General features: G+C 39.4%; 5 protein-coding genes across 17 annotated transcripts; all 5 read right to left on the bottom strand.

The window, feature by feature from the left end:
• Positions 1-1,250: 1,250 nt before the first annotated feature.
• CCDC138 (coiled-coil domain containing 138) lies at positions 1,251-34,187 on the bottom strand. The gene is made up of 15 exons (XM_050978593.1): positions 34,119-34,187; positions 31,999-32,059; positions 31,239-31,374; positions 30,417-30,532; positions 29,592-29,776; positions 28,438-28,596; positions 27,161-27,280; positions 25,629-25,706; positions 25,443-25,553; positions 23,154-23,309; positions 22,273-22,389; positions 21,017-21,209; positions 18,579-18,755; positions 3,237-3,375; positions 1,251-2,146 (listed from the first exon to the last, which is right to left on the bottom strand). The coding sequence occupies exons 1-15, from the start codon at positions 34,185-34,187 to the stop codon at positions 1,975-1,977; spliced, it is 1,989 nt and encodes a 662-aa protein (XP_050834550.1). The 3' UTR covers positions 1,251-1,974.
• Positions 34,188-35,330: 1,143 nt separating this feature from the next.
• On the bottom strand, positions 35,331-68,887 carry RGPD4 (RANBP2 like and GRIP domain containing 4). Of its 4 annotated transcripts, none has more exons than XM_030234015.2 (30): positions 68,596-68,885; positions 66,031-66,098; positions 65,385-65,496; positions 64,323-64,475; positions 63,241-63,471; positions 62,656-62,801; positions 61,079-61,271; positions 60,308-60,398; positions 59,275-59,484; positions 58,536-58,714; positions 58,275-58,450; positions 57,844-57,967; positions 57,342-57,503; positions 56,884-57,021; positions 56,651-56,797; positions 56,042-56,224; positions 55,875-55,958; positions 55,239-55,374; positions 54,966-55,063; positions 50,059-54,451; positions 49,081-49,158; positions 44,385-44,552; positions 42,929-43,021; positions 41,881-42,074; positions 41,246-41,474; positions 40,660-40,758; positions 40,345-40,487; positions 38,556-38,829; positions 38,106-38,440; positions 35,331-35,909 (listed from the first exon to the last, which is right to left on the bottom strand). In XM_030234015.2, exons 1-30 carry the CDS (start codon positions 68,668-68,670, stop codon positions 35,604-35,606), a joined length of 9,018 nt encoding a protein of 3,005 aa, XP_030089875.2. In that variant the 5' UTR covers positions 68,671-68,885; the 3' UTR covers positions 35,331-35,603. The 4 variants fall into 4 exon arrangements, with proteins under 4 accessions (XP_030089875.2, XP_030089874.2, XP_030089876.2 ...); XM_030234014.2 differs by having other exon boundaries at positions 41,881-42,077; positions 68,596-68,884; XM_030234016.2 differs by lacking the exon at positions 49,081-49,158 and having other exon boundaries at positions 41,881-42,077; positions 68,596-68,884.
• A 3,353-nt stretch (positions 68,888-72,240) lies between these two features.
• Positions 72,241-140,485, bottom strand: LIMS1 (LIM zinc finger domain containing 1). Of its 10 annotated transcripts, XM_050981193.1 has the most exons (11): positions 140,381-140,476; positions 114,453-114,591; positions 88,945-89,104; positions 83,643-83,709; positions 81,453-81,573; positions 80,464-80,613; positions 79,126-79,276; positions 78,248-78,340; positions 76,762-76,810; positions 74,577-74,652; positions 74,053-74,329 (listed from the first exon to the last, which is right to left on the bottom strand). In XM_050981193.1, exons 2-11 carry the CDS (start codon positions 114,467-114,469, stop codon positions 74,182-74,184), a joined length of 1,032 nt encoding a protein of 343 aa, XP_050837150.1. In that variant the 5' UTR covers positions 114,470-114,591; positions 140,381-140,476; the 3' UTR covers positions 74,053-74,181. The 10 variants fall into 10 exon arrangements, with proteins under 10 accessions (XP_009083692.1, XP_009083690.1, XP_050836959.1 ...); XM_009085444.4 differs by lacking the exons at positions 74,053-74,329; positions 114,453-114,591; positions 140,381-140,476 and adding exons at positions 72,241-73,757; positions 104,767-104,885; XM_009085442.4 differs by lacking the exons at positions 74,053-74,329; positions 114,453-114,591; positions 140,381-140,476 and adding exons at positions 72,241-73,757; positions 91,378-91,701.
• Positions 140,486-146,890: 6,405 nt separating this feature from the next.
• On the bottom strand, positions 146,891-177,605 carry GCC2 (GRIP and coiled-coil domain containing 2). The gene is made up of 23 exons (XM_030234258.2): positions 177,484-177,605; positions 174,514-174,576; positions 173,809-173,893; positions 172,670-172,737; positions 171,418-171,522; positions 168,158-170,620; positions 167,414-167,483; positions 166,613-166,713; positions 166,434-166,532; positions 164,747-164,866; positions 163,168-163,332; positions 162,692-162,796; positions 161,959-162,121; positions 161,328-161,428; positions 161,121-161,198; positions 160,314-160,451; positions 158,234-158,355; positions 156,469-156,645; positions 155,099-155,316; positions 153,513-153,707; positions 152,566-152,705; positions 151,595-151,796; positions 146,891-150,521 (listed from the first exon to the last, which is right to left on the bottom strand). Exons 1-23 carry the CDS (start codon positions 177,583-177,585, stop codon positions 150,451-150,453), a joined length of 5,151 nt encoding a protein of 1,716 aa, XP_030090118.1. The 5' UTR covers positions 177,586-177,605; the 3' UTR covers positions 146,891-150,450.
• Positions 177,606-184,833: 7,228 nt separating this feature from the next.
• SULT1C4 (sulfotransferase family 1C member 4) lies at positions 184,834-191,702 on the bottom strand. The gene is made up of 8 exons (XM_009085438.4): positions 191,527-191,702; positions 190,527-190,703; positions 188,788-188,925; positions 187,507-187,604; positions 187,067-187,193; positions 185,742-185,836; positions 185,354-185,534; positions 184,834-185,195 (listed from the first exon to the last, which is right to left on the bottom strand). The coding sequence occupies exons 2-8, from the start codon at positions 190,681-190,683 to the stop codon at positions 185,083-185,085; spliced, it is 909 nt and encodes a 302-aa protein (XP_009083686.2). The 5' UTR covers positions 190,684-190,703; positions 191,527-191,702; the 3' UTR covers positions 184,834-185,082.
• Positions 191,703-243,793: the final 52,091 nt, after the last annotated feature.

The following is a 243,793-nucleotide window of genomic DNA, read 5'->3' as shown; positions in this document are numbered from 1 at the left end:
TGCCTCTCACCAGACCAGGTGTCTCAATACCCCATCTAACCTGGCCTTGAAAAATCTGCATAAGATCAAAATGACTAGTCTAATCCTTAGGTCATCAGTATAATGCATTAATATTTAACAGATTGGAAAACCCTTTATTTTGCATTTTAACAGAAACCTAATATTTAGATCATAAAAACTTGAAATTAGCTGTGATTCAACTTTCTAGAGTATAAACAATACTGTCTATAAACCACAAGGGACTACAAATATTAAATATATTAAAAACTATACTGTACTCAATGTGTCTCTTTTAAATGCCTTACCTTTGCCATTATTATATGACCACCTTGTGTTAAATTGGGATCCCAAGAAGATTAGTAGATTAAACTGCAGCAACAAAGGCTGAAAACTAAAAGCACAATCAACATTCTTGTGGAGATAAGAAAGCCAGCACCTTTCTACAGGTTTTTTTGGTTATTGATTTTTGTAGTATTTTTAATTGGTAGTAGATGGAGAAGCACATGAGGACTGGAAATATTCTTCCTAAATAACAGGATTTTGTCTCCAGCCAAAGGTACATGCAAGCTTTTGCACTGCTGGTGAATTTGACAGAAACACAAAACTACTGATGAAGAAATACTTATTTCAAAATGTAATTGATAGACAGAAAATTATTTTAGCTGTGATTAGTGCTATTTAAAAATTACCTAGAGTTGGTTTCCTGCCAAGAGAGTGCACAGTGCTTGCTCTCTCTTCTAGACATACTTGGTGCCAAATCTGGTGTAGTTTCTTTTCACAGAAAAGCTTGTTAGAAATGTTAAGTCAAATTGCTCGAAAAATATTTGCAGTTAGAATTCAATTTCAAAGACCAGTTCAAAGACTTCTGGTAAAAAACACCACCACAACCACCAACCTTGCTCCCTCCCCCCCGAAAAAAAACCAAACCAAACCAAAAAAGCCTCAACCAACCAAACCAAAACTCACCAAACCAAAACCAACCAACCAAAAAATGGCAAAAAATGGGAAATAACTCTCTGAAGTTTTATACTGATGTCAGTGTTAGTCACAGAGAGAAATAGAGCAGATCTTTAAGCTTTAACTGCATTTTCAATTTTATAAATACTTATTTTCAGTAATTACAGTACAAATCAGCAATAGAACACTAATTTCAATTTTTAGAAGTATCCTATTTCCAATTTGTAAGAACTTCTAGACACTGAACTGTGGCAGACAAAAAAAAAATATTCATACTCAGAAAAGAAACGTGGGTACCATGAAGATTGTATTGCAAATTAAAACAAAATACAGCAGAAGCAATAAAAGAAAATAATATTATGTTACAGATTACTACTGCCAGACATTTTAAGAAATGCTTTTATTTACATTTGTAAAGATATTACCATCCAAAGTTTCAGTATACAAAGCAGGATAAAATACTAAAGGAAAAGATCAAACAAACTCGAAGAAAATTCTGAAATCAAACTAACAAAATTTCTTATTCAATACATCTAGTTATGTTAAATTAAAATCTAGTATTAATCATTAAAAGTGCAGGCTTATCAAAAGATAATCTGCTAAGACACCTGTCTGCTACTTATCAACCATAAAATAAATAAAAGAATTTATAAAACTCTCTGAAGAGTCAAAAGTAACTAAGATTCATACCTGTAAGGAAAGACTGGTATTTCTGATCTGCTTACTCTAAGGATTCAATTGCAAACATTGCATGAGTCATTTACAACAGCAGCATTATTTCTCTTCTTCAGAAAATACTGAAGAAAGCTATCTAGCATATTACAAAGTTTTTCATTTTCCTTTTTATGAATGAGTGAAATGTAAATGAGAATCCACACAATACCCAGCAAATGGCACAATACTGAGGTGCTGCTTAACATATTTATACAAATCAGTAAAAAAACCTCCCCCAAATTTCAAGTAACATGGGCAGCTGGTATAAATTATACAGAACAATAATTGCATTGAAAGCTCGTACTAGTGATTTGTGCTTAGACTGGAGTCAAGAGAGTTACTGCTCAAGAATTCCAAATTCAGCAGAATTGAATTGAGGTTTATACAGAGGAAGCTGTGACCTGGATCTACAGTTCTACGCAGTTCTTGGAACATTCGATGAAGACCAAACATTTCAAACAGCTTCTTATTGCTTCTGCAAAATATTTTGAATAAAATAATTGTCAATTTAAAATGGAGAGGTTTTATATAAATGCTGAAGATGCTACAGAAAAATATTTTTAATGAAGTAAAATGTGCATTCAGTATTTAATTTACTATAATTATTCTATGTATGTTTCTAAGCATAAGGTCATCAATGCATGGTGAGAAAAAAATGGCAAAAAATTAACAAAAATTATCAGTTTTCTTAAGCAAGTGATATGTATGCATAGTATAATGAAAGCTCAAGGAAAGGGCTTTTCACTCATATGAAATAAAAAAATTAGGATTTATGAGCCAATTTTACTTTGATTACTAAGCGCCAGTTATAATTTTAGATTATTTTATAGGAAAATTCTTTTTCCTAGAGTTCAATTTTATTCCTTACAAGAAATGAAAACCCCAGTTTTAAGTCAGCTTTAAGTCCAATGTAAAAATTGGACTTAACAGCTTTAAGTTCAATGTAAAAATTCCTCAGTTTAGGTATCCCCTTAAATGAAACAACCCCACTGAACAATGTGCCAGTGAAGTTTAGCAGCACATTACTATTGATATGATGGCCTTTGTTACTATAAGGCAATAATCAGTAAGCAATTGGAACACAGTTTAAAAAGTTGAACATTTCCAAAAGGGCTCAATTGGCTCAAAATCTTAAATTTTTTGAAGGAAATGAAAACTGATGAAGCTTGAATGCAAGTCAAAGATAAGATTAAATTTTCAAAGGAGCTTACTACTAAGCATTTGAGTAAAACTGAAAGTCTAGGATTCTCTTCTAAGAATTCTAAGCATTTTTGTCACCTGCAGACGTAAGGAATAATTCCTCTTTAAGTCTACATTGTGACGCTTTTTTCTAGTTTGTACTCTGCAAATTGAACTAGATTTATGCACTAATTGAGAAGCTTGTCTTAAAACTCTATGACAGAAACAATTTAAATTTAACTGCTACAATTAAAACTCCAGCATTGAGTATGGTGGAGGGACTAAACAGAAAAACAGAGATGAGTTTTTGGAAAAGAAAAAAGATAAAGGTCACCAAGTTCATTGACCTAATAATAGCTAACAGAATAAGGGTAATAAAGGATTACTTTATTCTGGAGAGTTTCTGCAGTATAACACAGAGCTTTTCCAAAACTGCAATATCTAGCTTTGAACTTTGAAGCAATACAGAGCAAGTCCGGAAGAAGGATTCATTACTGCAGGCTTCCAGGAAAGGCTGTAAGGAACCTGGAAAAGAAAATTATTTAAAATCTTGTATCACAGAGTTCAGTGCAGAGGAAAGTAGAACTGCTATTGATACCTCTAGAAGGCCTTAAATGCTTCTTGCTGTGCAATAATTACAACAACCAAATATTTCAGCTTCTGTTGAACACGTGATGCAAAATTCAGGTAAAACTAGAAACTGAAAAAATGCAGGTTCCTAAGAGTTCTAACACTACTGATCCTTGAATTAAAGCAGTGTCTATTCTCTGAAAAGGAAAAAAGGAAACAGAATAATTTTAAATTCAAATAAAAAGATCTTACATTGAAAATGCTTATGCAATGCTCATTTATCGTGGTTCTTTTCTTCAGTCCAAAGGAGGGGAACATTAAGCTGAGCAAAAAGACTCAGAAAGAAATATTTTAAACTGCTGCAGATAACATGGGCAGGGATAATACATATAAGAGATTGTGTGAGACCTGAGAGTCTTTCATCGTCAGCATACTGTCTCTGCACTCTGCACTCAGTTTCAAGAGAGTCAACACAGTAATTAAGAGGTAAAACTGAGATCTGAACAACAATCAAACACAAAAACCCCTCCCTTAAAATAGCAGATGAGTTTTTATGTCACACTGAAAAGACTTTCCCTGTACCCTGTTTCTCAAAATCTAGTAACTTCAAAATAAGGTTAAATCTGTTCTCTGGTTATTTCTTTTTTGGTTCTCATATTACAGATTAATTCATAGCAAAAACATAAAGAAAAGAAGTAACAATTTGTTTTTTTCTTAAAATTAACAGACTTTCATATACCACAGGGCATTTCCATTATGAGAATACACATGCAAATAAAATATTTTGATTGCATAATGTTAGAATATTTCATGTGTTGCACTTAATAAGAAACTGCAATATGCAAATTACAGCATAAACCATCAAACAAGACATTAAGAAAAATTCATATCCTGAATGCTGTAATTTATAAATAGGATGTCAAGATGTTTTTATCAGTACAAAGAGGGCTGGATGTATGTTTTGGTCAAAATTTTCCCTTTCCTGGTTCAAGGACATACAATTTATTAAATGTAACAAGTAGCCTTGGAGTGAATTCAAGGTTTTAATTTATTTCTGAAGGTTTACTGATAAAAAAAATCTGAAGAAATGCTATGGAAAACTGTTTGAAATAGGGCTTAAAAAAGAAATCAACTTGGCATTTAAAGTCAGCCCAAGAGCCTAGATAACTAATTTTCTGCACTGTGCATTTAGGCTGAATATTCAGTAAGGACCCAGTTATTCCTATTCCAACAAATGACCAAGTGTCACCTCTGATACACAGAGAACTCTTGAGACTTGTGGGCCTTTCCTGGCTTATACCCTCAAATGAAAAGACTGAGAAACAGCAAATGCCTCTATCACAGATCAGAGAAACTACAGCTATACGTAATCTTCCCTCTTTTCAGCAGAGGTGCTTTTGCTCCTTTGATTTAAAATGCTGGATTCAACAGATGGGATCTACAACATACATAATGGAATGTGTGGATGGAAATCATACAGATGCAGGATAATAAGAGTTTGGTAGCAAGAGGCCAACCTTGCAGCAAGAAAAAGCAACAACAACTGACGTTCTGTATAGGTTGACAAAGGCAGGCAGATGTTTTGTGGTTTGCATAGCTGAAGTATCCTCTGTTCTTTACCCAAAGCAATGCAAAACAACAATTAGTCAAAGAGATATGCATTATCAAGGCAATAAATCAATATCAATTAATTTGCTTTTCTGTTTACATGTACTTCTGTGTTTTTCCTACCATGTTCAATACACCTATGGTTTTATGCACGTTGTCCTCTCTGTTTTAGTACCACTTCCAGTTACAATTTGTTGTCTCTAAATTGTAACAGTAATAAATATAAAACCAGAATGAAAGTAAAGTAGGAAAGAAAGCAGTAATCAATGAAAAAAAGATAAGATATTATTTCTCATTTTATTTTGGCTTATGGTCTTCAAGGCATACCACTTTTAATATTTTTTTCAGTATTTCTGTACTTTCTCTACAGAAGGTATTATTTCTCAGAAATTGTCATATTAAAAAAAACCTCAGGGCTATCTCTCAATTACAGCAAACAGAAAATCCTTAGATGATTCACCACATGTGCTACATTTAGTGCTACGTGACTGACACACACTCAAGACTTGGTGCTCTTTACTGAGCCACCGCTCTCTGTGGCAGAACTCTGGGGATACAGAAAAGTCTTAAAGCTGGAAAAAGAATTAACTAAAATTTCACTTCACTGGTATGATGCTGTAATGCCCTAGTGAGTCTAGCTTGCTAAAATCCATGAGAAGAGGTGACAAAACTATGAACAGAAACAGCAAATAAACAAAGCCCAATGAACACAATCACCATCTTAAGAGTGCTTCCTGACCAAATATTTCTATCACTGAAGAGTGTTTGAAGTAAAATTTCTGTACAATAGCAGGAAAGGTAACCTTCTCTAAAGCAGTGAAAATCTAGGACTACAAATTATGTAGTCTGTAACTTTATAGTAATACTGTAGAGCTATAAATTTATAGACATTCTTCTAAAATTTCCTAGAGTTCCCACAAATGACTGCCTATTCCCAAGAAACAGAAATGTCAGTCCTATCAACCTGCACTGCACCACTGATGAAATGTGCTTTAACAACAAAAACTTGAAACAGTATCTCTTACTTACCAAAGATGCTTATCAGAAAGGGAAGAAAAGAAAAAAACAAATGTGTGACAACACTGACATTCAAGAAGCAAACTGAGAAGAAAGGCTTTTCTTCTTTCCTGTTGTCTCCTGTTAAGACAACAAATGGCTTTAAAAAACTCTTTTAGCATTTCTGCTGACTCATCTGACCTCTGATTCATGACAGATCTGAAGGTAACAAAACCTGCTTGGATGAACAGGGCAATTCTACAATTTATTCCTATAAATACCCTTAAATAGCCATAAAATGCTTTTAATTCCTTTTCTGCAGGGTTTAAAAATACCATATTTAGTCAACCTGAATATTTCTTTGCTGTCCTGCTCCTTCTGGTTCCTTAAACATATTACATTAAGAAAACAACATACACACACACACACACCACACACACACCCCCATTTCCATATACTGTAAGAATGTTCTGACTTTGAATTTTACAAATTAATGTAAAGACAACATCACTTTTAAGACAGAAGATCTTTCCTATAAAACAGAAAAGCTAACGTGGTAATAATGTTTAAATGTCTGCAAAGTTAATCACATCAAGTCCAACTAAAAAAAGTACACATTTAAATGGACTTTCTGTACACTGTTTATATATTCAATTCAGATAAGCTTTTGAAGATTATATTCTAAGTAATCAGAAAATGAACAAAACAAAAACATAATTTAAATGCATCTCTAGCTGATTAACTAAAAATAATAAGCTTCAAATTTTTAAATATTTTGGTTGCTTAGATTCTGCACAGATTTTGCTTTTCTTTAACTATTTTAGAAAAATGTAATTGGAATTTATCCTGACAGGACTTTGTCACAATTTTAAATAATCTGCAAAACCCTCCAGTGGTATCCTTAAAAAATTGGAGCGTGCTGTAGCTGTATTAACTCAGCCTGATTGGTAGACTGCAACGAACAATAAGCAATTTATCATTGCTGACAGAATTCATATGAAATTTACCCTCAAAGTAATCAGTCACACAGCATAAAATCTCACCAGCTATAGTAACCCAGAAAATTCTGTTTCATACCTAAAGCTATGTCACTTCAGGAAATAAAATGACAACTCTAAGTTCATGTTTTAACAAATTAACAATTACAGTTTTGCCTCATTTTCTAATTGAGAGAGGATCTGCTGGGAGAAAGGAGAACGTGTCTCAGCAATGCAAGTGAATGATGCAGCAGTGTCCACTAGTGTGGAAGAGTTACCAAACACAGAAATTACCTGTGCACCACAGCAGGAACACTTCAAAGGAAACAGCAACATCACTTGCTATAATCAACTGCCTCTAAGAGTCGCCTACAAGATTTGAACCATTTGCTGAATTTAACGGTTTCTCCTGTGTTCAGTAGCCAGGACTGTTCAGCCTCAGTGGCTAGAGCACAATGTAGGCGTCTGCACTGAGTTAACAGAGTCCAAGAGGCAATTTCAGCAATTCACCTACTATGTGTTGACCTCAGTATGATCTGAATTGCTCTTCACTTCCTAGGATATGCAAGACATTCAAACAGACATGGGATAGAATGTATAAGAAACCAATGCTAAATGAAAATATGGCAACTGGAGATTACATCCAGAAAAAAATGGGATAGCCCTGTATTTGATTGTGTTTTTTGAATTGTCTAGACCTTGATTAAGGTGATGACAAGGCTGAGTGTTTGGGAATAAGAATCAGGAGAAAGCCCAAGGCAGACATCCTGATAGAGTCTATTATAGGCCACCCAACCAGGATGAAAAGGGAGATGAACTAGTCTAAAAAATCAGGGAGGTGTTTCATAATTCCTAATTGGTCTCATAGAGGACTTCAACTTACCTGATGCCTGCTGGGAATGCAACACAGTACAGAGGAAACAGTCCAGGAGGTTCCTGGAAGAGAACTACCTGACAGATGGCAAGGGAGCCAATTTGGGAAGTCTCCCCATTGGTTCTGCTGTTTGTGAACAGAGAAGGACTTGAGGGTGATGTTACGGCTGAAGGCCATCTTGCACACAGAGATCACAAAATGGTAAGAGCTTTTTATTCTTGGAGAAGTGATGAAGGAGGCCAGCAGGACTACTAAGTGGGACTTCAGAGGGGCAGACTTTGGCCTCTTTAGGAGATGGTTGAGGGAGTACCTTGGGAGGCAGTCCTGAGGGGCTAAGGAGTCCAGGAAGGCTGGACATTCCTCAAGAAAGAAATCTTAAGGCACAGGAACGGGCTGTCCCCATATACCAAAAGGCAATCTAGTGGGGAAGCAGACTGGCCTGGCTGAACAGAGGTTAGGCTAGAACTCAAGGGGAAATGGCATTTGGAAGAAGTGGCAGGCAACTCAGAAGAACTGCAAGGGTGATGTGAAGTTATGGAGAGAGAAAATCAGAGGGCCAAAGCCAAAGAAGAACTTAATCTGGCTATTGGTGTAATAGACAATAAAAATGTTTCTGTGGATGCACTAATAACAAAAGGAGGGCTAAGGAGTATCACCACCCTTTCTTGGATGTGAGGTGGAAACACAGGGACAAAGGATGAGGAAAAGACTACCTAATGCCTTCACTGCCTCAGTCTTTAATAACAAGACCAGTTGTTTTCCAAGTACCCAGCCTCCGGATCTGGAAGAGAGAGACAGAGAGCAGAAGGAGGCTCCCATAGTCCAAGGGGAAATGGTCAGTGACCTGATGCACCACTTAGACAGACAAGCCTATGGGACCAGATGGGATCCACCAAAAGGTACTGAGGAAGCCAGTGGGAAATGCTCACCAAGCTACATTCCATCATTTACCAGCAGCTCTGGTTAAAGGGGAAAGGCCTAGGTACCTGGAGCCTGGCAAATGTGACACTCATCTACAAGAAGGGACAGAAAGATGATTCAGAGGCCTGTAAGCCCAACCTTGGTGCCAGGGAAGGGCATGGAGCAGGTCATGTCACCACATGGCATGTGCAGGCATCAGGCCCAACCAGCACAAACAAGAGTTTATGAAAGGCAGGTCCTGCTTGACCAACCTCATCTCCATATACAGCCAAGTAACCTGCTTGGTGAATGAGGAAAAGACTGTGGATATGGTTTACCTGGACTTCAGTAAAACCTTTGACACTGTTTCTCACAGCATTCTCCTGAAAAAACTGACTGCTCAATGTGTGGAGGAGTGCACTGTTTGGTGGGTAAGAAAACAAGTAAAAAAACCCCAGACTGGTAAAAAACAAGTCAGGAAGGAGCAACTTGCAAAGAGGTAACAGTCAATGCAATGTATTTGTTGGATTTGGACCAAAAAATGGAAAACTGAATATATGTGCCCTTCAGTAAAAATCTAAATATATTTTCAGAAACTAAAGCTGAGAAATATAAAAGTAAATAAAATGTACTATAGGTTTATCTATAAGTATGTGTACAGGAACTACAGTTGTTGAGGTAGAATAGTCAGGTGTTTTGTCTGGTGAATAAATGCTACAGCATTTATTCACCAGACAATACCATTTGAGAAAGCAACATGTGATATTATATTGCAGAAAATGGGGGTTAGTAGGATGGCTGGAAGGTGTGATGTGCAAGGAATTCACTAAAAATGAACTTCAGTTTTAAACACTGATTTTTGTAATTCTGCTTATCTGGTGTACTAGTTAATGAATATGGCATAAAGGTAGGAATAGTCTAATGAAATTCCATACTGGAACTGCCTACTTAGAATGCAGCAGGTATAAAATACATGGAAATCAGAATTATCTTACTTGCTAGAATAGCAGAAACATAAAGTTGATATACTAAAAAACAACATACATTTTTCCTGGAAAATCACTGATGATCAGTGGACTGCAGGATAAATTTGATCATCAGAGGATGAAAGATTTTGCTGTGCTGATTGAACTCAGTTTGTATATAAGCAATCAACAAGGCTTTACCATTAAAGAGTGATTCTGATGAGGCCTGACAGAGAGAAAAAAGCATTTTACAAATAACCTAGGTAGCATCTTAAATTGAAGTTATACACTACTATGGGTTAATTGTTCAAGAAGCCAGAAAAGGCTCAATGAAATACCAAAATCCCAGAGAGAATTACAACTCTCTCAGCACACACCTGAAGGAGCTTTGTTCCAAACACAAATGCTAAGAAAACCTTAGCATAAAAAAACATCACTTGGCATCACCTGTAGTTCTTAGTTCTGTACCATTAGATTGCAAAGTGAAAGATATATAAAGTCTGAGCTCTGACAATGCACAGATGTTACTCAAACTATACAATTTTAAATTTCCACTTCCAAGGAAATACTTTCTTTATGGAATTCAATCAATTATGACACTGTTAAAAAAAAAAAGCTGGCTAAAAAGCACAGTAGTTCTGATAGTCAAATACAAAACGTGTATAAAAATATTTTTCCTACTTAAATAATTTTATGGAAAACTATAAAACTGTAAACTTTTTATTACAAATATGCAAGTTTAGAAAATAAAAGCAAAGAAGACCTTACTTGAATAAACTTCAATGTTCTAAAGATTTCATAACTTAAATTGACTGGAAAGGGGATGTGTATACCCAAATACTAATACAACCAACTCTTTTTAATAAAATTTAACTCTTTTTAATAAAATAATTTTTAAAAGTAACATTCACATCTACCTTCAAAATGATGTGCTGCTTAAGAACCACATTATTACCCAAAATGAACAGTGAAACTTTACTTCTGAAATGGCTACTTGGCTCTACATAACTTTATATTTAATTGTTCCTTCTACTGATTGTTTTGGAGTGGATGAGACAGGGATCCAAAATTCAGAATGGCTAACCATTACATGATTGGTACTAGAAGAGGGAGAAAATAATGACACAGATGTTATTTGTTATTAGAGAGGGGTACTTCATACTAAATGAATTTCATCAAAATCAAAGTATTCAAACTAAATTTTAATTGAATTAACAAAAATGTGTGCAAAGTTTTGGTGTACTTGCTTGCTTTCAGCACATATAGGTGGGTCCTAGCATTATCTAGTCTGCATTGAACAGAGTTAGACATCCTTATCTGTGATTAAAATATTAAACTAAAACATCTCTTAATCCAACACAATTATTCACTGTTTTCAGAAGAATGCATAAAAATTACAAAGGTAAGATAGGATAACAGAGGAAGGATTTCCTTTCAAATGGTTTGAATTTCAATGTTCATGCCTCGTAAGCTGTAAATCATTTCTATCACTATAGCTTCAAAACACAAGTCCTCAGGACAATTTCACATCTGCTTTTCACACAGGGGAGGGGAATCCTATCTTAGTACAATATTCACCAACTTGACATTTTTATCCTTCCAGTACAGCAGAATAAACTCACTTGAAAAGCTGCAATTCTGCAAAGTTACCAGTAAAGATAACATGCTGGAAAATGTTGAATTTAAATCTGTTTAGGCATATGGGCATTTTTTACTCCATGCCTCACTGTTTGTAAAGTCTCAAAATGCTAAGACTTAAGAGGAAACATGAAGGGGTGGGTTTGAGTTTTCTTGGCAAATTCTGACCATTGACTTTTTAGAAGTACCCACAGAACAGTGCATGTTGTAGAATTCCTAGGATCATTTATGGAAGCATTCCAGAAAAAGGAAAAAAGAAGTGTCCTATAGATGGTCAATGTAAGAAGACTTCAGCTTACAATTAAATAAGCACAGCTTCTTACTATGGAGAAAATCCTTTTATCTTCACTGGCTTCATTAACTTCCCTATGAGACTATACCTGGACACAGACTTGGTTATCCATGACCATAGTATTTTCTTCCAAAAAAAATTTAAACTAAAAGTAAGGTTCAGTGAATAAGTAAATACAGCTCACTTTTGCAGTTATTAAAATTCTTCAGTTATGTATATATGATTAAGAAATCACACTTAAGCCCTACCAGAATGTGCATAACTTACAGTAAACTTGAGAGCATCATTTTGAGATTTTTTCTTTTGAAGATGCTCTCATTTTGATTTGTGAATAAGTACACACTAATATAAAATATACTCTCTGCAAAACAGAAACAAGCTTGAAGACAAAGTACATTTAAGTTTTATTTAAAGCAAATGCCAGTGTTTTGTAATGTCCACTCAGCAGGTAAGTTTTGATTTCATTGAATGAATTTAAGGTTGAAAAAGGGGAAGCTACCACTCCACCTGACAGCAGTCAGATACCACTGCAGGAGGAATTTAAGACATATGATGTCTTTGTATAAAAGTGCAAAATGTGAAACTGAGGCAGGGAGCTATCTGGCAACAGTTTCCAAATCAGGCATGAACCAGACTGCAGTTAACAATGGTATTTTTGATAGGTGAATATAAACTCACTACATCATTTGAAACCCTTTTAACTGATTTATAAGTTTAAAATAAACACAGTAAGCTGTGTGAGAAGACAGGAAGAACATTATTGAACAAGATTGCATATGACAAGTATTCAGCTGCAAGGTGATTTAATACCAATGATGTGATGTTCTTCAACATCCACAGAACAAATTTTCTTGATGAGATCATGCTACTTATTACTAGATTGTTTCCAGAAAACGTTTCAAGTCTGGTATCCAGGAATTCTCTTGAACAGTGTGCTGCAACTAGAAACAAGGTCTGCTGAGGAAAGAAATTTGTATTCTTAGGGAGGGAGCTTTGGGGTATGAAGATGCCCTAGAAGCCACTGTTTCATACTATAACTATCTGGATAATTAGAAGTAACAATTGCTTTAATTATCAAACATTAATTTTCATAGTCATTTTAATGGGAAATGGTAAGAGCTTTATTAAACAATAAATACAATATATGCCATTTGACTAAACTGAAACATTGGCATGTAGCAGTTAATATCTTTTGCTCTCAAAATTTCAAAGGCAGTCAGAGTACTCTGCATTTGTAGAAATCTATCACAAGCCATTCAGCATTTAACAAGATACTAAACCTACTTTCTATGACAATTCTATCAGAGAAGACTTTGGTTTTAGATCTGTCTTCACAAGGGTCATAGCTTAGAGATGGGACTAAAAATTGAACACCATGGCCTGGTAGCCTGCTTTCCTTAACTAAAGTAAGGAAACCTTCAAAAGCTGTGTACTGAAATCTTTCTTCCCTATTAAATGAGCAGGAATAGATGTCTTACCCTTTTCCTTAATGAAAAGCAAGGAAGATACCTTTATAGATCATAGACCAATTCTCATTAGATTCATAAACCAAAAGAAGGATCAAGCTGAATCTTATAGCACTCATCTGAAGCCTCAAATTCAAGGAAAAGAGCGCCATGACTAAAATAACACTGTAGGACTTGCTCCCTTGACTCTGCTTTTATCAGTCAATCTTTATAGCAAGGGAAAGGTGGGCATCCTTCAGAAAACAAACATGGATTGAAATGCTGGCAATCGGTATGGAGTGCAAAAAAGAAGTTGAAAAGGGTGTAACTGAACTGACAGTCCTCCTGTATGACCATGGAACAAGAAAGGAACCAATGAGATAGCTTCAGTAAAAATATAATTAAACCAATTTATACACAATTATGTACACTTTAAAAGAAAAATATTAGCAGAATGTAATAAGAGAAAGAAGATAAAATATCTTTGTGGAGTTGTTTTTCTACTGTCATGTTGACAACAAGCTGTTAACTCCCACAACTGTGGAATTTAGAAGCAACATGTTATTTCCCCTGAACAGAGCTGACTAAACCAACCAGACTGCAACTTAGGCCACTGAGCTCATCTGAAAAAAAAATTCTTCAGCATATAAACAACATGAAATATAAATTATTTAGAATTATATTGTTTATCATAAGAATTACCTACATTTTCCTTTCAGTTAATTATTAACTTTCTAGCACAGGTTAAAATAAGCAATTTGCTAACAAAATGCAAGTGGTTAGGTAAAGACCCACACAGTTGCAAAATTTGTTCCTCAAATCTACAAACAGTAAAAGTAATGAACAGAATCCGCAGAAGGACTGGAATATGGAAAAAAACCCAATACTATGAGAGCACAGAAGTAAACTGAATCTGAAGTTCTTTTGATGCAAAGTAAACTGTCTGAATCACTGCATAACATCTTCAGCAGCTCCTCTCCCCTTATGCCCTGAGGAGCATACTAACCTCAACTTTTTTCATTCCTGACATTTAAAAGTCAGCCTTTGGTCCAGCTATGAATGAGTTTGTATATGACAAGAACAATAATCAGTTGAACATTTTACCTCCTCCTTAGGCCTTAAGATTTCTGTGAAAGAGGTGAGGAAAACAAGATTGGCATATATATATATATTTCTACCACACACATATACATATTCTGTATATTACACACATTGTTACAATTCCAAATATGTCAATGATTGGGTGTACTGAGGTCTGGTTGAGACAAGAGCTAATTTTCTCCACAGCAGTCCTGAAAGCACTGTGCTTTGTATTGGTAGCTAGAAGGGTGCTGGTAACACACCAGTCCTTGGCTACTGTTAAGCAGTGCCAGCACAGTGTCAACACTGTCTCTGTAAACTCCCCCTCACCAGCAGGCTGGGGTTGGGCAAGATCCTGGGAGGGGACACAGGCAGAACAGCTGAGCCAAAGTGACTCCCATACCATATGGTATTAGCTCAGCAACACAAGCCAAGGGAAGAGAGGAAAAGCAAGGCAGCAAGAGAGGGGAAGGGGGCATTCCTTATTTATGACATGTCTTCTGGAGCAAACTCTATGCATGCTGAAGCCCCACTTCCCAGGAAGTGGCCAGACACTACGTACTGATGGGATCTTTTGGTTCCTTTGGTTCCATGTGTGGACTTTGCTTTTGCTTTAATAAACTGCCTTTATCTTGACCCAAAATTCATTTCTTCAATCTTATTTTCTTTTCCCTGCTTTGCTGAGGAGGGGAGTGTCAGAGTGGTTTGGTGGGCACCTGGTGTTCAGCCAGAGCCATCCCACTATACTGAGACAAAATAGTGGGATTATTTTTTTAAGAATTATACAATGGCATGGAAACTCACAGATGTCAAGAAAATAAGTGCAGTTAAACTTGATGCAACTAAGTTTCAAGAAACACATCGAAATTAGCTTCCTAGGGTACCAAAAGTCTTAAATATTTCTTCACAGAATTCCACAAGTGGCCTGTCTGGAGAGGTACACTCCAGGTGTTATCTACCCTTGTACAGAGGAGATGTAGAAAGAGAAAAAAGTACTGAGGTACGTCACCTTTCAGTTCTCTATCATTTCCCATTGAAATGCTGGTGCCAGGACTCTCACAGATTGTTGATGCTAAACTCCTGAAGAGAGATGGACTGTATGAAAGGCTGTCTGCCAGTAAAATCCACAGCAGTGAGACTATTAATTTTAATTTGCCATTAAGGTCTTGGACAGAGAGAGAAAAAAGATGATACTAATGCCTCAGCTGTTGCATTTGACATCATATTTTCAGTAAGTGAAGCACCACCAGTGTTGTGTGAACTTGCAAGGGAAACTTGAATTCTGAACCCACTGTACCAGACATGCTATGAAGCCAAATCAATACTGATCCAAGATGTAAGAACATGCAAACCAATCCAAAATCTGCTTAAGCAGTACTGCAGAGTCTCATTCTAGCTTCCATGGAGAGAAATATCTGTCTTAGACCAGTAGGTACCTTCAGAGCGACCACAACAAGTTAGAGAGCTGGGCAATCACCAACCATATGAAGATTAACAATGTGAAGTGCCAGATTCTGCAGTTAAGATGGGGCCACCCTGGATGTACAGACAGACTGGGGAATGAGAGGCTGGAGAGCAGCACTGAGGAAAGGGTCCTGGTCAGCAGAAAACTGAACAAGAGTCAGCAGTGCCCTGGCAGCCAGGAGGGCCAACCCTGTCCTGGGGAGCATCAGGCACAGCATCACCAGCCAGGCAAGGGAGGGGATTGTCCTGCTCTGCTCTGAGCTGGGGAGGCCTCACCTCAAGTGCAGGGGGCAGTTTTGGGAATAAAATATAGAGAAGTCATTAAAAGTATGGGAGAGTGTCCAAAGCAAGGCCACGAGGATGGCAAAGAGAGGAAGCCTTATGAGGAGCTGCTGAGGTCACCTGGTCTGTTCAGCCTGGAGAAGAGGAGACTGAGGGGAGACCTCCTAGCAGTCATCAATATCCCCATAGAGGGAAGAGGAGGGGCAGACACTGATCTCTTCACTCTCATGACTAGAGTCAGAAACCAAAGAAATGACATGAAGCTGAGTCAGGGGAGGTTTAGGTTGGATAGCCATGGAAAGGGTGGTTGAACACTGGAAGAGGCTCCTCAGGAAAGTGACCACAACACAAAGCCTGTCTGAATTCAAGAAGCATTTGCACAACATTCCGGAGCACAGGGTGTGACTCTTGGGGTGTCCTGCACAAGGCCAGGCACTGGACTTGATGATCCTGATGGGTCCCTTCCAACTCAGCACATTCCATTATTCTGTGATTCTTCACATGCAGCTTAAGTAATTATCCTCAATATATGAGGGAAACCTAGACTTCATTTCTGGAACATGAGAAGAATAATTTCTTACAGGAGAAAGAACCTACCTAAGGACCTCAGCTAAGCCTGGACTGCACAGAAACATTAGCATTCATTGCTATTATAAAAAAAAAAGGTACAGGCAGTTACAGGGAGTAGTACTGCAACACAGTAGTTATTTCATATCTGATTCACATTTTTCAGCCTGGACAACTGAGATTCAAATCTGTAAAAACACCTCATAAAAAAAAACAACAAACCTTAAAAAATAAAGTTATAGAAAATTATATGCCAGAAAAATTTCCGCTGGCCTTTTTTCCAATTTAATTTCTAGCAGCTTCATCACTAAATGAATTATTTTGAGCAAGAGTATTGTAACACTCCCATAGAGCCAGAAAATTACTGCAACAAATTGAGAGAATGCCTAGGATGGTATATATTACATTAAAAAATAGAAGTCTAGACTTTGCCTCCTGTTGACTGCATGCTGTCTTTTTGGGTAATATGACTCCATATTTTAGTAAACAGCCACTACCTATGTCTTCATATTTAGAGCTGCACATGCTTTAAAACTGAGCATGAATTCCTGTTTAACACAGAGAGTTCTTTTCTGAATAGTCACTGCTGCCTTCCAAAGTTTGTCTTTTAATGACTTTTTAATTGGAAACTTTACAAAGGAATGAAAACCCAATTTCCCATCAGCAACACTCTTTCTCATTGTTAAAAATTTCTTCCAAAATACTATGTATTGGAAAAGAGCAGACCATGCCTAATTTGTGTATTGGCAATTCATTCTACCAAAGAGGCTCTACATAATATAATCTTCATATCCAGTTGCCAAGAACTAATTTTCATTTAAATGTCAATTTAATTAAACAGTACTCTTCCTTCCCTGATTTTACATAGATACAACTTCTCTGAGAAGCAAGAAAACAAAATTTGAGTCTCGCAACATATCTTCATTATTCTTCAAATTTCAAGCACCTAGTGTATCAGAATGACTACTGCTAGGTAACTGAAGATGTACCGTCACAGTCATTACCCAAAGAAATACCACACACTGTTCATCTTGCTTAGATGGTTACCTTTGTGCATTCAATTAATTCTTTCCCAATCACAGTTATGACTATTAGAAAGAATAGTGTAAGACTGCATTCATTACCTGGTCAGAAAAAGACTGCAAGAAAGAATAGAACTTTAGTTAAATATTTTTGAGCTTGGGTTGCTACAAAACTGCTTTTTACTCGACATACCATCCATCCCAAGTCAAACATGCTTTCTATTTCACTAGTACAATGCATAATAACAAAATACTTCCAAAACAACATACAATTGTATTCTTAAAGGCAGTGAGTGATTTTATCTTTAAAAAAAAAAAAAAAAACCACTCACAAGGTTTATTCAACATGGTATTGGAGTCTGTCACTACCTTCATGCTCATCCAGGTGGTTATCAATTGATCCTTACCTGTATCACCTGGAAAAATGCTGTGGCAAATAAGATTACTAATGCTTTTCTAGGGCCAAAGCACAGTAAAATTCAGCAAAACATACACATTTTGTTTAGAAATACCATTTCCATCTTGGCACAGTAAAATTCAGCAAAACATACACATTTTGTTTAGAAATACCATTTCCAAACCCTAGAAATTGAAAAATAATTGGGGACGAGATGGTCATCCAAACTAGGAAAAGAATTAAAATAGAACCTAATCTTTATCTCCACCTTCTGGCAGGTTTTCATGATTTGGGTTCCCTGGCGCAGGCTGACTTCAAATAAAAATATCAGCAAGGTAATACAGTGGAATAAACTGAAAAGCCAAAGAAAAAATAGCTACAAAATTTCATAGCAAGAAATAAGAAAGTAACCAGGATGAAATACAAAACAGTGGCTGAGAGGGAGAGGAAAACACAAGATGACTCAGAAAAAGACCGACAATTCAGAAATACATTTTATATGTTTACTGAATGTACACAATACAAAGAATTGCTAATAGTACATTAGACTATACAGCTTTTACACTGTATTTTTAAATGCTTTTCCACTGTTTTTATACTTTCCTCACCTGTTTTCATAATGATATTTTTTTTGTAACTACCCACATTTACCAGATTCAATGGTCATCTGAAGTAATCCATCAAGAGCACTGGAAAGCAGACTTGGACTGGATACTTTTAGGTGACTCAATATAACAGGCACACATTGGAATTCCAAAAATAAGGCCTTCCCTTCATCTGTCTTCAAATCTACGCGAAGAGACTCAAATGCCTGAGCCAGGTAATCCACTGAAAATATCAAACACAGGCAATAAAACTTCTATAATCCTTGTTTCATTAAGCCATGTGAACAACTATTTGACAGCTACCATGGCAAATATACACTTAAAAGTTAAATAGCTGAAAATATTAAATTTACGTTTTATTTTTATTCCTTAACAATCCATTGTGAGTGGAGAAAAAGATTATCTACAATTCATATGTTGAAGAAAAATATACTTACAAATGTAAAGTCCTGCAAATATTTTTTTAAACAGGAAAGAAAATACAAAACTTGCATAGTTTGAGACAGTGCTGGGTTCAACATCTGGGAAACCTCTATTAAGGGATTCAGTGGCTGATTTGTCTGAGTGAGAGCAATTATTTTCATGAGAGCAACTAGTCCCATTCCTTCTACAAAAAGCTGTATATTTCAGTATAAACATTTTATATTCTCATCCATTCTGAGAAATTATACAAAGGAGGTAGATTAAGTGAACCAATCTATTTTCTTAACTTCCTGCTGTCAAATCTTCCTCAGTATCTTGGTATTGCATTGATCATCTGGAGCACAGAAAATTAAGTAGAAGGAAACAATTTATCCTACTGCATAAGTTTAACTATGGTGCCATCTGCTGGATACTGACATTTTGAAGGAATTAGGACATATGTTCAAAACCAAATCTGCTATTTTATCACCAAATCATTAGCACCATGTGGTCAGAGTGATCAAAATTCATACACGGCGATATCTGACATATGTTTAACAACAGATCATATTTTCTGTGCTACAGCAGCCAGCAGTACAAAGCAACCATGAAAAGCTAAACTGATTCATTCTAATCAGGAGTATTCATCTGCTTAGGGTAAATCAGTCTCTGCAATGACTAGTTTTTTATTTCAATTCTTCTTGCATTGTTCTTATCAAACATTCCTAGAATGTGAGTATCAATTTGAGACTAATTATCATGTTTCACCAAAATATGTTGACTGAAATAGTTCCCTCCAACAGCTGGAACCATGTATTAGTTCATGAATTATGTCAGGATGGTCTTCCACCACATTTTATTCCTGTGTTTACAATAAATACTCACAATATAAATATTGCACAGGTCATTAAGCATAAAAACATACTAATCTGCTTAAACATCTAATCCAGAAGCACAGTTTCAATGAACAAAACCTCTATTCATTATTTATGCATTTAAAATATTTGGCATTCCTGTTTTGTGTCAATTGGGGTACCACAGATAGCAGCAATTTTGTGACGTGGATCTCTGCTGTCTAAGAAATGCCCCAAAATTTAACATATTTCATGGAAGAGACTAAAAAATCAAATGCCAAAGCAGGCATCTGATTTTGACATTTTTGCATGATATTTCAGGAGTACCTTGAAAATTAACATCTCTGTAACCTGTATCAATCTCTTCATGTTACTGACAAAATAAATGTGTTACTTGTAAAGATATTTTAAAATACAAACCATTCTGAGGAAAAATGATAGCTAAAATAGAAACATGGAATAATTTAGGTTGGCATCTTGTCCAACCTTCCTGTCAAAAGCAGAACCATCTCTGAGGTTAGGTTAGATTGCTCAGTTGTAACCCCACTAAAAAATTACTTGCTATCAAAACGATCCATGCTTTTAGAATGTCTTTGAAAAGGGAAAATAAGTGGCTAATACTACAAAGAGGGTTATAGAGATGTTCGTTCTTATGCTGTCCTTGGAAAATTTATTCTTGAAGAAAACCCCAGTTATGCAGACACACAGTATTGCTAAGTTGCTGCAGGTAAGCAGCAATCACATCTCACACCTGCTCTTAACGGTACAGAATTACTTTTCTGCCTGACTTCCATAAAAAAGGATTTGCAACACCTTGTTCCCAGTTTCTCCTGAAGAAAGATAAGACATTAAAACTGAAGGTAGCAATTAACAAATCAGCTGAGAGAAGAGTTATCTTATTCTTTGAGTTGTATTTTCCACATCTTTTCTCACACTGTCCAGACACAATCTGATTTGTGTAATCTTGCAGTGTCTACTTTGAAACATTTATCTTCTCCCCCCTCTTCAGAAATGCTGACTTGTCAAGTCATCATATTGACAAAAACACAAATTCTAACATAAAATGAATAATAGCAAGATTTATACTTGCATATTTTGCTTCACAATACCCAAGTAAAATCACTTTTCACTAATAAAGCAGAACAGACTCCACAGTATCATTAAAATGCTTTTTGTCCAGGCACATGACTGAAATACATAAATTAATGTAAAAAAAATCTTGACCTACCTTGTTTCACTGTTTTAAGCACAATCAAAGTTGACAGAAACCTCAGAGGCATACAGAAACTCTTAAAGAAAGCTGCTGACTTTGATTTACTTTCTGTAGGCTGTTCAGAAGAACTGTGTGGGTTTCCCTTACTCACTATGCCTTTGAAGATATCTTCACCAAGTCTCCTCATGGTTGATCTCATTGTTGTATGCTGCTTCAAACAGTGCAAGTAGTTAGTGCAAACATTATAACTTGACATACATATGTTCTCCATGCAATTAAACACTAAATTGCAAATGCTTTGCTCATGTATAGGAATATAATCAGAACAGGAGATACTGCTTTGTTTCAAAAGCTGTTGAACAATATTAACAAGGTGACTTATCAACAAACACTTCAGAAAGAGACTAATTAGTGAGGGTCCTGGATACTCTGATGTTATTTAAGTGGCCTCTGGTTCCAGAAAAAGCTTTTTCAGTCAAATAAATTTTGTAAGCTTGCCTGAAGTTATATCCTTGAAAATCATGTACAGAATCAAGGTCTAAATATGAAGCTGAAGAACACTGTAGAGGTAACATCTATTAGATTTTAATCATAAACTCTATTGAAATATTCAAGCTTCACAATATGCTTGTTTAAAATGTAGTTACTTATTAGAACTAAACTCAACATATTACTATTGGATTGAATTTAAACTCAGGATATTTACAAAGTTTGTAGCATTTGAGCATTGACAGCACTATGCTGCATCTATACAGTATGACAACTGTCTTTTTCTTTATTATATTGCTAAATATTTTCTTATGGCAGTCTGGTCAAAAAGAGCAAGGAATGTCTTGTGGTTAGAGACTGAGCAGAGGACAGAAAAATCAAAATTTCTTCACTGCTTTGCCACTCACTTCCATCACTTTCAACAAATCCAATTCTCATAAATGAACACAATAAAATAACTGCCTTCTCTAGTGCAAGTTTTGTTAATACATATACAAAAATATAGCTTCAGATGTGCTTAGACATCACAAAAGAGATCACATACATAGGGAAACCACATTTAAATACACAGTGCAAAACTTAAATTTAACTTGAAAAAGAATTTGTTTTTTATTTGCCACTTTCTGTGGGTCAACACTATGAATTTATGTTTTACAAAGACAGCAGTTCCTTTTTATACGCTACCTGAAAACATCCATTTTTCATATATATTTAATATGCAAAATCCATTAATATCTTCCATTATTTTTTAAAATATACTGCAGGAGGACTACTTGTCTTACCTGTATATCAGTGTCTAACTGTCTTATAGACCAGTAAATAAATTTAATCACAGGCACGTGCAGTTTAGGATTCACATATGGCATCCACTGGAGTTGCTCAGCAGCTATAGGCAAAAGCTGCAAAAATATACAAAAATAGAATTACATGCAGTATGGGAACTATTCTATAAGCTAAGTGTAAGTGAAAAACAAACAAACAAATCTCCTAACTTTCTCTTGGAGTTTATCAGATTACATATGCAAATGTCCTCTGGGCAGATCCAGTACAGCTAACACAATTGTATACATACACAGGTGTTAAATTTTACATAGGTTTACATGTGGGAATGGAGATACATGTGAGCTCAATCTCATGTAAATCCAATCACAGTCACTATAAATCTTTTATATAATAAATAAATACAACAAAGTGAATTTTCTGAACACCTCACTGATTTCTAAATCTCGGTATCACAAGAAAAAACAATAGAGGTGTTAAAATACAGCATAGTATCACCTTTTATTGGTGATAAATTGAAATTTTAGTATCTAAATAGAAATAAAAATATTTTAAATTTGATCTGTTGATCTCCTTAAAACAATGCATGACACATAAAACACAAGACAAGCTATCACCTCACAGAAGTCACTTGAAATAAAATGCTGAAGCTCTTAGGTTGAGACAGGATATCACACTTTTTATTAAAAATTATCTGTAGGCTTTACAAATGAAAAATTACCTATTATATCTCACTGCTAGAATGAATACTGATTTACTAACAATTATTTTGTTTTAATTACATGATGACCTGTTATACTCTCAGAATCATTAAAAGCACAGCGAAGTCTGAAAACATATTAACACAAGCAAACAACCCAAACCCCAACCCAAACCCCTTTACCTTCATACACTTTTCCTGAGTACAGGAGTTCTTTGAGCTCTGGGTAACCCTAGGTTTATGACTCTCTTCTTGTGTTTTTATTTTGCTAAGATGCTGGTCAGAGATCCAATCCATAAGATAAGTTAAGAGCTCATAGACTTGTGAATTCAATGGTAGCTGTAATATATTCACATCATCAGATATTTCAGCTTTCAATTTGATGCTTTTTCTAAGCTAAAACAGTAACAGACTGAAATACATGACAGAACATTAACTATGAAATATTATACATAATAGAAAGAATGAGAATTTTATGCCTGAAAAAACCTGAAAGGTAAGTTACTGTAGTGTGAGCTTGTGGAAAATGTATTCAAGCTGACAGTGATCTTGAGCAGGCCATGTGTGCTCTGCTGGCCCTTGTACCTGGGGTTTGAGAAGCCTGTATAGTATGAATGGAACTGTACCTTACAGTATCTCTGGGAAAGGTAAACTGTAGGCAGATCAAAGGTTGGAAGGTGGCAGTCCTGACTGGGAGACCCCTGTACATCAAGGAGTCAGAGATTCACACCACAGTTAACTCCAGCAGGTGCAGCCTGTGCTCTGCTGCACAGATAACCAACTGCACAGTTTATCCTGTGCTTGGCTACAGGACAAACTCAGGCAGCTCCCTCTTGGTACTGCTGATCCTGCCTGGCCTTGGCCTTGTCTAAAAGGACAACAAGTTCTTCTCCCATGAATGTCCTTCATGAAAAGAGTTGTTTTCTTGCAAGAAAATTATTTATATATTGAGTGGCCAAAAAGGAGGGGCTTCTTTCAATGGACAGGCTCTCCTCAGCATGCCCTGGGAAAAGTCCATCAGGGCTCCATTTGATGCTGCACAAACACAACGTTCCCAGCATCTAAAGGGACACAACATTTACTCACTCTCTGTATTCTTCCTCTTACTCTGTCTTGTTTTAATAGCCAGGTAATGAAGCCATTTGTTGTCAGCCTTTCTTACAAAGACCCAGAAGGAACCCTGCAGTGTTTCTTTCTCTCACTCCCCAGGGCAAAATAAACACCTGTTGTGATGATTTCTTGGTGTGAAAAACATATGCCCATAATTTTTTTTGTACTTGATCAAATGGTAGTAAAACAGCTTGGAAAAAAATTCATACAGAATCACTACACTTTATAATTCTGGACAAACAAAATACAAGGACAAAGCAAGTCTTTAAAGCCCTTCACATGGGGAAATTCTTATTTCAATACACTAGTCTTACTTTGTGTCATTTTGTGCAATCCACTATTGATAAATTGTTAAAAAAAATAATAAAGAGTTAATGAAATTCTCATCTTGGCTCTACTACATTGCAATGAAATACTCTACAAAAGAAATCCAGAGATACCTGAAGACAGGCTGCATGAATAATTCCCTAAAGACCTCAAAACTTTTCTTCTATCTACCTTCAGATAACTCTTTTCTCTTTACTCAGAACTGTAACTACTGATACAATTTGTATTTAATGTGCAACCGAAGTATGCTAAAACCTATATAAAGAGAATTTGTTGGCTTTATATAGACAGCACAGTTTTAAGGCATTCAGTGTAGATCAATTAGATAGGGTGGTGTGAATATCCTTCTCATTTCACAGTTTACCTCTAGCTGGAAAGACAGCATAACCAACTGGGAGATTCTGGCAGAGTAATACCATAAATGGAACTGCATGGAGACAGAAAGAATTTCTTAAAGTGTTGTAAGAAGGTTTTTTAAGGAAAAAAGGTGATTGTTTTGGAATTGTGAATGAACACTGCATTTAATCTTTGTTCTTCACTAAAGATTATTTCTCAAAAAAATAATAGTAGTATACCACTTTTGCTTTAGAAGATTAAAGGTTCTTTACTGGATACTTCTGAAAGACTACTTTTTACCTGGTGTTATTGATAAGGATAGTGCTGTACTGTAGCAGTAACCAGAATGAGTCTAAGATTTGTTCTGACGCAGCAAAAGAAACCTGTGACAGTGGATGCAGGTTATAATTCTAATTGGCAGATGAAAGATAACATGATCTGAGGAGGAAAACTTGCCATACAAAGAAAAATAGACACATACACATAAGCAATATGAAATTCAAGACATATTTTTAGCAACAAAGTTAACTCTTTGTCAAGTGTGGGTTTTCCCCCAATATAATCTGTTTCTCTTCTTAATGTAACTCATCAAATAAAACTAAAAGCTACATTTTGCAATTTCTAGCAGATACACAGAGAACATTACACTGCCTAATGTCTTCCAAATGAAAAGATTCAAGACTTCTGCTTAATTCTTACCGTAGCAGTTCTTGATTTTGCCATCACTTTTTCCTGTTTCACAGGTTTGCCTTCTTTCATCACTTGATACAAATCATTAGATTTCCATACCTTTGAAAATTCATGCTTCCTCTAAACAAAATATAACAATGAATTATATTTCACTGGTTACCTATAAAAGCAGGTACCTGTAAGAACAAACCTTACTTGCAGATTTTCTAAACGAGCTTTTGCTTTTCGTGCTTGACCTTCCAACTTCTTGTTCAACTCAGTTACATCACTTAACTGAAAGAAGCAGAAAATATTAAACTATAAATTCAAAACTCACACCTTGACTTAATTATCACAGTGAAGTAACTTAATGTTGATGAGAAGCTAAATTATTTAAGTTTTTTCTTATTAGCATGAAAAGTGATAGAGACAAAATCGTCATCCACTTCCCTCAACAAATTGCAGAATCATAGACTGGTTGAGATTTGAGAGCACCTCTGGAAGACATCTAGTCCAACCCCTAGCTCAAGCTGGGCCAGAAAGAAGTGTCATTGTAGTGCTTATGTCTGGCTGCTCTGTCCAGACAGCTTTTGAATAGTTCCAAGGTGTTAGACTCTTATCACCTCTGTGGGCAATCTGCTCCAGGATAAATAAGACAGCAGCACTATCTCTTTGATGACCTGCAGCCCAGCCTTTCAGAGTGCAGAAGAATAAGCACTACAATGACACTCTTAGATATACACTAGATATACACTCTTAGATATACAGGCACTTCACATTTGATTACTTTTCATGGAGTGACAAAAATGCACAAATTCAAGAACGTTAATCATAGTCTTGTTAATGCAGAAGGTGGTTACTGACAATGCTAAAAAACCAGTTTGCTTGGTGAGAAAAGATCAGGAAAACTGCAACCTCTATTTAAATAAACAAAACCCCATGCTTTCTCCATACAATAATAAACAGCATGATCATCACAGAAGCCCTCAGTTTGCCCAGAAATGCAAAGATTTTACAGTGAGAGGAAATAACAAGACAGATGGGTTGCATCAGAACCATCAGCATCCTAGGAGTTAGGTGTGAGTTAGGTCTTTCCCTTCTTAAGGGAAAGAATAAGGCTCTACTATAACTTTTTTATTGTATCCAGATTACCAGAACATTAATTAGGCCAATGAATAAACAATGCTCAAATAATTTAGATAACTTATGTATTACCATTTTAGACCAGACTTTACAGTCAACTCTACTCAACAGTCTACTCTATGCATTACTATGAAACACACCATTCTAGTTTACAAATTGAGAAAATACTGCTTCCATTAAAATTTGCAAAAATAACTGAAAATACTTATCAAACATTAAGTTAGAAATAAACATTCTACTTTTTATTTCATAGAACCAGCATAGCAATTTGGCACAACAAATTTGCACAGGGTGGATTCCATTATGTCCATTTATATTCCATAAAAAATACTTTCTCTCCATCCATTCTCAATGGATTTTCCCTTCCTAACAATTAGCTGTTGCTAGTGAGTCAGTAGAATAAATCCTACTTCTTTTTTATACTGTGAAAGATCAGAAAGGCTAAATTTCAAGTACTAGAAACAGGTGAGAAAAATACTTTAATCATTCATACAATTCTTGTCTTAGAGAAACAAAAGGTCAGCAATTTTGCAAACTCAAGCTGCTCAAATATTTGTTGACTGTAACTTGTAGAATTATTTATGACAGGAAATAATAAAGTTTACCTGTTTTCTTAAAGAGTCATTCACATCCCTCAAGCTGTCATATGACGACTTCAGCCTCCTATTTTCTTTAGTTATTTCTCTCAAGGCTTCTGTCAGCTGCTTAACTTCTGCCTCATGTTGCTTTAGAAATACCAAAGTTAAGAACATGTTTTAAAAGAGACTATTCGAGAAATAATACGTTCCAGTTAAGTGTTAAAAGAGTTGGACAAACTTTTTAATATGAAGTACTTTATGTCCAAATTTACATGTTTAGTCAGCAGGGAGAAACACAAGATCTGTACTGCCTATTAAGATCTACAGGGTCTATACAGAAACTGAGAGCAACATGCACAGCCTATAGCTCCTATTGCTGCCTATTCTACCCAGACCAACTATATACATGTATATTTCTCAAACAATTCAGATGTGGGATGCATTTATGAACTAAAATCAATGACAAAGCTTTTACTTACAGCTCACTCTTCCAAATATTTACAAAAAGTTGTGACTGTGTTTTGGGGTTTCAGCTCATGTTTCTGGCTTTGCTTACTCTGAATCACGCAGAGTGAGAAACTAATCCTATGCCTCGTAGAGACTGGGAGTCTGGTTTACAACACAAACATATGAATTATAAAATACAACCTGCATATCCACTGCTGTTCATCTTTTACCCCTGAAATTTGTTTTATATTTAATCTTCTCTGGACCTTTAATTCAAGTACCTCAGATTTGGTAAAATAGCAAGGTTTTATTTTACTGAAAATATTCTAGCTTTCATTTCTCTCCTTCCAGGAATTCACTCTTCACTACTCTTTCTTTCCACACCTCTAAAGTTAGGCTGGTCTTCCTCCAAACTTTTTGATGTTTGTTTGCTAGTACTCTCTGCAATAAGTGTTATGTCAGATCTTAATGTGTCTTAAAGCATTCCCTTAAAGCAAGGAAATCCACTGCAACTACAGCTAATGCAAAGATACTCACAATTACAGACAGACCACATTTTTTTTCTAATATTGGTCACATAGCTTTCACTATTTTACAAAATAGTTACCTCCTTTTTCTAACTTGGAACTGCAAAATGTACTAACATCAGACAAGTAAATGCACTATTCTGAAAAAGAAGTCATACAAAAACTCTAGCAATATTGTTCAGTACTTTTTATTTAAATCTTTCCTTCATGGATTTCAAGGGCTCCAAAGAAATAAGCAGGATTTCCAGCAGACATGTCATGCCTTAAGAAAACTACAAATTAGTTCAAGCACAAGTAGAGCAATATTTATCATTAAATATATTATTTCACCTCTTTTATAGCTGCAATTTTTGTGTGAACTTCTTCCTCAACACCTCTTATTTTAGCCAAAGCTGCTTCATGTTGAAAAAACAACACTTCTTGTTCTGTTAGACAACGTTCTCGTTTCTGCAGTTGCAGAGCATACTCCTGCTGTGCTGAACTTTCTCTCTGTACCAAGAAAAAAATGTTAAACTACTTTAAAAACCCATGTGAAGTGTTCCCAAATAATGCTGAATTTAAAAATTTGTCCCAGAGATATGTTTAGCTCTTTGTGAAATTATAGTTACACAAGAGCTTTTAAATACAAAGTATCCTGACAGACAACTCTGTTCAGTTTCCTCCCACATTAACCCAAAAGACCTCCATATGCATTGGAATGGCTCAGCCTCCCAAAATGCAAAATTCAACTCTACATTGTTGCTCCAGAAAATTAAAGTTTGGCTTTTGCTTCCAAAATATTTGGATAATGGTATTAACTGTAAGACAGAACAGAGTCTGATGTGACTGTCTATGTTGAACACTAGATTAATGATATTGTTTCTTCAACTAGTAAGAAGCATCTCTGAAAAAGCAGTGAATTAAAAAAGAGATACAAAATTATTTTTATCTCATATATTGGAAAAGACAATTATGGCAGGGAATCCAGCAGAAGCTTAGGAACTATTAAAGAGTAAAATCATATAGGAGGTTCTTCTATTAGTAGCCTAAACCTGCTGGAGATGAACTGGTGGGATGAAGAGAGGGATTTTGGAGGAGGCCACGAAGGCAAGCACTTTGGAATGCCTAGAGCCAGGAGAACAGTTTCTGATGTTCTCAAGAGAAGCAGCGGTTGTGAGTACTTCCCTCTACACACACAGTGTGTCACGAGACAGTCTTGGATGTAGAAACACTGTGTTCCAACTCCCTCAACTCCCTCAACTGACTCTGCCCACCTACCCATCTACCTGGTCTACCCAAAATTCAAGTCAAAGCATCATTACTGAATCACTGAATTAATCTAGTGGAAGAGACAGATGAAGACGCAGATTTAGTATATAAGTAACTGTGATTAATATAAATTATAGTAAAAAATAACAGTTTAATATATAGTATTATAGTATTCAATTCTTTCTCGAGTGATATAGATTATTCAATGAAAATTTGAAGGTGATTCCAGTTCCTACCTGGAGCTTCTGATGTATGACAAATAATTCATCATAAATCTGACTGATGTGAGGAGGTATTAAACCTTGCCTATTGCATGCCTGAGCACCAGTTCCATGCACAATTTTCTTTAACAAACCATGGTTGATAATTTGGTCAGTATTTTCTTGAGTATTTCCAGCCACATAAGATGGTAAAGTGAGGCCTGTCAACATGGAAAAAAAAGCACTTTACTGTAAAAAATCAGTCCTAGGTAAATATTGATAGGATAGCTGTACAAAACCAGCAAAATATGTTCTAGGAATTCAGAGTTACAAGTACAGAGTGAGACATATCAAAATGTGAAAGTAATTGAAAGAATTATAGAGATTTGATTGAAGTTCTTGTTCCATTATTTATTCAAACTGATCAAGAATTAACAGTTTTATAAGTAAAACTATGCCCTCCATTGCAATATAGAAATCCTAGAGATATCTGTATGGAATCTATGCACAGACTGAATCATGTCACCAAAATCTCCTATTACTTTTATAAGGGCCTCAGGCAAGTGATTTGCTGCTGATTAGACCTTAGGGTGACACCTAACTAAACAGGACAAAACTTAAGAAACTACTGGATGCCACATGAGAAAATAACATTAGTATTGCTTCAAGCATGTCTGAACCTCATAAAATAATTCTAAAGAAAGTATTCATGTGAAAGATAAAATCCCCCCATTAAAATACATTTTAGGCGACTAGTGTATTTCTAAATTGAACAGAAATTCACTTACTAGGAAGTTTTTAAAGTTACATGTTATACTTCATGGAGAGTTGTAAGAATGTATAAAATCAAATTTTTATTACCTGCTCCTGTGTATACAGCTGTATTTTGAGTTGCATCAGTTTCAGAGCAAATAATGCTGTTTCCTTCTACTTCCAGACCACTTGAACCACAAAAATAATCTTGCTCATCATCAAAACTAAAAGTACAAAAGAGCACGAACTTTAAATTACTCAATTCCTGTCTAACATGATACATAACAGAGACTGAAACAAGTCTGTATAAAAAGGAAACATTGCTTTATGTAAGACTTTGATATTTTACTGATAACAATAGCAGAGTTAAATCATTTGGATGAAAGACATTATTACTCAAATAAATCTCAACCACAGAAATTACATGTTGCTGACTTAAAAATTGTTGCAATAACTAGGCTTTTCATACTGTAAGCACATATAAGTAACAGGTAAAAGCAACACTCTTCTCTCACCACAAACCAACAAATTCCCAGAGAACTAAAAATACAACTCTCCTTTTTAAATTATATTTTCCTGTTTAGTGTAAAGTAGCCCTTAAAAGAGATTTCTTGGCATTTGGAATTGAATTATCTCTAAATAAACATAAATCTGTTTATCAGTCCAGGCTATTCGCTTTCCTCCTAGTGAATTGTTTTATCACCTAGTTAAGTTTAAGTCATTCCTGCATTCCCTTAGCAATTCCAACATACACAGATTAGACTAGGTCAAAATCAGCATCGTTGTTATCACATAAATTAGCTACAAACAGTTCTTTACTTAACAAGAAAACAAGAAACTTTAACCAATTTTTGCACAGTCCAAATGCATCTGTTTTATTTGCGGTTTTATGAGAAAAAAAAAAAAAGGAGAAATAAAAACACCTCCTACCAATCCCAGTTTTTCAGACTTTTCTGGAAATCACTAGATCTGATGCTCTTCTCTCTTCCAGCTTCAGTAAATTCTGACTCTAAGGAACAATTTGATAAAGAAATAGTTCTATTTTTCAGTGAGCTGTCAGCACCACCTGAAATATATAAAATTGCAACAATTCTATTTTGCATTTGAGAAGCTGAACTTAAGAAATCAATAAGGACTTATGAGAAGAACTTGCCATGTAGTTGATGTAGGTTTAAGAACCAAAACCGCCACTGATGCAGCCTGATGAATTATGAACTTCATTATAACAGCTTAAGACATAGTAAGAATTATTTAGGTTTTACATATGGTTTGTCTTTCTGAAATCTTAGAGCTTGTCTGCCTATAGAAATTTTTCTGTAATTGAAATCTGACAAATAGCCAGCTGTCTCCATGCACCAGCTTCTGAAAGAGACCAAATGCATTCTAGATAATAAACATTTATGTATCTTTACATTAAAGCTAAATACATGCATTATGAAGTAAACTGCTACAAACTAATTCAAGCAGGACTTAAAGACAAACAGGCTGTGAACCATTGTTCCAAAACATCCTTTGTGCTTTTTATTTGTTAACATTCTCAGGCTGGCTCCCAGGTATCACAACCCCTTAATCAAGATTACCTATCTATTTAAAATGAGAAAATACAAAAACTAAATAAATTTAGGAATAATGCAGCTTTAGTAAATGTTTTCCCTGTAAAATATATCAAAGCATCATTGCTTTGTATTACCTTTGTAAACTAGGGAACTTCTGCTTTTACATTTGGTGTGCAATGCTCCTGAGAGGCAATCCTATAAGAAAGCACAAAACCATTGCACTCAGTCAGAGTTTTCATGGAAAAAGTATGTTACAACTTACTGGTTTAACAGTTAAACTGTCAAACTTTGTGACAGAATACTGACTTTGAAAAGGGAGGGTTTTTTTTTAACTACATAAATGTAAATGGTCCTCATATTAATATAGAGAGGCAAATATATTCTCTACAGTCTAATAACAAAATACTTGTAGTGTTCTATGTTAGAATATTTAAGAAACTACTTATTTCATGTTACTGTGAAGACAGTAACACGAAATAAAGGCATGAAAGTAGAATTAGGTAATCATGCAAACAGTGTCGTCTACCTTCACATCTAGGCTTTTTATGCCAAAGTTTCCTACTCTACTTTTTCTTACTAATTTATAAGTATGTACCAAAATGTGAATGACAGAAATTTTAGTCTACAAGCAAAATCAATTAAATGCACATTACGAAATATCAGACTTAAGGCAGCTCTCATGATTGTACTTGTTTCACTGCATCTCTCTGCTATGTTCTAGATCAAGCGATCAGCTGCTGTATTTTCCTACCCTTGAATGACCACTTTTTAATGAAATAAAAAAGCACACAAAAACATGTAACATTTCTTCCCTGAAAGCATTAAAGTCTCAGTAAGAGTCTTTAAAAAAAAAGTTTTTAAAACTACTTTTCTTTAAAGTACAGTTTTGTAATTTAAAGCAGAATATTCCCCAAGAAAAATTCCCCAGAGAATCTAGATCAAATGCTATTCAAGTTGCAAATCCTTCTGCAGGAACTAGTGGGACATACAGCCTGATTTGAGCTGCTAAAAAGCTCAAAACCTTCACACACATTTGAGATGGTTCCTGATTCTAAAATGGCAAGCTACTTTCCCTAAGGAAAGAAAAGCTGGGTTTTGTATTTGTTTGATGACTCCCATGACTAAGTCAGTATCCCAATCCAATGTACTTAACTCAAACCCACTTTCAATCTCTCCCAATCTTTGTTTGTTCGTGGTATTTTTCCACCATACAACTTCCACTGCAGCATGAATCTGAGCACTTAAGGCCTGTTATCCCCCAGACACACTGCAAACATTTGACCCAGAACACAGGTGCATGAAAACAATTGCAAAAATTTGTTTCACTGAGAGACAAACAGAATTCAGGCAAAATAAAGGTACCTGGCCAGCATGTACTCCTTCTACTAAGTATCAAAGGCTTTTGAAACACCACAAAGGGGAAAGGGTCTTTGCTGCTGAATTTTTAGGCAGATCAGTTTTGACTTGTCAGCACAAGTAATAAAAAGAAAGGAACCACAATACAGTTCCTTCATTCATCGGAGTGCTAAGAGCCCAAACTTCTCTGGTGTAAAATAACATTGCCATACCTTGGCAAGGGACTAGTGGCCATCATAATTAACTGTCTGGTCATTGCAGCAGTCTCTAATGAACCATGGGTTTGATTCCTGATTGACTAGATATGGAACCATTTCCTGCTCTCTGACAACAGAGCTAACCACTAAGCTTTACAAAAAAAAAAAAAAAAAATTCACAAACACATCTAATGCATTCTAAGTAAGATTGTCAATTACTGTGGCAAAAAAAAAAAAAAAAAAAGAAAAAAAAATAAAAGAAAAATTAGTTATCCTATATTTCATACAAGGTTAATATCCTCCTAAGAGGATTCACATATTTTCTCACTCAACTGGCAGGGACCAAGTCTTAGACAAAAACTGCATGCTAAACTGTGTCTTGTACCACACAGAATCTGGAATTGCAATTTCTAGGGAAATTTCCTGCTCAGACACAGACGACTCTTCAGCACTTCAACTCTAGGGCAATCGTTGAGCGGGGTCAGGGATAGGAGTAGGAGTCCAGAACCTCCTCAGGTCTGTTCAAACCCCACGTTGGTCTCGCACTGCCCGGGCCCGAGCAGCACGGCGCTCACAATGCACCCGTGAGCGGACAGGCCCCCCCACCCTCCATCTCTCCAAACACTCCTGGCACGCAGTGAGGAGGAAATAGCTTTTCTGTGCCTCCTCCCCGCAGGCTGCCCGCCCCGGCCCCGTCTCACCCCGGCCGGCCCCTGCGGGCAGCGCCGCTGCAGCCCCTGGGCAGAGCGGCCGAGCTCCGGGCCCGCCATGGCGGCACCGCCGCACTCGAACCAACCGCCACGAGCCGCGCAGGCGCACTGGGGGCCGCGGGCGGCGCCGGCCCGGGCGGGCACGGCAGGGCAGGGGGAGCTGCCGCCACAGGCCTGGCGGGGGGAGGGGGGCGGGGGGCACGTAACATCGTCATCGTCATCATCATCAAACACCGCTCCTCTTCACCCCTGACACAGCGGGGCCTGTGACTGTGGCATCCCATTCACGACCGAACAGCACCCTGGCAACTGGACCACTCAGTGCCACCTCCTTTAACACCTCCAGCGAAGGTGATTCCAGCATTGGCAGCCCTGGACCGCCAATGCCCAATCAGCCTTTCTGGGAAGAAATTCCTCCTGCTGTCCTTCCTACCTAAACCTGTCCTCGGTAAGTCTGTGTCCCGTTGTCTTGTCGCTGTGTCCCTGGGAGAAAAGGCCCAGCTCCAGGCTCCTTTGAATGGGTGTAGAGAGCAGTATGGCCGCTCAGGACACCTGAAGACTTATTAATGCCATCCTTTAAAAGTAAACAAATAACCCACCAAAACTAAATGTGTGCTGCCCAGGGCAGAGGCATAGACTCTAAGTATAAATACATCCCACACTTACCCATGCATTCTCACTCTTGCGAGGCACAGTTGTAAAAGGTACAAGCAAGCTGGAATACACAAGTTAAAGCCTGCAGCAACGTCAGAAAAGTTGGCTACAGCTAATAAAGACTGAACAGAGTCAGAAGGTTATACTTTATGTATGTCAGGACAAATGCCAATGTTAACTAGATGTTTCTCATTAAGCCAAATTTTTTAGAAATAGTAGAAGTAAAAAAAAAAAAACAAATAAAAAAAATTTGGCATATTGCTCTAACAAAACATTGATCAATCATTTAAAAACTGTGCAGACAGAACAAACCAACATCCACCTGGCTCAGCCTGCTTTCTGCAGGAATACCCATTAATTTTCACTTCACTTTTTTTCACAATTTTCAATTTAATTAATACTGAAATACCCATTAATTTTCAAAGGCCTTCAGTGTACTGTCCTGCAATTTGCATGCACCAACTGCACATTCAAAAGAACTTCATAAGAGCAAGAACCAAATTATACAAGTTCATCTTCTTTTAAACAAACCCAAGTGAAGACAAGACATTTATTTTAACAAGACTAGGATTTAATTTTTAAAATTTGACACTTAATACAAATATGTCAGGATAACACAAATACACCTGAAATATGCCAGTGCCTGAACTTTATTTACCATGCAAAAAAATCAATTAGAACACATAAAAAAATTCAACTATAGCCTGTAATTTTACATTTATACATCAGAAGTGTCCATTTTAAGAAGTTGAAATAATTAGTCAATAACATCTAATTACTGATTTATACTGTCAAAACATCTGTATACTCAAAGAAATAATTCTATATTTGCCCACAGTCTGTAATGACAATTCTTCCATTTACTAGCCCTTTAGGAGAACCAAAGGATTCGATCTTTTTCACAACATCCATTCCATCTTTCACAAACCCAAATACCACATGCTTGAAGTCCAAGTGTTCTGCTTTTTTAAGTGTTATGAAGAACTGAGAATTATTTGTATCCCTGCCCTTATTGGCCATTGACAACAATCCAGGACCAGTGTGTTTCACTATGAAATTCTCATCTTCAAATGCTGTTCCATAAATTGACCGTCCACCTGTTCCATCATGGTTAGTTATATCTCCTCCCTAAAAAAAAAAAACAAAACAAAACAACCAGACACAGCATTAACTGACAGGTTCCAAAACATAACCCAAAAGTTATACTTCCTTTCAACAGTAAAGACTTTGTTTTGGAAGAACTCATTTTTACAAGTATCAATATCTGCTTAGATGTAGGGCTTCCCAGCTTCAGCAGGTTTGTTCATGGTAAGGGAAGCAGTAGTAGAAGGTGTATCTCTTGTTTATTCTGAACTCAGCACTTTATCTTCCTGCTCCCTGTGGTGACATTCCTCTAGGCCTGTCATTCCTACTGCCTGCATCAGTTGGCCCTGGAAGCTGCCTGGACCTGCATTATCTCACTGAAGGCCTGTCCTTGCTTAGACCCCGCAGGCACAGAATTCATCACCTGACAAAGGTTAACAAAGCAGGGACCCGTAATTCCATACAGCTTTGCCATGTAACTGGTTGAGCAGCCTGGTATGTGTGTCTTATCTTTCTGGAAGGTAGCAAACTTCTGGTTCCTGATAAATTTGAGTATACACATAAGGGTGACAGTGCAAACTCTATCTGTACAGCCTTAGTTCTCATTCAAGAGCTTCTCACTGTACCTCAAGAAAGTTCAGGCAAAGCAGAGCAAACTTGAAGTATACTGTGATAGAAGTTCACTTTGTCAAGGCACACATAGTACAGTTAACTGTTTTAAAGAAAGTCTGCTCATTTCTAGAATGCAAAATATCCTGAAATAAGCTTAAATCCTAAATGAGGTTATCAGAAAGGCACAAAGGTTTACCAAAAGAACCATTAAGTGTGTACTTCAGACCTACGTAGATAGCTAATCGAAAGACAGGCTAATATTTTATTATGGTGACAAGCTGTTCATATCCTATCACAGAATGGTTTACATTGGAAAGGACCTTTAAGATCATGTAGAACTCCCCTGCCATGGGCAGGGACACCTAGAACTAGGACCAGGCTACTCAGAGCTCCATCCAGCCTGGCCTAGAACACTGACAGGGATAGGGCATTTACAACTTCTCTGGGCAACTTGTTCCAGTGTCCCACCACCCTTACAGCAAACAACTTTCTCCTAACATCTAGCCTAAACCTACTCTCTTTTACCTAGAAGCCATTCACCCCATGTCCTGTGACTACATGCTCTTGTAAAATGTTTCCCTCCATCTTCTTGTAGGCTCCCTTCAGGCTCTGGAATGACACCATTAAGTCAACCCTAAGCTTTCTCTTTTCCAGGCTGAACAAATTTAATTCTCTTAGCCTTTCCTCATAGGACCAGTGCTCCATCCCTCTTAAAAGGCTTAGCTTTCCTCTGGACTCGCTCCAACAGGCTGATGTCCTTCCTATTACTTTTGTATATTATTTTCCTGTACTACTGTATACATCTGGGCACATAGAAAGTCTACATGCTTCATCTTCGGGGATATAGTGACATGCAGATCATTAGCATAGCATGTACTGATGTTGGTTCATTTTGCCTGTTCCAAACCAAAACTCAATGAACTATTGATGAGAATTTTAAGAAAGGTCTGAGCTATTATCAATCTCCTAAGCCTTCAGCATTTACGAAGAACTTGCCAGTGCTACTGAATGCACACAGAGGTTTAAAACGAACACTGTCTACCAGGGCTTACCGATATACTGCAGGCTGATGCTCTCTGCACAAAACCCCATGTTTTAGTAAATAGGCCATTGCATGGTAATAGGATCTAGAAGACTAGTTTTAGATTCCTGTGATACTCAAAATGTCAGTTTTAACATGCACATTATCTGAAATATAAAGTGTACTTTGAAGTCCAAGAGAAGCCTGGAAAGTAAGTGTTCTTAAAAGGTGAGCATACAGAAGTTCTCTGGAGAGAGAGAGAAGGATGAATGGTCATTTTGAGAACACCTGCTTTCCTTAGTGTTCCTGTTCAGCAACAGGCCCCTTGTCCATTGTAACAGGACTGCACCTCCCTCTATTTTTTTTTCTTTCACCCTGACGTGACAGTAACACTGAAACATGAGGCCACTGGTAGGCACAGGTGAAAAGCATTTTAGGGTAGCACGTGCTGCTTATACCATTTCTTATCTCCTTGTAGGGAAAGGACAGGTGAGACTATCCTGCACAGTAGATTCATGCTACCAACAAGAATATGCTATTCTATACAAAAGTGCCATTGTTAGGATGCATCTCATTCTCTCAGTGAGGAGTCTTCCTTTTATGCTTACCTGACAGACAAAGTCTGTGACTATTCTGTGAAAGCGGGAGTTCTTGAATCCAAATCCTTTCTCTCCTGTGCACAGGGCTCTGAAATTTTCAGCAGTTCGAGGTACAATATTTGCAAACAGCTCCATGGTTATGTGTCCTAAAGGTTCATCATCAGCAGAAACTTCAAAATACACAACAGGGTTGGTGTCCTTTGACAGTCCTGCTGCCAGGGACAAGTGCCCCTTCTGTAGTTCTGACAAGCTTAGCTGGCATTCTTCAAACATCTTCTTGAAAGAATTGGCCATTTCTTGGCTTTTAAATCTGACTGCAAATTGTTCTACTTTTACTTCACCATCTGAAAATAAATCCAAGAAGGCCTGTTCAGTTTCATCTTGTAATAGTCTCTAGGGAAAAACAAAATACAGAAACTACAGACCACCTAGAAAACAAAGACCACCTGAAAAACTCACCAGCATAATCTGTGGCTGTCCAAATGAAAGCATTGTTTGATGTATCAGAGGGCACCAAGTTCATTTCTTTGGTGATAACATGGTTTGCACAGACTTTAAGAACTTGGTCTCTTCTCATTAAGACTCTATAGTATTTCTTCTGTGTATGGAAGAGTATTTTGATCTCTCCAACACCACGCTCCTTCCACTGAGTAACATCCCTGTCCCATCTGTAAAGTTTTGCCCTCTCCTTGAAGAGAATTTCTTCATCTTCTTCTCCAGATTTTACCTCCACCTAAAAAACAGCACAGTAGACTGAGAACCTGTGATTTCCTACAAAGATATTAAATAGTTATTACATATACTTCTGAAGATTCTGACATTACAGTGGAAAATTATTCACTGTGTTCTTTTCACCAACACCCTATTCATCACACCAAAATGGCTAAAACATTTTCAGAATATAAGAGCCCAACAAATTCCATTATTTGAGAACAAATACAGCATTGCAGTCCTCCTTCACCAAGCTACATGTAGTTGTGGTTGGTTTCGCTTTGGGAGTGTTTTGCTTGTGTGGAGGGATTTTCTTTATGGTTTATGGGTTTTTTTTTCTTTTAACAAAGACTTTATCAAGTGTTTTGGCAAGTTTCCCAAGTTCGGTTTGCTGAATGATGTTCACACCAAGAAGTAAAGACAGAGTACTGTTACAAAATTCCAGGAGTTATCTTTAGCACATTGTTAAAGAATTTGATATTTGCATTTGGACAGAATAAACACCAAATATATGGCTGTCAGGCTGAAGTTTTGTATCTCCACCTCACTTTATGTATGCGTTTACTGGCCTCTACTCTCCACTTTATTTAGCACTTCTCCAAAAGATATGGAACACTTGAAAGAACTGGAGAAATGTGTGACAAAATGCTGTTTGTGAAAGTGAAAAAGGGAAGCAGAAAAGAAGAGCATCATAGAAGTCACAATGTGACACACAGATGAGCAAAGGCACACCAGATATTCAAGAAGGAAGTTGAAGGCGTGTTACAAAATAGATCAGACCAGCTGTTCGAATTGAAGGACATCACATACAGTTCCTTTGTACTCTATCTGCCTTGCTCAATAATTTTACTAATCTATAGTTAAATTTTATTCTTTATAGAAAGGTTAGACAATATAATGATATCATGAAGAGTCTGAAATGGTTACTAGACTAAAAACCAAATCAAGATATGAATAACTGCGTGAAGTCTCAGTAAGTTATAAGGCTAACTTCAAAGTTGAAGGTTTTCCTGCTTCTTGAAAAAAATTATTTTCAAACTAAGAAGGTTAGTTTCCTTAGCCTTCAGGTGATGTTAATTGTACATCTTTTTGCTTAGTGATTCTAGGAATCTCCCGCCTAGCTGAAAGATTCTTAGTTGGCATGGTTTTCACAGAACTGAATTTACGGGTCACTGATACAAAGCCATAGCTGAGTTGTATAAGCACTAGCAGTTATCCATTTCCCCTTCCTGATTTTCAGCTGTGCTATATAAATGGTTTAGCTTTTACGAGCTATGTGTACAAATTCGTGTCCTCCCCAACTCTCAGTCAAGTTATAAAGAAATCACTTGAAAATTTTAACTGAGGCACCAGACACCTCCCCAGGGCTATGCTGTACTAGGATTTAAAACAACAGGTGGCTCCAACATAAAAGTAAAACATGCAGGACAAGGCACAACATAGAAAGCAAAGCTAGTTGAGCAAAACATTTTAAAGCTTGCTGTGTTAGCAGAGATGCTTATCTTAATGTTGTTTTATATTCCAGAAGTCATCTTACCTCTGGTAAGGACACAATTGGCTCAAAGTGGATATCATCACTATGTACTACCTCATCATCACTACCACCTTCATCTTCATCTGCTTTACGGGTGGTATCTCCAAATACAGTTGCTCCTGTATTTGCCCATTTGAAGTTTTTATCTACAATTAAGAGAGTGACATTTTAAACTTTGCGTAGTTTTTTTTTTCTTCCTGACAAAAACTTTCAAAAAATTGTTGTTTCTAACGATCAGCAGAAATTTTGTGCATAAAAGGTATGTTGTATGAAACAAAAGTCCAGCTGAGGTTTATCTCAGAGACTAGCTGAACTCACCTTTTGAGCCAAAAGCAAAGTCTTCAGAACTTTTGGATGCCAGATCTGCAAATGACAGGCCTGCAGTATTGCCAAAACCAAATGAGATGATTCTGTTTTCTATCAAACAAATAAAAAGGAGAAAGTCAAAGATTTTTCTCTACTTTCTTAAAGAAAATGCATTTATATAGTCACATGAATAAACTGGAGAACCACCTACAGCATTTTTGTCTTCCTCCCAATAAATCTGAAGTTTGAATGACATTTGTCATAATGACCGTCTATTATGGTTTGAAAAATGGGCCTAACACTCTGTGAGTTTCAGCATACTACTTACATGCTGATCCACAGAGCTCATGTGGTATTTAACAGTAATCTAATGAAAGTACATCATATTTAAATTACACAATAGACACTAGCATTGTTTTGTTGTAGTGAAAGTGAACTCAAAATTTGATGTATACACATTTTTACCAGACTCGTACCTATGTTTCTAATTCAGTATTGGTACTACTTCTCCCCATGACAGCAACTATGCTAGGTAAACTGATCCACAGAAAAGCATAGTTTCCTACCAAAAACCCTCAGCATATACCCCTGACCTTACCTTGTGTTGACTCTGAACCATCTGAATCACTCTTTTTAGCTGACAAATCTACAGGTTTGTCTTCAGCTCGTGATAAGGTCTGTGATACTTGCACAGTTTCTGTGGTGGAATGTGATCCTTCACTGCTGGTACCTGACTGGACAAGAACTGTCACCTCATCTTTTGATGGAACGGGTATTTCTTCCTTACTGATACAGACAAAGTCACCTGAGCTTGCAACTTCATTCTCCTGCAATTAATCAAAAAAGTAATGTAATAGGTAAATAAGTTAGAAGACCTTAGGATTCAAACCTCCTCCCCCAGAGTTTAAGAACAGTCCTTCTAGAAAAATAAAGAACACCAAGAAAGATTGCTACAAGCTTTCTGAAATTTTTCATTACTGTTAACACATAAGGATGTTAACTTGACAAGAGACTGAAGTAACTTTGAAGTAGTCTGTTTTCAAAAAAATTCTGTTATTTCCTGAAATCAAGTCTCCTGTGTTAGCACACACTTGAGGCACTGCTACAAAAAACCTCCATTTTTCCCAACTAAAACTGGATGTTTTAGTTCTAAAACTGTACTGTCTCACAAATATAAAGTAATTGTACAAGTTTAATAACAAGAAATTCAGTAAAGATTTATTTAGCTCTTACTTTCATTTCTTGATTTTTAGCTTCTGACTTTAAGTCTTCCAGACTGTCACCCTCAGTATCAGTACTGACACCACAAACAGATGCAGAAGGAACCTGCAGAGCTTTTGTTTCATCTTTCTCCTCAGGAACTGGTTTCTTTTCCAGAGTAGCAGCACATTCTCTTTCATTGTTGAATTCACTTTTCTTTGCAAGGCCTGCTGTAAAAAATTAATGGAAAATACCTGTGAATGCAGCTACATACTAAAATACTTTTTAGCATTGACATTATAAATTAACCTCATAATAGCCAAATCAACTTGAAGACAGATTTCATGAGTTTCACAGACAGCATTACTGTTTAAATAGCGGAAGTGAAGAATAACCTAACCTAACCTGGGGTGGCTAGAATTGAAAATACGTAATCTGTGTTTTTTTACTGCTGTCAGGGAATTTCCATGCAATGAAGAATTTCATCATGCAGCTGCCACTACTAATAACTCCTTCATTATCTCCTCATATTTCAGATGGATCAATCCTTCTAGCACATATCCTCAAAGAAATCCCAAACTTCACTTCCAGAAGTATCTACCTTCAAATTATGTAACACTGAAGTCAGACACAGTCAGACACACATAAGCAAGTTGTCTACACCTGTATTTTTAGTATAGAGACCAAATAGCGCAACTCTCAAGCTTTAATTGAGTAACTGAAGAAGTAGCAAGTACTCAAAGATGTAGACAACTTTCTCTTGAGCAGTATCATGCCAAGCTGAATATTCAAATTTTTCATATTCAGAAGGAGCTCAAGATAGGAAGAGACTTTGATATTCTTGTTTAGAAATCACCTGGAATGTGCATTTCTCTTTCAGGTACCCCTTTACTGCTAGCCAGCAGTTTAAGATACTGAGCTTAACTCTGTATGCTGAGATGCAGGTTTTCTGCACTCAGCACCTCTGCTTCTAGAAACCATTCCAGGAAATATGAAATTAACCTCTGCACATGTGTCCTTCAGATTCAGAGTTTATGTTTCAGTACATGAAGTACAATAATTAAAATTTATTAAGACATACCTTTCACAGGAACTTGCACTTTCTTTTTCTCTTCTGAATCACTGGGATAGAGTCTTCCATTAAGTTTCTTAACAGCTGTTTCATAGTCTTCATCTTAAACACAGGAAAAAAGAGTAAGTTCTCAGGCCCACTCTAGGTCAGAGAAGTCTGCTAAGCCCTTCCAACTCACAAGGCTAGCAGACATATGTAATTTTTGCTTAAAATATAAGAGTTACACAAGTCAACAAGTAAGCTGTCACTTCTAGTTTTGCTTACATGTGCTCCAGAGTGCTGTTAACAATTTTTCTCAGCCTAGATTGCTACAGATACATAGCACAGGTTTTGCTTTTAGAAAATATATTTCTTACTGAGTGATTTTATTAAGGCTACCACTAAACCGATTTGGGGAAGAAGACTGAAGATTTTTCCAAAAAAAATTTGGAAGCTCAGGTACTTGTGGGAGGGGGCTTGTCTTCTCCCATTTTCTGTTGAATATAATGTTTCAGAACTTCCATTTAAAGTATTTGCTGCTGAATAAATCAATCTTAATTACATGCAGTAAGGTTTGACATAAAGCAAGTTCACTTTAGAAGTAAGTTTGCTTTAGAAGAAAAATAACTCATTAGTATAGCACTTAAGGAAGCTTAAATTGTTTGTTTTTAATAAAAAAAGGCTTTCTTTTTGTCTCAAAATACTAAAGTAGGTCTCTTGCTCAAATACCTCTTACCTAACCTAATGCCTTGGTAATGATGTCAACACCCATAATACACCAAACAAATACCCTTTAGTCACTCCTGGGCTTCCACTGTACTGTTCTGTTTTGGAGACTTGAGTGTACATCTTTGACCACAAGAACACTGACATGAATTCTTCTCACTGGCCCACACAAAAATATTTCAGTGTCTAATGGTTCTAACAGTGCTAACTGAGTATCTCAAGTTGGAAGGGACCCATAAGGATCACCAACTGCAGCTCCCTGCTCCTTGCAGGACTACCTAAAACCAACCCAACATGACTAAGTGCATCACCCAGATGTTGCTTGGCCTCTGACGGGCATGTTGCTCTAACTGCTGTCCTGGGGAGCCTGTTCCAGGGCCTGACGACTCTTCCCAGAGAAAAACCTTTTCCTAATCTGAACTTCCCTGACAGCTTCATTCCATTTCCTTGTGTCCTATACTTGAGCAGCAGAAAGAGGAGATCAGCACCTCCTCCTCTGCTGATGCCCTTAAAGAAGTTTTGGACTGTGACAAGGTCACCCCTCAGTCTTGTCTTCTCCCAGCTGAACAAACCAAGTGACCTCAGCCACTCCTCCTGAGTCTGGCACTTAAGGCTGCTCACCTTGGTCACCCTCTAACAGTTTGATATCCTTCTTACACAAAACTGCACACAGCACTCAAGGTGGGGCTGCACCAGTCCAGTGTATTACACCCCTTCCCCACAAAAAGGCAGTGCAAATATAAATTTTGGCATTCCTTACCATCATCCTCATCACTGACATATCCAGGCTTGTTCTTGTAACAGAAGAATGTTGAAGGGAGCTTGAGGAAGTCAGCAAGAGCTCTCTGTTCAGGGGTAGGTGTTAACTCGTAAACTATTACAACCTCATCAGATGGAACGTCATCCTCTGACACTGTGGTCTTCTCAGCTTTTTTACAGAAATTGAACAAACCATTAAAACTGAATAATTTCAGAACAGGAAATTACATTAACCCCACATTATTACAGAACCAAATTAATTCTAAGGGCCTATATATTTTCTGCTGATAGGAAAAAAAATCTAACTTACAGGAGTCAAGGACAGAACAGCAAAACTTACACATTGTTCTATTGCTTTTGGAATTCAAGCATTAAAATGAAACATGGCTGCATCTTCATATTATTAAAAGGATTGTTTAATCAAGTCCACATGTTAAATAAGAGACAGCTACACAGAAGAGGGACAGAGGTGACAAACAGAGGTAAATAAGCAAACTTCAGGTCTGAAAAAAGTGAAGCTGTGAACAACCTGTCTAAGCAACTGAATAGAACTCATTTCAGATTACTTATGGGATATAGCTGAGCTTTTTATTAGCTAATAATAAATTTACCATAATAGCAGTTACTGAAACTTTGATTGTTACAAAAGTAAAGTAATTCTTAGTTCCACTATCAAACAAAAAACATTGCTTTCAGCCTATTTAACTAGCTTTTGCAGCATAGAAATATCACCATCAGTTATATTATTTAGCTTTCTGTCTTCTTGCCTTCAACATTAAGTTATTCCTTCCACCAGTATTGAGATCAGTGCAAAGATTAAAGAAAGTAAAGCCTAGAGGAAACTGCAGATAAAATATATGGCTGCAAGACAGTTTTGGGAACAAATATTTCAGTTTATTATGAGAGAATGGAAGCAGAGAGGATATAGCAATTTAAGCATTAGGTATAGTTTGGTTGGGCTTCTGCTTGTTTGTGTTGTTTTAAGAAGGGGAATTAGGGGATAAAGGGCTAAAAAATAATTCACAGATTTATTTCTAAGAATTGCCACAATAGCTGTTTCTAAGAACAAAATATTTAATACCTCAGCCTATTTGCTAACAGCCTATTATCTTTTCTCCAGATTTAATTCAGTCAGTATCTGAAAAGTAGTCTCAAAAGCCTGCTGTGCTTTTCATTAAAGAAATAATTTTCTCAGTCTGTGGCACAGTGTAATCAGAGGAAACCTAAATATCCAGATAGAAACCAGTACTCAGTAGAAAACTAGTACCCAGTTCCTGAAAAACATTGATTTTTCTGATGATACAATTTAACTTATCATTGCAAGAGGAGAAAAGGGCATAGGAGATGTTTACAGACAAGTCCTTTGATCCTCTGAGACAACTAACACACTAAAATAACTGCTCATTAAAAGCAGTTTTCATTACTTTTTACTTAATCATTCAGTAGATTAAGATCAGCATAAAGTAAAGTAACAGCAAAACCCCAAGTACTGATTCAAGCTTATGTATTTTTTCAAAGTATTACCTCTTCAGTTTTTGCCCCACCTTTGTTTACAAGTTGATCATTTCAGGCATTTATACACCAGTTACTACAAAGTAACTCAAACCCATCACCAGCACACTCTCCTAGACTAATTCTTTTTGCTCAGATTTTTAGATCTCAGTAAGTTCTCTGAGCGGAGAAAGTACATGTAGGATAAAATTCCTGAACAGCAAATTTCTAAGTTCATATCATGGCTGCAAGACATACATGTTTTCATACATCTTCTGAGAATCTTGTCCAAAAAACTCAGTCACCCTAGCTGATTTAAGGATTAGAAGTACATGTGTTATGAAAATATGCAGATATCCCACATATTACTATGTGTTTTATTCTTTCCAGTCACTTAAGCAAGTGTCTTAACTGGATTAAGTTTGCATCAAGTTCACCAGAGATTTAAATGTAGAGCATTTAGTCCCACAACAAGCAGCAGCTTTTCTCAGGATGAGAAAATTTTCAAAAATATATCCTTGAATATAACAAAACACTTCTTTCAAATCAGGTAGATGGTAAAAATATGTGTTTTCTTTAATTTGAGCAGTAGAAATCTAGCTAGAAGCCATGGCAACAAATGCACTGTTCCAGTGTTTTACCACACTCATTGCTCATCGGGTTTGACAGCATTTAAAAAGAGTTATCATGCAGTCTCTTTCCATACCCTTTGGTCAAAATAGCTAAATAAGAGAAATACATTTAAGGTCACTTCAGATTAGTCAACAGGTAAAGTTCTCAGTGAAACTGATATACCAAACACTGGAATAATACTCTAGTGCTCCAAACATCTATACAAAATGATAAAGACTTCAACAACAAAGATTACTGCTGCGAACACTTTAAATGTATCTTCACAGGCAGCCATGAAACAAAAAGCCACACATACAGACAATGTATTCTGAAAAGACCTGATTTTAGGATAACAGAACTTACTAACAATTGTGTAGATTTTTTCACCCAGAGTAGAATATGGAAGAAACAAATTCAGGACAATAACATGCACAACAGTTCTTTTCAAGGCTGTACTGTATTTTCACTTTTGTTTGAACTGACATTAAATCTCTCTAGCTAGTCACAATTATGATATTTCCCCTCATGTATTTATCAATGAATATCTTCTGAATATAAGAGGAAAGCACCAGTTTAAATTCTAAAGCATGTAACAGGTACAGTAGCCTCCAACTGACATGACTCAAACTTGTAAAACACTCGTGTGGTTTAAGTCCAGTTGGCAATTAAGTGCCACAGAGCTGCTGGCTCACATCGGGTAACCTAGTGGAATGGGGAGGAGAATCACATGTAAAATTTGTAGGTGGAGATCAGAACAGTTTAGAAACTGAAATAGAAGTGACATATAATAAATAATACTAAAATGAAAAAGTAAAACTCAAGGAAAAACAAGTGAGGCCCAATACAGCTGCTCACCACCTGCTGACCAATGCCAGACTCCATTCCCACACTCCTACCAGCCCCTCTTCCAGATAACTCCAGCAGTTTACAAACTGGGCATGATGTTCTGTGGTGTGGAATATCCCTTTGGCCACTTCAAGTTCCAGCAAAACTCCCGCCCAGCTTTTATTTGTGTACCTCCTCAATGGCCCAGCATGAGACAAAAAAAAAGTCCATGACTTAGGGTAAGCACTGCTTAGCAGCAACAACAACATCAGCATTTTTCTCACAGTGAATCCAAAACCCAGCACTGTGCCAGCAACTGAGAAAAAAATTAACTTTATCCCAGCCAAAACAAGAATAAGAACTTATAAGAAGTTTATGACCTGACCTGAGAAAAGCATAAATGCATGGAGGTGCAGAACTACTGAGGTTAAATATCTTTTAAATGTTGTTCTAGCACAACTCAGAAGCTACTCCCCAAAAGAAGTTCCCCGTAAGAAAAATTCGTATCATATTCGTATTGTATAAGCTTGAAAACGTAATTTAGGAAGGACTTCTCAAAATCCTTTTCTATTAAGTCAGAGCTCAAAGACCAGAAAGTTACACTAAAGACAATTATCAACTGTTAACAAATAATTAAAAAGGTAATCATAACCTAATTATTAAAAAAGTAGAAGTGAAGAACAGTCTTAAGTACCAGAAAAGCTTATTTTGTTTGTTTCTTTAAATACATCCCCCCTGCCATATGCCTTTATATAAAATCATGATCAATTTGAGGTAGGAAAAGTTCTTGCATGTGTGCATTGGCACAGAATGATTAATCACTCCACATTTCGGACACTGTATTATGAAAATAGAACGGAATTGTTCATAAACTCCATCCACAGGGACACTTGAAAACACAGAGCAAGTGATTTTAGGTTATATATACAGAACAGGAATTCAGTGTTCAAGTAAGAACAGCTTTTCAAATGATATTTTGACACTTTGAAGCAATGTAAGACACTAATACTGGAAGACTGTCTTATGCAGACTAGAAGTTTGTTATTTAAAATTAAAATACTTTTAAAACCGTGTAAGTTGAGCATGCCTACACAGCAAGCATACTTGCAAGCAGCACACTGGTAGTAACATATAATAAAACTACAACCTCTAACAGTTTTGCCTACAGGGTCTGAATGTAAACAAATTGGTAGAAGTTTTCTAACCAGCTGAGGTGGACTTCAGATTATAGGTGAGGGTGGCTCTCACTTCTGTGCACCCTTTCTTTTTAAAAGCACAGCAGTTAAGACTGACAATTGGGAAACTGAAGAGAACATTTCCACAGAAGCTAAATACATTCAAGCTCTTGACGGGATAAGCTGTCTCAAGATCTTCAGGCTATTTCACTGACAGAGTAAACCACATCAGGCACAAGACAGTCTCTGAAAGCAAAAATGCAATTTCTCTAGAAAAATGGAATTTAAGAGATCTAGTGTGCACGCATAGTAAAACTGTGATGGAAGAAGTGCAGGGCACATATCCTCAAAAAATAAGGCAAACAGAAGCCAAAAGCTTAAACAGGGCCATTGTGCTGGCTCATGTAAACATACAAAGACTAGAGACATTCTTTAACAGGACAAATAGAGTAGTCAGACACGCAATTTCAAGTACTCTCCTTCACATGCATGTTAATTATAAGGATTACCGAGCCAGCTGCTTTGACCCAGCTGGGTTGTTGTCCATGCCTGCTAGAGTGTTTTTATCACACATTCAGTGCAGTATGTAAATACCTTTACTATCAGGTTGCATTGAGGATGTGCTTGTCCAAAAGGCCATTGGATTAGATTTAAAGAGCCTAAAATTAAATCCTAAAAAAAATAAATTGTTGGTATATAAGTGTTTACCTGGAATTTTAAAAGGATAGAACAGACTTATATATGTTCTCCAAGTATTCCATAGTCATATTCCACAGCAGGAAATTTCATCTGTTTCTACACAAGCTTATCCAACTCACGTGAATGGACTGCAGCTATCATCTTCTGCCATGTCATTTACTACTAAGCTAATAACGAGACAGGACATATTCATAACTCTGAGACATTCCATCCTTCTCACAAAGCCACTTCAGCACATTACAGTGCTCCTGCACAGCTTCTGCCTGTGCATCTTTTTCAAACTATAACAGAAACCATACAACTGAGTATGCCATCACACTCTTTTTGGGCTAAGGAAGCAGGCTGACATCTGATGTTAAGCTATACAACAGAAATTGCAGAGGCCAGTATTTAACACTTGAAACAAAGGTATATAAACAAGTTTCACAATACCCATTTACTTAATTATGGGGATAATGCAAATTTTAGCTGAAGCATACATCTGCTGTTCTCACACTTGGCCACTCAGAGCAAAGGCCCAGGAACATACAACATTGACTACCTATTTAAGTTCCAAAAGCGAATCCACAAATTCTTTGAGCGTTTAAATCCAAGATTCAGATGCAGCGCTTCAGAGTTTAAGCTCACTACCTGAAAATTCTGTTCTCAGTAAAGAAATTTCCATCCTGCATGATACATCTTCATTTTTATGTGACAATAATTATGACTTAAAATTCCTTTCTTCAGTTGAACCTCTGGAGAACTTGTGGACACCCGCATCAAAACTGTAAGAAACTACCTATTCTCAAAAGAATAAACAAAAATGAATAGCACAGAGCTGACTGCTTAGGAAGTTGCACACTTCAATAAATTACTCGTAAAACTCATACCCACCTTTTTCCAGAATTCTAAATGAGAAGTTAGACGGTCCATCTTGTGTTGAAGCTGGCAAGTTGTCTGCCTTGCTGCCTACAGGCTTCTGAGTAGCACTTGAGATTTTTGGTGGTTCAGAGACTTCTGGCTCCTTCTGTGCTGTGTTCTGAGATGCTGGAATATGGCCTTCACTCTTTCTTGGGGGATTAAAACTGAAGCCAAAGAGAGAACCAGTGGCTGAAGTATTTCCAAATGTGAATGTCTTTGACTTTTCATTACTGAAAATACTCTTCACGGATTCAGATCCAAATACAAACTTTGGAGGAGAAACCACTGTTTTTGTTGGTGTTTCAGAAGTACTTAACACTTCTGCAGCCTCTACAGTTGCATCAGAAGTATCATCACCATGGCTCACATCAGTTCTTTCTCTGGTTGTTTCTTCTAGCACAGCTACAGCATTTTTACCACATGGAGATTCCTTTGGTGTATTGGCACGAGAAGAAAGAGGTGTTATCAGTGTCTCTCTCTCTTGGGCATGCTTCGCTTCATCAAAAATTTGCTTAAATGAATCTGCAACATCTTGCAGCTTGAATCGCACAGCCAGAAGTTCCACTTTTCTTTCCCCATCTGCAAAATCACATGCAGTCCATACCCAGGCTCTATCAGATCCTTTCATTTGTTGCATATTCATATCTGGTGTTATCCTGTGATTGGCACAGAGTTTTAGTACCTGGTCCCTTCTCATTACTATACGAACTTGTTTGTTGTCATAGTTCTGCAATATCTTGATATCCCCAATCCCTCTCTCTTTCCATTGATTTGCATCTTTGTCATATCTGTAGAGTTTGGCTCTATGACTGAAGACAACCTGCTCATTTTCCTCACCACTGGTAACTTCCACAAGATCAGGCAGAGGTACCACAGGTTCAAAGTACTGTCCATCTCTTTCCTCTTCTTGAGTAACATCAGAATCTTCATCTGTGCCTACTGATGTTCTACTCTGATTCTGTTTGGCAGGAGATTTGGATGGGCTCAAAGCAGATTTAAAGCTGAAACTAAAACCAGTGGTAGACTCTCCAAATCTAAACAGATTTTTCCTTACAGGGCTACTTGCAAGAGGTGATGCATATACAGAACTACTTACACTATCATCTAATGCTTCTTCACGTAAGTCATAGTTATCCCACTCCAGAGTAGGGCCTGTACTTTCAGCATGTGGCTTTATAACCAAATCAGAAGTACTGCTGGTACAAACAGGGTTTACACTTTCCTCTTCTGACAGTTTCGTTTTGTCATCTGTCAGAAAAGTTTTGAGATCTTTTAAGCCACACTTCATTTCTTCTGCTCTCTGTATAAGCTGAGCTGTCCTACCTGTATCAACAAGTTTATGGGGTGTCTGCAGTGGTATATCTAGTAGTAGCCTCTGACATTCTTCAAACTTCTGTTTGAACTCCTCAGCCTGCTCTGGTGTCTTGAATTTTGCGGCCAGATGCTCCAACTTTGCATCACCATCAGAAAAGTCATTGGCCATCCACATCCATGCTTTGTCTGAGCCAGACAGCTGCTTCAGGTTCATTGTTGTCGTTATCCAGTGATTTGCACACACCTTCAGTACTTGCTCACGCCGCATCAATATTCTTACTTTGCCATTAACTTCGTTTTTAAGAATCTTCAGAATGCCCACCCCACGTTCCTTCCACTGGCTTGTTTCTGGATCAAACCTGAACAGCTTTACTCTCTGGGAGTATAACACTTTCTCATCTTCCTCTCCTGTAAATGGTTCTACTTTTTCAGGCATCTGAACTATAGGTTCAAAATGGATATCATCACTGTCCTCTGTCTTATACACATCATCATCCTTCTCACCAAGGTCAGCAGATGTGTTTGCTTTCTGATCTGTTTTAGAATTTTGTGAAGAAAACAACTTTTCACCTGCACCTGAAAAGCTTTTGAAGTTAGGATCCTTTTTGCCAAATTGAAAACCTTCCCTAGGAGTACTTTTTGCAAGCTCAGCAAAAGTAGAAGTGCTGCTATTTTGCCCAAAAACAAAGTCAATTTTCTCCTTGTCTGCTGTTTCTTGAAATTGGAATCCAACTCCACTGTCTGAAGGCAATTCCTTTTTGTCTTTTTCATCAACACTTTTTAAGAAACCAGTTGTATGCTCTTTGGATGGCTCATCTTTCTTAGTGGTATTTTTACTAGACTCCTGTATCCCAAATTTACTAGACTCCTGTATTCCAAATTTAAATCCACCTGCAGGCATTTGCATTGAAAAGCTAAATCCTTCCTTTGCAGACTTAGCTTCAGTATCAGAAGAAATCTGAAATGTAAATGATGGTGTCTTGCCTTGCTCAAGACCAAACTTAAAGCCTGATCCTAACTGTCCTCCATCAAGTTCAGGCAATTTACTTTTCAAGCCAAAAGCAGGAGTTGGCAAAGTACCACCAGCTGGCTTAGCAGACGGATTTGGCGTTTGACAGGCTACGCAGGCTGGCGAAGAACCTTCATTCCTCACAAGACAAACACTGCAATCCCACTGACCTTCCTTTTTAGCAAAAAGCCCTTCAAACCCATTTTTCTGTGGCTTACTTGTATCAGCAATGGAACCAAGCCCCACAGCAGCAGATGCCTGAACAGAAGGCGTGGATGTATTTGGTTGATCTTGAGGTTTTGGACTCTGACAGGAACAGCAGTTCACATCTTCTGCTTCATTTCGGGTTGGGCATACAGAGCAGTCCCACTGACCTTCCTTTTTAGCAAAAGGAGATCCAAACTTGTCCTGCATTGTGTTACCACTTGGCTTCAAACTTGCATAGCCAGTCATTGGGGTGCCATGTGTTTCCCACATGGCTGGATTTGGACTTTGACATGTTATACAATTCTTTGCAGTTGCTTCATTTGGAACTAAACATACTTTACACTCCCATTGGTCTTTCTTCAAGAGATGCTGCCCAAACCCACCAGAAGAACCGGCTTGCTGAGCATCCTTCCCAAATGAAATGGTAGTGCTAGATGCAGTGGATGTAGCTGTATGGGTGCCTTTGCTGTCAGGTTCACTGCTTGTTCCATCTTTTAGAAACTGAAAGCCCAAGTTCATGGTCCCCGAAGTGGTTCTGTTGGGCTCCTTGATGTCCTGATTTGCTGTTTCTTTTGCAGTCCCACTGCTCTGAGCCACAGACGTGTCAGCATTTGATCCCAAGGATTTTAAAATATTCTGCGCCTCCTCAAACTTTTTTTTGAAAAGCATTGCTTCTTCAGGTGTTTTAAATCTAATCGCAAGCTGTTCAGGTTTTGGCAATTCATCTGCGTAGTCTAAAGCATGCCATACAAATGACTTATCTGATGCAGCATTTGGAGTTAATTTCATATCAGTATTTATGTAGTGATTTGCACAAATTTTCAGCACTTGGTCCCGTCTCATTAAGAGACGAAATTTGCCAGATACTTTATGTTTCAGTATTTTCACATTTCCGATACCTCTTTCTTTCCATTCTTTAGATTCTGCATCAAAACGAAAGAGCTTGGCTCTGTTGCAGAAGAATTCTTCTTCATCTTCCTCACCTGTCTTTACTTCAATCTTATCAGGAAGTGGCACCACAGGATCAAAATGAGGACCATCATCATCCTCATCTCCACCATGGGTGCTTCCTCCTTCTGTTTCGTGACTTCTATTGGCCAAATCTGAATTTGAAGCCATAAATACAGGCTTACTTGGTTCTTGAATGCTAAATGTATCACTCTTCTCAAAACCCACATTTTTCTGTACATTTTGTCCCGTGTTTTCTCGAAGAGAGATGCCTGGAATATGTTTATTGCTAAAATTGAAGATATTTCTTGAACTGTTTGTGGGATCGCTAACTGGCTTTTGATCAATGTATCTATCATCCTGTAACGGTTTGTCAGATGTTAGAAGATCCAAGAGACTTTCTCTACTATTAAAAGGTGCATTAAGGGGCTGTGGTGCAACTTGAGGGGGAGAAGAAAAAGTGAAGTCCCCATCATTAGACTTGAAGTTAGGTTTAAACTTAAAAGTTGTCGGCTGACTTGGCTGTGCTGGTGTTGACAGAGGTGGTTTTGATCCTTCTGCTGTTCCCGGCTGTCCAAATTTAGGCATTGCTTTTGGTTCTGCAGGTTTTAAGGTGGGTGGCGTGACTGAACGGTTTGTGAAATACCCTGGTTTAGGCAGTGTTGGGTTGGTGCTTGCCTGTGGAACACTGTAGTTGTAATAGTCATCAGCTGTACGAGGGGAAATGAGTGTAGTACCAGGAGAATCAAAACGCAGAGGTGGGCCATACATTTCTTGGGAAAACATACAACCAGAAGTGTTTTGCAGAGGTGGTGTATGCATGGGTGGTGGCTGATAGGAATATATATGTGGCTGAGGTGTAAGTCGGTTCATGCCATAGACAGGAGGCTAAAGAAAAAGCAGAAAACAAGTGCTCTGCTTATTATGGTAACAAAGAGGACACTGTACTGTGCTGAAGCCCAAGTAACATGTACTCTTAAAAGAAAGGCATGTTTTCAAGTTTAAACCTAATCCAGTTTTACTTTAGCTTAAAACTTTATGGGCATTTGAGAACAAACACTGAGAAAGGGGCACAATATGAGTGGGTTTTACATGAAAAAAAGCTTTGAAAACCCTGTTTTCTTTTGCCACCCAATTAAGGGGGGGGGAATAGTTAAGTGTTATCCTACATACCTGTAGGAGAAATGTACACACATATAAAATATTTTTTCTAGCTTTTCCACCCAAACTCCCTATCCCAGAAGTTAAGCAGGGAGACAAATTATAATTTTATCCCTAGCAGTTTAAGTTGACCAAATTCTGCATAAGGAACTGCAGTTACATCCAGCTATGTACAGAATCAAAACCAGTCAGTCATTTTCAGATCATTGGAAGCAACTTAAGGAAATAAATTTATTCTCACCTTTGCTGGTGTTACATTGGTTGCAGCAGTTCCCAGAAGATACTGAGAGTTATAGGCAGGTGACTGGCTGTAGAACACAGATGGGCCAGTGGTAGCAACTAAAAAGGAGCACCAGGAAAATAGTTAACACTTATCTTTTCTTGTTGTTGTTTTCTACATACTCTTCCCAGCAATCAGTTTTTAACTGTGCATCATTAAAACATTTTAGCATTATTTTCAAAAGTCTTACTTGATTTAGCTAAGCATTTAGATAAAAATTCTGCAGCGACTTGCCTGTTAAAGGGGCTTCATGAAGATTTTGTGCTCTCTGATAACTGTCTGGTATTGCATCAGTTCCGTAGTTTTCAGCAGGCCACCGATGAGAAGCATTTGTGTTGGAATTATTCAGTTTCATTTCTTGCATTTCATTCTGTCGAGACAGGGTGCCAAGCAAGAGCATAAGTATTGATTGCACAGGTTTTTGTCAAAGAAAATATAAGGCACGATCACCACCCTTTTGCTATTCAAAAGCATGTTCAATCCATGGTATGGGGGTAATTAAAAAAAAAAAAAAAGTACCTGCCAGATCATGCAAGACATGCCCATGGAGTACAAAGTACTTCCATTGTGTTCTAGAGCCAGAACAAGCCAGTAAAAAAAACAGAACCAAGTGGATGAGAACCAAGCTGATAAAAGCAGAATTCTTTCTACATACAGAAAGAGTCCCTTAGATGGCTTGCCTCACCACTCCCATCCAAGTCCCAAAGAAGAGCTTTTAAGCAAGAGGATTTACTCTGATATTCATTTTAGGCAGCTATTTACAGAAAGTAATTCTAGGACCTGTAAGTTAGCCCATGCTCTTATCACTAGATCCTTACCATAACTAAAAGGCTAACAGTTCATTACTGAAAATGGTGACAGAATTTTTACCTTTAAAGCTTCCACTTGCTGACAAATCATTTGAAGTATAGATTTATGGTCTTCTGCCCACTGAGGGGGAGTTTTTGGAGAGAACTAGGAATAAAAAAGTTAATTGAGTCATTTGAAATTTTTCTTACAAGATAACAATTCCCTGAAATAATAACTGGCTAACATACCTTATAAGTCTTAGTTGGCGAAAAAGAGAACTTGGTTGGTGACGGTGTGGAATGTTTCATTGCTGAATCTACAGTTCGTGACAGACCGTTTCTGAAGGCAAGACTTCCCTCTTCACAGTTCTCACCAAGTTCCTGGATCACTGTATCTAACACTTCTCTCACAGTTTCAAGAGACACTGGCAACTAGAGAGTTTTTTCAAACATGAGTCATGACTGCAATTCTCCCTCAGAACAAGACAGAATACATTTAGAATTCTGGCTGAGCAATTCACAAGTCTTTTCATTACGTAAACACTGGGGTTTTTTTCAGCAAAGGTCTTAACTTGCTAGGATTCACATAAGTAAACAACTCACACAAACTATTTTATTTTTTCAAACTATCAAACTAAAAGACAGTGGCAAAAGCTTTTTGTTTACACTAAAGCTTTCACCTCCAGGGTAGCCAGGATATCACATGATCTGGTAGGTTAGAGAAGTTATCCAGGATTTAACTTGCCTGAAAGTCTGGACTAAAAAAAAGTACCTTGAATGTAAAGGATTTCATTTTTCCAACAGTAACTTAAGCTACTACATTCCTTGGAAGAAGTTTTTAAAGCAAAAATGACTTACTTTCTCCGCAACTGACATATCTGAGGAGCTTTCCGCAAGAATTTTCATTAGATAATACTTGGCTTTAAGAAGGTAAGTTTTATGCTCCTCATGTTCTTCTGGCAGCATGACATCATTTTCAATTTCTTCAGCTTTTCTTTGGAAAATCTGAAGAACAGAATGCCGAGTGAATAGTATCAGAAGGAAACTGAATAAAGAGAAGCACTTCTGGGGAATGCAACCTACAAACTTACCATAGCAAGATTCCAGTATGACACCACATTCTCAATAGCTTCAAATGCTATTAAAGCATCATCAGTTTTGCCATCAACTGCATCCAACATAGCAAATGCTATCTGTGCCTCTTCTTCATATGCTGCAACCTGAAAGACCTACAAATAAAGTGAAGGAAAACTTATACTTAACAATGGAATGACAACCTTTTTTCCTGTAACGTGGGGAGAATTCCTTTTTAAGAAAGTTGGTACTGAGGGTGTTCAGTGCCTTCAAATCATAAATACCATTTCAAAGGTAAGACCAAAGCTACAAGGAGAGAATCTTCCTTCTTTATAAAACACTATTACCAGATCTCATCTTTAAGAGTTTCACAGTAATAATAACACAGAATAGTACAATGTAGACAAAAATCCCACAACTTTGTTCATTTCTGACACAGACTCTTCTCTTCATCCTTGGCTCAATTGATCTGTACCTGAATGTCTACGCTATGGAAGTGTTTGAAGAGAGGATCAGTAGGTTCAGAAATACTCCTCTTCTTTTTGACAGTTTCCAGCATAGGCAGAATTTTCTTCCAGTAGTAGACACTTCGTCCAATATATTCCTTCTGGTCATAGAAGGAGTTAAGGTTAATTCCCTAGTGAAGACAAGGGAATAGATGCAGATGTTATTTCAACAAATACAAGTTAAAATGCCACTCCTACATATCCTTCTCCTATTTTCTTTAGGAGTTCCAAAGTCCTTCTCTGACACTAAGCAGAGTAGCGATGTTAAGTAACATACATGTAGAAAATAATACTACAGTTTAAGACAAGAGTATTTCATAGTGACTAGAAAAATAAGCCTGCCTGATAAAATAATCAGCTGTTCTTAATAATACACATTCATCCCATCCCCCATCCCCTCAGTCTCTTCAAAATTGATAAAATAAGAAAAACACTTTTGCTTCCATGTAGTTAAAAATAAACTCAGCTTACTGTTTTCTGCAAGCTTTTTGCCCAGTGTATGATTAATGCAGGTTGAAGACCATGTTTGTCCAGTGATCGCAGAGTACTTATGCCATGCTGTACAATAAGCCTCAGCTTTGCTGCTGTGCCTGGTCTGAATATAAGAAACATTCCTTGATTAGTATTTTGTAGCTTCGATCTGTTCACATACCATTCACTTGATGAATACAGCCTGCAGCTTTAGTCCTAATTTGCTTCTAGGTAAGAAATGCATTGTTAGAAATGAAAATTCCCTTTACAGAAATCTTTCAAGCATATCAAGTCCCTACTACAAAAAAGATTAAATGTAAAATATATGTAAAAAAATTAATTTTACAAGAATCTATAGGGATAATCCAAACTGCTGTAGCAGATGCTCCCTAAAGGCTTGATCAAACATTTCCAAACTAAAAAAGCCTTACACAGATTTTCTCTGAAGAAGAGTACGAACAGCATCCCACCAGGATCTTTGCTTTTCAGTATAGAGTAGTTTGCATATTGGCAATGGTAAAAATTGAGGCTGATGTGCACTGTAGTGAGAATTAAACTTCTCTTGCAGTTGTAAGTTGCTAGTGAATATCACCCCAAGTAGGAATACCTGTTTTTAAAAAAATAAATTAAAGTTATTAACTACAAAAAACTTAATTTGTACTGTACTCTAAAGAGCTTGAAAGTTCACTTACTTCAAGGTCTAACAGGCAAATAGATTCAGGAGCATCTGTCTCAAGTCTTGATGTTTCTTGGGGCAAGTGAAAAAGCTGTTTTAACCATTTGCGCATGGGGGGTAAGACTGACATAGAGTTCCACTGCAAGCCAAGCCACACGAGGTGCTGGAGACTGCCATTGTGCAATCGAATGGCACCTGTGCAAAAAACAAGGTTGGATGTAAATGTCAGCTTCGTGCAAGCCCTCAGGTACTACTATCTGATCAAAGCTGGGTTTCACATTGCACTCTGTCAGAGGAGCCAAAGATACTTTAAGACCAATGAGCATCAAGATTCCAGGTTTCACTTACAAAGGGTTACAAACTTAAGTACAGACAAACATACCAAGCTCATATAAGTGCTCAAAGACAAACATACCAAGTTCATATAAGTGCTCAAAGCCATCAACCTCTTAAGCTTCTGAAGGGATGACTCTCATCTCCATTCTCAGCTTATTCAGTCCAATAGATAACTAATTTCAGAAAACCTATTTACTTCTCCAAAAATCCTTAAGGAATTACTGAAGAAGCACTTCTTTACATTGCAATAAAGTAAGCATCTTTCCTATGATATTAAGGCAACTTTGGACAGCTATTCCAGGTATCTGTCTTCTGTTGCAATACAAGTATTTGTGTACCAATACCTCTTCCACAAGTATTTGCAGAAGAGGTTACAGTACACAAAACTGTATTGAGTTTCAGAAAGTAACAGTTCTTACCAATATCATATTTGTGAAGTTCTATTTGCACTGGTGCTTGTGTACTGACATTTCCAATATCATCTGTGCCAATAAAAGACCTCTCTCTAGAAGCTCCACTCTCAAACAGGCTGTCAAACAATGCAAATGAGCCGCTCTTGTTTGCAAATGATTCCACAATCTCTTTAAAGAAGTCTTGCTTGCCATGACTCAAGTTCAGCAGCATATGACCTAGAAAACAAACATATCACTTCACATAAATAAAGCAGTGAACACAAGGAAAGCAGTATTTGCTATGCTGGACTGCTCTTTGTTACTGAAGGCTGGATGGGAATCTGAATTTCCCCTTATGAAGCCTACAGACTGTTCAGGTATGTTCTCCCTGTAATTAGGTCAGTGTTTCAGCACATAGGCTTTCCAAGCTTTTAGTGACAACACTCCCAAAGAATTTGTCCATGCAGTTCTTTATGAAAACAAAGCCCTCCTACCATGATTATTCTAAGGGCATTGCAAGTGACCTTATATCTGTAATACAAGCAGAACAAAATCCATTCTGAAGTAAATGAATCTGATGTCTGGCAGCTTCATCTGTTTTCATCTGGGCCCTCTAAGAATTTTGTAGACTGAAACACTGTCTACACTTGGCAGGAAAAAGAACAAAGCTAATGAACAAGTGAAAGGATGAAAAGATCAGGGAAACAAACTACTATTTTCTTTCCCTCTTGGGGCTAACAATACTTGCAAAATAGCATCAGCAGGCAGAAGCCATTTCCAGTAGATTTAGATGACAATAAAAGCTAAATTCTACCTTAGTATGCTAGAAAGTCAAAAAGGAGGAAAAAACCCAACCACTATTGAAACAAGGAGAACACACTCTCTACCAGCAGCTTAAGAAGAGAAAAATAACTTTAGGTGTCAGAACCAAACTACTGTTTTGTTTTACATACACAGTCAGAATCTATAAGGCTCTGCTATATATTGGAGTGATAACGTTACAAGATACACAAATGTGTTCCTTCAAAAAAATGGAACTATGAAGCTATTTTTTTATTACCAGACTGGCTTTTTCGATCACAGGCCAACATTTCTAGCATATCTTGTCCGGTTTGATCCCCCTTTATGAGTTTTGATTTTGGTTTAGGAACCTGGTGAAGTAAGGAGAAAATTGTTATAGGTTTTTCACAGTAGGAGCAGGACATATAAATGAACCGTAGAAATTAGGAAAAAAGCTTAATTTTTAGCATTAGAAATCTATAGAAAAACAGGCATTATTCATTCTGAAGGTACATATATTGGGTTATGGTTCTGTGTGGGATTGGCAAAGAGAGCAGAGAGCCCACCTAAAGTACACAGATGTGCAACTATAGCTATTGAAAGTAACATTAAGCCTACACAAGAGCAAGTAATGCCTGCAATGCAAGCAATAGTATAACAAGGACAGAAAAGGCAAAGAATTCATAAGGCAAAGAACCTTGATTTTTAAAAGATTTTTTTTAATTTAGAATTTTAATTTTTTTTTTAATTTAACACTCAAGATGTGTACATGTATTATGAAAAAAGAAATACACTTAAGGAAATAAATGCACTTATACTTAAGAATCAGGTTACTCTGGCAAGGGGAACAACTGAAGGTATACTTCTACCCTATTTGTGTCATTTGACTCTTTAAACAATTGTGACAGAGGAGGGTTTGGTGAGTGAGGACAGTTCCACTTTAGATACACAAACACTAGTTCATCTCAGGAATACAGGAATTCAACACATGCACAGCTAGAAAATTTCAACAAAAGCATCAACTGAAGGCTTAGACTGAAAAATCATTTACCTGAAAACTCAGGAGATAGCACAATGCTGCTAGTTCACACATAGCTCTCCACTGTGTCTCATTGTCTTGGGCCATTTTCAGCAGCAAAGCTCCAGCATGCATATACAGCTGTCCTTTCATTTCCACATAGGTACGAGACAACTCATCAGCCGCACTCACATATGGTTTTACTGACTGAAGTGCACGATCAAAACTAAAATGCAGAGAAGACTAATTCTAAACAGAGTCCTGGTAAAAGCTATAGCTGATTTTGGTTCATGCTATTTAAATGTGAATTAAGTAACTTCATGAGTCAATGCTAAGTACTGCTTCTATTGCTTAAACCCAAGTTACTAGAAAGTATAATCACCTCAAACTCCCCAATCTCTCAAGTTTACTTAAGTATTACCTGGATACCTAGTCTTTTTCATCACATTTTTGCACAGCTACTTTTAAAACTATTGTGCTGAATCACATGGATAAACTTGTTCACTACTGCAGATTTAGAGACATACAGAAGGTAATATTGATTCTGCCCTTTCTTTTCATTATCATAAAGATTCAAAACACTGTTTAACAGGTTGTTCAAAAAGAGAAGATACTACAGAAATTTTAGTACCTTTAGATTGCTATACATGCCCCACTCCAGAAAGGGCTTCCAGAAAACAGTTAAAACAATTTTTCAATTACTGGACAAGACTATATAATGGCCGTTAGCATTGCCATGATCTGGAAATGCTTCAGACATGAACATCTCAAAACACTCTAAAAAATCAGAAGCAGAAAACCCCATGTGGTCAATGTTAGAGGAGAAAAAATAAAACATACGTGGGTATTAAGTATTGCTCATCCATTCTGTACTGCTTCAAATACTCATGCAAGATAAACAGACTCAAGAACACAATATAACAGCCATTATAGTACTGAGGAACAACAACAAATTAGTAAAAAACAGTAACAAATGAAAGATAATGGCAAGAAACAAACACAGATCTTATTGACTACAAACACTATTTCGTTCTATTCTAGGTGCACCACAGATGGTAAGCCTTTAAGCCAGCTGTAACACCTCCAGCTTTCTCTGAAGGAGACTCTTCTTGCTTCAGGTGATTTCCTCCCTCCCCATTACACTATATACACAAAGTTCCTAATTACTCCAGTGTGCTGTGTTATTTAATAATAGAATGACTAGGACAAAGTTGACACGCACAAGAGGTAGTTTTGGCTTTTCAGTTTTACTGTTGCTTTGTTTGGATTGGAGTTTTTTGGGCCAGTGTTTTTTTTCTGATTGTCTGGGAAATCTGGATTAGTCAATTGCTAAAGTACAGAACAACTTTTCTAATCAAAGGAAAAGAAGGTACAAAGACCCAGGATATAAATGAGTTTTCTCCCTGGCTGTGTGCTGACCAGTCAAGCATCTGTCAAAAGACAGCTTGGGGTTCACACCCAGTAAAAAACACTCTTGGTGGTTAGTATAGATAATCTCCTCTCCCATCCAAAAACAAGATAAGCTGTGAAACAGAAGCTTGGCAGATGTTATGTGACCCCAAACAATTCTTAGAGGGCTTTTTCTTACTACAGAAAAGTTTAAACAGTACCTTTCAAGTGCCTCTCTGCATTCCTGAACATCTCTAGAAGAAAGTGTCAGTTTGACAAAGCTGGAATAGGCCAGCAGATGATCTTTCTTGATTGTTCTCCAGTTATTTTTATCATACTCCAAGTCTTGTAAAGATTCCAGATATTCCTAAAGAAGAAAGTTCATCACAGGATAAGGAACAGTCATCCTTCCATGAAGACAAGGGCAGTACTTCTCCAAAACACACTAGCAGCATTTATTGCATAATCCAGTTTCACAGGTGAGACCTTAACATATTCTTCAGCAGCAAAGTTCCAGGGAACTACTTGCTTGAGCAATTTTATCCCTAATGGAACTGCTGTGTCTAACTCAGCTTTTGAAGTTAGAAACTCAATAGCTCTATAAAGTTTAATTTTAGGGAGAAAATTCCAATTAAAAAAAAAAAAACACACAAGAAGTATTTTGTAGTTCCACTGGTTTCAGCAGACTTGCATTTGAAGGAGTTAAATCCCTTGAGAAATAGCTGTCAGAATAAGGACACTAAGAGAAATAGACCAGGTAAAAAAGATATGGAAGACTACCACAGGATCAAAATATGATTAAACACCTCAAATGTCTCTACAACACAGGAACACCATTCCAAGCTTGACTGCAAAGGTATTCTCTTCTCTGCCTCCTGACAGTGGAGCACAGCATCCTTTAATCTGTTATTTGAACGATAGAGCGCAACTAATCTGATGTTTATGTAGACATCATCTGGTCTTGCATAAAGTTCTGCTTGAATCAAGTCAAAAAGCTGATTCCACCCATCTTCACCTTTACAATCCAGTAACTGCTCCTGTTGAAACATGAAGGCAACATATTAATATTTCATTTGCCACATCAGTCTTTTTAGCAACTACAGTACTAAGTACCATTCTTTCCTTCACTACATAGACTACACTGCTCTAGCTAGAGTACTCTTAATAGCTTTCAGGTATTACATGAAGTTTGATTACCTACTCAAATATTTTAAAATGTACATGACTATCACAGAAGAAAAGTCCTCAGAAGAATTTCCCTCTTATCAAGAGAGAGGTGCTTCTCAATACATTTGGTTCAGTAATAGCAGACCATGCCATAGACTACCTTGCTTTAAAAAAAGCCAGACACCTTGAGACTTCAATGTGGCTGCTGCCCAAAATTACACAAAATTAAAAAGCTACACAAAATTAACATACCAGTGCAAAAAGTGATATTGCATGGCGCAGAGTATTTACATGGTATTTGAGAATTACAGCATTTCTCACACTCCACAGAAATTATCATAACACAGATTTAAAAACAAAAAAAGCAGTGTAAAGCAGGAAAGTCTGAGTTCATAGATCAGCTACCTTCCCACCTGTGACACAATGGAAAGAACAAATGACACCTATCTAGTCTTCAACTTCTTGACTGTGATAAATAACAATTTCTCAGCATTTTGGAAGAAGATTAAACTTGAAACATTAGAAAGGGTATAAAAGCATGCAGCTGCAGCTTCCTTTAAAACTGGACAAAAATGTCAGACTAGAAGGGGTGTAACATCTAATAGTTGTTTTAGTATTAAAGATACTAAAATCATTTAGAGTTTTGCTTGAGGTGACATGCAAAAGGCACAGGTGCTCAAAGCTTGTTCAAGCCTTTGAACAGAGGTAATTTTGAACTTACCTTCAACCTGTAAATAGCAGGGCTCCCAGGAAAGAGCTTAGCAGCTCTGTCAACCCAATATTTTGCTCTTCCATCAGTAATGTCATTATTGCATAGTAACTCTGCAATCTTCAATACAAGATCTTTCTGTGTTGGGTTCAACTCCACAGAACGCTATTTTTTTCCATCCAGACAGAGGAGTAAAAAAAAAAAAAAAAAGCAGCTTTAACTTATGATCCACATACAACAGGTAAGAGTTACACCCCCACAAACATACCCAGGTATTCAAATCAGTTAAATCTATAAATACAGAGTATATAAGAAAAGCCTTTCTACATGCTACCACTAGTTTATAGCACCCAAACAGGACTGCTAAAATTGAGAAAAGCATAAGGAAAATAATGCACTTCCTCTGCATCTATCACTAGCTATTGCTATACACAAACAGCAGGACTATAATGACCTCTAGTCTAGCCAGGTGTAAAAACTTTTTAAAAATTAAGACACAGTTTAAGAAATGTGATAGCACTTCATACATAGAGTTCTCTTGGCCAGACCTCTGAGCACATCTTTCTCTCTGAAACCAGAACGAAGGCAACCAACCTGGAAATCTGACATTTATATGCTTGCCTAATCAAAATTAGATTTGTCCCTCCCCTCTGCACCATCCCTCTTCTAAGCCAACCAAAAAAAAAAAAAAAACCAACAATAAACCTACAGTCTTCTAGCAGCAACTAAACACCAGTTGTCATCACAGTTTGCATTACAGGATTCTACGACAGGAGTCCAAGAGGCTATGCATGACTTGGGGAGAATTTAACAGCAGGTAGCAGAAAGATCAAGCCCAGAAGAAAAAACAAAGAAGCAACTTCAAAATGTACTACAGAAGCAAGCGATATCAAGTGAAGAATGTTCTCCGCAGTGCTTCACGTGCTTTCCATTGTCAAATGTGTATGACAGTTTTCCCAGGAGCATGTTTTCTTCTATGGCTTTGAGAATGTTCAGCCACAGATGGGTTTTAGAAGTCATTTTATAAAAGAATAAAGCAGAACACTAGGGGTTGTAGCTGAATGTAATACTTACCTTATAACACCCAAAAGCTTTTTCTATGTTATCCTCAGCTTCATAAATTTGTCCAAGAAATCTGTGTGCTTTGGGATCTCTCTCTTGAACATTGAGGTATGTAGATATGTATCTATGAAGGGGAAAAAGTCTGTTACTCAACCAGTACTTTTCACTAACACTCTGCCTCCCACCCAAGCTCTAATGGCAACTTTATCTGCCACACAGGACACACAGACATATTTTGTTCTAGATGCTTTGGCCAGACCACAGAAGCATAAACATGTTTTGTTCTGGACACTTTTGTCAGGACCTTTAAGTAAGCAGCAATATGGTTTATACCTGTACAAATGCTACTTACTCACCAGCCAGTATTTCTGTTGATTGAAATAACAAAAGCAGGAATTGATAGAAATGGTAAGAACTACTTAATACAATGAGCAAAAAACCAGCCAATTCAGCCAGGTAGGTTTTTTCAGCACCATATAGCTTATCTTCTTTTAAGTTATTGTTTTACAAAAATCTAAATAGCACTTAATGTCCACACTGACTGCTAGCTTAAAGCAGCATGATAGTCATCTTGGTTTCTCTGGTCTACTTCATAAAAACAAAGCTTTTCTTTTACATTTAGAGAACAAAAAAACAAATGTCCATCAATGCATGTTACCTTTTAGCAAGTTCATATTCTTTAATTTCAAAATACAGCTTAGCAAAGAGGAATCCTTTCATCGATTTCTGAAGGAGAAAAACCATGACAAACACACTTTAGACATTAGGTACTTCAAAAGTAAATCCCTAATGAGTGACCTTTCTTTTCAGCCATGCCTAATACTCAAATGACTCAACTGGATGATTCATTATCAGCTCAAAGCCACCCATCATAAATAAGGGTTTGTTTCTGAAAGATGTAGTTTTAAGAATGAAAAGAATAAAAGTTTTTGCTATAAAAAGGTTACTAGGAAGATAGGGAATACAAGAGACCAAAACAACAAGCCTGCATATATGTGGTATTCATACATCACTCATTAAAGAGTGGAAGAATAGTGTAATCTACATTTAGTTTATTGCTGTGCAATGTATCAAGGAAAAAAGATATTCCACAAATCAAGAGAGATCTGCCATTTAGCCCTACTGTAGTGTGCTGTCATTAGACACTACTATTTAAGTATGCTTGAGGAAAAAGCAACTTTTGTTCAAGTCACTCTCAGTTTGGGTAAGAAATGCATTTATGGAGTAGCTGATTTTTGACTAAAACAACTTTAACATACACACCCTAGGAGCAAGATGTGAAACAATTTTCCTTTTACAAGGCAGTAACAAAGAAGCCAAGGTGGCAGAAGCATGATCAGGAGGAAAAGTGAAAGCAGCAGCTTAAAGAACTGAGTTACAAGTAGAAAGGTACAAGTAATATCAGACAAATTTAAAGCTTGAGTTCTCCATATCAGTTCAAAACCAATTTTGCTTTTGAACAAAGAAATACTGGAGCTAGCTACATCTATGATTCCAAGCAAGTGTGTACATTTTGAATGCACTTGAATTATACGTCTCTCTCCCTTTCTCACCACTGTTATTCCAGCAAAATTTTAAGAAGCAGTTAAAAATGAAAGCAGGCCTCCTAGGACACCTCAAGTTTCCAGACTGTATTTTTAAAGCCTGCTATAAAAGGGAAACACTGAAGCATGTCAGAGTGGAGCTGCATTTCACATCTTCTTTTAAATACAGATGAAAGGAAACCTCAATATAAATACTTTGCAGCCTTATAAGCACCCCTTCCTAAAATCAACACAACAGGAAAATAAGTAATATTTTCCACCAGTGACTGTGCTTTTACAATTAGTTGTAAGCATTACTTATTAAAAAAAAACCAAAAACCTAAACCTAAAGAAAATGTGCACCAGCTGGTCTTAAGCACAACAGGAGAGGATTTATTTTGTTGTTGAGTTCAGTAGGATCACCAAAGCAATTAAAAAACACCTATGATTCTGAGAGTAATGCCCTTGACACTGGCTGCCCTAAACAGCACCCAAAGCAATTAAGCCACAGAACAACTCTGTAGCTGTTAGGAAAGAGATACAAATAATGATGATGTACACAAGGCCCGCACAAAGGCCCGACTGCATAGTAGTGAGCATGTATGCATTCACACTACACAACATAGTGCTGAATATTCTAACTTTAAAAAAAAAATCAATTCAAGAGCAGTAGAACAAGATCTTTCAGGATTAAATAGCTCCCATGAATTGCATCAGACTGCTCACTGAGATCCTTTACCAGATACAATGAGAAACGGTAACAAGTTATGCAGAGGTCCTCATCCTTCTGGCCAGTTACTAAAATACAACAGAAAGATTATTTTTTTCCCAGTTCCTCCTCTCCTATTACTACTACAAAGATAAGAATATTAATGACACAACACAAAAGAAAACTGAAAGTACTTCACATGTTCCTTGGTTAGATTCTTCTGAAGAAATGAAACCCAGGAATCTTGTTCTGAGAAACGAAACTCGTGAAACACAGGAACTAAACTCTTACAAAACTGAAGAAGTCTGTTCTCGGAGAACTGATGGACTCTTTAAAACTACACTAGGGTTTGCCAGTTGTAAATTACAGGTGCACAGCTCTAGTAAACCACTGCTCCCGGTCAGGGAAAGCACCTCCACTATGCCAAACACCTTGGCCCTTCCTCAGCTACCCCCACCTCACCCGATTTATAGACACCCTGAGTAATTATGCGCTGGGAAATACTCCCAAAGACACCTTAACTCACAGAACATCGAATAGCCAGGAATGGAAGAGACCTGTGGGAATCATCTAGTCCGACACCCTGCCATGGCTCAGTCACCTAGGGCACGGGATAGAGGCGCGTCCAGGTGGGGTTTGAGTATCTCCAGAAAGACATCCCTCCAGAGAGGGATCCTTTTTCCTCTTACCGCCAAGGACGAGGAGGGGCCAAGCAGACCAAGTCCCTAAACCGAGGCGCCGGGCTCGGCGCCTGGAGCCCGCAGACAGCAGCCGCCCCCAGCCCAGCAGCGCCGGGACAGCGAGCGCAGCCGCCCCCCGGCCCGGCGGCAGCGAGGCCTCCCCGCGGCGCGGGGGCCGGCGGTCCCTCAGGACGCACGGCAGGGCCTCCAGCGCCCCACGCGGGGCTGGAAGGGGCCCCGCACCGGCCGCACGGAGCGGCCGCAGCGCCGCCCGGGCCCGGCGGGGACAGGCAACGCGAGGCCGTGCTCACCTCTCTGGGGGACGGCGCCGCGGCCTGCAAGGAGGCGACGTAGCGCTCCACCTCGGGCTTCGTCCGCCTCATCATGGCGCCGCCGCGGCGGCGGGGACCGCGCCCGGCCTCTGTCGCGGCGGAACGCGCCTTCCCGGCCGGCCCGACGGCCCTGGCCCGGCGCCTGCGGAGGGGAAGGCGGAGGGAAGGAGGAAGGAAGCGCAGGAGCGACGCGGCCGCCGCGCGTTACGCAAGTTCCCGCTCAGCCGCACGGCGCGCGCAGCCCCGGCGCGGGCCACCTCCCGCCCCCATATCAACGGCCGGGGGCGGGACCTGGCCGGGTCTGCGCATGCGCACACCGGGGGAGGGGGGCAGGGGTAGAAAATGTGTCTTGGGAAACTGGGAAACGAAATGTTAGCATTTTCTCATCTCAAACTAAAATAAACTCACCTCAGTAATATATTAAGAAACGATATGGTGATAATATATTTATCACCTAAATAATATACTCTATATCTGTGTGTGTGTTTATATACATATATATATACATACATACATAGGTAACAAATTTTCCCCTAAAGCTAAGTAACTGTTCTTGCGGCCTCACCCTAAGAATGACTTGAGGACGTGGAACTGTTGGAGCAAGTCCAGAGGAGAGACACGAAGTTGCTAGGGGGACTGGAGCATCTCCCCTTCAAACACAGGGTGAGGGCTGGGGAGCTTAGAGAAGAGAAGGTTCCAGGAAAACCTCATGGCAACCTTCCAGTATGAGGGACCTACAGGGAAGCAGGAGAGGAATTTGTCTGGAGCTGTAGTGATAGGACAAGGAGTAATGGGTACAATTAAAAGAGGGGCAGTTTAGGATGGATACACTGAAGAAATTATTCACTGTGATGGCAGCACAGGCTGCCCAGAGAGGCTGTGGGTGCCCCATGCCAGGCAGTTTTCGAGGCTGGGGTGGATGGAGTTCTGAGCAATCTGGCCTAGTGGGAAGTGTCCCCCATTAAAGACTAGTCCCTTCCAACCTGTAATATTCTAGGATTATATACTTCATAGTTCAGAGCAACTATAAATTGAATCTGTAATCATAAGGGCCTTCTTACTGAGATCCAATGTTCTAGAAAATGAGTCTCCACATATTGTAGCAGCTGTGGTGAGAAACCTTCTTCCAGGCACTGTGGATAGTATATTTAAACAATTAAGCTCTAAAACACAGATGGGAACATGGACTAAAAGATGGACCAGCAACCCTCAAGGCAGGACAGATCTGCAAGTTGTAGTTTTACCGGTTTGGTGGCTCAAGGATGAGCCCTGTGGTGAAATTCCCAGCAGGAAGCCTCAGACTCTACTCACTGGAATTAGCCATCTTTCCTGCCAGTTCAGATGCTTTGCTCAAAATGAGGCCACTGGGCCATGTCTCTGAAGAAGTGTAATTAAAAATTTCTCCAGTTCTCAATCTCAAACAACCCATTGACAGTCACAGTATTCCTGGTACACCTAAAATATACTGACAGCCCCACAGCTCTTACCCTCTTTGCAGGGAAAATAAGGAAACATAGCTAACTTTTCTTTAATACCAGCAACATCCATGTAAGACCCTGACTGAAAGACAGGGTCTTTCTTCTTATTCTTTCTTCTGTAATGGTGCTTTATTTAGACATTGGATTTAATTCCACCAATTTTTTTTTTTCTCTGTACTTTTTATGGTGTGCCTGCAGCTGGGATTATCAAACAATTTATTATCTGCACCTGCCAGGCTAAGTAATGGAAGTGTTGGTGGTGGTGCAGAGAACATCAGAGTTTTCTTGACTCACTGGTGACTATTACTGTGCTTCAGCTGATGGGGAGGCATGGGAAATTGCCTTCATATGACCAGGTCCAGTACTTTGGCTCTGGTGACTGTCTCACCCAGCGCTGTAGAAGTGGCACTCCCTGTGTTGTCCCTGGTGGTCGCAGCAGCAGGCAGGACAGCACTGTCTCAAGAGCTGTCTCTGCAGCCTGGCTGTGCTCTTTGGAACTGGGCACAGGACGTGCCACTGCCGGCGGCAGAGAGGCTCTGGGCTCAGCATTTCCCCCTACAGCGACATCCACTGGGCTTTCTGGAGGGCTCCCTGCTGCCAGCCTGGCCAGGCTTTCTAAAGGAACCTGTCATGCATTATTGATCCATGCAGCAGAAAAGGACAAAGCTTCTGAGGCATCCATTCCCAAATCCCAGGCTCATGGATTCCTCGACAGACCTTACAGGGATCATTGGTACTGAAACAGTACTAGGCTCTGCATCTTTTAGGAAAGAGTGTGCAGCTACTCAAATATTTATAATCCTTCAGGCCAGGAAATGAGCTTCAACAACAGACATGTGACTGTCCAGGCTGCCTAAGTGCTACCTTGCTCCCTGGCTCTGCTTTGCAACTGCTTTTAACTAATCCTCTTCATGACCATGTGCAGGGGTATTATACCAATGACAGTTCATGACAAAGTTCCCAAGAGAGCAGTATGGATTTGGGGAACACTCCACTTAGGACTCCAGTAATAACATTTTCACCATGAGGGTGATGAAGCACTGGAACATCCACAAAGCCCTGTGAAATCTCCTTGCATGGTGATGTCCATAGTTTGGCCAAGCAAGTCCTTCTGTACTGATGCAACTCTGATGTTAGACCCATTCTGAGCAGATGGCTGAGCTAGCTGATCTCTAGTGGTCCCTTCCATCCAACATTTTTCCATACTTCATCAGGCTTTGAACCCTCAAGTACCCTCAGATGCTTTGAGTGCTACATCCTGGGGTCTGACATACACACACTAGAGTTCATGAAACAGAAGGTGCTGCCTTGGTGAACTGTAGCACAGCCTTCACCATCAGGAACTTGGAAATGGAAAAACCCAGCCTGTGCCAGGCCCCAGGGGCCACCAGAGTGCAGAGGAAATCTGAGGCCACTGTGCTGCAGATGGATGTAACCCTGAGCAATGTGGATATGAGCCAGGTCTTGGCATTCAGCTTTGGGGCTAGGGACCCTTCCAACTCTGAGCAGTAAGGCTGGGCACAGGCTGAAGGAGGAGATGTACAGTCAGTGTAACATGAAAACCTGGAAGTCAGTTATAACTTCAGGAGGAAGCAAGAGTGTATGTGGTCTACTGAATCCTAGCACAGTCTAAAATTCCAACAGGGCTACTGTGCTAGTTAAGTAAACAATTTTTGAGGACATTTTAAGCTTGTCTTTAGTCTTCAACAGGGTCAGGGACTGACTACATTTATGAATGTTATGGCATTCAATAATTATGTAGGATAAATAGCCAAAAAATACCCTGCCTAGCAATAAACTGGAAGTTTGGGGTGACAGTTTCATTACAGGGAAAACAGGAGAGAAAAAGTTAACAGGAGGCTGTATGCTTTACCCTCAGATGAGATACCTTCTTTAGAAAAACCTAGTGACAGTGCCAATTGAGAAAATATCCAGAAGAATCAAGCCATTTCTTATGAAACAAACTGTGGTTGCTTTTATGTACCTTAGAACTACATACAGACATAGGCCTTTAGGAAAGGCATATGTCTCCTTTAAATCAAGGTAATAAGGAAGTATTTACATAGTCACAGGTAAAAGCTCAGGGATCCAAGAGAGCCTTACTACTTTCCCACCCATCTCAAGCATTTATTTCAGAGAGGCAATACAAGGTTTAATAACATGGCCTTTATTGATGACACAGGAAAGCAGATGTTTTAAAGTAACTAATTTTTCATAAACAGGAAAGAAAATTTTACTTCCTGTTACATAATTACATAAAATCTGTTTAAGTCACTAATGTATAAAAATAATAAAAAAAAGGTTTGCATACTTCGTACCATCAAGAAGACCTAAGTAGCTATATTTTCTACAAGAAAGGGAAAACCAAAACAAATTTGCATGGATATAACTCAATAGTATAAAACAATTATATGTATGTCATAAAGAATTTTTATTATTTGTAAGCTCAGTCCTTGAGGATGGCTAAAGAAGTAGATCCTAGCAGGATCAAACCTTGCATATTTACACACAGAGGTGTAAAGGTAATATTGCCAGTTAATTGAAATATGCATTTTCAGTATTGTTCTGAAAATCAATGAAGTCTAGAAGCTAGATTTTAAATGCAGATGTTCACATTTCAAATAAAGTACTTCTTGCATCCTGTATAATTAAGGCAAAGTATGTTATCTTTTGAAAATACCTTCTATAATAGTTTCTGCATAAAAATATGAAATAAAATATAAAACTATATATATTTAATAGTTATGTATGGTCCAGCAGAATAAGGCACAAAAAGTAAATAGAATGCAAAAGCATATATAGAAGTTAATGTGTTATTTTAAGTGGAATATAGCAAAATTCAAGTAGTTCTGAGTATGCTCATTTCTTGCAATAGGAATACATTTTTTAATATAAGTATCTCATGCTAAGCCTGATGTAGAAACATTCCTCATGTAAGCATAATCTATCATGTTTATAATTTTATGTATGTCATTTGTACTGTGGCTGTATTTAGAAATCTGATACTTTTCAAACCATCTGAAACAAGGCTCTGTAATGAGGTGACTTGGCCAGAACTCCAAGTGTGAATTTTTCCATGAGGCAAAGTGTACTGGTTTCCTGCCCAAATCACTTGAGCTGGGTGAGTTTTGTCTGCATGCTTAATATGAAGGTTAATATTTTCACTAACATAAATGACAATACACATCCCTAAAGCTGGGCACATTTGCAAAGTTTGTTTTCACAGGTGGTGTTCACAAGCAAATTTTCTCTCTCTGAAGAGTTCCACAGAGAATTAGTGTACAGAATGGGCCACCTGCATCAGTACAATGGCGTTATTGGTCAGAAACCTTTCAGGTAAGCTGGTAGTAATTTTGGAAATATGGTTTGTTTGTCAACAACTAAGCATACATGTATAGAGAACAGAGAATCTTAATATATTTTGGGTTGATAGAAGGCATGCATCAGCATCTGTTGTCTGACTGCAGCCTCAAAGCAGCAACTCCCCCCTACCCCACAAGTAGTATCTATAAGATTTTCACAAAGAAAGAGGAGAGCAGATGAAGTCTTTACTTTCTTCCCAAAGTTTCAGCTAATTTCTTCAGTCTTTTCTTCAGCTCTAGAGGAAACTTCTCGTAACATTTTTTGCAGACAGGCTTCATATCAAACTCAACAAATTTATTCCTAAAAAAACAAAGCAAAAGAAACGGATAAAGTTTTAGCAGATGAGATAGTGAAAAAAGAATTAAAAAAAAAATCTCCTATTAAATGTGCACAAGCAAAAAATTAACCCCGCAATTAATAAAAATACATTAAGTTATAAGTTCTACGCACTGCAGACAGTGATTACAATACTCTGTTGAGCAAGTTATGCAGATTTTACCCAAAAGCTCATATTTATTAACCGTGTAATTTAGGAAGCCTTTCAAATCTAATTGTAGACTAAACATAAGATAATGGAATAACAAGTTAGTATTTCAAGTTGCAGCTGTGTGAAAGATGTGTTGGTTTTGACTGCCATAACTTCATGCAAAAGTGCAAAAAAAAACATTGTTAGGACTAACCACAGAAGAAAGGAGCAGAGGTGGCGGTGAGAAGGAAAGGAAGTTTACAAACAGATTGGCTTTTTCTTTTTCTGCTTCTCTTTATCCTTTGCATCACGTTCCCGTTTGGCAAGTCGTCGCTTAAATTCATCTGGCATTTTCTCATAACAGTGTTTGCAGACAGGTTTTAGATCAATTTCAACAAACTTATCCCTTTAGAGTTAAACAAGGAAAAATAAAGGATGGAAAAGGAGAAGAGTTAGGAAGACTAACTGAAGGAAGACCTGAAGAGACAGCGAAAAGAGATGGAAAGTACTAGGTGGAGCAAGAGAAGAGACACTTATTTCCTTGATGCTGCTTACATGTTTTCATACAGGAACAGCTACACTATAGGAACATCTACACATTGAAGAGAACCACTGATATGTGTTGAAGACATCACACTAATCCATAGACTTACTTGAGGGTTAACTTAGTGTTGCAAGTTGAACAAGCGAAACAGTTCACACACCATGCCTTATTCAGAGCAGACACAACTAGGGAGATGGGGAAAAAAGAAATCATTAGCCTTACCAATAAAAAAAAAGTGATTACAAAATTTTTAAGTTGACATATTCATGAGGTGTAAAAAACACTCATTAATTCTTGTATCAAGTATTAAAGATCATAATAACGTGGCCAGACTGGTGAGGCACATTTTGGAGTGTAATGAGCAGGACTGTGAAGCATTGATACAGCTGTCCCTGAGGCAAGACCAGCTTAACCTATTTCTGCCTCCTATTTTTCGCTTCCACTTCATCTCATATCCAGCTGAGCTCAGGCAATGGTTCTGTGAGGCCAGGTTCCAACTTAATCAGGAAATGCTTCCAGCTGAAGAGCAATCCAGCACAATTTTGTTTATGTTTTCATACAGTTTCATTTCTCAGATCCAGTTCAGACTGCACTGCAATCAACAGTTGCACTTGCCCAGCTGAAGAAAATAATGTGAAGCCAGCAGCCAGACACTGCTGGTAAATCAGCACTACCAAGGTGAAAAAAAAATGGACTCTCTATTCTTTGCTTTGAAGAGAAACTACTTCCTATTTCTTCTGTAGGTAAATCCAGTTCCCATTTTTTCTTTCTTTCGATACAGCTTTTCAGTTTCCCCTGCCAAAATTTTCCTAAGTTAGAGAATGCAGGACAATATTTTTCTTTTAATGTTTTTCTCACTTGATCTTTCAATGTTTTTCTCACAGTATTTTGTCAACAACAAGGAGAACCAAAGCACTGTCATGCAGAGGGTTTTTCCTGCACTATGGGGCAAGCATTTCCACAGATACACAGTTATTCCACTACTTTCCAGAATAATACTAGACAGGTAAAAGTCTTTGCTCCCAAACAACCTCAGTAATGCAGTCATAGACACCCTCCTGAAAAACTGCTGCTACAGGTATTTGTTTCACCCAACAGAGAACAATACTGGATACCAAATTTGTGACAGTTGACTCAAAATTTGTATGCAGAAATGAAAGAAGAAATGTAATTGAAGACACACACTGAAAATAAAGAAATTAATGTATACTGTTTTATTTTCAGTTCAGAGACCAAAACTTACATTATGGGTGTTGGAATATATGGTGAAAGATTAGAATCATACAGAGATGTAGTTATCATAAAAGTTCTATTTCTGCTCATTCCTGTAGAATTTTCCTGAAAATGAGGACTCTTTCCTCTAAAGCATTTTGGATTGTTATTCTGCAGGCATAGTGCAGTCCAGAAAATCTAGGAAAAGCACATCTACAGGATGCATGTCTTACCCTATAGTTACATGACTATAAACAAGTTTATGTCTCTTTTTGAATGTTAGAAGCTTCCTCCTACTTTGCTAATGCCTTTGGCTCAGATGAAACTAACATAGTATTCACTTTGGACAGGATAAATAGGCACATAATGTTACATTATTTCAGGTAGAATAATTTGCTCTTGGCATTTTATCAGAGCTAGTTATCAAAAAAACCCCAAACCCTCAAACCCACCTCATTCTCCCAAAAAACCCAATCAAACAATAACAAAACAAACAAATTACTTGCAGTTATGCCTTTACACGACATATATTTCCAAGTATGATCATTCCTGGTTTTGTGACATTATCATAAGCCTAGATTTTCAAAAGACACATGCTTGAAATAGTAAGTAAATATCTCCAGGATTCAAACTGACATAATGGGAACAATGCATTTAAATAAAATAAATTCCCAACAGTGTCCACCTATGTCTTTCAGTATCTAAATATTTTTCAAGTTTGGCTCATGATCCACAAATTCATTTGTGGAGATGACTGTATGCTCCTTCTTACCCTTGCATGTGTTCTTTTTTGAAGGTGGTATGGTAGCAAGTGACTCCTGAGCATCTTCCAGCATCCCTGGCCTCTGCTGTCACTAAGGGGTTTCACAGTTTTCTTTGGCCATGGGGTGGTCTTCTACCATCATGAAACGATGCTAGGTTTTCCTACCATTTGGTCTCTGACTAATCAGCTCTAATTTAATTTCTGGTCAAGAGGAACATCTGTTTTTGTTTTAATGAAAGCCAGGTTGCTTCCCCCTTACTTTACTTTTAAAGAGTGCTTGCATCAAAAAGGAACCTTAAGGAAACAGAGAAGTGCTTACCATCTCCTTCAATCACACGGTTGCAATGGAAACAAACATCACCAAATAGCTGAAGAGGAAAGAGAAGTAATAAATTTTTAATATAATGATTTTTTTGAAGGTAACTTATCAAACTAGCAAAACAACTATGTTTCAGCTGATGGGCACAATCACTTTCCTGTTTTTTTTTCCTTTTTCCTGTTTTCTTTATTTCTCCAGTGAAATAAAGAGAATTCTGGCAAGTCTAGTTTGGTTTTCCAAGTACATTTTGCAAGTACATAATCTCATCACAAAAAGTCTAGATAATATTAAAGATGAAAACATTTATCTACCTTTGATTCTCTGTAAGTATGATTTTGTTTTGTTTCAAGATTTCTCTAATCCTGAAGATTTGAAATACAGCAGTTGGTGTCATGTACATGTGGTTACTAACCAGAAAATGTAACTTTTGGACTAACATGCATGACTAAAATAATGTATTACTGTAAGAAAATTGTATCTTTATTAAAAAAAAAAAAAAAAAAAAAAAGGAAAATTTCAGACAAAAATAATAATTCTTTTTCCAGGCTTAACATTTGTCCACAATATAACAAGAAGTGCCAAAAACTTCATGTATGTTTTTTTACTGTAGTAGTTAACCTTGGAAAAGACATCCACTCTACATACAGCTCTTGTCTGGTGCATGGACTTGGCCCATCCCAGCTGCAACACTATTACTATGAACGTCACAGCATCTACAGTCTGCAAGTGTGCCAGAACCAATCATCTGCCCTCCATCACTAATGACCAATTAAGAATCCATCTGTAATTAGCAGATGCCATACAACTCCCAGGTGTAACCCCACCTGAGGTATTTATGTAGGCAAGGGAGGTGAATGTGACATGACAAAGATGGCTTCCAAAGAAAAATATGTCCATGCATCATGGGGTGAACTCCCCATCCAAGGGCATCTGGAGAGGGGTGGTGCTGCCACATTGACTTCTACATAAATGAAAGTGGTCACTAGAGGGTGTCTTCTGACAAATTTAGTCTTGGAAGTCTTTATCAGTGCAATGACTGAGCAACAGCATATACCAACACACAGTGTCTCAGAGCAGCAGCTGCAGGGAAACCCACGCCACTCGCTGGGGCCTCCAAACGCAGTTAGTGAGTGGCAAATCTTCTTTATTTTCTTAGCAGAGATTACTTGTCATTAGCTGCTCTGATCCACAGACATGTCAAAGCCCTGTAACAGCTCTATTTAAGTACCACTAAGCTTGAAGAACAACTTCATACTGATTGTCTTGGCCAGCCTTTGTGAAATACCTGCAGTTTTCTATTTTTATGCCCCACAGATAAATAGGGTAACCTGTATGAATTAAATGCAACAGAACATATGCTAATTGCTATTACATCCAGAGGTGCCTGTAACAAAACAGAAGAATGTCTATGGTTTTCCATCTACATCTAATAAAACCTATTTGTGAGTTTACCAATTAATGCCATTTAAAAAATATGCAACCTTACCTGATTGTAGTGGGTTTCACAATATGCCAAGCCTTTTCTCTCATAATGACGATGACCCAGGAATGGTTTTTCACATTTTGCACAAACAAAATGCTACAAAGAAAATTACAATACATTTTTTTATCTTTTGGAAATAATGTTATTTTTCTGGAAAGCAAACTAACCATGTCCACTACTTGAATATGGCTGAAGTCTACTAAGCCATCTTAAAAAGCACAGTAAAAACTTGTGTTTCTACATTTAGGCCATTAAAATATTAATTATTTTAATATCTTCAACATTTCAACCCAAAAGTTACAAAACAAAATCAAGCAATGGAATCTCAATTTTTATCAATGAACAGAATTAAGAGTTGTTAAATAATTTGCATTATCATTTATACCCTTGTGAAGAAAGCATTTCCTAGAGGAGACTTTTTCAAAACAACAGAAGACATAAACAATTTATCTAATTAAAATGGAAGGTGTGGAACTAAATCTTGTATGTGGCCTTGAAATATGAACTCTCATATGAACTATTAAAGAAATATGTACCTAGGGGTATTATGATGCTTAGTTACACGGTTGGCATAGATTTGACTGCTTTTTCACATCTGCTTTGAACTCCAAAATTTTATTTTGTGAGGACCTCACTGGGCTTCCTTTGAATTACTGATTTTAGTTTCACAGTCACAGCTCTCTGTAAGGTGACAAGTAACTCCTATTTCACAGTGGAAGACCAGCTGCAATAAGGTTGAAGAGGGATTTGGAGAAGGCATTTATTTATAATCATTGCTGCAAACTCTGAGAATCCTTTCATTGAAATTGAACAGAAAAATCACAGATAAATATGCTAAGGTGTACATTTGTAAGAGAGATCATTAAGCATCTGATGTTTACCTCCACATGCCATTGTTTGCCCATAGCATTCACCACACGGCCTTCAATTGGTCTCCTACATGCCCCACAGATGGGGACACCCATTTTGTCATGGCAGGGTAAGCAGTAGAGTTCTCCTTTCAGCTCACGAGCATCAGCAGTAAGTTCCTTCCTGTCCAGAAGTTAATGAATTGAGAGCATGAATAAAGGCACTCAAAAGCATCAACTCTTGAAAGTTTCTACTCTCAAGTGAAAAGTGAAGTGAAAAAAAACAGCGTTTGCTTTAGAAATTATATTTATACTACAGTAATGCAGCAGCATCAAATATAACACAATTCAACACAGTTCAGCCTTGATCTCAGTAAGCTGAGAACAGGCTGCAAAGCAAGGTGCACTGAGTCTCTCTGGAAACAGCTACTGAGCTATTGTCATTCTGCTTAAGCAGCACAAATCTGTGTGTGAAAGCTGCACATGTTTGGTTTATATTCTGGCACTTATCACCAGTTTATTTTAGATTTGCATAACTGCAAATGAAAGTAAAAGTAGTCCTCTATATCTAGTTACATTTTCCTTGTATCAAACTTCAGAGAAAGACAACTACAGACCCACATGAGCTAGACTTGTTCATTTCCCATCGCAGAATCTTACAAACTCTACTTTTTAGTAATTTGCATGGTTATACACTGAGAACCTTAAGCTAAACCTTAAAAGTGACTGTAGTCACAAATACTCTATACTGGTTGTCACTGATGTAACACTACATACTGTTATTCAAATCAGCCTTTGCTGTGGCACTGAAATAGTTTTTTTCTCCTTTGCAGCAGAAAAAAACTAAGAATCCATGCTATGTCCTACAGTGCTCCAATGCTCATCTTTGCATAAGTGCAGGATGTAGAAATGTGCAGTTTCATGTGCTGCACTTGCGGAAGATAAAAAATGAGATGGGAGAAAGCTTCTAAAAAAGAAAGGCTTTAAAAAGAGAGAACAAAGTTTGGATGCTGTTGAACTAAAAAAAACCCCAAAAAACAAAAACATAGGCAAGATAGTAATTCAAGCAACAAAACAGAGCCACTTCTCCCCTAGCAGAATGGTGAGCTATCATTTCACGACTATAGAAATGATATCTGTGCTGATACTTGGTATTTTGTAAGGTACCGCCTTGTCCTGCTGAGTCGAATCTTTCTTTACTTCCCAGCAGGTCAGCTGTTGTTTGAACCACACAAGCCAAAAACAGTAACACACATCTGGACACAAGACATCCAAACCCCATCCCCTCTTGTCAGTTGTACAGGACAAGTTTTCACTTTAAATTGATGAAGCAAATAAGCCCAGCATTTCCCTTTGCAGAACTCAGGTTACCCGCAGTTTGCACAGTTGAAATGATCAGGGTGATAAGGATCGTTTTTGAATATGAGAGGCTGTTCATCAATAATAGCATGACACTTCTGGCAAATGTACTTTCCCAGGCCTCTGGCTTTTTCCTTGTTATGGCAAGGACGGCATAGATGTCTGAAACGGCATAAAAAAAGACAGGTAAGTATTGCTATCAGTTACTACAGTGCAAAATATAAAACAAAAAATCTCTCAGAACCTCATTTCAATCAGCTCTCTTGTTAAAACAACTTCCTTACTAAGGCAAACCAAGTTCAAAGCACCAAAATGACTGCCCAAGTTCAGGGTGATAATTTAATTTTCCATCATCACAGGGGTATCATTTCTTCACCTGAGTTAAAGCTGTATTGAAACACAGAAAACAAGGTTTCTTACAGATTCTCGTTGATGAATGTTTTACTTTCGAAATCTTAAAAATTTAGATCAGAAGCTGTATGAGCACACAGGTCCTACTTCTGTAGATAATTTTGTATATTGTATTATACATAAGAAGCCAATGGCCATATAATCCCCTTGTAAAACATTCTTTTGATCATAGCTGGCAAAAATATCCTACTCTGTGAAGGGTCCCACTGAACATTAAGAAATTGTTATTAAATATGGTGCCAAACTAGACCAAAATTGGAGAACCAAATGGGAAAAAGAAAGTAAATATTTTTATTAAAAAAAAATACAATGCTTCTGTATCTGAAAGTTTTCTCTCTTATTAGATATAACAACAACCCCAAAAGGTCACTGGGTAAAGAAAATGTTTGCCATGACACTTGGTGTTGAAGCAAGCAAAAGGTCAATATTTTAAGATCTTATGGTTTTGTGATGCCCGATTAGACCATATCACAGAAAATACTTCAGTTCCTCCATTCAAGCTGGAAAGCCTCAGGAACCAAAACCTCTTAGTTCCACTATTAGTTCATTTAATTTATGATGAGTTAACAGAAGGAAGGGTGGAGATTTACCTGCCAGCATTCTTGACAAATCCAATATCAGCCAATACTGCTTGGCAGATATCACAGCAGAAGCACTCTGGATGCCAGCTATTGTTCATGGCTTTAATAACACGACCAATAATGAACTCACCTGTAAGAAATACAACACCAGGAGGTAAAACACCATACTAGACAAACTTAAAAGTAACTCACAAATTAATCACTACAATGACTACAATCATAATTTCTTTCCTTACCCCAAAATCTGGTAGGACACATTGCTTTCAATATTACAGTTCTGATTCCAAACCCTGGAAATTTGGGGTTGTTTGTTGGTTTTGGTTAGGGGTTAAAAGAAAATGTTTTCATTATAGAGGACCTTCTGCTATTTACCTACAAGTCCTTCTACATGCACACTCTACCTTCTCCCTGAAATAATCCTGTTTTGGTCCCTTCACTGGTTTTACTTACCTGTTCCCAAGCTGTTAAGAAATGTATGGAGCATTTAATATAATAAGGGGCTTTCTTGCATCCTAATAATTTTTCTCCTTCTTTTCTTTAAGAGTATGACAATTTTAACTTGCCATGTACACAGCAGAGGTTTCTACTCCACTAGGAGCAAGCCTTGAAGGTATTCTATACTCAAGGCACAACAGAACTGAGCTTGGGTGGCTGTGGACATCCTGCAGAAAAACTCCCATGGAGTCCAAATGCAAAGGTGCAGTGAAGCTGCACAACAGTCAATCCAACACACACAACTTCTGACCTACCATAAGGAGTCCTGCCCCATAAGGGGGAGAACTGCCCTTCCCAGTGTGAGAACTAGTGTTTTGCATGCAGTGTGACTGTACTGCACAGGCAGGGGAGTGACATCCATCACATGTGACCTAATTGTTCTCTGTGCTGATGGACAGTGTAGTCAGGGGTTCTGAGCAGTGCAAAATGGGTTGGGAGCTCAGCTTCCCAGTGCTCAGTTCTGGCTTTGGGGAACAACTCCAAGAGTTGCTAAAGGAGAGTGATCAGGCAGGTAACGGTGTGGATGATAACATCCAGCGTGCTACTCTGTAACATTCCCACAAAGTCATGGATTTGCAAGAACAAATCCAATGGACTCCAGAAATGTCAGGAATGCTCAAGGCCTCATCACTGACAACAGCCCCATTGACTTTGGTTGTGTTTATTAAGTACAAGCAGTGGAAAAGCCCAGCTCTGGTCAGGACCTTGATGAGGTTTTAAGGGAGCTGGCAATACCAGGAGAGAGGATTGGAGAAGGTAGAGCTGTGTCAACTGTGCAGGAGAAATCCTGGAGATAGGCAGCATAGCTCCTCACAAATTGCCACCAACTAATTTCTTCCTCTTCCTCTGCTTGTCCACATCTGCAGCCTTAAATTCATAGTTCCATAGCATCTGCTTCCCTCTCCCTTGATGTTCAACACCTCCCTCCACAAAAGGAAAGGCCTCACTGAGATAAATTAAAATTTAGCACCTTGCCAAAGAAACACAAGGGCTTCCACAGCAGATTAGGGAATAGTCAAATAATAACTTCCCAGCTCTGGCCCAGCAAAATGTGTCACACACAGGGGAAAAAGAAAACATGCAAGTGATTACAGTGCAGCAGACACACAAGCATCTACATCAACAGTGGCAAATAGAAAGCAGCCCTCAGTATGGACATTAGACACTGAAGCCTGAAGGGTATTTGTTTCAAAAAAATCAGCGGGGGCCCAGCTGACCATCACTTGATTATAACATTAGATGATGAATATTATCTCAGGTTCTGTGAAGTAGGACAGCACAGGTTGGTTACAAGAGTCAAAGCAGATGACAAATTCTTATTGCATGGTTTCAGCTACATGAGAAGGGACAAATGGCAGCACATAGAGATGTACAGATATAAATAATCATGAGTATTTTATATATTTGTATATACAATCAGGTGGTTATGAATGGTCTGTTCATTGGATCATTGGCTCAACAGCTAAATTATTTACTAAAAGAATTTTAGTAAAAAATTTATTTATTTAAAAATTTTATTTTTAAATCCTACTGGTTTATGACCTTTAGAAAAAGCAACTCCCCAGTTTCTCTGAAGTCTAGCTCATTCCTGAAGTACAGATGCTCAGCTGAACATAAGCAGGAAACAGATACAAGGGCAGCACATCTTCCCCCAGTGACACTCCCATTTGTGATCAGTGTGAAGTATTTCACCTTAAAACTTACCACATTGATGGCAGCAAGGGGCGAAAAGCATTTGAAAATCATGTTCACAGTACTTCCTCCCTTCAAACTGCAAATAGAAAGAGGGATGAGGAACTTGCACTTAACATAAATGCGGTAACAGCCTATTGTGTTTCCAGATACAATTAGGTAGTAAAACAAGAGGGGCTGAGAAAAAACAACCAGACCATGAGCTACATGTGCTAGGCATTACATTCACCTACCTTAATTCACCTACTAGTTAGCATGTAGTGTTAATAGCAATCCATTTCTCCAGTATTGCTGAGAGTGTAAGGCATTTTCTGTCACCCATTTACATCACAAGAGACATCTGAATTTTGACAGACTACTGAAACTGAAGCAACCAAACACATTCTGAGCAGGAAATTAGCTAACTAACAGCCTTGGCCAGCAGGAGGGGAGAAGCATTTTCCCCAAACCTATTTGATGTCTTCCTCATTCTACATTTCCTGTCAGAATGACCCAGCATACCAGAGGGTGGAGGGTGGGGTAGGAAGAACACGCAGGGGCAGAAATCTTTGCAATTTATGGAGCAGTTCAGCCAAAACACTAAGGGAAATAAGCCTTTTCCTTCATGATGCTTATTTCATAGAATCATATAATTATTTAGGTTGGGAAAGACCCTTAAGATAATAAAGTCCAAATGTTAAAGAGCAAAGTTCACTACATCGATCAAGTTAAATTGATTTTAATGGATTTGAATTTTATCAAAGCTTGTGTAAGTTCAGCTACAGTTCAAGCTCCCATTGAAAAAAAAAAAAACCCATATGGAATAAAAAGATTCTAGCACTGCATTAGTAGCTTAACCAAAGAATATGTAAAAACATGTAGGCAAATATGTGCTGAAATGAAGGGAAATGTTTAGATACCTTCAGGCACCATTGTTATGAGATACAAATGCCAATGAGCATGTCAAAATCAGGTGGACAATATCAGGTATGCTATAAAGCGTTTGGATTTGAATGTCTCAGTTTAAACAGTGGAACAAGGAACACAGCAGGAAACCTTGCTCCTTTCTTTTCACTGGGCCTAAGACAAAACCAAGTGAGTAGCACAAAATACTACCTAGAAAGTAAGGTTTTGTGCATGGACAGAAAATACAGAAATGTGGTTCAAGATCACCTGTTGTATAATATGAAATTATACATAAGCAAGCATCTAGTACAATATAAATATAATAAATACTTTTGCAACTAGCAGGATGGGGATCTAATAAAATATTTCACTAGATATTTATGGTTAGAAAATTTCTGTGCCAAACCTGAATTGCACCTATTAGGAACAGAAAGATATTAACTCAGTACAGACCTTTTCAGAAGTCTCTGTCAGAAATTTATGAAGTGCAATTCCACTGTAATATTCTAAAACAAATTACTTTTTAATTTGGGCTTTAAAAAAAATAATAATTGAGAGGTACAGGGCTATTACTTTCTCAAGGAGTAATGGAAATTACTCATTTATTGTGAATTGTGCTTGCTTCCTGCATGATAAAGTCCTTTCCAAACTGAAAAAAATTGTAAGCTTCCTGTTCTGTTTAAACAGGTGGTCCAATGGGGGATGCTTAGGTTTGCTTGGATTTCAAAGCCACCACATGTTGATCTGAACAGACCAAACAGGTTTTATTCCCTTCTTTGTTTGCATCAGGCAGGTTGGTTTCCATTCAGTCTTGTTTCTATTTTCAACCTCTGCTCCTTTGTGCTGCCCTTTGTGGATGACCCAGCAGTTGTTATCACAGAATGCCTTGAGCTTCTCTAACAAATCTTACAGTACATAGTTTAGAAGCAAGTGTTTCACTGTTGTATACTGAAGGTCCATGAGGTGAATGGCCCTGCATAAAACATCTCACTGTGAAACAACCTTCAGCTTACCTGCATGTTTTTAGCTAACTTAAGTGGGAAGTCATGCACAAAAACTAAGACTTTAGAGATTGCTTCTCTAAGGCAGCTTTTGGTAAAAATCATTTTAAGAAAACACTTGAGAATAGAAACAAACATGAACATCTGTTCTGCCATTAGTATAGGACTGTCCATTGCTACCTGTAGAGAAACTCTACAATAGCAGCTCTAGGTAATACACATCTTCCAGGTGGTGGAGTAGAAGCAGACCAGAACTGCTGCCACTTTGCACCTAACAGCAAAGAACAGAGAACTCTACTGGAATCTGCTTGTGCTAATTTTTGTTTAGATTGAGTGCAGAAAAAAACTTGCTAAAATGATGTAACTGAGCAGACTGGAACACAAATCAAATATACCATACCCACAGTTTCTGTGTAACATTAGGCATGCAGGTCTCAAGAATCCAAACTATCATTTCTAACACAGGCTCAAGAGGACATCCACAAAACCCCTGCTATGCTGTGCAGACTCTAGGCAGAGGCTGGACACCACTTGTGCCTGTGAGTGACTTGGCTCCAGTGCCACAGCACAGCAAGCTGTGCTGATGGGGGTGCTTGCAAGGCAGCCCAGAGATCAGTCCTGCAGCACAGAGACCTGACCAGTTCCACCCCCACCCATGGAACACAGTGTGAAGGCTTATCATGGCAGAGTTTGACAGCAAGTGTGATAAGCAGCTTAATGACTAACTGGGGGAACCCTGCAAGGCTTGCAATAGGCAGGGGAACAATATTTGCCTTCCTAATTGCTAAGAGCTGGAAATCATTTCCAAGAAATACAAGCTTAGCTAAACCAGGCACAGAGTAAACACAAGCTCATGCTGGGCAACCAACAATGCCTGTGTTTACCCACGGGAACCTGCTCAGAAAAACACATTACCTGGCCACACCTCCAAACACATCCATCTTCTCAAAGACTGCATTAAGCCAGTCTGAGGAAGATGTGCTTTCTGCCCATCTTCACCAGTCACAGTTTTTCTTGACAGTGATACAGATTACCTCAAGTCCTGTGAGCGCTGTCAGCCACTCCTGAGCACTCACCAACCTAAGCCCACCTTCTACCTGCTCAAGGCTTTCCTTCCTCTCACAGAATTACAGAATGGGTCAGGTTGGAGGTGGGGTCATCTGGTCCAACCTCTCTCTTTAAGCAAGGTCATCCTAGAATACACTGCACAGAATTGCACCCAGATGATTCTTAAGTATCTTCAGTGACGGAGACTTCACAACCTCTCTGGGCAACCTGTACCAGGGCACAGTAAAGATCTTCCCCATGATCAGGTGGAACTTCCTGTGCATCACATTCTGCCTGTTGCGTCTTGTCCCATTGCTTGGCACCACCAAGCAGAGCCTGGCTCCATCCTCTGACATCCTCCCTTCAGATAATTATACACATTGATGAGGTTCCCTCTCAGTCCTCTCTTCTTGAGTCTGAACAGGCCCAGCATCCTCAGCCTATCCAATGTTATTTTAGCTCTTGAACAATTGTGGCAAGAAGTATCTATCTTTAATGAAACTTTCCACTTTCCATGTAACATTTCTCCAGCTACCCAGCCTGAAAAAAAAACCCTAGCAACATTAGCCGAAACATGTTTAGCACACAGTGTTATTTTAATTACTGGCACTCACTTCTGACTTATTGTCTTTGAGAGCAGCATGTTTCAATAAGAGAGCGCTCAAAGACCAATCATCATGAATATGAATGTTAACAAGGAAGCAGTAGGAAGCAAAACGCCTGCATCCAGTATATCTAAGCACCACTGGGATACTTGCCTCTGCCAAGGAGATTCAGGTATGGCCACCCATGAGCAACACAGAGAGATTGTAACATTCCTGAACTATGTCCAAAAGTAGGACATTCTTTCCGCTGTACTCTCCTCTAGAAGATACAGGCTGCCTAGGGCATGATTTCCCAAACTTTTATCTTTAAGGACCATTCAACTTTCTGAAAGAGGTCCCTGGAATGACTCGTTATTTTTTGAGTCAGAAAAAGAATGAATAAAGTATTTATTATAAGAGAAAATACATTTTATTGGTTTAAGACAATTTTATGAACATAATTACAAATATTTTAGTTTTGAAACGTTCATATCACTTTATATTTGCCTCAGGTCTTAACATGTCAGGATGGACTCTTTCCTGAGTCAGCTCAGAATGTATTAACAATTGTAATACAACTTGTTAAGTATCTGGGGTGTGGGGCGGTATTCTTTTGTTTCTATTTAATTAATTCTGCCTTGCAGCTCACCTTTTGATGTCTTATGGAACACTAGGGCTAATTTACTACAATTTGTGTAACACTATCTCTAGAACCTTTTGATCCTCAAACAAGGTGAGAAAAACTAAATCCCCAGGAATCCCCTTAGCCAGTCTCTTTTGCAATCCACACTCCTCCCTCAGCCTCTCCCCATCACCACATAACACGGCTCTATAAAATTAGAAATGCTTCTATGGAAGATAGACTATTCTGCTCTTGCCAAAGGATGACACCTGTATGTGAGAGCACATAATTGTTCCTTTTACACTATGCTCATTTTCCTTTTCAGATCATCATATGACACAAATCCTGTAACTGCTACTCTAAGATGGATTGTAAACTACTTGAACAGGGCCTTATCTCTCTGACAGTAATTCCCTGTCTCACACCATCTATTGTTCCCTATACTAATCACTTTGTATTTTATGAATCAGTCTAGAGCTTTCATTACCACTTTGTGCTGAGCCACATTCTGAATTCCCATGAGAGGGAAACGTAAAAGAAAATTAAACCTATTCCAAAATACCCTCCTAAGCTGAGGCAAATCAACCTGGAGCTGAGAAATATTAATGTGATCAGGCCTTAACCCCTGAAAATGTGTTAAGAACTGATAATTTTGAATGCTCTAAACTGTCAAACTTAAGAGTTGATCTTACACTGGCCCTGTCTGGTTTGGATCACAGCATGCTCACATACAGATCATCTCTTTACCAATGCCAAACTGGACTCACTCAACTCAGTGATAAACCTCCTATGGACCACAGGATGCTGGGATTTCTCTCTATATGACTTTCTCCTCTAAGAAGTATGTTTCCTATGTATTTCTGGTATGATACATCAGATACACAAGTTTCAGGGAAAAAAATTGCACTGAAAAAAAAATCTCCAGGAATTTTTCTCTCAGCACTGATAACACCGAGGTCCACATTTAAAGAACATTATATACATTGATGTCTTCCAAATTAGCACAGAAATGCTCCTGGCTTTTTTTCTCCTTTTACTGGGCATACTCTTTCAGAGCCCAGATCATCCCATGGGACTTTCTAAGCTATCTACCTGCCTGTAGCTACTTCTGCTATGGGAATGAAGGCTGAAGAGTATGGGGTATGAGGACAGGAGGGCTCCTCTGCCCCGCTTACCTCATAGAAGAGCCCTTCAGGGAACTGCTGGAAGCACTGGGCGCACACGAAGCACTGCTCGTGGTACAGCTCACCGTTGCTGTTGACAATTTTTTCGGCAGGGGCAAAGCCCCCCCTGCAGCGCTCGCAGATGGCGTTTGCAAGCGCGTTTGCCATGTTGCTGTCATTCAAAAGAAAAAAAAAAAAGAAAAAGAAAGAAAATTAGCCTAAATAGACAACAACACTGGTTGTGAGTCTTCCCCCACCACCAGGCCAAACATAATGCATCAACCTAATGCTAAGCTGCTCAACACAAGTTTTTCAATGAACTTCATGGCTTGTGGCATCTCCTCAGAAATAACGCTACCGCTTGGCCCTGCTCGCTAACTCTTTAGAAACAAAATCCCTGTGATACGCTCTAATTTATTGAAAACCCCAAACAGAAACATTGTCACTACAGACACATTTACAGACTTTTTATGATGAAAAAAGACAGGCAATTCAAAGTACTATAAAAATTATGATGTACATTAAAATTACTGAAAACAAGGGCAAATATTAATGATTAAGGACTGGCATCACACAAGAAAACATAAACGATTTATTGTAAACCAATTCTAATATATACATATATAAATATATAAATTCTAAAATGTACATATATAACAGCATTAGTTCAGAGCTCTAATAAACAATATGAAAGAGTGTGCAGGATTTGGTCTGGCTGATATTAATGAAAAACAGAGTAGTTAAATAATTATCCTTTATATGAGCTCTGCATAGCTTGAAGTAATTTCATAAATACAGTTTGAAGTCATGGGATTTTTGATTGGTTTGTTAAGGTTTATCTCAGGGAGTTCAGCTCATCATGTGCCAGCCCACTCCAGAGCCAAGGGGGAGGGTAGGAATGCTCTGGCTGCCCCACAGCAACCCACACATAGGCCAACACAAGCTGGCAAACCCATGCCGGGGATGCAAAGAAATAGGATGCAAAGAAATATTGAAACAGCAACCTTGATTGCCTCTCAAAGTCACCGGACCAAAAAAATGGCAGTGTGGTAGCTGCCCACATCTGCAGAAGACAGTACAGCTGTGTTTCAGTTAATTAAAGCCAGAAAAAGGCTCTTTTGATTTTTCCTTTGGAAACTTTTTGTCACTCATATCTAGACTCTCAAAGCTCTGCCTTTCAGGATCATCCCACTACCCTAATATCATGGTATTAGCATGGTGGTAGCAGAGAGCAAATATAGGGCAATGGTCTAGTTTCATTACAATGTGAGGGCAGCTGACAAAACCACTGACTCAGAATTTTTCTGGAAGGTTATTAGACAAGTGACATTATTTGAAACACATGTGCATGCACGCACACATTTTGATAGCTGTATCATGCTGTGCCTGTAAGTGCAAAGTCCACAGTCCTCTGCAAGATGCCAAGCCTTCCTTCTTATCCCTTCAAGGGGATAAGATCTCTGGGCTCCCACCATGTTCAATAGGAATTCAATTCATTCCTTGCACACCATCCAAGGGAGCAAGCAAACACCTAGCACGTGGTTCAAAATGGAATGTGTTTTATCTATTTCTTACACTGTCTCACAGAAGAGCCCACACAAGGTCACATCTGACATGTTATTATTAGCTGGCACTTTTTTTTCTCTCTCTCTTGATCTTTGTAGACAAGGAAAACGGCAACTGCAATCCAAATATCCACTGCCCTGACAGTGAAATGAGTGGGCAAATTTCACATGAAGATCAGATGCAGGATGGTCTAACCCATACATAACAGACAGACCTATGGACAAACTGCAGTGACTATACACAAAAACTGTGATCAACTATAAAGCTCACCAGTGGTCTTCATGGACTGTGTATGCTTTCTGTGGGGCAAAACCTCAGTCAATTTCCCCATCCTCCTTATCAATCCAAATGAAGAATAATCATAAGAGAGACTGGGATCTTTCATCATAACTTCAACAGTGCTTGAGCATTAAGGATGCTAAGCACTGCTGTATGTAAAGTATAATCCAAGCAAAAACATGAAACAATGTTCAAAAAAAAGAAAACCATTTCCCTCATCAGGAGAAAGTGGTTCAATTTGAAACACATCCTATATGTAAAACTAGTGAAGTATGTAATACTTCTGCATTAATGAAGCGGTTTATCCATTTGTCCAGAATAAGTGGCAAACAATCTGAAGGCAGAGAGACTACTTTAAAAAATCCAACACCATTTTTACTGCTGATAAAAGTTTCTGATGCGATTAATGATGAAATTTAAAGTAACAATTCAAATTTTAGTTGACAGTTACAACTGGCAATGTTTCAAACAGAACAGTGGCAAAGGTTGGATGAGAGAACAGCTTGCACAGCCTGAGCCCCAGATAATAAAATACATTATGTACAATAAACCAGTAATGTCACTGCAGTTACACCCCAAAGCTGAACAGAATGAACTTACAATCTTGCATAAAAGTCACAAAACTCTTTGTAGAGTTTTATTTCACTGTGCCTACGCTGCAATTTTGACACCGGTTTCTCGCCTTCATTTCCCGCGGAGTTGTGAGCATTGGGAGCGACCTTGTATGCAACCTCTTCATCCTCCGGGATGGGGAAGGGCTGAGTTCTGCGCTGGAAATCCATCTTGCTCTGACTGCTTTCCCAGGTGTATATATTCTATCCTTACACAGCAAACAAGCTGTAGGCAAAGTCTGCAAAACAATATGCTGGACTTCCCCTTGTTCCCAGCGAAGTGATTTACTTTCACAGCTCGTGTCATGTAGCTGGAGCTACTCAGCACCCTGCTAGAGCTTCAAGTTAAAAGTTCAGCGGCAGGGCTGTGAGCCTGTCATGCTGAGATTTACTGAGGCTGGCTGTGCACAGACGAGAACACTCCCCTGCCAGGCCCTCACGTAAACTCGGATGCTGAAAAAGGTCTTTGCTGCTGGCAGCTAACAGAAGCTGCCCAGGAGAGCTGTGGTGTGAGTAACCTATGTGAGCAAATAAATTCACCACCAAATTTGGCTGCAGCTTCTTTCTGCTGAGGGGGCATGGAGGCAGAGTTCAACAATATTTTACCATGGGAAAACCAACAGTGGAAAGGAGGAACAGAAGACTCCTGTCTCCAGGTAAATATTGCTTTAATGCCATAGTGTGTTAATTACATTGTAAAAATGGCCTTTAATGCTCCACTTGTGTCTTCTAAGTCATACATGTTGAATTTATCTATATGTGTCCTTCCTCCTGTCAGTTCCTTCAGACAAGGAATCTGTCTGATTCCTAAACTATCAGACAGATAGTTTAATTTCTGTTGTGTTTCTTAGGCCATTAACAAAACTGACATAATGGACACTATATGGAGGAAAACCAAACCTTTATTTCCAGTGATGGGCTGCATTTAGAACAACTATCCAGTGTAAGAACACTAACTGAAGTAAGATTTCCAGCTAGTAATTCAGACTCCTTCAAGCTCTCCCTCTTTGAAGCACAGTGCTTGTTGCAGATCTGGGTTAGTCAGGTTCCAGCACTTTCTAACTGCAGAAGAGGAAGGCTTTTGGGAAGCCCTCCAGAATAACTAACTTTTGTGTTGAACTGTCTCAGCCTTGTTAGCAATCAGTTGAACTGCAGAACTGCATGCACTTTGTGCTCGTGACACACAGCACACTGGTAGATGAAAAATCTGCTAGTCAGTGAGGGGGCATGAGGAAGCAGAGGATAAAAAGAAGGAGATGAATAACAGGAACAAACAGAGAAATTAGAACTAAGATCAGAGAATAACAGAATCATTTAGATTGGAAAAGACCTCAAGACCACTGAGTACAACCATTAATCTAATTTTGCCACATTCACCACTAAATCATGTCCCCAAGTGCCACATCTACAAATATTTTAAATACCTTCAGGAATGGTGATGCTAACACTTCCTTGGGCAGTCTGTTCCAGTGTTTGACAACATTTCCGTGAAGAAATTTGTCCTGATCTCCAATCTAAACCTCCCCTGGCACAACTTGAGGCCATTTCCTGTTGTACTATCACAGGATATGACAGAATGTCCAGTCAAGTCTAAAATTTCTTAATATACCTGCGCCTTCCCTAGAAATTATCACAGAGGGTCTGGTTGGTGATGGTTCTTGGCCATATCTCTCAGCACCAGCTAGGACAGCTTGTTCAGCAAGCACACAGCAGCCACTCTCCATGCAGGCCTGAACTTGCCAGCAGCCACCTTCCTGCAGCTCAGCCAACACAGTCCTACGCTGCTGCTTCTGCTGACAAATTTGTGGAATGGGTTTGGTCAGTGTCTTTCCTTCACTTCCCCTCAACAAGGAGCAACCCCCAGGCAAGCTATTTCCCTGTGTAGGTGGGATCCAGGCAGCATGACCCTGCTCATCTGCCTGTCTGTAGGTGTGATTATTCACCCTATGCCAGAGCTACCAGGAATCAAGCTCTAACAGGCTAAGGAGGCTGTACCCTCACCACTGACACAGCCTGGCTGCAGCTCAAGCCCTATTTTTATCTGTCAAGGGGCAAGCAGATGAAGAAATGTTCAGGTTGTAGCCTGAGGCCACAAAGATCTTGCACAGCACCACTGCAGTCCTGGAATAAAAGGTTTCTGCATTCTCTGAAACATGAGTGATGAAAATGTGCAGCGTCTGCCAACAGACATGCACGTATAGTGATGCCAGTTCTTCTTCTTCCTCTTGCTTCCCAGCACTTTTTGCACAGGTCAGTGCTGAGCTTTTGTGGGTATAAAAAACTTCAGTGAGACTGACTGCAGTGGACTAAAAATGCTGATTTATCCAGGATTAGTAAAGGTGCACAAAGCCACTAAGATATTAACAGTAAGTCAGCCTATCTCTTCCTCTTATCACTATTTTCTCAACAATTTCCCAACTCTTTTCCTATATTTTGTCCCAGATCACAGACAATTCTCCTGGGAAGATGCTGCTGCAAATCAAAAGTGAGAGACTTTCTGTAGAGAGTAGAGACTTTCTGTAGAGACTTTCTCCTGGTGGACTACTACAATTTTGCAGTAACCTGAAATCCAACAGGTAACCAATATGGTTTGAAGCCACTTCTGCTGCCTCATATCCTCTTTGATCAACAAGAAAACATTTGATTGCTTCTTCAGCTTGCTACTGTGCAGTCTTCTGCATGGCTGTAGCAAAGTAGTATAGCAAGTTAGTGCAGTAACATGTCCATCCAAAAAGCCTGGTTTTATCTTCCTAGTTTTTGTCAGGAAGAAGTCCTTCAAAGTAATGGGATTCCATATGTGCAATAAGTAGAAGCTGCCTGGTTCTCCAGTCATATTACCATTGCTGCTGGAGGAATGACTCCCAATTTTTTCCATTAAACAAGAAGGAGGTTGACACATGTTTAAAAAGGTCCTTTGTGCTACTAAAGCAAAACACAGCTTCTACTGTGGAGGTCTGGTAATCTACAAATCCAGAGCAGCTGGCCATCCTTCTCTTTTCTGACATTTTGTAGGAGGCATGCTGCCAAGATCTGAAATACATTGTTAAAAATACACTGTATTTTCATTAGGGAATTCTAGGTTACTCTGAGGTGAAGCTGCCCATGGGGAGTGAGAAGTATGTAAGGGGTTGTTTGGCAGCAGCAGCAGCTTCCCAAGGGCATTCCTTGGGAAATGGGACAAAACATAGCAAGCAGCCTGTTGTTATGCAGTGTTAGGGAGAAAAGAAGTGTTTAACTAGAAAAGGTAGGTATGAAAGAAAAAGACAGTTTCCTCTGGGCACACTGAGGATCCTATTAGAAGCCAAAACTGGCGGTAGGGAAGGTGCTGAAGGAAATGGTAGAAGAGGGAGGGAGAAGCGTTCCACTGCGGTTACCAGAAGGGCTTTGGTAAACAATAGCAAAAACAGGCGCACTGCCTAATCCCTGCTGAAGGATGACTGCCGCCGCACTCCACGCTGCTTTCTCTGCCCAGCTTTCCAACCTGGCTGTCCATGCCACCAGGGGCAGACAGGGACTCTTACAGAGACGGCTCGGTGGCCAGCCAAGCCCGCTGAGCATTTCACTCCGTGCCACAAATAGCCGTGTGCGGAGCAGTCACGGCTCCAAACAAGGTGCTTGGCAAAGGCAGCTGCCGCTTGGCAACCTCTTTGTGCCACCGTGACATATCGCTGCCGGGAGGCCGAACAGCCCATGGGGACAGGCGGGGGATGAGTAAGAGCAGCGCATCCCACCACTTCCTCCATAGGTACGAGAGGTTTCATTTCAGTAATGCATTAACAGATGCTATGCGGTGACTTTCACACGCAAAAAACAGAACAACCTACAACAGAAGTTTGGCTGCAAAAGACGCGTGGGCTTGCAGTGCCCTGCTCTGATTTCTGCACCAACATTTTAAAGCACTAGTTGACCTTTTGTGGGGGTTTTCTATTGAAATTAAAAACACTCTTGGGTTCTGTTGTGGCAATTGTTTATCTCTTAAGCAATAAAATACTTTCCGTGTTAAGCTGGTCTCCTAAGGCATTTTGAAAAAAGGTATGAATCTTTTATATCATTCAAATGCACATTTTACAGGTAGGATTTTCACATGTGCTCAGCAATGCTCTAATTACTTTTTCTACTAAAAAATATGGAAAACCATCTTGAAACCTCTGCAGTAAAAAAAATCGGGTGAATTCTGAGTGTTCCTGAAAGTTTCATTCTTTAGTCTTCACCTCAAAATGCATAATTAAGCTTATGTGGTAGGAGTTCAAACAGGGCTAACAAAAAGGCAATTCTAGTTGTTTCATATCCTCCAGTATAAATTTATTCTAGTATAAACATGTCCAAAAAATGCTTTGGTCTCCATAAACAGAGAAGGTTCACATTCCATCTCTCTATAAGGAAGTAAATATAAATGGAATAGACAGGTAAGCAGCAGCTTCCCACCTAATGTTTATCAGTCATTCAGGCACAGTGAAATATCAGCCTCTGACAGCATTTGTAGAAAGGGAGAGGAATATGCAACTACAGCATTTTCTTGTTACAAGTAATATTTCAGCAAAGTATTGCATTTTCTTCCTGCTGGTTAAGTCTATTACCAAACGAAGCCATGCTCTGTGAAAACCAAGCAATGACTTCTGTGTACAGATATTTGATACTCTTTAAAACATTCAGCTCTTCCTCCCCCACTACTGTTTCTTTCAATCCTGTGCAGACAGGAAAGACAAAACAAACAGTATCATATATGAGAAGCTCACAAAATCCAATAATTTTGTGTTGTATGAGACACAGCACATTATTGGTTATTCTTGGAATTTGCACCATGCATAGTCAACTGCATGTCTATTTCATTATGGTATCCAAATTCTGTATCCAAATTCCTCCAACTCCATAAATTTTAAGGATACATTTGCACTGATGCATTTCTTATAACACTTACATTCTCATTTCCAATTTAAGAATAATAAAAAAGGTTAGCCACTCAATACTAGGGGCTACACATCAAATGTCCCTGAGACACTAGCTGTGAAAAGAACCATTTTTACAGCCTGAAAAGAGAAGCTCAAGTCCACCAAGCTCCAAAAAAGTGACAGGACAAGAAGAAACAACATCAAGTTTCATCAAGGGAGGTTTAGATTGGACATTAAATTTCTTTTTTTATTTTTTTTTCATGCAAAGGGATGTCAAGCATTTGGAACAGGCTGCCCAGAGAAGTGGAGCAGAGTCAACATCCCTGAAACTATTAAAAAGACATGCAGATGTGGCACTTGGGGACATAGTTTAGAGGTGGACTTGGTAGTGATGGGTTATTGGTTGGACTTGATAACCTTAAGAGGTTGTTACAGCCTAAATGATTCTATGATTGCAAAATGATGCAGTAACATATTTCTCTTTAGGGTAATGGTTTCCTAGCACCAATATTCAGTTCATGTCATCTGTCACTGACATCCACCAAATCCTCAGTGTAATGGCAAATGCCAGCCTTTGATTCTGCCTGAGTCATATGCCTGCACTATGTGGAACCAATGTTTTGACAAGCTGAACACCATGACCTGAGCAGTTCATCCAGGAGCTATAATTAATACTGTGACTCAATGTAACACCCCAGCAACCAGGAGAGACTTCCAGTACATGCATGCAGCTCCTTGTAGGGCAGAGAGAACTACAAAACCAGGCTTCCCAGCCCACAGCAACATCCTTATTATAGTCACATCTCTACTGGAGACACCGTGCTGAGGACTGATCTTCAGCTTTAGTAACCTGCACATCACACATATCTTTTATTATTACTTTATTACTATTAATCTACACTTTCAGCAACATAATCTCTTCTCACCTTTATTAGTTTGAGCTTCTATATGATGAAGTGCAAAGTTTTTCAATGCCTGAGTTAATTAATTTTGAGCAGAAGTATAATGTGTTATAGAAAACATCTCAGCTGTTCCTCTTCTCTCACACACATATAAAATTGTAATTATTAGTCACTCCAGGTTTCAGTTTCACATTTTTCTCTTCCTACATTCACTACAGCATCACCAGGCTTTAAAACCTGCAGAGGATGGCAGACAGCTAAGCCATCTGCAGTTAATACCACAGCATGAAATAATAATAGCCCTAATATTCAACTGCCAAGAGAACAACCAGAAGCAGTTTATGTTCCTAACACTCAAGAAAGTGTTATTTGTTGACACATTACTCAAACACAAAATATCATTTTGACTTTATTACGACAGTCTTAACATTTAGGGTAATGCAAACTAAAGGTCTTAATCTTGTACTTTACATTTATTAGCTATTCAATGCTAGTAGCACAGCTGTCTAGTAAACATGAATGAATTTCAGTAGCAGTTTGTGCAAAGGAAGACTTCCATGCATTTTTCTAGCAGAAGGTTTGGCAAGGTTTTTTTAAACCTTTCTGCCAGGTTTTTTAAAAGTAATGGTTTCTGTCCCAACACCTGACTAATACAGTTACAGTATCTACTCTATCACTTATGAGGGAAGAAGATACAGAAGGGTATCACAAGAATATACTATTGGGATCATCCAAAAAGAACAGCAGGGTTTTTTGCTTGACAGAAGAGAAGTAAAGGAAAGAGGGAAGATGACAGGGGTTTGAGCTTTCAAACAGAGGGGCTTGAGCCCTGCCAAGCCTCCTCCTGCTTTACTACATTCCCTGGTGTAATCTGAGGAGTAGCTTTAGAAAGAATTTGACTTTAAAACTGTGAAATTACTTGTACATTTCAGGCAAAATTCATAACCTGCAACTTGACAGCTCATGGAGTGTTCCTATTCTGAAGCTGCACTGCTACAATATCCTTTAAAAAAGTATATATATTAGGACCAACTTTGCAATATATCAGAAATATAGGGTATACTTCGCTTCAGTTTCTGAAGTCAGTGAGAAAAAATGTACAAAACAAAAACTGAAAAGCCAAATACTGTGCAGGACCAATAGCTTTCAATGCAAACTTCCCATACTGGAACAAGGGGACCAGCCAGGGCAGTTCTGAGGCATGACTCTGAGTGGTCGTCCAATAGTTGCATAGAAACAGAGTTCAAAAGGTAGACTCACCTCAGGATCAAGAACTTTATGGTCTATGAAGAGTGTGGCATGCATGGATTTCACATGCTAGAAAAGACAAACATCATTTCACATTTGCTCTACCTTTGTCTACTCATTCCTTGCTGGAACAGCTTGAATATTTTGAATCTTTAATTTTAAAAGGCACAAGCTGAGAAATGCTGCCAGGTACTGCCATCTGTGTCTGTCAGTATGTTACTTCCTTTGAGGCTAATAGTAAAAAGTTTTAAATTATTTTTTTCCTAGCTCTATTATGGCCATCAGGGCAGCCAGAAACAGCAGAAGAGCTACAAGGAAACATGTTCACAGAAGTCAGACCCAAATTTCTCTTTCTGGACAAAAAGCTCCAAAAGATCAGAAAGGTTGATCTATAAAGACACATCACAGGATGACTTAGAATCTGCTGGCAAAATTGAGCAGTATCATCAAAAAACACTGCTCACAGAGTATTATATTAAAAACATCATTTCAGAATTCTACCAGCAACTACCTAAAATGAGAATTTCTACAAAGCTGGACAATGGCAACCTAAAGCTGCTATGACAAATCAAGCAAGGAAAAAAATAACACACAACTGTGTGTACTACACCATCAGATAATACACATGACAACTCAGAGCACTGAGTGACTTAATAAATGCCCAGAGAATGCTGGGTGCAAGGCAAGACCAGAGGGGTTAATTGAAGAAAAAACACTGAATGCCACAAACTCGGTAGGAAGTCCCTGAGCCACGGCTGGTGGCAAGCTGGGGTTGCACCACGGGCAATCCCATAAAAGGCTCACTCTTTTCTTCTACCTCCCTCCACAGGCATCAGCCTTTGGCCATCCTCAGGAGCAGCATACTTGGCAAGCTGTTCCCATGCCTGGAGAGCATCATGTAAAGGGCTCATGGTCCTCTTGAGGACACTGCATCAGCTAGCTTCAGGCTTCCCAGAACAGCTCAGAGACCTCAGGAAAACAAAATAAAAAATATACAGAAAGGGAATCCAAACTTACAACCTTTTAAACTTTTCTCCCAAATACCTGCAAGTTAGCAATTTTTATTAAGTGGTAACATTGGCATAATTTAGTTTTTCTCTTCTGTGTGTAAACTCTCTTCAGCATGACAGACTGTATTCAAAGGACAGCTTAATTATAATGAAGAATAATGAGCACTCACAGTACATTTTCTTTAGAGAACACCTCTGATTAGGTATTACCAGGACACATGAAAACAATAGCAAAAGAAATGTGCAATTTACCTTTAATCAGCTAATCCTGTAAATAAGAGCAGTGAAAACCCTAATTGCTATAATTAAAATCCTAACTGAAGCTTACATATTGACCAAAATCATAGATTTAAGAGGAAAAAGCAATTACTGCTTTGGTTGATGTTACACAAGCAGCTATCTCCAGTCATTTGGAGTCATGAGAGGTGATAGTCCGGGTGAGCAAGTGAAACAAAATCACTTAGTTGTTATGCAATGTAGGAGACAGGGGTGAGAGAGAAGGCAAGCAAAAAAGGGTGTGTTCCTCAGGAGTTATTTTAACCCCTAGAGCAATGAAAAGTACAGCACAAATCAACAGGAAAGCCTCTAGTCATGGGGATACCTCAAAGCAAGTCACAATGCAAATTCTAGGTATCCCAATTATTTAAATCTAGCCATGAAACCTATTTTTGCTGGCTGTAAGTTACTCTAATTAATGTTAATGGTACCAATTCAGTAACACAATTCAGTGTTACATTTACATGGACAAATCCCTTCTTCAATTAGAGCAGCTAGCAGACAAGCTGAAGTGTTTCTTAGTTCAGAGCTCCCAAGCACTGATTTAAATGAGTATTCGTAGCACCCAGCTCTCCACTATTCCAGCAGAGTTATTAGGGAGAAGCACACTTTTTTTGTCTTAGCACTTCTTTTAAAGTTTTTCCCGCTTTAACAAATTAATCACTTTTTTTACCAAGGTATGGAATAATTACTCCTTTACCTGTTGACACTGGCAGGGTGAGCAAGTTAAATAACTCTCACAGAAAGCAGCCATATAAATATTGACATTGGTGATGCTATAATGAAACATTACCAGGAGAAATGAAATTTAAGGAAGTTCCCAGGTGCAGACAGGTCTTTTATTTTCACCTTAATCAGCTCAGTTCCCTAAAGCATCTGAAGGCTCAACAGGGCCCTGGTTTCCCAGACAGTCCCTGACCATCATTTTCATTCCTTCTTCCAAGGAAGAGCAGGTCTTCAGAGACAATGTATGGCTGGAAACAGCTGTGCACCTTGTCTGGCTGCTTTGAACACAAGTGCTTTTGATGGTAGGTTAAGGAGATTTGTGACCTTGCACAATTCCCAAATGCTGCATCTCATAAAGACAGGGAGACGGCCCTACTGTGTTGCCGATAGGGGGAATTTTACTCATTTGTTTCTTTTTACACTCACCTAAAAGCCTTGCTGTGCATAGCCTATCCCCCAAAGGTTCAGTGGGACACAACAGTGTGCTTATGCCTCCTGTTTAATCTGCAAGGAAGTCTTTGTGCTTGAAATTTTGGGGCACATCCACATTCCTTCCAGCCTGGAGTCAATGTGCAGAGGCAAGCAGTAGCCTGAACAGAACCAGCAGGAGACCGTCTGCACCTACTCACATGCATGTACCCATCAGCTTCAGCAGCAGAGAGCAAAAGGAATGCAACTATAAATTAAAACTATTAATATGGAAAACACCCACAGTGCTTTCTGCACAGAACAGAGCAGTGAGCCACGAGTGACTGACAGCCACTGATGGAAGATCATCACTGACTATTTATTGTAAACGCTGAAATTTACTATTTGGTAAAAAACTTGAGACTAACCTCTTTAAAAGCTGTTTACATTTTTAATGGCATTTGAATGCATATGAATTTGGAAAAGAGAGCTACAGATAGTAGCTAACAGTGATCAAATTAATTTTTAAGTGTAATTGCCAAAAAAACCCCCAAAGATAATTGCCTCTGCTTTTGCGACTACCTTGTACTGAGCCTTGAGAATTAATAGTATCAATTCTTTTAGAGGAATCATTCTATTTTTACAAAAACCCATGGGATGAGAAGGGGAAAGAGCAAAAATAGCAAGCATACTGCTATTGCTAAGTGACTCCTAATGATTAATCATAAATCTATGTGTACAATTTCCTTTGCATCCTGTTTGCTGAGAAAAGCAAGAAACAATAGCTCAGCATACAGTCAGAATTTTTTACATGCTGTTTCTAAAGACAAAGCAAGTCAAGACCTACAGAAGATGTCATTGTTTTCCCACTAAATCAATATAGCTGGAAAAGAACAAGTCTTCAGAACAGTCTTCTGAAAAGCAGATTTTTCAGCTTGCATTTAGTTCAAGGATGGCTGCATCTGTAGCATACTGGAGAGAGATGAAGGTGCCTGGCATCCTCCTGCATTTTGAACCCTGCACCTGGGCAGAATCCTGTATCATTTAGGTTTATGAGCTGGTGAGTCTGCTCAAACAGGCAAAGAGAGGTCTGCATTCAGCACCCCGACCTCAATGGAGGTCTAAACCAAGCACATTCTTGTACTGTGCAAGTTCAATAAAAGGATGAGCTATCCAGACCATCTTTTATATGGCACAGACAGGCTGCAGCTCCCTAAAAAGTCAGTAAAGGTGCATCTCTAGCAGCAGACTAAAAGGCTGCCAGAGAGCTTATGAGGTTTGTTAAGTGATACATGGGTGAGACAGAAAAAGAAGTTGAATTTCCCATCCCCACCAACGTGCTGTGCTGTCAGGACAAATTAAATGTATGTGATACATTATATGACAAGCATATGTTCTGGTGCACATTTAGGAGTTTCAGTACATTGTTTCACCATTGTTTCACAGTACATTGTTTCCCTAATTATTAGTAATCTTGCACATTTTAAGTACAAATCACACTGACATTCCCAGGAAAGAAAAACGCAGAATTTTGGCACCAAGCCCTGTTGAGCTGCTTTGTAATGCCAGAACTTGGCTTTGTCTCAGCTGTAGTTTGCAGGTACACAGGTCCCTGTCCTACGAAGCACATCTGGCTCCTGCTGTGATGGCTGGACCCAGCAGCTGAAATAAAAGGTTTTAAAAGGGTGACCTGGGGACACTGGCATCTTGAGCACATTTTGGCCCAGGATTAGAAGAACACTGCTTGAACTGAGAAAGCAGGTTTCAGTGAACTGTTGCTTGAGGGCTGATATTACTTAACACATCTGGATTAATATGTATGTAAAACAAAATAAAAAGACACTAGAACAAAGAACTGGAGAGAGATACTATGGGAGGGTATTGAAAAGCCATGGTTGGCAAGATATATTTAGCAGACATAAAAGATACCTCTTGTCTTTCTTGTGGACTCTATATACTCTGAAAATATTTGCTAAGGACAGGCATCTAAGTGGCACTGGGAAAATACATGGAAAAAACTAGAGCTTTCCGTTTTTAGAAAACTAATGAGCTTTTCCTCTTTGTTTCCAATTGCTCTTTGCCCTGTTGATATGTCATAATTCTGTATTTATAATGCCATAGCCTTTTGTCATGGAGAATGCAGTAAAAATGACAAATAAGCGTGCCTTGCAACACACTGCAATATCACAATATGGGTTAGGAAGGAGCAAGGTTTAGTTTGAATAAGAACCTACTTAAGCTATTAGCAAACATAAGATAAGCTCTGGTTAGACATATGGGTTGTCCCCCTGCTCTAAAAGCATCACCTGACCATGTTGTATTCATCTTCCTGCACCTCCAACACTCTGCTCTCTGCTGATTCACAAGCCCCTGATTCACTATTTCCTCCAATGTGGATTTTATTTCTCAAGACCAATCCCTGTTTCATGTATCTCTCATCTCTAAGCAGAAGAGGCTCAGAATATTAAAACACCCACACTTCTACTGGTGCAGTAAACACACCCTTTCTCCCTATCCAACCCCAAAAACAGTCTCATTCCCATCTTGGATTGGCACAGTAATAATAGGAACACAACCATACAGAGCTAGTACTCATTGTTATGTGTCTGCTCTAAAAAGAGGCTTTCTCTTCCCCAAATCGATCTATTTTTCCTCATTGCTGGTTTTGTACAAAATAAACTAAATGTAAAAATGTCAAGAATCTCTGCACTTACCTCTTACACTACTAAGTCTGGTTATTCTTCCAACTGCAGTCATATGAATATAACATATATACTGCTAATACTACTAGAAATCCATCTCAGAAATCAATTCAGAATACTACAAAAAGATACTAAATACACATACCAGACCTGCAAGTCAACACATTCCTAGAAGTGATATGATATTTCTGACATCTCATGGCAAATAACCTCTGTAAGTTACAATCACACATTTTGCCACAATTACGGTCTTTAGCTGTAACAAAGAGTAAATCCCCCAGATCTGAATAACCATTCTTCTGAAATCACTAATGTAGTTGAAAAAAACACAGTAACAACATTTCAAATTACACAGCACTCCAACCTGACGCACATCCATTACCAAGGAAAAATAATCTAAAAATACAATGAGACAGGCATTAGGAGATAGGAAGTACTTCCTCCCCACTGAGGCTGTTGTTAGCAGATACACAAGGTTCCTTTGCTGAGGAGCTTGAAGTGGGAATGGATTGCTTTCATGCTGAGCACACTTAAAAAACCTAGCATTTTTATCTTTTTTTGGGGGGTGTCTCCGCACTTACTCAAGTTACAAACAGATCTTTAATCTTCCTTCTCCAAACAGAGGCTTTTTGCAATTCATTGTTAATTTTTTCCAAAAGGTTCACAGCAGCAGGAAGATAACCCCAGACATTAAATGGCTTTTTAATTTTTGGTCACCCTGGCTGAGTAAGGTCAGGCTAAGTGGCCCTGCTGCATTCTTTTGTCTAAAGCCCTTTCCACAACAAAGAACACCCCATGAAGAAACCCAGAGCCCAGCAGCTCCACACCACCAGCCTGGCACAGGGACTGTGCCAAGACCCAAGAGGCAGCGCAACCCACAGAAGCTGGGTGACCCAGAACCAGCTTCAAAGCAGACAGAGCAAAGTTGCTGGGCTCCAAAATGTTTATTTACTCGTGAATGCTGGCCTCAGAAGGGATCCCAAAGTAAACACGGCTAACATCTGCCCTTCCCAGAGTCAGGGAAGGCTGTCACACCATCACCAGAGCGCGCAAGGTCACCGTTTGTCTCCTGTTATCCCTCCTTCAGAGGTTTTTCTGTCGTGCCTCGGGGCTGCTTCTCAATGTATGTGTTTTGCAGCGACTTTCCAGAGCTGTGGTTGTATTTTGTTTGTTACAACCACCGAAGCAAGCGGGCAGCACCATCCATTTGTACTCACCTCAGGTTCTCTTCCTGTGACCCGGGCAGGACACTGTCAGGACGATCCCGTCTCCTCCTGTACAGACCTGAATGTGACAACTCTTTCAGCTGCAAGGCCGTCATTTCCCCTACCTGGAGGAGGGTTGGTTTTTTTTAAAGGTGAGGGGGGTGTTTTTGGCTTTGGGTTGGGTTTCTTTCCCCCGCCTCTCCCAGCTGTGGGTGCCGAGGAGCGCGCCTGCCAAGATGCCTGGAGAGCAGCGGCTGGGCGGTGTGTCGGCACACCTGCGCCCGCCGGAGCCACCAACCTCTGCAGGCAGGCAGGGCAGGCACCCGCCGAGCTGCTTCCTGTTTCTCATAGGTACACACCCTCCCAAAGGGCACCACATTTCCTTTATCACTCGATCACACCTAAGGGATGTGTGCGACAAGCTCACCCCCTTCTCTCCAGCTTTCCTCAAACTCTCACCGCCCCGACAGGCACGACCTTGCCCTGGGCTGGGCAAAGCAGACGGCTCTCCCAGCGCCTCCGCAAAAAGCTACACATCTCCAGGACTGCAATGAGCTGTTTACTCTTTCCTGTTCTAATTTATGACAAAAGGAAAGTCATTAGAGCTATGAAAATTCAGAGTTGCTCAAGCACTTTGGCAAGCTCCGACAGGGAGGTTAATGTAGCAAAGTGCCGCAAGGTAACTTCAGTAACTAGCGTTAAAATGCTCTTTTGGAAATGCAACAGCACTGTGCATTTTTCTTTTTCTACCTTGAAAATCAGAAGAAAACCACAAAGTAATTTTCTTCCTACTCTCAGTTATAAAACACAAACTACTATACCAGTTTGTCACATTTGGTAGTGATGGAGTGTCCTGTGTAATTGTAAAACAGGAATGGAAGTGCTTGAAATTTCCTGCAAGGCAGGAAGGCGGTTAGCAGGGAATTCTGCAAAGCTCTGCGTCTCGTTTCACTTAGTAAATTTTTAGCAGTAAATAAAGCACTTTATTTCAGGAGGCATCAAAAAAGCTTATCACTTCTTGAAAAATGTTTACTATTTCTTTGACATTATTCTTGACACATACAAACAAAAACTTAATTCAAAGATTTTACTTCTACGTGATGAATTGGGAAGGTGTGTTTTTAAAATGAATTTGCATTTTATAAAAGCCAAGAAACCTAACAATTTGCAAGGACTGTTTTGACTATAATAGGAAACAAGTTCTATCTGATATGAATTACAGAGTTCATTATTAAAGTCTTTATTTTGTAGCAGAATATATGTAAGAGTATTTTTAAATTTTTCTAAAGGAAAAAAAATGTAACATAGGTAACACTGGGTATATCATATGACACCAATTTTGTTGAGATTACCAGACTGAACACAAACTCAGTAATTTTCTATAAAGCTATCAATATGCTTCAGTCTGGAATGCCATCAGCACATAATATTAAACATCACACAATGGAAAAATAACAAAATTGTTTTGGAAAAGGAATCACGTAACGTGCCAAATAGATAATGGTTGTAAAAATTCAAAGTGATTTACATGATGTTAGAGGGTTGTGCACACTGAACTGTCAACAAGCTGTACACATCTGAGCTCCTGTCCTCAGAAAATAAAAGCCAGAACGATCACAATATTTGCCTAAACATGCTGCATTCCAGTTTCAAATGAAGTATTTATAGTTGTTTCTCAGTACTCAGTAGGATAAGCTTAAACATAATTAAATGCCAATTCCTTGCAGTCAGTCAATCAGCGATCCAATGAAAAGTTAATGCTGTTATGAGTGGAGGTTCAGGACGGCAGATGACAGATGTTCATGGCACAGCAGCTTTTATACATTACCAACAGTTATATTCTGCTTTAACTATCTGTGTACAAATGACTTATTTTTGTCCAAATTTTAGATAAAAAATCTAAAAAGGGGTGAGTACATTTTTTTCTGTAAAAAAGCTCTTTGTAAACTATTGAAATTAAACTTTCGCCTATAAATTTGTTCATAGATTCTTATTCACTACAGTAGCCATCTGTTCAGCATATACTGAATGCTTTTGTATTAAACATAACACAAGCCAATAAAAAAATAAAAGGACAATTCTTCACCCATTTTGCTGTATGTTGCATTAATCTGAAACACATCACTTCATTAAACTTTTATTTATCTGCATGAGCAGCTGCTGGGCTTGGGCAACAACTTCTACTCAAATGTCCTTGGAAACCAGAGCTGCACCAAGACAGAGCATGCAAATTAAAGGAATACAGCAAGTCCAGACACAAAAATGAGTTGTTATACAGATCAAATACACCTAAATATAAAGGAGGGCAAGATAGTTAGGTTTTAAAGAAAGACTAGGGACTGCTCCACAGCTCCATTTCACAGGCCTCTTCAGCAAACTGCAACATGGATCTATGCTGATACAGAAAATACCTTCTTGGGGACTTCTGAACAAGCTAAAAGCTTTCTACAAGAAGAAATGCAAACTGGATTAGTTTTCTGCCCTGTGGGATTGCCCATGAATCCTCACAAGAGACGAGGTTTCAAATCTGAATTTACCCAAGCAGTCAAACTTTAGGTTCTGAGTATAAAATACAAGTTATAAGGGTGTTTTTTTCAGAGACACTGCAGAACACAAACGTTATTTCTCGACTAGCTCACTTAAATGCTTCCACAAAGGAACTCGGCTGGACGTGGGTCTCCAAGAAGAGCTTTCCCAGCAAGCGCCTCCTGCTCCCCACACCCCTTTTTACCTTCCTAGCCCCTATCTGCTGTTTATAATTCCTTTTTTGAGAGATTACATTCTTCTCATGTGGGATGGGCCACTTGGACCTTTCACATTCCATCAGAATTTTTGAGGACCAGCCAAGTTACCACAGCTTTTCTCATTACCAGTAATGCACAGCTTTCTTGTATATCCTGTGCTTTGAAGGTTTTCCCTTCATTTTCCAGTGCGTGACTCTTCTCATGCAACTGACCATCCTCCTGCCCCCAGAGAAAGCCATCATTGCTACTGTGATGTGATGGATAATCATTGTGGTACCTGCCAGCAGAGGAATATTCCCCAACGTCTAAGCAGCACAAGGTGGAACTGAGACAAAGTATGCAGTCCTTCATTCATCACAAGCAGTAAATAACTTTTTCTTATGTGGGACAAGGCTCATGGCTGAGTTTTCACAGCAGTCCGACAGAGTACTATCTTGATACTCCAGGCCTCCAGTGTTCTCCCTTAAATTTCTGTGAAAGTACTGCTGTTCTGGTGACTCTAGGTATTCAGCAGAATTCTCCAGTTTAAAAATCTTTTAAGATAGACAGGTTATGCCTGGCTATTTTATACTACATTCAAAGGGATATGAACAGCAATTAATGACGCTGGAGAACATGTAATTGAATTTAGGAATAACAATAAATGTCAATTGTTTCAAATTCAGGACATTTCTTCATAAGACTATATTTACAGAGAGTATACACTAGCTAGAGAAACCAGAAAAGATGAAGTTTTAGGTCTCTCATTCCACACAGAAAAGTTGATGTGTGTTATCTGTTATTCCCTCCAGTGGCATGTTCTTGGTTTTGGAGTCTTTTTCAACCTTCAAAAAAACTACCAAATCTCAATTAAATTTGGTTGAAGATTTTAAAATTGATTAAAAAAATTGGCAGCACAGTCAGTCAAAACAATAATCGGAAGAGTATTCTAGGAATACTACACCATAGAATGCCTGTAGTGTGCTCACAGTTACAAGGTGGCTGCGTGTTCAAAGGAGCACATTCCTCCATCCTATTTATCAGTGGAATCAGTTACCAGAGGAATGTGTACAAGAATGACCATTTTCTACTATTTCTCACAAGATTTGGAAAAAAGCACACATTAAAGTGAAGGAAAAGGCTAATCCATCAGCGAAGGACTTGCTACAGAAAATGAAGGAACGTGGCAATAACCCTTCTGGCAGTTTTGCAAGAATCCTCAAAGCACCCAAATGATCTGCTGATGCCAACAAAGCTTCACACCTTTCTGGACCTGCAGAATAAGTTCCCACAGAAGGGTTTGGGTGTCAAAGAATAGTGTACCACACACTGTGAGTCTCTGCTGGGATAGGCAGTGATAAAATGAAATGCACAGAGCGAATACCAAGCACAAATGCTAAGGACACACACCTTGAAACTAGAATTTCAAAGCTTCATGGGAGCCTAAAGTGTTGATTCAAGTAGTTAAATTAATTACATGTTTCCTTCCTTGTCTGATGTCACTCCAACATCAGTTTTGATGTTTCTTGTGATCCACTTGGTGATAAATCAATCCTGAAGCATGCAAATTTAATCTGCGGATTAGGCTAAGCACTGAGGCACTTGATCAATCTGTGTCCACACTACAAAGCAGAGCTTTGAATTTATGTCCATGCTCCAGCTGACCAAGTGAGATTGTTGCAATTTAACAGTAGTTACTAGTTTTTGTTAAACCTCATCTACTAATGCCTGTCCCTGCCATACAATGTAAAGTGAAAGCCTACATGATGGTTGCAGCCTGGTCTAGTGCAAGGTGTACTGGCCCACTGCAAGGGGGGGAGGTTCAAACTAGATGCTCTTTAAAGTCTCTTCCGACCCAAACCATTCAATGAATGATTCTATGGTGTGCTCAATACTCTTCAGAAAAGTGATGCACTCAACCAGTGATGCACTCAACCAGTGAAGCACTGGAATCCTGTGGGATTTGATGAGGCAAAGGGAAGGCAGGGTTACTGTGGTGAGAACAGTACTGTCTGATCCTGGCAGTACCAAAGGCATCTCCACCCCCAATGGCTGGCAGCCCACAAGGTTTTGGCGAAGCGTGGCAGAGATCCCTATTCTCATTCCACATATTCTATTCCAATAATAATAATAATAATAATTTAAAAAAAAGCAAACATGGGAAAATCGTCTGTCTGCCTGAACATGGAGCAAAGTATTTTGCTATACTTCTCCAGGCTCTCTGCACATACTACTCCATGAACTCTTAAATTAAGCAGAAAAACAAAAAAAGCCCTGCAAAAAGCACAAGTTTCTGCTTTATCCAGCAAGCAGAAACCTACTTTGACTGAGTTTTACAACACCTCCCTCTACTGGGAAAATACTGCCTTGCTTCTCATGCCAATATTTCTTCCTGCAGCCAGAGGGAGGTACGGATCAACCCACACATACTTTAGTAATTCAGACCGGGGTCAAGCTGAGAGCAGAGATGAATGAGAGACCCGCGAGTGAAGATGCAGTTTGGCATCATAGCCAGAAATTTATACTATTAATCAGCAGATGATCCATGCACGAGTAGGTGTGCAAAGAAGAAAGCGTGACACAGTATGAATCAGTTTTGTCCTGCCATTTGTACATAGGCCTCTTAAAAAAAAAAGAGTGACAAACAAGCTGGCAAACAGGTGATGCCCTAAGATGGGTAAAATTACTCATATGGACCCAGTATATGATGGGGTAACATCTTAAAAGAGAAAGGAAAAAAAAAAAAAAACCCACACCAAAATGATGAAGGGAGGGATAGTTTAAAGCCAATAAAATCACAGTTTAGATTAATTTTCACAGCTCAGAGCATGTGGGGAAAAAACCACAAGCAATTCCTAACCCGCTTTTCTAGATCCAAGACCTAGCCTTCTGAGTAATTTTTACTGTCTTGGATTTAAAAACCCCTTCCCAACAGAGATTTTCAAAGCCAGTCAGAAACCCACCTTTTACATTTAAGCACCTTGGTTATGATGCATAAAGATCCTAAGCTGAAAAGTCTTATTTTTAAAAAAGTTCATTTCTACTTGCACTCTGCTACTGTAGATATGTCCAGAAGGTTTACTTTATTCTATTATGATGAGTTAAATTGCCTCTAAAAATGAGGGCAAAAGGCCCCAGGTGCCAGCTGGCTTATTGGGTGGTTAGAAGTTCCCCAGTAGATGCTACAAAAGACTGAAGATATCTCCAAGTTAAAAAAAAAATTAAAAGAGAAGCATACCTAGAAAACAGTTGGCAAATGAAGGAAACAGGAAACTGCCCAGAGAGCAGCTGCCCTGATACCCCAAGGAATTACCAGCTCTGGCAGTCGGGCTGTTTTCTGAAAGCTAGCAAGCCCTTCCAGGGCGCAAAAAAGCTGACTGAGACAGAGACATATCAGATGGGCAATTGCTGAGCCCTGATTTGGGTGGAGAGCTAGTGGGACATCTCAAAACAGGTCCCAAACTGACTTTGCCCTTTCAGAGAAGGAATGGGACTATTAGGAAATCTTATTTTTTCTCCAAACATCACTCATCAGGGTTAAATAAAAGCAAACAAAACTACAGCAGCCTATAAACTGCTTTCTCTGTTGACTACCAGCAATTACTCTCCTGGACCCTTTGCTTTCTGTCTTACAAATACTTTTCAAATTACTAACGCTCCTTTAAAAGTAGAGAAAGAAAAGCTTCTCATCAAGGTTTTGTCTCCTTTTTTCTGAAATTAAGTGCCAAGGAGAGAAGACAGTACAATACCCTTGAGAAGGCTGGAAAGCTGGTAACCCTGAAAACATGCACATGGCTTGAAGGTACCAGCACCTCCTGGCACACAAACACAACAAATACAGTGAAAGCAGTAGGTGACACTACTTTACAGCTCCAAGGGCTCCTGTTTTAGGAGGACAATCCAACCCTGAGCTCCCAAGAGAGCACCAGAGCCTTTGAATGCTGCTGGTTGTATTGTGAGGGATGGTGAATTTAGAAGCCCAGAAGCAATGATCCTGACTCTACGCCTGTAAAAACATCCCTCAGCCATCTCACACAATCTCTACTGCCCAAAAAACCAAGGCATGGAAAACACACTACAGAGGAAAGGGGAGGAGGCAGTGAGGGCATTCAGAAAACACTTCAGACAGCACAGGTCAGACATATTGAAAAGTGGTTCTACACTCTGACCAGCATTTCCAAGAAAGGTAGAAAATGGTGGGTCCCTAGAGAGTATCACCTTTAAATGCTCAGAAACCTGTAGTATGATGGTTTCTTGTATATAAGAACTAATACATTCTTTAAAGCAAAATACAAAACATAGATCAGGTATCGACAAAGAATGATGCTGAACACATGAAAAAACACTTTAAAATCACAGGCAAGGTGCAATTTTTAGCGACTCAAAGAATTCTAAGTTTTTAAGTATTTACACTTTGGTTTTTAAATTATTAAAACTCATAAAAATATTATCTCATATTCACTTTTCATAATATTTTAAAGCACATGAAAAACATACTTAAGATTCTTAAATCAGAGCAAAAGCCTTAAACCAATAAAGCACAGCTGCCCTACCGTAAAAGCTTTGCTTCACTGGCAAAGTTACTGAGTTCTGAAGACACCAGAATCGACACGATTTCTCTAACAGGTGGCACAAATCTTTTCCTTCCACTGGAATTACAGTTTTGGGCTCAATTACTTTGTCACAGTGTCCTCTTCCTCAGCCAGCAGAAAACCCGTCAGCAGTGGTGGATCTTCAAACTGCCCATGAATCCTCTGTTCTGGGTGGGGACAAAATAGTGTCCCTAAAAACACTCCCAGTGGTCAAATGAAAAAAAAACTACTGGAAATACCAGAATACCTCTGCTTTTCCAGATGAACAAAGGACTTTGCTAAAAGCTCTGTTACCATGCTGTTTGCTGTAAGTAGTAATAAAACCCAGCAAGTAGAACTATTATTCGTCCTCTTCCTAACTATTTATCACCATTCCTATGCATGGCTCCTGCTCCCAAGAATTTCCCTGTGAATGACTAAAAGCCCATACAACTTGTAGCCAGGCTGTCAGCTCAGAAGGCAGCACAATGTGCACTCCAGCAGACCCTCAGCCCCAGTGACCAGTTTGACACTTACTGTCAGCCTGTAGCCTTGCTGGCAGCACATTCACAATGAGCAGCCTTTCCCATATAAAGCTTCACATCAAATGCCCACTGTTTGCATGTTTTCCCTGCGGTTATTACTGGTAGTTGTGATAAAATTAAAAAAAAAACTTAAGTGACTCAGTAAACCACTTCCTTCTTTGGCCCTGTAAAAAGTTGATGCTGTAAAGAAGAGAATTAATCTATCAAAATTCACAGTTCAGCTCCGCAAATTGTGTCATGCCAATTCTCCATCTCAAAACCACTAAGGACAGAGATGGAAGCAAACCTTCCACCTCACAGAAAGGCTAAAGCTTTCATTATACCATAGGTGCATGGTACAGAAGTACAAAACCATAAGAACAGCAGGACAGCATTCCAGGTCCTTTTATGGGAACAGCAATCCTTGGAATCACTGATGAGCAGCAAAGAGTCAAGCAGGGCCACTTCAACCTATCACAAGCATCTGTCAGTGTCAAGCGGACTGGGAAGATCACATCTCGCCACCTTCCCACCTGCTGAGAAAGAGGAATACTCACTGATCTTCTTCTTTTCTGAGATGAAGGCAGATAACATCACACACTGCAAGGCTACTGACATCTCTGACAACCTCAGCACTGGACAAGGATTAACTGGGGACAAAAAATAACCACCATCTCACAGAGCAGTTTAGGTGGTGAACCTGCCCAGACAAACAAGAGTTGAGATTTATCTCTCTTGTGTGGACAGAGACTCAAACTCAGTTTTTCTAAAGCAATCTGAATCCCTGGGACACCTCAAAGGCCTCAGGCAGCCTTTTGCGGGTTAAAGCAGGAATACCCTTAAAATCAACAATGTGTCCCCGCCAGTTGTTATGAAGATCTGTAAAAAATGAAACCTGAAACCTTGCTCACCATAAGTGACAAAGAAATTAGCCCACAACCTGATCTCTGCAGGAGACACGGAGGACATGCTGCCTCCCCATCCCTGTACAGCAGTAGGGCTTCAGGCTTCGGTCCTCTGACTGCCACTGCACCCTCCCAAATGGTCAGACAGGAAAGTTTCCTTACCACCTGTTTTCACCATACATGTAAAATAATGCTATGCCATACCAAAAGAGCCAATTTTGCTTTTCCTTCATCATGTCACTACATCCTGTTTCTTGCTCCTATTTCTGTCTTTAGGCCACTTAACATTATCGCTAACCCTTTTCTGTGGACAAATTAACAATGTAAGTTATCTTTCTAAGCTGCTGTTTCCCATACTGTCACATAGTGCTTCCTCACTTGAACTTCTTATCTCTTCCTGCAAAGACCTTTCAAGTACAAAAGCGGCAGTAAAGTTTCATTAAACTTATCACTGGACAGTTATCCTCCCAGGCGAAAGAATGCACTACAGCTTTGTCTCTCAAAATAATGTGGCAAACATCAAGGTAACAGCATTTTGTTCTTGAGCATGAAGAAAATCACAAAAAGACCCCAGTTATACAGAATGAGAGGCCTTGGTTGCTACTGCAATTCATATTATTGAATATATTGCTCGTATGCCGGCAGTTCTGCTTTTTATAAAAAGGCAAGGACAGTTTGTTGATTCATGATAACTACAAAAGCTGCAACACTTCATGGTTAATGTGAATAAGCATCCATTAAAAGGGAACTAGGAAAATAAGCATTAAGTCTTCAATTAATGTTTTAAAGCATGTCTGAGCAATTAATTAGCTGGCCTGGCTAAACCATGTTTTTCAGTTTTGTTCACATCACAGTATTTGGCTCTCTTTTATCACCAACTTGCTCTCCAGAAAAGCTGTGCTAAAAGAAAACTTGTGAACAAAATAAACACCAATGAGAGCAGAACAAGACCAGCCCCAGAGAGACTATGCTCACAGGCACTGACAGATCATTGCAGTCTGTGGTTGCCCAGATCAGGCCTGATGGGAAGTGCAGGGCAGAGTCACACAAACAGCTCCAGACGAAGTCACACGGTTCAGCCAAGCCCATCAGCTGCTTCTGGCACCAGGGCTTCCTGCAAAAGAGGTCAGCAGATGTGGCTCTGCAGTGATCACGAAGCTCCTGAGTAACAGAGAGGGGGCTGGACCTGCACTAAGCATAGAATTAGACCAAAAAGTCAGTCTACAAGCAAAAGTTAAGTAGGGAAGGGAACCACTGGTTCATATCCACATTTCCACAAATTCTGAGTATTTTTCTTTGCTCCTCTAGCAGGCCAACAGGAACTAGAACTGCAGAACACAGGTAGACAAATCCCCAGAGCTGCTCCAGGATGCTCAATACTGCAGCTTCTGGACAAGTCAGTGTCCTCTCTGCTCCAGGCCACAAGAGCCACCCTCTCTCTGCAAGAAGACCTCTGAGGTGCCTGCATTGCCAGGAGCTGGTAGAGAAGCCAGACAGTCACACCCTGCAGCTGTCTGCCTCATCACCCCCTGAAATCACCATCTCCAGGGCAAAACAAGCAGAAGGAAATATGTCTCATGCTCAGCTGTTCCAGTTTGCCGAGGGTGTATACAAGAGACGGCTGAACTGACCTTGGAGCTCACCACCAAGTTCCTTTTTCCTCCTTCCAACGCTCTTCCTTCCCCTTCCCCATACACTCCTTCCTCCCTCACCTTCACCCCAGCTGCAAGGAGCAGCCCATATCTTCCTCTCTCAAGAGCTCTCTCCCAGCCATCAAAATGGGAGAAGATGGGTTTGGGGATGTGGGTTAGTTAATGCAGCTGCTGTAGAGCAAAGGACCAGTGGGTGCCATATCCAGCACAAGGGAGGAAGATGCAGGAAGTATCCCTCCAGCTCAGCAGAAGTGAGATGTTTCCTCATGATCCTGGAGCCCCCGGCTGCAGCCGCCCCCTCCCCATGGGCCGCGCCAGGGACCCGCGCCGTGGGCCCGGCCGCGCTCGCACCGGCAGGCGGAGCCCGAGGGCCGCGCTCGGGCCCAGCCGCCCGGGCCTCTCCGCGAAGGGTCCCGGCCCGCGAAGGGTGCCCTGCTCGCAGCGCCCTCCCCGACCCACACCGCCAGGCTGGAAAGGCGAAGCCTGCTCAAAAAAAAAACGGGGAAAAAGGCCCCAAACGCCCCTGGGGTTCTCCTTGCAATCCTTCCTGCCAGTGCCATCACAGCTGCCGTTCAAAGCAGAGCCCAGGCCACCAAAAGCTATCAGCAAATCTATGTCCATCAGAGCCAGACCTCCCAGCCAGACTGACTCAAGCTCAGGTAAAAAGTCACAATTGCAGCCATTCAAATAAGACATTTTTTCACTACAATGGTGGTGAAATGCAGAACAGGCTGCCCATAGAGCTAGTAGATGCCTCGACCCTGGAAAGATTCAAGGTCAGACTGGATGGGGCTCTGAGCAACCTGATGGAGTAGAAGATGTCCCTTGCAGGGACATTGGACTAGATGGCCTCTAATGTCCCTCCCCCCCACCAAATTCTATGATTATATGAAATGGCACCAATTAATACAGCCTGCTCTCAAACGATGAGAGGACAGACAGCCATTTGTATTTTCTTGAATTCACTGCAGTATTTAAAGACAGCTTTTTCAAAAGGGTTACTGCTACACCTAAGCCAGGCCTGGAGCAATGCCCTAGGATGAACACATTGCTCAACTAGGAAGTGATGGGAAACACCAGCTCCACCACTAGATCTGCTCTTCCTACCGAGTGTCCTCTCCTGGGGCCAGCGGCAGAGCTGACTGGAGCAGGAGCAGGCTGCAAGGACTCAAGTGCCGGTCATGAGCAGGTGGCACACCTGGCACTGTAGGACTGGAGTTGCAGCAGCTGATCAGAGGAAGTATTTGATGTTGGGAACTGTCAAAAGCTTCCCTTCCTCTAAAATGCTTATGAAAAACAGGAGAAAGGCTTGAGCTTTCCATAAGAGTACTGCTGTTAGAAGTAAGACAACATCCCTGCCATTCTGCCCAACCTCCTCCTCCACAGTGCCCATGACAGGGCAAGACAAACAGGATGGCTACATAATGCCCAGCACAACTGGATGGTTCCTTGCAGCTGCATCCTGATGTGCAGGGAGATGCACACACTCTGCTGCATGGACAGCACAGCCATGGTCCAAACTGACAGTCTTCAAGGGTACATCAGGGCATGAGCCCCATTTCAGGATCTCTGACTTCACTGTACCTGTCTCCTTTTTGACACAAGACCACACTGGAGGAGGGAATATTACTTCAGAGAAAAAAGTAATTTTAATTGTATCATATCCCTTCTATTTCACTTACAGAGACTACAGATGTACTAAAATACCATCAAAAAGGATTTGCTATTCATGGATACAACCCTGTTCCTAGGCTTCAGTAAAGAAGCATGCACCAGCCAGTACATTTCCAATCCTCTTCAAGGGCTTTGTTGCTTTAACAAGGCCTCTCTGTTATCCTCTGGCAGGACAACAGCTCTCAAGCTTTTTCAGTAATAAATACAGAGTCTCTTCAAAATAATCTAGGTCAACCTTCCTTTATATTTAATGCACAGCATTTCCAAAATAAGATCTGTTTTTCTCTGCAGGCACATCATAAAACATGATAAGGCTTTCAAATAATCCTTCAAATGGCCCAGCCCATGGTCATTTGAATTCTCTTTCATGATCACCACTCTTTTCATTTATTTTCATGAAATTTCAGCTTGATTGTGGAGCCTCTTTTCAGACTGCCAAGATAATTTTTAATTAATCTCCTGTATACCTAAAGGTTTATCCAAGTCAATGGCATTCACAAACTTCATAGCCAGCTTTCAGCTGCAGCATCCAAGTCACTGATCAAGTACTAAATGCAAGTGATGAAAGAGAAAATTCCTGCAAGGTGCAATCAGGCAGGTTCTGTTTGGGGGATCCTGTTGGTGGCTCTGTGTCAAAACATCAGTTCTTGTCCAAATGCTTCTTTTCATACAGTTGCACACTTCCCTTCCAGAAATTTCACCCAGACTTTTATTTCCAAACTGCAATATACTTTCTTGAAACCAAGCCCTGAGTCCACACTAATATGCCTTAAAAGGGCATGATGAAGGAACAGGAGGAGGTATCAGCAGCACTCATGTGAACGGTCCACAACAAGAGAGGCAAGAGAAGACAAGCGGATTTGTAGAAGAGAATTTGCAAGGCTTATGCTCCTACAAAGTCAATCACCATCACTCGAATTCTAAAGCATCTTTCTCTTGTTTGGTTATGAAATTTTGTGTGAGACAGCATCAGCAGATACACCTAATTTATCCCCTCCTTTCTGTTTATAAGGCATGCTCATCTGCCAGACCTGGAAAATGAGCTGCTTTGAAATGACATGTCTTAGAAATCCATGTGGCTCTTTTAATGCTGTATTATTCAGTAAGTGCTAAATATATTGACTGTCAGTTGCACTGATGACTTGCTAGGGTTCAAAGTTAGGCTGACTGAGCTTTAGTTCTCCAGCAGCCTGTTTGTGTCACCATTTTCAAATATAAAGACTCTGGGCAATCTTCTGGATGTCTTCTGGGGCCTCTTACATGAGCTCTGAAAAAGCATCCCTAATAGGCCTAACAGCAGTCTCTGAATCATCCAGTACTACTGCTGGCACAATGTGCACAGTATTAAGCCAAAATATTAGAGAAATTGTATCACACTATGTTTGACATTAATGTTACGAAAAGCATTCTTCCTCACCATTACTAATGTTTATTATTATCTTTAAGGATTAAACAGGAAGAGTGGCAGCCAAGAGAAAATAAACAACTTGCAACTACAAATGCTATGCCTGTGGAATGGTACAGAAGGACCAAAAAGACAAATTTCTTGTGAGAAATTCTTTACACATTTCAGCCTGGATCTGGCTCCATTCACCTCCAGGGTTTCATTAATGTTCTCCCTTTTCCCTGGGGTTATTTGAAAGAGGAAATGAGATAACGCCCAGTCAGTCCTTGTTACAGTGCTCCAGCCCTTTGAACAGCACTCAGCAGTCACACTGACTAACACCATCGGTAGCTGCTTTCCTCCCACACTCGCTGGCAGGGGTCCAGGGATCTCCCCTCCCAGGCGTGCTGCCACCAACCCGGGGCCAGCTGGCGGCTGCGGCCACCCCGCTTCCCTTCTGTCGCACCTCCCTTCTGCTACTCACTGTTCCACCCATCAGGAATCAGGAATACATATGACTCCTTTCCACCTCTCCTCCCAGTGATACCAAGTAACTTGTGCTTGGCATTGTCTCACCAGGGCATTGCAAGGGCTTGCCCTGCTCCCCAGCCTTCACAAAATGCAGGCAGTGGCTTGGCTTGTAAAGGAAGCTCTGCATCCACAGCACTGACAGACATTAACTTTGTCCTCGAATCTCAGAGCCAACTCAGGAATCTCTGGATGAAGGATCAGTCAAGGTGATGTCTGTCTGGACTTGCCCACCTGGCCAGTGCTGGACCACAGGGCAGAAGAGAGAGTTGGGGCATAAATGCCTGCCCCAACCTGAGGTAAAATACACTGCAAAGACTGGATTTCATTCATGTGTGGTTTGTTCAATGCTCAGACCAAGAAGCACTTGGTCTGAGCATTGAACAAACTTCAATGAACTTCTGGATTACTGATCAACTGTAGCACTAAAAAAAAGTTCATAAGTTGAACTTTTGAAATTCACATTTAAGAAACTGCACATTTAGGAACACTATTGGAGGAATAAATGTAGGCATCAGCAGAGGGAAAAACAAGTTATTACATACCAGACCAGTGAAGATGAGCTCACTGAAACAACTTAATTGTTTGGAGGGGAATACAGTGAGTCACCTTTTAAAATTTCAAGTGTTCTCAGTACAATCTCTTGAAAGACTCCAAAGTACTTTATAGACTCAGAAAGAGTCAGCAGGCTCTCCAGTTCAAAAACCCCACCTATGAATAAGTGTTCGGATTATTGGACTTCCTTTGCCTTATTAACTGGATCCCAGTTTGAAGAAATGTGTGTTCCAATATGAAAATGCCTTCAAGTTTTTTATTACATAGTGGTTGGCCTATTTGCATATTTCTCAACAAACAGATATTATTACCACATATGTGTGGCACTGACAACTTCTGTGCTCACCATTCACCCTCCCACCTCATCCACCATGCTGCTCTCCTCTCCTGCCCTTCTCCCACCCTATTTTGGGAGACAGAGAAAATGAGCAGTGTAAAGACTTGTACAAGAATTCATCTACTCCAAGCACAAGAATGTTACAAGCAACTAGAAATGTATGCAACATTTATTTCTGAAGGTCATAATAGCCTGAAGTACTTTTATTCACACAGCCCTTCGTAGTCCGCATGTCTGTCTTGTGTATCACTGCAGTAAACCTCAAGAACTACTCCACCCCTTAAGGTCAAGAGCAGTGAGGTCATGGATCTACAGAAATCTCCCTTGTATATATTCAGTTCCCCTTCTGTAACCCAAAGGGATTGCCAGTCCCTGCACACCCTCCCCTCCTTCCTCAGCACTCTCCTCTTCCCTCATAAATGGCTTATCCAGGGACTTTCCATATGGGTGCTCTTCCAGCAGCACAGCAGGAAGGTGCAGCATTATGTGCAGCAACACAGAGGCACAAGTGTGTGCTCCCTGTTGTAAGAAGCAAAAAAATAACATTCAGAAGATAAAAACAAAACAACTTATCTGTAATTATTCACCATAAACATCTGGTTTTGACCATACAAACATCAACTTTGGTGTAACTTCTACCAGGAACTGTGAAGAATGCCAGTTTGTAGGAAGTCAATGCATATATTGTACATATTTTAAAGCTCTTGCTATTAATTCTGCTTTATGTGACAGTAGCTATGCAATAACCTTCCAAGCTGACACCAGCATCTTTTTTTTTTTTCCTGAAAAATAGGGGCACTTTCCAGCAAAGCAGCGAAGTCTTATCTGCAAGATAAAGAAGGTACTACTCCATTCTGCTTGCTGTAACAAAACCAATCATAAAGGGGAAACAAATACTTTGATTATAAATCACATTCAACCACCCTACTGCTTAGTACTGAATAATAAATTATAAATAATTAATTTAACATCAACACTTCTTTTGCTTGCAATTCCACCTGTGGAATATTAGACATTCTGTTAATTTCAGAATTGTATTCCTCTTGCAGCTTTACCTGATTTTGCTTTTTTTAGGAAGGAAGAAAGGAGTGTCAAGGCAGTCTGCCATTCCCCAGATGACTAACTGCTTTACCTATCAGTCCTCCACTGGCTACTTCCCTCTGCTATGTACAGGTCTGACTCTATAGTGTTTAAGCATCTCACAGTCCTTACAATATTTGTCCTCAGGCACTCCTGTAAGACGAGGTGGTGTGGAACGCAGCTGGCAGCTCTGGAGCCAGGACAGAGGCAACACCACTATCAAAGATTTGGGAACAGCAGCACAGGGGACCAAATCCTGCTCTGGACTTGCATCCTTCCCTCAGACCACATGAAGTCTGGAGATACTCTAGCAGAAAGGCTGCTTAGTTAAACATGAAAATGAATGGAGCAGTTTAACTTGAACAAAAAGGAAGGATTTCAAGGCTCTTAAGCAAAGCCCTCACTAGTAGCACAGTGACACCTCAGCTTTGGATTTGCAGCCTGTTTGCTGGCTGGGCTGAGGGTCTCTGGCATTTAAGAGCCAAATAGGAAAGCGGTGTCTGGGGACACAGCTAGACAGGAGATGTCCATCTGTCTGTCTGTCCCACTTCTTTTCCTGGGTTTTTACACTAGGCTGTCTGAAGAGGGGGATCACTTCTCTTGCACCAGTGGCCAACTTGGGTGCTCCTGTGGTGACCATTAGGGTGAATTCACGTTCATCACTCCACACAGGGTGACACTGAAGATTCACCTGATCGTTCAACTGTAATAGGGAACAAGATCATGCTCCTGCAGCCCACCAGAGGCCATTCTCTAAAGCACCTTGGCAGGCTCCTACGCTTTCATTTTTGGAGAGGGCAGGGAAGCATTTCTCTAAGAGAAGAGGAGCGGCAGTACGGAAGGAATCCAGGCCCGGAGGCACAGTGGGGTGGATCAGTGGGAACACCGCTCTAATCGCCTCATCTCCACATCTGCTGCACCCTGCCAGCCCTGACAATTATGGAACCACACTTGCTACCCCTCAGCCTCAGTCACCCCACTGGCTGGCTGTGCTCCTTCCCCTTCACTTCACTTAACCGTCCTTGGTAAATGGGGCATCAGAAATAGGCATTTCACTTTAGGAGAAGAAAACAGCTCTTTTGCCTGCACTGGGAAACCAGCCAGCTCCCATTCAAATCAAAGGGAAAGGATCATGTGGATGCATTTCAATTAACTGCACTGGTGAGGCAGGCTGCAAACAGGCTTCTCTTTCAGCCAGACCCCTTCATTTATGTCTTCTCTTTGGTGGTATATTCAGCCAAATTACGTGGGGGATTCATCTCATTACACAGTGTCTGAAAGCTGGGAGGAGGCTGTATTTGCAGAGGGCTGAATTTAGCAGGACTATCCATAATCTGGTGGCAAATAAGGGGAAAAAAGAAAACTTATTTTCTGTCTGCTAGAGCTATGGTCTCCAAATTATTTTGATTGTGTATTTCCATCAGAAAAAAAATTTTAAGCTCGTATCCCCAGTACAGGTACCTTTATTTGTTTATAAATTATGTGCATACAGTTCTAACACCACACAAGGAGATGGCAGGGGTTGAAGAGCTGGTTACAGCAACTGTCATCTGCTCACTGGTATTGGCCCATTACACAGGCTCTTCTGCCAGTACCACCATCAAATACTCCAGGGCAACTTTCAGGTAGCATCAGTTTCAGGAAAGAAAAAGAAACAAAAGGAAACATAACCAAAAGAAAAACAGCACAAGGCTTCTTGAAAGCAAGACTGTGTGCCATTCTCAAGAATTTCTTTTCCCTTAAAAGTAATTTTTTAAGTTTCTGTGGACATACACCCTTCCTGAAAGAATGCAAAAAAGGAGCATTCACAGAGATTCTAAAGGCAACCTAAATATGGGTCACATATTTGTTAAGCATACAAACAATCAGGTTCAGGTAAATAATTACTATCATGGGTTACCCTTAACAACCAGAAAAAAAACCAGAGGTCTGAAGTCAGTACTAACCTGCAGTGGGTTTTTGGCACATCATTTGTGCTTCCTCTGACAATGAGCATTCTCATTTCAATTTCTATTTACTTCTAACTGCTATAAAAATAGCAAGTCATCAAGTAATGAAGTACTTCAAATACTCAGCATATAAATAAGTAAAAAGATCAACAACATAAATTTGGGGGGGTAAGGTACAGGTCATTTTTATTTGTGTGGAAAATATGGCAAGCTTAGAAGAACAAGAGCAGTAACAGAACTAGTATTACAATTATATGCTTATTTTTTTCCTTAATTAATTCCCTTATGGCAAGTTACACGCTTATATCAATGATAGCAATAGACAAGGAAAATATAAGTACTAGACAGACATTGCTTTAACCTGGAACTTCCACAGGCCCTCAAAACTTATGAAATTATTTGAAAATAGTGCTGCCATACAGCTCGAAAAAGCCTGATGCATATCTTTCAGAGTAACCCTCACCATCCTAATTTGAGCATAAGATTTAGCAGAAGAAATGAAAATCCCCAGACGCTGTGTCTGACAAAAAGTAGTGAATTCTGTGTACTAGATATTTGAAAAGAAAGAAGTTACTTGCAAAATTGACTTTCCTGCTTTCTAAGTAATACAGATCTGCAAGGATACCCAGCTATTTTGAACACAGCCCATAACAGAATTCATTCAGAACAGCAAAAAAATGCCAGCTTAAACCATCTTTATTTTACTACCATTTTTAGATCATGGTAACACCAGTAATATACAATTACTAATGTTGATGCATTAAGAAAGTATCAAATTAAATTTTAAGAAGTTTGCTTGTCTATCAGACTCCTTTTTTGGTAGCTCTGATCTGCTTCTGAAAAATGAGGCCTCAGTCCAAAATAAAGAATAAGCCTGAGGGGAAAAAAGTCTTTGAATATTACTCCAAAAAATCCAATAGTTCTTTTCACAGAAAGAAAAAGAGGAAGAAAAGCATTTTCATCTGAATGCACATATGGAAAAACAATTTACGTTCTTTCAGATTCGGGGGGGGGGCGGGGGGGGGGCGGGAAATGCAGAGGAAGTTTTAATTTAAAAAAAAAAATAAAAACCAGCCCAAGACAACCACACTCAGCAGCCCAGAGCTCGGCCATAGGAGTCCAGCTCCTCACATCCCCAGAGTATCTCACATGTGCCCTGCTCTCTGCCTCACCCCAGAGACCATCCCATCCCTGCCGTGCTGTGAAATGTGAGCAGAGATAATCAGGAACAAAGCAGAAGTTTTCTGTCATTTTTAGTTCCCCCAGGACTGTGAACATGCAACCCAGGAAGAGACAGTGGGCCAGACTGGGGCCAAAGAAACCCATTAATTAATGCTGGTGTCTGCAACAACTAGAGATTTAAACCACAAGAATTTCCACCTCGACATGAGGAATAACCTCTTTACATTGAGGGTGGCAGAGCATGGGAACAGGCTGCTCAAGGAGGTTGTCTCCCTCTCAGGAGACATTCAAAACCTATCTGGACACATTCCTGTGTCACTGCCTTTGTAGGGGGGTTGGACAAAATGATCTCCTGAGATCCCTTCCAACCTTAAGAATTCCATGATTCTGTGATTTATGGGACACGTTTATTACTAATTTTTGAGCTTTAAAATAAGGGGGGGCAGTTACAGAAATGTGAAAAGACACTACCCATGCTACTTAAAATGAAACAAAAAGAGCAAACAAACAACAACAACAACAAAAAAAGGGTGAAGACAAGAATTCAGTAAAATATGTGATGTCAGGCATGTACTCTAATTTCAAATCTTATCTTTCAGGCTGGGCCTCTGGCTGTTCTTCTGTGCCATTTCAAGTTACTTAAAACTTCTTGCAGTCATTGCAGTTGAAGCAGTTCAGATGGGATTTGCAGGGAATCTTCTTCCCACAGCAGGAAGCAAAGACAAAGGCAGCAAAGGCAGCAAAGGCAGAGACAGTTTGGGTAGAAAAAGCTGATGCAGTAAGAGAGGACTTCAGATGACGGACAGTGGGAGGGAGGGGAAGGCAATTACCATAATTGGTACTCTGGAAGCCGCAGCCCATAAAGGGAAACAATGAAGTTTCATCCTGTAAAGTCCAACATCCCACCAAGTCTGAATATGTTCCAGATTTATTAGTGGTTAAGAGCAGATGCTTAAAAGAAAGCACAGGAATTCCAGTAAATGAATTCAAGACAGTAATAAAGCCAGAGAAGATGACATACACCAGTATTATATGAAATAAAATATGTGAAATGAAAGTGAGACTCAGGAGCACCTTCAAAAAAATGGTTGGAGAAATGTTTCTGAACTTCTGCTGACATGAATGAGAACAGCTTAAGATGCTCAGTGGTTCCCAAAATAGGACTTGTAACCCAGCCTTCTCTTCCTGGGTTCATTACAAAAAACCAGCTTTTTAATTACCCAGATTTAAATAATCCTGAACTATTCTGTACCTAAGACTTGAAATTAAGTTGGATTTTCTAAAAAAAAAAAAAAAAAAAAAAAAAAAAGCTCAAAGTGGCCCAAAATCCCAAAATTCCTTTAAATTCTGTTTTTCCCATGTCTATGATTTTCAGCATATAAATGTCAAAAGCTATTAAAAATAAAATTAAAAATTAAATCAGCCCTCTGTTTTAATCACCACTGCCAGGAACCATAAAACAGCAACTATATAGTGGAAGAGGCAAAAGAGAAGACAGAGAAATGAAGATAAAATTTTCTTGTTGTCAGAACAGCCACAGGATTTCCCACTGAATTCCTTTTAGCCAGGGAAATCTTAATAAATATGTTATTTGTATGTGGATCAAGTACAATAGAAATGCATGGTTTTATTAAATTTTAAGGAATTAAGACAGGCCAGCCCTGCCAATGGCCCATACCTACCCAGAGGGAGGGATGGATGTTACTGAGGGGACTGTGCTATGCTGCCATCACCTTCCAGACAGGAGCTGGGGGACAACACCCTGCTTTTGGGCTCAGAGCAGCAGCCTCTACCCAGGGAAGAGGCTGCTTTATCTTCAAGCCAATCGTTAATGTATGCTTTGACTGCTCAAAGGAATCTTCCCAAACACAGAACAATCAATCCAATCAACCTGGAAGTGAGAGTATAAAAACAAAAGATTCATAAACCAGATACCACTAAGGAACAAAAGGGGCTGGTTTTCCCTCATAAGGTAGGAGATGGAATGATAGTTCAAGAGTACCTCATTGCTGATGCTCTTAAGAGCAAAACGTTTGGGAAAGCAAAGGCTTCCTTTGTTTTGTTTGCTGGTTGTGTGTGTTTGTTTTTAAGCTTTCTTTTTCCCAAACAAACAACAGCAACAACAAAATCTGTGCACCATTCCTGGCTTGTTCTCTGACCTTCAGCAAGTTGCCATCTCCTTAAAATCACAGTTCAGAGACACAGTTTACAGATAGCCTCTTTCACAGCTTCTTGGGTAGATTCAAACATACTGCAGCAGGATGATGCTGAGTACCAGTCCACAGAAACTTTCTTACCCTGACCAGATGTTTTAAAGAACAATTGTGGCAGGTAACCTGTCCTGCTATAAAATGTACCACCATGAAATTACCTTTACTCTTCCAACAGCTGGCATAAATTCTGTGCTGTGTGCTCTGCCCAATTAAACACAGACATCATTTGTGCCTGTGTCTGAGCATGTCTGTCCCACCAAGTGGCATCATACATAAATGTAAGCCCAACCCTAACCTGCACTTCACCTTACCAGTGAGCCCCTGAAATCTACCAACATTTTTATCTTTCAGAAAGTGGGATAGGAACCAGAGTTCTTTATAGCCCAAATGAAATCTGCCAGTACTGTTAAATGGAATGAAAGAGATCTAAAAATTCTAGCCCCTTCTAAAAATCCCATTGCAGCAGATTTTAGCAATCACTCCCTCTCCCGCCCCCCTGACTTTTGGAATGCTGCAATGGGAATGCTGCAGTGTGAAAGCAAAAGTAGTCCAATCATCTGTTTAATATTACATTTACTTGATACTACAAGGGCAGCAAATCTACTTTAACTAACATTGCCTTGCAACTATCCTTTTCAGAAATTGGCTTTTCCACAAGTGTTTATAAAGAAGATAATAAAAGATAGCTCTGAGCAGCCCAACCAGGTACTCAGGACTCAGCAGAAATCACTAGCATAAATTAATTAGAAATGCAAAAAAAAAAAAAAAAAAAAAAAAAAAAAAAAAAAAAAAAAAAAAAAACCAAAAAAAAACCCCCACCAATACTCACAGAACTCACAGAGACTATTATTTCAGCAACTTAATGGATAAATCATTACAGTTGTCCAAAATCAAATCTAGTTCATAGAGAAGAGGGGGATGATACCAAATTAACAGAAATACTATTTTTACCATTAGACCCCAAAGTGCTGTTCTTAATGTCACTGAAAAATACTTGCACAATGCCAACTAAGGCAAGAGACATTAAGCAAGCAGTATAAATTCTTAAAAACCACCTTAGAAACCACAGTGACTTAAATAGTGTCTTATATTCATCTTCCTTTTTTAACCTCTTCAGTACTGAACTGCCTGCCCACAGGTGATTCAAAGCCCCACAGCTTGTGAGACGCATCATAAGTTATTAAAATCCTCCTGACCAAGCTGATGTATAAATGTCAACTTCCCTGCTGCTCTTTTATTCATGTGTATCATTCACTAACCACTGTTACAAGGCACAGCACTTCTCCCCTGCTCCCTCTTTATTGAATGGGTGTTCTCACTTTGTCAAAATTTAACTAGTGCAGAACACCACCACACCATGGGAGTGGACCAGGAGATCCCCTGATCTCACCTCTGCCAGAGGCAGAGCCTGGCTCTTAGACAGGTCACCAGGAGCCCCACAGTCCACAGTTCCATGGACACCAACCCCATTCCAACCCCTACCCACTTGCAGCAGTAACTCCACTGCCAACCCAGAGCTCAGCTCCCTTTCAGGAACACAACTCACTTGCTGTAAAATTCACACCTCAGAGGGGTGTGACTGAGGACTCACAAAAGCCCCAGTGAACAGGAACCTCCTCCTTGCTTCCCCATCCATAACTACTTTGTTTGCACCAAAGAACATGCAGGCCACTACCAAGAGACTGCTGGGCTAAAAATGTAAATTAAATGATACCAGTTAGCAGTACACTGGGTTAATACACAACTTCGTAACACTCCACTGCATAAGACTGAAACCAAACTCATCTGGGCTCTGACCTTATGAACAAGCAGACCTGTGGTGACAGTGGCTCACTCTGCTTTTCCAATTTTTGTTTTCTTTCACACATTTACATTTGCATGGCTAGTTGCCAAACCATGCAAACACAACTGCAGCAAAAAAAAAAAAGCATCACAGAGATCTGTTGAAAAATGCTGTAAGTAAAACTACATAGTTTTATATATATATATATGTTACAATGATAATTTTTAAATTAAATTCAGGTAATTTGTATTAAAAAAAGCTGAAACAGTCTTAGTTAGTATTTATAAAAACAAGTATAAAGTATACAAAATAAGTATCAAATCCAGTGTATGACAACTTCAGCTGAAGACATTTATCTATAGGCACAAGGATGTGACACTGGCCAGGCATGGTGGTGTCACATAAGATGTTGGGCCCATCTGTGTAATAACCATCTGCTCTTCCTTAAATATGAGAAATCAGAGATTAGGAAAATATCCTCCTCTTACAAGGCTGACCTTACTGCACCATCCATACAGAGCAAATTCAGAACAGTGATGGTTTTGTCCCTATACCTCAGACAAAGCAGCAAGGTTTCAAAGCTGACAGAACCAGTTTCCAAGTATTAGCAGGTATTTTGTCTTATTTGGCCAGTGATGTTCCACTTATGGACCCTTAAGACCAAATCAAGCTCCAATAAATAGGGCAGTGGAATTTCAATTGGCTTTGAGGAAAATTGGTTAGGACTTGCTGTCTTAACTGTATTAGTTTAACACTCTAACCTCTAGAATTTGCACGTTATCAGAAACATTAAACAGTGAGAGGTCACACATACAGTCAGTTCTTCATCACTAACAATGTGCTGAAAGTAATCAAACTGGTGTAGAACTCTCCATTTATATGCATACAGTCTTGAGGAATTGTCACAAAGCTTCATTAATCTATTTCTATTGAAGTTAATAACAGACCCCTGCAGATTTGAAAGGAACTGGATTGTAAGGAGTCATGCAGGCAGTAACTATGCAGAGAGCTCTAGTGAAGCAAGCTGCAGCACCCTGGCCAGTTAGCTAGAACTGAGCTCAGTTTGGCTCTTCATAACCACTGAATAAGACAACAATCCCTGACTTCAGCAGTTTCCTCTCTTCTCCCCCTGCACACAAGTTATGAGTGCTGGTTCACAGCACAGCAGCATGCCTCTGTGATCAAGAGAAAGCCACTGCTGCAGTGCAGGTTGATGAAGCACTGAAGATGTGTGTCCTCTCTAAAAGCACACATTTTTTAGCAGAGAAAATGTGTTATTTACAGAAGCAAAGAAACAGGATACACCTGAGCTATTAGGAAATCAAACATCACAGCATGAAGGTATAAGGTAATAAAAATATAAGATAATATAAGGTATAAGGTAATAAAAAATTGATAAGATACATAAGGAAAAAAACTCTTCTGGTGCTGCGAAAAGATAGGAGAGGCAGAATTACCACCTGGTGAGGTGATCAGGAAGGCTCCCACAACTATGTTACTGCACAGGCTGCCAACTACTGCCTTGTGTTTGGATGCTTCCTGATGCTGCTACTTGCTTTCCTCAACTCCTTTGTTACTTATGTGGAGCAAACTTAGCATGTTGGCGCAGGAACCCCATGAGGATGGACATGGCAGGAAGGTCTGTAACCTCTACCACCCACTGTGCAACCATTTGGGACTCCTCCCCCAGCTGAGCTGAGCCATGCCACACCATCAGCTCCAGTACACATCATCCTAACGAGGGGCAGGTGCAAATTCCCAGCAGCCAGGACAAAAATGTCAAAAGACCATTGGTGGAGGTGACAGGCATCAAAGCACCCCTTGCCATCGTGCTTTTGGTGCCACACCATCATCTGCTGAGGTTTTAAATTTTAATTCCTGATGGTGCATTTCTTGCCTTGGAAGAAAGACTTCAGAAGAGGCACCCCTTGTTTGTTTACATGCCTGACCAGGCCACTGCTAATAGTAATTTGAAAACAACAACCTACTGCAACACCTGCTTGTAAACAATGAACAGAGTTAAGGAAAAATTAATGGCAGAATCACTTCAAAAAAAAACCAAAAAACTGTACTTTCTTCTGCTACTCTTTTTACCTGTGTGGTTGGTTTAAATATTTTATGTGCCAGATGGATGTATGTTACAAAAAAGCTTATAAAGAGAATACAGAACACACATGCACTCAATCCTCACATAAGCCACAAACTGTGAGGGTGAACCCAGGTCCTGCTAACTGAGGACATGTGTTCTGCACTTGAGTTCTTGGCTTCAATGAAATTAAAATTTAAAGTCATAACTTGACCTGAGTGAATTCAGGAATTTAACTTAAGGGCTCTGCATGAGCATGAGGACTATAGTGTCTTCAAACTAAATAAATTAATTTGATTATTTTTACTTAGATACATTTCACTGTCTATCAATTTCTGAAAAGCAAGTATCTCCTTTTAAAACATTTTTAATGTTCACTTTAGGATAAGAATACTTGAAACAAATATGATATCCTTGTCCTCCCTGACTTCTCTTAATATCATAAGAAAAAAAGCATAGGAAAAAGTTTTCAGTTAATGCAAATCTGTTAATGCCCTCTCAACACTTCCACCTGACCACCAATTCAGCACCAAAACATGAAATATTGGATACTGACAGCACCAATGCTTCTGCCTTATTAAACTTTAAGTCCACATGAACTTGATACCACAAGACCTCTGTGGTATAAAGAAAAGCATTTCTTGAATGATGGATTTCTTCACAATTAATTCAGGTAGACCCTGTCTTCCTTGCATCTCCATGACCAGCTTCAAGAACATCACCATTTAAACCATGAACACAGAGCTGATCTGTTATTCTTTCCAAGTTTGAAAAACCATTTGTCTTGGAACTAAGGCTCTGCTCATTTTGCATTTGCTTTCATGACAAAGGATTAATGATAGGTTAAAAAATCAGAACTCAGCAGCTTTTCACTATATTCCCCTCCTATTGTGGTAGGGATAGCCAGCAAATACCTGGCAATGCAAACCAAGGAAGAAACATTACTCAATATATAAGAGAAAAATCCTCTGCTGGACATTTGTACCATCAAGACCCTTCATGCCTACACAGGCTGGACACCAGAAGACAGCTTTCAGTGGTGCAGTTCCTCCTCTGGGAGAGCAGAGCCCTTCTTCCCACAAAAAACCTCCCAGGCCACATTACCACCACCTCAGCCACCCTAGTGATGGCTGTGATGGCTACAGCTGCTCTGCTGGGCACACAGTGACTGAGATCCCAGTATCCGCCCCATCCCATCAGTGAACTCTTGTGCTTGTTTTTGTGCATGCATGGAAGTAACACTGCTGCATGCTTTTAGCTGTGTGCTATTGGACTTTAAAGAAAATTCATTATTGAAATCAAGCCAGTACATAGCTAAATATTACCAAAATCAATCAGGTAAAAATCATTAAACCACTTTCACCTCAGATGGTACAAAATACTCATTATGTAATCCTGCCTTCCTTGGGAATCTGTCCTGCCTGAAACTGCCCTGAAAAGACACCAGTATCACACAATGACATTAAACTTCTTCAATGTCTCTTTCAAGTACAAGTTGACAAAGCTATTCATAAATTAATAAATAGCCCAAGGTGAGCAGAAAGATTTCTCATGAAACCTGAGCAGTAATGCAGTATTACTGTTCCTGGATCCTCTGCCATTTTATCATCCGCTAGTAATTCTCCCAAGGGTGATGTCAAGGATCCTCTTAACTGTACTGTTTGCCCACCTCTGCATGGTAATGATAAAAATATTGATTTTTACATTTGTGACTCAGATGCAATTTGACACAAGAAGTCCAACTTATTTCCCCCTTGCAGTGCATCAGCAATCACAAGCACAGAGAGCTTCACTCACATCAAAATGCAGCAGCCTCATTAACACATGACACTGGAAACAGTGCTTCATTTGCCCTGTATTTTTCAAAATGAAGGCCTGGTCCAGCAGCAGATTTTAATGCAAGTTGTGGGGGGGATAAGAGACTGGTTTGGAAGGCAGGTCTGCCTTGGGCAGGGACATGTTCACCTCGATCGGATGTGTCTGAACAGCAGCAGCTGCAGGGTGAGATTTGCTTTGGGTGTGAGCTGACACCAAGGAGAATCCCACCTCTCCTTGAGAATCCTGACACATGGAACACACCACCACCCTTGAAAATTCTCAGATCCTCTCCAGGTCCTGCTGGAGTGAAGTTTGATAATTCCTATCCTGTATGTGACAACAAGGAAAATGTGGCTTTCAGCCTTAGACAAAGTTTGGAAATTTTGACCTTCAGGCTTACACCATGTGTAGCCACCAGCAATATTCCAGCCCTCCTCCCTCACTTCATCTCACTGTAAAGCTATGGCACAACTCATCTCTCCACCACCCAAAGCTAAACCCCACATAGTGACCAGACAGCCCTGTGCCAGTGCCTGAAGACATTCAGCTTCCAGCACGGCATTAAGTGAGGCTGTACGAAGCCATTTCAGAAAGGACATCCCTTGACCAGGATGCCCATGGAGAAGGAAGCCTTTTCACTTTGAAAAGAGAGAAATTTTAACTGTGAGAAAATTTGACACGGGGATTCATCCCAGGGCTGTGAGCCCTTTAGTTCGACCCCACCCCAGACTGTCCAACCTCTGAACCTCTGTGAGTTTCTTGTTTTTTTTTTTTTTTTAATTATTTTTTTGTGAACCTGAAACAATTCTTCAATGTTTGAATGAGCAGGGAATCAGCCAAAAGAATAAGACCCACTGGCCTTTGAATTATTTCAAACACTTAACAATAAATTGCTATTCTCAGATATGATTACAGAAATCACACTTTGACACACAATAGCAAATGAGTCCACTGAAGAGGAAAAAGGAGGTAGATTTTTTTCTGGGAGATAAGTACTTTCTTAAATAACACTAACTCTGAGGATCATATTTATACAACTATTTCAACAAACAAGACTTTTGAAAGTCCGATATAATCCTCTAATGAGACAAGATCAAAGAAACTAACAGGAAGGCCAGGATGCAATCAAAATATTTGATCACTGAGCAGTTTTGTATCCAAGCCATAAACTCAAGGGCATTTCAGTGGAAGCTGTGGGAGGAGAAGCTGCTGTGAACACCTGGAGATTATGTGGTCATGGCAGATGGAGCCCCTTAGGGGAATCCTCACACCCCACTGCCATCCTTGCATAGGACACCACCAGCACCCACCATCCCCAGCTTCCCACCATTCTCAGTGCAGCTATGTTAAACAACCAAGGGTGGAAATTTTACTCGTTCTCCTAAATCCCACCACCTCCCCCGCTCAAGTTAAATATTTGGCCTTTGGTTTAAACTAAATGGATTTTTGTTTTTCCTTTCAGAGCGGTCTCACGATCTCCGTGTGACCCCAGTGGGAGGACAGAGGGAGGCAGGGAGACCCCACCGTGCACTCAGAGCACTGCCAGAGCCCAGTGAGTGTCAGCCCACTTAGTAGCAGAGATGGGTGTAATAAACTTTTAAATACTTCCTTCCCCCCTTTTTTTAAGGAAAAAAGAACAAGGAAAAAGATACTGACATTTCCTGATTTTCCTCCTCACACCTTTTTTAAAAAAATATATACTTAGCAAATATTAAACAACTACATATTTGGATGCAACTCAAGCTAAACAATAGCTTTGATAGTTTAATTTTGGCAAGAAAAAAGCAAATTTTCACTTTCTTGAAAGGCTTTACTTTAACTTTTTTGTATATTCCCTAGGTTATCAGCACATTTCCCTTTGCTTTTCTGAGAGCAATATACATGTCCTTGTAACCAGAGAAGTATGGGAAATTCTGGAAACATCCATCTGTGTATAAACACTTAAAGTTCAGACACTCTAACACAAAACAAGTACCTCTCTGAAACAAACATCTCCAGATGTTTTAACGTATTTTTATATATAGATAGATATATATATAAGATGTGAGTCAGGCACAGAAAGCCAAAAGAATGTTCTCATTTCCTGAGACTGGCTAACAAAAAAGAAAAAAATGTGAATGAAGGAACAAAGATTCAAAAGTCAGCTTTTTCTTAAAAGCAGCAGCTTTAAAATACTCCATTTCAAATCCTTTTTCATATAATCAGAATATTGCTTCTCTCTTGCAACTGCATAGACTTACAAAAGGAAGCACAGAAAGGAGAAAAAAATGTTTTCTGCGTTGTTTAAAGTACTACAGAAATGTCTCCATAGAGGAGTGCTTGTTCTTTTTTCAGTTCCAGTGAAGCTGATCGGCACCTCCCAACAAGCCCCTCTCCCACAGCCTGCCCTGTCCCCAGGACACAGTGGTTGAGAAAAAGCCAGCAGCCACATGTGCTGTGGCTGCCCCACAGCTTTGCCTCTGCATGAAGAGCTCAGCCTGCAGGAGCTCACAGATCTTGTTCCATTTTTTTTTTCCTGACAGTACAATCGGGTACAAACAGCAACCAGTTCCTCTGGGACCCAAAAGCAATGGGTGAAGAAAGCCCATGGGCATCTCCAGATCATGAAGTCTTGTCCTACCAACAAATGTCAGGTAGATTTAAACAGGCATCGAGATGTGTCACTGTTCTCTGTGCCCTTCCTTAACCCTAAACTACACATCAGGAGGGTAGGACACGAGATTTCCTTCCTCTGAATCCTTTGAAGGTGAATTTCTGCAAACCAATTCAGTGACAACTGTGACAAAACCACTGCTGGTGTGGTTTCCCTTCAGACAGAGCAGTAGGAGGGAACAGCAAGCTGCAGAGAGAACACACTCAAGTGCACTTCCCACAAGAGAAAGCAAAATTGCCTAGACAATCCTTCCACAACACCTGCAGGCAGGTAGGTGATCCTCCTTCAAGTGCAACAGAGTGTGGACTTCCAACCCCAACACCGCACCCAGGGCAGCCACAAGCAGTCCCCAGACCCAGCCCAGACCATCACCAAACACTGCTCCCTCCTTCTTCAAATCCCCAACACCTTGTCACAGAACTCCACTTTTCACACTGCTCTCTGCCAAAATGCGTATTGCCACCTTTCCCAAGTTCTTTCCCATTGACATCACTGCCACCTACAAGATCAAGGAATCGATCCAGACTGAGACAAAGTCAGTTTTAAATCTATGTATCTACCAATCTCCCTCACCAGAGGTTTTCAGCTGGCTCAGGTCCCTGGTGCTGGCACAAGAAATGCCGGGGGATAGGAATGTGTGGGTCACCCCAGGCAGCTGTAGCACAACCACATGCTTAATTAAAACATCTCTGTAACCATCACTGCCCATGGGAAGAGCAGCTGCCCTGGCATGGCCCATAGATGATCTGTCCTGAATCATAACACTGGCCAGAGCTGGGTCTGGGAGATGGCCATTGCCAAGTGAATCTCAGCCTACTTACAGCAGACCCCAGCAAAAATAAGTTACTTAATACAGCACAAGTCCATCTCTCTGCCATGAAACACAAGTCTGTCCTGCTACCAACACAGTTCAGAAGAGAACATATGCAAAGCTCAGCAATATGTGCCTATTTGCAAGCATTTCCTCATGAAAACCAGAGAGTTTTGCAAGCAGAGGCTGCTGTGCCAATTCAGCCTGGAATCCACAGGGGCCGCCTTCCCCCAGCAGTGCTGGTGGCAGCCCCTGCTTCCCTGCCTGCCAAGAGTATTCTGCATTCCCAAATCAGAGGTGGAGTGTGCCAGGAGACACCAGAGGAGGGCTCAGGGATGCTGTGGTTCTGCGAGGCAGGAGGCAGAACCACAGCATCCCCAACCAGTTCATTGCCTCAGCCAGGCAGCACCCAGCCCTGGTGGGGATGGCCAGGCCCCCACAAAAGAGTCCTTGCAAATTATCAAGGTCCCTTTTTTCCCCTCCCAGAGTGGATTTGAAACTAATTCTCTTCGTGGTTCCCTCTCCCCACATCAATCCCACAGCTGCTGAATGTCAATGTGGGGCCTGGACTGAAGCCAGTTTGCCATGTTGTTGCCTCCCAAATATTTGCAGGCATTACTGCATTGCTTTGCTGTGGTCTTTCCCAGTGCCCCCATCTACAATAAAACAACATATTAATACAGAAAACTCTTTTAATTTTGAGCACAGCAGCTACTCCATGCTGCTCTGGCCACCCAGGAAATGTTCATAAAGTCATTACAATGCCTTAGCTCCCCAGACAATCCACATCAACTCCCCACCCATGCTGCAAGAAATATCCCCCCCCCGGTTTTAACTCTACTCTTTACACCAGTTTAGATTTCACTCAGACAACACCCACCAGTGCATTCTCAGTTCTTCAAACTATTTAATGCAAACAGTGTTTGAAACAACCTTAAATCCACATGATTAAAGACCCACCTTCTCACTGAATTCTACAGAAGTGGCTGGTGAGGTTTTCTAATAAATCAAAAAGCGGTGAAAAGAAGGATCATCCAAGCTGGAATTCAAGAACTTCTTATTTAACACATAAAGAAAAGCAATCAATATGAAAAATGCAGAGCATAAAACCTTCTCCTGGGTGCCAACCATGTTGTAATGTTATTTTTCATGCACTATAGGGTGCTCCAGACTATGCCATTTTGGCAGAGGAACAGGCTGCAGAGGAGGTCCACTTTGTCCATAGTTTGTCATTGGCCACACTATCAGCTTCTGGCATCCTGCATTTTGCTGACAGCCTCCAGATGCTGAGACAAATTCACCAAACTGTTTGACATAAAGAGTTGCTATGGTACACAAAACCATAGTAATTACGAGGAAATTACAGTATCCTGACCTTCCCCCCCCCCCCCCCCGCTTCTATCTGCTTAAAAAACAGAGGTCAGCATTTTCATAAAGACACACACACCACAGGAAGGAAAATGCCAAAATAATTGCAAAGAAGCATCCTAATTGGAAAAAAAATATTAACCCCAGGGCACAGTCCCCTGCTACATTTTCCCTAATTGTCAGACTGAGTTAGGACCTTTCACCCTTTCTGCCCCAAGAGCAGCACTTCTGCACAGGCTGTTAAGGGTGACGTGCTCTGTAGCACATCCCAGCACGACAGGAACAGCAGACCACGTACATGGCTGCTTGGTTCACACTAGGCATAGCTTAGACAAGGGAAGGCTTTGGCTATGAAAATGTGACTGTCAGTTTCATTTTCCCTGTCATCAGCACTCCCCATCATGGAAAAGCCTGACGTGAGTAATTTCCCCACTGACTATCAAGCTGCTTTTAGCACAGCTAATAATTAAAGCTTCCCTATATTGAAAAGTCATAAGAGATTGCATTATGCTATAGAATGAAAAACTTTTGAACTGGGCTTCAGAGGAGAACAAAGCATAGACAAATCAGGATGTGTAACCTAACACACAACATGAAGCCACAATTGCAGGAGCTGAAAAGATTGCCTTAAGTGTTCCAATAATAAATATTTCACTGCAACTTGACAAAGAATTTGTTAACTGTGCAAACCACCCTCTGTATATTGCAGACCATTAATGGTTCCCCTTCAGTAACCGTATGGAGCAAGTTCTAAGGAAAAGACCTGTGCACTACAACTGAGACCAAACTGCAGCACCACATTTAGCTTCTTATTTAGAATCCCCTATGAGAGCCAGCAACACCATGAAGTGCCCCCTTTTTCAGCTTCACAGTCCATAGTGGAATAAGAACTGTAAATCCAATGAGTCTGGACTAGTTTTTCAAGTGCAGTTATACTTGGAGTGGAAGACCTGGCTTTTTCCAGTATTTTGCTGCATGCTGGCCTGTAATTCTTGCTACAAAGAAAAACTCTGTTTGTTCTAGGAGCTACAAAAGCTAAAGATAATAATGGCTCTGAACAGAGAAGCTAATGTTTTTCTCAGAACCACATATGAAACTTATTCCAATGATAACACATCAAGATGAGTTCAGCACAACCAGCTGAAAAAGCTGCCTACAACATCCAGAGGACATTTATAAAGCAAGCAGGCATTGCCACGAGCTATCAGCTCAAGCAGCACATCAAGCAATCCTGAACAGCCCACCACTACACAGCATCAACCCTCTGCACATCCCTCCTTACCCACATCCCTCTCTTCCACGACAGAGTCTGGTCTCCCAGTGTGATTCTGAGTGAGAAAGCTGTGCCTCAGTAAGGACTGTTCAAGTGACAGCACCAGCCTCCAAGTTCCTCTAGTTGCAAAACAAAAGCCACATGAGTGACTCAAGTTCAAAAAGCGTCCATAAAACAAAGGGGGAGGGAAAAAAAAGTTAAAAAGAAGACTATTTCCTTGGGCATACCTGCTGACCAGATGTCTGCTGCTTTTCTGTGTACCAAATCTAGAGAGACCTCAGTTCATTCTTTCCTTTTTTGTTTTCTTCACCAAAACTCAGATCACTTAAACTCTCTAAATCAGACCCAAAAGTCAAGATACAAAACCCCTTGGGAATTTCAGCTCGTGGAGGCCTTTGAGATCACATTACATTTTGTCAAAAAGTAGGTTTGTATGAGATAGTCACATTTTTATTGGGTTTTTTAAACCCAAAGAATCAAAACAAGAAAACACACCAATTTTTAATTTTCCTTCTTGTATTTTACAAAATCAAAATACATCTTCCAAGAGCCCTACCCTTTTGTTTTGACTTTAGAGGACTGGAATAGTCTATAGAAAACCCCCTCTGAAGGAGCTGACTCCACAGCCTCTTGCCACTGTGCCACCCCACCAGATGAGCAGCCCTGCTGTCCTGGCTGGCACCTCCATCTGCTCCCTCAAGCCAAGCTTCAGTGACAAGTGAACCCCAGAGCACCTCCACTTCCCAAACACAGCACAGCCCCTTGTCCCCCATACAACCATTCACCCTAAAAGAATGGTGAGAGGAACAGACAAAGGCAGCCAGTTTAGCCAAGGGGCCCCACATCCAGCCTTTACTGGGCAAACAGTTTTTATTTGGGGCACACCAGCAGCAGCAGGACTCCAGGCTGACTCCCAGCCACGGGAGGATTTGCTTGGCCAGGAGGCAGCATGATTGCTCCTGCTGCTGTGAAAGGATGCTTGAGCCACCAGCTATACCCTGGATGGCTCTGCTGCCACCAGGGTTTCCCAGGAAGAGCTGGCCAGCCGCATGCTGCTGCAGGTAACCTCCCTGCTTCTCCATCTCTGCAAGTTTCTGCAAGCGGGGGCTCTAGTCTGACTTTGTCCCAAAATCCCTCACTGTGCCAGGGGTGTAGCTTAGCTCATATCCTCGGAAGCGTGTACCAGCAGGGCAGCTGGCCCACTCCCTGACAACTTCAGCAGAACAGATGCCAAATATGCAATTGCTCTGTTTACCTGGCCAAAGAGGCGGCTCAGCCGGAGCACCTGCGTGGGGCTGAAAGACACAGAGCTCCGCGCAGTCGCGACCGACTGACGCTGGCGGCACAAATACTGACAGCTCGGCCACTTTCAGGAATGCAGAAAGAATCCTGGCCTGGAAGCATCTACCACCCACCATGAAAGCGAGTGGCTGCTGGAACATTTGAAGAAAAAACAGTTACCCGCAATACATATGGACACCTGAATCACATTATCATGTTTTTCTAAGCATGTGGCTGCACTGCAACTGGAGCAAAAACTGGTCAAGGCTGGTGAGATCCTGCCCAGGACATCAGAGCACTGACCCTGGGAGCAAAGCTAGCTGACCTTGCCCAGGATGGCATCTCTGTAGCCCAAACTCAGCCTGACTTGGCGATTGCCACAGCTTTCTTCCAAAGGTATGGCGGAGAGCTGAAGGAGCCTGCAGGAGAAGTCGGGTGCAGGAAAGATAAGGCAGTCTTTAGACAGGCTAAAGTTTGTATGCCAGCAGCCGTCCTGTACCTGCAGTCCAAGTCAGCTACAATATCAGTCTTTTTCCTTCCCTCAGCTCCAGGTTTTGACCTATTAGCACAACAGTTTGCCAAGTGCTTTAATTAGGGCCATTTCTTCCCAAGAAACAACTGCACAGGGCGAAGCTTTGAAACGCTGAGCAAATGAGCAGAGCAGCCTTTGCTTTCGGTAGCCCACCCCATTAACCCGTCCCCAAGATAGGACTGCTCGCTAATTATGGGATATGCATAAAACATCACGAATCTCACCACATCCACACCCGAGGTTATTTAGTATGATGCTTTTAATAGAGCCACCACCCGCCCAGGACATTTTAATGCACTAGGCATCAGACAGCGCTCACGCCGCTCCCGGGACGTGCGAGCCCCAGCTCTGGGTGTTTTTCCCGATCGCTGCAACAAGGGCACAGGGCCCGCCCCAGCGCTCCGAGCGAGCGCCGAACGCCGAGGAGGGGATTGCGGAGAGAAGGGATTCCTGCAGTGCCCCTCGCTGCGGCTCCCGCGGCTGCCGGGACGGGGAAAAGTTTCCCCGTGGAACGCACACTTCACAGGGGGAGCCGCAGCGACAACCTGCACGGCTGCAGGCGCCCCGTGCCCTCGGCGGGACCCCAGCCCGACCCCGGCGGCGCCCGCGGGAGCAGCGGGAAAGCGCCTCGCTCGGGCAGCAGCCGGTGACAGCGGCCCGGCCGAGACAAAGCGCCGCCCTCGGCAGCCGCCCGCCGCGGGAGGCGGGACGGGACGGCGCGGGCGGCCCCTGCGCCTCTCCTACCTGTTACCGTTGATCCCCGCCGCCGCTGCCGCCGCCACCCCCAGCATCCCGGCGGCCGCCGCTCCCGCCGCTCCCGCCAAGCGCTCCCCACCGGCGGCGGGCGGGGCCTCGCCGGGCCGCGGTAATGGCGCTGGGCGGCCCCGCCGGCACCGCCCGCCGCCGGGGGGCGCGCTCCGCCCGCGCCGCGCCCCGCCCGCTGCGCCCCCGCGCGGGGAAAGAGGGCAGCGCCGCAGGGAGGTGGGATCGCACCGCTCCCGGCCGGGAAAGAGGGCAGGCACCGCCGGGAGGTGGGCTCTCCCTGCCCTGCACGAGAAGCGGACGGGAGTCACTGCCCAGAGTTGAAGTCCCCCTTCCCCATGTGCTTCCCGCTGGGCCCGCGGGAGGGGTCGTCCGCTCTGTCAGCCCTGCGGGAGATGCGGCGGCCGGAGCGCCCCGCAGAGTTATGTGAAATTGGTGCCTTGCCTCCTGGGAGAGGCTGCGGCTGGTTTCGTGTTTTTCGGCTTTTTTTTTTTTTTTTTTTTTTTTTCAGAACCAAAAATTGCTGTCAAGACAATTCCAAGTATTTTCACTGTTTCCTACACTGGGTAGCGCAGGATAGTTTGTAGCAAGAAAGATTCGCCACACCTTGGGGAGCCAAATACGCGTAGGTGAGTTTTGCTGGAGCCAGAGTCCGGTTTAAATTATTTAAGCGTGTAACAGCATTAATAAGCAACGGTGTGGGGAAAGACTAGCACCTCGCTCAGGCTCAGAAATTTATAAAGTAAATGTAAGAAAGTTACCTCCAATGCTGCCAAACCTTCTACTTGGAGAGAAGCGACCTCATTCCAAATCAGGGAAGGTTCGAAGGCAGACTATGGACAAATGAAAGGAGCATAGCAGAACAGGTGGTATTATTGAGCTGTCTGTATCGCCACCCATTGCTGTCCTTAATATCAGAACAAGGAAGTGGCGGGTTGGAATGAAAAATGCAAATATTTGCCTGCCAGGATTAAGGAAATATCTATAAGGGTCCAAGAAGACAGACCGAAGGAATATGTTAAGCCAGTGAAGATCAGCATAGACAGGGATGAAGTGAGCACAGATCAGAAGCAATAATTCAAACATGGAGCACATCTACTTAGGTATCCATCAGAACCAGGAAAAGAATGTATTTTTTAAGGACTATGATGCACTAAAGGTATTTGATGGCAGTGCCAGAAGCATGGCTCTAGAGAGGACTACAGCTGTAGAAAAACAGACTGTCTGTAGTACTTCTGTTTGTTTATTTGTTATTTTTCTCCTTGGCAGGGTTCAGTTTTGCTTGCCAAGAAGAGGAATCAAACATAGCAAGACTTTAGCATCACAGGGAATACATTTTTGCATAAAGAGGAAAATAGAGTATATGGATGAAAAGGGAAAGGATGATATGCCAGAAGAGGGGGATGTGATCCTTCTCCTTTACTCGGCATTGGTCAAGCCACACCTGGAGGGCTGAGCCTAGTTCTGGGCTTCCCAGTACAAGAGAGATATGGACTTACTGGAAAGAGCCCATCAAATGGTCACTGATATTTTTTAGAGACTAGAGCACCTCTCCTGTGAGGAGAGACAGAGAGCTAGGACTGCTCAGCCTGAAGAAGAGAAGGCTCAGAGAAATCATTCCAATTAGTAAAAATATCTGAAAAGAGAGGGTAAAAGGAGGACAAAGCCATTATCTTTTCATTGGAATCCAGTGACAGGAACAGAGGCAGGGGAAAGAAACTTAGATATAGGAGGTTCCATCTGAACAGCAGGGAAATTTTCGCTGTGAGAGTGACTGAACACTGGCAGAGGTTGTCTGTGGAGTTGCCACCTTTGAAGTACCTACTCCATAGCCATCTAGATGTGATCCTAGGAATCTGGTTGTAGGTAGCCATGCTTGAACAGAGAGATTGGACAAGTGATCTCCAGAGCTACCTGCCAACCTCAACAATGGTGTGATTATGTTGAAAAACCAATTGCACTACCCCTCCTCAATTAAAAAAAAAAAAAAAAAACAGCAAAAATAACCAAACCAAACCCCAAAACACCCACCCATTTTCATGAGTCTATCAGCAAAGTTTCCTCATATCATCTAAATAAGTAAGTACTCATTCTGTGCCAGCTGAAGGTAATACAACCCTTTTGGGTTTTTCTAATCTGCTTTGGGCAGTCTGCCATTACTTGTAGGCAGCTTCATGAATGTCTTTAATTAACCTCAGCTTGTCTGCAAGGATTCCCGGATCTCTCTCATTGCTGATCCTCCTGGGGAGCGGTATGAGGTGCCTGTCCCTGGCTGCTAAAGAGCAGCACCTCTGGAAGGGCACAGCCTGGAAGGGCAGGGAGGTGGCTGGGCAGGTGTACAACTACCAGGGCCGCAAACTTCAAACCAGTGAATTCTGGAAATAATTAACAGGCAGAGCCAGCCAACAAGCGCAGCCGTTGTGGCGCTTCCTTTGGAGGGCACTTTAATGGATTTAACAGCGAGTGAATTGCATCATGTACAGCTTCCCAGGGCTTTTAAAGATGAGATCCCTAAAGCCTGGTCTGCTAGCAATATAATCTCAAAGTAGCAAAGGCATTCTCATAGAGAGTGGCAGAGCCTTCCCCAAACATGTACAAATGCCAAACACTAAGTACTAGCAGCTTTTGGAAACGCTAAGTACCAAGAAAAGCCAGGAATTCAGTTTCACAGTTTCCCTCCCTAGACTGTCTGCACTTTGCAGCAAGTTTGCGCCTTGGGGGCTGTTTTGTCTTGCTTTACAACAGAAATAACAATTCTTAATTGTTATTAATTATCCATTACATAGTATTAGACCATGCTGGCATTCTAATTAACTTGTAAAATTCAGACCAGAATACTCAAGCAAGTAATTTAATAGGATTCACAAAACACACACCACAGACTCGTAAGGAGATCATTCCTTCCATGCCATTATAATGCAGCCTCTGACGATTTTCTTCCTATGCAGTTTAAAAAAAATATGGTAATCTGCTTATTTATTTCAGCTTAAAAACCCACCACAAAGTTTAACATTCTGCTGCTAATGTACTTGGCAGCAGGTACAGAAGTGCCATTATCCCCAGCAGGCAAGTCAGGAAATAGAGACAGAGACGCTGAAATTAAATTCACAAAGGAAGCATGTGGCAAAGCAGGGAATTTGGACTCCATGTCTCCAGACCAGCATATTAATCACAAAATTAATGCTGGGGTTTTTTTACTCTCATCTCTCCCTTTAAGCCCAGAGTAAAATGCAGTTTTAAGTCGGCATATGCTTTTGATGTTCTGTTTCCAGACTACTTTACATTTTCCATCACTATTGAAATACCAAACTTATTGTACTGCACCTGGCAGTGACACTGTAGTGACATGGACTCAGCAGTGCCAGGTTAACAACTGGACTCTTTGATCTTTGAGGTCTTCTTCAACCTAAATGATTCTGTCACTCTAGTGACAGCACAGGGCCTTTACCTATTCAGAGCTAAATGCATGATCAGCTTTGCTGACATTGAACAAGCAGTATTGGCCATTATTTTAGGCCTGGGGTTATTGAGGACAGATGAGAAGGCAGCTGCTTGGTCAAAGAATTTGACTGCCTGTCTCTAATCACTAATATCAGCATGTTTACATCAAGTTCTTTTTCTAGAAATGAAAAAGTATTTTATGATTTTGGCAGAAGGGTATGAAGAGACATGAGTACATAACTTCTAACTGTGCTATTTGCTCGAGCTTTTGCTTTCTTCCAGAACTTTCAGGCTGATGGTAGATTCATAGAATGGTTTGGGTTGTAAGGATCACGCAGTTCCAACCCCCCTGCCACAGGCAGGGATGTCCTGTACTAGACCAGGCTACTCAGAGCCCCATCCAGCCTGGCTTTGAATACTTCAAGGGATGGGACATCCACAGCTTCTCTGGGAAACTGTTCCAGGGCCTCACCACCCTCACAGTAAAGAATTTCATTCTAATATCCAATCTAAGCCTACTGTGACTCTGAAAGCCTGTTAGCAGAGCAGCCCCATGGTTGTTTACCTTAATATAATCAATGGATTTAAACTGTAAACTGTCAGTGTTCATGCCACACCTCCAAAGCTACGAAGCTAAAGCAACAGGGAAGGAAACTTCAAGCATGTAAGTAGGAATAATTTTTCAACATGGTGTGTCTAGATAAATATTCTTAGCAAAGCTGTTAATGAATTAATGGGTGAAAAATCATTTAGGTTTCACATTATTAACTCCACTAAACAACTAAATAAATAAGTTTTGACTACTATTTGATATCTCTAAAAACATTGCTATTATTAAAAACAATATGTAGTTTGCTCAGAATACTGGAAGACATTTTAGTGATCATTCTAACATCCATATAAAAGAAGTCAGATTTCTACTTCAGGCATTTTAGACACACCTAGCATATTCGGCATCACTTTTTCTTGGAAGAGGGAAGGAGACTGCAAAACCAAGGATATAAATTTCATTGATCAATCTCAAGCTTCTGCAAAATTTATCAATAAAATTCCATATTTAGCAGCATAAATTTCTGCTTCATGACAAGATTGGTACTTGTGCAGACACAGTAAAGGCTAAAGAAAAAACTTACAGCAGCACCACAAAACAGGTTCTTATTTTAAGAAATAATGACTCCTGGAGATCATGGTATTACTCTCATTTTTTATAGTAAAAGTGTGTAATTTTTATATTTCAAGCTTTTTGTCACTGCAATTACCATCTTTCCCAGAATGTTACAAAACCTATCCTTAGCTTTTCTGCTTTTTCTGAAAATCCTCTTTCTGCAAGATATCCACTATCCCCCACCACTGCAATCAACTGGTTTAACCAGTTTCCAAGAGAAAGGCTGGTGGGTACTCAGGGCAGGGACAGAGAGCTGCCACATCAATAACAGGAACTGTTTAGGGTTTCTATCACCACCATCTGCTTTCTTCCCTCTTGCAGAGGCTGTAGCCCTCTGCCCCTGGAGCAGAGGGACCACACACCTGGTCCCTTGCAAAGGTGAGCAGCTTCACCTGGACTGCTACAGCTGCAGGTTTAAGCCAATGCTGTGACTAGATGTGAAAGGAACATTAACCAGTCTGTAGAAATATGTGGATGCTGAAGCCAAAATGATGCGATTGGCCTTCTCCCTTGGCAAGAGTAATGCTGAGCATCAGCAACTTAACTCCACAAAGGGGAGTAATAACAGTAAAACAGCATTTGGGTAAAAGCCTTTTTCGGAAGGTCTGTAATGGTTTCTATGCTTTTTATTTTTGAGATGCTCTGCATGCTGCAAAGGGCAAGAGAGCCAAGAGCTAATATGTACCTCCCCTCCGGAAACAGTTTGAGTGTTCTCAGAACAAGCTTCGATTTTCAGGCAATGAAACAATAAACCCCACTTAAAGCCTATGCTTGTACACAGCTTCTATCCAGTGTCTATCAATTTAAAACACTTTCAAAGGATTCTGTGGGAGGACTGGGACTGTGTCCATGCCCAAAAGAGCACACTGTTTTTGACACTGATTACATTTACCTTGGATTCTTAAGAAGCCTTTAGGCTGACAACAACAACAACTAAAATTGCCAATACCAAGGCATGCTGATTTGTTGTAGCAGTAACTGATCATTTCCATACTTGTTTTACTACTCTCAGTCCTCACTATTCAATCCAGCGTGAATCCTCAGAATGAGCCTAAGAAACACAGGACAGGAAGGAAAGGAAGAAAGTTCCTGAATCTAAGATGCATCTTCTCATCCTTTCACAACCATATGATAAATTTTAATCAAATTCTTTAAAAAGCAGTCAGATTATTATTTCCCTTCCCTATAGCATATATAAACATGTGAAAGCTGTTAGAAGTTGACTGCAGGTATCAGGCTCTCTTTTTTGACCCTTATATCCATTTATTATGTCTTCTTTTCATAGTTTATGATCCCCTCTCTGACCCCATATTTGTGTAATATGCATGGTCTAAGGAAAATGGTTGGCAAGAAATAAACACACCAAACCCTTGCTTAAATCAAACCAAGCACCTCTTCATCCACCGAGCTTGTAATCTTTGCACTTGGACAATTATGCAGATAAAGAAAAATTATCACGGCCTATTAGGGAAGAGGTAATTATGACCATTTCAAAGTTGAGTGCAATTAGAAATGCGTGCTGATTATAAGGTAGTTAGTACTCAAACACTCTAAGTGCAATCCTGCTAATAAGACCATTAACAGCTTCTGCAACCCTCCTCTCCTTCATGTCTAATATTGTCAGATTGCTGGTGACAATCTAGTAACACATTTGAAGTCATTTAAATCAGCTTTTAATTTTTTTTTTTTTAACAAATAAATTTCTTTTCTGTTCACCCAAAATAATTCATTGCTGTAGATGCCTTCCAAAGTACAGGCTGTGGATCCTATACCAGATCCATAAAATCTCTTCAGTACAATGGTAGATAGTCCTTGTTTTCTACCTTGCACCTGAGTAGCATTTTCTCAGGTAAGAACAGGCATTCATGCAAAAAAAAGTCACTCTGTTGAGTAAAGGTGAATTTTATTGAAGTGATGGCCACAAGAAAAGGCCACCAAAAACATATTTCCAAACAAAATACTTATCTATCCAGACTAGCAAGTTTGAAATTACTACAACAAATATATTTTTATCTCTTCATACATTTGGTTTCTCAGCTTGTGAGTGGTGGCTGCTATTTGCAAGACTTCTAAGTGAGATATTTTCACCGTACCAACAACAGTAGAACTGGCAGATAGTTTAGGAAGTATTGGTGTACTGGGTGAAGCTAAGGCATAAGCCAAATGAAGCTTGTATGTTTAGGCTGGTTTCAAGTCACTTAGTACAAAGTAAGGAGAATTTTTAGGCATTCCTCCACAATTTCATAATATATCATCTCTTATCACAGCAAATAGATGGAGGGATATAGACAAAGGGGATTTCAATCTAGGAAATAATATAACCCTGTATTCTCACAGTTATACTTTGGGGAAGGAGAGTCATGAAAGAAAAAAAGCAACCTTACATTCCTGTGTATAATTTCTAACATGGTTCCCTTTGGCCATCCTGAACCCCAGATTCAACTGGCCACATCTATTCAACAGTCTGACAAGTTCTGATCTTCCTGTCTTTCAGCTGGAGCACTTTTTGCTTGCAGAGATGAATCTCCCTTCTGGGTAAAGGGAAAATGAAAGACATGTAACCCATTTCTAAGTCAGCATTAAGACAGCTGAAAATTCAGCCATAGTGCAGGTTTGGGAATGCTGAATCACTGCCATTTTTGGTTTTTACTTAATATATAATCTGTATAGTGACAGCAGAATTACTATTATAATTATTACTATTATTATTATTACACTCTCCCAATGCTTGGACTGAAGGCAGGCTGTTGAAGATAAAAATCAGTCTAAAGCTTATAAACATTTTGGGCAAAGGTGATATTTTCTGTGAAACATTCTAATAAATGTGGCACTGTAAAGAAAACAAAAAGAACCAGAAAGCAAAGTCAGCACAGTGCTCTTCCAAAAAAGAGCACCACACTATATCAAGAAGCAGCAGTACTAGTTAAAACTTTAAACTGTTTTTTGAAAGCAAATCACAGCTACAATGCTGTACATTAAAATGCAAATATATGACATGTAAAAAGTTCTCTATGCAAAATAATCCTGTTTCCAGTTCACTTTCTTCTATGCCATTTACTCAGTTGTCTGTTAAACTTTATTTTCTTACAGTCAGTTTATTGCCATATAGGTAAGTTCTGGCAATCTTAGCAACAGAAAACAGTTTAGTAACAGTTATTAAAATATTTTATACTAATTAAGATCTCTATATCTTTCATTGTAAAAAAAATATATTAATGCAAGTTGTTCACTCCATTCATAAGTACGGTCCTCAAGTTTTACTAAAAACAGTGAGCATGCAACTCAGACTTGAAAGAAGTCAATGGGCAACTGGTATTTCATACAGCCAGTGATCTATGTTACTTGCACACCTTTATTCACAGCTTACAATGTTCAATAATTTACAGTTCTAAAATATGTGCATTTTAAGAGGAACTTGTCACAGTTCTTAAGCAATAGCAGAGACTAAATCAGGTCAGCAGCAAACGGAGTGTGAACTAAGTGAGACAAAGCCATACTCTTCTACTCACGGGCTTCCATTGTTAAAATCACAGCAGGAGGATGATGAGCACTTATTTTTATATATGTTTCAAATCTCTCCTGTTGCTGTTTTGGCATTCTTCTGAGTAACATTAACCAAATCCAGCTGAATAAGGAGTTGGAATCCAGCATCTGAGATCTGGTCCAAATCATTCCAAAGGCAAATGCAAGAAAGCCTAAACACAGCCTCCTATTTGCTACCTACAGACACTTAAAGACTCGTCCCTCACACTACTGTTGATCAGTTCTATGTTCTGAAAGTTCCCAGAGGATGTTTTCCCCAGTAGCACAAACCATAAAGGTTCCAGTTAAAATATATACTGGAGGGGAAGAAAACAGAAGTGCCTAAAACAGTGGAAAGGAATTAAAATACCTAAATAAAGCCCGTTGGCTTTGTTGATTGTGTACTGAAATACATACAACAAGCAAAAAATTTAACCAAAAGCAAACTTATTGAACAGTTTATTCTCAACATGTTGCCATTCTGCTGTTCATATGTTCAGATTAATCTCAGCCTGAAATAAGGCAATATTAAAGGAACAAGTATCATTTCCTCAGAGCTAAGGCAGGTAGGAACAGAAGAGCCCTATTTAGTATTTGTATGGGTACTAGGGAAAGACTCTCTGTAATACAACACAGAGGATATGAAAATATGAGTCAAAAAGATAGACTCTGGTTTAAACATAAGCAGGATTCAAACATGTGTATGCTTTTTAAAACCTTACAAATAAATTAAGATGGTGAAAGGCATTATGGACTGTATAAGGGAGAAGTCACTGAAGGTAAAAAGAGGTGCTGTGCTGATAATAGAAGAAGAGATGGCAGAAATTTATTTTTCTCAGGAAAAACCTATAACATTCTGTTGAGTAAAATGGAACAGAGACCATCTCATCTGTGCAAATATCTGTGCAAACAATGTACACACACACAGGTAATGGAGAGAATAAGATCTTCAGTCATTAGAACATTTAAAAAAATGCATCTATTGACAAAAGCTTCATTCTTTTCTCTCAGAAGTTAATGTTAGGAGTCTGACCTGTGGGCTCAGAATCATTCTTTAGTGTCTTCACTATGACTAAGTCAGTATGAGTACTCTTGTCATCCAACTAGAGACATTGTTACAGTAACGGAACATTTCTTCCTGGTCTTTTCCACAAACGTCCAACTTCAGATTAAAAAGCCCTAGCTTAAGCTCTTTCTCACAAAGCTTCAGCTCACTTAGGACCTCTGAGTCTTGGAGTACTATCCTAAGGCTTCCATAAATGCCATTAATCTCTACTATAGTACCATGCCCAGGTGTGACAAGCACTGTATTTCATACAGATTTTTGCACCCTCTACATTTTGTGAACTGTTGCCTTCATGTTCTGCAAAAACAAAATAATTTAAGAAAGACAACTTTAAAGCAGAAAATGCCCTGTTTCTTAACTATCTTACATTTTGTAGCTATCACAAGAGAGGAAATAATTTTAAATTTCTTAAATGTGCAGAGAGTAACACTAACCATACAGATTAGCTAGCTGACAGTGATATGTGAAAGCAACTGTAAACACTTTAAAATGCTTAAAATCTAAACTCTAGTTATTCCAGTTAATATAAGGGCAAACTTTTAAACTGATATCAAAAGAACTATCACAGGTTGACAAATTCTGTTTCCAAACTATTTGCAATTAATTTGTCACTTCTCATAGTTCTTATTATCTGCTTTAACATTTACAAGAAAAATAGTTCACTGCTGTCAGAGCATAACATAGAAGTATCTTTCAGAGCTACTGCAGGCTTCTTTCTTAGTGGAGCCTAAAAAAGCTGAAAAAACCACACAAAAATAAAACCCTGTAGTTCAATGATACAACACCAAGAGATCTACAGTAAGATTTCTCAGTTTTGCAGTTGTGGAATGTTTTTAAAGATTCAGTGTTTCCACTGTTTTATCGAAGTCCTGACCAGCTGTGGAGGTACGAAGCCCACCCAGAAGGCCGTGAGGTACTCTCTTCTTCACCTGAAGGAGGAAGAAAAACATACTTTATATTATGTTAGACAGTGCATCATTTGGTTACATATCCTTGCCTTTATCCTTTTTCACATGCTGGCCTCAAGCTTGGTGAGAAAGGAATTCACTCTTGGCGTGCCACAGACTTGGACTGTACCACCAAATCTACTTCGGGTACTTAAGAATGTCTGAAAAAGGTAATTTATCACCATTCTCCAGAAAAATCCAATCAATCTTCATTAGAGGGCCAGAACAACATCAACATGGTATGAACTTAACTTACATCTTATTTTTCCAAATGCAGCCTTATCATGGAATGCAACACTTGAACAGTTCCCTTTTTAATGTGATTTTGTTGACAAGTTTTAAGTTCTGATACGTACATGTGCTGCTTACTGTTTATATTAATTCTAAGATTAAGTATAGGTCAGTTGCTAATAAAGTACAAGAAGCCACACTCTTACTGTCTTTGAGAAGTGACAAACAACACTTTAAAAAGCATTTAAGGGAAAAAGTGCTGCTGAGAGTATTTGAAGCAGAAACAGAACATTATTGTACACAGAAATCCACTGTTTATTTCTTGCAAATGCCTAACTCTTTTTATGTCCTTCCCTAGTTCCTTTATTTCTTCAATGAAGAGCATATTTTAAGATATCTTTACATATATCATATTGAAACTAATATTAGATCTGCAGTACTGCCTTGAGAGGACCACTTTAGTTATCTGTTTAGAACATCTACAAAGAAAAATAATTCAATTATATAAACCTCTATTTTGAAAAACTTTTTAAAACTCTACTCAAAACATGAACACATCAAATTTTTCAACTTACCATTGTCTTCCTAAAATGTGAATGTTTCAGAAGACATGATATTTTACGTAAATTTTATGGCATTTGTTCTGTTTATGAAAATTGAATAGTAACTTCCTAACAAAGAAAATGGTTTTATGACTAGTTCATTTGCATTACGATACTAAGTTTTGTTTTTCATCAAAGGTCTACACAACAGACAGCACAGAACTATCCTTTTCCTTTTTCACTTTTCCTCTTTTATGTGACGATATTTTGAACACCACCTACCTTGGGCAATTGCAACCAGCTTCCCCTTCTCTTCAGGGCTGAGTTGCAACATGGTGTCTATTACTGGGAGCAGCCGTTCCTTCTCGCTTCCTGATTTCAGAAATATGAACTGCAATAGAACATTCTTCAAGTATTCCAGATTAGCCACAGACTTTTCTCTCTCTTGATTTCTTTCCAATCTTCTTATTTCATTCTTAAGAAGCTGCAGATGAGAAAAAAAAAATAATTCTGCTTGCCTCACTTAATGAGTAATTGAACAAAGGTCTTTTGAAGATCTAAAAAATGAATTGTGCAGCTTGCTTCAAAAAGAATAATGAGTGTTTAGCAACATATTCAGGACAAAAGTTCAGTGAAAGTTAAATATGTGATAGTGTTGAAAGAAATAACTTACTGACTAAAAATACCCTTTTTGGATAAAATTTGTGCAGTATATTTTACCAGTGATAAAATAGTAGTAACAGTGGAACAGTTAAATAACTCAGAAATCTGATGATATTAATTTAAAAGCATATTACAAAAGAAAGCTCAGTACATACAGAAATGTCTTCAGAAAGCTCACTCATACATTAGTTCATGTGTCTTCTTTTAACTTAAGACAGCTAAAACAGGTTACAGAAACAGAAACCAGACAACGCTTCCATTGGCATTTACTGCTTTTATCTAAGTGAAAATAGTACAGACCCTTTACTAAACATTAAACTTTCCAACACCAGAAGCTTTTTTGTAGAAGCTTTTACTCCTACACTCCTCTCCCCTTTCCCCTCAGCCAACTTAAAACTGTGGTAGAAAAAGGCCCAAAAAACTGAAGTATACTCTGGAAGCACTAATTAGACCTGTGGAATAAAAGCCCCTCCCAAATTAAGTTATACATCACCAAATTTTATAGACTGGGATTTTCTGAAAGATATTTGGTCTAAGAAACAGGCCACGGAAATTAGAGCTGTCCTCACATCTCTTGTGTGTCTGCTAACCTTTATTTGTTCCATTAGGATTGCATTGGTCGCTTCTGATTCACGAAGTAATTCATTCAAGTGATCAGCACTCTTACTTGTTGTGTTTAGTTTCTGAATCAGTTCATCCTTGCTGAGATCTGCCTGCCACTGAGATGGTTCTGCAATTAATTGGAAAAGAAAACTAAGAGAAGGAAAAAGCACTTGCATCTACTTCATACTAACTTAACATCAGAACTTGATTAATGTAGTTCCTTATGAACAGAATTCACGCAAAGTCAGAGTGCAGACCTAATAGGCATCAATGCTGCTGGTGCATGCTTATTTTCTGATCTATTTCTGTTTATATATTAGAGGGGGGCTGACAAAATAGTGCTAGAGTACCTCAAGATACCTGGTTTTAACTTATTCTTTGTTTCCTACCCATAAATGGAGATTTACAACATTTATCCATTAAGTGTTCAGTAGACTTTTAAAACAGGATTATATGCTACCATGTATTTCTCTGGTTTTTGAGGACTCCTAAAACATTCTTTTTCATGCTGGATTTCACTTTCCTAGAAAAAAAAACTTATGAATAAAGTACTGTTCTAATAAGCCTCATTAAGATAAACAGAAATTTTATCCTTTCACTAACAGGGTTAAATCAGCACTTAACTGTCCCTAGTAGAGACTTAGCCAGAATACAAAAACTTCTCCAACTATTCACTTACTTGCTCACCCAGTCTTTTCCTTTTAAAGGCTCAGAAATATGACATCTTTAAATCTCTAAAACCTGTAGAAATATCCTACTGTAAGTCCTTAATCAATGAAAAAACTCCTACAAAAGTTCAGAACGGTGTAAACTCAGTTGACTAGACTTGTCTTGCACCTAAAAGCATGAAAACACAATGATCTAAAATATTTTGAGGGCAAGAACTTCTGCAACCTATGTAGGCAAGCACTTCTGAAAGTCATGTCCTACCTACCAGGCTTTGCTTCTGGTGAGTTCAGCAGTTGCTCCAAGGACTGCACATAGGTGCTGGCTGAGGACACAGACTCTGTGTCTGTTGTTTCCATACCTTCTCCCTCTTCCCTAGCCACAGTGTGCACATCGAGCACAGGAAGGTCAGTGTTCCGCCGCTCTCTCAAGTTCTTCGTTGCTGGATTTGAAATAGCTGGACCTGAAAGATACTTGCTGATGTTCATATCAGAATGAAATTGGGAGGGCTATTTCCTAGGTGTGACTTTCAGGGATTGAGAGTGGTACATTAAATAGTCTTCAAAATGCCAGGAAAGGTGAAGCCAAAAGAAAAAGCCAGATATGCACATAACATTTATAATAGTAAAATACAGCCTTTCACCTTGGAATTGCCATTCTAATCAAAGTCTGGTTTTACACCCAAACTTGACTGGCAATTTTTAGTTCAATGACTGTGAAACCATCGTGCACATCTCCCTGAAGAGTAACAAACACCTTTAATGCAAAACAATTTGCTTTTGTTTCAACCAGTCCTATGGGAAGTGTAAATTCTCTTGTTTTATAACTGTGTGCATGACCCTTCTACTTCAGTAATAACAGAGCAACTTAAACTGCAACTGCTGCTTGGCAAATGTCCAACTACATCCTGATTAGTAACTTAACAGATACGAAAATAGCACTTGAGATTGAAGATAGTAAAATCTTAAATTGAAAGAAGAATCAAATAGCAAGTATAATAGACATCATGTATATAAATAATATTCTTAAAACAGCTTCCAATACACTTTTCTTTAGCTTTACACTTCATACTTGAGGCAGATGTCCAGCATGCTCCAAAACCTGAAACATGGTAAGAAGAACACCAAATACTTTCAAAGTAAATTCCCTCCATCTGTCTGATACTGCAGAACAGGTATCAGTGGTGTAGATTCTAGAACAGAATAGTTCCAGTTGGAAGTGACCTACAACGAGTATCTAGTGCAACTGCCTGACCACTCCAAAAGTTAAAACATCATCAAGGACATTGTCAAATTGCCTCTGTTTCAGGCATCAACACTTTTATGGAAAGCCTGTTACAGAGTATGACCACCCTCTCAGAAAGAAAATGCTTCTTAATGTCCAGTCTGAACCTCCCCATGGCAGTTCTGAACCAATCCCACATGTCCTATCACTGAATACCAGGGAGAAGAGCTCAGCACATCCCTCCTCACTTTCTCCACTCAGGCATCTGTTAGACAGCCATAAGGTTGCCCTCAGCCTGCTTTCCTCCAAATTAGACCAACCCAGAATCCTCAGCTGCTTCTCATAGGACAGTCCTTCCTGCCCTTCCATCACCTTTGTTGCCCTCCTCTAGACCTCTGGATGTATTGAAGGACCTTAGGATTCTGAAGCAACAGTAAATAATAACAAAGATGTATTCCTGAATCCTGTGGACTGATACAGCATGCTGCTGTACAGCATGCTGCAGATTTCCTAGATAAAGTTGCTGGTGATTTTACAGAATCAAACACTGTAAGCACATTTTAGTTTCAGACTGAGGTACACAAATTGGTAACTAACCCATGAAGACTTGGTATTCTGCCTGGAAGTTACCTCTAGTGCTTGGTTCACTCTTGAGTTGGAAGAGCTGAGCTTCTACTCTGGAGAGTTGCTGCTGAAGTGTCTCTACTGTCTTCCTGTGCTCTTCTTGCAGGTTCCTGACCTGATCTCTGAAGTTGTTCCGGAGAGCTTCATTCTGGGCTGTCAGCTGACTCAACGCCTGGGCGTGCTCTGTTTTGATGACCATGTTCTCTGACTGTATTGTGCAGAGTCTGAAAACAGTGCATGCACAAACAGTAAGACACAAGCAGCAAAACACTGTAAGTTTGACATTTCAAAATTTTTACAGTTTGAGGCAGTTTTCAATTTTCATGTGTATGATTATCTTAGAATGACTATATGTGCAACTTTTTTCATTTGAAGTCCTCTTTTTATGGGGAAAATCTGAGACTGAAAAAGCTACACATTACTTATTATATTAATTCATTGTGCTATATAACCTCAACTTCTATTTCAGAACAAAAAATTCAGACATCTTTGGGAAATAATGAAAGACTTAAGAGACACTGTGGTCTAAACATTCTTAAATTTTAAAACTGCACCATGACTTTTTATAGTATCATACAGGGCACGTCACTTATACCCCACTTCCTATAACATTTATTTACCAAGCACTTACTCGGGACTTCTAAAAACACAGGTTTCTAAGAAGGTAAGTTTATTTTTTTTAAACCACAACTTTCAGTGCAGAGGAGTGTAGCTGTTAGCAAGAAAAATGTCAGTAACTCATCAGTTGTACTTGGTTTGGAGGTACTCCAGAAGCACACCAAAATTGTCACAAGCAAGTAAATACATTAAATAAATAATAATATATAATACAGACATGATATATACTAATATAATAAAGTCACACGCAATTAAACAAATGCATTTATGGGAAAACTAAGCCCAGGACTTACCCTTATAAGCATACAGACTTAAACAGAGCCAGAGCAGTGTTTAGGTATAAAGGGAACTGACTGAGAAATGGGTTGTTTCCAGAAAAATGCAGAACATAATTTGGTTGACTACAGTGAATCATTATGTAGCTATCAGGAACAGATAAAAAACTGTACAAAGACAGTGACAAGGAGATAACAGTTCCTAATATCAACCAGTAATTTCTAATTAATACTTCATGTGAATATCTCTGTACCTTAAAGGTTTGCAGAAATCTCAAATTCCCCTATCAGCTACTATTTCACTGTCACTGTGGAAGCTTCTGATGGCTTGTGAAAAACAGCAAGCAATCCTTTTGAAATTCCTTTAATTTTCTCAACAACATGCCTTTTTTTTTGTGAAGTACAGTTATAGGCTTCTACATGTTAAGATCTTAAAATTCAAAAATAATAAAATATTTCTATCTTTTCATCAGCAGACCATACTTTTCACGGAGTTCTGCTTCTTTTGCAACAGTCTCTTGCAGCATCTTATTGTGTCTTTCCAGCAGGGTGTCGTGTTCAGACTGCAATGCCTGGAGTTCAGATGCATTCATCTGTGAATTATGCTGAGCATCTTGCAGCTTAACTTTAAGTTGATCTATCACCATTTCTAACTGTTCCCTACACATGGAAGAAAAAGGAATACACAACACACATTTAAAATAATTAAATTATTTCAGAACTCATATGATATCCACAACAGTTTGGATAGCTCATCCAATTTACATATTTATTATTAAATCAACACAGCACTAAGACCAAAATAATTTCAGAATGTGGCTACAGCAGAAACAATCAGATCTTGTTTTAACATAGATACAAGTAAGTTTGCCACATCCCATCTGAACTGCTGGGAATGCAACTATTGGGGTAGGAAGCATGACTGATAGCACTTTCTACTTCAAGGAGGGACAAGACAGAAGGAAAATAATATATAGGAATCAATGGGAGAAAAAATTTCTTCTTAAAAGTGGTGAGGCTTTTTTTCATTTGTTTAGTAAATGCACATCAGTTCAATAAGACCAAACACAGAGGAAAAATAGTCGGAGTAGATTTTGCGCAAATTACTAGAAAGCAATATCAAGTCCATAACAGATAAACTCAGTTGGTCAGAAACAATTCAAAGTCAGAAATGTCAGGAAGAAAAAAATCTTAAGTCACATGCTTTCTTTTTTTACTGATTTCTGTGTTTATATATGCAGACCCCTCCATTATCTAATGAACTGTGTATCTCACTAATCCTTAGAGTTGATACTTGTAAATAATTTCTTTGGGAACCATTTGTCATCTGTTTATTGCTTATCCAATTTGTTTCCAAGATGATTCTCTCGCACAAAAAAATTGTCAATACCAGAACTTCTTAAAATTCTGCAAATAAGAGAGTCAAAGAAATGCAGCTCTTACAGTTTGGCTGCTTCAAAAGCGAGAATGTCTCAAAAACCCCAAAGCAGCCTTAAATCCGAGTCCTCTAACAAGGCACACGTCGCCCTCTGGTGGATGTTTGGCCGCAATTGCCGGCACCGACTGAGGGTCTGCGTCAGAAACGAACCCTGGCATTTCACACATAAACGCCCAGTCTGTCACCAAGGGCAGCCATCAACGACTAATAAAAATAACTTGCACAGACTGATTGACTTTTGCAGTGAGTTGAGACATTTTCTGAAGTGAATATGAATTCACCTGGCTTATGACTATACTTAAAGGATTTTCAGGGAACTTTTGGTAGTGTAACTCTTTCCTTCCTTCCTTTCCTCATATGACACAACATACAGGATTTCATAAATATGCAGTAACTGACGACTGAATTGGCATCCAGAGCTTGACTGAATTGGCATCCAGAGCTTTACCTACACTTAATCACTCACTCCTGAAAAAGTTCAAAGTGAGCTCAGCTGAACTGAACCAATCTGCTCTTTTCCTCTTTGTTGCAAATGGCACTTGGCAACTTCACATCAGAGAAAATGACGTGTCAAGTCTACACAGAATGTGCAGGCTGATTTCAGCTCATGAGAGTCACAAAAACTTACTAAGACTTTACTTCTCCTTCCAACTGTAACAATAGGTGATCTACACAAAAATAATGGTTAAAAAGACAAATCCAGCTATTAGAAACTAATATAGCACCATGACAGTAGGAACTGATACTTCTTCTGTTCAGCTAGGCAGTGCCACAGTCAGATTACAGATCAAGTAAGAATGTTAGTTTTACCTTTCTTGTTTGGCTCCTTCAGATTCTGTCCGAGCAGTGGATTTATTCTTTTGCTGTTTTAGAACATTATGAACACGGACTTTGTAGCTCTCAAATTCAGATGTAACAGATGCTTGTTCAGCCTATCACACAGAAAACAAAACTGTAAGTTATACTATTGACTATTGCTCCCTTATTCTTCTATAATGAAATGCATCTTACACTGAAAAAAATTAAAACTACTTGCTGCATTTTCTTCTTTAAAATAGATAATTAAAACAGCGTACAAGTTTCTTTAGATTTTAACTGAGTATCATATAATGTGAAACTTGAGACACTGATTTTCAACATACCAGTATTAAAGAATAAAAAGAATACTTGAAAATTCAAAAACTGCATTCAACTCAGAGATTCATAAGCCAGGGGATCTATGCACAGCTTTAAATGCAGGCAAAGGTGACAGAAAATACAAGAGGCCTAATTCTGTTTCTCTCCAATACTACAAGGGTGACAAAAATTCTAACATGCCATAAAGTTATGCATAATTCTGAGGAGTTCAGTCAGTCTTGCAATGGTATTACATAGCACCAGATATAATATACCAGTAGACTGTAAAGGTGTTTGGTCTGTCTTTTCTTTTAAGTTCAGCTGTTGCCTGAGTTTCTGTGGACATACAGAAATCACAGTAGCTTCATCCTTCACTGTACACTATACAGCAAAGATTATTGCCACCCTTCCAGTACTCACCTTGCATATTCCTCTTAAAAAGGAAAAGAAAACAGCACTGACACAGGTTTTCTTTCTTGGATCTTAGGACAAGCTCATGGATTGATTAGTCACTTCCATTCACAGGTAACTAACATTCTCATCTCCAAGAGGAGGATTTTGGAAACTTTCCCTTCAGCTGAACTGGTAACTGAAATTCTACAGAACTGACTCTGATTAGCCACTGGTCCACATTTTCAGAGTCTGTACATTTTGTAGCCATCCTCTTTACATTAATCCTTTGCTTTTCTTCCTGTCAAACTGTGTGAATATTCCTAAGTCAGGTACACAGTCTTAAATGTCAGCATGGTTTCTGTTTTCTACTATCTGCTTTGGTGTCCACATTTCCTTTAGAGGGAAGTTTTCTTTGCTAATAACCTTGTAATAATATCTATTTTCCATATGTAGAGCATCTAAATAGGAAAGCTAAACCTTCAAGAGGTTCAAGCCATGCCAATATGGAAGATCTACAACCTTGCTGATTTCACAGCATCACTGAGCAAACCACAGACAGGTGGAAGCACCCATGTATGAAGACTACATTTTTAAAACCATGATCCATGTGTACCAGCAAAACTAAGGCAAACCTCCTATAGCAGCAATCACAAAGTTTGTCCATTTCAGTTCAGCTTTTTAAAATGTAGAAGTTATTTAGAGAGGCTGCATTCAGCTGTTGCTTACCTGCAGGGTGCACCTACCACCACACCTACCATACAACAGTGGTCACAGAGTAGTGCAGTAATCCCCATAAAGGTGGTTTGAACATAAGAGTACTACTATATTTTGAATGTTTGTCTCCAATGCAAACCCTGCATTCCAGGACCATCAAACAGTGCATAAACTTCAGCAACAGTGTCAGTTTTCCAGGTAGTTCAGCTGCCAATTAAGAAGCTGCTCACATTTCAGCATATTAAAAGGTGCTTGCAAATATATTTTTTCACAGCTTTTTTTCTTTAAAGTGGTATCTGTGTTAACTGGTTTTATATAAAGCAACTTAATTCCTATTTTTTTCATTTGTGGTCTTTAAAGAATTTTCTTTTCCCTGAGTGTATATTTACCAGTAATCTAAAAAAAATTCTGGCTCCCCACTACCACAAGTTTTTCTCTACTGTAAATAGCAGTATGCAAGTCCAGATGTTTCACCCCAAGTATAAACATCAACCAGGACAGTCTGGCCTGTCCTTTATACCACTGCTCAATATTGGGGTAATCTGCAATTCTTGACAGATAAAAAGAAAAGAGTGAAAAAAAAATTTGCAAAATATTTTTGAAGAAGCAAAGAGTGCAAGTAATCTCCCTTCTTAAGCCTCTAAGATTACTTCTTCCACTGGAATACCTGGGCTGCTCTGCACTCTTCTTGCAGGGTTGCAATTTTTTGCTGGCAAGCATTCATCGTACGCTGGTGCTGCTCCGAAGATGTTCGCAGTTGCTCCTGAACTTTATGCTTTTCTGATGTCAGTACAGCCACTTGAATCTGAAAGTCAGTTGAAAATTTCACTGTCACAAAAACTTTTCTTACTTCTCCAAGGGAACATGCCACTGAGAACCTAGGACTCTATTACAGTAATTCCTGCACAGAACTGGTGAATACAAAATTAAAATCCAACAAAAATAGAATAAAAAATATAGACATGGGTTACCATGTTATAATTTTTAAAAAGTGATTCTGTTTAAAGAGAGAATTGAAGATATAATTACAATGCTGGGGTGGAAGCATTTAAGAAAGCCCCTATTTCCCTTCTCTGCTTCTTTCATTACATTCTAATCCATTTCTATTTTGTACACAGATGGACGACACTTAAGATTTTTGCTGACAATGTTGTGCTCTTCTGTTTTTAAACTAAGCAACTTCCATTTTTAAAGAAACATTAAAAGATATATTCCAGTTAGAAGCTTCAAACTCCACAGTCCTCTCCTTTGGTGGAAAGGGAAAGCGGAAAAAGACAGGGTAAAAAAATAACAGGAAAAAATATCTGGGGAAAGCAGCAAACAGACAAAACTCATTTAAGGAAAAGAACCTGTAACCTAAAAGTAAAAACAGCACCTCTTTATTCTTCAGCCTATATTCCATGTGCCCAGTACAAACCACACCCTCACTACTTAAATGAGAAAACTCATACAAACAAAAAGTGAAGTTTCTTGCCTTATAGGCTTCCACTTGCTGTTGACTGGCTTCCAGTTCCCCTTTCAATGATGCCTGCAACATTAGATGGTCATTTTCCTGCAAGATAAAATTACCTGGAGATTAAAAAAACCCTCCAAACCTCAGTAACCTAAAAATTCAGCTACAAGCTGTTTTTGAAAATCTAGTTTAAAAACAGAATACACAGTCATTAGCATATTGACTTACAGCTTGTTTTGAATCAGCCAGTTCTTTTTTGGTTTTCACCAGGAGTTGTTTTATCTTGGCATTTCTTTCCTCATCCTGTTGCATAGTTGACTGAAGTGACTCTAATGCAGAGAAAAACCATTATATGCAAAGGAAATTTCCCCTCTTATATTTCCTAAAAATGCTGGAAAATATTTTAAAAAATTCCAACAGATTCCTTAAGAGCTGCTAACAAGTAGCTTACAGTAACTTTAGTAAACTTTTCCTAAGTTATCACAAAGATCTTAAAATAAGTGAAATGTTTTTACACTTGAGCATAGGAAGAGATGGAATTTTCACATGGTAATCAGTAAAGTTTTACGAGTGTGAAACCCTTGTCAGTCACCAATATTTAGAACTTATGAATAACTTTATCAGGTAATAAACACAGTATGACAGGGAGGTAAATTGGCTTTTAAGTGCTGAACACTGGATTAAGTGATTGATAACCTAGTAAATGTTCCTCTTAGACAAAATTGCTTTCCTAATGCAACTGTTTACTATTCCCTGCAAAGCTTACCCTCACTTGCTGACTTGGGAAGTTGTTTCTGAATTGTATCTTTTAACACTGCTAACTATACCATAGGGACTCTTCTGTTTATAGTTTACTCACTTATTTCTTCCTGTAGGGTCTCTTGTTTCTGTTTCTGAATCCCTGTTTCTTGCTCAAGATCTTCTATTCTGCTGTCTTTATCAGTAATCTTCTGATTAAGTTCTTTTACTAGCCTTTCATAATCAGCTATTTCCATATCCATCAACGTACTCTTTTGAGCATCCTGCAAGGTATACAAAATTAAGTTAGGGCTTACAATTTGCCTTGCCTGCTAAGACTTTTGTAATTCTGTAAAAAATTATACTGCCCATCAGACAAAGGTTTTGTCTCTATCCATATCCACAAATATCACCCATCCATTGGGTTTCCATATCCTCAGTAAATAATCTGTTTTCAAACAAGAATCAAAAGCTTTGAAAAACCTGTGGCTGGTTTTATCAGTAGGTATTTTGTATGTATTAGTTTTTGACATCTTCAGTCCTTACAACCAAGGCAATTTCTTTACAGTGCACTACACATGTACCCCAGACATCTGAATTCTATTCCTATTTCTACTCATGAAAGACCACATAACCCAAGCTAAACAAACAAATGAAAAAAATAAAACGAAAACCAATTCCAAAAGTACATTTCAGCTCTTCAAGCACACAACCAGGGCAAAAGCCCTCACATTCTCCCTTTTGCAAACCTTCAGCTTTAAAATCCTCAGAACAGAAAGGGAGGCATTTGACACAGCCAGATGGGCCAAAATCTTTGGTAGTCCATTAAGCACTAACATGGATAGCAACTCTACCTTTCTGGCCAGCTCTAGTTCTTGCATAGTTTTCTGCAGATGTTTCTTTTCCTTCTGAAGTTGCATCTGAAGCTCCTCCACTTCTCGGAGAGCACCACTATGTTCCTGAAATTTAAGCAGTTGTCAATTATGCAGTCCAATTTCAAAATAGATACCAACATCTTTCTATACTTAAGACACACATACACACACACTTGCGTTGTACAAAGATAGCTGATTCCTTTCTTAGGAAATCACTGTGAACCAGAGAAAAACCAACAATACTATGAAATGATTTTCATAATCTGTATAACTAGACCTAACCTGAACTGACAGCCTTGAAAAGTTCTTTCAAAGAATAGACCAAGTTTTCAAAAAAGTCAAGTAACACAGAGGGAAAGTCCAGAACCCGGTCTATGCAATCACAGTTTTCAGAGGTCTAACAGAAATCACATCCATTGAAAGTAATGCTTCAGCCCATCTCTATGAAGTACTACCTTTGTTTTCTGCTCTCTTAGAAGTTTTTCAGCCTCTAGTTCTTTGTCAGCCTTTGCTTTGGCTCTTTGTATCTCCAGTATCTGAGTTTCCAGCAGCTTAGCGTTATTTTGCACTGTTTCAACACGAGCCAGGAGGTCTTCATTAGCAGAGCGTAACTGATCATGCTGAAATTAGCATAGTAGAATGGTAAAAATAGAAGGTGAATTTATGTGCAATGTTAACAGATAAAGTATTTTCTCTATTTAAAAAAAATACTCAACACTGATTTCTACCCAAATCCCTTACAAACAACACTCCTACAGATGAGTCTTGTCCAGCTTAATTCTTTTAAATCACATTAATAAACAGGTAAAATTAAAGCCATTAGCATATTTTGGTTATTTTGTTCAGTTAATTTGCCCAGCTTTCTATAAAATGGCAAGAATCAAAAGAAATCTGAAAAAAACCCACTAAAAAACTTATGCTTTCTGCATTATCACCTTCTCCTTGCAACAATACAGTATTTCAAATACACACTTCAAATACAGCTGCTGTATTTATAAACAAATGAAATACTATTAACTCCTAAAAAAGGCTGAACTGCAAACTTTGACTGAACCACCAAGTCTTCCACCAGCACACAGTAAGAAATCTACTGCATCAGGCATACTTCTGCAATGACTTTAACAGATTTAATTTTGACTTTTTCAATGATGTATCCTAGTCTTTATTTTGCCTATTAAGAATGAAGTACAAGTGAAAGATGTCAACTACCTAAACAGTGTTTTATTTACAAATTCTTTATAACAAACTTGAAAAATGCAAAGCCTGCATAATCAGCAGAATATATACTATTATTTCTTATTTCTCTCTGTTTACTAGGAAGAAATTTACTACTGCTTTTTACTACTGGCTTGTGTTTATAAGGAAACAGTGGCCTAGGTGGATCTCCAGTGTATGGGGCCTGGGAGTTTAAATCCTAAATACCAAACCCATTGCAGTGAGCTTTGCAAAAATGTGTCTCACAGCCCCTTAATTACCATTTTAGACTTTTCTGAATGCCACTCTAGTACTCTACAATGCATCCTAAAGTCTAATCCTTGTGAAAAATGCAAAATCCATAACTCATTTAGTATATTTAAACACTCTGTTCATTAAAGAAAAAAATTAAAAAACTCCAAAGCCAAATTTTGTTGAAGAAATAGAAGTAAAAATGTCTCAGTTAAAGGTTACTGCACTTTATGAGAAGTGTAGGTGTGCAGACAAACAGTGCAAGTTTGACACTTGCAGCAGAGCTCTGTAGGTCCAAAATCAAGCCAGAGATGATCTCCTGTTTTCTGCGAGTTGACCTGGGATAAATTAAACTCTTTTTATTGACAAAGTCAGACATTCTAGATGTATTTATCTTTGTCATGGCCCAGGTAAGGTATCAGATGTTGAAAAGGAACAAACAAACCATTCTGAATTTTAAGTTACTATTTAAAACAAACTTAGTTTATGAAACTATAGTAACAATCACATGATTAGGACTTACACCCAAGAGGCAGAATTAATTTTTATGGTACTTATCAATAGATCAGACCCACATACAGAACTGACCTGCTCGGATGACACCTGTAGCTGTCTTGTGAGGTCCTCTATCTGACGTTCAAGATTATTTGCTCTGCCTTTTTCAGAATCCAGCTGCTCTCCTTGCTTGTCATATTCCATCAAAAGATTCTTAACATATACAAACACAAAGGCATAGTTTTTTACAACATGTATTGCATAAGCACATGCTACACCTCTGAGGTGTGTTTACCTAGTATTTCATTATATGAGTTGTCTTACTGCAACATCAGAAACATCAGGATGAAATTAAAGGTATCATTCCATTACAGGCTCTGTGAGAAACCCCTTTCAGTTCTTGACATTTTAGAATAATTCAGGTTGGAAGACAGCTCAGCAGGTGTCACCCTCCTGCTTAAAGTAGGGTCAGCAGTGAGATGAGACCAGGTAGCTCTGAGCTTTGTCCAATCATGTCTTTCCAAGGATCTGCCTCCAAGAATAGAGATGGCTACTCCACTAAGCAACCTATTCCAAAGCTTGACCATCCTCACAGCATAAAAATGTTTATTCATGTATCCAGTTGGAATCTTTCCCTTCAGTTGAGGACTACTGTCTTATCCTGCACTACGATTAATAACCTGACTCTCTTCCCTTCATAATGCCTTTGTAGGTACTGGAAGACTCCTATCACGTTCCTTCAAAGTTTTCTGCAGGCTGAGCAGCTTCTCATACTTATTCCAGTCCCTTGACCAACCTGTCATCCCTCCACTGAAATCACTTCAAGTTATCAATGTCTTTCTTGTATTTGGGGGGAGAAGAAGGAACAAGAATTGATGTAATACTCTCAATGATGTCACAGAATCATTTAGATGGGAGATGACCTTTAAGATCATTGAATCCAACTATAAACCCAGCACTGCCAAATCCACCACTAACATATGTACTTAAGTGCAGTGTTTACCTCATATACTTGCATATAAAGTGTTTGCTGTGTTTACTTATTGTACTTTAAATATCACCAGGGATGGTGATTCCATTGCTTCTCTGTTCTGATGCTCAAGGACCCTTCTTATAAATAAATTGTTCCTAATATGCAATCTAAACTTCCCCTGGTAGAACTTAAGGACATTTCCCTCTGTCCTATCTTGTTACTTGAGAGAAGAGACTGACCCCTCCTTTCAGGTGGTTGGAGAGAATGATAAGCCTCCCCTGAACCTGCTGTTCTCCAGACTACCTAACCTCAGTTCCCTCAGCTTCCCCTCCTAAGTCTTACAGGGAACAGCTTTCTCTTGGGGAAGCACTGCTGACTCGTCACCTGCTTCTGCTTCATGTGCCCAGAGATGTGCTCCAAGAAGACCTGCTCCCAGGAAACTAAAATATTGTCTTTATCATTTAAGGATTTTCAAACTGATCTTCAATTTTATGAACTTTTTAGAATTCACAGGGATTTATGTTTTGCCTAGCAACACATTGCTTGGTATGTATAATGCTACATTCAAAAGCGTTAAAAATAGCATTCCAGTAGAAAGGAAGTGTTTAATTTTCTTCTGACAACAGCTGCATGGTTCCCTTAAGAGAACCTTACAGTTATTGATTCTGGTATTCAACTGCACTGACAAAATTTCTTTTGCCAAACATAATTGTGCAAGAAAATAGCAATGTATATCCAGGCTAGGCTTCAAACCCAAAGTATTTTCTGACGGTTTACTGTCTTTTGTGAATGCAGAACTATTCTTACCTTATAGCTTTCAGCTCCTTGAATTACATCTTTCATTGAAGCAGACAACTGATCTTTTTCTGATCGAACCAAATCCAACTCCTCCTTCAGAGTCTGCACCTTATTAAAACAAAGTGTATGCCATTAAAACAAGTCCCCCCATGCAAGATCTTCTTCATATTAGGAATTAGTCAGGGTACCTCTTTTCGGCTGGCATCTAATTCTTTCTTGGCTTTCACAGCAACCACTTTAATTTTATTTAGCTTCTCTCCTTTTTCGGCAGATTCTTTTTCGAGCATCCCTAAAAGAAATACATAAGAAAGTTAAAAATTACACCCTTCCATTTCTTCCCAAGAAATGAAATTAAATGAAATTAAATTACAACACAAACATCAGCATGATTTAAAAACCAAACAAAATATAAAGAATGGGGAGATGTTCAAGAGTTTCATCCAGTCAAGCATTTAATTTGAAGCCAAAACATCCAGACATACAAAGAACTTAGGGGCAATCTTTCCCCGAACAATCTTTCCCTGTTTCAGAAGCTTCCATCGCAGTTAAGAGGGATATTCCAGTCTACTTCTACATAAATTTAACAACTCAGAGGCACTTTCCTGCTCTTGTGTTGGAATAACTGCAATAAAACAACAGTAGTTTCGGCAGTGTTGCTTCCTTTTCCTTCTGGTAGCCTTGGGGATTCTTACTGATAAATTTCCCACATTAAAAAATAAAGATTACACACTGTAATCTATAAACACTACACTGTTTATAGACAGAGGTACAGAGGAAGAAAAAGCCTTAAAAAAGTATCAAATCATATCCAACTTAAAATTGCTAACATTTAAAATTCCCAATGGAAGGAATACTGTAGGAAGATGTATTAATATCCACTTCCCCATCTCCTCAACTTGTGGAAATTCAGGGCAATCATGCAAAGAAAGAAAAGGTAACAATCTAAAGAAGCCAGATCATATATATAAAAGAAAAAGTGAGAAAGATACCAATTTTTTCTTGAAGCTCTGCTACTGAAGACTGTTCATCAGTTTTCTCAGTCATTGTTTCCATTAAATTCTGTATTATAAACAAAGATATAAGAAGTATTACAAACATTTCTTTGTGGTACCTGTTTTGTCCCTAACAAGCCACCAGAAGTTTCAGCTACAGCTAAAACTATTTATGTTCTTACAACCAGGAAAGCCTTTATGAGCAACTTTGTATCAGCCTGATGAAAGTACAGTTGTGCTGAAAGCAGAACATTCCAATTTTTTAAGAGCTGCTTTCCATCCTGTCCAAGGATAGAAAAGGGGAGACACCCTCATTCTGCAGCTGTCAGCTTTACAAAACCAGCAATTCCCAAGACCTGAAGCTAATGCAGATAAAGAAGTTTTGTTTGAGATGGAACCACAGAAAGTTAGAGGTGAAAGATTATGAAGTTAGGTAGTCCATCTAGTCAATTGATTCCTTCAAGAGACATTGATAGAAATAAAGGTTCAAGTACAAGCAACTTTTGTCAAAAAAGCATTATGATTTAGTTTGTTTCTTTTTTTTTTTCCTGGGGGGAAGAAGGGAATTCTGAGGTGCTAGTGAACTCAGAAATATGTGCTTTCTAGAAGGGAGACTCACTTTCAGGCCAAGGGAAAAAAAAAGGAAAAAAAATAGAAAAGAGAGAATTGAAAGTATTTTTTGAACCTTAATTCTGAAGACTTTAGAGGTTTAGTCTTTATACTTCAATAACAAAATATAACCTTTAGAGAACTCAGTTCGTCTTTCACATTTCTAAGCTCAGTTTCCTTTTGTTCCAGAATGAAATTTAGGTCGTCTTGTTTTTCAGATCCTTTCTGCTGTTCTTGTATTTGACTTTCATAAAGAGCAAGTTTTTGACTCATCTCTTCAGTATTAGCTAAAAGATCTTGATTTTCAGTCCTTGTTTTTTCACTGGCATTTCTCAACTCCTGGATATCACGTTGAAGCGCTTCTTTTTCAGACAACACTCCTTCCAGTTCTTCTCTCAAAAGAATTTTTTCTTTTTCAAAATCCTGAATCAGAGATCTATGTTCTCTATGTTGAGCTGCATTTTCTTCCTCTAATCTCTCAACTTCTCGCTGCAAACTAATTACTTCGTCCTCCTTCTGAAGAGCAAGGCACTGCTCTTGTTTAATTTTTGACAAGCATTCATCTGCAATTTTGAACAAGTTAAGAGAATCATATTCTTCATTAGAGTCTGAAATGCTGAACCCCACTTGCTCAAGTAAGTGGTACAGCTGAGTTCTTACAAGAGATGTGTGCACTTGTTCATTTTCAAGTAATGTTGATATATGGTCTTTTTCTGCAGTCATCATTTGTAGTTTCTTTTCTAAGTTTTCAGACTGCTCTTTGAATACTGAACAACTATCTTTTTCAGACATAGTCTTTCCCAGCTCTTCACTTAATTCACCTTTTTCCTGAATGAGTTTGTTATTTTCCTCATGGAGAGTGTGCACTTCAGATGAAAGTTGATCTTTATCACGCACCAGAGATTCAATCTGTTTTTCTAATTGTTCTAGCATTTGAGTATGTTCACCCTTAGAAATTAAAGCTTCATTCAGTCTCTCTGTTAATTCCTCTACCTTTTGCTTCAGGTCATTATTGTACTGGTTAGCACAATCTACTTCTTGCTGAAGTTCCTGAATTTTAACTTGCTTTTGCTTGCATGTTTCCTGAAGGGTTTCTCTCTCCTCACCCAAGCATTTTACATCATTTAAAATATCCCTGTTTTGATCAGAAAGAGCAACGATCTTCTCTTCCAGTTTTCTTACAGTAATCTCTTTTTGATCAATGGAGCTTGCCATTGCACTCTTGTCCTCCTGAAGACTAACGATTTTACATTTAAGTTCTTCTGTCTCTTCTGACAATTTTTTTACTTCTTCCTGGAGGCAATTTACATTTTCAAGAAGAGCATCCCTTTCATTGAAAGCAGCCCGGAGTTTCTGTTGCAGTTGACTGACATCAGAAGCTTGCTGTTGTTTCATTGATTCAAACTCCTGGCTGATCTTTCCAGCAGATTCGCCTAGCTCAGCCTGTAGAGTTTCCATTGTTTCTCTCAGGGTGTTGTAATTGGACACTGCTTCTTCTTTCTCCTGAGTTACCTTTTCAAGTTGTTCTCTAATTTCCTGCATTTCAAAAACTAATGCCATCTGATCTTTTTCAGAACCAGATAATAAAGTTTCATTTAGTTCAGAAATTTCTCTCTGGTGTTGATCTTTCAGAGTTTGAATCTCTAATTTGTGCTCTTTTGCAGCAGTTTCGTAGTGCTGTCCTGCTGCTTGAAGCTCCAATTTTAGTTTTTCAATTACACAGCAGTAATCTTCTTTAGTAAGCTGCAATTCATTTATCTTAAAATCCAAGTCTTCCCGCTCATGAAAGAACTCATCCTTCATACGATGGATTTCCTCTTCCAGTTTTATCTTGACATTGCTCATATAAGTTAACTCGTCTTTTAATATACTATGTTGGGACTGGAGTTCTTCTAAACTATGCTCCAGGTACCTAACTTTTTCCTCCATTTTTGCTTTTACACAAGGTTCTTCTTGTGTATCTGCAACATCTATCTTGTTTTCTAAATTTTTATGTAACACTTCTCTCAGTTGCTCCAAGTCATATTCACGCTGGTCAGTCTGAGCATGTCCTTCATCCTTGGCATTTTTCTCTGCCAAATTATGCTGCAACTGATTTATTTGATTTTGCTTTTCTTCATTTTCTTTAGATGATATTTCAATCTGATGCATTAGTTCTGACACCTCTTCCTGATGAGCAGTTTTTAATTTTTTAAGTTCTTCATTCAGATTTTTTATTTCATTGTGGTAACACTGAGAGTTGCTTTTAATAGTTTCTTGCAGATTTGTCACTTCTTTGTTTTTGTCTTCATTCACAGCTTCCAATTGCTTGTTCAGACCCAAAATTTGCTCCTCATAAGTAGAATTAATTCTTTGGACATCATCTTGTAATCTTTTAACTTCTTTTTGACTATCTTTGTAACATTCAACCTGTTCCACCAGCTCCATTTGTTTCTTCACTTGTTCATCTAATTCCGTCTTCAGCTTTTTTAAATCCTCATTGTGCTTGCATTGTGCATTTGCTAATTCACTCTTCAGAGCTTTTATTTCTTCCAGAGAATCAATTCTTGATTGTTCCAATTGCTTCTGCAATTCTTCTGTTTTAGCCACTGCAGCCTAAACAAACAAGCAAAATATTAAATACTGGTAATTTAGCACACAAAATTTCCAAGTGAACTGTTTACAATAATGAATTAGAAAATATAGTAGTCCACAGCTTTAAAAACTGTTATAGCTTTTAAATATCTAACTGTATCAGGACAACTCAATTCAGAAGACACTCCACAGAGCATGAGCAAAATGAGAAACGAAAACTAAGTCCTAGATTATGTTTACCAGCATAATTTCATAAAATGGTCATGACACACTTCAGCTTTAGCAACTATTCTGATAATGTATTAAAGATCAGATTACTTTTAGAGCATCAAATCCAGGTACCTTGAATATAACAATGCCCATCAACTGCAAGCGATTCAGTCTTTACTTTATCATTAATTGAGATTATTGGTAGCATATAGGTGCCTTGGCTGATAGACTCCTTCTTATGAATATCTAAAGGTAAACCTCACATGAATATCTAAAGGTTTACCTTGTAAAGGTAAACTCATGCTCCCATAGAAAGACAGAGCTGATTGACTGAAGCCTATGTAGCTTTTTAATGCCCAGACTGAATTCTTCTTGCAGCTGTGGATCTAGACAGCGTATATAAGAATTTTTTATTTATTACTATAAACTAGGAGGTACAGAGAAAATATGCTTTAATATATAAAGCCTTTATATTTTTAAAATTTTTTTAAGAGACAGAACACAGGTAACTGAAGAAAAAGATTAAAATTAAATACACAACAAGGAAACCTAGAAAATAAATAAAATTCTGAAATATTTCAGTAATGTTCCATGGCTCATTTCAGTACCTCTGCTTCTTGCTTTATTTGACCATTTTCTTTTTTCAGAGCTATGCACTGCTGCTGACTTTCAGCTTTTTCCAGAAGCACCACATCCAGCCTTTCTGTGAGAGCCTAATATTAAATGAGAAAGATCACTGAAAGAAGGGTTTCTAAACAATGGAAACAGTGATTTCTGCAAAATGTAGAAACTCACATATAGATTATGACACTTTTTGTCAAATAAACACATCAGTCAGCAATTTAAAAATTGCTTTCAGCCCAAATAAAACTGATATGAAATAGGGAGACTAAAACAATTTTTGGTTCTTTTAAAAATTGTACTTGTGATCAGCTAACTTTTTATTACCAGGTGATAGTGGTGAAGTTCCCTTTTTGTAGAAAAGAAATCTCCATCCAAATTATTCAAAGCAATTTTCTAATTGAGAAATTCCTCGTCACTACCAATATTCACTTTTGTATGCTATGACACTTATCTTGAGAAAAACAGATCCTTAAAGTATTTCTTGTGACATGCAACTTGAATTATGCGTTTCTAATCTCATCAAATAATTGTCTCAGAACTTTTCTAAATGGCTAAAGTCTTTCTGCAATGGTCACTCCAAAATAAACAAAAGCCAGTCTAACCAGCCAAACAAGGAAAAGTCTTGATGGGGACATTCACAGAGTCACAGAATAGTTTGGCTGGGTGGGGACCTTTAAAGGCCATCTAGTCTAACCCCCCTGAAGTGAGCAGGGACATCTTCAACTCCATCAGGTGGCTCAGAACCCCATTCAACCTGATCTTGAATATGTTCGGGGTGGGGAATCTACCACCTCTCTGAGCAACCTTTTCCAATGCTTCACTGCCCTCTGTGTAAAAAAAAATAAAAAATATCTTCATTATATCTGATCTAAATCAACCCTCTTTTCCTTTAAAACTCCATTATCCCTTGTTCTACTGCAACAGGCCATGCTGAAAAGTTTGTCCACATCTTATAAGCTCCCTCCAAGTACTGAAGTGCTGTGGTAAGCTCTGCCTGGAAAGTGTACTACTCTGTGTATTCCTCACAGAACCAAGAGCGCTTGCTGGCAAGTGGAGTAGGGACGTGAGGGGAGAAGGAAACAAAAAAGTTTTTAGGAAGTGTCTTGGACTCCTGCAGATTGATTCCATTCAATTTGAATAACGGTTTTCAAGCTATTAACTTTTTACCAAATTATTTCTGTGGATTTATTTCACTAACTTTACATAATACAATAGAAACCAATTACGTATTCCTACCTGAATAATATCATCAGCTCCTGCAGTAGCTGCTTTAGATCTGAGTTCTTCAATTTCTTTCTCCAGTTCTTAAAATGTAAAGAAATGTTACAGTATGAATTGATGCTCCATCACAGTAGCAAATTTTAGTAAATCCTGTGCCTGACAACATTTCTATTCAAATAAAAGAAGTCTTTTACTTCACCAATTTTTGTTTGTTACTGAGTGATAGACAGGACTAACAGGAAGAGAACAAATATTCAGTACTACTTCTCCAGTCCTGACACCGACTATGGTTTCCTGAGGAAGCAAAACTTCCTGGCTTGGATAGAGGGACAACAGATAGAAATTCTTCTGAAGATCATCCATCTTACCTTCTAGTACATGGTCAATTTAAACCAGAGGAAAGATACTCAGTTTCTACTGTTTCTCTAAAAATAGGCAGCAAGCAGAAGAACAAGATCTTATGAATAACCACAGTGAGGAAAAGCCTGGTACAGCCCATTTCTGTATCCTTATTGTTTCAGAGGGCAGCTACCAGCAGTCAGCATAACTGTCATTCCAAACAAGGGGAAGTGACACCGGTCCAAGCAGTGGGCCACTGGAGGAAAAGAGACTGCAGAGTGGACAAGGACAGCACATGAGAGCACAGATTTACAGGTACTTTTAGGTGTTAAGCAGAAAATTTTGTTTGGTCTGTTTTACAATTTCTTGTTAAAAGCAATAAATGATCAAATATAAAGTAGCAATCTATCTTAAAGGAGTCATTGTACTCTACAACAAACTATACTAATTATGCACAAACACACCAGAAACTCTTCCTCCCATTTGCTTCCTGAAAAGCAACCTGCACCAATATGGGGAAGAGACAATGACAAATCCCACGTCCACCTTTCCACAAGCTATACTGTTCCATCATGCCATCCTGTCAAACCAAAATGAACTTAATACCTGACAAAAGCAATGTTTCTTTTCTTCTCTTTCTTAATCAAATTACTTTGGTCCTTATCCTTCCACCATAAATAGCAATATTGAAGAAAAATAAAATCTAGTATTTTTGCCTAGAATTTAAATCTTCCTATCAAAAACACACAGTGATATTTGAAAAGGTCAGGTAGTGCCAAGCATTAAGGTAGAAATTGCACTTTTCAGTAAGATACCTGCACATCTTGACTTCACTTTCTGTATAAGCATCATTTGCTTTTTTGCAAACTTGATGAGGTCTTCTTTGGGCAATGTGTCCAGCTGTAAATAAAGTATGTATCAGAGAAACCAGTTTCCTCTAACCCAGAGGAAAATAGAAACAAGGCATTTTAGCATCAGACTTCCAAAAAGCTGAATTTTAGGACAAGAAACTCTTACCACACATTTGCAAGAAGTGTAACATTTCAAAGAAGAGTAACAGTCCAAGTTACTGATGTTGTGTTATCCAATTCTATTTCAATTACAGAAACAGAAACTACTCCCCATTCTGTACTTTTCTGAAACAATTCTGAAGCACACAATTGGGCACCATTGGTTAGGAAAACTCAGTAAGGAAGGATTACAATTCAGTAATACAATTTGAACAATATTTTGAAAATTTACTTCAACTATATGCAAAGATGTCTGTGTCCATTATGAAAAAGTCTGCTGCCAAAACTGGATGCTATTAATAATTTATCAGATATAACAGGATGTGAACATATCAAAAAAAGATTTTTTTCCTCATGGTTTCCAAAACACTTTATCTTAGTGTTTATAAGTTAATTTTTCCTGTCTAGAAGAAATGCTAAAAATATCTGTCTTCCTATTAGTCATAGCTTGCATGCTAACCCTTGCAACTACTGCTGTCCAAATAAATTAGGTTTGTGAGGACTGATTACCTTTGATTTGCCTGATCCTGGTGTGCCAGAAGATGCCACCATCTCCTGCCCAGCATCTTGAACCTACAACAAAATAAAGTACAATCTGCAGTAACAGACATTTTGGTGTAAGACTACCAAAAGAACTAACTGAAAGGCTCCAAACAGAGAGGAACTGAATATAGCGAAAGCAAAAGAAAAAAAGCAAAACAAAATTTTTAAAACAACATGGATTTGTAGGATGAGTCAGAAACATAGTGGAAAAAGATCTACTGTGATTATTAGAACAGCAGAATGGAAAGCTCCCAATGTCCAAACCAGAATGATTTTATGATTCCATTACTGAACAGACATCTAGAGCTGATACAATATTGCAAATTAATTTTATTTGCAAGCAGTTTCAAAAGCTTGACTCACTATCTTGTTCTTAAAAGAGCCATTAAAAAAAAAAAAAGGGAAGACCAACAAAAAAAAAACCCAAAACAAACAAACAAACCACCCAAAAACCCAGCAAACAACAACAAAAAAGCCACCCAAAAAAACTTGTAGAGGAGTTGCAGTTAAATCAAAGCTTGGGAACTTCTGAACCACATAAGCTCCTAATCTTTTTTGTTTCCTTCTTAAACACACTGGTTTATCACTACAATTGTTAGCCTATCAAATATATTCCAAAAGATTCAGCAAAGTCAGGGCTCATTTGGACAAATTATAACCCTTCTCTTCCTTTTTTTTAAAACATGCTCGTGCCCACTAGGATTGCTGGCCTGACAAACATATCTGAAAAGGCTCTACAAATTCTGGGCTCTCTATCCCTAAAACATATGCAAAATGCTTTCTACTGTAAACTTCCACAGATCTAATCTGGGAGGGAGACTGTTGCTTTTCAGTGGTTTAGATTGGATATGCTTATAATCAGGAACACAAAGAAATGGATGCAGCCACAATGCTGCAAAGGAAAAGGGAACAGATCCTTCCAATATATTAGGAATAGCATTTCCAAGCCTTCACCTTTACCCTACTTTTTTCTTCATACTATCTATCATATGTGCATGAGTATAAAAGTGAAGAGGTGTATATATAAATATTTGTATTTTAATATATTTAGATCTTTGTGTGTATGTATACACACCTACCCTCACTTTTATTCTGCTACTGTCTTCATTCTGCCAAAAAAATCAAAACCCTTATAGTAGAAACTAAGGAATAACCAAACTAGATCTGACCACTATGAGTGAGAATGGACAATCACTAATAATTTAGACAGAAGAGGTGATACAGATAACAAAAAGCACCACCTTTAGAAATATGAGTTCAAGTACAGACCAAGGACAAAGGCAGTTATAGTCATCTTTGTAATACATATGCTAAGTATTTGGGTGGTTTTTTATGATGGCAAAAGGAAACTTATTAAAAAACCCATGCTGTACAGCATTAGAGAAAGAAAAGCCATAAAGTTTCAGATTTTCTTAGCATTTACAAAGGAGTGTAACATTTACACTCCTTTGTCAACATTTACACTCATAATATTTTAGCACTTGGACAGCATAATCAATTGTCACAAACTGCATGTACTGTTCAGAAAATGACAGTTCACTGCTCTCCATACTACAGCAAGGTCAGATGAATTTTCTTCTCACAATAGTTTTACTCCTTTAAGCTACAGAATCACATACTGTGTAAAACAATGCATTCAGTTTTGCTCTTCTGGTAACAGAAACCAGAGGCAGCTCATTCAGAGGGCTTCACCCACTTGAGTTAGAAGAAAAATTATGAAGATGAGCTACCAAAAAACCCTGAACTTTTCATTGATTAGTTGCATCCAAGCTGTGAGCCAGCAGCTACTAAGCATGCTTTTAAGCCCAATACAATCCTGCATGATTTCCAGTCCACCATTCTGAATTCTGGATGCTTCCACAATTTACTGATATATATATATATATATATATACACACATACACACACACATTCTTTATTTAGATTTTATTTCAAGCCTACTTTACCCCCCACACTAAGGGGTTTCTATGCTACATTTCAAGATGTTCTGTGTATTTTAACTGCCATCTATCCCTTATCTTTGCAATAGCTTAACATACTCTTAGAAAGCCTAACCAATGCATAAATGCAATATACTAGCTTTTGCTGTGAACTGTGGCAGTAGTGGTCATCATGTACAGCAATTTTCTGAGCAGTATGCAACTATTAGACATCACCAACTCTAAGTGTACCAAGCCACACCAAAACTCATTTTGACTTGTGCTTGCTTCAATCAACAGTGTCACTGAACCTCTATTAGAATGTGGCACACGAACAGCACAGACACTACCGGGAGAGTTAATTTAATGTGTGAACTTAAAATTCCTCCATGTTGCCTTTGGATTTGCCTTGATGTTTATAAAAGCTACACTGGATACAGACACCTCAGTGGTTTTATTTGTTTGCGTTGGTAGGTGTTTCACAGCTGACGTCCTGTTAACCCATCGGGTCACCTCAGTGGAAAAGGAACCCTTGTTCGCCCGTGGGTGCTGTCACACAGTAACCACCCGCCGCCCTGGCCGTATGTCACCCGAGTGTCGCTCCCCGGGAGTCAGCGCTGCCCGCTCTCCTCAGCCCGTGCCCACAGGACGACGTCCCCACCTTCTAAGCAGGAGGGGCACTGAACAAGCCCCTTGCAGCCCGCAGCGGCGCCCGCATTTCCGCAGGGCAGAGGCAGCGGCAGGGCCCCCCTTCCCACCCCCGGCTCCCGGCCTCCCTCACAGCTGCGCCACCCGCGGGGGCTGCGAGACGGCGGCAAAGGGCACCCAGTGGCCCGCGGGCTTCTCCCCTCGTCACCGCGGGAAGGGAAAGGAACCCGCGGCGTGGGAGGGGCTGGTCCGCACCTTCCCCGGCTCCCCGTGCTGCACGCCAAGGTCACGCACCGCCCCCTCCGCACCCGCCCCAGCTGCGGTGACCCCTGCGGCCCCTCTGCCCAAGCCGCGCCGCCCGCCGCGTTACCTCCATGGCGGGGCCGGCCGGCTGCAGGGGCGGGGAGATCGGGGCGCCACAGCCGCTGCCAGCGCCGCTACATCCTCCCCGAGCCGCTTCCGCCTCCGTCATCCCGGCACGCCGGGCTCGGCCTGTCTGTCACGGAGCGCCGCCCCGGGGGCGGGCGGGGACGAGGTGAGGGCTCAGGGCCTCGGCCGCTGTGCTCGCTTATACCGGCCCGTCGGCTGGGCCATGGGTATCGCCGGCGACCGACCTCATGTTCTCCGCCGTATAAAAAGGGGAAAGGGGAAGGGGTATGGCTGCAACATGAGTGCACCCCGCTATTCCCTGTTCCTGAAGGCTCCTAAGGTCAAAACAGCGCTGCAGGCGCGTCTCTCATTGCCGCCATAAGGAGAGTTTGAGGTGAAGGGTGACGTGCTCGGGCAGAAACGCAGCGTTTTAAGACCCTGTTTTTAATACCTTGATGGAAACACAAATTGATTTAAATTATTTATCCAATAAATGCGACGGGTGCCAGTAGGATGGTGCCAGAGTTTTCATCAGTGCCCAGCGACAGGACAAGGAGCAATGGCCTTAAATAAAACCACAAGAACTTTCACCCCAACATGAGGAGGAGTTTCTTTAGTTAAGGGTGGCAGAGCACTGCCACAGCTACTCAGGGGTCTTGGGGAGTCTCCCTCTGGAGACATTGAAACCCCACCTGGACGATTTCTTTGGCACCTGCTCTAGGTGACCCTGCCTTGGCAGGAGGGTTGGATGAGATGGTCACCAGAGATCCCTTCCAACCCTAAAAATTCCATCATTCTGTAAATTCAGAAATGGATGTGAAGGACTACCAGAGCAAGTAGCAGAACCTAGGTGTTACGGCTTGTAATTACATGTTCTTAAAGACACTTTTTATGCCTGTTTGAGTAGGTGTTTGTGGGGAACAATGCCTACTTTAAAGGGCACACATTTTTCATTGTAACCATGCTTGCACTTTGGTGGTGCATGAATAATTTTTCACATTTCATGATCAGTAATTGATTTTTAATGAAAGGTTGCCTGGGAAAAACAATTAAGGCATATTATTCTGTTTATGGTTCACTGGGTGAATACTGAATATCACCAAATTAATTGTAATGTCATGAGAGAATATGTATTTTAATAAAAAAGGAGAGTCGTTTGTTGAAATGCTTGTCTTGGAAGAGTAATTGCATTTTTCCAAGTCTGCTTACTGTCATTCTTCTTGTAAAATTCAAATGGCAAATAATGACAAAAAGCAGGAAGGTTCTTCACCTATACCTAAGAAAGTATTTCTTTTTTTTCCACCTCCAAGTCATTCACTGTCCATTGCATATATTCATATATATCTATTTATGCAGCTACACGACAGTAGCAGGAGCACGTGGTTCCATGTTCACAGAGGTTGCTGGCAAGGAACAGATATCCCTAACCAAACAGCATGACAGTGTTTTTTCATTACTTCTATTATTATAATTTTTAAAAGCTTTAGAGGACATTAAACAGATTTATTCTTTCCTTCCCCTTTCGCATTGGGATACTCTGAGCTGGTTACCTGTGCCTGGGTTGCTCTGATCTAACATGGGAATTTCACACAATTTCAAGAAGAGCTTTTTGAGATAGAGTCCTTCCAAAACCATTCCAGAGCAGAAGCTTTTCACCAAAAAATAAGCCATATTGTACCTCTGTGCTTTGAGGTCAGCCTCCAACTGAATTTGAATATTTGGGAAGAATGCTGTAGGAAACTAACCTTCTCTTTTGGGAAACCACAGAGAAAACAATGTTTCATGCAAATTTGTTCCTTCTGCCTTTCTTCAGAGAGTATGTATTATGTACTAACTCTTGGGTCATCTCATTATTTAACCTACAAGGGAATTGATTTTGGAGCTCATCCAAGACAGACACAAAAGACTTTTCAGAGGAGTTAGTACTGAAGACAATGAGCTACCGGCTCACTCATTGCAGGCTTTCTGTAGCTGATTCTGGCTAGGGACCACTCAGCACTCCCTCCAATTTATGTAACAGAGTTTAGGCATATTGTACATTTGAGATTGTCTTAACAGTCTTTCATTCTGGTCCTGAATTGCAGCAGCAATTGGGAAGAATCCTGGTTAGGGAACGGTAGAAGAATTTTAAAAGCTTCTAGAATAACTATAAGAAAAAAGATTGAGGATTTTGTCTGTTGATTGTTTCAGTTTGTTACAATGAAGTGCAAGTTGCTCTGAATTTTATGGGGAAAAATGTTGATTTGTACCTGCAATAGTCTGATAAAGTTTTCTTAAGTAACTTATGAATTGTGTCTTACCTATCTAGTAGGAGACAGTAAGCTGATACATAATAAGTGCAGCTAATTTGAGACAAGATAAGTGAGAAAAACAAGAATAATTTACATAGTCCATATATCCCATGATTTTATTATCTTTGTAAAAGATAATTAATTCACATTTTTAAATAGCATTGTCTATGTAGAACAAGACATTTATGGGATGCCAAGAGATTTATGGGATGTGTTGGGGCAGATCATAAAAAATTTTCAATTCTGCTTTCATTGAGAAGACAAGTCCCACAGCACTGTAATTAATCCTTACATCAAGGCAGGGTACAAATGCTTGTTCACTATCATTGGAGTTATCAGACCTCCAAGAATTTTCTGAAGAGCACAGAATGAGAAAATGCCTGTAATTTTGCTACTGGGGAATGTGTTTTCGGCATAAGGGAGCAGATACTTTAAATACTTGCCATTGTAGAATCTGTCTTTGCAGCAAGTTCTGAGGATTGCAGACTCTTAGTTTTGACCCATGCTGGGCCAGTCAGAGTTCTTGCTTTGAGCTGCTGCTATGCCTTTTTTACATGCCAGGTAAATATAAAGGAAAACAACATATGAATATATAGTACATTAACTATTCTTCTCTGTTTGGAACCTTAAAGCACACCTCCTGTGCAGATTAACTGCAAATTATTTGGCTGATTATGGCCATTTTGTTGGATTGAGGTTCAGTAGGTTCCCACAGGAACCTACTGAACCTCAATCCAACAGGTGGTACAGTGGAATGGTACAGTGAAAAAAGAGTTATTTCTCTCACTACCATTTTGTGTATGAAGGATTTGGTTAGGTGTTAAAAAATTAGACTGTATATACAGTCCTTAATTCTGGTCTTAAAATGTAACAGGAAACAGAGGTGGGTAGTTTGGTGTTCTCACCAGCAATGGCCAACAAGCCTTTTGATAGATTAATGTAAAACTCCCACAAAGAACCATTTTGTTTTCACAGCTAGTATGGGGTCTGGCTACAAAAGACTGTTCTATTGTTAACAGCACATGGAGAACCTTTACTTGCACACAGATAGTAGCAAATGTAGCTGAGTGTATTTGGTACAATGACAAACTACTGTGAATCAGAAGGCCGAATTTTACCAAATAAAAAATATTAGTTACCTTAATTTTTAGGTGCCTGACCTTAGATTCTACCTGTATTTATATTGCCTGTACCACATCAGGAGCTAGTGTAGCTTGCTTTTGACATGATGCCTCTGTTTCCACAGTCATTGGAAATGAGTATGATTCTATTGGGAGCCTTCAGTTCAGAAGGCAGTCTGAGCTCACACAGCTGATAGATACCAACTGCCTTTGCAATAGCCAGTGCCAAAGCCCTTCTGCAAAAGAATCCATGAGTAATTTGCTGCTTTGACATTAACCACAGGGTGCTGCTGAATGATGGCTTTTCTGATCTACCTACACAGCGCTTGTTCTGGAGGGCAGGCGTAGCCTTGTTTGTTATCCTGCCTAAGCCCATTACTTTCAGTCTGGCAGCATAGTTTGGCTGCATCTTGGAAGTATGAAGGGCTTAACTCTCACTCTCAATGCGCCTCTAGGCTCACCAACAGCCTACACTGAGACCTTGCAGCATTCATTGAGGTTGTGAGGGAAATGAAAGCTTCAGTCCAGGCTTAAAATATGTTAATGCACTTCTGAAAAATGCCAGAAATAATAATTAACCTTGTTGTCAAGGTAAAACACTTTATGAGCACGATGATGTAAACTATTAATATAAAGTATGATATCCATATCCTGTATGGATAGGGCACATTACATTAAATCTTCTTCCTCTTCATGGTCTGTTTTCCTAACTGGAGAAAGAGTGACTTTCAGTTCAAGCATGAAGCAGATCATCTACAGTTAGATTAGTGGAAAGGAAAGCATTGCCCCTCTGTCTTTGAATGCTAGCTAGGAAGATAGAACAGCTCCCTTCTCTGTTTCTTTCTTTAATTTTTTTGGTGCTCTGTGCTTCTTTCATTATCTTTCACAAATGATTGCATTCCATGTGAAGGTAAGATGTCTCCCCTAGCTGATATTGACAGCCAAGCTCAAGGGGGAATATGACTAATCTAGAATTAATACAGCAGTGTCTTTTAAATAGTCTGCATTGAAGCAGGAATCTTTAGTCATTCCTGTGGGAGGATTTGTTTTGGAAGTTGTTAATGCAGAGCTGCAAAACAGAATAACATGAGCAACTAACATTTATCAATCAGCACTGACCCTGAAACATTTTTTAGAGATGAATAACAAAGTTTCTGTAGTATCAAAACCCAGCAGGGGCACTTTCTTCTGTAAGAAGAAACAAGCAGCATCAAAGAAGTTGCTGTGGGATTGCATTAGCTAAACTGACACAAGTCTTGTTAAACTGACATTGAAGATGTTGCATCTGAGAAGGTTAGTAAAACTGTGCATCTAGATAACTGGATGAAAATAAAGCATGGATGTATTTTTAGGACTAATGTCTAATATATTTGTGTACAGTTTTATCCTCACAGTAAACAGTCATGTGTTTGCATCAGAAGTGTGACAATAATTTAAATTATTTGAAATAATGTGGCTGTACACATACAATCTCCTTCTGCAGGTGCTCATTGATTTACAGTATCTTACATAAAAATATATTAAATCTCTTACCAACTTGTGTTGGTATTAGTAAAAAAAAATCTCCATATACATCATTTAAAGCTCTTCTGTACATAGCAACTGCCAGACCTAAAGATATGGAAGTTAAAGGCACTGTAGATGAGGGCACCCTCCAGGCATATACCCAGAAGCAGATGCACAATTCTTTTGACATACAGTCAAAATAGACACCAAACCATGGTAGAATCTATGGCCTTTAAAGGATGCATTCACCCATTAACCTTTTTCCAAAATTTTTTTTCATAACTACAGGTCAAATTTGCAGTGGTAGCAATAAACTACTCCCTGCAGTTATACACTAGTGAACATTTTCCAAGTCATGATTGAATCCATAAGTTGATCTCTCAGCTATGGTGGCTTGAGAAGGCATAAAAAGCAGAAGTCTCCACTTTTCTATCCTCCTGCCAGCTATATTTTGTAAATAGTTAAAGTTCCTGTCTCTGAATATATAGAAAGATAATATCAATAGCATAAGAAAAGCCACTTAGGTAGCTACACATCAAGTGTTTGTTTCTCCCCTTTTGTATTCTAGGGCTGCAATCTGACCTGTGGTACTTTTTATCTGTTGTTTACAGCAGATGAATTGCAGCTGGGTGAAAAGTTACCTAAGGAAGTGAGTGCAAAGGTGACTTTCCCAATGTGATACTAGTCCCTTATAGTATGGTGCCTCTATCCTTGCAGTTGCTATGCAACTCCCTTTTCAAATAAGGCTTCAGCCACTGTCAGCATTTTGCTTTTCTGATAGTTTTGAGATTTCAAGGGAGGAGCAAACAGGTCATCTGTGTGACCTTTTGTACAGCACTGCTCATAAAATGTCACCAAGCTCCTGAGTTAAGCATGTTTTTCATTTACTGATACCTCTTGCGGCACTGAATGAGGATTAGATTGACAAACTGTGCTGACTCACATGGTTTCATAGAGCAACCCAAGGGAAATATCTTAAAGAGCAGGCAACACCTTTTCTTCATACTAGTGAGACAGTAAATCAAGTTAATCACAAACAAAACCCAAAGAAGTAGCAAAAAGCTCCTCAAGCTGGTATTTAGCCTTGCTGTGATGAACAGCTCTGCCTCTGACAGATAATTTTTTCTCAGGTAGTCATTTTACTGAGCCACCCTTTGTTTGTGGGCAGGAATCTGTGGACCTGAAGTTTTTTTTTTTTTTTAATTATACTAATGTAGTAAAGACATGCTTCCAGTTTCAGTGATTCCTGCATTTTTGGGGAAAACTCTGTGGGCCAGGACAATGTAACTCCTACATTTACCAGGCAACTTTTTGTTTGCTTTCAAACTGATGCAAGGTATTGCTGCCCTTTATGATTGCATTCACTTTAGATATCTGCTGCCCTTTATGGCTGCATTAATGACCGCAGTATGTGAATTAAATAAGTAGCCTGAAATGAGCTTTGCATTTGAGAGCTGCTCATATTGCTGCAGCTTTTTAGCTTACTTTTAACTCTCCATGAGCCAAAGAGAAAATATCCCCAGCAAACATTTTTTGTATTAAACTTGACTAAACTAGACTAAATGAGACCAAGACGGTACTTTCCTTTAGCTGCTGTAATCTACATTCTGTTCCCTCTAACTTTCAGAGTGTGAACTCAGTCAAGCAGGAAAGTTTCTGGCCTTTTTTGCGTGCCAACTCCATGATGGCACTTTAAATCCAAAAGTGGATTGGTAACAGTAGCCTATAATTAAGTGGGTTATGAATTTCTTTAGTTAATTTTGCACAAGCTCAAAGCAAGGCTGTAGTTGTGGTACTAATGCTAAAGCAGAACTGGTTTTTATTTTCCAGTATCTACCAGGCCCTATTGCAACTAAGAGCCCTCAACAAGATGTTTATACATTTGATTCATAGTAAGGTAAAGGAGAAGGGAATGACATGAAGTATCTGATGAACACTTTTACAACAGTGAAGAGGGAGTTGACATTTGCAGCATTGACTCTTCACCTGGTTCCTACCAACTTTCAGAATTTTCTAAATGTTACAAGAACACTATGATATCTAATTCAGAAGGCAAATGTGAGATGCAATTAAGACTACTGTGCCCACAGCTAGACTGTAAATAAATGCCTCTTTATAGCCCTTAAGCAATTTTTATCAAAGGAAGTAATGGGTGTTTGATGTTTTTGGAAAGGTTGCTTTCATTTCAACAGCATTTCTTATATCCAACTTAAAATGGGAGAAAATGAAATTTATTCTACTTTGTGTACTTCTGTTCCTCTCTTTATACTTGACCACCTTTAAATTTATATATTGTTATTTATTGATTAATGTTCATACAACCTGTGGCATTCTTTTAATACCTTTTTTCCTGTTGGCTCCTAGTTTCTGTTAGAGTTTGATTTGAAAATGCCAGCAATATCAACTGCAGTTTTACAAAGATCAAAACCCACAGCAAGTGTGAAATATTTTTATTAATGCTGAAAGTAACTGTGGTGGGGGGTGACTGTGAATTGTCCAGTGGAGTTATTTTCTTGAGGGAGATTTAAACTTTGGCATTATTTGGGCACTCTCCCAGTAATGAAAAATCAGTGATGTGTGAAAGGAAGATCTCGGAATGTTAGGGACACTGGCATTTTGTGAAAGAAAAGCAAAATATATAACATGGGAAAGGCTGAAATCATAAATTTCAATTGCAAGTAATTACAATTCCATGCGAAAAACAAGAGATGTATCTGACATTTTCTTCTTATAATCTTCATCAAATTTCTCATTCTGTGCCACAGTGAAATGATTCTTCCAGTCTGAAACGGTCCCTAAGAAGTGACAAAACAAAAAAAGAGAAAAGATTGATTTACTATTATTTCCTGAAGCTCATTATCCACAACTTACTGGATACTTGTACTTCAATGCTTATTTCAAAATGACAGAATGACAACCAGACAGGGTTGATGTCAGTAACAAACCTCAGTACCTTTTCTCATGAATGGGGAAATGGAATGATCCATTATTCCTTGAAAGTCTTTAGTGTAGTTTGCCATGGGGTTTTCTTTCATTACCTCAAATGAGGTGTTATGGACTATTTTGTTTAGAACCTCCTGACTCAGATCTTTCTCCAGGAACTTTGCAATCTTCTGAATTTCTCGCTTTGGATTCTGCAGAAACAATTACATGAGATAAGACACAGAGCTAGGAAAAGCAAAGAAATCAATCATGTGAGAGCTGCAATTCTCACACAGAGAAGATCAGGTTACTGTATGGTTTACTGATATGGGCATTATAGTATAAAATTGTTGCTTGTAGTAAGTATCTGCTAGACTCACAGATTTCAGAGCTCTATAAACATATGTTCAGCCTTTTACCTCCTTCATATCTTCATAGAAGAGATAGAGTATACGGTGCTTATCTTTTGCCTTCCACCATCCTTTTACGTGGTCATACCAGGAACCCCAGAGGACTGAAAAAGAAATAACAGCAGCAGCAGCTGTAAATGCTGATTGTGTCTTTAACACATGTGGCACTCATGTTTGCCTCTTAACCAGTACCTGTGAATTTCCAAGCTGGTTTTGAATCAGTATGGCTGTGATAATAAGCATTGCTGTGCTCTGTGTTTATTACAACATTTTTGCTATTAATCCCTCAGGTTTATGGATGCTCAGAGCAGGATTAATGTGTAACTGTAGAGGGCAGCAAATGCAGATGCATCATAGTCAGTGGAAACATAGATTTCCAGTGTTCATTTGATCATCTGGACAAGCCTTGTCTTAATTGGCCTTGCTTTGAGCAGGGCAGGGGTTGGAAATGTATGGACAACAAAAATCCATTCCAGCTTGCCTTATTCTATGATTCTACCTGGTTTTAATAATTGCTATGCTATCAGAAATGCCTGCTTCTCTCAAGTGCCAAAATGATTAGCTAAGACAGAAGTAGATACATTCTATATGTCTGCACTGGGACAGATAGTTCCCAAGGTGAGCTGGTCAAACACAAGACATAAGGTCTCCTTCGGATGTGTGACTCTCATGCTGGTCCAGACAGTGGTATCTCTAGGCTTACATAATGGCAAAAATATGAATGACCTAAGGAAGCTTTAATGACTCAAACTGTAAACTGCCATCCACTTGACCAGGTTTTGTTTCTTGGATATACTATGATATCAGCACCTCTTTTAGAAAGGGAAGAATCAGCTTTTGGGGTTGTCTTCCCTTAGTTAGAGAACTGTCTTTGTTCAGATGCCTGATTTTTAGATTCATTAATTCAGGTACAAAGACTTCCTTATCTCGAATTCATACGGCCCATTTCTAGCAAAATTAATTCTCCTCTTTTTTAAATTTCAAATTCTATCAGTTTATAGTAAGACCAGTTAAACCATTGTTCCTTTTCAAATGGCTTTTACCCTCAGAGAGAAGAGATGAAACCTGAAAATTGTCATATATGTTTTTGAATTATAACAGAATAAAGATTAATGTTTTTATTTTCTCTCAAAATGGGAGTATAAGGATAGATCTAATCCTTTAGGTAATAGTAAAAACCTGTGCTTGAAGAAAAGCTATGACTGAAACACCTTCAGCAGATATCCTTCCACAGCATCTGCACAGGATTTCAAACCTTAGCTGAAATTAAAAATTCAATGCCTGCATTCTTAAAATGATCAAAATCTCTTATACAACTGGTGGCAGGTAATCACCTTTTCCAGTCATGAATTTCTCCACAAACTCCTCCCAGGTTCCTGGATCAGGCAAACCTTTATTCATTCTGTGGAAATGGTAGTATGACACCAAGTTGTCTTTTGCATTTCTTGCCACATAGATTATCTTTATTGATATGAAAAGAGAGAGAGAGAAAGAAATTAACTTGCACATACCAATATAGATATTGAGCATCTCCTGGAGTTTTCTCTTAGAGCATGCTGGTAAAGATTTAAGAGGTTTTGCTTTAAAGCTGCCATTTTCTAAAATCCAGCTCAGATAACTTAGTCATGACTTCAGATTCCCACAGACTTCAGACATTAAAGGGAAAATATTTTTTAAGACCTTTTTATTTCCCAGCGATTCTGGAAAACATGTTCTTCCCTGGTTTATGTCACTTTCTTTGTCTGTGAGGTAGCATAGGGCTCTTCAGCCTTACCTTGCAGTTTTGTTCCCAGAAGGATGGAGGCAGCAGCTGCACAGGCAGATGAGTTTTTATTGTTCGTGGAGATGGCATGGCTTCAGCTAACTCCAGACCTGTGGGTTGTTTAATTATGAGATGTGAGTTGTTCTCTAAATTGCACTAGCACTTCTTTCCTATGCTCACACAGGTGATTGTGACTGTGACTTCCCAGCAGTTCACCTTGCACTGATCACTCATCTCCAAAGCACTTACATAGCATGATAGCATATATAACATTACATAAGCATCTTCAATGTTTCTAGAGAAAATTTGACCTGTGTATTTGAGTAGAAAAAGGGAAACACTGATTTATGTCTCTTTGCTTTCTTGGGCCCATACCTAACTCCTTCTCTCCAAGGGATAATGATGAATACTGATTTCTATTTATCCAACCAAAGTTTTTCCTTTGCAATATTTAAGGTGGACTACTTCCATCTTACAGGTAAGAAGTATTAGCTTCTTTCTAGGGTACTAGAATATGATGGCTGAGTAGACTTTGTGGAAAGCACATAAAGAGAAACTAGGAGAATAACAGTGGATTTTCCCTTTTAAACATCTATCATGACGTCCATGATTTTTTTCCCTGTCATCATCTATCATGCTCTGTCATCTATAATTTTTTTTGTCTCTCTCTGTGTCAACACAGTCTAGTTTAGAATGGAAAAAGTAGCACTTCTGCAGAGCTAGTCAAGCTTTTTAGCTTCAGATGTGAGAGTCTGACTTAATTTGTGTGGAAATGGAGCTCTTGCTGAGGGAGACTTTTGTAAGAAACTGCAAGCCAGTGAAAACTGCTGGTTGTCTAAATGTTCCATTGCTTGTTTAGATGACCAGGCCCTAGAACTGAGCAGCAGTTACTTGAAACAGTAGCAAAAGAACTGAAAACATTATGTGTCTTTTGGAAATAGGTCCATGACATATGTTTCACTTCCATGCAGCCTGTAATCTCAGAATAGCATTCAATTGCCCCCATGCTGCCATTTTATACATATCTGCTGCTGGTTTAGATACTGTGGAGTATCAAACACAGCTTCAGATACTACTACAAAACATCATGGTTTTCAGTAGCACCTGAAGCAATCCTATCTGCCAGTCTTGCAGCACCTTGAGTAGGACTAGATGTTGATGTAAAGTACCTTAATAGCCAAAATGGTGTTTAGTTCAAGAACAAAGCAAGTGGGATGTTTTACAGGAAACTTATGGCATCAGCACTATGTATTTGTTTTGTTTCATTTTGTCTAAAGTACAAATAATATTCACCTGAGTAACGGGCAGATGGAGGCTCTGCCAAAAACCACTCGAGGAAAGGGTGGCGTTTGTAAGTGGTCTCACGTTTACACTTATCAGTATCTCCATTTTGTTGAACCATATCCACTATTTCCTGTGTCCATGTGGTACCTGAAAAAGTCAAGTGTTTAGATGTTTCCCTCCAGGATAGCTAAGAGTTTCTTCTGCTAGGGAACTGAAAGCCAAAAGGATGGACTCTGTGCTAATGGGGGAAAGAATAGCATAGAAAATAATAAAAAAAAGAAAAAAATATTATAATACAAAATGCCTAATTAATCAACAAAGGTAATTCTCAAGGCTCAATCCAGGAATTCCATTTTAGACAGACTTCTTCTTGCCTAAAGAAATAAGTCCCTACACCAGTACTGAAAAAAACACTGGGATAAACTCACTATTGTTTGGAGAATATTATTTGCAGAGGAATGAAACTCCCTCCTTTAATCCATCACAAAAATTCAGCTATTTCGTTTTCATACTGATTTTGAGTAAAAAAATGCAATACCTGAACTTCAAGTGAGTTAAAATTCATACAGTTTGAAAATATAAAAAAGTGGCTGTATTTGCAAAGTTTCCGTTTGAAACACATTAATGAAAGTCAGTACAACATTTCATCTGCCTGAGTGACTGCAACATTTGTGAGAGTTACAGTACGGTGTATCTCATGTGTCTCTTTTCTTTTATAGCTGTCATCTCTGTGTCAACCACATCTCCTCTGAGGTACTGTGGCAGGTCAGCTAGAGAACAGGCTAAGGGATAAATTGGAAAGCAATTTAGGCAGGAGATTCAGCCCTTCTTAAGATGCTTGTGTTGTGCATCTCACACAGATATGACATAATGTCAAATGGAATCCTAACTTCATTTATTTTCAGTTCAGTGGCTGGAAGGTTTTAATCTCAGCTGGAAAAAATAATGTGGTTTTGCCTTTAGTATACAAGTTGTAAATCAAAAGCTTTTTCAAAAGGTCTTACAAAACTAACGGTGGGGTTTTTGTTAAAAATATTTTTCCCCTACTGATGAAAAAAAAAAGCCCTAAAAATCGTTGCTAATTCAAATAATTATTTTTTATGATGATCAAATTCTGCCATATCTGTTCCTGAATCTCCAAAACTGTACGTGTTTTTATTCATATAGAATTCATATTGATGCTTGTTATTCATTGTTTTCTTGTGTAGTAAGTAAAAAGGGTTTGATGAAGAGGAGAAATATTGTCCTGTCACCGAGTAAAATGCCAGATAGCTAATATTAATGGTGATATTTTATTTTGTTAGCCAAAATTATTAAATGAATTTGGTTATTTTAAAGAATTAATCAATTTTCAGAAATCACGACTAGTTTACACAAAAAGTCACTCCCTAAATACATTAATGTGTTCCATAGTCATACAGTCAGTTTCTCTTATATCTTAGTAATGATCACTTATTTCTAGGCATTGTTACATCACTACATATTGGTGGAAGACTCCAATATATTAACGTATATAATCTCAGTTAAAAGTAAGAATTTTAGGCCATTAGACTTTGGCTATTTGTGCTTCATAGAAACAGGTGGTTGTTGCATCTGCCAAAGAAGTCAAGAGTTATTAGACATAGCTTCCTGTCTTTAAAATATGTCTAGTATAGAGTTAACAAATATCAGTCACAACAGAAAAAACATATATCTCAACAATAAGCACTATGCCAAACTTTTCTATTCTGTTTCCTATCCACACCAACCTGCTTTTGCATAGGTTGCAATGAGCACATCATCAGGTTTGGCTTTGAACTTCCACACTTTGTCCCAAATGCTGGCAGTTGATTGTGGGAGGGGAACACCATCCAGTTCAAGTAACTCAGGTCTAACCATTGTCTCTTCCAGACTCAAATCTTTCATTTTTTTAATGGCAATGAGAACTGCATGAAGAAAAGCTTAGAATTAACATGGCTGCTCTGAAAAAAAATCTGAATTTACTCATCTTGAGGTCTCTCTTATTGACCAAATTCCATGTCCTCTGATTTCTTTTTGCCATGATTTGGCCTATCTGGATCCATATATAGATTCCTTAAAGCTGGATCTCATTTTCAGAAATGCATGGTGTATTGCTAGTGGTAGTTTTCTGTGTCTCTAAAAATCACTCTGTTTACTCAGATACAAGAAGAGAAAAGTCATTATTCTCATATCAAACACATTTATGTAAAATTCTGATGATCGGTATGAAGGCTTCTAAAGGTAAATAAAGTAATTAGAGGTGTGATTCAAAAGAAGGCAGAGATTAACAGCAGGTAAGGAAATCAGCATACAGGGCCTAACCCTTCCTCTGTGAAGAAAACAGAAACGCCTGCTAACACCCTTTGTGCCTTATACTCACAAAAATATTCGCGGACGTTTTCTGTGTTTGCTTCCTGGATCTTAGCACTCTTGGAACTCTTTGCTTTGTTTTGAAATATGTTGCCTGTAAATAACCTGAACTAAATTGATCATTAACTAAAGGTTGTTAAACTTTAATTATGTGAATCAATCTGTTTTACAATAACTAGTTATTGATTTCTGAATTTTTCCCAGGGAGACCTCTTAGGCATAACTTTCAGAGCTTCAGAGTCTGGTCAGAAGAAAGCTGTGCTTAAGGGGAGGCTGTAGAAATAATCTCAACTAAAAATATCTTTCAGAAAAAACGACATTTCAATCCCAACAACAAACATTGCTAGAATATTTTCTTTAGTTTTCTTGTTTACTTACGGCAATTTCATACAGATTCAACTGAGCAGAGTGAGATGTTGGATTGGTGGCTGGGCAGTCACTCAAGAAATTTTTTGAAAAAATGAAGGAAAAAGATACTTTCCAGAGATTTTTTCTTGCTTAAATGTCTTCAGTCCTTGGCTGTATTGATAACTATGCAGGAACTTAAATCTTCCGGCACAAGTAGGTTAAAAACTTGTGTGGGTGGAGATTCCATTCTTCCTATCAGTGTGAGGAGAGTAAAGGAGGAAGTGCAGCAGAAGTCAACAGCTAAGCAGTTTTTCTGGCATGGTTTGTGAAATCCTTTCTAATCCTGAAAGAAAAACACTTGGAATTCTCATGTAAAGGGTGATTCTTTACTGGCAACAACATAAACTGTCAGTCAGTAGCTCCAGCAAGATTATTAATTTGTCTTGCTCATTGTCAGCAGTCTTGAAATAATTAATTTTCTTCCTAATATCTCATCTAAATTGCAAAGATCCTGTGTGTACAGGCAAAGGAAAAAACATCCCAAAAATTTTATTCTCTACTTCCCATCAGCAGATGATCCAGCCACCTCCCAGGAAGCAGGGCTTTAGCCCACTGGTGATTGCTGTATGAAAGCCTACTGCACTTATACTTACTATGGGGGTGCTATGGGGAAAATTAACTCCATCTTATGGATGGGGCATCCCCAATTTCTCTGGGCAGCCTGTTCTACTATCTCACTACTCTCACAGTTAAGAATTTCTTCCTAACAACTAATCTAAACCTACTCTCTTTCAGCTTGAAGCCCCCTTGTCCTGTCATTCTATGCCCTTGTCAAAACTCTCTCTCCATCTTTCTTGTAGATTCCCTTCAGGTACCGCACAGCCACAGCTGGGTCACCCTGAAGCCTTCTCTTCTCCAGGCAGAGCAATTCCACTTCCCCCAGCCTTTCCTTACAGGAGAGGTGCTCCATCCCTCTGATTGTCTTGGTGGCCTCCTCTGGACTCGCTCCAATGGATCCATGTCCTTCCTGTGCTGGGGCCCTAGAGCTGGATGCAGCACTCCTGGTGGGGTGTCACCAGTGCAGAGTAGAGGGGCAGAATCACCTCCCTGACTGCACTTCCCAGCCTCCTCTGGATGCACCCTAGGACATTTTTGGCTTTCTGGGCTGCAAGTGCACAATGCTGGGTCACGTCCAGGCTCTCATCCATCAGCAGCCCCCAAGTCCTTCTCCCCAGGGCTACTCTCCATCTGCTCATCCCCATTCAGCCTGTATTGATACTGGGAGATGCCCCAAGTGTGGCACCTTGTGCTTGGTCTTGTTAAATCTCATGAGATTCCCATGGGCCCACTTCTCAAGCCTGTCCAGATCCCACTGGATGGCATCTGGTCCTTCAGATGTGTCAACAGCACCATTCAGCTTTGTGTCATCGACACAATTGCTGAGGATGCACTCAGTCCTTTGTCTTTGTCATTAATGAAGACATTAAATAACCCTGGTCCCATTACGGACTCCCAAGAGACTTTACTTGTCACTGATGTCCATCAGGACTCTAAGCCACTGACCACTGGATGCTACTGTCCAACCACTTTCTCTCTCTTATCCATCTTACAGTTCACCCATCAAACCCAACTCTCTTCAATTTACAGAGAAGGATTTTGGGGGGAACTTATGTGTTAAAACTTATGTTTACATAAGTCCAGATAAATGACATGTGTAACCTTTCCCTTTTCTACTGATATGGTCACTCTGTCATCGTAGGCCACCATGTTGGTCAGGCTTGCCCTTGGTGCCCATACTGGGTGTCCCTAATAAACTCCCTGTCCTCCATGTGCCTGAGCACAGCTTCTACACAGGTCGGTAGCTCCCAGGGTCCTTCTTACTGCACTTTTTAAAGACAGGTAAAATTTTGTCCTTTTCCCAGTCACCTGAGACTTCACCTGAGTGCCATGGAGAGTGGCTTGGCAACTGCATCAGCCAATTCTGCTAGGATTCTGGTATGTAGCTCTTTGGGTCCCACAGACTTTAGGTTCAGGTTCCTAAGATAGTAATGAACTTGATTTTTCCTTTCAGTGGGAGGGACTTTGTTCGCTCAGTTCCCATCCTGCTGTCCATCAACTCAAGAGATGTGGGAAGAGAGGTTGGCATTGCAGACTGAGGCAGAAGTCTTTGAGTACCTCAGCTTTCTCCTCCTCCACTGTTACCAGTTTTCCATAATTGTTTATTGTTACAAGTTTACCTTCTGTAACCTTCTTTTTCTGGTTAACATACCTATAGAAGCCTTGTTACTCTTTGTGTTGTTTGCCATGTTCAGTTCCAGCTTTACCTTGGCCTTCCTCACCCCATGCCCATACCAGCTGACTATTTCAATAATCTTCCGAGGTTACCTCTTCTTTTCTCTACTATCTGTGGACTTCCTTCTTTCCCTTTAGTCTGATCAGCAGGTTTTTATTCATTCCTGCTGATCTCTTGCCTTCTCCGTTTGATTTCTTTCTCCTTGGGGATTGATACCAAATTCCACAAGCTCCATAATATGCTAACAGTGGTAATTATTAGTATGAAAGCTCATATGGGGGTGAACAAGGACCTTGTGAGCCTGACTAATAAACCATCCACATCAGTCCCGGATAGGAGAGATGTATTCCCTCATTGCCTCCACAAGGCAGATACAGCACAGCAAGGCCAGCAATTCCAGGGCAAAACACAGAGACATTATTTGTATTAACATGTTCACAAGATAAAGAGAGAAGCAGCACAGCCAACAAGCTGGGACCTGCACAGGAGCTTGCCATGTAATACCTGCTATAGCTACAGCACACTTAATACAAAACTGCTGTTATCTTGAGTCCCATGTTGGGCACCAAAAAAAGCTGTGGTGAGTTGACTTTGGATACCAGCTGCCCACCAAATTCCTCTATCACTCCCCTACTCAGCAGGACAGTGGGGAAGGAAATAAGAAGGAAAAATACCTTCTGTGTTGAGGTCATGCAGCTTACTAAAGCAAAAGCCAGGGTCATGTATGTGAAAACTGAAAGATTTGATTCTCTACTTCTCTTCAGCAGGTTTTGTATGGCACTTCCTGGAAATCAGGGCCTCAGGACATGTAGTGGTTGCTCTGAAAGGCAAGCAGTGTAAATTAGAAATTCCTCTCTTCCTCCTCCTTTCTCTTAGCTTTTATTGCTGAGTAGATATCATATGTTATGGAATATTCCTTTAGTCTTTGGTCAACCACTTGATCTTTTTCTGACTCTTACACCAAGTTTTTCTTCTGAAGGCTGACAACCCCAGAATAACTAATTAAACCACAACAAGCAGAGAAGGGTAAGGTACAAAATTTGGATAAGGTACAAAATTTTTCTTTTTACTTTCAAATTGTGTCATGGGAATATTTGCCATTTTCCTCTCTGTGTTAAGACTGTGCTGGTTCTGCTTGTTCTTCTCATACTTGGCAGGTTTGTGACATTGCTCACCACTTTCAGTTGTGCAATCATCCTGATAATGTGTTAATCCCCAAAGCAAATAATTTGTGTGGGTGACAGAGAAAACCCAAGACTGCTTATTGAGTGTTTCTTTTCTATTTCAACTGTGAATCTGAGTAGCCCTTGGACAATGGGCTGCAGTGAGGTCAAAAATCCCTGCCTGTAGCTTTAAAACTGGTTTTGAAGTAAGCAATGAGTGATGAATTTCTCTGATTCTGAAAAGGGAGATGAGGGTGGAACTGGCTAGTCCAGGAACCAGATTTCTTCTCTGGAGCTATGACATACAGGACGACTATAAAAAAAGTCTATGTAGAGAGCTTCCTTCAGGTTTCCATTCACCTTTTCCTGAGTGCAAACTGGTGGCAGGTGTTTCCTCATCCAAAACACACTGTGCTTGTTTTATTTTATTCTTGAATTTGATTTTATTTTTGCTTGTCTTTGTTTTCTTTTATTATTTCCATAGTGTCAGACTTCAACTGGGATGAAGGCTACAAATCCTACATCAGTATCAAGCACTATGATATGGTCTTAAGTCTGATTAACTTAATATTTTGCCTAAATTTAATGGTCTATGTAATATAAGGTACCTTATATTATACTTATATATAATATAAGGTATCTGATACATTTGAGTGAAAGAATGTGTTTCTGTGTTATGCTTCATGTTTGTATTACATTTCTCTTAAACTGAGGTCTCCCTCTGCTGGACAAAACACAATCTCTTTATTCTAAAAGATGTTAAATTATTTTGAGTTTAAAATTACATTTGATAGCTATTGCTATCCTTAGATACCAGCTGCATTCCTCGTTCAGAAAAAATGCATCCTTTGGAGAGATGAAAGAACACTCTGGACAGACCAAGGTGTTACTTTGAGGCTTCTTGAATTTTAAAACTGCATTTACCTCTTGATGACTGAATTAAGCTTGATCTGACTGTAAGATGGTGAGCAACAAAAGCTTTTGGTACTGTGGGATACATTTAGACTCAATCACAAATGCATCCTGCTATAGGCTCCTGGCAACCTCCATGTGCTGTGGAGAGCAATCCTGCAGGTGTCTCTAAAATTGAAACACTACCACCAATCTTGTGATGGGTATTTAGTGTTGGGTTCCAGCCAGACACAGGTGATATAATCATCACTGATATATTTATGCAGTAGCAAAATAAGTACTAAAGGATATTGTAAGTGTAACTGTGGAATGAATAGTCCTAAGGCTTTAATTAAGAAACACATTTAAACACGATACCTAAATGCAGTCCCTATCAGTAAAGCATTTATGTTTCCTTACCATCACACTCCCCAAATTTCTTGGTTTTAATTATTCTTTCTCCAGTAGAGTTTCCTCCAAGGAGAAGTGTTGGAGCCTACAGTGTGTATAACACTGACCAGCTCCACATGTGTTGGGGCACAGTAATAATATTATAAAATCTTGCTATTGTGGCCATGCATACTCAAGTGATAGAGCATAATTGTAATCCTGCAGCTTTTAAAAGTATTTTTCCCAATCAAATATGCATATGAAGTACTTTGTGGTTTTCTGAACCCTAACCCTAACGCTAACCCTAACCCTAGGCAGAACAGGAAAATCTGTGTTTTTCTGAGGTGCCAAGCACATGAGTGTAGCCAGTAAGAAAGCGGTGGAGAGGGCAATGGTGTGGCAATGCTCTCTGCAGCTGCAAAAGGCCTGAGCTCCTTAAGTTAGTCAAGCAAGATCCAGCCTCAACTGTGGCTATCAATAAAATGGATTTTGAACTGCACATATTAAGTAATCTCAACTACAAGCTGACATAGGAGCAATAGTAACCTATGTAAAAGCAAATGCCTATCTAGAAATAAACAACCTTCTTTCATGTAAATCTTTGTTGTCCAACCAAATTCAGAACAGAAGGTCTGAAAAAAAGTCTGTACAAATAATATAATTTCTAAAGTGTGTGCCAGAGTTCTGCTTCCATAAAAATGCAGAGTAATATATATATGACTTTATTGAGAGAAGAGCTAGTTTGGAATACTAGCTTGGGGGGGGATTAAAAATGATTGTAATGTTTAAGGGTCTACAAAATTTTACAGGCATGTGAAAATTCTACAATAAACAAGATACTTTTTCAACTTTGCTTAATGGCATTTCTCACAGAGAGCAATCCTCTTGTCCAGAGAGTGTAAAGGAGGTATGTGAGGTTCTGGTTCTCTGTGTACTTTGTGTCATACTTTCTGTTCCTGTAGGTCCAGCCTTGTTCCTTGGGATGCTAGAGTACATGGTTGCACATGACATTTGCAAGACAGAAAGACAAAATCCAGCTGTCAGTTTTTCCCAACAAGAAAAGTAGAGTTTAAATTCAAAACAGATATGAGGCAAGAATGCTTTAGGAATAACAACCAAAAAAAAAGACCAGTTGTGTATTTGTGCTTTGATCTAAACTGTACAAATTAAAAAAGTGTGACAGGATGGTTTCTGGGTTATTAGAAAGTTCTTACCTTTTAACAATGTTCATTCTTCATTCTTCTAGTTGTCTTGAAAATTATTTCCTAGAACGTCACTGCTGATGATTAAATCTCAGGTCAGATCTTTTAAATGTACCTACACTAGAAAATCAAGAAAATATGGGCAATTATTTTTTTATAAATTTGGATACGTGTCTTTCCTTAGATTGCTTATGTCTGACCTAAAACTCTTCTGTTGAATTTAGAGAAAGTTCATCAAGTCTATGCTGTTTGCAGCTTTCCAAATGGCAAAAAATTTCAGCAACAGTAATAATCCAGTTTCATGTGACTTTTCTTTTTCAGCTAGAATGATGTCAGACATGTGGATTCCTAATGAAATTAAAGGACAGAAGATTGCAAATTAACAGCAAATATTTTACAAAACAATGTCCTTATAACAGCAATGGCTGAATTTTAAGAATTGGGTAATTATGACCATTAATATACATTTCATTTTAGATGCTGAGAAAAATTGCTCCTATCACAAGAAATGACAGTCCTAATACTGGATGAACACACTTGATATTTGTGTACTTAAAAGACAGCTGTTTTTCTGGCATATTTTAAAATATGCTGTTCATCAGTGTCATTAAAGTACTATCACACTTTTATACTGTATGTGAGAACAGTTTCTAATGCCATCCAGTGTAATAATAGCTTATTTTTGTTTACTTTAATGAAGATGTTTCTTCTAAAGAACAACCAAGACAGGGAGACCTACATAAAAGAGATGTGTGAATTGTTTAAGGCTATTATACCAAATTAGGGATTTTTAATGTCAAAGAAATATTTTGGATGCTTTGATTGCATTCATCTTCGTCTCTTTTGTATGCATTGAACATGGAAGCTGTCAAAAGTGTTGAAAGTCTGACAGATTTTTTGAGCTAAGTATTTTCTTTTTTTGACAGAACAGTTTGGTTTCTGAGTCCTGCATCCTTGCTTCACTGAGCAAGGATGCTGTTATGTTTGGCTTAGTTCATTTTGAAGTCTCCAATGGTCGTAACCCATAAACCAGAGTGACACGGGGCCATCAATCAACATGCAAAGATTCTTGTCTAAGCTTTGAATTCTTGAGGCTATCTTTGCACATGGTGTTCAGAGTTCAGCTTGTGGAATATCAATCATTTTTATCATGTGATTGTGAAGCTCTGAGGTTGGAGTTCCTGCTCACTTCTCCCTGTTCTGAACATTTAGCTGTTCTGTGACCTACCTGACAGCACTGTTTCTTCAGGCATGGTGTTTTCACATGTAAGAAGGTCTCTAAATATTTTTGAGTTATACTTTAATTGACATGGCATTCAACCAATGAACCATGATTGATCCTGGGCTTTGGTGGCTAAATGGCTGCTATATGATGGTGATTTTCTTCAGGCTGATCATTCATTTTATTCTTTCTGATGTAAAGCTAGCTAGTAGTTACAACATAAATACTGACATATATGCTAAATTTAAAATTTGTCAAATTATAATAGTGAAATAATCTGCCTGATTTGTACAAGTATCTGTGCTTATTTCCAGGTTTTATGTAAGACTATGTCTTTTGCCCCCTTTCCATAGTGTCAGCCACACAGATTTTTTAAATTAATTGAGGGAAAACAGAATCTCTCAGCTCAACTAAACTATTTAAAAAAACCATAACCTAAATAATACTGGTAATACTGTTCTCCATAAACTGGACCTGGATTTTGTCAGCATGCTAAATTGTGACTTTGTCATACCAGGAGGTTTGTGACTTTTAGTGACTTCTCTGTTTAGGGAACTCTGAAACCCATTATTTACAATTAGACTGATTCAAGAAATTTATTTAGAAATACCAAAACCAGTTAAAAACTGCCTCCCCATGACCTTCTTATTTTGTGTTGAAATATAACTGAAACAGAGTTCAATGGAAAAGTAAGTTTGTAGCTGATTCAAAACACTCTGAAGTCTCATGTTTTATTTCACTGATCATGGGAACTTCAGCATATGATTGAAGCCTTGTATTTGTGTAATTGTTTCATTGTTTGGGGGGTCAAATGTTTGAAAATAAAAGTATCTTTTTTTTTCTCAAAAAAGGCATTATTTTTTTCCTTCTTGTATAGATGGTTAGTTTTAATAAACCTTTTATTGTAAATAGCCTGCCAAACATGACCAATGATGACACCTTTCTATTAAAAAGTATTAATTTTTTTAAACCTCAAAGACGTACTTCTAGATAACTGCAGCTACTTCTTAAACTTGTTTGTCATCACTTGAATGACTTTTTTTGCTCATTGTGCTCTCCTAGTCTGGTCTCTGCTGTAAACCTTGTAACAAGCTGGACAAATCTGAGATAAATTTACAGGAATTTCTTGTGATTCACTGAGGGTCGGAAAGCTGTGTGAAGATGGCAGCTGCTGCTTGCTCCATGGAGTTTTGTGGTAGATGGTGAAAGTGTGGAGGGGCTGTTTCTGGGGTATAGGGATGGGCTAATTTGGGGACAAAATAGCACAAGGGTTATGTGACTTTAACTGCCTAAGCATTAGGGGTCTAATCCCTTTGGACACCCCAGGCTGACCCCCAGTTGCTTCTCTACAGGGAGGGAAATCTCCCGTGGGTCATGCCTGTCAGGCATGAGCAAACATCTTGGAAATCTGGTAAATTAGCAGCTGACTTGCTTGAGGGGCTCTGTGTATGTAACTCAGAGATCCCTTAGCGTGCAAAGACAGTGGACACAGCCCAATGGATGTAGGTAATGCAATTTTGTCTGGTAGTTTTAGATACAGAATGTAACAAACCCCCTCAATTATTGTCTAAAACTGCACAGAGCCAATTTCAAGACTTTAGCACCTGAAGCTGCTGTCCCAGAACAGCCAATGCAGGAACAGACGACTGGATTAACTTGTCAGCTGGCAGCCAACATGCAGCAAATCTAACTCAGAAAGTAAGGTCAGGAAACACTCATATGAGAAGCCTTCTGACACTTCTCAGAAGTGTGAGCATTTCATGATACAAATGCAGAAGTAGGTCATAAATGAACATTTATCATTAATGTTAATACTCACGCAAAATTTGAAACCGAGCAACCACCTCTATTTAAGCAACTGGTGTTGGCAAGGCTTCCACCAGTTTTTTTACAGGGATAAATACTTAAACTTTGTTGTTTTACAGTAGGATTATGTACTTTTTAGTATTTGCTTCCTTTTCCAGCATGTAAAAACCAACAGCACTTCTTATCAATGTTCCTAGTGTGTCTCTAGATCTCCCATGTGTCAGAAGTGGTTGGAGCACTATCACGAGGACTGTTACAGAAAGAAGAATTCTGTCTGAATTAAATCCAAGGACTACATCTCATGTGATGTCATCTACAGTGACCTGAGCACCCACCAGCTACCTTTTCCTATCCCTGGCATCTGCAAGAAGGTAACTCAATTGTGCTCTGCTGAAGAGGCTAGGATTCTGTAATAAATCACAGTTGGATATGTGATCCTAAATCCATAAGCAGATTTTCTTGCTCTATTTATGTTGTATTTTGCTTGTAGGCTTACTTAAAATCCAGTGCCGAGGGAGTACAGAATTAAGTAAAAGAGAATGAGAGAGATTCCTGGCCCAGCAAATACAAGCCTGCAGCCATGGACTGAATTACACTCATGGAGGAAGCCAGGTCTGCAGTAACCCAGAAACCTCCTTGTGCCCTGGATCCCATCATCCACCTGCCTCCATCCCAGAGCTGGACCAGCAAGCCTGCACCAATGAGCACTTGTCCTTGGTCCTTGGCTCTGCTCCCTAAGATCCTTTCAGACTGACTGTGCCTCAGAATGGATTGTTCAGGATTCTCTTGAGCCCAGGGATCTTCAAATCATCCTTAGCATCACAGTCCTCTTGGGAGTGGAGCAATGGAGAGCTAGTAGGAAGCAACCAGGCATTGCATTCAGCACAGAGCTTTAGGACATCAGTGACAGGATCACTTGTTTTAAAGACTTAATAACACATTCAATTCCCACCTGTAGATGTCTCCCAGTAATAATGCTATGAATTTGTGGCAGGCATAAAAACTAAATGTGATTAAATTCACTAAATGTGATTAAAAACTAAATGTGATTAAAAGTCTGTTGCAGCCATGTTGCACACTGCAAAAACTAATCTTACAAATAAATTTAAATCTTGTGTTTTTGCTCCAGTGACAATGCATTAATGCTGAGAGATACTGTCATATGTATTTATTAATCTCAAAACATAGGTGTTTACGTGTATGTGCATAGACTTTTATGTGACTGTGTGCATGTAGGTGTGTATGTGGTGTATGACTGAAGGATGCCTCAGGACTCACATTTGTGCTTACATTCCAGACAAAGATATTCCTGCCAGTTCTGTGTTGTAGTTCAGAATGAGATAAAGTGCAATATCACACAATTTACATGTAAAATACAAAATGAAAGGAAAGGAATTATAAGCACATTTTTCCCTCTAAATTCAGCTTATTTCTTGGTATCTTGTCAGAAGGATTTGATTTTTCTTATCTTGGTAAAAACCCACTGTGCTTCAGCAACTAAAGGTTTCAAACCTGTGCAGTTGGCTTGGGGAACAAGCAGCAAAAATGTCCCTTGAGCAGTGTTCTGTGAGTGCTCAGAAGTGTTCCAGTTAGTAGATGACCATCCTCACTGCATGTTCACTTTTCTCACTGTAAAACCTAATTTCATATTACTTTCCATGTCAACTGGTCACTCCTCCAGCTCTCTTATTGTCACTTGACAGAGGTGGCAAGCCACAGGAGCAATCACATCCTCCAAGATTGCAATGACATGTTTTTTGTTCCAACAAGAAAGACTGGCTGATCTCCGAAGCTTGTCTGTCTCTATCTGCTTTTCTGCCAGGGCCTTCTCTTGCTTCTACTCTTCCTCTGCTCTTAGATCAGTGCAGATACCTTCAGAACTATGGAGCTGCTTTCAATGCCTTATTATTCCATGAATTTACAAACCCCTGCTTTCATCTTTAAAAAGCTCTTGAATCATGACGTAGGATGCTGGGAGAATTCATATAGGAACTTGATAATGAGATGAAGACTTCCAATCCCAAAAACTGCACCAGGCCCTGATGGATTTGGTACAGACAGCAAGCACTGCTGGCTGAGTCTGGCATGGCTGGGAATAGGTGTTTGTGGGCTTGCATGCAGTCAGGACAGATGGTAGATGTTTCTTATTTCTCTCACTTTGTACAGCTTCCTGTGCCAGCTGTGGCCACTCATCAGGTCCTAAACCAACCAGGCTTCTCTCAGAAGTTTTTTTTCTCCCAGAGCAATGGGTCCCCTTTGAAACATGAAGCTTATCCTAGAGGAGTGCTCTGATGCTCTCTGATGGATTAGAAGTTGAAGGGATCACCAGCACTTGAGGAAATCCCATCCCAATAGGGTTTAGGCAAATGTGCTGGCTAAAATTGCATACCAGGTTTTTAAACAACTTCCACCACTCTGAAGGAGCTGCCTGATTCTTCAGAGACTCCCTGGCTGCCAACAGAGGCCATCACACTACACATGAGTTCTCAAATCCTTCCTGTAGATGTGGCAGTAAGCTGCAAGGCCAAATGGTCACAGCTGGCCACTAATGATGTATGTCACATTGTCTGGAGAACAGAAGGAAAGACCTAGGGACAGATTTGTGGTGGTGCTGAGCACACTCACAACTTATCAGGAACTGATTGCAAATGTGCTTTAAGTACACACAAGACTATAAAAAATCAGTTTTGAAAAAAAAATGTGGCACTATAACTCTTTTGATAGAGTTATAATCCATAAATTAATACTTTTGGAGAATATTTCTATACTTTTGATACCCTTAACAAAGTGTTGCACAGAAGTCCACAAGTTGTTCAAAGAATTTATTTCTTTGAAAATACAAGCAGGAAGCTTTCACTAAAGGTCCTTTATTTTTCTTTTGAAAATTATTTCCTTATCAGCTTCTTTGTATAGTCCAAAAAGTGGTAAGGCAAACACCTTTTATATTTGCCACAGGCTCCACTGATTACTCAGGTTGATCACCCAAAACTGACTAGCACAGCTTAAGTTCTAGCTTTAGATACTCTCCGTGTCTGAGTTTCTTGAGTGTAAAAGTAGAGCTGGCATACAAGTTGTTAAATTAGCATTATTTAAAAAGTCCAGAAAGAATTTGAGGTTATAAGTTCTGCAAAGTCTGTAAATAATTTTAAAACATATGAAAAGAATTTTTGGATTTTTCAATACTAACTCGTTAATGACTTTAAATGCTCCATTGTTGATTTGTTCTAGTTCAGGCAGTGGAGTGATTTTGCAATATATTTTTTTTCTTCATATAAGAATTTAAGTTTTACTTCACGTACTCTTCCTTTTGCTTTTTTTCCCCCCCATGCCTGATTCTGAATCCATAATATTTCTGGGAGATTCCTTGGTAAATAACAGACAGATACTTTTTATTTGGCAGGTAAGAGGCAGGTACTTTTAGAACTATGGCTTTCTTTTTTGCTTTGATCTCATTCCTTGCTCTACAGGACTTTGAGGACCTGCAATTATTTCTACCACCATCGGAGAAATCACTTAAACGTGAGGATTTGCTTAAGTGCTTTACTGATTGAACTTTTATTGTGCTGGAGAGTATCAATTAAAAAAAAAAAAAGTCCCTTGTCGCTCTCAAGATTCAAAACATCTAAAGAAACTGAGCACCATACCGAGAAGTTAAACCTTTAGAAAACATTTTGTGAGGCATTTTAATGAAATGTGAAGGGTACTTCTAAAATCCTTAGCACTCATCAGCCCTTCTCTCGTCTATCAAAACACCCACGTTAATTAAAAACGGGAACAAGCCCCCAAAAAAACAAGGATCCGGCAGCTGGCTCCGGTAGATGGCACTGCTCTGAATAATTTGAGCAGGATCCAGCGATTTCCGCAGGATGCTCCAGCCCCGCACCCGGGCAGCGGCTCTGAGTCGTCTCCAGGCGTTTGCATTCTCCTGACAGATTTTTGCTATAATTTATTAAAGTAATCAAGAGTTTGTTGCTAGTGAGAAAGAATAATTGTACCCACTGCTGTAATCGTGATTTGCTGGCTGCTGCTGGTACCTGTTGCTTCACTTCATGCTAACTCTCCCTTCTGCCAGTTTTGGTTTTCAGCAGATTCAGCTTTCATTCTGTCGGGTCACTGGTAATGGTGTCAGGGACAGGAATTCTATTCCTGATACCGTCTGAGCTGCTGTGAGAAGTTGTGTCTCTGCTGAGGGGTGGGTTTGCCCTTGGGTGTGTATGTGCTGCTGATTTGCTTCCATAAAGAGAAGCAGGGACCTAAATGCTCCCTTTGCAAATGCCCTCAGGGACTGGGAAATTTAACTTTCAGCTAGGTTACTGCCTAGAAAAATCGCGTGTCCTTAATTAGAAACTCAGGCTTCCTTGAATGAGAGTGCTTTTGGCGTTTGCCTGGACACAGTGTTCACATTCGTTCACATTTGGGGTGAGCAGAGTTCCTTTCCTTTTGTTTCCTACTTTTATTGGAAAATTCCCTTCTCAAGTTTGGTGCTTAAATCACACCACTCTTTTCAGGTTAATGATCAGGGACATTTTTTGCATCACTTTTTGGCTGCTGGCTTTGACAATAACTCTGATTTCTGGGAGGGGAACTGTGAGTGCCCTCAGTACCTCTGAGCTGAAGGGGAAGTAGACTAACATGAGGAACAGCTTTGATGGGAACTGCTGAAGGAATTACACAGCTTCCTTCTTAGGAGTCTGTAATTTGAGGGACCTAACTTTAAGTTAATTCTTGTTATCAAGCAGGTGAGAACTTTGAAAATAGGTCTCTTCCCTCTTCTTTCCGTGGGTATAGCAAACCACAAACTTTCTGGATCTTTGTGCTGGAAGGACCTGCACTTTTTCTGCAAGTTGACACAATCATCTGGGATGAACTGTCTCTACAGGGAAGATAATTCTCTTTAGTTTGAGAATAGCATGAGGAGTTTTGGTCTTTTTCACTTCTTTTGGACCCAGTCCTCTTCATCTGGGAAACAAGTGCTGGTTTAGAGTGGGGTTTTTTTTGGTGGTTTTTTTCCTGAGGTAGTCATTGACTTGTGGACTAAAACTGGAGCTGAGTGACTGGTGTAATCACCAGCCTATTTCACAGATTATTTTCTCCAGCACTTGGGCCAACATCTATGAAGACAAATTATATAAAATGGAATGAGGAGACTGGGAGGATTGCAATCATACAGCCTTGTTGAAATTTCCATTATGTGGTTGGAAAGGCAGGAAGAAATCTTCCCAGGATTTTGTGCTCCAAGAAAGTGGAAGGAGAATTTGTTTGGAGGTGAAGGTAGCCCCTTCCCTTGTAGGTTGATACGTCCTTTCAGGAGAGAGGAAGACTGCTGGTGGCAGACTAGAGGTCAGCCCTACTCCATCAAGCCCCTGTTGTGCAGTTCAGGCAGCTCCCTGGTCAGCAGGCAGATTTTCATAGTTCCTACTCTAGGCCCTGTGTAAGATCCAGCCCTCTTTGCTTCTGCAGGTCCCAGCCTTCATTGTACCCATTGTATTCCTTTTTTTTTTTTTTTCCTCCTTTCTTCTCGCCACTAACTGGTTTTATTTCAGTTATTGAATGGAAGACTTAGAAATGTCAGTTTCCCTATTTTCCCCCATTTTTTTCATCTTCTATCAGCAAGCCCCAGGGGCAACTTGCTGGCAATGTGCTGTGCAAGTCAGCAGGCTCTTGAAGGAAACAGCATTATTTTTCTCCTGCTCAGTTTGACTGCCAGGAAAAACGAAGTTGAGTGAAACATCTCTTTTATAGACACCCAAGGGCAAGACATTCTTGGAAGGTCTCCTTCCCTGACTGTGAGGTTCTGGGGATTATATCCCTAACAAGAGAAATTTGGCAACTGTGTCCATTATTTCTTTGACACAACCCTACTTAGCTGTTTCTGAATTGTGTTCCATCTTGTTGGTGCTGGCCAGACATGGAGGTGGGAGAATGTTGGATTCACCAGCTGTGCTCAGGGTGACTGCATAACTGGACCAGGCTTTAGCAGGGGAAAATGATAACTTAGGCATTTCTCTCTTTCTAAAGGCTCAAGAAAAATAGCCTTCACTGATCAGTCCTGAGCAGCTTGCTCCTCCAATATTTCTATTTTTAAAACTTTCAGTGGGAATTTGAGCTGCTGTTTTCCAAGTGCATACAACAGCTTACTGTGCTGTGTGTCACTCTTCAAAAAACCAAAATAAGGCGAGTCAGACCAAGAAACACTGAATACTCCCCCATCTCTTACCCCAGGCAAATGATTCCCTAAAAACAAAATTTCAGACAAGTAAATATGAACATTGTCTATTGCCATTTCCTACTGAGGTAAGTAGTTTGAGGTCATCTTTTCTGTATTTACAATGTATGGCTTAAAATACAAACACCCTTTCTGCTTTGTTCTTGTTTGCACGACTGAGTGCTTTCATAGATATATGCTGCAATAAAGGATGGCTTAGAAATTAAATATAAAAAGGCAGCCATTGCCACTGGGCAAGAGAGTACTCTACCAGTCAAGACACAGCCTTCACTGACCAGGCTCACAATGTAATGCTCTTTTAAGAATTATTTAATGCAGGGGTGGAATTTATGCATTATAAAGGGATGAGGCAAAACCCACTGTCCAGTCCTTTTCAGCCTTTGGTAGAAACTTTGATCATTAATATAATAATTTATTTAGTTGCCTAAATTTGTAAGGTCTGTTGCAATTTTGCCTGAATGTGAAAACAAACGCCTTTCTGGGCACCCTGTCCTTACTTTTTTTTTTCTGAATAAGAATGTCATGACATTTTAAAACCTATGTGCATTTCCTTTTTTCCTGCTCCTTAATTGAACAGCAGGATGCATTTTTAACTGCTCCTTCATTGTGGCTCTACAACATGCACAACACTGTTGTCTTTCTATTGTCATTTCGCTTCCTTTCTCTTTAGAAATTTTATCTCCCAAACAGGTGAAGCTCAAAAGGGTTTTTCTTCAAAGAAGATTTTAATTCTTGTGTCTATGTTTGCCAATTGCAAAACATAATAAATGTGTTTGCCTCTGGGCTTGACATTAAGCCTCAGATATTAATTCTGGAACAAGCACTTTCAGAGTTACTAGGCTGCAATTATAGTAGTGTTACCAGGTGTGAATTATTTAGTTGAAGTCAGAAACCAGTCTTCTTTAGAATAAGCAGGTTTCAGGTGCACTTTGGCCATTCAAAATATGTTAACTGCTTGACAGAGTAGGTTATCTCATAAAGGGTTGGATTAAATTTTGCTGAGGTGAGTAGATCTTTCATTTAAGATAGGTTTATGAAGATCATGGGCATACATTTCAGCCTCAGGTAGAGGCTGTCAAGGCAGCTTGGAAAGGTAACTGATATGTGTGGATGAGCTGGGTCTATCTATTATCTATTAGGTGGATGAGAGAATAACTCAAATGATAAAGGAAAAAATTACAGAGAATATTGTATAGCATCTGTGTGTTGTCATGACAAGAGTGTACAGTGTTGAGATATTGGATTGAAAGAGTGGGGAAAAACCTTCAGCATTCAGTCCACCTGACTTTTTTGGAAGTTTGATGCTGTACATCCCTGTGAATGTACAAAATTACAAAATAACCCAGTGTTCCCTAATGCAATCACCAAGTTTTGCATGGAGTAGAACATCACATCTGTTCAACAGGATCCTGGTGACCTTGGCCCTTTTTGTCTCGGGCTCAAATGCCTTTTTATAACCTATATACTTCTTGTAGCTCAGTTCTTCATGCATGTAATGTCCACGTTTGTGTATCCAAACTGTCCTGGTCCCAGACAAGCAGAAAATAACCCAGCTTGATTAAGACCAGCTGTAAGGGTGGGAGTGATGGGGTTTGAGGGTACAAAGCATCATGAGATGAGCATGGCTGAAGTTTTGTAGCTGGCTGAACTTCCTTTGCACAGCTCTCTTCTGCTTTAGGAAAAACATCTGCTCACCCATGGCCATGTCCCTTTCACTTGGTTGGTTGATAAATACTTAGCAGATGAATTTGCTGAGAGAATTTTACTGAGGGAGGAGTGAAGGGAGAGACAAACACTTAACAGGCAAATATTGGAATTTGAACCTAAGACATCTTCAGAAGTTACCCTGGCAACAACATCCCGAAGTTCAGGGGTGAAAAGAAAGAAAGAGATGGTGTCCTTAGGCTGAATCAGTGAGTTGCCTAATTTGGGATAACCAGCATCAGGGAAGCTGTTTGAGGATGGATTGTTCTCTGAAGCTGCTGCTGTGCAGCTTTACTGTTGCACATTATTCACTGCTCAACTGCTTCACAAATAATTTTCAGTAGCCCAAGAAGGGCTCTAATGAGGTTCAGTAGAAGTCTTTCCACAGATTTTGCCTCTCTGCAAGGATAAGGTTCTTGAATCATACACCGCTTACTGGTAATTCTCAGAAAGAAGTTGAATCAGTTTTTCTGGTTCTTGTAGCCAGCAGAGTGGAAACAATTTGTGTTATCTTCTTTGGACCTTGAAATGGGAAAGGTAAAACAAGAGCAGGATGCAAGTAGCAGTATGAATTATAAAGGAAAAGTATTTGGGGGATAATATAGTCACCTCCATGTTACTTCTGAAGGGTGGAAAGACAAAAGCAGAAACCTGGACTTTTTCTTTCTCTCTGGGAATTCTTCTCAAAGAAAAGTTATGTCAATGATGGCTAACTGTTTCACTGGCTTCTCTTTACTGAATCACTTATAAATCCCCAGCTCTTGGTTTGTCACACAAGAGGTGAAGATGTAACTGCCTACATAAGGGGAAAGAAAGAAAGTGAAATGCAAGTAAAAAAATGAATGAACTCTTTCTGCAGGGGAGCTAACTTGGCATCTCTATTCCATTCTCTTTAACATATCCAGAACCATGCCAGCTCTGTGCAGGTGCTCCAAAATCAAGGTCACCAGGTTCATATGGTCTCCATGAGATGCACTGTGTATCCCCATGCAGGATGATCCACCAGCAGCTGGTGGCTTTATGACTCTCGGTTCTTTAAGCAATTTACCAGGTACTTGGCTGAGACTCTGGAAAGTGCTGAAAAGGAGTTTGGTTTTCCTCAGCACACCAAAGCACTTTGCTACTTTGTTTAGCAGAGCCTGCTGAGGCAGACTGTTCATGGTGCCATGAAAAAGAAACTATCCCCATAAACATTACAGCCAAGACAGCTACACACTCTCAGCTTCTTGGATATGGTGCAGGGATTGCTGCAAAATGATGTTGGAACTGAAGGAGCTTAGAAACTTTGTCAGAACAAAGTCAGTCCTAGTCAGCACTAACAACCAGTTATTTGCAACCAGCTGGTGGCTGTTCCAGTTTATTCCTCATGAAAGACATGTTCACGAGTGTGAGATGAGAGAGGGAAAACACTTTCCTGTTGCCATCTCTAATAAAGCAGTAAACATAGTTGAATGCCAGAATAAAGAATATGAGTTCGATTTGTCCTGCAGGAGATTTCTGATGCAGAAGTGAATCTGGTGGCTAAATTATTGATGTTGTTGTTTTTAACCCTAGTGTATTGCCTGTGATGTGGTAAACATAACTTCTTCACAGGTTCTCATCCTGATTTCTGGCCAAATTTTGTTCTTGATTGTCCATCTGTGTCTGCTATTAACTTAGATGAAGTCACTGCCATGGCTCCACAGGTAGTAATTAGGCACAATTTATTTTTATCCTAGATACATCCTCAGTCATAAATATTAAAATTTGCATAGAATAATTTTTCATCCTTAAATGTCCATTCTTCCCATAGTTTATAACCAATAGATTGTGGCTTGCACACAGCCCATGCACACAGAAACAAAAAAGGATCAGAGTAAATCTTCCTGCCTTGCCTGTCTCCTTACCTTAGATGCAGTTATTTGTTGTGCAGATTCATCAGAAGCACATCTTGTGTCTGTCTTCTCTAGTCTTTGCCTAGCTGAGTAAGTATGTCAGGGGCAACTGCAAATCTATGGATTTATTGCACACACAGGGCAGAAGTAATTAAATACCAATATGCCATTGGTGAGCCTTGAGGCACAAGCCAGATGGAGCTGTGACTGCTTAAGACACCTTTTTTAGGTGTTTAGCAGCATCTTCAGATCAGAGATCCATTCTTGATCATGCGGGCTAGTAGGGATGAGGTGTTCCCTCTTGCTGCTGCATTTCCTGGTGTTTTATTTCAAAATTGTACGAAGCCCATTTTTTGTTTGACTCACTACAGAACACTTAACAAAACAACTTGTAGTGATTATGCCAAAAGGAAGTTATTTTCCAGTGATGCCTTTTCCCGAGAAGCCTTTGGACACATTCAGAAGAAGAGGAAACCCAAGTGTACACAGCCAGAGGAGACTGTAGAGTACAAGATGAAATAAATGTGAGTGTGGAGAACATAAACCAAAAATCAGAGCATGATTTCCAGTCTGTAAGAACAGCGGCATCCTCTTTGGCAGAAAGCATTGCCATTTCCATCCTGTTTCTGATGACAGGATTCATCAGAAAAAGGTTTGCACCAGCTATCTGATAAAATGTCTACATGGACTTCTATGAAGATGCATTTATCCAAGCCAAGGTCTTTCCCCTGAGCTGCAGTTTATAAGCAATAAATTGATACAAAGGGTCTTTTTGCTGTTTTAAACAGCTGGGAAGAATTTTTTTTAAAATTCAGGCTTGTGGTTGATGAATAAAACATGGCTCAATGTGATGCCATTCAGCAAGGGAAGCTGTGGAATGATTTAAATTTTTGCACACATGGATTTTGTGCACTGGTAAGGACTTGTGGTTTCATTGTGGTAAGCATTGAAATCTATTATAAAGTTGTGAGGGCAAGTAAGAAGTAACTATCATTAAAAATGAGAGTGAATTGTTCCTGTTAGAGGCACATGAGCATGGTTATTAGGAATACTTTCTGCCTGGGAGATTTTTCTTTCTGTGGGAGATTTTTCTTTCTCTTTTTTCTCTCCCCAAGCTCATCAAAGGATAAAAGCAGAAAAACATGAGTGTAATGGGTTTATTCTTTCTTTGTGCACTGTCTGTGGAAGCTAACAGCAGTAAAAACCCCTTGTAGGCTAAAATAATAGTTCTTTAAAAAGCGTTCAAGGAGACGTACATGGGCAACATTAGGAAAAAAACCAAAGGTTGTATGTTGTTTATAGGCTGGTTTGGTTTCACTGGGCTCCCAGTGTGCTCCAGAAACATATGCTTAATCTGCCACATATATACCCTCAACTGATAGCAAGATAGTCTTTCTTGCAATAGCTGTTTCCAGTGAAATGCCTTAGATATTCATCAGAGCCACATTTTTCACTTTTGTTTTCAATTTTACAGAAGTCATGGACAGTACCTCATTGTCTGTGAAGACAGTCTAAATTCTGCCACTAGTTTGATGAGCTGGTTACTAGGCCACTGCTGCTAAAAGTACCCTGCAAACCCTTTTCTCTCCCAAAACCAAGCCAATTGTGGCACTGCATTGAACAGGTTGAGAGGTGATGTCAGCATATGCTTAAAACTAGTGATGGCCTTCAGTGGTTAGCCTGGTGTGCTCATTCAGGCATAGCCAAAATAATTAATGTTAAATAATGTTGCTTTCTTCTCCTTTTCTTTCTTTTTTTAAAATTTTACTTAAGTACCTCTGCCTTAAACTTGCTCATTCCGCCTTTTAAATATATTCTTTGGATCACAAGCAACTTATGAGACATTCAGTATGTTTATTATTTAGTTGACGTGATTTATGATCTTTACTGGACACTAGAATATTTGAAAAAGTATTTATGAATTTACTCAGACTCCATCTATAAATTGAAAGGACAACTACACAAAGCTATTCAAAACTTTTCAAAAATATGCTAATGAAAAGCAAGATCAAATAATCAACAAACAATAAAGAAATGGTGAAATCCAATATTGTAATTTTTAAAGAGCTGTGTGTCTGCCAACAAGACAGTATTCATGGCTTTGTGAACACCGAGTGAAGCTGAGGACAGTGTGATTGTGGATAATTTATTCTGGTTAAAGTGTTTGCATGATGGGACCTGTGGGAGCATTTTCTGTAAGTGAAAGAAGACTTCCTAGATAAGGTCAAGTTGTGTCTGGTCTTTCCAAAGCAGTTAGCATATGTGATGGCTCCAAAGAGTCCTGACAATTGCCTTGGGCTCTACATTAGTTTTTCTTCCCTATTTGATCTCTGCATCTTTATCTGGTCTCAGACTACTTATCACACTGAAATTTATTATTTAATGTCTCATTTAAATGGCCAGAAGCATTAAGTAGATTTACATTATGTTTAAGTTTCAGTCCCAAGTAATTTACTACAAGTTTAGTATTACTTTCCCCTGTGGTGTTTTGACCCTGGCTGGATGCCAGGTGTACACCAAAGCTCTTCTATCACTCCCCTCCTGAGCTGGGCAGAGGAAAGGTAAAACAATGAAAGGCTTGAGGGTTGAGATAAGGAAGAGGAGCCATCACTCCCCAGTTATCATTGTGGGGTGCTCCAGGGGTTGCAGGTGGATCTCTGCTCCACTGTGGACTTGGGCTGCAGGGGCACAGCTGCCTCACCATGGGCTGCAATACGGGCTGCAGGGGAACCTCTGCTCTGGCTCCTGGAGTACCTCCTGCCCTTCCTTCCTCACTGACCTGGGTGTCTGCAGGGGTACTGCTCACACATACACTCACTCCTCTCTCTGTGTGAAGTTGGTGTGGTGCTGTAACTTTCACCCTTCTGAAATTCTGTTCTCCCAGAGGTGCTGCCCCTGTCACTGAGTGGCTTGGCTTGTCTTGGAGCTGACTGGCATTGGCTCCATTGGACATGGGGGAAGCTTCTGACATCTTCTTACAGAAGCCATTCCTTTATTTCCCATCTATCAAAACCTGGCCTCTTCTCCCAGGTCACCAGCAACAGGACAAGAGGATGTAGACTTACATTCCCTGTACAGGGGGGGATTAGGTTGGACATTAGGAAGAATTTCTTCCCAGAAAAGGTGATTAGACATTGGACTGCGCTGTCCATGGTGGTGTCGGAGTCACTGTCCCTGGAGGTGTTTAAGGAAGGGCTGGACATTGCACTCAGTGCCATGGTCTACTTGACAAGGTGGTGTTCATTCATAGGCTGGAGTCAATGGTCTCAGAGATCTTTTCCAACTTCATTTATTCTGTGATTCTGTCCTGTGAAAAATGCATATTTTATGACTGGCTTTTCGCAAATATTAAAATGAATATGATATGTGTTGTGTTGGAAAGTGATGCTGTATTCATTCTCTTAAGTAGTGTGTTAAATAGTTTTAGGTTATAAAAAATGTTAAAATAGAAACTATGCTATGTAAGATACTTTTTTAAAGAAAGAACTTGCAGCGAGATAGCAGCCACAGGACACCTAAATCTTTCAGAGAAAAAGAATTTGTTGCTCCATTATCAGAAGAAACGAACTTCTTCCTGCCTCGAAGGCGCTGTTAGGATTAGGAGGAAGAAGTAGATGATGACCAGACAAAATCCTGTGTTTGAATGGAATTTATGCATCATGTATGAAGTGTATGAATATGCAACAGGCTGTTGTTTTTAAGGGTTAATCCTTTGTTAATGGGTGTCCTTTTTCGGGCTTGTGCTGCCCAGAAAAAGGTACCTGACCTCCATAACTCTTTGTTTTTATTGTCTCATATTGTCTTAATTCAAATTGTCTAAATTATTATTACTCTAATGCATTACTATTTTTATAACTATTTTATTACTATTAAACCTTTAACATTTTAAAAACAAGTGATTTGCATTTTTCACATGTCCCATCCTTGATCCTCTCCAATTCACTTTCTATCTCACACACAGTGCTAAAACAGCTCCTGACAAAATCTCTCATGAATAAGTCTTTTTCGCCAAAGGCCTGAGCAGCAACATCTCTAATTGACTCCTAACTATCCCACCGTTCCTGAACCAGCTTGTCACTGGGAAGAGGCATGAATATTTTATAATTACCTGCAGCCCTTTCTCCTCTTAGGGAGTCTGCCTCACCTGAGATAATTGTAGGTTGCCAACTTAAATGGTAGGTTTACAAGGCTCTGTTAATTCACTGCTGTTTGGCCCGTGGAAATTTAGGGGAGAGTGGCTTTATGGGGAGCTGAGAAAGATCTTCTTACTTCATGAGAAATGCATGGTCTTTGTCAAACCTTTGGTCTTCATCAGGCTTTGACATTGTTTATTGCTATTTCACAGAAGGGAAGTAGTATATGTTATATAACATGGCCACAGGTAGTGCCACAGGATGTTGGTATGGTTTCGAAAGCTGGGGAAGAAAAACAAAGTAGGTGAGAAAATGAGGGTATCTAGGTGTTTGGAGAAGAGAGATTCAGGAGCAGGGATTTACTTCTGCATTGATTGACTGTATGTGAGAATGCTTTCAAGAAGAGACAAATTGTGAATTGCCTGCCACTATGTGTTTTGTATTTAAGTGGTTTTATTTGGTATAAAGCAATGACAACATGGCTGGGCAAAGAGACAGACAATTGACTGTTAAGAAATGAAATCAGACTAAAGATTGAAAAATGCTAAACCAATGAGAATGTGATTGTAAAAGATCGACCCCTCTAGGAGGCACCTAATTTCTGGCCATAGTCTCCTGCAAGATGCTGTTCTTTCCACAGAGTTTAATTTGCAAATCATCTTTCTTTCTCTGCTAATGTCCTGCAGTGTAACCCCCAGCCCCATCAATAAAAGATGTGGTGATGAGTCACACATTTGTTGCAGTCATCTCATCTGCAATAAAAATTCAGTCCTCTGTCAGTTCACAGTATACAAATCACATCAGTGTGCAGTTAAGGTTGAGGCTACAGAGCAGTAATTTAAGGGCAAAATAAAAGACATTTGATGGTGTAATAATCTTGAAATCAAGTATTAGACACAGATAAAATTTGGTTTATAAAAAAATATGTGTTTTCGGTGTGGTAAGCCTGGGAATGTTGGCTCTGCCCTGCTGCAACAGCAAGCTGCAAATGCCTTGAGTGTAAATGGAGAAACCAATTAGGCTGTGTTCAGGGTCACTCAGTTTAGGGCTGAAATGAACAGCTGGGTATTTTTTCAACAGATTTCCAAGAAGCAGATTTTGTTCAGACATGAAGCAAACTGATAATGACTTTTAATAAACCTTTCCCTTCTCCTACTTCTTACCTTTGACATGTAAAAGATTAAACTCTCATTTGTAAACTGATAGTCAAAGAGCTCTGAGCAAACTTTGCCCATGGAAATCTTACATATGATTAATGCCATTTTTGCTTGTGTGTCATGGAGTAGAAAGAGACTGCTTTGCTATTTATTTTATTTATGCTGTTTAGTTTCTGAGAGGGAAGTGAGAAAAGGCATTCATCAGAATTTCTTATTCAAGCTCTCTGTGAGCCTCAAAGTGTTCTGAGAGGAATCAATACATGAAAGGAGATGCTTATTTCAGTTTACTAGAAAGTTTTCTATTTTATTCTGCCTGTAAAAATGCTGTTAGACTGGCCAAACCTTTTAAAATGCTGGGTATTGAAAAATAAAAGGAAGTGTTCTATGGAGAAATGAGTAGCTTGCATACATGTTGTGGATACTTGTAAATGTATTTTCTGGGGAAAAAAAAAAGTGTTGCATGCATAGACTGTTATTATTGTTAGGTTTTTTGAGTTAGGACTGTTCTTACTCCAGGCCAAAGTTAGCATTCCTGTAAATGCTAAAATAGTGGCAGAGATGTGTTATACTGCATGCACAGATATCAGTGCCTGTGGACACAGGAACAGTTTTGCTTTCATGTCTTGGATGCCATATGGACACAGAAAAAGGGATGGCAGGAGTGGACCATGGCAGAGGTACCATGTGTAGATTCTAATGAGTCTTAATCAGATCCAGACTAAAGCACCTACATTTACATACAGGCAAGCAGTTTTCCACACGTGGACCAAGGGCATGGCTCTGTTGTTGAAGTGTTGGTGAGATGCCCCAGTTATTCTGCTGGCCTCTGGTGCCTGCCCCAGGGAGCCTGGGCCTCTGGCATGTCCTGTCCTTGCTGTATTTTCCAGCCCTCCCAGGGAGATCTCAATAGCCAGCGTGCCTTTGTAACAGGCATGGTGTTCTGGCAGCTGAATTAAGTTCAAGGTCTCCACCTACTCAAAGAATATGTCCTTCAAATCCTTGCTCACATGAATTCATCTACTTGCAAATGCCTAAATTTAAGTGCTTGTGACCTAAACTGAACTCTACCCCTCCTCTGGCTCCAGGTGAGCTAACTTGGCCAAGCTCTCTGGGTTGCCAGTCAGAGCGCTGCTGTACCTCACTTCACTGTGTTTCAAACACATGCTTGGAAACTTCCATTTTGTTCAGGATCACATGACTTTCTTCCTAATGCTAGACATTCCCTCCCCTGGAAATACTTCCCCTGATATCAGTAAAACTTCTTGCAGGAGGAGATACCCCTCCAGGTTCAGAAAAGTTTGTTTCCTGGGAAGTACTACCTATGTGAGGGATTTTGGCTAGTTGGAAAGAGCAGTAGTTGCTGCAGAAAGGTAAATATTTATCAAGCATTCCCACATATTCATGTTCTACACACCCTGATTTTTTAATTAGGAGCTGCTGTGGGCCCAGGTAGCCTGTGCCACTTGTTCCCAGCCAAGGGAGGGATTTTCCTGGCTTTGAGTTTATGACTTTCATAAGCATGAACAGGATGACCTTTTCAAGTAAAGCACTCATGCCTGGTTTAAGGGAAGCTGTGCTGAACAGTGACATAAAATTAATTGGTTTATTAGTTTTCTGAAAGCCTATAATTTGATTCAAAGGTAACAGTTTGAAAGGCATTGGATTGAAACTTCATAAAATGTCATTGTTGTATTTCATGTTTAAATACACACATATGACTATAAATATGTATGTTAATAGCAAAAGGTAGTACAGAAATAACATCAGCCCATTACAGAATGAGGATGGTCACCTAATAAACAAGGACATAGTCAAGGCAGAGGTGTTTAATGCTTTCTTTCTCTTCCCCGTGATGATGGGCTAAGGAGATGCCAGGGCTTGAGCTGGAGAACCATGGCTGTGAGAATGATAAACTCCCAGTCAGCCCTGAACTTGTACAGGATCTGCTGCTCCAGCTGGATCCCTATGAAGATTTCAAATTTCCTTTTTGAGTGTGTATAAAGTGTCAAATTTCTGGTAATTCAAAAAGTCTGAAGATTACTTTTTCTTACTAATGAGTGAACCTAAGGAATTTGTGGTGGAAGTAGCCTTGAAAAGTCCAAATACTCATCACATACATGGGGTGACCACTCATCTTTTCTCATTCATTGCTTTCAATGTGGGGAAAGCTCATACTGAGCTTTCTCATCCACACTGAGACCCTGTCAAGCCCCTTGCAATATCTCCATGTTCAAACAGAAATGGTGCCTCTGTACAGCATTTCCAAACTAAATGGCCATTAGCAGCAACTTTTTTGTTGTGCCATTTAAAAAGCTTTTCTTGGCCAATTATATTAAACAATAAATACTAGAGAGATAATCTGTTTTTACAAATGTACCTAAGTTCCAGCTCCTATTGACAATCACACTGTGTCTCCATTGAAAGACCGTGGTGAGATCTGGTAACTGTAATGGGCAGGTATAGAGTGGCATTTAAATGTGCATTTGTTAGAAGGTTTCAACCCATGTAGGTACATATATTGAAATTAGCTTTGTTGAAGAATATTTATTTATTGACGGTTTGGGGATATTTTTGCCTAGCAAATATCCAAATCTTTTTGTATGCATACATTGTGAAGCCATATTTGCTGTATTTTCATATTCAGGAGATTATGTTCTATTAGTTTAAATTAATTAGTGCTTTTTGGTAGCAAACTGTGTTGGAAATATAATTCAAATTGCTAAACAGACCCAAATATTTTAAAAAAGCTCATAAATTACCTGTTGTGATCCATCATCATTTATCTTTTTGTTTAGATCAAAGGAAGGGGTTGCAGATTGTCCCAGTCAGTGTGTTAGTGTGCAGAAGGAAGGATTTATTGTTAAGTGTCTCCCTCAGGGAGTCACAGCTTGGACTGGGAAGGATGTCCTAGGGGAACATTGGCACTGAGCTCCTAAAATGGTCATTGGCCCTCACTTTGAGTGGTGACCACCTCTGTGCAGAGGATGGGGATCTAGAAGTACCCCATGTGGAGGAGCCTAGCAAGCAGCCTGCTGAGCCAGTCTGTCCTCTGCCTCAGAAAAAGTGCCTTTCTCCACTAGGGACTCCTTGAACAAACTCATGGAAGTAAGTGCTGTGCTCATTTTTATTCCAAGTATAGCAGGGGATCATGGTTGTATAATGCCACCAGAGGAAGAAGGTTTCCTCCTCCCTAGCAATAAGCTCAGTGTTCAGGGCAGTCATCTGTGATGTGATAGACAGAATTTCAATCCCCTCTCCTGTCTGATGGGAATTCAAAACCATATCTTCCATCTTTAAGGAAAGTCCCTGCATAGTCCATTGGCTGTACCTGTCTCTGCCATAAAAATATTTTGTACCTCTTGTATAAAGACTGTTCATTATAATATCAAGATGTGCCTAAACAAGCCTCAGAGGAGGGTGAGTGCTCTGTTTAGCATAATGCTTGCTTCTTTTCTCTGTGTTGGTTTTTCCAAAGGAGAAGTGGTAAAATTTTCTCTCTTCTGAAATGGCTTCTGTATTAGTGATGAGCAAGGAGTGAAGATTGGAAGTTGAACCTCTTTATGTCATTGAATAAATGATTATATTTATTCTTCTATGTCCTAGATGGATGCTTTGGTTACTAAGACTGAAAGGAATTTGTGTCACTTCTGCACTGGGTGTCATGAAATCTGTGTTTCTGATGTATTCTTTTTAGCTCAAATCCAAATTAGGAATATAGGAAATGTCTTTCTCGGTTTGACAGGAGTTCTGTGGCCCAGGGCTTGGTCTGGGGGCTTGATGTCTCATATTTCCATCTCCCCAGGCTCCTGGCTGTCCACAGTGTCCTGTGTTAGGTGTGTTAGAGAGTACCACTGCTCTCAGGGTCCATTTTTGGATCTCATGTCTTTGGAGCACACAATTCTGTCTGCCCTCACCACTCCCTGTGGCAGCACCTGGCAGAAATCCTCCACCAAGCATTAGAAATGGTTTTCTTGAATTCAGACTGGGCTACATGCTGCTTCAATGAAGCCCTGCCTGGGTTTGGCAAGCCACTGCCTGTGAGCCAGTATGGCCAGAGAGGCACTGGGCTCCTGGGGACACTGATTTCAGCAGGTAAAGCACAGGCAGAGTCACTGTGATGTGATAGCAGCGCTGAGCTGCTGGCTGGGTTGCAATTTTCCTCCTTGAAGTCTGATTTCCAAACCAGGCCTGGATCTCTCTCTGACTGTCTCCATCTCTCAAAGAGTGATGCCATGTTTCCATGATTCCATGCTTCCTCTTCTTTCAGAAAAGGGACAATTACACAGCTGATGAATAATTGTGTGTATTTTCCAAGCATGGACCATCTTGTAAGGGAGAGAGGAGAAGTAGCTGTAATCAACACACTGAGAATTAGACCTTGCTCCCCAGTCAGCCTCATGTGTCTGTCTCATCCTGCTTGCTCCATGTGTTTATGGGCAGCAGGAAACAGGAGGGAGAATGTGAATGAAACATTTGATTAACTATTCCTTTCTTTCTGACTGTAGCAGAATCAGCATGCAAATGCCATTCTGTGTTTTATTTTTTTTGCACTGACAGTGTAGCTACACAAAAATATTATGATCTTCTGCTGCCAAATGCAACTGAATGAATTATTCTGAAGCATTCTGATGCCTGTCTTTGTCACAGTCTCCTATTTCAGTCCCTGTCATGCACTGTGCCTATCATTCATTATAGTTGATGGGTTGAGGGCAGAAAGGTGTCTCTTGCCTTGTTCTCTGGAGAATTTTGTCGTGTCTGTCTCACCTTCAATCACTGCTAATAGCTCTGCTGGAACAAATTCAAGAAGGGGCTGTGAGGAGATGATGAAAATATTTCACAGGGCAGTTTATATTTTAATAGCTAGTTTTAAAAATGAATTTGCTGGAGCAAACCAAAATGAAGACTGCTAAGAGATTTTTCTTACAAGCCTTTTAATTAATTTTTTAATTGTTATTAATCTTTAAGCCCTTTGCATTCTTGTTACATTTTTCCTGTGGTTTTGCCATGAAGGATTGGGTTTTACTGTGATTGACCAATGACCATTAATCATATGAGTTCATTAGGATGAGTTACTGCTCAGCAAACACTGTGTTGGAGGAGAGAACAAAATAGCACCATGGCCTTAGGATGTGTTTTTGTAGGAGGCTTTCACAAACTTTTGACTGCTGTTTCTACCTTGCTTTTTAAGCACATTGTGCCAGTGTTTGTGGCAGGTCTCCTGTCACTGCTCTGATGTCCTGCAAAAGTCATAGTGGAGGGGTGAGACAGAGCTCATCATTTTGGCAGGAGCTCAGTGGCACACAAGTGAGGGTGGAATTGGTGGACTCCTCTGAAGGTTTTTAGGTTGTGTTTATTATTGTTTGCTTTATTGTGTTGCTATTATTTGACTTTCTGATCTCTCTTTTCCACTAGAATGTCTATCTGAAAAGACAGAACTAAAAAAATCTAGTCTAAGAATGTAAGAAATACCATCATGTGTAAATGTTCCTAATTAATTCAGTGAGTATTTTTTCGAACAACTGTAACTAGTCACATGAGGTAAGAGATATATTTGGGTATCCTTACAAAAGAATTATGTTTCAGTCAGCTGTACAAATAAGTATCAAGTGATCAAGTATCAATAAAAGGAGAGACCTCTTGACATCATAGTTTGAATTATTATTAACTTTTATGTTGGTCTTATTTCTATAAGCATACTGGATACAAGCTTTTAGGTAGCAAGAAGGTGTTATAACTCATTTCTGGAAGAAAGACAGGCATCTCTGTTGATATTAGTATAACCTGTGATTTAATTTTATTTTGTGTCTACATCCCATAATTTTTTCCCAAATAGTAAATTGTGACAGTGCAAGAACTGGATCAGAATTATGGTATTAAAACCCCGAAGTGAGACTGGAAGAAACAGGCTCCATACCTGGCTGCTCTGCAGGCTTTCTTTGGCAAGGTGGGCAAATCATCCTGCATGGCTCTTGCCAGATATATCCTTTAGAATACATATCCTTTGGGACACCAAACAGGTTGAAGAGTAATTCCTCCTGTCCCTCTCTGTTCATAGTCTCAACCTGAGATGCCTGTGGCTCAGTGTGATTGTCTTCTCAGTATCAGCACAATGACAATAAAATATGATTCTGTGCATACTTTCCAGAGTGGTATGAAGAAATTTAATCTGATGTGAAGAAACTAAAGGTACTAAAGATGATTTTTCAGATTACATCAGTGACAAAAGCAAAAGTTCTACCTTTTCACACTTTATTTTTTCCTCTGGGATTACAAGATTAGGATTTGTTTGAGAAAGAAATAGGGCATTTTGGTGTTAGACTTGATGAAATCATTGTCTGCAACTGTCAAGACAAAAATGACTTGAAGACAGATCATCTTGTTATAAGAGTCTTGCTTCAGCAGTCTGGAACTTACAACCAATTATTTATGTCAAGGTACTAAACCACGTTTTCAGTCAAGACCAGGTATGAGGTAGTAAATGAGGTATGTGTTACCAGATTTTAATGATGACTATTTTTAATTAGTTGCAGAAACATGCACTAATCATGTTAAAGGTTGTAGTTGAGGAGCTTAGAAATTAAACTATTCACTTCATGACGAATGGAAACGCTCACTGAACCTTTGTCCCCTGTGTCACTAATTTTCAAGGATCTATGAATGTTGAGTCCTTTTGGTGGCCTGTCCCTGAAAGTTGTTCTGCAGGGGCACACCCGGTGAGCTCTGGCTGCTTGTGGGCTTTTGGGTCCTGGAGCTGGGAAAATATGAGGTAGCTCTTCTTAATAATTGCTTTTTAACACTGTGTAACATACTATTCTTTCTTTTCTTATGTTATCTGAGTAAAACTCCATCTCTGTTCCATGCAGCTGACACAGAAAACAGGGCTACCCTTTGATTAGCACAGAAAAATGTGGATTCTGCCCTCTATGAGTAATGGTAGTGGTGCCTGAGTCTATTGTTGATCTAGACTTAGCTGTCATTAAATTGTTCCGTCTTGTCATGCAAACTTATCTAAGAGAATTTCATTCAGAGTGACATAGGCAGAGGTTACAATCTCTGGAAAGCACCACACCATCACTTTTAGCATCGTCCACCCCACACCCCACATTTCTAATCTCACTAATGGTATTGAGACCATTCCAGCTCTTGAGGAGCTCAGAGCTGGAAAACTGCAGAAATTCATATTTCAATTTCAGGTATGGGCAATGCTCCTTCTGTTCTGATTCCATTGGAAGAGACTTAAAATGAGTTATTCTTATCCTTTTCCATTAAGCATTCCTCTGCTTAGAAGCATAAATGTAATTAAGATTGTGGGCCTCATGACTCTTTTTAATGGAATTAGATCTCATGACTCACTCGGGCATTATCTGAAGAATGTCTCCCCATACCAAATGACTCAATCACTAAGATTGCTGTCTGGCAGTGTGCCAAGATATTAGGACCCAGAGAGCTAGCACTTAATCTGATTCAGGGACATCTTTAATATTTTTTGAACATACATGCAAGCATATTCCAAATATCTTTCCCTCCAAAACAGAAGTTAAGAATTTATTTCAGGCACACTCTGCACTCTGAGATGTCTTACAACATTATTGATCCTTTTAAAGTAATTGAATTTAATTCTGAAACATTTTGCAAAAATTCAGATGAAAAAAATAGTGCATACAAATCAGGACAGAGTTCAGGGCCATGAGGAGGTCACTGAGCTCCGAAGGCTGCAGCTACCCTCACTTACATTTGTTTAGCCATTTTCCTTTTTTTACTTTCTTGATCTCAAGATTGAGTAAAAGAATTGGGTCAGACTAAGTATCCCATTATAAAATCCCCATCATTACATTCCATCAAAAATGATTAGGAAAATGTGATGAGAAGCAGCAAGCTTTCTTGGTTGATGTCAAGTTGAGTCAGCAGTGCCCTGGCAGCCAGGAGGGCCAACCCTGTCCTGGGGGGCACCAGGGACAGCATGGCCAGCTGGGCAGGGAGGGCATTGTCCTGCTCTGCTCCGAGCTGGGGCAGCCTCACCTCGAGTGCTGGGACAGTTTTGGGTGCCACAGTATAAAAAAGACATAAAGCTATTGGAGAGTGTCCAAAGGAGGGGAATAAAGATGGTGGGGGGCCTTGAGGGGAAGCTGTATGAGAAGCTGCTGGGGTCACTTGGACTGTCCAGCCTGGAGAAGAGGAGACTGAGGGGAGACCTCACTGCAGCCATCCATATCCTCATGAAGGAAAGTGCAGGGGAAGCCACTGACATCTTCTCTGTGGTGACCTTTGATAGGCCTCAAGGAAAAGGCATGAAGCTGAGTCAGGGCAGGTTTAGGTGGGATATCAGGAAAAGTTTCTGCACCAGAGGGTGCTTGGGCCCGGCAACAGGCTGCCCAGGGAAATGGTCACAGCAGAAGTGCTTGATCAGTGCTCCCAGACACATGGTGTGACTTCTGGGGCTGCCCAGGAGCTGGACTCAATGATTCTTTTGGGTCTCTACCAACTCAGAATATTCTAGAATTCTATGATTCTTGTAGTATCTCTTTCACATTCTGAGCACAGGCAGTAGTGGGACTTCTTGGTCTGAAGGCTGTTTATATTTCAAATATCCCAGTGGATAAATCTTCCCTGAACTGGTTGAACATTTTTGCTCCCACTTTAATGTTCTTTGGCACTCAAAATACATTTATGTACTGCATAAATTCTAACCTATTTCTTAGCTGAAATCTTGTCTTCCAGTGAAAGGAGAAGAAATATTCTATAACCATACTCTTAAAATCATTTATATCTGAGCTGATACTTGCTTAACTCAAGGCCTAATTTCAAGCATGATGATTTGTTACCAAAAGCCAATGGAGTAGAGAGGAAGTGCAGGTTCTACCTGTACCTCTACAGATGTTGGATATGACTTTATCCAGCTGTGGGGATCTGGACTTAGATATGCTGGCCAAGATTTTATTGTGTTCTTATCTGAATTATTGCTCCAATTTATTATTTCTCTGTTCATTGCCAGAAAGCTGAGATTTTCTCCTTATAAAAGGAAGAGGGAAGAATAATTATTAAATTAATGCAATGAATCATTATCAAAATAGTTTCTATCAAGTATAAAATTTCTCATGGTGCTAAATGGTGATCAATGTCATTCTTCATATTCGTTCTAACCTGACAGAAGCCAACTCATCTTCATTTATGGTAAGTGGCTAGATGCCACACAGTGTTAAATCAGAATGGGATAGTTTCAGTCATCTAAAATTAAACTGTGTGACATCACACAGAACTTTGTGAAACCTCAGTGGATGTACAAGAATCTAATAATACTTGTTCAGTGATCATGCAAGATCCTTTTCATTGCTGAGTTTTCCCATGTGCTGGTGCTGAAACTGTACCACAGTTTAAAAAGATATTAAAACAGTGGAAAAAAATTTCTAGAAGAGATGTTTTCTGAGGGTTTAATGTAAGCAACTGCATGCATACAACTTTAACTTGTCAGTTTAAGAAAACACTGTCTGCAGCCTATTACATCTGTTCTAGGATGTGTGATCGATATGTTGCACCAACAGACACCTACAGACCCACCTGAAACTTGAGACTCTGCCAACAGCTGTAGGTGTTGAGCCTAAGCTTATCCACTGCTGAGATAGAATTGGCATGGCAAGTTGTTTTGTGCTTCAAGTAAGTACCAATAGGGTTTAAAATAGTAATAATTGTTAAATTCAGTCTCAGAAACAGGGCCTGAAATGTTGTTCAAGTCAGTGAAAAATACTTTCTTTCTGAAATAGACAGGCACTTTCCCATGGACCTCAGTGGGCCAGGCTACACTATATGGCTTGTAGAATTAGTTGCATGGAGATAAGGCCCATAATATTTAAAATGTTTCAGAAAAAAATGCTGGTATTGTTATTTCTGATTTATAAAGCAGAAAACAAGAGCCACCAAGGTGAATGACTGATAATTCCCACACTCTTAGCCATGAGCTTTTCTGTCTCCCTATGTGGAGAGTCACAGGCATGGTTGTTCAAAATAATGTGTGAAGCAATACACAAGTATAAAATAATTGGAAACTTCACCACTTGGCCCCAAAAATGCAAGGACCCAGGTATCTAAACACAGGGTCGTTTGTTTTTTTACGTCATAACTTTACAAAATGCTTTGGATACCTGTGGCTAAACAATCTAATCAGTGAAAATTTTTGATTGCTTTGAATGCAGCAGCCACTTGAACACACTAAAGTGAGTGAGTGGTTAGATGATTACTGGTGCTTTTACCCACAAATGCCTTTGCCCACAAGCTATGGTTAATTTTGCTTTCAACCTGTATTTTGATTGAAATCCTTTCTTTGAGTGCTCATAATAACTGTCAGTATGGACATTTCTTAGAGTAAGTGTTTAATTTTCTGAACCAATGGGGTTGTCATAAGGAAACCAGAATCTTGGTTAAGCAGGGGGCAGCTGCACATGTGATAAAGGATCTTTCCATAGACCTTTTTCTGTATTGTTCCTGACCACAGGGGTGGAAGATGGGAAAGGTCAAAGTCCTACTATTGGAATGCTGGACCTCCACGTTATGACTCTTCTTTTGGGTCAGCCTTGGTTTAGCAAAGCTTCCTATGAACTGTGCTGAGGGATACTGCTGAGCTCTCCATCTGTCCTCCTTTACTCTCTGCTGCCAGTAAAGCAATACAAAAGAAATATTGTGTGCTTTTAGGTAAGTGGAAGAGATATATTAGAAAAAAAAAAAAAGAAACAAAGAAAGAAAAAAAAAGGAAATACATCTTTCAATTATGAGGACTTTTTAAAGATATGGAAGAGGAAATAAATTTCCCTTGCTATAATGTCCTCTCACTGACAAATTTTTGCCTTCCTGAAATATTTATGAATATTAATTTTTTTTTCTTTCTTCTGTGCAGCATGTGTCTTCACTTGGAGAAATTAGTCTGGTGTATCTTCAGAAGCTGAACTTATCTGAACAATGTCCATCAATCTGACAGATACACTGCTTTATTAAATTACTTAAAGACACTGACAAAGCCCATAACTATGAATCTTAATCTTAAGGATCTCAATTCTAATTTGTACAATGTCTTCCACTAGATTAGCACAGAGAAAAGATAAAGTGAAAAGCTGACTCTGTGTACAAACTAGACAGAACACAGCAAAGCCCAAAATCAATAAAAGCAGCAGAGAGTCTGCTGTTCTCCTTTAGACATTTACTCATGGAGTGAAGGCATTTTTATCATCAAGTTACCTGGATTACAGAGCAGACTTTATGGGATTTTCCCTTTCAAGGAAGAATAATTTTATTGTGGAAACAGTAGTTTTCTTCTTCTTCTTAGCAGAAAAAAAGACACAACACATTTATATATATAACAATAAATTCTTGTGATGCATTTTGAACCTTCCTAAGAGAAATTCCACTGATGGAGAAAGGGAATATGTGGTTTTCAGGTACTGGTGAGCCAGAAAACAGCTCCTCTCATGTGGGAATTTCAAGACCTCTCTGTCATCAGGGCATTCAAACATGGTTGGTATTCTCTGTAGTGACTGAAAGCTTGAAAAGCCATGGTATTTTTTTTTCCTTATATCCAGTTGGATCTTCCCCTGCTTCAATTAGTGGCTACTGTCAGTTGCTCTCCCACATTCCTTCATTAAAGAACCTGGATCTGTCTCTTATCTTCTCTTAACTATTGGAAAATTGCTGTTGGGTTCCCCCCAGGATGTCTCTTCTCCAAACAAAAAAGTCGCGGGGGTGTATTTGAGACATACTACACATTTGTGTCTCAAATCCAACACCAAGTTGTTTCCTTGTTTTATTGCCATCCTTACAAAAAGACATCAGTGAAAATGAAGTGCCATTTTGCTGAAATAAAGTGCCAACATGGAAAATCAAAGCAGCATTAATGCATTAAAAAAAACCCCAAACTCCACTTCTTTATATAAATATATTCTGGGGAACAACCTGATAAGCAATGCTAAATTGAGGCTTAAATGCACCTGAAAACTACCTGGTCTTCAGTAAAAATTATGGCTTTTTAAAGTAACAGTAATCATATTCTTTCCACATCTGCACACAGAACTCCTACCTTCTCCTACCAGAAGTCAAACATTACTAAATTTATATTCCCTTGAAGAGGGAATTTGCCTTTTCAGTTGTAGCCTTCACAATGAAGGCACTTTTATAGTGACTGCCCCTGCTATGTCAGTTAATGTCTACAGGACACCTCCAGGCTCGCCAGCTGGTGTACTTATTTCAGCTGTACAGGTTTTTCTGTATCTCTTCACTACCCAAGGAAGCTCTGACTCCTGTAAATGGAAGGAAACAAAAATCTCTAGAGAAGACTACTTTTCAAACTGTGTATGTCTGTTGGTTTTCCTTGGGGCAGAGTTAATTTTCTTCATAGTAGCTACAAAGAGGCTGTATTTTGGCTTTCACCTGGAAGCAGTGTTGATAACAAAAAGGATGTTTTAGCTATGACTGAGCAGGGTTTCACAGTGTCAAGGCCTTTTCTGCCTCTTATCCCATCAGTGACAGTGGTATGACAATTCCTGTGTTTGCACCATGAGAAGTAAAGACATTTAGGTTTAAGTTACTTAGTACTGAATTGCCTCTTTGTAAAAAAAATTTCAGCCATATAAGTATTTTCTTCCCCTATACAGTTAAATGTATATTCATAATGTTTGGTAAAAGGCTTCCAGATACACAGGCATTATGCTTTTTGTACTATTTCTTCTCTAATTTACAAGTCAGTATGAATTGCCTTCTTCTATTTTTGACATCAAGACAGTGACTCAAAGTCACCTGCAGGTTCAGAAGATACTCCATGTACTTGGATACTCTTGTAGTGCAGGAGTTGTTATGGAACTCTTTTGGATAAATTACATTAGAGAATAAGCTTTATTTGTTTGATTACATTGCCATTGTGGGGCAAGCACGAGCAATTTAGAGTATTAAACTGAAGCTGCACAGAAATGTGAGAAGTCTATTTTGAGCTCTCAAAGCTTGATTCTTTTGATAAGAGAGTATCTTGTGCCAAATGAACATTGGAGTGGCCTTCTGATTACTTCAAATGTACACTGTAATTTCATTATGGTGACCTTGAATGCAGAGTTGTACCAGTTCCTTACAGGCTGACTCATCTCTGCTACACTATGTCATTCCATAAAGGGTCAAATTTCCACTTCTTATTCATCCCCTACACAGAATTCCCATGGGCATCTAAACCACATATGGTTTTGAGACACAACAGATTTTGGGCAATATCTTTGTGAAGTATTCAATGGCGAAATTAAAATATGCAATTTCTAAGTTCATTATTTTGGATTTACCTCTGCATACAATAGCCTGTAGGGCAATGCTCTATTGGAAGACTCCTTTTTGATTTCCCAGAGTGAAAAGAGGGTACAGATGTTGTTTCAAGCACTCTGCAATACTCATGTTTGGCTACAAAGTATATGACCTGGCTGGTGCACTGAACACCATGACTGTAGCACGTTTCTGAGCACAAGATAAGGCATTTAAACATTTCTCTTATGTCTATGAGCCACGGCGTAATCATGAGTCATATCTTGTAGTTTTGTATAGACTGAAGAAATCTGTCATTGTGCCTGCCATTTATAAATAAATCTGCAGTTTGCACCTAAATGATGTACTAATGTTCCATAAAGTTTAAGCAACAGTAACTCTTTTCAATTAAATTGGAAACATACTGTATGAAGTGTTTAGACATTAAATAGAAGCAGAGGGAGAAAAGTGGCTACAGAGTTGTAATCCATCACCTGTATACAAATCAATCTGAAGTAATTATACAGCACATCTTAGGCAATGAGTGTGTAACAGACAGAGGACCACCTATCATGATGCTGCAAGGGAAGGGTCAGAGTTTAAAAATGATATCTCTTTGAGAAGATTTGGTAAGTCACTCACAGTACTGAACACTTCATCTGCTTGACTATGGCTAGAGCTGGGGTCATCTCCCACTTTTCCATCTACATGTGAGTTTAACTGAGACTTAACGCTTCCTGCCCCTTGTTACTGGCATAGAAAGATGTCACACAGGGAACCTCTGTGACAATGTGATGTCCAGAGCTCTCACAGCGTCCCCAGAGCAGTTTGTGGCTTCTTCAGGGGTTTCCACCTTTCAGTGAGAGTGGAGAGATAGCCAGTGTTTAAACACTCAAGCCAATGCCATCATCTCTCTTTCTACCCAGCAGTCTATACCTGCTCATATGACGATCTGCCCCTTAGGAGGAGCCAGGGTTGCCTCCCTTGCCTTGGAGGCCAGAGGGTTGATATTTGCTTGCATAGAGCTGCCCTGCCTTGGTGGTATGTTATTATGAGGCACCTCATCTCTGTTGTGGAGGTTGTGTTTGTTGCTGCTTTACTTGATAACTCTTTGAGCTTGGACAATACAAATTACACTGGAGAGTGGATATCGGTTTGCATTAGGAAAAAGTAAACAATGTACTTGACTTTTCTAATTGTTCTAGACAGGATTTTTTTTAAAGGACTGTGCTGTTTTTAATATGCTACCCTCTGGTCATTTTTCTGCTATCAGAGAGCAAATTTCAAAGAAAGACTCATCCATCTTGTCCTGAATCTGCCAGAACACTGTAGACAGCTATGCCACCTGATGTTTATAGGGCAAGATTGAACAATTGATTTTTTACATGAAACTCCCTATTGCCCTGAACAAATTCTAGTGAGGAAAAGCTAATGGCATAACTGCAGCCCTTACAGATGAACAAGACTTGGTTCATTTGGCATTCTGTTTTGTTTCACAATCTCTGATTAAAGCATTTCTCTGTTAGTACGCATTTCTTTCTTTAACATGCTTTCAAACTGTTTGTAGTAAAGCAATTGAGAGAAGAGTGTCTCAGCTATATAAAATGCAGCAAACTGCTTACTGCTATTCTCATCTAGGATAGATTAATAAATGAAACAATTACTTAATGATTTTTTTTTTCTCTGTGCCCATTCAGACCTCTGATACTTGCAATTTCTATAATACCTTTGAGAAAGAAACTCTGGCTGAAAACTGAGTAGCTCCAGAGTGAGATTGTGAACAGCTGCTCCCACCTCTGTGCAAAAATGGTTCTTAATCACTGGTGATTTCTCAAAGTTGAGCAAGGGAGATGAGGTTGGCTGACTGAATCCTATGCTTGATATACAAATGGAGTTCCCACAATTCCCATTCTGATTTGTAAGAAAATTATCTCTAGGAGAAATGGAGGAATGTGTGCCAAGGGTGAAGCTATGTGCTTTATGTTTAGAACAGCTGGTGATCCTAGCAACTCAACTGTACTCCAGAGGATAAATTTGATCTCCTGCTCTGTAGGGCCATGAGTAGATTTAACCATCTTTCTTACAAACAACATGGCAGTTTTTTAGCACTTCTGGGCGCAGGTATGATAGCAAAATAATCCTACTGAAGATCAGAGTTATCATGTGTCACAGAGAGAAGCCTGTGTAAAGTAACAAGCATAAAACTATATGAACCCAACCCCCACTTTTCACTCCAAATACAAATCTATAATAAATGCCAGGAGAGCTGAAATATAAAACAATGTAAATTAATTATTTACTTTAAATTGAGAATTTCAAAATAGAAAACTACCCATCATGAATGGAACATTCTCTTGGAAAAAAACTTGCAATGTGTGTTTTGCTTTCCCAGCAGCTTATAACAGAAACATATTGTACTTTGAGACCACATTCAACTAGAAAGAGATTGAACTCTGCCCCCTGAAGGTTTTGCTGCAGATATTCCAAATTTTGCATCCACAAAATGATAGGTACTCTCAATTATGGTCATGGAACGTTGTTTTAGTAATCTGTAAATAGTTTTATTATTGTGTGTGCTACAGGGAGTCTTTTTCATTGCTTAATCATAATTATTTCATTCTGCTTTCCAGTATTCTACTAATTTTTGTGCTCTGTCTTCATTCTAACTTCCCTGCCACTCACTGCAGAGATCCATTTCACTATTTTATTTAATTAAAACATTTCTATAATTTTTCATATTTTTTCCCAGGTCATTTGTGAATATCGATGCAAAATTTGGATGGGGGGAAGTAAGTTTTTAAAATATTTTCAGCTCAGGGCAGGGGAATAAAATACATAACCATGCTGGCTTTGGATGGACTAGCTGATTTCTTTCCAGGTGAATAGTAGGGTACCGTAATTCTGCTGTGTAGTGTCGAGTACATTCTCCTAGCAGAATATACTCCAAGGGTGTCATGAATTATCCCTTAGTGGCACTGAACATCTGCTGAGGTTTCTTGTGATCCCCCTGTTTCTCTTTTTGCAAGCCCATGAGAGAAGCAACTTGCTTATTTTGTACAATTGGAGTCTGATTTCTCCCTTCAGGGAAGAACCATGTGTTTCTGCATCAGCATGCCTGAATAATTGCCATGATTTTGTTTTACTTTCAGGACAACCTCACAGAGGCTGGCTTGTGCCATGAACAAATGTGGAGGGTGGAAGTCTGAAAGATGATTTTTTTTTCCAGGGCTGTTCACTTTTGGGTAATCACTTTTGGGCTGCCAATGGTCAGCATAGTTAGCTGTGTGTTCTGGGAGTGGATGGTGGCAATCACCTGTTGCTTTCAGGGATGATCTGTTTGATTTCATTAACTGCTTTTCAAGCTTTCTGTGTACAGAACACAACAGTAAAAATGACAAAGAAAGATTAGCTGCCTTTGAATTTGCCTGTTCATTTCTCCTGCTTTAAACTTCTGAAAGTCTCAGGACCTCTGTCTGGGACTAGAGAGATCAAAATTGTCCTGCTTAAACAATCAGTTTTGAAATTTAGTACACACTTTATAAATACACATTTGGAAAATTACAATAAGGAGTAAGGATCTCATGGATCTCATCCTGCATCTAATGCACCATCTGGAAAGTTTCCATTGTGTTTAAAGAAGATGGAATTGAGTTGCTGTTTGGAAACTGGAGTATCTCTCTTAAATAAAGAGTAAGAATACATAGTTTATGAAGAAAAAAAGCTATTTCTGAATGAGGAACTGTGGTAGAGGAGCTATGCATGGTGGGTGGAGGGACTGGGAATTTAAAATGTTTTGTTGTCTGAATCGCTTTTTCTGTACAGAGTAAAAGCAAAAGTATGTACTTTAAACTGTGTTGGTTCTCTCTCTTTGCACTGAACTGGTTGGGATTACAGGCAGATGTCAGCAGTTTTTCCTGCTAATCTTCCCTGTAAATGTGCTTTTTCTTATCAAAGGTGCACCTTGTGAGTAAATAAAAGGCATTTTTAATACCTGTATTGATACCTGTATTGATACTTGTATCAATCAGCTGGGAGAAAACAGAAAATTATCCCTTGCAAAATTTGCAGGTGCCCTCAAGCTAGTGGGTAAGTAAACAAAGAGAAGGACAAGCTAGGCATATGGAATGGGTTGAATTATTCTGTATGGGGGTTGATCTGGGTTTTGGGCCTTTGAAGACAACTGAAGGCTGGATTTTGAAACAAAGAAGGTAGCTGCCACTTTTGAGATAGGACACTGTTATGCTGGCACTGCCAAGGTTGGAAAAGGAAGGTACAATAAGCAGGATAGGCATGTCCATGGAGGTAGTTAGCCAAAAAGCTAATGTGACCTTGGGAGGTATCAGCAAAGGAACAGGTAGGAGGAAAGGCAGGGTGTCTGTGCCATGGCAAGGCCATCACTGGAGCCCTTCAGCTCTGAGGTCCTAATTTTGAGAATTTTTCTGAAAAGCTGAAAAAGTTTTGAGAGTCAAAGCTGTAGGGTGGAGAACAGGTAGAAATCTGAACAAATTAGCCTAAATTATTTGAGTTGCAGATGTGATTTCCTTGTTGCCTACATGTAGGCAAAGCTTCAGAAAAACAACAGCTCTTTAATGCAACAGCACAAAATTCAGGACTGGGATTTTTGCTAGGCAAATAAAAAACTTTAAACAAGTTGCAGATATTTTAAATGGTGAATATGCCTATCTCCTGGAGCAATTCGAGGTAGATGTGGTGTAATCCCCACTGCTAGAATTTTGAGAAACCTAGTTGGACATATTTCTGAAATAGTTGATTCAGATTCAGCCAGAGTTCAGGGTATGGAGGTGAACTTTTGGTTCCAGGGTTTAGACTAAAAGACCAATGGCTCCTTCTGAATCAAGGGCTGATGAGATATTCAAAGATGTCCTGTTTCAGTGAAGAGGGACACTGTCAGCATTGCTGACTGTGCTGAGAATGGTATTATCACACAGTGGTTAATATCTCAATATCATTGGACCTTCTAGTCAAGGAATCTGCACATTTTTAGACATATGACTTGGGACATGAACCTCCCCCCGCTTTTGGGGCTCTGTCACTCCATCTCATTTGGATGACAAAAGGGGCCATAGCCATTACCTTATGGAAGCTTCACCCTTCTGTGGTGGAGCAGAATGTCAGCAGGAGTTTGTCCCCCTCCCCTGAAGCACAGTGTCACAATGTGTCCCTATGAACGGGTTTTGTGACGGTTCTTAGATTGATCTCAGTGCAAAAAAACTGACACGGTACAAGGGAGTTTGCAGTGATGATCAAAACAAATGCACCTTTATTGAATGACCACAGCAAAATGAGATGGAGGGATTAAGGGAGAGAAAAAAAATAGAGAAAGAGAGAGAGGGAGAGAAAGAGGGGAATATAGCTATCAAACGTAGAGACGAAGTCCTTAGGTCCAGTCCAGTCGAGGATCCGCCTGTTACGTTGGGGAGATCTCAGAGATGCAGTCCATCTGGGCTCCACCTATACGCCTTTTCGATGGGGGGAAGGGATTATTTCAAAACTGAATCTATTGTAAAAAGAATGGTACTTGCAAAACAGCTGCACACAGTCCATATCTCAGTGGGTGAGGGTCAATTTTTTTGTGGTCCAATGCCCGCACCTGCAATCATCCATCTCGCTTTGGTCAGCTTGTCTCCCCCCGTGTACTTCCCCTGGCTGGGGGCTTCAGTCCCAGTCCTTGGAAAGTGTGTGAGACCTTTTCACATGGGGATTTCATGTCTCAGGTTTTTTCTCTGGTGGGGAGGCTTCTGTCATCTCAGTTTGTCTATCACGGTGGCTGTAGATGAACGAGAGGGGTCTTCTGTGGGGGACCAGCCAAAAGCTCAGGAGAAGTCCATCCAGGCCAAGAGGTGGGACAGCTTCCAAGACTATTGTTGCAAAAAGGGCACAGTGCCCCCTTCTTCTCATTGGGCTCAGTGTTGCAGGCAGAAAACACACCTGTGAAAACAATAACTTAGCAAGGCTCTCAAGCCTCAGGGCCTTTGTGTAACTTTCTCCTACAAATCCAGAGATTTTAGACAGAGGGATCTTTTCTTCAGTGGTCCCCAATGACAGTTGTGAGGCAAATTGAAGGATATTTTGGACAGACTCTCACACACAGGAGCTGCTGTATCTGCATTAGCTGTCTCCCTCACCCCTCTCACACACATTCCTATATGACCCTGCTTGTTCACCCCCTCTGCTCTTCATGAGGAACATGAATATTGCTGCCAGTTGAGACTGGGAAGGGGAAAAGAAGCAAACTGCAGTGAAAAGACTGGACTAAGCAGAGGGCTTAGTCCAGCTCTGGTGAGGGGGTGTGGGGAGGAAGCACAGGTGGAGGCACAAGAGAACTGGGCAGCCATGGCTTGGGCTAGTCTGTGCAGCACTCCTGGAGCTTGCATGCAAACCATCTTGTTTAGCACCTTGTGACTCTGTTATTATTCAGTAATTGTAATGGGGAGACAAGACCTAGCAAAAGGAGTTGGAACATTGCTAAACCTCAACAAGTCCTGGAGGAAGACGCATGCATATGAAAGAGTCTGGAGGAGGAGGACCTTTAAATCAGGTTGGAAAGAGTTGTGGTGCTTTCAAATCAGGTTGGAATGAGTTGTGGTGCTTTCAAGAATAGCCTGCTTGGATGCAGCACTCAAAGCTTCTCTGCTGGGTTGGTGTGTGCAGCCTGCTAACCTGACTCACAATCTTGGCTCAGATCTTGGCCCATCTGAGAAGATCTGGAGCAACAGGGACCGAGGACCTTAGCTATGGGAACAGCTTGGTCACAACTGATGTGCAATGGTTGCAAGGAGAACGACAGCAGTTCCCAAAGTTTTATTGAGCTAATTAAACACATGGACAAACTCTTCTGAACCTGGCCAGAGATCTCTAAACACCAAAACTTACTCAAGGTTGTAAATAAATCTCAATACAGAGTCTGAATGCCTTGATTCATAGAGCTTCCAAGTAAACCAGAACGCAGAAATTAGGTCCGTACCCAGAAACAAATTATGTTCACCTTGTAATTTGATTTTGATGATATGTTTTGCAGTTATCTCCTTTGGCTCTGAGTCATTACTCGTAGTGGAAATACTGACACATGTAATGGCTCAAAACAGCATGTGGAAACTTTCCACTCTTCCCTCTGTCTCTGCTCACCAGGACTCATTTGCTCCCTGTCTTTTAGCAGCAGAAAAACATTAGACTTTTTATAACCATGGGGTATTAGTGGAAATATTTATTTATAATATTTATACTTGTATGGAAATAACTTTTTCACCTGGAAAATGGTGATAAAGTTATTGCCATACAAGTAATGGTGATTCTTAGCCAGACTGAACCTCACCCACATTGAGCATCTGAAAGGATGAAAGCCTTCTGAACACCGAGACTTTTCAGCAGTGTTTTTCTGATGACCTTATAGGTTTTGTTATACTTATTCCACCGTCTCTGAATTCCTGCTCCAACTTCTCTGCAGGTAATGCAGATTGCTCGCAGGGATCTCACTGGGGGCTGTACATACAGTTATTTTTTTCTCTGCAATCTGAAAACCTGGAAGAATAAATAAATGCCCCTAGTACTTTTTTGCAAAGCAGGCAAGGAGAAAAGAAATGCATTCAGTTGAAAAGCCCCAAAGAGAAAAAAAAGTGTTGCTACAAGTCAAGCCACAGCCACTCTGCTACCTCTGTAAGCAAAAAAACAACAAAAAAAATTGACCAAACTGCAAAAAATGACAATAAGCACTGCTTTCTTTCTGTGTTGGAGAAGCTGCCTTCCTTAACTTCCACGTTGTAGATGCACAGTTGATGCTTGCTTTCAGTGTTGATTTTAATCTCTATGTGACTCTTCAGTGTCAAAGCTAACTAGACTACAGTAAAGGCTGGTGCTGTTTATCAGCATCTTACTAAGAAACAGAAAATAAAGCCCCTCTCTAAACTTACATGATCTCCAAAACGTAATGGTTTTGTTCACATCTGTTGAACATGGGAAGTAGTCCTTTGTATTGAGAATTATGTAGTTCTGTAAAAGCAAAAAAAATACTGACTCCTGAAAACATTCTAATTATAGTATTAAGATTTAAAATTCTATTTATGCCCCTGACACCTAGGAGCAGTACTTGAAGCTACATCCATAAAAATACTTCTGACTTATTACCAAGAAAGAAGAAAGACTATTGCAGTACAGAAGCCTTGTTTTCTGCTGGGTAGAGGGAGATTGAGAAGGCATTTAGATCCAGAAAGTCCTACTCCCCCACCTAATGACTTGCCATGGCTGCTGTTCTGACTGAAAATTCTTCACATTAGTATTGCTGCCTGGGCTCAGCAGGAAAGAGACTTCACAGCCGACCTCTGGGGAGATGGAAAAGGGTCTTTTTCTGCCTATATTCCTCCAAAGGGTTTGATTTCATAAGCCTTTGTATTAAACTCATAGCATGTTCTCCCAGACATTTTAAAAAATTCTGCCATGACTACCATTTTTTTCTTTTTATACCATACAAGAAATAGTGATGGTGTTTCTTTCTAATTAAATTGCCAGTGCTTGAAGCATTTGCTAACAGATGGGAGGATTTCTGCCTTTTGAGCATTTCCTCTTCAGGCCAGAGAAGGCTTACACCTATGTATCCTATGTCCTAAGAGAAATTCTGATTAAAAAGATTGGGCTAGGTCATGGCATCACTGACTCTTCACCTATTGGAAACAGGCCACTTCACAAAAAACCTTCTGCAAGATCCACTGGGTGAAGAGAAAGTGGCTCTGTGGCTGTGTCTGGGACAACCACCAGGCCTGGTGGACAGCTCCTGGGCTTGGGTGAAACAGCAAAGACTGAGGACTTGAATTTTTGGGGGGAGTCTGGGCCAGCATTACTGCTTGTCTACATTTTGGCTGGCTTCAGCAGAAGCTGAAGCCTTTTTTAGTTTTTCTATTTAATATTGTTGTTTTACATGTCAATAGACTTTATACATACCATTTGTATTTTTGCAGCTTGGAAAGGACTCTCTGACCAGCTGGAGGACACAATAAATCATTAGGACTCTAAAAACATCTTTGAAAGAAGCCAAAACTCCAAAGGGAAAAAGTAACAAACCTTTAACTCTGTGTACTAAAAATTATACCTCAATGAAGTAAAGATCTGGGGAAACACACAGGGGCAGGGAATTAGGTTGGGGAGTTGGAAATGCTGAAGATTAAAATGAGAAACTGGAAAAGCAGAAAGGGAGAGAGTGAGGGGGTAGCTGATACTAAACAGACTGATGGTGCAGACTTCCTTTTGAAAAGGATTTTTTATTTGTCAAAGCTGTAGCAAGCATCTTTTTTATTTATCCTCTAGATACTTTACACTAGAAGTCTTATTTAACACCATAATTACATAATTTTGTGCTCAGTTAGCTTTATAAGCCTCAGTGGAGGATCATGAGCATCCCTTTCACACAACCCTGCATTTTTCTGCTGTTGATTTAATGCTTATGAAGAGCCCATAAATTTGTATTGATCTTTTTTTCTCCTTGCAGACTTCAACCACATTAGTATATGGAACAGATGGGAGTCTTTAACTCATTAGAGGGAACCAGTTTAATACTGATCCCATCAATCTGTTCTATTTTTGCCTTGGAGACAGAAGTTTCTTTGTGAAGAGTGTAGTTATGTGCATCTGCTGCTGTGTGTGTACCTAGATGGCAGGTTCTGAAGCTACTGAGGCAGAACTGAAGGAAGAAGGAACATTGCAGAGTAGATGAAGAAGAGACCTTTTGGCATGCCACCAAGCAGAAAGCATAATTAGAATGAATTTATAATCACAGTGCAGCTACTTAAGGAAAAACAGGAATACACAAGCACAGCTTGATATGGTTCAGAGTTTGCCCTGTTCATGTTTAAAAAAACCACACTAATTGTATTGATAAAGGCTCCACCTCTTTTAGATTTAATAACTCTTGGACTTAAAATGCTCTGGAGTGTTTTCTACTCTAGTGCTCCTCTGAAACTGTAATATCTGGATGGCTTTAAGAACTGATTTGAATCAGTAACACAGAAAAAGGTGTGCTTCTGTGATTAACAGACTCCTTCCATCAGGTTAGCATTCTTGCTCTTTTGTTTTCATTGCTGAGTCTAGACTTCTGATAGGTTAGTGTATGAACAAGCAGAGAAAGCTTCACCTGGAAGATTACCACAAATAATGCACAAATAAATCACAAATGAGCGAGACATGGGAAAAAAAATGGCATTAATTTTTTAAACAAATACAGTTTTTACAATGACAATTCAATTCTAGTAATTAGCACAGTGTACAATATAGTAATATTTGTTTCTGCCTAATTTGGGAAACTCTCTTGGAAAGAGGGCTGAAATATGGGGAAAGTGCATATACTGAGAAAAACCGAGGCTGGCTTTTACAACTTAATTGTTAATCAAGACCATGGTCCTCAAAACACTGAAAACACATCCAATGACTGCTGATTTGAGCAGCAAGGAAAACTTTAATAGCATTAATGGTATTGGATGTGCATAGGAATGTATAGTGCAAACAAAAACATGACTACAGAGTCATTTAGTTTGTTTTAAAGAGATTTTATAGGCTCAGAAAAACAGTAAGAAAAAAAAAAAAAGTAGATCTCATCCAAGATAAAAATATGTATAAACCAGACAACAGGACAACAAATACATTGTGTGGTTTTCTTCCTATGTTTCTAGTTGGTAGGAACAGGCCCAGAAAAACAGATCTTCTTTCTTCTAGAAATTTGTCTTCTGTTACTGATCATGTAACATGACACCACAATAATGTCAGTAGTTCCCAAGCCAGCCAGATGTTAATTAATTTCATACCAGCAACTAATTATGGTGCCTTAAGGTGCATCTCCATCTCTTTTTACTTTTGTCCTCCCAAAGAGCTGTCCTAATATTTCCTGAAAGTTTGGTTTGTTTCCTTTTAGGCAAATTACCAAAGAAGACTAATGTCATTCCAGATTATAGACTGAAGTAAAGAATAAACTGCAAGATCAGATAAATTCCTGTTCTAGATTTCATAAAATAAACTAATGTGTAAGAATGATGCAAACATTGTCTAAATGTATGTTTGATGAAAATATGTAAATCAGTGGTTTCAGTCTTTCTAATTGCTTAGTAAAAAGGCCTTACAGAACATAAAAATTTTACAAATATTAATTTCAGCTTCTTTCAAACAGAAATTTATTAGTAACTTATTTGTGATTTATATTATTTTCTTTAAACAAAATAAAGCAACAGGTGAAATATGAGACTATTAATAATTTTAACCATGGGGCTTGTAACTGGCCATTACAAATCCATTGTTTATATCCTCACAAGGGAAAAAAAACCATAACACAAAATTCAGTCAAGGATTGAATTAACTAGCAGACAGCCTAATTTTTTTTTGCATCTGTCAGTCAAATCAGATGATCAATAAAACACTGATTGTCAAACTGTGTTCATTATGTGATTGAGTTCTTCTGTTTTCATATTTCTAAAGGGAAAGCTTGATTAACAACGACACTTGAATTACAATTTTCTTAAAACTTAGCAGAATCAGTCCAGACGTGGCCACACACACTGTGCATCTCAGACCACAATCCTGAACCTCAGCTAACTGGCATAATTGTCATTTGCCATGATGCATTTGCATATGCCTTGTGTATGTTGAAATAACAGAAATGTCCTGGGGCCTGTTTGTAACTGCAAATGTGGGCCAGGACCAAAGCCCCTGACTACAAACACAGCTGAGCCTATGTAGAGCTGGTAGCAGGTTGGAACTTTCCAGAAGTGCCATGTCCATGTCCAGGAGGCTGTTTTGTGTGGGGATGTTCTCAACTTGCTCTCTGGAGAAGGGCCTGTGTGTGCTTTAATAATCAGCTGAAAGGAGAAAAAGAGAAGGAACAAAACACTGTAGTATGGTGGTGAGTGCTGCAGGCAGGCAGAGAGAGCCGAGTGCAGTCCCTGCTCCAGACACAGTTTGTGGACTTTGGTAGATAGATACTGGTTGCTGTGGCTGGTGCTCAGGATTGCCCCCTTTCTCATTAAGTGTCCTCGCTCAGCCCTGGCTAGTGCAGAGTCAGAGTCTGGCTACAGCACAGAGGCACAGCTTCAACACACCTTCCCTGATAGCTGATGTGATTTTGAACCACTTCAGGTAAATAAAGAATGAAGGTCCCACTAGTTTTAGGCTTCAGTGCATAAGCTGTATTTAAAAAAAAATAAAAATCAAGCAAAGTAAAATTTCTGAGTTTTGGAGAAACCAGAACCACTCTTAGACAAAAAGTGGCCTTAACTCCACTGACCTCAGGCAAAATCTGAACCTACTAGACTTGTTTTGTGCTGGTGGGCTGACAGGAGGAAGGTGTGGGGGTGCTTCAGAGCTGAGCTGTGGAGGGAGATCCAAATCAGTCTGCCAAAATGGGATTAAGCCTGAACTGGGACGTTGGCAATCAGCACCTCTTCAGTACAGGATGAAAGCACAAGTGCAGTTGTGACAGCTGTGCAGTAAACAGTTTCTAGCACTGTCAAAAAGAGGTCTCTGTTTGAAATATCTAGATGGTGATGATGTTCTCTGTTGTCCATATTCCTACTACTTTGGCTCTGGGCTGCATTTGGATCTGAACAGTTAAAATGTACCAGAATCAAAATCAAGGGTAACCCTCTTAAGGTAATCTGAGAGAGCAATTCAGGTGTTTAGGTTTTTTTGCATGTTTAATGTTCTATCTGGAAATTTTAATTCTCTTTGAGGTGATTTCAACCTTGTTGGAAAAGAAAGGTTGCTTAAATAAAATACAAAGTAATAGTACAAGTTTAATAAACCATCATATGTAATTTTAAATGTTCATAAAGTATAGAATTTTTAAATTGTCTTCTTAGGAATATCTTGCAAATGAGAAATCCCAGACTTTCCCCCAGGTAGATCTGAGGTCTGATATCAAAGGGTGAATATGTGTATGAATCTATAGATAATATTCTGTCATAGGTTACCTTAGGCAATGAGGCTTTTATGATTTGAAATGCATACAGCCCTGTTTATAGCCTACATAATGCAGTGTTACCTTGACAATTATAATATTTTAACTAGTAAGGGTTTTTTTAGAAAATACTGTCTTAAAAAGCTTTGGAGATTTAAATGATTTAGAAATTAAACTGAAGCCCAGATTCTTATATATATTAAAGTCCAAGAACCTGATGAATTGCTGCTGTCAGCTACATGCAAATTATGCCTTGAAGCAGAGTTTTTGCCTTCACTTCCAAGACAGCATAAAGTTAATGAGCCAAACATATGAAATACTCTTACACAACCAAAATAGAAGGGAAAAGAAAATTTTGGACTGGCAGTTGTTCAGAAATATTGAGACTGCTTATAAATATAACCCAAAAATGAACAAAAGCCATAGTCTATTGAAAAATGAGAATTTGTTTTCAGTGGGAGCACTTTATAGTGGTAACAAGGGCAGCATTTGTGAAAGATGCTGTGGTTTTGATTTAATTTGCCATCTATCAGTTCATGTCACTAAGTTTTCCTGTAGTGACTGAACCTACTTTGAAGGAAGCACAACTGAGAACTTGCTGGACTTAGTTGAACTTGGCTAGAAATTTTCATGGTTCTCTGTGTATCTGCTCTGTGGCTGTGTCCTCGGATGTTCAAGAGCCCTACCTTGATTGCTCTGCAGAGTGAGAGCAGTATGTATTGCTCACTTATTTTGGCATGCTTGGGATACACTGGGGATCTGTGGGACTAGAGCAGGAATTTACTGCTTTTTTTTCTCAAGGGTTGTTTTGTTGAACAAAATAATTCTTTACAGGTCTACTGTCTCTCTGTTCTCCTGACACAGAGCCGCAGCCAGCAGCTGCCCATGATCAGGACTTCTTACAAAAAAGAACATGAAAAGTGTCTATGGAGCTGTTGAATAGCAAATAAAACCCACCAGTTTCATGAAGAATGTCATAAAGAAGGACATGGGAAGGACAAATTTTGGCTGATCTACTACAGTGGCAGCTCTAAGCAAAGGAGCCCTCAAACAGGGGACAGCTATGGGATCTCCTAAAAGGAAATGGCTGTCACAGAAGAACAGGAGTTTATGTATCTCTGCTTATGATACAGAAGGAGTGTTGGTATTTTTCCCTGCCAATCTTGAATTTCACAAATGATGAATCCAAACATAAAGACAGAAGAATAAGATAATTGAAGTCCAGATCTGTACTTTGATGGCAATGGAGAAAGAGTGGAGAGACTATAATTTTGAATTAGTAAGCTTGATCATCAGTTGCTAAGTGGCCTGAAAAGAAGGACCATAGAGACAGAGTCACATTACCTGTTTTCAAATGTGATCCTTTCACATTAGGGTTGTGGACAGCTCTGTTTGAAGTGGGAAATCGTTTATTGTTGGTGGTGTTTCCTGCGCTATCCATAGTCCACGGTAAATAACTCTGTTGCCAAGGCTGTCTATTTGTTACCTGTCATAAACAATAGATTATACTTGCTTGCTTGTTAATTCTATATAAGTCTAGTTTCTGAGGTCACCCTCTTAAAACATACACAGTCCCAAGGCTGTGTTGTGTTTATAAATGATACAGCTACAGCCTTGATGGCTTTTCTCTAGCTTCTACTTGTCACATGTTATTTCTCCCGCTGAGTTTAGCAGTTCTAGTTATTGAATTAAAACTTTATAAAATTATACTACCACCCCCTCAAAAAAAAAAAATCAGAAAAGAAAGCCCCTTCTTTTTTAATGTCTATCAAGATGAGGACCAATTTAAATCAGCCTGGAGCTTTTCTGCTTCAGCATTAATCACGAGCTTCAGAAAACCATGTGTATTAGCACTTTTTTGCCATTTGTAAGCTTATGTTTTGATGATAGTAAAATTCGGTGGTTTAGTAATTTATCCTGGAACTAAGCTGTGAGCACCAAAAATAATCATGTGCCCTTTGCAATTTGCTGGTTTTTGGTTAAAGAATTAGAATTGAGTGCACAAGTACACATTTTCCAAACTGTGGCCATTG

Source organism: Serinus canaria, chromosome 1, assembly GCF_022539315.1.
Source record: "Serinus canaria isolate serCan28SL12 chromosome 1, serCan2020, whole genome shotgun sequence".
Taxonomy (NCBI): Eukaryota; Metazoa; Chordata; class Aves; order Passeriformes; family Fringillidae; genus Serinus; species Serinus canaria.
The sequence above is the reverse complement of the archived record's forward strand: the minus strand, read 5'-3'. Positions and strand labels throughout refer to the sequence as shown.

What these genes read in the sequence shown, in the direction of transcription:
- CCDC138 (XM_050978593.1), bottom strand. Translation starts at nt 34,187, where the DNA reads ATGGCGGGCCCGGAGCTCGGCCGCTCTGCCCAGGGGCTGCAGCGGCGC. An exon ending in GCCCGCAGGGGCCGGCCGGG is followed by an intron (nt 32,060 to 34,118) that starts GTGAGACGGGGC and finishes GCTTTCTTATAG; the next exon opens with GATTGCCTCTCAGGAGCATT. An exon ending in CTCGTTTAGAAAATCTGCAA is followed by an intron (nt 25,554 to 25,628) that starts GTAAGGTTTGTT and finishes TATTTTGTTTAG; the next exon opens with AGGAAGCATGAATTTTCAAA.
- RGPD4 (XM_030234014.2), bottom strand. Translation starts at nt 68,670, where the DNA reads ATGATGAGGCGGACGAAGCCCGAGGTGGAGCGCTACGTCGCCTCCTTG. An exon ending in CTTTGCTTTTGGCTCAAAAG is followed by an intron (nt 40,488 to 40,659) that starts GTGAGTTCAGCT and finishes TCTTAATTGTAG; the next exon opens with ATAAAAACTTCAAATGGGCA. An exon ending in CAATTGTGTCCTTACCAGAG is followed by an intron (nt 38,830 to 40,344) that starts GTAAGATGACTT and finishes GCTGTTTTTTAG; the next exon opens with GTGGAGGTAAAATCTGGAGA.
- LIMS1 (XM_050981002.1), bottom strand. Translation starts at nt 91,559, where the DNA reads ATGGATTTCCAGCGCAGAACTCAGCCCTTCCCCATCCCGGAGGATGAA. An exon ending in TTCAACTGTGCAAACTGCGG is followed by an intron (nt 79,277 to 80,463) that starts GTAACCTGAGTT and finishes ACTTCTGGACAG; the next exon opens with GAAGGAACTTACTGCTGATG. An exon ending in GCAAACAATGGCATGTGGAG is followed by an intron (nt 78,341 to 79,125) that starts GTAAACATCAGA and finishes TTTTCTTTGTAG; the next exon opens with CATTTTGTTTGTGCAAAATG.
- GCC2 (XM_030234258.2), bottom strand. Translation starts at nt 177,585, where the DNA reads ATGACGGAGGCGGAAGCGGCTCGGGGAGGATGTAGCGGCGCTGGCAGC. An exon ending in TAAGAGAGCAGAAAACAAAG is followed by an intron (nt 162,797 to 163,167) that starts GTAGTACTTCAT and finishes CTTAAATTTCAG; the next exon opens with GAACATAGTGGTGCTCTCCG. An exon ending in TCCTAATGGAACAAATAAAG is followed by an intron (nt 151,797 to 152,565) that starts GTTAGCAGACAC and finishes TCTCATCTGCAG; the next exon opens with CTTCTTAAGAATGAAATAAG.
- SULT1C4 (XM_009085438.4), bottom strand. Translation starts at nt 190,683, where the DNA reads ATGAAAGATTTGAGTCTGGAAGAGACAATGGTTAGACCTGAGTTACTT. An exon ending in TGCAACCTATGCAAAAGCAG is followed by an intron (nt 188,926 to 190,526) that starts GTTGGTGTGGAT and finishes TGACTTTTTCAG; the next exon opens with GTACCACATGGACACAGGAA. An exon ending in TCTGGGAACAAAACTGCAAG is followed by an intron (nt 187,194 to 187,506) that starts GTAAGGCTGAAG and finishes ATATCAATAAAG; the next exon opens with ATAATCTATGTGGCAAGAAA.